The sequence below is a fragment of the Schistocerca gregaria genome, chromosome X, assembly GCF_023897955.1.
Source record: "Schistocerca gregaria isolate iqSchGreg1 chromosome X, iqSchGreg1.2, whole genome shotgun sequence".
Classification (NCBI taxonomy): Eukaryota; Metazoa; Arthropoda; class Insecta; order Orthoptera; family Acrididae; genus Schistocerca; species Schistocerca gregaria.
In genome coordinates, this window is record NC_064931.1 from 776,307,081 (window position 1) to 776,595,438 (window position 288,358).

At 40.2% G+C, this 288,358-nt stretch overlaps 1 protein-coding gene across 1 annotated transcript; it reads right to left on the reverse strand.

Annotated features, from left to right (window-relative positions):
- Window positions 1-29,175: 29,175 nt before the first annotated feature.
- LOC126297796 (synaptojanin-1) lies at window positions 29,176-160,739 on the reverse strand. The gene is made up of 21 exons (XM_049989003.1): window positions 160,397-160,739; window positions 160,045-160,131; window positions 153,430-153,697; window positions 145,604-145,768; window positions 144,590-144,734; window positions 135,409-135,582; window positions 131,720-131,889; window positions 116,992-117,073; window positions 99,303-99,455; window positions 89,198-89,354; window positions 80,878-81,060; window positions 63,342-63,450; window positions 56,338-56,525; window positions 55,390-55,535; window positions 51,313-51,450; window positions 45,074-45,248; window positions 42,567-42,757; window positions 41,559-41,738; window positions 36,602-36,764; window positions 36,252-36,427; window positions 29,176-30,731 (listed from the first exon to the last, which is right to left on the reverse strand). Exons 1-21 carry the CDS (start codon window positions 160,521-160,523, stop codon window positions 30,363-30,365), a joined length of 3,546 nt encoding a protein of 1,181 aa, XP_049844960.1. The 5' UTR covers window positions 160,524-160,739; the 3' UTR covers window positions 29,176-30,362.
- Between the last annotated feature and the right edge of the window lie 127,619 nt (window positions 160,740-288,358).

The window sequence follows — 288,358 nt, forward strand, 5'->3', positions numbered from 1 at the left end:
GCACAACAAACACTTTGATGTCACCAGCAAACAGAATTTTGTTGGAAACGAAATTGGGCACAATATATACTCCTGTGGGAGAAATATGTTGATATATTTGGCATATCATAGGTTTTTCTCTGTGCAACTAAAATTTCTAATGGTCTGTAAAATTTCTACTTTATGTACTCTGTTTGTGGGATATGACTGGACCCACCTGTTTACCACTCCTCTTATTCTCAGCACCTCTGGTTTGTGAAGTGATCTATTGCATCAAACACCTTGGACAAATTGAAAACAATTTGTGTTACAGAATTGCCTCTGTGCAGGGCTACATTATGAGTTTAGTAAATTCAGCTATTGCTGCTTCTGTACTACTGTCCTGTCTGAACTCAAATTGCAATTTTGTTGGTATATTATGTTTATTAATATAGGTCATAAGTCTATCTTTCATGACTGTTTCTGTTAGCTATGAAAGTGAAGATAACAGTGATACCATTCTATTGTTTTCTGTTTTCAGGGTACCCTTTTGTGTATTGGTAAAACTTTGGCTCGCTTTAAGTACTTAGGAAAAGTACCTGAACTGAATGACTCATTTATAACATGTGTTAGGGGCCCCTTTATGCTACCAGTGAATTCTTTGAGCACACACATTGAACTTCATCTACCTCCAAGGATCTTTTTTTAATTTTTTAGCTTGTGCATTACATTTCTGGCTTTCTGTTCCGTAGTGGGAAAAAACGCTATTGGATTTGGTGTTGGTGATGGGGAGGGGGTGGGTGGGGTGGTGGGGCTCACCACATACTTCCAGGCAAGCACATCAGGGTTCATTTTTTAATTTTCTGGGTACAGGCTTACTAAACCTGCATATCCTGAGCTGGGAACTGGGGCATGTTGTGTGTCACAGGGAATGGGGATATTGGCTTGACTGCCTGGGTAGCAAGGATGATAGGAACCTCTTTTTTGTTTTATTTTTTTTAAACCCTCAGTTGCAAGTTGTGCTGCATGCTAATGAGATATATGGCTGTTGAGGAGGGAAAAAGTCCTCAGTCTGAAGGTATGCTACATGCTAATTATATTACCCTTGTGTCAGAAACTTACAGGTACATGTACATACCTGCGAGCCCTTCTTGCAGCAATGTACCGTAGGTCTCTAGAAGAGTGTAGCGTTCTAAAGGATTGGAAAAGGGCACAGGTCACCCTGTTTTCAAAATGGGGTGTCGAACAGATGTGCAGAACTATAGACCTATATGTCTAACGTCGATCAGTTGTAGAATTTTGAAACACGTATTATGTTTGAGTATAATGACTTTTCTGGAGACTAGAAATCTACTCTGTAGCAATCACCATGGGTTTTGAAAAAGACGGTCATGTGAAACACAGCTTGCACTATTCATACACGAGACTCAGAGGGCCATAGACAAGGGTTCACAGGTAGATGCCGTGTTTCTTGACTTCCGCAAGGCATTTGATACAGTTCCCCACAATCGTTTAATGAACAAAGTAAGAGCATATGGACTATCAGACCAATTGTGTGATTGGATTGAAGAGTTCCTAGATAACAGAATGCAGCATGTCATTCTCAATGGAGAGAAGTCTTACAAGGTAAGAGTGATTTCAGGTGTGCCACTGGGAAGTGCCATAGGACCGTTGCTATTCACAATATACATAAATGACCTGGTGGATGACATCGGAAGTTCACTGATGCTTTTTGCAGATGATGCTGTGGTGTATCGAGAGGTTGTAACAATAGAGAATTGTACTGAAATGCAGGAGGATCTACAGCGAATTGACACATGGTGCAGGGAATGGTAATGTGCTGCGAATACATAGAAATAAAGATCCCATATCACTTAGCTACAAAATAGCAGGTCAGCAACTGGAAGCAGTTAATTCCAGAAATTATCTGGGAGTATGCATTAGGACTGATTTAAAATGGAATGATCATTTAAAGTTGATCGTCGGTAAAGCAGATGCCAGACTGAGATTCATTGGAAGAATCCTAAGGAAATGCAATCCGAAAACAAAGGAAGTAGGTTACAGTACTAGTTTGCCCACTGCTTGAATACTGCTCAGCAGTGTGGGATCTGTACCAGATCAGGTTGATAGAAGAGATAGAGACGATCCAATGGAGCGCAGCGCGCTTCGTTACAGGATCATTTAGTAATCGCGAAAGCTTTACGGAGATGATAGATAAACTCTAGTGGAAGACTTTGCAGGAGAGATGCTCAGTAGCTCGGTACGGGCTTTTGTTAAAGTTTCGAGAACATACCGTCATCGAACAGTCAAGCAGTATATTGCTCCCTCCTACATATATCTCATGAAGAGACCATGAGGATAAAATCAGAGAGATTAGAGCCCACACAGAAGCATACCGACAATCCTTCTTTCCATGAACAATACGAGACTGGAATAGAAGGGAGAACCAATAGATGTACTCAGGGTACCCTCCACCACACACCGTCAGGTGTGGATGTAGATGTAGATACATTTTACACAGTTATGATTAAATTACTTTTGACCAAAACTTGGCCACTTCCAGTCCATTTTCTGCTGCTTGTTGAAGGTCATCTTCTGTAAAGGAGACTGGACACAATCGACACCGAAGCATGTGCTGGATTGTCTGTTCTTCTTCACAGTCACACAGAATATCATTTGGATCAGTGTATCCCAATTTGGCAAGGTTAACTTTTGATCTTCTAACTCCAGATCTCAGTCTATTAAGGGACTTTCAAGTTGTCCATTCCCTGTCATGGCCTGGTGGTAAAGCTTTAACAACTATTTTTTCAGCAATGGGGAAGGTAGGTCCTAGCCCTCCATAGTTGTAACCTAGCTTTTTCAACAGTGGTTCTAAGTTCCTTTGATGTCCTAAGGAAATTATTCTTTGACTTCAGTCATTATAGATGTTGTTCATGCCCATACAGAGGATGCGTAATTTCTTGTTCCACTGCCTTTCTTCCCTTGTTCGCAGCTATCTCTCTTCGAACAGGTGGTGGTGCTATTTCTGCGACATGGTAAACTCATTCGACTGGAGTGGGTTTCAAGCAACCTGTTATAATTCTGCGGGTTTTGTTGAGAGCTACATCTGCATGTTTGGCATTAGTTGAATTATACCAAACAGGACAGACATACTCTGTCACAGAATAGCTTAGCGCCATTGCAGATGTTCGGATTGTTTCAGGTTGACTACCCCACTGCGATCTGGCCAGTTTCTGTAGGAGATTGTTCCTGGTGGAGACTTTTGACTTGCATTTCATGCAGTGGCTTTTTGAAAGTAAGAGATCCATCAAATGTCACTCCTAGGTGTTTTGCAGTCTCATAGTGTTCCAGTTCAACCCCCGAACATACTATTTTCAACTTGTGAGTGGCTTCCTTGTTTCTCAAATGAAAAGTACACACTTTGGACTTTGAAGGCTATGGTTTAAACTGGTTTGTGTTGTAGTATCTGGATAGATCTTCAAGGGCATTCGTGAGGTTGTTCTCCACTGATTCAAAATTTGTGCTCTGGGTGGCTAGAGCAAGGTTGTCAGCAAATAAAAAGCTCCTGGTTTTTCTGGCTATAGGTTGGTCATTTGTGTATATATTAAACATAATAGGAGCCAAAACACTTCTTTGCAGGAGGCCATTCTTCTGTAGTCTCCATCGAATATGCTGTACTTCAAAGTCGACGAAGAACCTGCCATTCTGCAGAAGGAACGTGATGAGTCTGGTTAGACCAAAATCTTTGGTCAGATTGTAGACCCTGATTAGCAGTAGTTGGTGATTGACCATATCATATGCCACTGATAAGTTGACAAATGCCACTCCTGTCACCTTCTGAGCTTCAAAGCCATCTTCTATAAACTGTGTGACATTTAGCAACTGTCCAGTACAGCTTTTACCTGGACGAAATCCATGCTGCATGCTAATGAGAAACATGGATGGCTGTTGAGGCAGAACAGTTGTTAGCAGGCAACTTGCTCACCTACATCCCTTTCTTCTGCCGCCAGTGATTTGGGTAATCCATTAACAGTATTAACACTCATACTCCAAAGACACCTTATGTGGCTAGTCCACCTGAGTTATATGCAAACATACGAGAAAGTAGTAATAACAACAGACCACATTCTGTAGTATATAATGTATTTATTATTGTTAAGCATGTAGCAGGTTCCTTAGAAGAATTGTCATCTTTCTGCATCCATAAAGCTCTTGATGGGCTTGCAGGACAACTTAAATCTAACAAGAGGCTGTGCAGTGGAACAATCCTGATTGAGGCACTGAAGGCTACCCAAGTAAACAAGTTGTTAAATGCTAAACTACTTGCAGAATGTACTACCAACTGGGAGCTGTACACAAGGATAAATTGTTGTAAAGGAGTTTTGACATGTTGGGGCGTTATGGATGTAGATAGCAAAGAACTCCAGCAGGAATTATAAAGCAAACAACCACTGACATAAGGTTTCACAAAAAGGTTTGACGGTGAGCTTCAGAAGTTAGTGTCTTTTATCCTGTCATTCAATTTAACAAAGTTGCTTAAGTATATTGCACCAGGCTTTCTCCAACTTCAAGTTAGACGCTATGTACCTAATCCAGTGCACTGCTGTAAGTGTCAATTTTTTGGTCACATCACCATGGGTTGTAAAATTCAGGCGAGACGTGAAAGATGCAGCTCTGCTGCCCACAAACCAGGAATTCAGTGTACTGCTCCTCCCCTGTAGGTCAATTGCTCCCAAGCCTATCCAGTTTGTAGCAAGGACCTCAGACAAGAGAAGAAAATACAGGAGATTTAAGCTACCCAGTGCATCTTATATTCTGACACAAACAAGGTGTTTAATGTCACACAACCACCCAGTTTTGTGAAGTTGTTTGCCTCAGCACTGAGGCAGCCTGTGCAGAAGACTAGTGCGAGCACACAGACTTTGACAGCTGAGCGGAGCACATCATCCTGCAGCTGCAAGCCTGCGCTCTTTGTCACACAAACAAGCTTCTCTAGCATTGAAATATTGAAGGTTGCCAAAACTAATGTCAAAAAGGATAGCAGATTCTCATGGCACACAGCAGAACAGACACAGAAAAATATTTCTGTTAAAATGATCTTACTACTGTTCCCAAAATCCAAGCTAGAGACAAAAACCAATAGACCTAAACAATCAGGTCTGAAGCCATCAGACCGCATGATCTCAGTCCTGATTGATGGATCAGATGATGATCATATCATGACAAGTCCATCAAGTACCCCCACCTTCACTGCAGTCTCATCATCACAGAGGAAATACGGGGGGAAAGTTAGAGGAAAACCTCATCATTACGAGGCCTTCCATGCTTCAGTTGAGTGGGTTCAGGACACAATTGGAGGTAGTATGTTTACTGGCTCAGGGTAGAGCAATTCTTATCTGCTTTCAACAGAGACATTTTAAATTCTCTGGTGCCCCTGCACTACTTGGCTACATTCTCCACAAAAAGGACGACCTTAGTGGAGAGAGAGCTAAAGGAGGAGTGGCTATTTTCATAAACAACTCTTACCACTCCTCAGGTCTCCCTTCAGTACCGGCCCACAAGCAGTTGCTGTGACCATACATGTGCATCATATGTTGATAATATGTTCACTCTGCCTGCTCCTGCATGAGGTGCTAGGTGAAGAGGCTCTCTGTGACCTCCTTATTCAGCTCCCCCACTGCTCCATCCTCTGTCATGGTCTTAATGCACACTGTGTACTTTGGTGCTCTGCAACCAACAGCCCCAGGATTAGAGCAACTGAGAGCTAATCTTGTCGTCATGTCTGTGTTTGTTGAACATTTGGTGGACCATGCAGTTCAACACTGCAACATGATTATTCAATGGTTTCAATCTCTCAGTATGCTCTCCAGCCTTTGAACACATCACTCAATGTGAAGTGGTTGATGACTTGCACTCAGATGATCACTTCCTGATCTGGTTTCACCTGTGAGACAGAATGGTGCCCGAATGAAAGCTACCACAATAGGTGTTTAGTAGGGCAGCAGAATGGACACTTTACAGCCAACTTCCTGTGTTTGAAGACCGTGACAGTGTCCAGGAATGGGTGGATCATATTACCCAAATGATCCACCACACAGCTGAAGCATCCATTCCACAATCTTCCACACAGCTGAAAAAGCAACCTGTCCCTCGTTGGAGGGACAAATGCCACAATGCAATCAGGTTCAGGCAAGTGTCTCTGCGTACATTCAAGTGCCAGTCAATGGCAGAGAAATATACAGCCTTTTGGATAGCGAGGGTGAAATGTCACTGAATTATTAGAGACAGACCAAGAAGAGATTATGGTGACAGTTCCTGACCACCACAAACCATTCCACAAACAGTACATTCTATTGGAAACCATCAGGAGGATTTCTGGGAGAGGAAGGAGGTGCCCAGTGGCTCCTACAACAGAGAAGAGAAGTCTCCACATTAACCAGTGAGACATTGCCCAGACTATGGTATCCTATTTAGCCACAGTCACCAATACTGCCAGTTAGGATTCAGCTTTCTGATGCTACAAAATTACTGCTGAGAGGAGCAGATGGAACTTCAGTTCCAACACTGATGAAGAATACATTGCCCCTTCTCCATATGTGAGCTGAATTCTGCATTATCTGAAGCTTGTGACATATCGCCTGATCATGATAGTATTCATTATAGTATGTTATGGCATCTCACAGGACAGAGAAAATAAATCCTCCTCACCCTTTTTAACCTCATTTGGGCATCGGATCACTTTCCTACTCATGGCAAGAGGCAATTTTAATTTGTTTTGAAACCTGGGAAGGGACTCATATACATGAGTAACAATCATAGTGTTGCCCTCACCAGCTGTGTGTAAGAGACCTTGGAACAGATGGTCAGCTGCAACCTTGTGTGGATCTTAGCATCCATGAAGCTCCCTAATTGCTTTCAGTGTGGGTTCAGGGGGCCATTTCTTCACCTTTGATAACCTGGCCCTCTAAAAGTGGTTATACAAATGGTTTTCCTGTGCTGGCATCACCTCCTGGGTATGTTTTTTGACACTAAGAAAGCCTATGATACTATTTGGAGGCATATTATCCTTGGGCCACTCCCTGCATGGGATTTTCATGGATGGCTTCCCATCTTTATATGGTCCTTCTTCTCACGACACTGTTTTAGATATCGAGTTGGCAACTTCCTCCCTGACCACTTTGAGCAGGAGAACAGTGTCCCTCAATGTAATTGTTTGAGAGTGACTGTCTTTGCCATGACTATTAATAGCATCATGTCAGTAGTTAAATGTACTGTCCAGTGTTCTTTGTTTGTTGACGACTTCTCTCCTTGGGCCTTGCAACAACTTATCAGCTGCAACTGACTCTTCAACAGTTGGATTAATGGGCAGAGAATTAGGATTTTAATTTCTCATCTGAGAGGTCTGTGTGTGTTCTTTTTAACCATTCACATTCTGTTTTAAACTTTGCTGAGTTCTAGGTAAGGGACACTGTTCTTAATTTTAAAGAAATGGTGATGTTTCTGGACTTCACATTTGGCTTGAAACTTACATGGTTGTGGCAGCTTAGAAACCTGAAAAGATATTCACTAAAAGTTCTCGGTATTTTAAAAAGTCTTAGGTGCAATTCTTGGGGAACAGACCAAATGTGCCTGCTCCAGTTTTGCGGGGCCTCCATGTGACCTTGGATTGATTATGGGTGCTCTGTGTATGGGTCTGGAGAGCCTCTTATTTAAAAATGTTAGATGTGGTAAAGGAATTTGGCTGGTTACTGGGGCCTTTCAAACCAGTGCCATACCAAGCCACTGCACTGAAACTAGCGAGTTTCAAATCAGACACTGGTCCCTCCTGGTGTGACAGGTCATGACATATACATATGCTTACCATACCACTGTTCAGCCATAGCCACCAAAGGAGAGGCTCTTTCAGACTCAACACTGAGCAATGAGACCATATGGGATTCGTGCGTTCTTTTAGAGATGTGTGTGGCTAGATTTAACATTATACAACTAGGTTAGAATACATCACCACTTTGGGTCATATAGAGATCCAGAATTATTTTAAACTTGATGAATTTTAAAAGTAACTGCTCTCTAGATTGTATGTTTCAATCTCCTTTTATAACATTTTAAACAGGCTTAATTGTTTTACAGTTGTTACACTGATGGCTCCAAATGAGGGGACTCTCTTTGCTATTCAGTTGTATTCCCAAACTGTCTTCATGATTCACCGTTCCTGTGACTATTCTGTATTTTCCACAGAGCTACATGCAGTCCTGAAGGTACTGGTACAGATGGGGTGTCTTCAGGGCAAACACTTTTTTGTCTGCTCTCATTCTCTTAATGGTCTAGTTAATCCATGACCAACTGAACATCCTACAATGGCAGGGAAAGATGATGCTATGCTGCTGAGTCCTAGGGTATGTAGGTATTTGGGAAAAGAACAAGCAGGCAATGCTCCCAAGGAGGCCTGCAGGTAATATGATGTTACGCAATGTGGCATTCCCCACAGGCTGTAATTATGCTAGTGAGTTTGAGATCCTTGCAGTTGTTGGAGGAGAAGTGGCTGGCAGTGAACGAAAATAAGTTGTGTTTAGTGAAGGAAACTATCTGATTATGGGATTCCTCACGCCAGGATGAGATGGCCCTGACCCACCTCTGAATTAAGAAGTGTCCCTAAATGCATGGCTTTTTACTCTGACAAGATGATCCCCCCCCCCCCAGTGTAAGATATCTGTGGTATGCAAATTATCATTCGCCACATTTTAAATGAGTATATTTTGTATTTTGATGAGAGGACAGAAGCAAATTTTGGTGGTCATCTGCCTTCTATTTTGGCTGATGATGAGATGAGTGTGACAAAGAGTGTCTGGGCTCCAGTTCAAGCTTTTTGGTTGAATATTTCAGTGCTTTGCAAAGAAGCTGGCTCATCCTTTTTGCTCCAGTGATCATGTAGTCACAGCTATCTGAAATACTATTTTAATTCTTTTTGCTGCTTTTTCCATTTTTAGTCTAAGAGTTAAACCTGACACATTGCGTAATTTCTTTATCTATCAACGTGTGTACAAGCCTTTTTATTACCTTTCATTTGCAGATGAAATTTTGTAATTAAATTTTAGCACTACTCATCCTTAACATTACAGGCCATATCCATAGCATCGCTTAATTTAATGATGAAGATATCCAAACTGCTGTCAGGTGATCTGGACACATACCATATGGTTAATTCTGTTCCATACATTCCAAAATTACTGAGTAATCAAATATCATATCTGTATTCAAACTGTAAACTTTTCTTTACATCGTTTAAGATCCTCCATCTTTCAGAGATATTCTATCATAAAAACATGCTCCTTCATAAGAGGTTAAAGCTACATTCACAGTTTATTTTTCCTTATACCAATATTCTGCGATGCACACTACTGAGGTATATGAGAAAAAGAGTTCTACTTCAAGTAGCTGAATTTTATTACTCACCAATTGACTGAAATGGACTACTGTTAGATAACTAAACTGTACATTACTACTTACCCTGTAGATTTCCACTTTTCTATAGTCAATAACAATTTGTTCAGGAGTACACAAAGCACTGTTTTCCATTTTTTTGCTGCACTTATTCTTCTAATTTCATCTGCAGTTGAAGTCTCTTGTTCGTCTGGATCCCCTGCTACTTGTTCAGCTGCTGCTGTAGAATATTCTGTAGTTTCTGATCTAGCAATTTCCTTCCTTAAGCCTACTGTGATGGTAACTGCATCTGCCACAGTTGGAGTAGGCCTCTCCACAGGTATTTCCAGTGCCACTGGTTCATCTATTGTCATATCCTCTTCCATGTGTGCAAAATGCGCAGCCGGCAGAGGACAACAGCCTCCTTATGGAACGCACCCTGAGACAGAGCCAGAAGGCCCCGAGACTCCAGTACCCAATTCAAACGCTGGCTCACCATCCGTTCGAGAAGCTTACAAAGAACGTTGGTGAGGCTAATGGGGCGGTAGCTGTCCACCTCCAAAGAGCCCTTGCCCGGTTTCAAAACGGGGATGACGATACTTTCCTGCCATTGCGACGGAAACTCACCCTCGACCCAAATGCGGTTGTAAAGGTCGAGGAGCCGTCGCTGGCAGTCCACTGAAAGGTGTTTCAGCATCTGACAGTGGATGCTATCCGGCCCAGGAGCGGTATCAGGGCAAGCGGCTAGGGCACTGCGAAATTCCCACGCACTGAATGGAACATTGTACGATTCTGGATGGTGGGTGTGAAACGAAAGGCTCAGTCATTCCGTCCACTCTTTAATGGAGCGGAAGGCCAGGGGGTTATTTGGAGAAGTGGAACTCATTCCAAAATGCTCTGCCAAGCGGTTTCCAATGATGTCGGAGTCAGTACAAACTGCTCCATTCAGAGAGATCGCAGGGACGCTTACAGGGGTCCAATACCTGTAGACGCGTCGAATCTTGGCCCAGACCTGAGGTGATGTGACATGGAGGCCAATGGTGGACACATACTGATCCCAGCACTCCCGCTTGCTTTGGCGGATGAGGAGGCAGGCTTGCGCACGCACCGTTTGAAGGCGATAAGTTGGTCTATGGAGGGATGGCGCTTGTGAAGCTGGAGCGCCCGCTGGCGATCTTTAATTGCTTCAGCGATCTCAGGCGACCACCAAGGCACAGTCCGCTGCCGAGGGGACCCAGAAGAACAGGGAATGGCAGATTCGGCGGCAGTAACGATGCCAGTGGTGACCGATTGAACCACTGCATCAATGTCATCGTTAGAGAGAGGCTCAATAGCGGCAGAGGAGGAGAACAAGTCCCTGTCAGCCTTATTCAGAGCCCATCTGCTAGGGCGCCCAGAAGACTGACGCTGTGGCAGTGACAGAAAGATCGGAAAGTGGTCACTACCACACATTGAACAGACGGTAAGAGGCTAGGGCTACAGATCGAAAGGTCAATGGCGGAGTATGTGCCATGCGCCACACTGAAGTGTGTGAAGGCACCATCATTTAATATCGAGCTGTGCCAATAAATGCTCAACGATGGTGCCTCGACCTGTTGCCACTGACCCACCCCACAGAGGGTTATGGGCGTTAAAGTCGGCCAGTAACAAGAAAGGTGGCGGCAATTGGGCTATTAGAGCAGCCAGGACATGCTGCGCAACATCACCATCCGGTGGAAGGTAAAGACTGCAGACGGAAACAGCCTGTGGCGTCCACACCCGAACAGCGACTGCCTCTAAGGTGTTTGTAGAGGGACAGACTCGCTGTGAAGAGAGTTCAGGACATATATGCAGACGCCACCAGACACCCTTTCATAAGCTGCCCGGTTCTTAAAATAACCCCGATAGCCACAGAGGGCGGGGGTTCGCATTGCCGGAAACCAAGTTTCCTGCAGAGCAATGCAGAGGAAAGGGTGAAGGCTGATAAGTTGGCGGAGCTCAGCTAGATGGTGGAAGAAACCGCTGCAGTTCCACTGGAGGATGGTGTTGTCAATGGCTGAGAAAGGCGTGACAGAACTGGGAAGGCAGATTAAGCTGCTGGGCCACCTGCTGCCTCCGATTGAGCACCTGGGATAGTGCTTTCCATGGCGTCTGAGGGACTGGCGAGATCGAGGTCCTCAGTGGACGCCAGAATCTCCACCTCGTCCTCAGACGCAGAGCTTGTAGGAAGCGGTGGGACAGGTGCCACCGCAATGTCGTTAACCTTGGGGACTTTCTTCTTCTTCTGTTTCTCGCGCTGTGCCTTCGGTGGTTCAGGCTTCATGGGTTTCATTGGGTCAGTCACAGGGACGGACGACGACCGTGAGGCCCGACGACCAGGGATTGGTGGTTGTTTCAGCCATTTGCGGGTGTCCGCTTTTCCACTGGTTGGAACTTGCGAAGGGAGGTCCCCAAGGGACCCCTTTCTAGCGAGAGTAGCCGAAGAAGTCTTACACTTCTCCGGCTGGGAAGGGGGAGCTGATGTCCCCGATGGTTGGGAGGGTGTTGCTCCTGAAGAAGATGGACCAGGAGCAACAGGGTGTGAAATGGCCCCCACGACCAAGGAGGCTGTTGGAATCTGACCAATCAGAGAACCAACCGGATGGGATGACACAGGAGATGGAAGAACCGTCATTGCAGCAGCGGCATACGTTGACATCATTGGCACAGGATGGAGCCTCTCATATTTCTGCCTAGCCTCAGAGTAGGTCAGGCGGTCCAGGGTTTTATATTCCATTATCTTACGTTCTTTCTGGAAGATCCTACAGTCCGGCGAGCAGGGGGGATGTTGTTCTCCGCAGTTAACACAGGTGGGAGGCGGAGCAAATGGAGTATTGGGATGTGAAGGACATCCACAATCTCGACATGTGATGCCGGAAGTACAGCGGGATGATGTGTGCCCAAACTTACAGCATTTAAAACACCGCATCGGAGGAGGGATATATGGCTTCACATCGCAGCGGTAAACCATCACCTTGACCTTTTCGGGTAAAACATCACCTTCGAAGGCTAAGATGAAGGCACCGGTGGCTACCTGATTATCCCTCAGACCCCAATGGATGCGCCGGACAAAGTGAACACCTAGTTGTTCTACATTGTCGCGTAGTTCATCGTTGGACTGCAGAAGAAGATCCCTGCGGAATATAATACCCTGCACCATGTTGAGACTCTTATGTGGTGTGATTCTGACAGAAACGTCCCCTAACTTATTGCAAGCGAGCAATCTCCGGGACTGGGCAGAGGATGCTGTCTGGATTAGAACTGAACCAGAGTGCATTTTAGACAAGCCCTCCACCTACTTGAACTTGTCCTCTATATGCTCCACAAAAAACTGGGGCTTTGTTGACATAAAGGATTCACCATCGACTCGGGTACAGACTAGATACCGAGGTGAATAATCGGCACTGCCTTCTTTAATCAGACATTCCTCCCATTGAGTGGCCAGGGAGGGAAATGATCTCAGATCAAATTTCTGCACGTCGAGGTTAGACCTCGATCGCTTAGAAACTGCTGGTGGAGGCCCACCAGCGAAAGATGATGTACCACACTTCATTGCGGGTCGTCCGCCCTGATGCCACCCACTCTGACCAGGGGCTCTCCCCACGGGCGCCACTCAGCCACAGCAAAGACCACCTGGCAGAATGGCCCTTCCCGGGAGTCCCGATGCCCAGAGGGATAGGCATCTATTCCTCGGCATACGTGAGGAGGTAGCAGCTCAGGAATCAACAGTGCGATCCCTGTGTAGTCAGGGGGCTACCACCAAGAGGGTACATGACGACCCCACCACAACAGACTGGCTACCGCGCTGGTTGTCGGGTGTCGAACATCCACTAATAAAGAGAGCAAAGATGGAAGTGCAAATGGAGGGTATGTAGGCTACCCGGAACACACTGCAGCCAATGTGTCCGGAAGCTCAGTTTAAGTCCAACTCCATGACAAAAACAAATATGCCAGATCTTAGGGCAAGATGGATATAGAATGCACCACGTAAAGCGTCCTTCCCCAAATGGTACACACTAACCGAAAAATTTGGAAATAGAGTGGTCAAACCCGTCAGGGGTTCTTCTTCCGTGTGTTTTTGCTTTTAGGAAGCTTTAATTGTCGAGTGGTATTAATAGTGTTCCATAGATTTCGTGTTTGTTTTGAATACAGTCAGAGAGAATCCCTTTAGTCAGCCATAGTGCTAGTGCCAGTAGTGCTAGTGTTTGTTTTGAATACAGTCCAGAGACAGGTAGTGCTATTTTCATAGTTTTCTACAAGAACTGGTTAGCAATCACAGTTTAGTCATTAATCAGCCGCCTTTAGTGAATTAGCAGTCTAGTTAAAAGTTGATTCCTTAGGATAGATAGGATGTGTGAGTGCTGTGTACGGATGCAGGAGGAGCTGGCCACTCTTCACGAACAGCTGAGCGTGTTGATGGCCGCGGTCAGCCGTCTTCAGGCTGCTGCCTCGGAGTGTAGCGGCAGTGGGGAGTCTGGTGTGTCGCATGGTACACCCAAGGTGTTACATGCTTCACCCACTGTCCCTGCTGTCGAGACATCTTCGCGGGTACCTGGCGCAGTTGGGCCACCCTCTTCCCAAGGGGAGTGGCGGGTTCAGCGGCGTTCGCGGCGCACGAGGCGGTGGGTACATGTGGAGGCTGGCCGTGTGGCATCGCCCGCTCTGCCTGTGAGTGGACATGTGGCTGCTCCTTCAGCAAGGTCCGAGCAGGCACACGGGGGAGGGGTTTATTTGTTATTGGGAGCTCCAATGTTAGGCGGGTGATGGAGCCCCTTAGGGAAATAGCGGAAAGGTCGGGGAAGAAGGCCAGTGTTCACTCTGTCTGCTTGCCGGGGGGTCTCATCCGAGATGTGGAGGAGGCCCTACCGGCGGCGATAGAAGGCACTAGGTGCACCCGACTGCAAATTGTTGCTCATGTCGGCACCAATGACTCCTGCCGTCTGGGTTCAGAGGTCATCCTCAGTTCGTACAGGGGGTTGGCGGAATTGGTGAAGGCGGAAAGCCTCTCTCACGGGGTGGAATCAGAGCTAACTATTTGTAGTCTCGTTCCCAGAACCGTTCGCGGTCCTCTGGTTTGGAGCCGAGTGGAAGGCTTAAACCAGAGGCTCAGACAATTCTGCGGAGAGCTGGGGTGCAAATTTCTCGACCTCCGCTATCGGGTGGAGAAATGTAAGGTCCCCCTGAATAGGTCAGGCGTGCGCTACACGCCGGAAGCGGCTACAGGGGTAGCGGAGTACGTGTGGAGTGTACATGGGGGTTTTTTAGGTTATAGAATTCCCTCCCTAGGCCCGACAAGATGCTTCCTGAGACGCGGCAAGGTAGGAGTATGCAAAATGCAACAGGGAATAACAATATTAATGTGCTAATAGTAAACTGCAGGAGCGTCTATAGAAAGGTCCCAGAACTGCTCTCATTAATAAACGGTAACAACGCCCATATAGTACTAAGGACAGAAAGTTGGCTGAAAGCAGACGTAAACAGTAATGAAATCCTAAACTCAGATTGGAATGTATACCGCAGAGACAGGCTGGACAGTGAAGGGGGAGGCGTGTTTATAGCGATAAGAAGTGCAATAATATCGAAGGAAATTCACGGAGATCCGAATTGTGAAATGATTTGGGTGAAGGTCACGGTTAAAGCAGGATCAGACATGCTAATTGGATGTCTCTATAGGCCCCCGGGCTCAGCAGCTGTTGTGGCTGAGCACCTGAAAAATAATTTGGAAAATATTTCAATTACATTTCCCCACCATGTTATAGTTCTGGGTGGAGATTTTAATTTGCCGGATATAGACTGGGAGACTAAAACATTCATAACGGGTGGCAGGGAAAAAGAATCCAGTGAAATTTTTTTAAGTGCTTTATCTGAAAACTACCTTGAGCAGTTAAACAGAGAACCGACTCGTGGCGATAACATATTAGACCTTCTGGTGACAAACAGACCCGAACTATTTGAATCAGTTAATGCAGAACAGGGAATCAGCGATCATAAAGCGGTTACTGCATCGATGATTTTAGCCGTAAATAGAAATATTAAAAAAGGTAGGAAGATTTTTCTGTTTAGCAAAAGTGACAAAAATCAGATTTCAGAGTACTTAATGGCTCAACACAAAAGTTTTGTCTCAAGTACAGATAGTGTTGAGGATCAGTGGATAAAGTTCAAAACCATCGTAAAATATGAGTTAGATGAGTATGTGCCAAGCAAGATCGTAAGAGATGGAAAAGAGCCACTGTGGTACAACAACCGAGTTAGAAAACTACTGCGGAAGCAAAGGGAACTTCACAGCAAACATAAACATAGCCAAAGCCTTGCAGACAAACAAAAATTATGAGAGGCGAAATGTAGTGTGAGGAGGGCTATGCGAGAGGCTTTCAATGAATTCGAAAGTAAAGTTCTATGCACTGACTTGGCAGAAAATCCTAAGAAATTTTGGTCCTATGTCAAAGCGGTAGGTGGATCAAAACAAAATGTCCATTCACTCTGTGACCAAAATGGTACTGAAACAGAGGATGACAGACTAAAGGCCGAAATACTAAATGTCTTCTTCCAAAGCTGTTTCACAGAGGAAGACTGCACTGTGCTTCCTTCTCTAGATTGTCGCACAGTTGACAAAATGGTAGATATTGAAATAGACGACAGAGGGATAGAGAAACAATTAAAATCGCTCAAAAGAGGAAAGGCCGCTGGACCTGATGGGATACCAGTTTGATTTTACACAGAGTACGCGAAGGAACGTGCCCCCCTTCTTGCAGCGGTGTACCGTAGGTCTCTAGAAGAGCGAAGCGTTTCAAAGGATTGGAAAAGGGCACAGGTCATCCCCGTTTTCGAGAAGGGATGTTGAACAGATGTGCAGAACTATAGACCTATATCTCTAACGTCGATCAGTTGTAGAATTTTGTAACACGTATTATGTTCGAGGATAATGACTTTTCTGGAGGCTAGAAATCTACTCTGTAGGAATCAGCATGAGTTTCGAAAAAGACGGTCATGTGAAACCCAGCTCACGCTAGTCGTCCACGAGACTCAGAGGGCCACAGACACGGGTTCACAGGCACTTCCCGTGTTTCTTGACTTCCGCAAGGAGTTTGACACAGTTCCCCACAGTCGTTTAATGAACAAAGTAAGAGCATACGGACTATCAGACCAATTGTGTGATTGGATTGAGGAGTTCCTAGATAACAGAATGTAGCATGTCATTCTCAATGGAGAGAAGTCTTCCGAAGTAAGAGTGATTTCAGGTGTGCCGCAGGGGAGTGTCATAGGACCGTTACTATTCACAATATACATAAATGACCTGGTGGATGACATCGGAAGTTCACTGAGGCTTTTTGCGGATGATCCTGTGGTGTATCGAGAGGATGCAACAATGGAAAATTGTACTGAAATGCAGGAGGATCTGCAGCGAATTGGCGCATGGCACAGGGAATGGCAATTTAATCTCAATGTAGACAAGTGTAATGTGATGCGAATACATAGAAAGATAGGTCCCTTATCATTTAGCTACAAAATAGCAGGTCAGCAACTGGAAGCAGTTAATTCCAGAAATTATCTGGGAATACGCATTAGGAGTGATTTAAAATGGAATGATCATATAAAGTTGATCGTCGGTAAAGCAGATGCCAGACTGAGATTCATTGGAAGAATCCTAAGGAAATGCAATCCGACAACAAAGGAAGTAGGTTACAGTACGTTTGTTCGCCCAATGCTTGAATACTGCTCAGCAGTGTGGGATCCGCACCAGGTAGGGTTGATAGAAGAGATAGAGAAGATCCAACGGAGAGCAGCGCGCTTCATTACAGGATCATTTAGTAATTGTGAAAGTGTTACGGAGATGATAGATAAACTCCAGTGGAAGACTCTGCAGGAGAGACGCTCAGTAGCTCGGTACGGGCTTTTGTTAAAGTTTCGAGAACATACCTTCACCAAAGAGTCAAGCAGTATATTGCTCCCTCGTACGTATATCTCGTGAAGAGACCATGAGGATAAAATCAGAGAGATTAGAGCCCACACAGAAGCATACCGACAATCCTTCTTTCCACGTACAATACGAGACTGGAATAGAAGGGAGGACCGATAGAGGTACTCAGGGTACCCTCCGCCACACACTGTCAGGTGGTTTGCAGAGTACGGATGTAGATGTAGATGTAGATGTAGGGGACCATCACATTAAAGGCCGAAACAATTGAGACTCCTTTTAGTCGCCTCTTATAACAGGCAGGAATACCGCGGGCCTAATCTTACCCCCGAACCCGCTGGGGAGCCGTGTGATGCGCCAGAGCCATATGCCAGATGTGATGATCTTCCGTCTCAGTAGTGCCATATGGCCATCCAAAGCCCAGTCTTCCTGCAACAATACAGTCTTGTGACCACTGCTTCCAGCAATCATTTACAGTGACTACATTCCTGCCAAGTCTTTCTGCAATATCACAGAAGGAACATTCAGGTTCTCATAGCCCTATTACATGACTTCATTCAAACACAGTGAGGTGCTGATGATGGAATTTTTGTCACCTTAAAGGTGTTCTTGACAAACATCAACTCACCATGTCCAATCTCAAAGGTGACTAACGCTCAAGACTGTTACAATGTGTATTTAAAGAAAAAATGATTTGCATCTTCATAGTGGTGCTACTAGTGCCAATCTTATGTGAGAGGCATGAAATCTGAATAGACATCATCTTTCGGATGTAGAAACATGCCTACCAGCTTTTGTTTATGTCATACAATTCCTCCTTGGTGTTACAATTTTTCCCATCAGTGTAGTGCCTCATGCCAAAAAATTTGAACATCCCAATCAACAGAGAGAGAGAGAGAGAGAGAGAGAGAGAGAGAGAGAGAGAACTATATAGCAGCACATAGACTTTTTAAACATCTCTAAACTCCAAAAACACATGAAAGTATTACCTCACACCCAACAATGAATGCAATAAATCCATTGTCATGTGTACTGTTTTGATAACTATCCAATACCTGAATTAACTTGCAAGATATATCAACCCCCATGCAAAACAGTTGAAGACTTGAATATTATCAGAAACACATGCCCTGGTAATAGGGACACTATTGTTCATTTTCTCCCCCCCCCCCCCCCCCCCCCCACATACCATTTGACTTCGTGTACCATAGTCTTTTACTCTGGTAACAAATGACTGTGTACTATAGTTGTTTACGATGGTAATACAGCACTTTGATACCGCAAACAGTAACATTCATAATCCCTTCATCATGACAAACTAGTCTGCAGTAAACAATTTATTTAACAGGCTCAGAAACCCTGAGAACTGTTTCAATACTGTTATACAACTACCATACAGATATGGTATTTTACAATGGCTTGTGGCTTTTTATAGGTAAATTACTTCACTCAGCACCAATTATGAAGGCAGCTCCTGTAGTGGATTATCCACAAGCCTCTCGCTTTAGTCTAAAATAAAAAAAAAAATATTTGAAAATGAATCTACCTTCAGAAACCTCTAAACATATTAAATCAAACTTAGAAGAGATAGAACATGCTTCAAACAGAAATAGTTGACAGAAAAATAATTAGAATACCATCTGTGATACAAATGTAGTGATATCACAGTTTAAAATCCATGACTGATTGTAATATCTCACTAGGAGTTTCGTAGTTCACGGTCAAGTTCAAATATCTTTAACACGTGAATGAACTATAAGTATATATTTAACTTCAATTAGTTTCTTATGGTTTAAAAACACAGTACAAATGAGATCTGTTAATTAAATATAAAGATTCATCCCAGAAAGTATTGACATCAAAATTTAAAATTTCATATCAATGTTAATAATTAGAATTTTCAGTTACATTAATTGTTAATTATTGTGATTCAGTTGAAAAAAACTGTTCCCAGTAAAGTAGGTCTTTCTGAGAAATATACAGTGGTTTCAAAAAGTTTTATCCAATTTCCCAAGTCTGAATCTTCTAACAAGGGAACCTACCCATCGCACCCCCCTCAGATTTAGTGATAAGTTGGCATAGTGGATAGGCTTTGAAAAACTGAACACAGATCAATCGAGAAAACAGGAGGAAGTTGTGTGGAACTATGAAAAAAATAAGCAAAATATACAAACTACGTAGTCCATGTGCAAGATAGGCAACATCAAGGATCATGTGAGCTCAGGAGCACTGTGGTCCTGTGGTTACCCTGAGCAGCTGCGGAACGAGAGGTCCTTGGTTCAAGACTTCCCTTGAGTGAAAAGTTTACTTTCTTTATTTTTGCAAAGTTATGAACTGTTCGTTGGTTCATTGATGTCTCTGTGCACTGTAATAAGTTTGGTGTCTGTGTTTTGCGACTGCACTGCAAAGCCATGCGATTAGTAGATGAAAGGATGTGCCTCTCCAATGGAAACTGAAAACATTTGATCACAAGGTCATAGGTCAACCGATTCCTCTCTCTCTTCCATGCACTGTAGTCGACAGACGTAGTTTGTTTCGATGTTTCTTTAGGTGTAGCGTCCCCATACTATGGGGCAGTTACCTCGCATTGGACAGATAATAATTGTCTGAAAATAAAAAATTAAACTTTTCACATGAGGGAAGGCTTGAACCAAGGACCTCTCATTCCGCAGCTGCTCACTCTAACCATGGGACCACGGTGCTCCTGATCTCACACAATCCTTCATTTTACCTATCTTGAGGATGGACTACTCAGTTTGTACATTTTGCTTATTTTTGTAATAGTTCCACACAACTTCTTCCTGTTTTCTCGATTGATTTGTGTTCAGTTTTTCGAGGCCTATCCACTGTGCCTACTCATAACTAAATCTGAGGGAGGTGCGATGGGGAAGTTCCCTTGAAAGGGACTGATGATAGAAACTTACTGTTACATTTTAACTTGCACTTGAAAACTAAAAGTTTACCTTGGTACCAGTAGCAAGTTGCTGGTTCAGGTCATCTGGTGCAGCCCATTGTGCTCCAAGTCAAGGTGGCTATAAGACAGCAAAACAATGTGCTTTGTGTTCTCCATTTTAACATGTAGAATTCAGTTACAACTGTGCTGAGTGATTTTCATCAAGAGTGTGGTACTGCAACTCCTACAGCTCGAAGTATTTGACAATGCCACAAGTGGTTTCAAGACACTGGTTGTTTATGTGTGTGGGAGGGGGGGGGGGGGAGGGGGAGTACAGACCAGAGATTGACCCTGTGTGCTCGCTCAGTCCAGAAATAGAATGCATTCAACAGAGTTTTGCATGCAGTCCACACAAATCTACTCATCATATCAGCAGACACTTTGGCATGCCTCAGGTATGTGCTGAATTTTGTGCCAACATCTGTATTTGAAACCATACTGGATTTAATTTGTACAAGCCCTTCATGGTGGTGACAAACAACATTTCATAAGAGTTTTGTGAATTTATTCCAGGTGTGGGGCTAGGAGACAATAATTTCTTTTCACATTGAGTGTCCAGTGATTAGGCTTTGTTCCATTTAAGTGGAAAAGAAAACCACCACAACATAAAAGTATGGGGAACACAATAGGCATATACCATAGTGAACCAGGAGAGAGACTCTCTGAAGCTTCATGTGTTTTATGCTGTTTCCTTAGAAAAGATTTAGGCCCTATTCTTTTTACAGTTATAGGAATCGTGTACCTAGATATATCTGAGTTTTTTTCACAGCTGCAGGAACATGCTAAATTTTTTTTGTTTCAAGAGGATGGAGCACCACCGCAGTGACACCTGCATTTAAGAGCATTTCTAAATAGTGAGTTGTCTCAATAATGGATCACCCTTTTTTTTTTTGTTCAGGGTTTGTGAAAACTATGTGCCTCCCCTTCTTATGACATTAGGTGAACTGCGATGCCACATAACAAGCATGCTAACTCCAGACACACTTGCAAAATTATGGGATGAGTTTGACTATCATTTGGATCTTTGTAATTTGTCAGATGGAGGGCATATTAAATATCCATGAAAGGTAATGAAAATTTGAATGTTAACATAATTGTCAGAAGAACTCCTAAGGTTATATGGGCATGCAAGTAAAATATATTTTTCCTTGGCATTTACCAGCCAATGATGGTCTCCCTCTGCTTACTTTTGCAAAGCCCATATGTTCAGTACCCCTGTTGATGATTTCTCACCATTTCACTCAAGGCCTCCATCATCTACTGCTCTTCTTTCTCCAATTTTAATTTTGTTTCACCACTACTGTACTAACTGAAAATGCTTCATGGGTATTTAAACTGTTTGTTTCTTTAAGGTGTCAGAACACTAACTTTTAGAGGAGCCTCCCTGATGCGTGTCTTACTGATGAATGCTATGTTTCTGTACGTAAGAAGCATGTCAATGAGGTGTCTCCGTTTTAACTTACTGGAACAATGTCGTCTGCACAGGCATATACTGTGTACAGTATGTTGTTGTTGTGGTCTTCAGGCCAGAGACTGGTTTGATGCAGCTCTCCACGCTACTCTATCCTATGCAAGCCTCTTCATCTGTCAGTATCTACTGCAACCTACATCCTTCTGAATCTGCTTAGTGTATTCATCTCTTGGTCTCCCTCTATGATTTTTACCTTCAATGCTGCCCTCCAATACTAAATTGGTGATCCCTTGATGCCTCAGAATATGTCCTACCAACTGACCCCTTCTCCTAGTCAAGATGTGTCACAAATTTCTCTTCTCCCCAATTCTATTCAATACCTCCTCATTAGTTATGTGATCCACCCATCTAATCTTCTCCTCATTAGTTATGTTATCCACCCATCTAATCTTCATCATTCTTATGTAGCACCACATTTCGAAAGCTTATATTCTCTTCTTGTCCAAACTATTTATCATTCATTCAGTTCCATACGTGGCCACACCCCATACAAACACTTTCAGAAACGACTTCCTGACATTTAAATCTATACTCAATGTTAACAAATTTCTCTTCTTCAGAAACGTTTTCGTTGCCATTGTCAGTCTATATTTTATATCCTCCCTACTTCAACCATCATTAATTATTTTGCTCCCCAAATATAAAAACTCCTTTACTACTTTAAGTGTCTCATTTCCTACTCTGATTCCTGCATCATCACCCGACTTAATTCGACTACACTCCATTATCCTGGTTTTGCTTTTGTTGATGTTCATCTTATATCCTCCTTTCAAGACACTGTCCATTCCATTCAACTGCTGTTCCAGCTCCTTTGCTGCCTCTGAGAGAATTACAATGTCATCAGCAAACCTCAAAGTTTTTATTTCTTCTCCATGGATTTTAATTCCTACTCCGAATTTTTGTTTCCTTTACTGCTTGCTCAATACACAGATTGAATAACATCGGGGATAGGTTACAACCCTGTTTCACTCCCTTCCCAAACACTGCTTCCCTTTCATGCCCCTCGACTCTTATAACTGCCATCTGGTTTCTGTACAAATTGTAAATACCCTTCTGCTCCCTGTATTTTACCCCTGCCACTTTCAGAATTTAAAAGAGAGTATTCCAGTCAAAATTGTCAAAAGCTTTCTCTAAGTTTACAAATGATAGAAATGTGGGTTTGCCTTTCGTTAATCTATCTTCTAAGATATGTCATAGGGTCAGTATTGCCCCACGTGTTCCAACATTTCCATGGAATCCAAACTGATCTTCCCCGAGGTCGGCTTCTACCAGTTTTTCCATTTGTCTGTAAAGAATTCATGTTAGTATTTTGAAACAATGGCTTATTGAACTGATAGTTCGTTAATTTTCACATCTGTCAACACCTGCTTTCTTTGGGATTGGAATTATTATATTCTTCTTGAAGTCTGAGGGTATTTTGCCTGTCTCATACATCTTGCTCACCAGATGGTAGAGTTTTGTCAGGGCTGGCTCTCCCAAGGCTATCAAAACTCTTCACGCTGTATCGTATCTTGCATTTCATCTTCTTCCATTTCAACAATATTGTCCTCTAGTACATCGCCCTTATACAGACCATCTGTATACTCCTTCCACCTTTATGCTTTCCCTTCTTTGTTTAGAACTGGGTTCCCATCTGAGCTCTTGATATTCAAATTAGTGGTTGTCTTTTCTCCAAAGGTCTCTTTAATTTTCCTCTGCCATTTTCTCTTAGTGATATATGCCTCTACATCCTTACATTTGTCCTCTAGCCATCCTTGCTTAGCCATTTTGCACTTCCTGTCATTCTCATTTTTGAGACGTTTGTATTCCTTTTTGCCTGCTTCATTTACTGCATTTTTATATTTTCTCCTTTCATCAGTTAAATTCAATATATCTACTGTTATCCAAGGATTTCTGCTAGCCCCAATCTTTTTACCTATTTGATCCTTTGCTGCCTTCACTATTACATCTCTCAAAGCTACCCATTATTCTGCTACTGTATTTCTTGCCCTCATTCTTGTCAATCGTTCCCTAATGCTCTCTCTGAAACTCTCTACAACCTTCGGTTCTGTCAGTTTATCCAAGTTCCATCTCCTTAAATTCCCACCTTTTTGCAGTTTCTTCAGTTTTAATCTGCAGTTCATGACCAATAGATTGTGGTCAAAGTCCACATCTGCCCCTGGAAATGTCTTATCTGAAACCGTCCAGTATCTCCAGGCTTCTTCCATGTACATAACCTTCTTTTATGATTCTTGAACCAAGTGTTAGCTATGATTAAGTTATGCTCTGTGCAAATTTATACCAGGTGGCTTCCTCTTTCATTCCTTACTCCCATTCTATATTCACTTACTATGTTTCCTTCTCTTCCTTTTCCTACTATCGAATTCCAGCCACCCATGACTATTAAATTTTTGTTTCCCTTCACTATCTGAATAATTTATTTTATCTCATCATACATTTCATCAATCTCTTCATCATTTGCGGAGCTATTTGGCATGTAAACTTGCTCTACTGTGGTAGGCGTGGGCTTCGTATCCATCTTGGCCACAATAATGCATTGACTAAGCTGTTTGTAGCAGCTTACATGCATTCATTTTTTTTTTATTCATTGTTAAACCTACTCCTGCATTAGCCCAATTTGATTTTGTATTTATAGCCCTGTATTCACCGGACCAGAAGTCTTGTTCCTCCTGCTACCGAACTTCACTAATTCATACTAAATCTAACTTTAACCTACCCATTTCCCTTTTTAAATTTTCTAACCTACATGCCCAATTAAGGGATCTGACATTCCGCACTCTGATGCGTAGAACACCAGTTTTCTTTCTTCTCATAATGACATTGTCCTGAGTAGTCCTCACCCGGAGATCCGAATGGGGATTTAGCCATACAGTAAAGCTGCATGCCCTCGGGAAAAATTATGGCTGTAGTTTCCCCTTGCTTTCAGCCGTTCGCAGTACCAGCACAGCAAGGCTGTTTTGGTTAGTGTTACAAGGCCAGATCAGTCGATCATCCAAACTGTTGCCCCTGTAACTACTGAAAAGGCTGCTGCTCCTCTTCAGGAACAACATGTTTGTCTGGCCTCTCAACAGATAACCATCCATTGTGGTTGCACCGACGGCACGGGTATCTGTATCGCTGAAGCACGCAAGCCTCCCCACCAACGGCAAGGTCCATGGTTCAATGGGGGGAGGGGGAGGGGAGAGGAGGAGGCAGGGGGATGATAAAAGTTTGCCAAGGTTTTGTTGCACTATTGCACTAACACACTGGCTAACTAGATGATGTAGTGAAAGTTTCTGAATTGGACACAAAATGTTCTCTCTTAGACATAAGGAGTTCGCTAGTCACAGACTTCATTAATCACTATTCCACAATTGTAAGAGTATCAATAAAATGTTTTAGCTCTAAATCATTGTGATGGAATATGGAATAATTGCAGAAAATTATGTAAGTATTTTGTAAATTGCCGCTTTTAATTTTAGGTTTTTTACTTTCATGTGTGAAGAAAAGTTTTTATGTATCTCGGCTAGTGTTTTGTAAATGTCATTGTATTTTATGAAAATTTTTATTTCATTAAAATTGGGAGCACAAAGGAAGGAAGGTTGGGTATTATCTATCCTTGTTGTCATTAGAAACTGAGGCCAAGTTGACACTTGAAAAGCCTAATCAAAATAATCTTCCTGGCATTCATCTTAAGCGCTTTATGGAACATCTAGAAAACCTAAATCTGAACTCCTGAGAGGAAATTTGAAATAAACACTCTGAATAAAGTTTCTTGACTACTGCATGATCTTGCACAGTTAATTATAATACGAAAACATTAGCTACATAGCATTATATGACATGATTATTATTGATGACTTCGTGTCTCCATACGCTCAAAAAAGAAAGGCTTTTCCCATGCAGTTCTGTGAAAATACATCAGGGTGTATATATGGACAAGAAAAACAATTTTTCCAGATTTTCTGGTTAAAAATACACTTTTCCTGGGTGACACTTTTTTCAGGGTGAAAATACACTATACCTTGGGTGAAAGTACATTTTTTTCCATTTTGAGTGAAGGATATTTGATGCATGGCAATATGTACACTGCTTTTTTTGTATTATGGAAGTATAAATATGAATTCCACTAAATGCACCACAGTAGCTTCTGAGGCATTGAAATCGAGACTGTGATGTGCTTTTGTTAGCCAATCATAGCTCTTGTAATGTGACCTCTCACCAGCCCATGACAGCAGACATTCAGAGCATAGGTCGTGATGTAGTTAACTAACAGCAACATCACTGGTGAGTAGTGCGAACACACAGATATCAGATGCAAAGTAGCCAGTGAAATAGAGAAGGAAAAGCAGCAAGTTGACCCATGGCACTTAATGTATAACCATCAAACACATCCAACTTGTCTCATATCAAGGAAGAGGTTATCCAATGGACAGTACTGCTAGAAGGCCAATCTGAGACCTGCGGCCTATCTTTATGGTTGGATTACCTGCAAAATACAAACCTGCACTCCAAAGAGGGAGTCACACAAAGGCATCAACTACAGTACAGAACACACAGATATCAGATGCAAAGTAGCCAGTGAAATAGAGAAGGAAAAGCAGCAAGTTGACCCATGGCACTTAATGTATAACCATCAAACACATCCAACTTGTCTCATATCAAGGAAGAGGTTATCCAATGGACAGTACTGCTAGAAGGCCAATCTGAGACCTGCGGCCTATCTTTATGGTTGGATTACCTGCAAAATACAAACCTGCACTCCAAAGAGGGAGTCACACAAAGGCATCAACTACAGTACAGCAAATGGACAGCACTGAACAGATTTCACTGCAGAACACCAAACATTTCATGGGTTACTTGGCTGAATAAATGTTCTTCGGAGCACGTCAACTTTTCTGTAGAAAAGCCAGTTGTGTGTGAAATTGCTCAAGAAGTAGCCTCACACTTTTTCTGAGGGATAATTATACTTTTTGCCATCATTGTATGATTTATAATCTAGGAAGGAACTAAAATACATACGGAAAACTAACCTCGAAGCGTGAGCTTTTTTATCGTGCATTACTGCATTACCCTTTAAGGTTTGTCAAACACAAATGAGTCAGTAAAATTTTTATAATGGCATAAAGACTGATCTTGTGGAACTAGAATGTTTCTAAATGGCTGGTCCACAAAGTGTTATATTTTGAATGAGATTCGAGTTCTCTATGCTTTAAGAAGTCCATCACACATTTCCACAGGCAACATAATTCACCTTGTGTAAAAAGAAATTTACTCTGGAACTGATGCGTCTCAAATCACCATTCACAGTATTTTCCCATGACCTGTCAGAAACGTAATCTTTGTTCTAAAGCCTTTGACACATTTTGCCACCAGCAGATGCTTGTGTGTGCTGTGTGATTTTTTTTCTGTAAATGGAGGATTTTCTTTGCAACTGAAGTTTTATTTTGGTGTTATTCTCTCATTTATATTTTATTGCTGCAGTGTTATTCTGCAATAGCATACTGAAGTAAATCCTCTGTTACAGTATCAGTTCTTACCAGTCAAAATTACAAAAAATTAACTGAAAACGAAAACAACGAAAAATTCCTAGTGTTGTAAAAAAGTGCCCTGGTTTTTCCCACATTTTTCCTGGATGAAAAAATTACCACGTTTTTCCAGATTTCCCAGTTGTCCCAGAGTGTATACACCAAAACCAAAAGTGAATAGTGTACTGCTAGTACATTGTTGGCAGAGAGAAAAATCAAAGTTGGCTGTACAAATAACTGTGCGAAAATTCTGTGAATGCATATGCTGCCACTGGATCACCAGGTGACCATCCCACTATCATGATAATCATTATTATACAACAATCGTATATGCAATTGAGGTCCTCTGTACTCATCTGCATAATACATTGCTCCCTATGAAATGCAGCACTACATATTGCATGTTCCTACTAAAATTTCAGTCTCAGTCCATTACAGTTGTACCAACACTGTTTCAGTATCAAATGCTATTTGGTCGAAAGGCTGTAACAACACACACTACATGCTAATGCAATTATTAAAGGGATATAATGAGAGAAATGTAAGACATGGGAGAATTACCAAAATACTGAAAAATTATACTGAAACAGGTATTAGCTCTACAACTTTGCTTCCGCTGTTTTGTGATACATGGCAGTAGTGGCAAGTGGTGGTGCAGGTGGTAGGTCAACAAAATGCCATCACAATATTAGACAATTTGTGTTTTCATCATGAAGTTATTAACAATCACAAACGTCAACTTATGAGTCCAGTTCTCGTCCTTTGTGGGAAGTTTTTATATTTTTGCTCTAACATGAAGAAATCTGTGGTTGAGGTTCAGAAGATAATGGGTAAGCCCTATGGTGAGGCACCTTTTAGTGAAAGGATGTGCAGAGAATGGCTTCAAGAATGGTGATTTGGATATCGAAGACTGGCATGGTGGTGGAAGAGAGGAGGTTTCTGAAGCTACTGACACTGACAGAAACAATCACAGGGATTGCTATCAGAAGCAACTGATGCATTTTAAACTAGCACTGAAATAATTGGAAATGTTGAAATGGGAAGTCCGAACCCACCCACTGTATTCTGCAGACATAATCTGTCTAACTACCACCTTTTTCGATCCATTGCACATGGCCCGGCTGACCAGCACTTCCAGTCATGTGTACAAGTGCAAAATTGGATCAATTCATGGATTTCCTCAAAAGATGCCCAATTCTTCCACCATGGAATACATATGCTGCACAAAATAAGGGAGAGAGTAGTCACCAGCGATGGCCAATACTTTCAATCATAAATTCCTTTTAAGTTTTTCACAATAAAGCCACAAAATTCATTAACAAAATGGTGGAAACAAGGTTGTATACCTAATTAAAAAACTATGAAACACTGTTTCACCACTGATACAAAGTTACAAATCTTTGCAGTACAGAAGGGGTTTTAACAAACATGCAGAAGGTGTCGACACATTTCGGAACTGTTGCTCAAACAGTACAGTCAACTCAATGGCACAAAATGTCACTGTAAAGATTTAACAAACTTAATAGATGTGCCCATGCTTTAGTAGTTTAAACAAGCACTTAGTGTAAACATTAAGAATTGTAAATATCTGTACACAATTCACTGCTCAGCCCTAATAACCTTCTCAATGTTTTCACTATGGATGCATGTAACTTACATATGAAGTTAGATGGCATAATTAGCTCAACATAGAAAATTACAAGCAAACAATCTGCAAGTAAGCTCTCACCTCAGTATTTCACAGTTCTGAATCAAATAACGTTACATACACATGGTGTACTTGCCAAAAATTATTATTGTGTACTGGGTCTAGAAGTCTTCATTTGATTACCATTTAGAAGATACTTACACATACGAGCTGTTCAGACACAACCAAAACATGTCACATTAGTGTGTTTACTTGGCATGGGGAATGTAATAACAAGTCACAAACTGACTAACAAAACAATATATTTTTACTAACAGTATTGTGTTTTCCAACACACAACTATTTCACATTCAGGTTTCATTACTAATACTGAAGCACAGTTACTAAAACATAATCATGTCGTCAAGCTCTCATCATTATTGCAATAAATATGAGTGGGAGGGACAGGAAACGTCAGGATATACAAACAAGAATAACAAGCTCAAAGCAACAGATCACATCTGTTCAAATGCTTTGAAATATGCCTAACATATAAAACCTCTATTTATAACATTTTAAGGATCACAGTTCACTGGCACAATCTGTGTAATTTAACTATCAAGTAAAGCAATAACTAGAAAAGAAACACAATGAGTATTTTCTTCATAAAAAAAACACATTACTGGGAGTAAATGAAGTAAAAAACGAAACAAACAATAAAGAAAAAAGGAACATTTTTATCTAAAAATAAGTGGAATGTTTGAACGGCAAAGGAGACCAACTTCAGTCTTATATTTCTGCAAAGAAATGGTGCCAACTTTTTAAGATCACTGAAATTTGCATATTGACATTGAGATATTGTCATTTATCCACCAAAAAACAATTTCCTTAAAATAGGAAAATGTCTTTTAAAAATGAAAAATACTGTGAATACTGTCTACGGTTTTCTGTCATGATAGTACAAATACATTATGAACTAGACTCTGATAAATTAATATTTCACTGTACAAACTACATCAACACATTACAATATATTGTTCGTGGAACATGAAATTACCAACAGTACATAACTATCAGATTTTCAGTAATAAATAGTTACTCAGTTACTACAAACAACTATTCATAAATATATTACGCACAGAGTATATACATTTTTGCTCGATTTCTAAGTATTTTTAAAAATTAACGCATCATTGTGTTCATAAACTTTCCGCACATAAATAGTAGGCTACTTATGATAATAAATTCTTCATATGCATTCAGCCTCACAATGGTTCTAGGAAACTGTGCTGCAGGCCATTTCTTTATAGCATAAAGTAATGTCTCAGCTCAGTGACACTTTTGTAACTCTAAAAGAAATACATCTGATAATTGGTACAATTTTTCTGCTAAACAGCATACACCAAAGCTCATGTGCAAACTGCACAATTCCAGGTACCATAAACACGAATAACTTCTCTTACAAGAAAGTAGTAGCAGTAGTAGTAGCTTTTTCATGAAATGGTTCGACGTGGGGTGACAGGTGGAGTGGAGTTGGCAGTTCCTACCCTTGCAGGAATTGGAGGAGGAACACCAGCTCTTGCTGGTACTGGTGGTGGTTGCGCTCTGTCAGGGATAGGTGGCGGTGGTAGCTGCCGCTGTGGCAGAGGTGGTGGCTCCATCTCTTGTGCATTACTACCTGATGAGTCTAATCGTGGTGGAGGTGGAGGGGGCCCACTTGGTCTTGCTGGGCAGTAGTCATCCTGAATCTCCTCATATATTGCATTGCTGTCTTCCTGTTGGTTGTAGACTGTCTCTGGAGGGGTGGTAGGAATTTTCTGTTGCACAGGTAAGGGTTTTGAAGGAACACTGATCACCCCTGCCTGTAAGAACAGTGTTTGAATCATCATGATACTCAAAATATAAATAATGCCAAATTACTTCTAACACATTGAGCCAGCATTTAGACAGTATGTAAAAAGCTAAAGGTACTTTTAGTCATAAAACAACCACTAAACAGGAAGTTTCTAGACTAATAGAGGCAATTAAGTTACAACTAAACACATTTCATAGGAAGGAAATGGATTACAGGCCATCAAAAAAGGTAATTTTTTTTCCAATAACAAACATACTCCTCATTTTGGCATATTCTATAGTCCAGTCCCTTGAAAGTCACACATGAAGGAAATTGAATAATTTTTTGATTTATTTGTATTTGGATAAAGTTTTACATCTGATAAATTAAAAGTGGTGGAAGAAAGGAGAGAAGCAAGTTTTGGCTCAAACACTGTGCTGACAGCAAAGTCATTAGAGATGAACATAATCTCCAACACGGCAATAATGAGGGAGGAAATCAATCATTCTCTTTTCAAAGCAAGCATGCCACCATTCACATAATCAATTTAGGGAAACAATGAAAAACATAAATCAAGATGTTAAGATGGGGTTTTGAGCATTGCTTCTTCTGAATAGAGTCCACAGCACCACCTCTATTGGTGAGAACACAATAGGTATTAATTCAGCACTACAATAAAGGGGATAAGTAATTAACTACAGCCTTGCTGAAAGAACTCTCACCACAGAATTTACTTGAAGTTATTTCAGGATGTCACATGAAAAATAAATCAGAACTGAGAGACAAAATTCAACCTCTTTCCTCCTGAATAAGCTAGTACCATTTTGACCATGCGCACAGTGCCTCCTTACTTGGGTCTGCCATTTTTGTTATCCTGTGGGGTGTTATGTAAATATGTTGTGATTCAGTCTCCTACAACACTAGTTTACAATACTTGATAGCCAACAAATACTGATTTAACTTATCTCAAACACTTCAAAATTGTGTACTGAGTAGTCATGACTGTTTTCCTGTGAGCATTGGTACAAAATTATATCTAACCATCTAGTTGACTCTACATAGACCAATGAAGAATGGAAACACTTTCTGTACAGTATTTGATTTACAAACAGATAATCATTTTTAGGAAACAATATATTACGTAGAATATCTAGACAAAAAAGTGTACAACTAGAAAGAAAGGAGGTGGTTGGTGTGTGTGTGTGTGTGTGTGTGTGTGTGTGTGTGTGTGTGAGAGAGAGAGAGAGAGAGAGAGAGAGAGAGAGAGAGAGAGAGAGAGACCAGGGGGATGGGGGGTGGGGGCGGGGAGAGGAGATCCACTGTTGGGAAGTATGCAAAGATTTGTCCATGTAGAAGAGGACATTAGATGGCACTTGCAGCTCCCTACCAAATGGTAATATTATTATTGAAATCTCATCAGCTTGATTTTTCCACAGTGGAACCTCTACTTTAATGTCAATTAGAATTCCACCATAGAAACACATATTTGAATCTAAAAAATTTACAAAAACTATAATTTCTACAGATATGAATCCTAAATGTGATGTAATGCGTCAGAAATGTCTGCAGGTACCCAATGGTGGCAAAGTTTTATAGAATCACTGTGCCCTTCTTTGGTTTCACCTGACAACAATTCCAGTAAGAGAACGTCACTGACATGTCCAGTGTGCTCCCCCTTATAACGAATGTTACAATGAAAAAGCCTTTTCACATGAGATGCAAGACAATGTGACTAAATAGTTGCTAGCCCCTTCTGATGCAATATAACACTGACAAACTTTTCATAGAGAGACAATCATATGGGTGAATGGTTGTATCATTCACGAGAAGCTAACTTGAACAGTAGTGAATGCAGTTTACATTTAATATTTGGAGGAGAAAAAAAATGATGGAGTCAAGAAGAAACATTCTTCTGAACTGTAAAAACTATGCCAATCCTCAGAACTTCTGTATTTGCTCATTCCCACTATACACTGTGTCCCATTTATATTGCTCACCCAAAATAACTTTTTTCTTATGCATTAAATGAAAAATTGTTTCCACCAATGCTTTTATCCTCATTGGGTAATTCTTGCTGAGGGTATGTGTTTTATGTATCACCACAGATGTAGGAGATATGGGGTAGAGGTTAAATTTTCTAAACGGAACCATGTACAATTTATTCAAGAACACACTCACCCTCTCCAAGAAATATTCAAAAATGTACCCCACTGAATCATTTTATCCATGAAACTAGTAGCTATGGAAATCATAAATAGCTCATAACTTGAAACTTCCTGGCAGATTAAAAGTGTGTGCCGACCGAGACTCGAACTCGGGGCCTTTACCTTTCACGGGCAAGTGCTCTACCATTTGAGCTACTCAAGCACGACTCACAACCCGTACTCAGAGCTTTAATTCCGCCAGTACCTCACTGCCTACCTTCCAAACTTCACAGAGGCTCTCCTGCGAATCATGCAGAACTAGCACTCCTGGAAGAAAGAATATTGCGGAGACATGGCTTCGCCACGCCTGGGGGATGTTTACAGAAATAACAACACGGGTTTTTGAAGAATATCAGGAAGCATGTTCCAGAATAAGTCAACAACACTGGATACTAAATACACTGCTTGTAATAAAATACAGCATAAAGGAGAAAAACTTAAAGTAAACAAACACACACACACACACACACACACACACACACACACACACACACACACAAAACAATTGATGTTCAAAAACTGAATGAACTAGTCATAGCACTTCATATATTAGATATTTGTGTCCTCCTTTGAGCACATGTTCAGCAAAGGTGGAGTCTGATTTACTTAATCTCCAGCTGCATTCATGTTCAGTCAGCCTTGTTGACATGGCCTGGCCCGTTTGACCAATGTACAGTTTATTGCAGTCAGTGCAGGTTATTTTGTAGATCCCACTGTTGCTTAGTTTATCTGTTTTGTCCTTGCTGGTAAATAGGAGATTAGCTGTAGTGCCTCTTACATAAAATGATGTTTTATAGTTTTGGAATTTCAGTCTTTTGCCTAGGCTAGTTTGTCTGATAGCTTACTTAGATATGGAATAGTGCAGCAGTTGGTGTTTGGTGCGGTTGTTATTGCAGAGGGGGCATAAATGTAGAGCAAGATTTTTCTTCTTTGTTTCTTGTGCACGATTTTGTCAACTAATTCAGGGTTACAGCCATTGTTATATGCAATATATTTAATGGTGCCTACTTCTGTTTGGAAATTTTGTTTTGGCACTGGTATGGATGTGAGGCGATGCACCATGGAATGGAAGGCTGCATGTTTGTGTGTTATTGGGTGTTGTGAACATGAGGGTATTACTGTGTATGTTGTTGCGGGTTTTCTGTAAAATTTGAAAGTATATGTATTTGTGGTGATCTCTATGTAAAGGTCTAAAAAGTTAATGGATTTTTCACCTAGCTCCATGGTGAATTGTATGTTTTTGTGTTGTGAATTTAGACGTTCTAGGAATGTGTTCAGTTGTCTGTTGGTACCTGTCCACATACACAGTACATCATCTACATCTCTGTATCACTATTTAAAATTATTACTGAAGGGGTTCATTTTCTAGGAACTGTTTTTGAAATTGTCCATGAATATTTCAGCTAAGAGGGGACTGAGAGGGGACCCCATTGCCAATCCTTCTAGCTGTTTATAAAGGGTAGCTTCAAATTGGAAATAATTTTGTTTCAGACATGTTTGGGTGGAAAAATTTATGTCTTCTACTAGTACTGGGTTGACACCTGCTTTGTATAATAGTTCTGTCAGAATACCAAGGCATTCTTGTGTAGGTATGTTTGTAAATAAGCTGCTTATGTCAAAGGATACTAGTTTTGCAATACTTAGTATTGGAAGGTCTTTAATTTTGTTGACAAGGTCCACCGAGTTCACAATTCCAAACTTAGATTTGAATTTTGTTTTGATACAGGAATGTAATTCATTGGAAATTTTATAGTTTGATGCAGTGTAGGTTGGAACAAGTGGTCTTAGAGGATGGTCTTTTTTGTGTAGTTTAAGGAGTCCACACAGTTTACGAGCTGTTGGATTCATGTTGATCAAATATTTAGCTTCATAATCATGTATTATACTTTTGCAGGACTTGGTTAAGTTTAATTTCATCATTAAAAGTTTTTGTGGGGGTCTTTGTTAAGAACACAGTAGGTATTGGGTGTGAGTAGTAGTTTCACTTTTTCAACATATTTACTTTTGTCCAGGAGGACCAAGGTATTACTTTTATCTGTACTTGTAATAATTGTTTTGTTTTGCGTGATTTTCTTCTTTAGGTTATTCAGTGTGCTGTGGTCACTAGATTGAGTTGTAGTAGTGTTACACTTGAGCCATTTTTGTATTTCACGCCTTGCTATGTGTTTGGCTGCAATGTCATTATTTATTCTGTATTCTATATCAACTTTTAATACATCAAACTGCTTAGTGGAAGGTTTAAGACGAGGAGCCTATTTGACACCTTTTACTAACACTTTGATTTCCTTTGTGGAAAGGACTGTTTTTGATAAATTTACCACTTGTTCAGAAAAGTTTTGTTCAGTTTTGTGTTTACGGTTGCACTTCGATGACATAGGTTGTTTATTTTAAGTTTCTGGTGTAAGAACACATCATGGATTATATTTTGCACTTGCTCCCTCATTTCATTATCAAAAACGTCGAACTCACACTGATGTAGATTGCTTGTAATTCTCATGTGTATCACTTTTAGAAACAATGGAAACAAAACTTTTCTGAATGAGTGGTAAACTGAAGGAACATTCTGTTAGAAATAATAGGAAATCGTCTTGTGAGCAATACAATATCTTCACTAAAATTTGCAATGCCTTATCTGGACTGAGGTCAAGTTAACTTCGGCAGTCTTTGCAGATACAATCCTGGTTCACAATGGATGGATTGTAAAAATAACAACTTCATTTACTTGTTGATCACTTTCATCATAATCCTCTCACTACCACAAGAATTATCCTTAATAATGAGGCCGAACTGCACAAAGAGTATTGGGAAGGGGTACCAGATTTAATTGTGCAACATGCATCCTACAGACATGAAGACTACAGTCATAGTAATTTTTCTTTTATTTATATATTCTTTCACAACAAACAGAATGACTAATTTCTTTGATTCAGTGTGTTCAGAATAATGTCACTTGCTAATACAGCTTAACACGCAGCGTGCTAGCTTGTGAAACAGGGAGATGACACATATGTATGCCTGACTGTGACTCGAACCTGGGACTTTCGCCTTTTCTGAGCAAGTGATCTACCGACTAAGTGATTCAAGCACAACTCATGAACTGTTCTCACAGGTTTACTTCCCAGTACCTCATCTACCTTCCAAACATCACAAAAGCTCTCCTGCATACTTTGCAGGACTAGCATCCTGGAAAAAAAGGTACTGCAGGTACGTGGCTTAGCCACAGCTTAAAACAGTACTTACAGCTAGTGAAATGAATGTGCCCCATATTATATTAGTCAAAGGAAACTTTAAAACTTTAATCTTAATTGATTATGGATTTGAGTAATAACTGTACAAAAACAAACCTTAGGAACTTGTTTTCTGTGTTGATATGGTGATGCTCCAGGTGACACACTCGGCAGAGGTGGTCGACCAGGAGGGGCTGGTCGGGGAGGTGCTTTTAGCGGCGCATCAGACTCTTCACCAGGACTTGGACTGTATGATCTGTCCACACTATACACATAATCTGCTTTGTCTGTACCTATAAGAAAATCTGTATTTCAGTTTCACAAATGTGTATTATTATGTATTTCAACTTAATATCACTTTTTACATTTGTACTAAAGTAAGTACACTTGGTTTACAGTTTTATATGTGAGGGTAAGTTGACATTATCTTCTTACTTTCAGATTATTCTTAATGGATTATCACTTACACTCTTGATCAGTTGTGGATGATACATCACTTGATAGCTCAGGTAAAGGTTCGATGTGATCGCATAAAGGTATTGTGTTATTGCTGCAGAGCTCTATTTCCTTCAGGGCCTGATCTTGCCAATTTGGAGTTTTTAAGGAAAGATTCAATGCATGACCACAAATCTGGAAGAAGAGAGAATTACCTTCCATTAAAAGAAGGCTTGCTATTAATGTGTAATACAAAAATTAAATGAAAAAAGAGCTGCCTGTAACAATGGACTTAATGATGAGAAATACATGTAATTTAGTTTTAATCATTCAAACAAATATGCACAGCGCGTATAAACGAAGCTGTACATTCCATGGTTATCACAATAATATTACTCATCAAATGCACATACAATGTGTTGCTTTTGAAGAAACTGTTTTTTGCCTGGAAATGGTGTGCATACAATATTTACATCAGTGACTTTCTTACAACAGGTACTACGAAATTTAAGACTCTGATAAAACAAGCACCACATGTACAACAGACTTGATGATAATTTCTAGAGGAAAGCTTCATACAAATGCAAGTGATACACAGATGGAAGCAAAAAATAGTTGAATGGAATTGAGAACAAATACATACAGAAGATGAAAATACAAGGGTTACAAAGAAGGTATCTGGTAGTTGGTGGGAAGAAGGCAAATGTGAAAATGGAAAGCACAGAGAAACACTTTCAATCTCAGAAAAAAAAGAATGGAAAAATGGTAATACAAAGGAAAGATGTATTTATTTCCAGGTTTTGTAAAGCACTCTTGCCAGTACTTCTATCAAAGAAAATTACAATTACAGTGAAATGATCTGATGGAAATCTAAACACAGTGTAAAGATTTTTTAATCTTTCGTCATAAATTTCTGTTTATTTGTATCCACAGTCCTACAGAACTTTAGAAATGATATTTTCCACCTGGACTGTTATTAAATCCAGTATATTTAATAATAGTCCAGGTGGGAAATGTTGTCTTTTTTTATCATAATGTCGAAGCAATGGAAATTCTAAAATGGTACTTTATCTGATAGTTTGTGTACAGCAAATTTTACGTGCCCAATAACATACACTGAGGGCTTGAAGTGGGGACCGTAACAATTTGGACTAGGGAACCACATTAAGATAGATCCTAGTTTCATACAACATGAAGAGAGAGATATAAAACAATGTATTCCACTCCCCTATGTTTACTGGGTGAAAGATTGACAGTAATTTATGGCGACTATGGTAAGCATTAAATTTAAGGCCAATTAATGTGGTAAACACTCACAATGCTAAGTAAAATTCCTTGATGGAGTACAAATATTTAGCAATTAACAGCTGCTTTAACTTTATTTTAAATATGTTTCCTTTTAACTTTTTTATGGTATTTGGCAGTCTGTTGTAAAAAAATCTTCCAGCAGAAAATGGATTATGATTGGTTGCTTTTTTATTTCTGAATTTTATGTGGTAATCCTCTTTCTTCCTTGTATTATAACTATGGATATCACTATTTATTATACTGTGCTCCACATTTTCTTTTACAAACAGTATAGTCCTTAGAACATATAATGAATACACTGTTAGTATATTATACTTAATTAAGTATTCTCTGCAGGATTGGCGTTTACTAATATTTGCTATTATCCTAATTGCTCTCTTCTGGGCTCTAAAAGCCCTATCCATGTATACCGTTAGTGTCCTGCCCCAAATCTCAATACTGTATTGTAGGTGGGAGTGTATAACACCAAAATAGATTTGTCTTAAGACTAGTGATGCTATTATGCTAGAAAGGCATTTTAGCAGGTAGGTATCACACGAGATTTTTTTACACATGTAGCTGATGTGTTCCTTCCATGTACGATGTTCATCAAGTAAAATACATAGGAATTTATGTTTATCAATTGTTTCAATTGATACTCTGGCTCAGTATCCACTTGTCTTGATTTGTAATTTAGTACAAACTCCATTAGAATTGTCTTTTCCTTATTTAATGCCAATTTATTTTTAGTCATATATTCTGTGATGAGGCTAGGGTTCTTCATATTATTTTGCACTGCTAGCTGTTTTGTAGAGCCCCAGCTTATAAAGGAGGTGTCGTCGGCATAAAAAAAAAAAAAAAAAAATGAAACATACAGCATTCACATGTCACACTGCACATTCATTCCACATTCAGGTTATTTTGCATCATACATGCAGCAGAAAGGAAAGTACACCAATTAAGGAACATGAAATAATTTATTCTTCAGTTTAATACAAAAAATGTGGTTCACTGCAGAAGTGCCAGAGTATGGATCCAAAGGTACTGAGTTCAATCCCCAGTTAGTGATAGAAGTTTTGTCTGTCACTTTTCTTTCACATCTCTCAATGTTTGTTAACTTGAAAAAATGCTGAGTTACACATTGTGGTTCACAAATCACATCAAACTGTAGGTTCCCCTATAATTGGTGTAGTAAATCTATTCAAATTTCCGAGGGTCGCAATGGCATACGACCTCTAACAGGACTGTGCTTGGTAATTCATTGTGGTTTCAAACTAACCTTTGGGTTGATGACAGCTTTAGCACTATAAAACAATTCATATTTACAGTTCCATACAGGGCAGCTCTTAATATGTTTGTTTCAGACTGAATTGTGGCTATGTTGCAAGACCTTCATTTACAACAATTATTTGAACAATCATCAAGTAATAGATTATAAAAGATATTTACAACACCAGGTGAATAAATAGCTTTGTCCAAGTGTATTTATCAATTCATTAACACATTGCGACTTTTGACAAAGTGTCAGAGAATGGGGCACAATGAGGAACTCTAAGTGTTCCACAAATTGGGTTTTGGAATAATCTTGTTGAGTAAAATACTTCAGCTGAGGTGAAGCTGTGCCACATTTAACATAAGAAACACCCCTGCGAGAAAATGGACTCCAAAAATGAGGCACTTGGGCATAGGCAGGAAATTGTGGTGTTTAAATAATTTATTTTAGTCATGTTTCTCCAAGAAACATAATTATACAATAATCTATTACTTCTGCCATTAGCAGAGGTTGCTACTGAATTTATAGAATACTAAGTAAAGACTTAATCAACGGAATTAGTTAATCAAACATATGCCAGGACAAGCCACCTACCTTCAGTCTTTTCTTTTTCACTTACACACAAACTGTGTACATCATGACAGTTCCTCACTCTACTGACTAATCTTCATAACCAGCAGATGAAGGTGCAGAATACATGCTTCTGCAGCATTGGACTGCCCTCTTTAGTTTCTGCACCACCACTGCTGTGTTAATGGGTAAGCCACAGCTATGCCAGGTTTTTGGGTCCAGTGATTAACAGTAACTTCAAGAAGACTGCTAGGGCTCAATGGCTCTGAAAACCTTTCCTATCTACATTTTCGTATCTTTATTTTCACTGTACTAAGACACATGTAACAGATCAGTATTACAGATTATATTTCCATGTATGCTTGAGTAAACTATTGTCTTGTCTCTTTATATAAAAAAAGAGGTTGTAATAGATATTAATGGTAAAAGATCGGGATGCTATGTTATCAATGGCAACTATGATGGCTATACTTAAAATAGTAATTCAGTATATAAGATTTTCTTTTTCAAAGTAATCACAAACAAAATACCATATTTATCCAAGAATATTTGACCCTGAATAAAAGATGACCCCTTTTTAAGATGGTACAAAAAAATTTATTTCTAACATATTCTGACCAATCAAACTTACTAACCATTTTATTAACATAAAGTATATATGTAAAAAAGTTATTATTATATCTATAATAAACTTATATTGTGTATTGATTATCTACATTCTTATAATACAAGAAGAAATAAAATAAAAAAGAAATGATTTACACTACTTTTTATCTTCACTTTCTTTTTTGCTTACTATCTAAATTAGTCATTTGTGGTACCGCTATTTTTGGCTAAAGTGAAGATATGGAACATTGCCAGCCATGACGGTGTTTTTCTATTGTTCAGAGAATGACAAGGGATGATAATTTCAAGTAACCAATGAGAGGTGAGGACCAAGACAATGAATTTCTAGCTCTGAAATTTAAATCATTCTCTTTTTCACTATGGTCACAAATATTTGATCCCCCCCACCTAGAATTACAAGGTTGTGGGTGTGGTTGTGGTTAGGTTGGGACCTAAGAGCAGTGCATATATTGCTGTGAGTGAAACAGATATCAGTAACATTTATAATCTTTGTTCACACAAATATTTAGCCATATCCTTCAAATATGAAGAGGTTGAAAAATCAGCCAACCAGTTGCAAATAAAGGTTTATTAGCTCTTGACCTAGGTTTCAATATTTGTAAAAATATCTTCTTCAGTGGGCCTCCTTCTGAAGAAGATATTTTTACAAATATCGAAACCTAGGTCAAGGGTTAATAAACCTTTATTTGCAACTAGTTGGCTGATTTTTCAACCTCTTCAGGTTTACACAATTGCTGTTTCACAGTCATGTTTAAGATCCTCTAAATATGTTGTGATTACTGAGCTGGGGGTTATGATGGGACCTGAGAACATGACCAGAACACAAGGATTCAGAGCACTGTTTTCCAAGGAGGAGGAGCGATGCTACATGCTGTGCCTTGTTCATCGTGACGTAGATATTATAGCCACTGGCTGACAACGAGTAGGTCATCAGTTATTACCACACTATGAATTTATTTATCAATTAACATTTGTGATTTCTGGAAGGTTCAGACACTTATTTATGGAATTCTGTAACTTATAAGAATGTCCTATGTATGTAAGTGATCTTTTGAACCAGGCAATTTAGTTCCATGTGCACTCTCATGTGAGCTCAGTATAATTGATTGATTTTAGTGATAAGTTTGCATTCTCGTTGACAACTCTGATCTCCATAAATGCATCATTTCTTTTCAACAACTCTAGAGGGTAATATACTACGTCTAAGTAAATAAGTGATAACGACGACATACCTGTGTGTGAGACTTGCTGGCTGCCACCAGAGCACATTGCCCATCACGAAATGTGACCCACATTGTGTCTTCAACAAATCTGACAAGAATTACTTCTCCAATTTGACTCAGTTCTTGTAGAAGTGCCATCATGAAATTATCATCAAAGAGATCTTCTCCTGTAGCTTCAGAATCAACTGCCTGTGAATTAAGTACTTGGACATTATGATATATTATTACCAAATATAGTAGATGTGTAAAAAATGTAGAACATGCAGCTTCCATAAAAAACAAATAATCTTCTGCGTATAAGAAGTAAGGAAATAAAGGTATCTGTGTTTTGTGCTATAAATGATTCAGTGTAATGAAGTGGCTGATAGCAGAAGGGCTTTAATAAATGATGCAGATAGTAAATAAGAAAGGACAGTGACTACTTAGGAAAGATCAATACTATGAAATTAATACAGTCTGCAGTGGTAGATGAAAACTGTGACAAACATGAGCAAACGAAAAACATTCAGTGCAAATGACGAGTGGGCACAGAATTATTCCATGGAAGTTTGCCTCTCTTTTTCCATTCCTCACGCAATCTTATTTCCTGGCCCTCATACCTACATTGGCTCCAAATAATATTCACAAGCTTTTATTATGTTTTAGGTTATTTTATTGATTTTGATTTTCAGTAAGTAATAATTGACTTTCTTCCATTTCCTGATCAATTAATCAGCTATTGCTTTCTGATCCTGGAGCACACGTACCACATCCAGCTATTAATCACATAGATTCACACAGCAGTATGATACATTACACAGTAACTGTGAACACCAAGGCACAATATAACTATGCTCGTATTCTTTATTTTATGACAGTGATGGGCAGGACACATGTTACACATAATATGCTGTTCAACATAGTCAATTGTACCAACTACATGTGAGATCATATATTATCAATTACTTTCAGCATGCTTCTTATGCTAATTCTTTTCCAAAAGCTCACTAATTGAAGTAACATCTACATCATCTATACCTGAATCACCACTGTTGCATCTGGAGGCCCAATATCCTGAATAACTTCCATGAATATTTGGCTTCGGCGCTCTTCATCTACGTGGCCCACATCAATGTCGATTACTGCAATAACTGGTCTATGGTCACTTTGTTTCAGCTCAGCGCGTCCATAATGCACAAGCCTCCCTGGATTCCAATCACTTGGTAAGTCTGTAAAAATAAAAACAGTAAAACTTTCAGAGATCTAAAACAATATTCAACAGAATCGTGTTTGATACAGTGTGAAAACATACACCATATAATCTATGTTTGTCTAAAATTTGCAGAACCAATGTACGTCAGTAGTTAAATCACAGAAGCAACCTCGTGATTACAATAAGTCAGTGATTAGTACAAATTGTGTGATAAAGTCATTGTGAATCCTCAAACTAAAGTAACATGCTGCAACATGGGCACCACAAGGTGGTCAAATCATTCTAGAGAGATACTGATTCACACACCTTGCACTGCTACCTACAATTTTCTCAGGTAGTTGGTGCTAGGCATACTGAACATAGATGGATATCAACAGTATACCATAAATGATCAAATGGGTTAAGATCAAGTGATATGGGAGGCCCAGCCATAGTCACTGTCACATATTCACTTGGGGGCAACCAAAAAGTAGTGACATGTCACACAGTCCTGTTGAAACATTCATCTCCAACGAAGTACTCTAACGTCAGAAAGACATGCAAGAATGTCCACCTAACGTGCACCAGTCTTTGATAACTAAAGCTGGACACTACCTTACTGACATACAGTCTCCACAGCTTCTTGCGCCATTCACAACAGCCATGGTGTCAGTTGCCTTAATAGCTAAACCAACAAACAAGATTCACTGGACCATGTTACACATTGCAACCGTTCCATAGTGTTTGTGGGTTCATGCTGAGCATTTAACTCTGTGTTGAACAAAGGGACACAAGTAAGACATCTGTTGCATTTGTCTCTGTGCAGCCCTAGTGGAAATGGGCTCCTGAAGAACCATATTCGAATAGGTCAAATAGGTGATGATCTGGTCCACAGTAGACCACTGACAGCCCTGTATGGTTCTGTGGAGTAATGTGATGTCCATTTGTCAAACACCTGGGATTGCCATTTGCAGCCGTTTATGCATGCGGGAACATTATCTTTGTGATATCTAAGATCTACCACTGACTGTTTACCATGAAACAAGAATTATTGTGTTACCTCCTTTTTAATAATAAGACCTAATGAACAGTGATAGAGTACTAACAAAAATTCCTTGCAATGAAGATGCGCAGCAGAGGGTGCCCCATACCAACCCACCGTTGCTGGATTCTGTTGGTGTTTCATGGCTGACTGTTCAAAGCTTCTACAAGCAGCGGTATAACATGTGGGAGGACCACAGAACACAATGTCAGAATTGTGACCGGAAAAAGATCCTGATTGAGAGGGGCCAGAGACACGTTTTAAGGCTTGTGAATAAAAATTGTTTCCAAACCCAACAGGAATTGTTGCAGGCAGTGAAAGTAGGTCCATTCCAATCTGTTGGGGAAATAACATTGTGATGGGAACTGCATGCAATGAACATTTGGAGTCAGTCACTTTGCAAAAGGCCATTGCTCACACAGACACATAAAGATGACAACAGCAAAGTTCATGGGCTGGAAGAATATGTGACCAGCTTTTAGAACACTCCTTCACTCTATTACATATCACATGGCCTGCATAATCATTTGACTTGAACTCCATATTAAATTTGTGGGATATGTTGGAATGGCAGGAAAATGCTGACATCAGCACCCCTGCAATTTGGTGGAACTGCATAACCAAATCATCAGTGAGTGGCTTAACCTGGATGTGACACACCTGTATAGCCTTGTGGACTATCTTCCTAACAACACATTATTGAGTGCATGGGTATAATTACACACTATTAAATGATGCTTGAAAAGGTTTCTCTAGGGTTGACTAATTTTTGTCCGATGATCTTATGTCTCAACATAAGTTACCACAAAGTTTTCTGTGCCATGAGTCTCTTAAATGGTTTCATAATGGTCTATGAATTAAAATGATGTGAAAAGCCCATAACCACCATACAGTCAAGTAACAAAAATTATTTATAGTTCCTCTTTGTTTCTTGCGTCGATTTACCAACTTTTGCTTCAATTACAGACATTTTGATCAAATGAAAAAAACATTTTTATAAGTTTCACTAGCTAGCTGTTCTGGATTAGACATCTCTAATATTTCCCATAACTAAACACTGAACTTTAAAAAATAGTAAGCTATGTAAGATCAAAGCAAAAATTAAAATGTTCCATTAATATGGGAGAAAGGTCAGTAAACTAATGCTTAAAAAGTTTTTACCTGTAAATAAGATATACAACAACTATGGTATTCATTAATATGAACTAAGAACTAAAATTACTTCAACTAAGAACAAAAATTACTTCCACATTTCATGATTTAATCTCACTAGCGCACAATGTAAACACATGAATGAAAAAGCAGTCATACCCATGTCAGGTATCTGCTTCCGCCGCTTCCACAGTACCCTATCTGTCCATGCAGGTGCTCTGCATTTTTCACTTGTGTCATAGTCATCTGAGAATAGATCATACTTGTATGTTGGAGGGAAATTAATGTTTCCTTCAATAAAATTTTTGAATACAAGACCTTGATCTTGTTGATTCTGAAAAAAAGAATTTTTGTCATTATTTGCCAACTAATTTAGGTAACATGATAACTTCAATAGCATTTAAGAAAAGAATTTCTAACATAATTCATAGTAACACACATTTAATTTACATTCTCATTGCAATCTGCATCTGAATCCACATTTTGCTGGTGGAGTTGAAGGTGATAACTGGAGAATGAGTGTCCAGGCAAAGAATTTTCACTCATCACTCATATCTCTCTCTCTCTCTCTCTCTCTCTCTCTCTCTCTCTCTCTCTCTCTCTCTCACACACACACACACACACACACACTCGCACACTACATACTTCTTTAGTATCACCGTTTAGGTACATCAGATTGCAAGAGAGGATGATAATGCTCAGTCAATAGTAGTGTAGAAGGCAGGCGGTGGGGGCAAAAGCATTCCACTCTTCTGGTTTGTCCCATAGATTGCTAAGTGTGTGTTAAATATTTAGTAATGAATTTCTCTTTAGTGCATATATACTGACAGTTATATTGTTTGCACAGGGTTAATTGTGGATGAATGAGAAGGAAACACCAAAAAAGTTACAAAATCAAACTTGTGAAACACCGCCACATAATGGAAATGACATCTGTAACTGCACCAGTTATCTCACACACAGTAATTGAGTTTAGTTTCTGTTACTTATTTCTGCACGGAAATGAACTGTATGTGTGTATTTTGCTGTGTAAACTAGTGTTACTAGTTTGCTCTTAAGTTCTTTTGTGTAAATCTTGGTGTATATCTGTGAGAGGTGATCTACTGGCCAAAGAGCAGTCTCGCATGACCCTCTTTAAATTTCGTGACCGTTGCATACAATGGTCAGTGCAGCTGCTGCCATGGAACAGAAAGGACACTTGTTGTCTGACACACAGTAATTTAGATTAATTTCCGTTTCTCACACATTACCACAATGAAGCAAATTGTACTTGGGTATTTTACTGTGTGGACTAGTGTTACTAATTTGCCCTTAAGCTTTTCTGTATAAATCTTAGTGCATATCCGTGTGAGGCAATTCGTCATCTGAGGAGCCATGTCACATGACTCTGTTTAATAAGTCAGTGCTTGAGAGTTAGCTTGTTTATTTCCTGCAATAGCTTTCGTGTAAGCTGAAGTGCTAATAAAAACTAACTGTTGATCCATCCATTTTCAGTAGAGAAATTTATTCCTGTTTTAAGGCCGAGCAGATCTTTTGATCTTAGGCTGCACTGATAACTCTGCAAAGTAGATTTTAGTGTTTGTTTATTCTCTCACTTATATTTGGCCTTCATTCCATCTTCAGTTACACCTCAGTGCTTTTGAGATTCTATTCAGTTTTTAAGGCAGGGACCGTGCTTGTTGTGAGCGGCCACAAAGGGAACTGGCTGCTGTCCTTAAACAGCTGGACGCTATGTTAGCCACTGTCGAAAGGCTTCTGGCTACTACTCGAGGTAATGGCAGCATCAGGATGCTGGTGATGAGACATTTGACATGGTTGGTGCTGCTGAATTTATTTGGTGACCAGGATGTTGTTGCGTTTTCTGATGTGCAACATCTGCTTGTTTGTCTTTACTAGTCAGCGAATGGCAGTCAGTGGTGGGTTCATGTGTCACTGGGCAGAAGGCGAAAAAGGGAATGGTCCACACGACTAGTTCCTTACGGCTTAGCAACAAGTATGAGGTGTTATACAGAGTTGACAATCCTTTTGAGCCAGTACTGGATGCCTCTCCCTTTGGGCCAGTGGCCAATTTTCCTGCTCAGTCCAGACAAGTGAAGAGGGCAGGTTTGCTAGCCATTGGGAGCTCCACCATTAGTCACGTAATTCAACCCCTCAGTGTGGCAGAGGGAATCTTGTCCATGACACAGAAGAGGCTCGTTGGTGGCTATCGGGCGTACTGGGTGCAACCACTTGCAAATAGTGGCACATATCAGCACCAATGACGTCTGTTGCTTGGGTTTTGAGGCCATCCTTGGTTACTTTCGGCAGATGCCCATGGGGTGCAGGCTATGGTAATCATTTGCAGCATCGTACCCAGCGTCAATCAGCGTCCTTTGGTTTGGAGCATACCCAGTGTCGATCAGCGTCCTTTGGTTTGGAGCAAAGCGCAAAGTCTAAACCAGGGGCTCAGACTACTCTGTGATGCTATAAGATGCAAATCCCTTGACCTCTGCTATCACATGCAGAATTGTAGGGTTTCCCTTAATAGATCACGCATGCACTACATGCAGGAAGCAGCTACAAGTGTAGCAAAGTATATGCGAGATGCACATGGGGTTTTGTTGGGTTAGTGAACACCCCAAAAATATTTTTGCTCAGAAAGAGTGACAGGATGCAAATTGCAGTGTATCTTGGGCAGCATCAAACATTCAGTGCTGAGGTTGAAGATGTGAAGCATAAATGGCAAAAAATCCAAAACACAAAACATTGTTCAATATACCTTAGACAAGTATGTTCCAAGCAATATATTAAGGGATGGGAGAGAGACACTGTGGTTTAATAGCTGCATTAGAATACTAAGAGAGCTTCATCCCAGATTGAAGAGAAGTCAAAAAATACCTGACAAACAAAAGCTGAACATAGTGAAAATGGGCATACAGTGAGCAATGGGAGAGGCATTCACATGACTTTGAAATTAAAATTTTGCCAACCAATCTTGTTTTGGTCTTACATTGTCAGTAAGCAGTTCAAAATTCTCTATTAATTAACCCAGTGACCATACTCGCACCAAAACAGAAGATAACACAGAGTAGGACGAAATACAGAATTTGGTCTCCTGAAATTGTTTTCCCACAGAAGACAGTAACACAATCCCTCTTTTCGATCATTGTACCAATGCCAAAATGGCTGATATTGTGATAACTGATAGTAGAATAGAAAAGCAACTACAATTGCTTACTAGTGAAAAGGAACCAGAACCAGATGAGATACCTATATAATTCTACAAAGATTATGCAGAAGAACTTGTTCTCCTTCTACCAGCAGTTTATCGTAGATTCTGGAGCAACAGAAGATCACTTGCAACAGGAAAAATGTGCAGGTCATTCCCACTATCGAGCTGGGTCGTAGGACTAGTAACACTAATCTGCACTGTCACGAAAGTGACATAATCCTTAAGAAAAAGGTAGGCAACTTTAGATGTTGTAATGTGTATTGTAAAGCCAAATTTCTGAGTGCAGAAAAATTTGTTCTGCATATGAAAGAAGTCATGAATTCTAATGGAAGTTGGTGAACAATGTTATGAATGTCAAAGAACATGGGCTTCACAATAAAACGAATTATGGGAGGAAATTACTTATGAAGTAGAGCCATACTGAAGATGCAAGGATGGTATTTTTATGAAGAATAATTTGCAGGAGAGTGCAGCACCTTACATTTACTACAGTGATGAACAAGTGTAATGTGGAACCATGCAAGGTCAACATGTTGAAAAATTTCATTCACAAAGGCTAAGCTAAAAAGGACTTTATTCCTCAGGGTAAGGCATCAACTTCTAAGATTTCAGAGAAGTAGCACTGAAAATGATATACATACATTAAAAAAAAGTTTTGCATTCGCTTGGTTTCGAGAGTTCTGGAGCCTGTATAGAAAATTGGAATAGAGATCAACAAAATCATCATTTCCACCTTATTTATTGCTCATGAAAACCTCACTTTGCATGCTTTACCACCATACAGCGAGACCTTCAGAGGTGGTGGTCCAGATTGCTGTATACACCGGTACTTCTAATACCCAGTAGTACGTCCTCTTGCATTGATGGAAGCCTGCATTCGTCGTGGCATACTATCCACAAGTTCATCAAGGCACTGTTGGTCTAGATAGTCCCACTCCTCAAAGGCGTAGATCCCTACAAATGATTGGTGGGTCACGTTGTCCATAAAACAGCCCTTTTCAATCTATCCCAGGCATGTTCCACAGGGTTCATGTCTGGAGAATGTGCTGTCCACTCTAGTCAAGAATGTCGTTATCCTGAAGGAAGTCATTCACAAGATGAGGATGATGGGGGTGTGAACTGTTGTCCATGAAGATGAATGCCTAGCCAATACGCTGCCGATGTGGTTGCACTATCAGTCGGAGGATGGCATTCACGTATCGTACAGCCGTTACGGCGCTTTTCATGACCACCAGCGGCGTACGTCAGCCTCACATAATGCCACCCCAAAACAACAGGGAACCTCCACCTTGTTGCACTCACTGGACAGTGTGCCTAAGGGGTTCAGCCTAATCGTGTTGCCACCAAACACGTCTCCTACGATTTTCTGGTCACAGGCATATGAGACACTCATCGGTGAAGAGAACGTGATGCCAATCCTCAGCAATTCATTCGGCATGTTGTTGACCCATCTGTACCACACGGTGTTGTGGTTGCAAAGATGGACCACACCATGGATGTTAGGAGTGAAGTTGGGCATCATGCAGCCTACTGCGCACAGTTCGAGTCATAACACAACGTCCTGTGGCTGCAAGAAAAGCATTATTCAACATGGTGGCATTACTGTCAGGGTTCCTCAGAGCGATAACCCACTGCAGTAGTAGAAATTGTGCGGCCTGAGCGAGGCATCTCATTGACAGTTCTTGTCTCTCTGTATCTCCTCCATGTCCGAACAACATTGATTTGGTTCACTCTGAGATGCCTGGACACTTCCCCTGTTGAGAGCACAAAGTAACAATGCGGACATGATCGAACCTCGGTATTGACTGTCTAGGTGTGACTGAACTACACACAACACAAGCCGTGGCCTCCTCCTTGCTGGAATGACTGGAACTGATCAGCTGTTGGACCCCCTCCATCTAAGAGGCCCTGCCCATGCATGGTTGTTTACATCTTTGTGCAAGTTTAGTGACATCTCTGAACAGTCAAAGGTACTGTGTCTGTGATACAATATTCACAGCCAACGTCTATCTTCAAGAGCTCTGAGAACTGGGGTGATGCAAAACTTTTTTTTTTGTGTGTGTGTGTGTGTATTTTTAACAATGGTTTACAACCAATTATTTTACGATCTTCACCCACATTGTTACTGTGATTAACAGTTCCACTAAGTGGAAGAATCAAACACCTCACTGCACATAACAACCAACCAGATTTTTTCTTTTGGCTAAAGCAGCCCCCACAATCTGGCACAAACCACAGCAGAATTACTACTACCTGATGGTGAACAGAATGAGCACCAAGCAATATGAATGTTGCAGTGGAGAAATATACAATGTTTAAAACTGGAAAGTGCTCACAGCAATCGGCAGCATTGTACTTTTTCCATGGGCTGACTGCATAAGAGTTTGAGAATAATTGCCAGTTGAATATGACTGACAATAAAATAGCAGGAATTTTTAAAGGAACCTTTCAGCACAAATCTTCACACAGCTGATTCATTTGAGCTTGACAGTTAAGAAATCAGCATGTTGTTACTGACCTGAAATAGGCATGTATCTATCTATCAATAGTCTAGTCTGTGTGGCTGTTGCACCTGTAGACACATTTCAAATTTTTAGTAGCTGTCTATGGAACAATAATTATGTACAAGTAAATGTCCAGTAGTAGTTATGTGAATGCACATTAAAATATTTTTTTCATTTTTCACAAAGACAGCCAACGTCATTTCACCATTTGAACCAGAACAATACTATTTACATTCAACTGGTTACTAAAGTTGATTTGAATGTCTGAAGCATGAGTGAACATCAACCAATGTAATTACATTGAAATAACTTACTTTGAAATCAGCCAACTTGAGCAACAAAGTTACATATGACCTGTCTTGGTTGCTACAGGTGTGCTTTGCTAGAATTTTCCATCTGCAATATCCATCCAATAAAGCTTCTGTTAAAATTTCAGCTCAATATCTCAATTTTCGCAACTGAAATTATCTGTTTGACATACAAATACAAATAAATACACACACACACACACACACACACACACACACACACACAACCTGCAGAGAGAGAGAGAGAGAGAGAGAGAGAGAGAGAGAGAGAGAGAGAGAGAGAGAGAGAGGGGGGGGGGGGGGGGAGGGAGGTGGGTAGGGGTGGAGGGTGGGAGTGGGGCAGTAGACATTACGTTACTGAAATAATTTACTAACCCTAAGTTGATCATACTGTAGAATTTTATCATATTCTTTCTTCTTAATCAATTCCTTCATTTCATCTTTATCCATGTCCACACGATAGTTGAAGTCTCCACACCAGAAAACATAATCATGTGAATTAAGCGTTCGGCTCTGAAACATAAATTAAAAAAGTAATGTTACTCTCTCTCAACAGTTTACGATAATGTATTTTCACCCAGAAAGTGAACAAATTTTATTTCCAGTTTTAATATACAAAAGCATTAGCAGAATTAGATACAAAACACCCCCCCCCCCCCCTTTAAATTCTCACTCATTTAATGGTATGCAGATATGTTCTTCTTTAATTGCCATTCTACATAATTTCATATGTATATGCTTATGTATGCTAAGTTTATTTGTTAGCAGCTATTTACATTTATTTTGTGATATATACAAGGTATGTAAAAAAAAGTACTGCGAATTTTGTAACTTCCTGTCAGATTAAAACTGTGTGCCAGAGCGAGACACGAACTTTGGACCTTTGCCTTTTGCGGGCAAGTGCTCTACCAACTGAGCTACCCAAGCGCGACTCTTGCCCCGTCCTCACAGCTTTACTTCTGCCAGTACCTCTTCTCCTACCTTCCAAACTTTACAGAAGCTCTCCTGCGAACCTTGCAAAACTAGCACTCCTGTCTCCGCAATATCCTTTCTTTCAGGAGTGCTAGTTCTACAAGGTTCGCAGGAGAGCTTCTGTAAAGTTTGGAAGGTAGGAGACGAGGTACTGGCAGAAGTAAAGCTGTGAGGACGGGGTGAGAGTCGTGCTTGGGTAGCTCAGTTGGTAGAGCACTTGCCTGCGAAAGGCAAAGGTCCTGAGTTCGAGTCTCGGCCCAGCACACAGTTTTAATCTGCCAGGACGTGTCATATCAGCGCACACTCTGCTGCAGAGTGAAAATCTCATTCAGGAATTTTGTAATTTCACGGGCTGTATTAGTCTAATTCACACAATTTATTGTTGCCCTGTTGGTAAACAGTCTGAAATGTATCTGTACAATGGTAGCCATATTGGATGTTTAGTGTGTCACTAGTTGTCATGAAGGTTACATACGTTTGCTTACGAATGGACAGTATTGATCGAAAGAAACAAATGGATTGGAGAAGGCAACAATGTTTTAAAAATGTTGACTATTGTTTTTGGTGAGTCTGCTATGAGTAAAACAAAGGTTTACAAGTGGTAAAGGCATTTCTGAGATGGCCGTGAAGAAGTTGAAGATTTTGAATGTTCTGGATGTCCCAACACGCCAACAACCAATCAAAACATAGAAAAAGTGAAAGAAATGACTGAACGGTTGTAGAATCACAATCAGAGAAGTTTCTCATGATGATTAATTGGGCCATGCAATTAAATCTTTTCAGATGTTTTGGGTATAAGACACGCCACAGCAAAATTTGTGCCAAAGGCGTTGAATTTCAACCAAAAATAGTGGTAAATAAAGGTCGTTCAGGAGATGCTAAATGAAGTCAACAATGATGTACAACTACTGAAATGTGTCATAACACTTGACGAAGCATGGGTTATGGTATGATGTCAACACTAACGGTCAATCATTCCTGTGGAAGCATTCTGGATCTCCAAGACCAAAAAATGCTTGGAAATGCAATCAAATGTAAAGGTTCTGCTCATTGTTTCCTTTGATTTTCATGGCCTAGTTCATCATAAGTTCTTTCCAAAAGGTCAAATAATCAATAGTACTACCCACGTATTCAATGCTGTTTGCAAGAAACAATCCGGAGGGGGCAGGGAAGGACAGTCTGAATTTGTGGCGTAACAATTTGCGGCTTTGCTACATGTAATGCTCCTGCTCACACTTCATTGCTAGTTTGTGAATTTTTGGTGAAAAGCAACACTTTAATGATGCACCAGCCCCCATATTCACCAGATATGTCCCCATGTGAATTTATGTTTCCAAAACTAAAGAGAGCTTCAAAAGGCCATTGCTTTACAAGTTTACACGAGATTAAAAGCATATCGCTGAAAGAGCTAAGAAGCGCAGATGTAAGTGTATAATACCTAATGGGGAATACTTTGAAGGAGATAACATTAATGTTGATTATTTCCAAAAAATGAAAATTCCCAAAACTTTTTGAACATACCTTGTATGTACTACTGTGAGATTTATTATCTAGAGAACTTAGTTTCTTATGAAGTTACACAAAATATGGTGCTACATCTTCAAAATTTAATGAAATTTTATATATTAGAATAACACATACGGATGTTCTTGCTACCATGTATTTATGAGCTGATATTTTGTGAAATTCGATGTCAGCAGCGATGTTCCTGTGGGTCTGGGTTTGCCTGGCAGTAGAAAATAACGACTTGCATGATATTTCAATTGACATTTCACCTTCACAGTGACTGCTTCAATCACACATTGTGATGTTAGTGAATCTAGTCAAATTGTCTTATCACTAGTCAGATTAAGTAATGACCTGAAGATGAGGTACAAAATTTTCATGTATGTCTTGCAATATTAATAAATTAATCTGTAACTCGTTACAGTCTTCAGACTGTTGCTGTTATTACAGTAAAAAAATAAGTGCCTTTAATTCCACTGGTATTTGTTATCACAATTAGGTGGTTGTACTCAATCTGCACAATGCATGATTATAATTGCATTTTTGACAATGCTGAGCAAATAAAGTTGCTTATTGGCATGAAAGGTTGCGGTAGCTCAACAAGTATGAAAGAAGAAAAATTTGGTTTTGGGAAGTACAGTTTCCATCATCTGGACGGAAGGAAGATATGAATAAATCTGACAGTGGAAAATGTTTGTAACTTATTAAAATACTAAGTAGGAAGACACAAGAGATTCCACCCAACATGTGGAAAAAGCAAATTATAAAGTTCTCGTAATATTTTATTTAGTGACTTTACACCAGATCATGAAGTGTGTGTTTTGCATTACTCTGTTATGTTTTTCTTGGCTCTAGGTCCTAAATGATATTCTACAGAGTTCATTAATAAGAATACACCTTTTCCTCACTCCCTCCGCATAAGAAATTAATGATCTGGAAAAGTCTGAGATCAAGTGCTTGTTCAGAACAGCCTGTAGAGTTGCTTTCTATCCAAGATCTTTTGGTTTACTGATTGAAGTTACTTTGCTGATTGAAGTGTCGTTTATGACTGTTCCTCAGTGAAAAAAAACCATTTTTCTCTGTAGTGTTCATCTTACCTTTAATAATTGTGAAATATTAGAAAATTGGTAAGCTATTGGGTTTCCATGATAAACCATGTTACCCACACTTTTGAAAGATTTTTTTTTTTTAAATTCAGTAGTCAAGAGAAGCTTTCACTCACCAAGGAGAAAACAGCAATTAGTTAATAATTTACTTATTCATTTCTTCTACTGTATGGCAGCTACTACGTAAGAGTGTGCCCCCAGTAGCTGAGTGGTCAGCGCAACAGACTGTCAATCCTAAGGGCCTGAGTTCGATTTCCGGCTGGGTCGAAGATTTTCTCCACTCAGGGACTGGGTGTTGTGTTGTCCTAATCATAATCATTTCATCCCCATCGACGCGCAAGTTGCCGAGTTGGCGTCAAATCGGAAGACTTGCACCAGGTGAGTGGTCTACCCGCCGGGAGGCTCTTGTCACACGCCATTATTATACTATGTACGAAGGTTACTGACTACATAAAATTAAAAGGGGCTTGAAAGTTTCCACTGATGAGCAAAGAGAATTGGTTCAAAACATTTAAATGTAAGTAACTACACTGGAAAGTGAATGACCATTTGTCTAGATAACTGGATGAACTACAGTGTCTGTTTTATTCAAATATTTCTTTTTAAATGTGATTACAATGGCCTGTTGGCAACAACAACAATACACAGTTATACATATTTTATAATTATTCAGTTACAGCACCTGCTTCAGGGCGACTGTATTCAGATGTTGAAAATTTTCAAATTCACGTCTGACAATAGCAAGATGAAACAAATTAACAAAGAGAAATCACATAAATAACAATTCATTCAAAAAGAACAAATGAACCCACCAGAGAAATTTTATATATTTATTGTGTAGTTATATTAGAAATCTATATGTATGTACCATTGGAAAATTAATTTTTCTGGTGATTTCTGCATAATCAGCATTCCTGTCAGTGACCTGTGACTGTCCTGCAGCAAAGTGTGCACAAACAAAACACAGTGATGTGCTGTAGAATACACAACGAATTGCACAAGCTCCTTTATTCCCTGTGAGGAAAAGAATAAAAGTTGCAATCAGTATAAAAAACGTAATATAGAAATGGAAAAATGTCAGTTCCTAACAAATAGTATGTATTTAATACACATGAGAAGACACACAATTTTCAGTTAATGGAGATATATGAATAGTGTTTGGGAAAATCCATTCATCAAATAAATCACTTCTATGCTTTTCTTTTAATTTTTTTTTCAGAGAGATTTTTGTTACTTTTTAGTTTTACAATTATACTAACAGAAACAGTTCCTTATTTGAACCTATCTGAAAGAACTTTTGCTTTTCACGGGCAATCCTCTCACCAGGAATTTGGAAAGTAGGATAAAACTTTGAGCTGCAGATAGCTTAAATGATAAAGCATTAACCACAAAAGCAAGAGTCAACATTAAGCTTTTAGTACAGTGCACATTTTTAATCTCTCAGAAAAATTCATTACAGCAAATACTTTGCTGCAAGGTGAAAGAGTCATTCCAGGCCATCGTTTTGATTTATATTTATTATTTTTCACATAATCTGCAGGTAAAATATCACACACTATTGCTCAGAATACATTAATACATGAGAAGTACAGTAAACCCACAATATAACAATGCCTGAAGTCAGTAGTATGACACTTGATTTGTATATGCATTTAAAATTACTCTGTGAATTTTAATTAACGCACAAAGATGGAGAAAATCATGGTTTTACTAAATAGAAATTTAACAGAGGTTGCAAACATGGCTAGAAATGTGTCAAACAGCTTAGGTATCCTGTAAGTATCAGAAAAGTAATGATAATTTATTGACAACCAACCTGTAGCACCACCCAATCCTGTCTTCACAGAGTCCACAGCAACGTCTCTTATATGAGGAGCATGTTCAGGTCGAATAAATAAATACAGGCAAACCCCAACTAACTGCATGTATGTTACTAAAACATATTGCGAGTCTCTGGACAAGACTTTTTGTAGTTCTTCAGCCCATGCTTTTGCATTTTCTGAACTGAAAAAAAATTGTTTTTCACATTTATTCCATAATGTAAATCATAAATTTTACTAACAAAAATAAAAATTGGAGTACGTTTATGGATAACGTACTGAATTTATAACTGGAAGAAAGTATGAAGCCATTGCATGAATGTAAAGCAGAAACCAATGACAGCATGTTATTTATATAAATAGTTGTTATACAATCACATAAAAATGAACTGTGATGTACTATTCAACTAGGTTGAAGCATACAACAGAATGCTTCATATAATTATGTAGTTAGTTACATGTTCCATAGATTATTTGAATGATTCTTTTATCAAAATGATGTTGAACGAGTCAGTTAACATGTTATGACCAATGATTAGTGTTAACATTAATGAACACTTCACTTTTTAGTCCTACTCATACAACTACACATAAAAAGAAGGTTGCTTTTTTTCCCTCTTGGGCTACCAGTTTTTAAACAGAAATTCGTCCATGAATATGAGTTGTCCAGAACGAATGATTTTAGGTTAGCTTTACAACTTCCTCTGCTACTTGTCAGACATTTCCTGTTACTGGGAAACAACAAAACATTTTTGTTGCTGCATACTGAATTCCTTTATTGGCCACTGACAGCTTTAATAATAGGCAATATAGGTCGATTTTTCCTCTAGTGTTAGAGGCATGAACATCACTGCCCTTTTCAAACTGTTATAGATTATTTATGATGAATTTCTTTAGTGAATATATGCATTGAGATGGTGCAGTTAAAATGCTTAACTACTTGAAGAGATAACTACATGATGATTGTGGGTGAACACTACATATTATTCTTACTGTTTGCTTTTGTGCAATCAATATTTTCTTTCTAAGTGGTGAGTTACACCACAAAATTATTCCACAAGACATGTAAGAAAGTAAACAGAAACTCTTCACAAGAGAGAACTTTATCTGTTACAAGAATATACTGCACAATTAATTGTCGAAAAATTGTAACTGGAGATGAAACTTGTGTCTATGGATACACCCTGAGATGAAAATTCAATGTTCCCAATGCAAACGCACTGAACCTCCTCATCCTAGAAAGGCAAATCAGCCAAAATATGAAAGCCATGCTCCGTTTTCCCGATACTGAGGGTACAGTGCGAAGAGTTAATTCATAGGGACACAGCTGTAAAGACCAAATTTTAGAAGGGTATACTGTGATGTTTGCAAAATGATGTACAAATAAAGAGGCCAGAAAAATGGGCCAATCATTTCTTCCTTCATCATGACAATGCCCTGTGCCACACCTTGATTTTGATTTGCAAGATATGGCTGGAGAAAGTGTTCCTGTCTGACCACATCCACTTTACTCAGCAACTTTAGCACCATACAATTTCTGGGTCTTCCCAAAAATTAAAATTGTGCTTAAAGGAATCTGTTTTGTCGCCAATCCTGAGACTGACCGGGCCATCACAGAGGAGCAGAATGCCTTCCAAAATAAGCCTTCCGGAAACCCTTCCTGTCATGTATTCAATATTATAATATCCTTTGAAGGAGATTAAATCAAATGCCATGTAAGAATATTACTTTGTTTCTAATACAATAATTCATCATGTTTTTTGATCACACCTCATACATTCAACTAAAATGCTATATACTGTCAGTGGTACATTACATCCACTGCACAGTGTTGGATCCTCTCGCTGGAGGGGATTACCAGATATGTAAAGAAAACTTCATTCAGCCTCAGTGACTCGAAGGAGCTGTACCATGATCTGCCGGCCGAAGATGCATGGTCCTTTGCTTCAACAGTTACACCACTGGGTGTAGAGGGACTTTAATGGTGCCACTGTAGGTGCAGGTCTCCTTGGCTACTGCATCTGCCATTTCATTTCCTTAAATTAGTACATACCCTTGCACCCAGGCACACACACACACACACACACACACACACACACACACACACACACACACACACACACACACACACACAGATTGTGGTGCACTTGGGTAGTCAGAGCAGATGAAAAACTTTGTAGAAAATGTATGTCTCATATTCTACAATGCCATGGGGATGGGGTGGTACTTCATTCAAACCAAGTGCTATGAGCTCTGCTTTCACACTAATTACTGATGGCTTTGTCACTCATGGAGACTCTGTGAAAGTTTGTTCCATGGGCACAATACTGGTGATCATGTATTAGCTAAGAACTTAGATGCTATGAGGAGTTGTCACCATACAGACAGTTGTGGTTCACCAGCCTCAGTACATTACATTCAGTTACAAGAAGCTCTTCTTAGAGCAGTTGAGACAGCAGCAGTAGGAAGATGATGTAATGTGGTGTGAGGCACCGATGACAGATGGTTTATGTGGTATATGTACTGTGAGAAAGACCACCTAAATCGTGGTCATTCTCTCCAATTGGCTGCTGTGTTAGGTAGCAGCATGTCAAAATGATAAACTTCAGTTCGATTCAATTCATTGCTCTTAACACATAATTTTACCTGCATGTACATTTTCAACAAAGTATAAGGATTTTATAATTACAATCTTTTTAGTTTACATTATTTCTTATTACACTGTAATTAATGATAAATTCAAGTTATAAGGGCATTTTTTCGATAAGCCACTGCTTGACTCACTTTTAAAAAGTATCCCCTGTCAATATCTTAACTTCATTTGGTAACAAGTTATTAAAACCATCTCCTTTGACATAGGGACTTTTCGCTGTTAAAGTTAATTCTCTGTTAACCATATGAAAATCTTTTCTGTGCCTTATTTCATAGTTGTGAATATCCATGTTTCTTTTTGTGACCTTAGTGTCTTCTTTCACTAGCATTATAGTTTCTAGAAGATACATGGCATAAACTGTGGGAATAGTGTGTCTAATAAATAGAGGTTTGCAAGAAGTTGCTGGTTTTACTTTTGCTATGATCCTCAAGGTTTGCTTCTGCAGTATGAAAACTCTTTTCATATTAATTTGGCATGTCCCACCCCACAGTATTATTCCATAAGACAAGGAAGGATACACTAATCCATAATACACAGACAGTCCTTAGTGTTTCAGAATTAAGATATGGTGATAATCTTCTTAATACTTACAGACTGCCCCCCCCCCCCTCGGACATAATCAGCTTGTTCCTCCCATGAAAGTCAATCATTTATGCATAAACCCAAGATTTTACAATCTATACAGGTTTTTGGTAAAATTTCATCAATCACAGTATTTTTTCTGTTTGGACCATTTGGTTTAAAAGGAATAATATTAGTTTTTTCTCTGTTTACTTTTAGGTTCTCTCTTTCATAGTGAGCTCCTGCCTTTTCAATAAAGTTATGTATCTTTTCAACTAGGCTGGGCTCATTGTCTGCATAGCAGACACCAGATGTATCGTCTGCATACATGGTGATCAATTGTTTATTGTCAAGAGGACTTGGAAAATTATTTACACGGCATATGACTAGGACTGGACCTAAAATGCATCCCTGAGGAACACCAAAATGAATAGTTCTTATACTTGACCTTTTGCTCTCCAGTATTTCTCCATTAGCGTAAGTAATCTCTGTGCATTGTTGTCTACCCTTTAAATATGTTTCTAGCAATTGCATGAGTTTTCCAGTGACACCACTCTTCACAATTCGTGATATGTGCATGTAATGATGTACCCTAATCAAAAGCCCTTAAGAGGTCCAGGAATACTCCTGCTGCCTGGGATTTTTCATTTACTTTTTCAAGTACATTATGGAGAAATTGTACTGCTGCTGACTTGGTGTTTCGACCTCTTCTGAAACTATGCTGGAAATCGCTTAATATGTCAGCATTGTTGTAATGTTCCAAGATTTTTTAAAATATTATTTTCTGTATCAGCTTGCTGAAAGTTGAGATCAGGGCAATTGGTCTGTAGTCCTGTACATGCTTCATTTCCCCCTTTTTGTGCATTGGTTTCACTACAGAAAGTGTCAACTTGTCAGGGAACACACCATCTTCAAGAACACAATTTATTAGATGAACTAATGGTTTCATTAGTTTATGTTTGTATTTTTTCAATAGATTTTGAGAAATTTAATCTAATCCTGCTGATTTTTTGTTTCTGAAGTTATCAATAATCTGCAGAATGTCATATATGCTTACTGGGGGTAGTGCACTGCATTTCTGTATGTTACAGGACTCAAATGAGTGCTGAATATCCTGTTTCGTAGAGAGATCATTTTCGACAGTATCTATGAAGTAATTATTAAAAATATTGCTGACTAGAAGAAGATCAGAGATATCTTTATTATTCACAATTAATTGTACATTACTGATTTTAGTTTGTGTTTCATTGTTTTTGATCTAATTTATAATTAACCAGCAAGTCTTTGAAATTTTATCTGAACCTCATAACTGTTGGCTGAATCTTTCCTATTTTAATCTCCTGATTTCTTTGCGGTACTTACATTTGCACTGCTTGTAGAGTTCTTTATGTAACTCTGAGTTAGTCAGTCCGTGTAAACAATACTCGTTTTCCATTTTTTCTTTCAGATCTTTTGTTTTAAAATCTAATGGCACAGGTTTTGATTTTGAAGGCTGATTTTTCTGGATATTCACTGTTTTTAATGGCATGGCTCTACTTAAGTGCCCAGTCGTAATTTCAGTGAACATGTTCCATTTATTGTTGGCCCCAATAGTGATCATTAAGGATTCCCATGATTCCTGCCATAAACTATGTCTTAGTGTAGTAATGTTGTTTTCAGATAATATTTGCCTGTGCTCTTACACTCAGACTGAATTTGATATTATATTTTAGCACTAGTGTTTGGCCTAAATGATCTGAGGGGTGACCATTTATTACGTGTGTTGAGATGATGTGGTCATAATTTATAACAACATGACAAACTGAACTACTGTGTGTGCTAGCTATCCCTGTGGGTGCTAATCCAAGAAGATGTTTAGCCTGATAAGACAAGATACAATCTGCAAAACATTTGCTTTCCTGACCATGATGTAACGTGCTGATGTTCAGATCTCCCAGTATGACAAGATTTACACTTCTACAGCCTGACATTAATGTACTTAAAACTCTATCAAGTGATTTCAGAAAAGCATCAATGTTGCCACAGGGTGATCTATATACACCTATGGCATAGAAAGAACAGTGCAAAATGTGATTTTAACAATTGCAATTTCGAAACCTCTGTCAACACTTTTTCTGTGGTGGTTTTCTCAAGTAGATGGCGACACCACCACCTTTATTGTGTGTTCTGCAGTAAAAAACTAAACAGCAAATTTACTTGCATTTCATATAAAAGCATCTCTAAATACCAGGCCATCATTCCATTACTTCAGAAGTGTTAATTAACAGTAGAATAATAAACAACTGCTAAACGAAATGCCTGATGGAACACTTTGGAGAACTTCAGGTTGTGTGTAACTTGAATGGCGGGCGATATGGTTTGGCTGTCACGTCAGAGCTCGATTGGCAGTCCTGGACAACACATGTTATCTGTGTGGTCATTATCCGTCAAGTTTTAATTAGCAATCTCTGGTCTGAAAATGTAAGAGGTCGATCAGCAGTTGAGGAGGACAGACATGTTCTCTACTGCGATCGGTATTGGTTAAGAAATCAATTAGAAATCTCTGGTTTTGAGACACTTAAATGATAACTAGTTTGATAGTAATTATGCAGTTCACTATTTCGTTTACTCTCTGTGAAAGTGTGAAGAATGGAAGTTATTTGTGATTCATAAAGTGGACTATAATTGTGCACTCAGGAACAGCATCTAGGCATATCTATGTTAGTGCCAGTGTTCTCATCTGCGGCAGCAGTATGTCAGTAGTATATTTCCTGGGAGTACTGTGACAGTTATGGAATAAGGAATTATGTCCTGCAATAGTATGTGTGTTCTTATCATGGCACATGTGGAGATGGGCTCCATCTAATGAATGATAATGCCTGCCCACATGGGTTTGATTTTGTAGATGAGAACCAAAAATATGAAGACTTCACGCACCTTGGGTGACTAGCACAATATCCAATACTGAAATAAAACTGAACATGCATGGAGTACTCTAGGATAACAGACTGCTGCCTCAATATCACCATGGAGCATTGGTGACCTATAAAAGGTGCTTGTCCACTAATGGGAAACATTACCACAAGCAGTCCCGCTGAGCCTAATCAACAGTATTGACAGTCTGTATATTACGGCAGAGGGATACTAAAGGTTCCTTATCATGCAGATATGAGCTTATGAGCTGAAAGAGCATGAACTTTACTCATTATGTTAGTTTGTCTTGTGTCATGCATTTTTATTGAGAGCAGAACACATATCCCAAAAGATTATGTCATCAAACAATGATGACAATATGCAAAATAAGTTAGTTAATTTCTTATTATGTCCAATGAAGGCACTTATTCTGAAGACAACATCAATGAAGTGACTCAGGCTGTTACACAGCTACTTTAATTCACAGATTAATCAGCTGCACGTAATGCATTCGTGAAAGTTTTGATACAGAGTTTCTTTGGGGCTGTAAGACAATTACTGTACACAAATCAGTACAACAACAGCTCCTGTACCAACACTTTGACACTGCTCTCACTGTCTTTATTTCTGATATGGTATAAAACAAACTATACTGTAGTAATTCTTCATTCACTTAGTCAGTTACAAATTAGTAATATGGCTAATGTGGTAATGCCATTATCCAAGATCATAGACCTGCTGGTATTGGTAATTATCAATAAATCAGTTGCATGGAGGTAGAGTTAAATATAAATAAAGCACTTTTGGAAGTTGATCTACAAATCTAAGCAGTTACTTCTGATAGCTCAGTTATTTAAAAATAATAATAATAAAATAAATAAAAGAAACACTTACCTTGCAGCGACTATGTTACTGGCATTAAGATCAACAATTTCTTCAAATCCTATTGCAAATATATCAATAGGGCGGTCAGCTGAAGAATTGTTCATTACGTCAACCAGAGCTAGACAATAAAGAAAGGAAGTTGAACATAACCGATAAGGTGCAAAATTATGAAGGGTCAAAATTAGATTCTTTCTATTTCTATAACTAAAAACTGGTAAAAGAGATTTCATTTTTCAATGTCTACTCTACAGTTAATGTCAATTTTTTCCCCTCCTGAAAATGAATGAACTAGTTCAAATCAACTATTACACAGAGTATGATACAGGGGGGAAAAAATCCAGTTAATTTGTTCAGCTTCCAAAATATAAATCTTTGAAACTGTGCTTCAGTTCAGAGTGAACGATCTTACATACTTCTACAATCGTACTCTGCAAACCAGTGGAAAGTGTATGGCAGACAACACTTACCACTGTACCAATTATTAGGGCCTCTTCCCATTCCACTCAAGTATGGAGCTGTCTAGATGTCTCTGTGAGTGATGTAATTAATCTAATCTTTTCCTCGCGATTTATATGGGAGTGATATGTAGGGGGTTGTTGTATATTCCATGAGCCACCATAAAAAGCCAGCTATAGAAAACTTTCTAAGTAAGCTTGCTTGGAAACTTCGTGTGCATTGTGAAGTTTTCTCCAGTTCAGTTTCTTCAGCACTTCTGTGACACTTTCCCAGGGGTTAAACAAACATGTGGCCATTTCTGCTATCTTTTGCTGTATACATTCATCCCTTGTTAATCATATTTGGTACAGGTCCAATACACTTTAATGATATCCTAGAATGTATCGCACAGGTTTGTAGACTAATTGCATTTCCTTTGTATTCTACCAATAAACTGAATTATGCCACCTGCTTTACCTACGACCGAACCTATGTGATACTTCCACTTCCTACTGTTACAAAGTAGAAAGTGTTACATGCAGATAGCTGTATGAGTTGACCAATTCCAGCTGTGACTCACCGATACTATAGCCATAAGGTACTAGGTTTCTCCCATTTTGTGAAGTACAAAATTTTAAATTTTTGTGTGTTTGAAGCAAGCTGGTGATTTCTGCACCACTTTGAAATCCTATCAAGATCTGACTGAATATTTGTGCAGCCTTTTTAGACAACACTTCATTATAAATAACTGCACCATCTCGACAAATTCTGGGGTTACTGTTAATATTGTCTGCAAGGTCATTAACATGCAACATGAACAGCAAGAGTCTGAACACACTTCCATAGGGCACATCAGAAGTTACTTCTACATCTGTTGATGACTCTCCATCCAAGGTAATTTGATGCATCCTCCCTATCAAAAAATTCTCAATCCAGTCACAAATTTCTCTAGATACCCCATACACATGATCATACTTTTGATAATAACACTTTTCAGAAATCAAGAAATACCATATATATACTTGACAGCATTGATCCATGGCTGTCAAGATGTCAAGTGATAAAAGTGAGAGTTGCATTTAATCTTCTTTATAGTACTGTAGAACAAATATATAAATACACATAAAACAGAGCCCTTTGCTGTATATTGTGCTCATATCGCACTTTTTCCCATTTCTTCTATTCAGCAAGGACTTTTCATGGAGAACAGGAAAATTTAGTGTTTTAGTGAGTATAGCCTCAGTGAATGTGATATGTTCTACAGGCAGATGAAATGAAAAGAAAATGTATATAATTCCCTGCAATAATTCAGATATAAGCTGACCAGTGATGAGAGCAACTTTCTTTTGTCTAAAATGTTATTCTAAACAAATCTGTTCCTTTTGCCATTTACAAAACAAACTATTAAAGGGGATGGAGAGGGAAGGCAAGAAAGGGGGAGGGAGGGGAGGGGACGGGGAGGTGAGGGGGAGGGAGGGGAGGGAAGTGGGAGAGGAAGGGGGTGGGAGGGAGTAGGGGGCAAGGGACGGGTATGAGGTGGGAGGGGGAGGGAGAGAGGTCAAGGGAGGTGGAAAGGGAGGGGGAGGGGGGAGGGCGAGAGGTCAAGGGAGGGGCAAGGGAGAGGGAGGGGGAGGGAGGGGGAGGGAGGGGGAGGGAGGGGGAGGGAGGGGGAGGGAGGGAGGGGGAGGGATGGGAGAGGGGGGCAAAAGAGGGGGAGGGCAAGAGAGGAGGAGGGAGGGGGAGGGCAAGAGAGGGAGCGAGAGGGAGCGAGAGGGAGCGAGAGGTGAGGGAGAGGGAGGGGAAGAGGGGGAGAGAGGGAGAGAGAGGGGGAAGAGGGAGAGAGAGGGGGGAAGAGGGAGAGAGAGGGGGGAAGAGGGAGAGAGAGGGGGGAAGGGGGAGAGAGAGGGGGGGAAGAGGGAGAGAGAGGGGGGAAGAGGGAGAGAGGGGGGGAAGAGGGAGAGAGAGGGGGGAAGAGGGAGAGAGAGGGGGGAAGAGGGAGAGAGAGGGAGGAAGAGGGAGAGAGGGGGGGAAGAGGGAGAGAGGGGGGGAAGAGGGAGAGAGGGGGGGAAGAGGGAGAGAGGGGGGGGGAGAGGGAGAGAGAGGGGGGAGAGGGAGAGAGAGGGGGGGAGAGGGAGAGAGAGGGGGGAGAGGGGGGAGAGGGGGGAAGAGGGAGAGAGGGGGGGAAGAGGGAGAGAGGGGGGGAAGAGGGAGAGAGGGGGGGAAGAGGGAGAGAGGGGGGAAGAGGGAGAGAGGGGGGAAGAGGGAGAGAGGGGGGAAGAGGGAGAGAGGGGGGGAAGAGGGAGAGAGGGGGGGAAGAGGGAGAGAGGGGGGAAGAGGGAGAGAGGGGGGAAGAGGGAGAGAGGGGGGGAAGAGGGAGAGAGGGGGGGAAGAGGGAGAGAGGGGGGGAAGACGGAGAGAGGGGGGGAAGAGGGAGAGAGGGGGGGAAGAGGGAGAGAGGGGGGGAAGAGGGAGAGAGGGGGGGAAGAGGGAGAGAGGGGGGAAGACGGAGAGAGGGGGGTAAGACGGAGAGAGGGGGGAAGACGGAGAGAGGGGGGAAGACGGAGAGAGGGGGGAAGACGGAGAGAGGGGGGAAGACGGAGAGAGGGGGGGAAGACGGAGAGAGGGGGGGAAGACGGAGAGAGGGGGGAAGACGGAGAGAGGGGGGGAAGACGGAGAGAGGGGGGAAGACGGAGAGAGGGGGGAAGACGGAGAGAGGGGGGAAGACGGAGAGAGGGGGGAAGACGGAGAGAGGGGGGAAGACGGAGAGAGGGGGGAAGACGGAGAGAGGGGGGAAGACGGAGAGAGGGGGGAAGACGGAGAGAGGGGGGAAGACGGAGAGAGGGGGGAAGACGGAGAGAGGGGGGAAGACGGAGAGAGGGGGGAAGACGGAGAGAGGGGGGAAGACGGAGAGAGGGGGGAAGACGGAGAGAGGGGGGAAGACGGAGAGAGGGGGGAAGACGGAGAGAGGGGGGAAGACGGAGAGAGGGGGGAAGACGGAGAGAGGGGGGGAAGACGGAGAGAGGGGGGAAGACGGAGAGAGGGGGGAAGACGGAGAGAGGGGGGAAGACGGAGAGAGGGGGGAAGACGGAGAGAGGGGGGAAGACGGAGAGAGGGGGGAAGACGGAGAGAGGGGGGAAGAGGGAGAGAGGGGGGAAGAGGAAGAGAGGGGGGAAGAGGGAGAGAGGGGGGAAGAGGGAGAGAGGGGGGAAGAGGGAGAGAGGGGGGAAAGACGGAGAGAGGGGGGAAGAGGGAGAGAGGGGGGAAGAGGGAGAGAGGGGGGAAGACGGAGAGAGGGGGGAAGACGGAGAGAGGGGGAAGACGGAGAGAGGGGGAAGACGGAGAGAGGGGGGAAGACGGAGAGAGGGGGGAAGAGGGAGAGAGGGGGGAAGAGGGAGAGAGGGGGGAAGAGGGAGAGAGGGGGGAAGAGGGAGAGAGGGGGGAAGAGGGAGAGAGGGGGGAAGAGGGAGAGAGGGGGGAAGAGGGAGAGAGGGGGGAAGAGGGAGAGAGGGGGGAAGAGGGAGAGAGGGGGGGAAGAGGGAGAGAGGGGGGAAGAGGGAGAGAGGGGGGAAGAGGGAGAGAGGGGGGAAGAGGGAGAGAGGGGGGAAGAGGGAGAGAGGGGGGAAGAGGGAGAGAGGGGGGAAGAGGGAGAGAGGGGGGAAGAGGGAGAGAGGGGGGAAGAGGGAGAGAGGGGGGAAGAGGGAGAGAGGGGGGAAGAGGGAGAGAGGGGGAAGAGGGAGAGGGGAGAGAGGGTAAGGGGGAGAGGGGAGAGAGGGGAAAGGGGAGAGGGAGAAGGGGAGAGGAAGAGGGAGAGAGGGGGAGGGTGGGAAGGAGAAGGGGAGAGGAAGAGGGAGAGAGGGGGAGGGTGGGAAGGAGAAGGGGAGAGGAAGAGGGAGAGAGGGGGAGGGTGGGAGGGAGAAGGGGAGAGGAAGAGGGAGAGAGGGGGAGGGTGGGAGGGAGAAGGGTGAGGAAGAGGGAGAGAGGGGGAGGGTGGGAGGGAGAAGGGGAGAGGAAGAGGGAGAGAGGGGGAGGGGAGAGGGAGACTAGTGGGTGCATTTAATGGAATAGAAGGCTGTATAGTGCTGGAGTGGTAACAGGTAGGTGGATGAAGAACAGGGACTAATGAAGATTGAGACCAGGGAGGTTACAGTAATGTTGGACATATTGCAGAGAGAGTAATCACCTGTGCAATTCAGAAAAGCTAATGGTAGGAAGGGTCCAGATGATGCCAGCTGTGAAGCAGTCATTGAAGCGAAGAACTTTCTGTTGGGTAGCATGTTCAGCAACTGGGTGGTTTATCTGTCGCCTCGTGACTCAATACCACCCACGACAGGAGCAACTGAATCACATTCTCCACCAGGGTTTCAACTATCTCTCATTGTGCCACGAAATGAGGAATATCCTACCTGCTATCCTTCCCACCACTCCTACAGTGGTATTCTGCCACCCACTGAATTTACACGATATCCTTGTCCATCCATACTCCACCCCTGTTCCAAACCTCTTGCCTCATATCCCAGCAATAGACCTAGGTGCAAGACTTGTCCCATACGTCCACCCATTACCATCTACTCCAGTGTGGTCAGGTCGCAAGCATCATCTATCCTGTCAAAGACAGGGAAACCTTTGAAAGCACTTATGTGCTCTACAAGCCAGTCTGCAACCACTGTGTTGCATTCTACACAGGCATAACAACCAACAAGATGTTTGTCTGCAAGAATGGCCACTGAGAAACTATGGTCAAGAGACATCTGGATCACCCAGTTGCTGAGCACGCTACCCAGCACAATGTTCTTCTCTTCAATGACTGCTTCACGGACTGTGCCATCTGGATTCTTCCTACCAACACCAGCTTTTCTGAATTGCACTGGTGGGAAATCTTTCTGCAATATATTCTACATTCCTGTAACCTCCTTGGCCTCAGACTTTATTAGTCCTGTCCTTCACCCATCTATCTCCTTCTCTGCTCCCACTCTAGCAGTACATCATGCTGCCACTCTAGCACTACGCAGCCTTTTATTCCAGCAACACACCCACTAGTCTCTCTACCCCACCCCATTTTTCTTTCCCTTCCCCTACTTCTCTCCCCTCCCCTCACACTTCCTCCACCTAGCCTCCTGACTGCACCTAGCTGCCCCACCTACTCTTCTCCCCACACCCCTGCATACTCCCACAAGCAGCACTTCACTGTTCCCCATCCCTACCCTGCTATACGTCTCCTTCCTCGCGCCAGCCTCCTCCTTATCCACACCACACTGATTGCTTGCCCATAATGTGTAGTTGCTCACAGTCTGGCCTCAGTATCCAGTGACAGTGGCCATGTATGTGAGAGTTGTGCTTGCGAATTTTAACTGTATTTTTTGTGTGCCTGTCTGCAACTCATCATCTCCTCCATGTGGTGAGTAGCAATCTACCATTTTCATAATACTGTTATTATTTCATACTAGATTTTCCACTGTTTGATTTTTCCATACATGTATGTTTCGTTCATGGTCAGACAGCTGCCTATTTCTTGTCACATTGCCATAAGCAGCCTCAAAAACACTATTACCTTCAAACAGAAACTGGTGACAAAAATTTGTCTCCTCTCCTCCCCGCATAGCTACTACTTCTGAAAGAGTCAGAAGCACCCTCCTTGTTTTGCAATAGCACCCAGACCTTAAATACCTCTACAGCTTTCTCCTTTAGATCTATGACTTTCTCGAGTCAATCCCTGAAACAAGAACACCTCTCCCTCCTGTATCTTCCATCACCTTCCTAAAATTTGGAACACCCTTGTCAAACTATATGGCACTGAAGGGACACCACCCCTGTTCCACCTACTTTATGCACCCACCCACTGATACATACTCCAGCCATACTGCAGGTAGGGCAACATGTGAAATGACCCACATTATTTATGAACTGACATTGTAACTGATTGGCACTTAAATTTGCCACCTCCAGGCTGGCAGCAGATCAAATGAATAAACATAGGAGAACTGTTTGCATTGGCAATTTCCAGTACCCAGTTGCTGCACCTGCTCTACAGAAAGACTCAAGACACTTACATGGCTGCTACACCCCACCAGCCATTTGGACCCTCACACTCAGCACCAGTTCTTACAACTCTGGAGATGGAAACTTGCTCTCCAACATATCATCACATTAGTACACAAACTAGGAAACTCAAATTTTTGCACTTTAGTGTTATGTAAATGGCTCTCGCCTACTTGATGTGTTCAATTTAATGCTACAACTGGATATATCTCAGAATTTACTGTTGGGACACAATATTAATTTCAATAAATAGGTATGTATTAAACAAGAGAGTATTTCTGTGCTATGAGTTACCCAGCTGTGCTGCAATAAGTTAAGTGGACAAAAAATTAAGTCACCTCGAGACAATGTAGTTCCCCCCTGGACTTGATAACCACCTGGATTCAGTTAAGAAGTGAGTCCAGAAGGTTGTACAGGTACATCACATCCTACTCACTGAGGGTTTGATCGCGTAATTCCACCAAACTGCTAGGATGCTGATGGCGGCACTTTACCCACTGTTCCAATGTGTACCACAAATTTTCTATGGGGTTCAAGTATGGTGATTTTGCAGGTCAATCAATAAGTAACAGAACAGGGAAGTGTTCAGAAAACCTGTTCTGTCACATATTCTCCCAGCCCAATGAACTCTGCTGCTGTTGTCTTCAAAAAAAAAAAAAAAATCGGGATATCACATACTATCATGCAAATGTAGAATGAAAGGCAACATGCGCTCATTCAGAATGTTTAAAGAAACATGCTGGTTCATGTCAGTGCTCAGTTCAGTGATCGGGCCCAATTCATTATAAGAAAAACACCCCTAAAACATCGCAGACCCATCTACAGCTTGAACTTGAGCTTTCACACATTCAGGATGAAATGCTTTATTTGGCTCCAGTTCACTCATTAATGTGCGTCATTTGAATGTAGGCAAAAATGTGATTCATCAGACCACATTAAGTTCTGCCAATCAAATACTGTCAATGTTTCATGAACTCCAGCCCACTGAAGACGCGCAGCTATATGTGTGGGAGCAATGGCCTCTTGTGAGGTGACTGGCTCCAAATGTTTCATTGCATGCAGTTCCCGTCACAATGTTCTCTTGCTTCATTCACTGCCTGCAGCAATTACTGTAAGGTTCGGAAGTGATTCTGATTCACAAGCCTTGAAATGCATTTCCGCTCCCTCTCAGTCAGGTTCTTTTTCTGACCACAATTCTTATATCATGTTTCATGGCCATGTGTGTTACACCACTGGCTGTAGACACAAATAGTCCGCTATGAAATGCCAACAAATCCAGCACCTTCACACACCATATAGCCACGGACATAGCCAAACATGATTGCCCCTTTTGCACTCTGTCATGTCCTTTCATTTATCCTTGTTTATTTGCAATGTCAGCTTGAAACATACATGTCTAACTGATCACTACTTCCTTATGCTCACACAGAGGCAGTGCACGTGAGGTTCAACACACAACTCAACTGCTGTGCTATTTATTCAGGCTTAAAGATACAGCTATGCATGCACACTGGGTAGACTAATTTTTTGTCCGGTGAAATTACGAACCGCCAATGATGAGATAACTATAATGCTAGAAGTACATATCTAGAGTTACATTGGCGCAATACTTAACCAGCATACAATGTTGGTATATTTCTGTAGCCTGAGCATCAATAATACTATCTGCATTGTCAAAAATGTTTGATGAGCATTTATTTTCATTCTTTACATGTTAGTCAAGTTTATGTTGTAGTGAAGAAATTAGGTGTGTGTGTTTGAGTTCAGAACTCTATTATAGTGTTAATTTGTTATTTATGAGTTCCAGAGGGGGGGGGGGGGGATGATGGAAGCTGTTCTATGGAATTTAGAGTCTAATCCTGATATGTATTACAATATTCTCCTAAAGTACCACAGTTTTGAAATCCTACTGCAATGCTTTATTCCTCTTCTCTGTCTTGTTAATTTCCTTACAGACATTTAAGTGGTAACATTAAATATTATCTTCTTTAATTTTTTTGTGTGTCTGTTAAGCTGAATAGTAAGAAATGTTTCAAATATAAAATAGACAATATACTAAAACACGTTTCAGTTGCTCTGTAGGTAGCACTGGTTCTTTGCATGTCCTGAGGGTAAAACCACCAGAATCAGCCACTTTGCCTTCTACTTTTCTTGCCAGTGGCAACACTTGTAATTCAGTTTCTCCATCTGATATCCCCTCTGCCATTTTGGAATATCAACCATCATCTGATGATTAATGAGATGAAGAGTCACAAAGAAGAACAAGTGCTTTATTTTCAAGTACTAAAAGCCAGTTAATGTTAACAAAGTAGATCATGAGACATGGAAAAAGCAACTGAAGATGACATTACTATGTGCACCCCTTAAAAAGACAGAATTTAGAATGTATGGAAAAAACTAATTCAAGAACAAGCAACACTAGGAAAAAATTAAAATATCCAGAACAGGGGGCAGAAAATGTTTCCAAAATCATACAATAGTGCATAGAATCCTACATTTCATTCAGGAAAATGCCTGCTCCATGAGTATGCGTGAAAGATCCATGTAGAGAGAACTGCAGAAGAAGGTGTTATAAAATGTTTACCCATTCACAAAGGCTAAACATTTTTGAAAGATGATATAAATTAGATGCTTATAGGAGAAAAGAGACTATACTTACAGCAACATAGACAAGATCATTAAAATGACTAGCACATGAGTGAACTAAAAAAAAAAATAATAAAATAAAAAATAAAAAAAATAAAATAAAATAAAATAAAAAATAAAAAAATAATAAAAAAATTCACTGTTGTCACAAGTAACAGAGCAAATCTGAGTTTGCAAGAACATGCTTCTGAATGCATAATGGCAATGTGGATATGGCGATGGAGAAAAGAACATCCAAAACCACAAGTGAAGATATGGACAGTTTGAGGACTCACTTTGCAGTTTTTGAACATCAATATTGCCACTCTGGGACAAATAAAAAATTTCTAAGTCCATCACTTGATATTACATTTACAAACTTCCTGCACAAAAACCTACCACATTAAGGAGCTCCAGAAGGACAAGGACGTAACTCATCGTCTGAAGATTAGATGAATGACTTTTGATAACAATTTTTTTTCCAAATTTTGTAGTAAGTTTGAATATGTAAAAGTGAATGAATAACAGAGCATTTTCTGAAGATTTGATATTATAAGGTATGATTAAAACAATTATTGCATATTTCAATGTTATTACATATTCCTTTGCAAATCTACATCTATATCCATACTCCGCAAGCCACCTGACGGTGTGTGGCGGAGAGTACCTTGAGTATCTCTATCGGTTCTCCTTTCTATTCCAGTCTCGTATTGTTGGTGGAAAGAAAGATTGTCGGTAAGCCTCTGTGTGGGCTCTAATCTCTCTGATTTTATCCTCATGGTCTCTTTGCGAGGTATACATAGGAGGGAGCAATTTACTGCTTGACTACTCAGTGTAGGTATGTTCTCGAAACTTCAACAAAAGCCCATACTGAGCTACTGAACGTCTCTCTTGCTGAGTCCTCCACTGGAGTTTATCTATCATCTCTGTAATGCTCTCGCAATTACTAAATGATCCTGTAACAAAGTGCGCTGCTCTCCGATGGGTCTCTTCTATCAACCCTATTTGGTACGGATCCCACACCGGTGAGCATTATTCAAGCAGTGGGCGAAATTTCCTTAGGATTTTTCCAATGAATCTCAGTCTGGCATCTGCTTTACCGACGATTAATTTTATATGGTCATTCCATTTTAAATCACTCCTAACGCCTACTCCCAGATGTTGTTGTTGTTGTGGTCTTCAGTCCTGAGACTGGTTTGATGCAGCTCTACATGCTAATCTATCCTGTGCAAGTTCCTTCATCTCCCAGTACCTACTGCAACCTACATCCTTCTGAATCTATTAAGTGTATTCATCTCTTGGTCTCCCTCTACAATTTTTACCTTCCGCGCTGCCCTCCAATGCCAAATTTGTGATCCCTTGATGCCTCAGGACATGTCCTACCAACCGATCGCTTCTTCTAGTCAAGTTGTGCCACAAACTTCTCTTCTCCCCAATTCTATTCAATACCTCCTCATTAGTTACGTGACCTATCCACCTAATTTTCAACATTCTTCTGTAGCACCACATTTCGAAAGCTTCTATTCTCTTCTTGTCCAAACTATTTATCGTCCATGTTTCACTTCCATACATGGCTACACTCCATACAAATACTTTCTGAGACGACTTCCTGACACTTAAATCTATACTCGATGTTAACAAATTTCTCTTCTTCAGAAACGCTTTCCTTCCCATTGCCAGTCTACATTTTATATCCTCTCTACTTCGACCATCATCAGTTATTTTGCTCCCCAAAAAGCAAAAATCCTTTACTACTTTAAGTGTCTCATTTCCTTATCTAATTCCCTCTACATCACCCAACTTAATTCGACTACATTCCATTATCCTCGTTTTGCTTTTGTTGATGTTCATCTTTTATCGTCCTTTCAAGACACTATCCATTCCATTCAACTGCTCTTCCAAGTCCTTCGCTGTCTCTGACAGAATTACGATGTCATCGGTGAACCTCAAAGTTTTCATTTCTTCTCCATGGATTTTAATACCAACTCCGAATTTTCCTTTTGTTTCATTTACTGCTTGCTCAATATACAGATTTAATAACATCGGGGAGAGACTACAACCCTGTCTCACTCCCTTCCCAACCACTGCTTCCCTTTCATGTCCCTCGACACTTATAAATGCTGTCTGGTTTCTGTACAAATTGTAAATATCCTTTCGCTCCCTGTATTTTACCCCTGTACCTTTAGAATTTGAAAGAGAGTATTCCAGTCAATATTGTCAGAAGCTTTCTCTAAGTCTACAAATGCTAGAAATGTAGGTTTGTCCTTCCTTAATCTTTCTTCTAAGATAAGTCGTAAGGTCAGTATTGCCTCACGTGTTCCAACATTTGTACGGAATCCAAACTGATCTTCCCCGAGGTTGGTTTCTACCAGTTTTTCCATTCGTCTGTAAATAATTCGTGTAAGTATTTTGCAGCTGTGACTTATTAAACTGATAGTTCGGTAATTTTCACATCTTTCAACACCTGCTTTCTTTGGGATTGGAATTATTATATTCTTCTTGAAGTCTGAGGGTATTTTGCCTGTCTCATACATCTTGCTCACCAGATGGTAGAGTTTTGTCAGGACTGGCTCTCCCAAGGCCGTCAGCAGTTCCAATGGAATGTTGTCTACTCCGGGGGCCTTGTTTCGACTCAGGTCTTTCAGTGCTCTGTCAAACTCTTCACGCAGCATCGTGTCTCCCATTTCATCTTCATCTACATCTTCTTCCATTTCCATAATATTGTCCTGAAGTACAACGCCCTTGTATAGACCCTCTATATACTACTTCCACCTTTCTGCTTTCCCCTCTTTGCTTAGAACTGGGTTTCCATCTGAGCTCTTAATATTCATACTAGTGGTCCTCTTTTCTCCAAAGGTCTCTTTAATTTTCCTGTAGGCTGTATCTATCTTACCCCTAGTGAGATAAGCCTCTACATCCTTACATTTCTCCTCTAGCCATGCCTGCTTATCCATTTTGCACTTCGTGTCAATCTCATTTTTGAGACTTTTTTTCTCCTTTCATCAATTAAATTCAATATTTCTTCTGTTACCCAAGGATATCTACTAGCCCTCGTCTTTTTGCCTACTTGATCCTCTGCTGCCTTCACTACTTCATCCCTCAGAGCTACCCATTTGTTTCCTACTGTATTTTTTCCCTTATGCTCTCCCTAAAACCCTGTACAACCTCTGGTTTAGTCAGTTTATCCAGGTCCCATCTCCTTAAATTCCCACCTTTTTGCAATTTCTTCAGTTTTAATCTACAGTTCATAACCAATAGATTGTGGTCAGAGTCCACATCTGCCCTTGGAAATGTCCTACAATTTAAAACCTGGTTCCTAAATCTCTGTATTACCATTATATAATCTATCTGATACCTTTTAGTATCTCCAGGATTCTTCTATGTGTACAACCTTCTTTTATGATTCTTGAACCAAGTGTTACCTATGATTAAGTTATGCTCTGTGCTAAATTCTACCAGACGGCTTCCTCTTTCATTTCTTAGCCCCAATCCATACTCACCTACTATGTTTCCTTCTCTTCCTTTTCCTACTGTAGAATTCCAGTCACCCATGACTATTAAATTTTCGTCTCCCTTCACTACCTGAATAATTTCTTTTATCTCATCATACATTTCTTCAATTTATTCATCATCTGCAGAGCTAGTTGGCTTATGAACTTGTACTACTGTAGTGGGCATGGACTTTGTGTCTATCTTGGCCACTATAATATGTTCACTATGCTGTTTGTAGTAGCTTACCCACACTCCTACTTTTTATTCATTATTAAACAAACTCCTGCATTACCCCTATTTGATTTTGTATTTATAACCCTGTATTCACCTGACCAAAAGTCTTGTTCCTCCTGCCACCAAACTTCACTAATTCCCACTATATCTAACTTTAACCTATCCATTTCCCTTTTTAAATTTTCTAACCTACCTGCCCGTTTAAGGGATCTGAAATTCCACGATCCGATCCGTAGAATGCCAGTTTTCTTTCTCTTGATAACGACATCCTCTTGAGTAGTCCCCGCCCGGAGATCCGAATGGGGGACTATTTTACCTCCGGAATATTTTACCCAAGAGGACGCCATCATCATTTAATCATACAGCAAAGCTGCATGCCCTCGGGAAAGATTACGGCCGTAGTTTCCCCTTGCTTTCAGCCGTTCACAGTACCAGCACAGCAAGGCCATTTTGGTTATTGTTACAAGGCCAGATCAGTCAATCATCCAGACTGTTGCCCCTACAACTACTGAAAAGGCTGCTGCCCCTCTTCAGGAACCACACGTTTGTCTGGCCTCTCAACAGATACCCCTCCGTTGTGGTTGCACCTATGGTACGGCTATCTGTATCGCTGAGGCACAGAAGCCTCCCCACCAACAGCAAGGTCCATGGTTCATGGGGAAGGGGTGGGGGGTGGGGGGGTCCTCCCAGGTAATTTATGGAATTAACTGCTTCCAGTTGCTGACCTGCTGTATTGTAGATAAATGATAAAGGGCCTTAAATTGTTACAGCCTCTCAATACACTACAGCATCATCTGTAAAAAGCCTCAGTGAACTTCCGATGTTATATACAAGGCCATATATATATATATATATATATATATATATATATATATATATATATATATATATATATATATATATATAAACACACACACACACACACACACACACACACACACACACTGTGAATAGCAACAGTCCTACAACACTCCCCTGCAGCACACCTATAATCACTCTTACTTCGCAAGACTTCTCTCCATTGAGAATGACATGCTGTGTTCTGTTATCTAGGAACTCTTCAATTCAAACAAACAATTTGTCTGATAGTCCATATGCTCTTACTTTGTTCATTAAACGACTGTGGGGAACTGTATCAAATGCCTTATGGAAGTCAAGAAACACGGCATCTACATGGGAACCCGTGTCTATGGCTCTGAGTCTGTGGATGAATAGAGCGAGCTGGGTTTCACACGATCATCATCTTCGAAACCCATGCTGATTCCTACAGAGTAGATTTCTAGTCTCCAAAAAAGTCATTAAACGTGAACATAATGTGTGTTCCAAAATTCTACAACTGATCAACGTTAGAGATATAGGTCTATAGTTCTGCACATCTGTTCGACACCCCTTCTTGAAAATGGGGATGACCTGTGCTCTTTTCAAATATTTTGGAATGCTACGCTCTTCTAGAGACCTACCGCTGCAAAAAGGGGGCAGGTTCCTTCGCGTACTCTGTGTAAAATCGAACTTGTATTCCATCAGGTCCAGAGGCCTTTCCTCTTTTGAGCAATTATAATTGTCATCTATTCCGATATCTACCATTTTGTCATCTGTGTGACAGTCCAGAGAAGGAACTACAGTGGAGTCTTCCTCTGTGAAACAGCTTTGGAAAAAGACATTTAGTATTTCAGCCTTTAGTCTGTATCCTCTGTTTCAGTACCATTTTGGTCACAGAGTGTCTGGACATTTTGTTTTGATCCACCTACCACTTTGACTTAAAACCAAAATTTCTTAGTATTTTCTGCCAAGTCACAACATAGAACTTTACTTTCAAATTCGTTGAACGCCTCTTGCATAGCCCTATTCACACTACATTTTGCTTCATGTAATTTTTGTTTGTCTAAAAGGCTTTGGCTATGTTTATGTTTGCTGTGAAGTTCCCTTTGCTTCCATAGCAGTTTTCTAACTCGGTTGTTGTACCATGGTGGCTCTTTTCTATCTCTTATGATCTTGCTTGGCACATACTCATCTAATGCATATTGTACGATGGTTTTCAACTTTGTCCACTGATCCTCAACACTATCTGTGCTTGAGATAAAACTTTTGTGTTGAGCCATCAAGTACTCTGCTTTTTGTCACTTTTGTTAAACAGAAAAATCTTCTGACCTTTTTTTAATATTTCTATTTACGGCTGAAATCACCGATGCTGTAACCACATCATGATCACTGATTCCCTGTTCTGTGTTAACTGTTTCAAATAGTTCAGGTCTGTTTGTCACCAGAAGGTCTAATATGTTATTGCCACAAGTCGGTTCTCTGTTTAACTGCTCAAGGTAGTTTTCAGATAACGCACTTAAAAAAATTACATATGTTTATGATTGTTTGCAGGTGCTTTATTTTGGAAATCACAAGTAGGTAACTCGCCATCTCATCTAGTATAACAAGTACATAGCTATCTCTTTTTTTAGTTTAAAAAACCAATTTCAAAAGGAAAAGCAGAACAAACCTACTTTTTCAAACTAAATAACCACGTTACATCAGAATTATTTTAAACATGTTACGTGCAGTGTAGCTTTCAAATTCTGAGAAATTTTTAAACATGTTTCTTTCAGTAACTGCTGTTCACCCCCTTTCCTGTATTGATGTTCATTAGAATTTAATTTGTTTTTATTATTTGCTTATTTATTCCCCCAGCCATTTGCACATCTGACCCTTCACCTCACATTCCTCTCCTTTCTCTTTTCACCTTTCTCTGTTTATTATTCTTTAACTGAATTAATTCTTCCACATTTTATTTGCTATTCCTCTTCCTATACATCCTTGTGTTCTTTGTGCTATTTCTATCACTTCCGCGCTGGAACGGGCACTACATGTACTAATGTTCTACCTCTACCTTAATTTATTCATTCATCCAAGGATCATCTTAAAATTATGAACGATTTGTCATCAAAATACAATGAAAATAAATGGCTGAAAAATACACATACAAACAGCTTATATATGTATGCTTTACGAGGATAGGACACGGGATCAGCTATGACCTTGATGAGGGAACCATCCCAGCATTTGCCTTAAATGATTTAGGAAAAGCACAGAAAACCTAAATCAGGATGGCATCAGACAAAGAAAAAACTCCATCCTCCCAAATATGAGTCCAGTGCCTTAACAACTGCACTACCTTGTTTGGTTGGTGCCATTTGTACAATGTCCTTTTATTCATACAGAATTTACGCAAGATAAATTGTAGTACAGAAATACATTGCTCAAAAGAATTAAAGGGTCATTTTTTGCAACACCATCATTTTCCCCCATTGTGATTCACAAGTTTGAAATCTGGCTCAAAGGTGCCTACAACCTTCCTCTGTAATGGTGCAAAAGCATTGTGCCATGTGACATCGCCCGTGGTCTGGGTCATGTTTCAAACAGCAAGTTGCAGGGGGGGGGGGGGGGGGGGGGGGAGCCACGCTCATAAATTTATGTGAGGTATAAAGTGAGTTAATGAAGTCATATTGACACCAAATTTCCCCACAATTCTGTCCAATACTACCATGGACATGTTATGCTATGGCGAGATTGTCACACGTGCCTCACTAACATCTCACAGCTACTCTTGACACCTCTGCGATGGATGTCAGAATCATGATGCCTAGCATTGAAATCATGCAGTTTTCTTGTGTGTGACTAGGGAAAATATTTCAGATATACTGCCACTTGAAATAAACATGAAAAGGCTTCTGGAGATGGCGTCAAGAGCATCAATGAAACCTCTTCTTCCCTTGGGGCTTTTATTTACACACATTTCCCAATGAAAACAACAGTTTGCAGTGTGACGTGCAACAGAATGATATTCTTCACAGTGCCTGACCCTGCTGTGTGGCAAAGTGAACTGAGGAAGAGAAAGGTTATTGAATTTGCATTCTTTCTACCAAACCTTTACAAAACATCAGTATGAGAATTAATTATGCCATATATATCTAATAATTTCATTTTGTTTTCTTATAGCGTCATCTTAATTCTACCTGCCCGGATATACGAGTGTGTTAAAATGCCTGGTTCTGGGACGCAGGGAGGTGTTCAGTCCTCTGATCAAATCCACATGGGGGAATAATGATGAGTGCCGGCATCCTAGACAGCCTAGATGTGGTTTTTAGGTGGTTTCCCACATGCAACTAGTTGAATACCAGGCTGCTACCTATGTTCCGTCTGTTACACGATTTGTAAACATTCTGAAAATGTTCTCTCACTTGCACATGAGATAACACTAGATGCAGATAGATGAGATACACAAATTCCATTCCCGGAGGAAGTAGCAACATCAGGAAGGGCACCCAGCCAGCCAGCCACCCACCACTGCTAACGATGCAAAATCCAAAATTAGATGCCAACCCCATGGAGACATGGGACAAGGCCAGGAAGAAGAAGCGGCCTTCTTAATTCTCTCACTTCTTTTCAGTCCTCAAATATATCAATATTTCATCTACATTCAGTGCTATTTTAAATCACTGCAGACATCACCATATTTTGTAATTTTAGTACTGTGACTATTTTATCTGTCAAATGTACTGTACGGCTCTCACTTTTGCATGATTTTATAATACTTGGGCTTTATGCCCTATGTTAGGGTTTATGATTTCTACAAATGTCCATGCTAATTATTATGGCACAATTATGTCATACATTACTCTATAAAAGCAGTCTCCATATGACAGAATTTAAATGTTTCATTTAAAATAACACTTACATTGAGATCCTGAGAGCTTTGGGGCATCTAGCAACCAGTCTGATAATGAAAGGTCTTTGTACACGACACTGCGAAAATGTCTGCCACCATTCACATTGTAAGTGCCAACTGCAATGCGTGCTGTTGACATGAACACATACTCATTGCAGCGTTTACACATCTCCCGTAACACACTTGTTGGAGCTGTAAAATTAGAAGAAACAAACATGAAAGGTAACGTTAAATTTGTATCATATTCTACAGTGTGGAAATATCATTTACATCGATACAGAAAGACAGCTAAAACCAAGTTGTTAGGATTTCATTTGTTTAATGTGATGTTTTATGGTGATGGAAAGTCTTCGATGGAATATAAATAATGTACGGATTAAATGTAACAACTGACAGTATAGCTGAAGGTATTGATGGGTACATTTTTTTTTCTGAGCTAACAGAGCACACACAAACGAGCAATGGAGTGCGCGGGTGCACACACACACACACACACACACACACACACACACACACACACACACACACACCTGGGTTGGAAGGTGGTAACAGTGAGCTTGTTCTGGCCACAGACAGGGGGAGTCGTGCACAGGTCATGATGATGTGGAGGAGTGGATTGGGTGAGGGAGATAGAACAGAAGAAGAGGAAGACTGCAGAGATGAAGTGGAGTGCAGGATGAGTGACGAACAGGGGTGGAGGTGGACACATGGCATGCTGTAGCAGAGATTCCATAATTCTCTTGGCCTCAATCTCCACTAATCCCTTCCCCACAAATATATCGAAAAGTAGCCATCTTAGACAGCTTATAATATACTATGTGATTTGAATATTTAATGATGAACCCGATACCTTTTCTTAAATCCTATAATATGTTATTTCAAAGTTTTGTCTTTAACACGAATTTCTGAGTAAACAATTAACAGTTCTGGATAATAATTTGAGTATTTTGTTACATTTTAAAATTAAAAATGATAATTGGCAAAAACCAATCATCTCTGACAAAAAATACCCACGTGCAGGGTAATTCATTGTTCTTAGCAATGTAAAACTGCAGTATCTCATATAAAAATAATCCACATAACATAAAACCAAAAGTATGTACAATTACATTTAATGAGTAATTGCTGAATATGTGTGTACAAGCGAAATAATATATAAATAATATGAAAAAGATCACATATTTGTATTAAAGGTCAAATTTATAAAAGAAATTAATGTTAACAATTTCAGTCAAGAACTTAAATATTTTGTCACGAGAAGTATCTTATAAAATTGTCCCAATATGATAAAACTGTAACTAAATTTTCAACAAAGCATGAACTGTTGAAAGACAATAAATTTGACCATGGGTAAGACCACATATCTCGGTGTTATTTCAGACTTTGCCTCAATCAATGTTTCGATTAGGAGAAGACGTAATAAAATTTTAAAGTGATCTAAACAAAATTATGTTTTACACCTTCAGTCAGGCACAAAGTTTTCGGTACCCAAATCATCCCCTTGCTGAGCTGAGGAATTCTGGAGGTTTTGGTGTTTGTAAGTGTGCCACTATGCACATAAATTACAGCACTGCATTAGCAGTAAGTTAATATAGCTACCAAGTGCTCATGTCAGAAACTAATATTCTGAAAAATCTGTAGGACACTAGAGGCTGTGTCCTCCGCCCCTGCCCTATGACTCAACAACCTTCTTCACACTACACTCACACCTCCCTCTGCAGTCTCCCTCTTCCTTTGTTCTATCTTCCCTTTCTCACACCCTACTGCGTCTCATCTTGTACTACATACAACTGCTCATGTCTGTGGCCAGAATAAGCTCACCGGTGTCACATTCCTAGTCCATATATCTTGCCAACTTTCCCAGCTGTCAGCTAGTTTTCCTCAACCGCCTATCATGTCCTCTGCCTTCTTCCTCCCCTAACCCTCTCCCCCATGCACAACCCCTCACCCACTAAAACTGCATGTGGTCAGTCATGACAATGTTTGTTTGTTTGTGTGTGTCACCATAGAATTTGAGGGCAAGGATAAGATTTCTTAATTTGGCACCCAAATAATTTGTTTCACTTATTTTTTGACATAGTCCCATTTTAAATCAGGACACTTTGTGCAACATTTTCCTAATGAGTAGTCTCCATCCCATATGTGTCATTCTGGGAGGTCTGCAAAAGAAATATCTTCATCTACATAGATACTTTGCAGTCCACCATCCAGCATGTGGTGGAGTGTACCCTGTACCACTACCGTACCGTTCCTGTTCTTCTCGCAAACAGAGCGAAGGACAAACGACTCTCTATAAGTCTGCATGTGAGCCCTAATTTCTCATATCTTATCTTTGTGGTCCTTATGTGCAATGTATGTTGGTGGCAGTAGAATCATTCTAAGGTCAGCTTCAAATACTGGTTCTCCAAATTTTCTAAATAGTGTTTCTCAAAAAGAATGTCAACTTCCATCCATGGATTCCCACTTGAATTCCCGAAACATGTTCGTAACACTTGCGTGTTGTCTGAATCTACCTGTAACAAACCTAGCAGCCTGCCTCTGAACTGCTTCAATGTCTTCTTTTTATATGACTTGGCAGAGAACCCAATCACTCAAGCAGTACTAAAGGACAGATTACACTCACATCCTATATGCAGTCTCCTTTGCAGATGAACCACACTTTCCTAGAATTCTCGCAATAAACCAAAGTTGACCATGTACCTTCCCTACCATAATCCTCACATGCTCATTCTATTTCATATCGCTTTGTAACATTATGCCCAAATATTTAAATTACATGACTGTGCCAAGCAAGACACTGCTAATGCTGTAATCAAACATTACGGGTTTGTTTTTGCAACTCAACTGCATTTACTTACATTTTTCTACATTTAGAGCTAGCTGTCATTAATCACACCAACTAGAAATTTTGTCCAGTCATCTTGTATTCTCCTACAGTCACTCAAATTTGACACCTTATCATATGCCACAGCATCCTCAGCAAACAACCAAAGATTGCTGCCCACCCTGTCTGCCAATTCTTTTATATACATAGAAAATAACAGCGGTCCTATCACACTTCCTTGGAGCACTTCTGATCATACTCTTGTCTATGATGAAAACTCGCCATCGAGGACAACACACTGGGTCCTATAACTTAAGAATTCTTTGAGCCACTCACATGTGTGTGAACATATTTTTTAACAGCCTGCAATGGAGCACAATGTCAAGCACATTCTGGAAATCTAGAAATAAGGAATCTAGCCTGTTGCCCCTCATCCACAGTTCACAGTACATCATGTGAGAAAAGGGCAAGCCAAGTTTTGCACGGGCGATGCTTTCTAAAAACATGCTGATTCGTGGATGTACGATTCTCGGTCTCAAGAAAATTTATTACATTTGAACTGAGAATGTGTTCAAGGATTCTGCATCAAACCTATGTGAGGGATATTGGTCTGTAATTCTGTGGGTCTGTCCTTTTGCCCTTCTCATTCACAGGAGTCAGCTGCACTTTTTCCAGTCACTTTGGTCTTTGCACTGGGTGAAACATTCACAGTATATGCAAGCAAGATAAGGGGCCAGTGCTGTAGAGTACTCTTTGGGTAACCAAATTGTGATTCCATACAGACCTGGTGATTTATTTGTTTTCAACTCTTCCAGGTACTGCTCTACGTCAGGGATGCTTATTACTATGTCATCCATACAGGAGCCTGCTCGATGGTCAAACAATTATACATTTGTATAATTCTTCTGCATGAATGATTGCTTGAACATGTAATTTAAAACTTTGGCTTTCGTTCTGCTGTCTTCAGCTTCCACACCAGACTGATTCGCAAGTGACTGGATGGAAGCCTTAGACCCACTTAGCAGTTTTACATAGGACCAAAATTTTCTTGGGTTCTCTGCCAGACTTTTTGCTAATGTATGACAGAGGTAGTTATTGTATGCACCATACATCAATCTTTCCACAGATTCATAAATCTCTACTAATCTTTGCTTGTCACCATGTGCATGTTCCCTTTTGAACTGAGAGTGCAACAGCCTCTGCTTCCTCAGCAATTCTGAATCTTGCCATTAAACCATAGTGGGTCTTTTCTGTCCTTAATCCACTTACTAGGCACATAATTCTCCAGGCCAGAATTCACAATCTGCTTAAACTTTGTCCATAATTCCTCTAAGTCCATCCTACTGGAATTAAGTGATGTCAGTTCACTGTCTAAGTGAGATGCTAACAACTGATTATCTGCTCTTTCTAGCAAAAACACTCTCCTAGCCTTCTAATTTTCTTAACCATAGTTCCTATAATGACACCATGATCGCTAATACTCATTTCTGTACTGATTTCCATTGCGTGTGGGCTGCTCAACTAATTGCCACCACCACGATTCCTCTTATTTCTGGACGACGACGAATGACGAATATCATGCCACTGGCTGTTGCTTGGTCTCTGGATCATGTGTGTAGTATCAGGACTCATCTCTGGTAATGATGGTTTCCAAAAACTGCAGATTCCAGTCAGAAATTTAGATGAAATTTTCAGATGTTTTCACCTGAGTTTCCTTCTGCCCATCTGTCAGTGTTTGTGGTACAAGCCAGGCATCAATCTTCCACCGTTTTTAAATGTTCATCAACAATAGTGCTTACACTGTCTTTGCTCATCTTCAACTCTTCCACTATCATTCTGAAAGAAAGCTGCCATTCATCTGCAAGCATCCGTCACCCTCATTCGGTATTTTCTGGCATTGCGCAAGATGATGGTTGACCTGAATGCGCTGCTCATTCTTGGCACCTTCCTTTCAATTTCTAAAGCATTTAAACCATTCAAACACACACTTTTTTCTCACTGCTTCAACACCATACACTTGCACCAACATTTCATGATTTTCTATCTCCATTTCCCATAATTTGAAGCAAAAATTCATGTTACCACATTGTTACATTTAGCAATGACACAAGTTCTTATACTGACTCCATTACCTTGTTTGCAGTGTGCACCGCTGCTTCACTTCAGTGATTTGCACAATAGGGGCACTTGTCAACATCTCTTTCAATGCGAATGTGTGGACACCCATCCTACACAGTGTGGTTTCTAACATATGATACAATTCATCAAACTTTAAAGACATTCCTTGTATGTACTGGGTAGTTACAATTACAAGTGCAACTTCTCCCAGAGGTCCAGTGTGGGCTGTAATTATCACATGGCAGCAAAACATGGCAGATGTTCTAAAGTGCTTATGCAGAACCGAATTACACTGGCAATAAACTAGTTCCAATTTTGGTGACCAGGCACAAATCTGGCACTGTGAGTGCAAGAAAGACCTATCGAAACATTTCCATATCGAGTGGATTAGGAATGGGAGGCGGGCAGAAAAGGTCAAACAAGTGAGAAAACCATGGGTTGATTTTATTATTAACTGTCATTTACACTACTTGCTCAATAGGAGCACTAGAGACATTGACAAGACGATGTACCATGCCAGATTTGCACCTAGTAGTCTAAATTTGAACTTAGTTTTTTCCAGTGTTCATCAGTTCCACATTAATGCATTAGGATATCTACCAAGTTTCACTGCCATACAATATTTACAGAACACACTGGGCCCCATGAGTAAGGTGTGATCAACAAATAATGGGAGTTTTTTTTCTGAAAGAATCTTTACTTATTCATGAACATCAACATTGTTCCCTTCAAAGTAATCTCCCTGAGATATAATACACTTGTGAGCACTTTTTCGTATCTTGGGAGCACTTCTGGAACTCACTATTCATTATGGTGTTCGGTTCCTTCAGCAACTGTTTCTATCTCATAAATGGTGGCAAAACTATGTCCTTTCATGGTTCTCTTCAGCCCTAGGAATACAAAGAAGTTGCAGGGGACCATGTCCGGCAAATTCAGTGGCTGAGGCAATGCAACCTTTTTTTATTTTGTCAAAAAATCATGAACATGTATTGAGGTGTGAGTGGGAACATTACCATGATACAATTTCCATGAGTGGTTTTGCTACAATCCTGGTTGTTTTCTTCGGATAGCTTCACACAAACACCACATAACTTACAGGTAGTATTCCTTATTGATAGTACAGCCATACAAAAGGAACTCGTGATTCACTTTCCCATTGTACTATAAGAAAGCAGTAAGACCATTCACATGTGATAGAACTTTTCAAACGTTTTTTGACCTGTGCTCTTCAGGCATTTTCCATTTGGACGATTGGGACTTGTTTTGGATGTTGTACCCATTATACCTGTTGTCAACTTAATTCTGCAATTCCAAAGCGATGTCTACACAATGTCATTTTTGCTGGTCAAAATCCAATTTTAGAACAAATTTTGCTACTATACATTCCATGTCAAAAAATGCTCAGCATGAGCCAAAGAATATGCCAACATCATTAGCAACCTCTCTGATGGTAATTCAGCAATTTTCCGAAACTATTTTCTTCACTTCTTCCACATTAGTGTCATTAAGTGCTAGAGTGTCCAGGATGGTCATCATCTTCTCGACCCTCTTTGAATGTTTGTGCCAATTGTAAACTCTTGTCTTACTCATAGTCGACAGTCGATTTCGTCAAAAGTCAAAGTCAATATTTTGAATATGGTGCTGCACTCTGTTCCATTTTTCATGCAAAATTTAATAAAAATTCTTTGATCCATCTTTTTTGAAAGTAAAAATCCACCATGCACTCAAAAACATGTATAACTGTTTCGATTATTAACAATAAACTAAATATTAAAAACAGCTGAAAATGCAAACATACATCAGAAACGTGTACCAACAAGGTGAAAATCAATTTAGAAAATTGGATGTGGAACACCCACGAAATTAAAAAATTCCTTTTACTTTTTGATCATACATTGTATAAAATAGGAACAACATTTTTTGTAGAAAAGAAGGGTTACATCACAGGCAATACATGTTTAAATCAAAGTATTTTTGGTGTTTTTTTTATTCTGGAAGTTCCAAGAAGCTAGAGTTATTCTACACCCTCTGCTCACTTGCAAAAGGCATAAACAGCGCTCAATAGTTTTATCAGACCATCATTTCAGTGATTTGCAGGGTATGGGTGTAGGTGTAGGTGGATGTGAAGGAGCAGATGTAGGTGTAGAGAGTGGAGGAAAGCTCGAGGAGTCAAACAAAAGCGTCCCATCAGCAGACCTCGTGTGGAACTTGCAATACACAGGCTGAGACATAAGTAGAGGGAACAAGTGAATAAGAGCAAAGGACATAGGCGGGAGGGGGGGGGGGGGACTGTGCTTCCCCACTCATTATTTTAATGAGTGCTTGTTCCAAAATGATGCCCTAGACAAAGCAAATCATTAGACTCAATTTGTAGGGAATTTAGTTCTGTTTAATTTAGTATTGAATGATGTTACTCAAAAAGTATGTTGTCTTTGTGTTATGAGAAAAACGAGAAGAAAATGGATTTTTTCCAAGAAAAATTTTGTGTCAAAGGTGAAATTAATGATCATAAAAAAAGAAGTTAAAAGCATGTCTTCAGAATTTCTCCAAAAAGTTTCCAACAGGACCCCTTTCTGGTTTCCTTGTGACTTGCCTAATAAACTACCAGCCTAAATTAGCTGCATTTTTTATGGTACAAGCATTGTTGAGTGAATTGTTTTTGCACTTGCTCTTCGTAAGCAGTTTCTAAACACAGCACTTATCTTTCACAAAGTTTTTTCAAGTTAATTCTTCATGTTAAATGTACTGAACCTTTTCTCCTGGTGACAATTAATTCAAAAAGTTGTGATTAGAGATAGTCAAATACCATATGATGTACTTTCTTGACTTTTAATCTGCGATTGCAGTTCTCCGATGTCCTTCACACTGATCATATTCAAGAGAAGCACATCCATATTTGAACTCAGCCAACCACTTCTTAATTGGTGAATATTAAGGCACAGACTCCTTGTAAGTCTTCACAAAATTCAGGTGAACTTCAGTTGACTATAAACTGTCCAAAACAAATAACTTTATGACAGCACAATATTCTATGTTGTTGGTTTGAACAAAACATGTGACACAACTACTTAAAAGGGGAAAATTTAACAAATCTATTACATGTATAAAGTTGCAAATCTATTTACAAATTGCACAATATGCACCAAAATAAGAAAAGAAATTCTTTTGACTCAAATGTCATCTTGGTGAGAAGTACAGGTATTCTCTCCTTTCCCTCCTAATGTAATGGATGTTTATAGTAGGAAAACATATCATTAAATGTGACTAATCTTGTGTTGAACATGAAATAAACCAATTTCAGTAATCCATAGTGTACCATATGATATCAAATAATAATCAGAACATCTGAAGTGAAAAAGTATTGAAATTATGTTACAACTAACTTACCATGAAGTCTGTTTGCAGGTAAAAGAATGCGAGCTCTGTCAGCCAGTTCTGTATTCAAGGTACTACCCAACAGAAGGATATCAATTGCCTCTTGTTTACTATTATCTAAAAGATTGTTTTGAATTGTTCTAGCTGCTGATCTGGCTCCATCCATCAGCTGAAATAATTTATATACTTTATTGATATCATCACAAATGAATATAATGTGAATTTTAAAGTAAAGAAATCAATACTGCAGCTTCTGCAGTACTAACAAAAAAAAAAAAATTAAAAAGACAACTTTTAACTGTTTTATAGAATCCACTAATGTCACTGAGTTATGAAAGAGAATATAAGCATGCAAGACGTACAGTATCTGAATTCTCCAAAATTATGCAGTAGCTGTCAAATACTACTAGGGGATACATGCAGCTAACTCACATAAATGGTTTGCTGTTTTATGCACCTGCCACAGTTGCAATGCTACATGCCTAGCTCTTTTCGTTTATCTTAATAGAATGTAACTGCCCATACACTGTCTTGGCAATACTGAACACTCATGATGTTCAATCTAGATAAATTACGTCAAAATTTGGTTGATAGTTTAAACTGTATGATGTTAAAAATTCTTTAAGTTGGTACATAGCATTTGCTTTTTGTATTTATAGCTCTCAGAGGGTAAGGCCTTATGACCCCAAAACCAACTGCACTGTAAACTAAACAACATAGTAAATAATGTGGTTGAAAGTAAAATTTGTTTCATACAATAAAATCACCCACAACTGACAAGCTTTTAATGACACTCTATTTATAATTGAGTCTACTAAGTATGTAGCATGTTCTTTCCAAAAAGACATACAGAATTCAAGTCAAGCAATCAATCACAAAACCATGGCATGCTACTGGAATTAAAATATTCTGCCACAGGAAGAGATAGCAACTTTGCACTCACAAAAGTCACATTTCCCAGGTAGTTAGAGGCATTATAAAACTTAGTCTCAGAGCTTCAATAAAGTAATCAGGAAATCAAAATTTTTGTGCATAATGACTGAAATTACCAGATTCAATGTCAAACCAAAAACAACGCAGAACCTGATAAAGAGAGAAACAAGAAATACCTTCTCCAGCAATTTCAAAAACGTTGCTCTGAATGTTAACAACCCACAAATAGTTGACAGCAAGAAAACAGATGAAACATTTAGACCACTTGTTAACTGTCAGATCTCAAATACACTGTGTGACCAAAAGAAGGAAAGTACCCAAAGTCACAGTGAGATGTCAATGGAACTTCGTACATGTACACACCACCAGCTGGTATGTAAATGATTAGAGTTGCAATTCTCTGCGCAGGGTAGAACAGGCATCAGAGTGTGTTTGTGTTGCTCATATTTAGTGCTTTTTACCAGGCCTGATAGGGTATATAAGGGGTGTGAAAAGCTTCAGGTGGATTCTTCTGCAATCTCTCAGTCAGTCAGTCTTCGAATAGCATGCACTATTTTGTTGATGTTGCTGACAGCGTGTCATTGGTAGACGTTGATGAGGGTCATCTAAGTTACCTTCCGTCCAGCCATTTTTAAACCACGTGAACCATTTGTAACAATGAGAAGCACTCATCACCGCAGGCTTCCTTCATCATTTGGTCTCTCTCTGTAAACATTTTCTTGAGTTTCATGCAAAATTTAATGCAGACATGGTGCTCCTTTAACTCTGCCATCTCGAAATTTGCAAACTGTGCAACACAATGCTCCACTCAATACAACACTGAACAATAATTAACACACATACAACAATGAAACTGCCGGCAGTTACACATCAAACACAGGAGCGTGCACAGATGCCAATTGCATTTCGCTCCAACGCACCATTGGTGGGAAATTACAAATGTTCCACATTTTTTGAACAGACCCCATCTTCTGAGTCGTTCTGCACCACTGGTTGGAGACTAGCAGCTGCTGGACTAGGGAACTACTGTCCCATGCATAGTTCGGAGTGGTGCTGTGATCACGAAGGATGAACTGGTGATGAATGACACCACATTGTGTTCAGCGATGAATCACACTTTTACGCTACCCCAGAGACTACTGTCACCAGCTATGGTAGTCACCTGGAGAGAAGTCGCAGTCTTCTAAGTTTTGGAGAGACACAGCGGTGGTACTCCTGGCACAAGGTGTGAGGTGACATTGAGTATGATTTCAAGTCATGGTTGGTAGTGACTGAGGGAACTCATGGCACAACCCTCATTCACACATGGCATGTGTGTTTATGAATTGTCTGTGTAATGTTGAATTACTCCTGTAGCCAGCAAGATCCACAGATATCTCCCTGATAGTAGATATGTGGGACCAGCTCAGATGTCAACTCCATCCTAGAGGCTGTACCCAGGATATCAAGGATCAGTTACAACATTTGTGGGCCATCTTGCCTCAGGAGCAGATACAATGATTCGACTGAACCAGTGTGTGCATCCAGATGGAATGTAACGTCATACAAACATGCGGGTTCAAAACACCAATTTCTTTATAGCTTTGACTTGATTTTATAATCACTGAAATAACACTACATACCCTCTCAAACCATGAAACTTCATTTCGTTTCCTCCTCCTCCTCTGGATGATTTACATTTTTTGACAGGCAGTATATGTTACAGTGGGTCCTTTGGTAAAGCCATAACCATATTAAAACATAGTTTCTACATACTCTGTAACCAGATAGATATAACCTCCATACTACTCATGTATATAAATAATTGTAAGTTCTTTGAGGAATAAAAATTCTGCAAGTATCAACATATTCTCCTACAAAGGGGTATATTCAGAGAGAATGAAATATACTGTGATTGTACCGTTTAACGAGTCTGTAGATGTAACATGTCAAAAACTATCACCCCCTCTCTCATTCTTAACCACATTTTCATAAATTATCAAAAAAGCATTCTACAATGGAGGTGTGGTGTATTTTGGAAACTAGAACATTACTACCATGAGTGTTTGGTTTTCTGAAAAATATTATCTAAACCAGTAGCTATTTCCTCTTTCAGAAAATGTCTTGGCATAGCTGAACAGTAAGACGTTGCTGATTGGCATCTTATGTGAACTCTTCAAAGCATTTGATTGTGTAGATCAGACATTCATATAGAAGGCACATCACTCTGGAATCATGAGATAATTAGGTAATTTGTGATATCATACTTCAAAGACCAAAAATGAGGAAGCAGAAGATAGCTAGACTTATCAAACAGCAGCTCACACAGTGCCACAGACTATGAAAGGGGAAAAATACTGCAATGAGTTGTGGTGCCTGCATTGTGGAATAGTGTTTAGCATTGTTGGCTGGCATGCTGATGGCTGTCAATTCAAGCCTGACCACCAACAATTATTTTTATTTAATATTTCTCATTTATGGAAGGTTGCCAAAATATTTTACATTTACAATGGTTGTTTATTCTGGAAAATTTAATGTTTGTATAAGCATCAGCATTGTGGGATACTCAATGTTTGTATAAATAGCTGCACTGTCCACCCGAGTCAGTTCTATTCTGGTTATACAATGGCGTTTGTAATAAACACGTTTCCAGTGTTAAGTGTCGTTTTATTGATGACCCTGCTTTCAGATTTGGACTGGATTCTGGTTACAAGGCAACATTGTTTGGCGGAGAGCCCAAGTACTTCAAAACATCTACATCATCATAGCTTCAATCAGCCAATATTGCAGGCAGTACCTTGTTCCAAATGTCCTTATATTCAAGAGACTTGTGGATACCAAGTCAGCTGCATATCAGGCATCCATGAATATTTTCTTGTGATGCTGGTCAAGGTCCAATGAACTGGCTGAAAGGGTTCAACACAGTGACCAAATACAACAGGTGGGATAACGTTAAGTGTTTGGCAAATATATACTTTTACTTGGGCACAGCTCAGTAATAGTTCAAGAACAAAGATGAGAAGTTCAACAGCCAGGGCAAATTCCACACTAACTTATCAAACAGTATCTCACAAGGTGCAGTAGACATTTTGTGTCAATCAATGGCAAGTCCACTTAGTAGAAGAGCAACTGAAGTACAGGGCCCATGGACAAATGGCACAATCCTTCCAAAAATCCTGTAATCAATGTAGCAAAATCTGGAAAAGTGGGAGAGAATAATTTCTACATCTACATCTACATCAATACTCCACAAGTCACCTGACGGCGTGTGATGGAGAGTACCTTGAGTACCTCTATCAGTTCTCCCTTCTATTCCAGTCTCGTATTGTTCGTGGAAAGAATGATTGTCGGTATGCCTCTGTGTGGGCTCTAATCTCTCTGATTTTATCCTCATGGTCTCTTCGTGAGATATATGTAGGAGGGAGCAATATACTGCTTGACTCCTTGGTGAAGGTATGTTCTCGAAACTTCAACAAAAGCCCATACTGAGCTACTGAGCGTCTCTCCAGCACATTCTTCCACTGGAGTTTATCTATCATCTCCGTAAAGCTTTCGCGATTACTAAATGATCCTGTAATGAAGTGCGCTGCTCTCTGTTCGATCTTCTCTCTCTCTTCTATCAACCCTATCTGGTACAGATCCCACGCTGCAGAGCAGTATTCAAGCAGTGGGCGAACAAATGTACTGTAACCTACTTCCTTTGTTTTCGGATTGCATTTCCTTAGGATTCTTCCAATGAATCTCAGTCTGGTTTCTGCTTTACCGACAATCAACTTTATATGATCACTCCATTTTAAATCACTCCTAATGCGTACTCCCAGATAATTTATGAAATTAACTGCTTCCAGTTGCTGACCTGCTATATTGTAGCTAAATGATATGGGTTCTTTATTTCTATGTATTCGCAGCACTTTACACTTGTCTACATTGAGATTCAATTGCCATTCCCTGCACCATACATCAATTCGCTGCAGATCCTCCTGCATTTCAGTACAATTTTCCATTGTTACAACCTCATTGTTACAACAACAACAGCATCATCCGCAAAAAGCCTCAGTGAACTTCCGATGTCATCCACAAGGTCATTTATGTATATTGTGAATAGCAATGGTCCTACGACACTCCCCTGCAGCACACCTGAGACTTCTCCCCATTGAGAATGGCATCCTGCGTTCTGTTATCTAGGAACTCTTGAATCCAATCACACAATTGGTCTGATAGTCCATATGCTCTTACTTTGCTCATTAATTTTTGATGATACATCCAACACTACTTTTCATTTGCAGGAAATAATTCATTGCTTTCGTTCAACTCTTGGTCTGGTGGAAATAAAAACACCTCTGTAATAATAATATAATATTTAATCTCAACAAATTAAAGTCCTGACTCTCTCTCCCCCCCCCCCCTCTCTCTCTCTCTCTCCAACGAGTGTCATCTATGTATGATTTTACTGCTGTAGCCAATATGATCATTGTAATTCAAGTCTGTAACATTTCACCTAATTGTTATTATCAAGTAGGTAGTTTAAGCCATTTTAACATTTCACTTGATTGTATAAACGAGTATGAATGTTTAGCTTTTTAACTTCAAAATTGGATTTATATACCACCTGAAGTACACACACATATATATTCAACACCTGAAAACAAACACCTCCAAATGCTTTAAACAATTATTCTGTAATAATGTTGTTACGATGTATATTCCTCGCACTTTGCGATTATGTCTTCTCTTCTGCTATACGAACCTTGCACCCAGCTGATTCCAGGCGCCATATTTGTTTACAAATGTGGCAATATACATATGATGTGTTACGACAGCAAAAGGAACCTGTGACCACTGGAGGTACTCTAGTTTACTTATTAAAGTTTACCATTAGATATCAGTTTAAATTTTTGTCAAAAGTAATCCAAAACCATATTCTGAAATAGTGCCTTGTTTCTCCACTAGGCAGTGCCGCAAGTTCCTCCAAATTCGTAACACAACACACACACATATGTAATACTAATTAATGAAAATCCACCCGATGATGGAGGTTTAAACCTTTGAAACGTGTCGTGGAAAAAATAAAAATAAAACGGTGACTGGTAACAGTAAACTTGTTGTTTCATTTAATGAAGTGAATAAATAAAAAATGCTTTCTTAAGATAAAACTGAAAACTTGCTTTCAGAACTCTAACTCTATTCAGATTTTGCATACAAAAAACTCGTTTTTTGAGTGTTTGTTTCTAATGCTTGCAACTTTATGTTTCAAACTTGTGCAAACTGGTTCAGATTTTGTAAGAAGGTACACAAATACATGTTATTTTGTGAAAGCTTTATCTGTTGCCCCGATGTACGCAACAATAAAAAAACTTATACCAGATTAGTTGTCGCCTGAGTCAACAAAAATCTATATCAGTTGCCACGCTATGGCAGTCTAATGTGAAATTACGGTAGAGTAAAAGTTTGGAAGCAGAACGAAAAATGCTCCTATCGTAACACAAAAAAGTGAAAGGTAACTATGTCCAAGTCAGAGTTAGGGATGTAAAATAAGAGAACTAGCTTTTCAACTTATCTCACAGCTTCAAAGACATTTAAATCAAAACATCTTGACATATTCATGCTTTTTTTTAATGAGTTAAACCTACTTCCCCACTACAGCGAGCTCTCTTAGCTGCGAAGTGTTGGCACACCTGCATCTCCCAATTTATTGGCTAAAGTCCATGATCCTGTGCACAAAATCAGGAGGATTTGCCAGCCATAGTAAACAATATACAACATCATATGGCTAAAGAGCATACATGTAATATTTTTCTGGGGGGATAAAATCCTTGAGGGTGGACTTGTTCCTGAAGGGGAAGTTGAAACAGTTTTTTGATTTCTTGGTTGGGGAGGCAGGGGCTGATGGGGTGGGAGGTCAATTTTTGCTGTGAGAGGCCCAATTTTCCAACAAACTCACCACTTTAGAAGTATATTGAGGGGCGTAAGAGCAAACACACTCAATTTTATGTGCTTCTTGAGAGTAGCATCCATCTACAATAGGGAGTATCAGAGTGTGGGGTTGCATCTATAATATGAAGTACCCAAAAGTATGGGATGCATGCATCCCAAATTTTAATGACACGTTGTGTCATACTGCACGAAATGACACATGCTATGTTGGATGACACCATGGCATGTATCACAGTATATGACATGATATCACATATCATGTTACTTTACTTGACATGATGAGTTGCACTGCACTGCCTTGCATTAAATGACATGACTAACAAATGAAATGACTAACAAATAAAAAGTGTGAATATGTCAGGATGTTTTGATTCAAATGTCTTTGAAGCTGCCAGATGCTAGTTCCCTTCTTTTACAACCCTAGATCTGCCAAGGACATATTCACCTTTTTGGGGCTATGAAAGAAGCATTTTTCATTTTGATAAGTGTTGTATTTCATTGATGACCACGCTTTTGGATTTTGACCTGATTGTGATGATGACAGGACAAAATACCATTGGAATCTGGGATTTGTTAAGAGGCCTTTGCTGTTTTGTATAATCACCAACAATAGTATTAAAAAAAAGGCTAACAATATAAGCATTGTAGTGGATATACTTCCATTTCAAAATGAGAATTATGTACAATGACATGTTGAAAGAGATTGTGGTGTGTTTCACTGGCGACTCACTCTCAATAAACCTAAATGAAACTACGAGGGATGTTCAATAAGGAAAGCAACACATTTCTTTCACAGTCAAATTGGTTGAAAAAAATAATAATAATTTGTTGTGGGGCATTGTGGAATATTCCCACTTCAGCTCCTATAGTTTCATGATGTTCTGAAATGTGGCGGTGCAATGAAACTACGAGGGATGTTCAATAAGGAAAGCAACACATTTCTTTCACAGTCAAATTGGTTGAAAAAAATAATAATAATTTGTTGTGGGGCATTGTGGAATATTCCCACTTCAGCTCCTATAGTTTCATGATGTTCTGAAATGTGGCGGTGCAATGCATTACATTCAAAATGGCACACGTTAACAGAGATGCGTTCCAAGCAGAGAGCTGCCATTCAGTTTCTTTTGGTGGAAAACCAGAGCATCGCAGATGTTCATAGGCACTTGCAGAATGTTATGGAGACCTGGAAGTGAACAACAGCAAGGTGAGTCACTGGGCAAGGCGTCTGTCATTGCAACAAGGTCACACAAACTTGTCCAATCTCTTGTGTGCTGGCCAGCAGCACACAGCTGTGACTCCTGCCATATTGGAACAGACGGACACACTTATTTGAGGTGATTGATGGATCATGGTCATACATTTTGGTGCTCAGTTGGCTGTCTCTGTTGGTACTGTTGACACACTCATCCACCTGTTGGGGTACTCAGAGGTGTGTGCCGGTTGGGTTCCTCGCCGCCAGCAGAAGAACATAAAGAGCAGCGAAGGACCATCTATGCAGAATAGCTTATATGTTATGAGGCTGATGGTGGCAATTTTATGTCTAACATCATTAAAGGTGATGAAACATAGATTCACCATTGCATACTGGAGACAAAATGGCTATCCATGGATTGGCACTACACCACCTTTGCTCCAAAGTAAAAGTTCAAAGCCACTCCCTTTGCTGGTAAAGTCATGGTGGCAGTCTTCAGGGAATCTGCAGGGGTTATTCTGTTTGATATCCACTCTCATGATGCAATGCTCATCTCTGAAGTGTACTGTGCTACAACCAGGATACTAAAAAAAAGACTTCAGCTTGTTTGTTGCCACAAAAATGCAAAAGAACTTCTCCTTATCCATGACAACACAAGGCCGCACACAAATCTGGGCACTCAAAAGGAGCTCACTAAACTTCAATAGACCGTTTTTCCTCATCCAACCTACAACTCGGATTTCGCACCTTCCAACTTCCAGCTGTCTGGCCCAATGAAGGAGACACTGCGTGGAAAGTAGTACATGGATGATGGGGAGGATGCTGATGCAGAAAGATGTTGACTCCAATATTGACCAGTAGAGTGATACTGTCTGGGCATACAGGCCCTCCTAGTAGGTGCAAGGTCATTGTACTGAATAGAAACTATTTTTACAACACAGTTTTGTAGCCAAAAGAATGGGAAATAATATGGTGTATCGGAATAACGAATAAAACCAAGCAGCTTTCAGAAAAAAAAGGAGTGCATTACTTATCAAACGACCCTTGTAGTTTCACAAAAACCACAAGAATTCAGAAGTAATTCACATTACACACAACTGACCAACCTATAAAGCAAATGTACAAAATTGTTGGATGTTCACACAGACAGTAATCTGAACTAGAAACATTGTAACATCTTTCACACACAAGAAAAGGCATAATCTTCTCCAGCAATATGCCAATTCAAAGAAAAACCTCCATGGTGCAGAGAAGAGTACCGATGTTCACCTGTGGCATATTTCCGAACATGTCATATCAAATACTTTTCAAATTGCTTGATGGTATGATCGCAACGTACATTCCTTGATAAATTTTGTTATAAGCTACTCCTCTAATGTGACAGAAAGAGAGTATATCACACCCATAAAACAATACAAAATGATGGTCAGCTCTGCAGGCTCTAGTACTTGTTGATAAAACAAAGGGTGTAAAGTATGTTAATACTAAAACCTTCAATTCTCTATCAAGCAGAATTAAATTCATGAGACAATAAATACTTATTCATGTACAACTTAAGGCAGTACCTGCCTCTCTACTCTCTGGATAAATTCTTTACCAAAAGTTATTAAAATCTGAAAATTCCCCCTGTGTATATCTGTGATAAACACATTTAATGTGTAGTTATTTTTTATTGTTTCTATTTGAACAAACCAAATATGAGAGTTGAACTTAGCCACTATGGATCTTTTTTAATACTTTGATCATATATTAAATCACCTGTAACAACAAATAGCATCAACCAGTAACTCAATGAAATATTTGTTTAATTTCACCATCAGTTTCAAGCAACTATCACACAATATTAAAATGAGGCTTACAGAAGATTCACATTATGATTCTTGAAGTATTTTATAACTGGTTTAGTTAGCTTAGCTATAATGGATGTGAGGGTATGATGAGTAAAAAATATTTCAGTTTGAAATTGCACAGGTGTCTCTCCCTTGCAGCACAAATTGAAGTCCATTGAAGCAAAGAAAGCCTATAAGGTACTAAGCTTAGATTTAATATTACTTAATGTGTTTAATCCTTTCCACATACCTTGGAACCACCTTGTATCGCTCCTGTTCCTGCATATATCTTACTCACTTCATTGCCATTATTAATCCACATCTGCCTAAAAACTTCTTCGAAACGTGATACTATTTGATGTTTTTCCATCAAGTTCAACAAGTGTAGTTGTTTTGCTAATATCTACAGAAAAAAATCACATTGGTAAAAATTAAGTATAAAAAATACCTTAAAAGAATTAAATCAATCAAGATATTTGCAGATACAGTGCAGGCACAACTGCTATTGATCATTCTCCTCCTATCCATTAGGAATAATTAGATTATAGAGATCAGTGTCACAAGTGATACAATACTTGTATCTCCCACAATAAATATAAAGGGTAGCAGTCTTTGCACCACGCAAAAATATTTTAAAAAAACATCAGAAATTTTTGCAGCTTAGATTTCCAACACAATCAATCCCTAGAACGACAAGTAAAACTTTTTGTGGTACTATGCTTAACTCTGTGTCTTAATTTTTGGGATGTGTGTTCACTTGTATAGGGGTAGATGAAAATCCTAAAACTATAGCTTCAATGGACCAAAGCATTGTAGCTACTATATTAGAAGTAAAATTTCCAATGAAAGCAGTAAACTTCCTCTGGTTCTCTTTACATTACAGAGCCCATCATTTACAAGTCTTTTAATACTTTTTAGATACTGTGGGCTTTTGATAGCTATTTGGCTGAAGATTAACACAGTATCAGGGAAGAGTTTCATATTTTTAGACTTAGGTGAACTCCCATCACCCACTCATCAGCCACTGCAAAACATTGATTTCCGTACCTCTAATTTATTTTTTAAAATGCAAAGAACATTTACATTTTATAATATTTCTAGAACATTCTAATAAACATTGGGCATGATCAATCGTATGCTTGTGAACTCAGCAGAAAAATAACTGACAATAGCAAAGTAAAGGGAGAATACAAAAAAGAGATTTGCAATAGTGGGATAAAAAAATTCTGAAATAAAGAGAAATTTGAGTACACTGAATGTAAGGTTAGTTGTTTGCAAGTCTTTTCTGGAGGTATTTGTCTTGAGTGTAGCCTTGCACAGAAATAAAATATTGATTATAAAATGCACAGACAAGAAGTCAATACAAGCTCTTGAAATCTCGCACTACATAAGAATGTTGAAGATTAGATGGTTAGACTGGATAACTAATCAAGATGTGCTGCATTGAACTGTAAAGAAAAGAAATTTATGACAAAACTTGGCTAAAAGAAGGAATCACCTAATAGGGCACTTTGACATATCAGTATGGTTGGTTGATTTAGGAGAGGGGACCAAACAGCGGGGTTACCAGTCCCACCGGATTAGGGAAGGATGGGGAAGGGAGTTGGCTGTGCCCTTTCAAAGGAACCATCCTGGCATTTGCCTAAAGTGATTTTGGGGAAATCACAGAAAACCTAACTCAGGATGGCCAGACGCGAGTTTGAACTGTCCTGCACCCAAATGAGAGTCCAGTGTGCCACCATGATTGGTGACATAGTAGGAAACAATAGAGACCACTGACCTCAGCAGTTTGGTCCCATTGGAATTCACACACATTTGAACATATCAGGAAATAGTAAATTTGGTAATGGAAAAAAAAAGAGAGTGAGTGTGTGTGTGTGTGTGAGTGTGTGTGTGTGTGTGGTGGGGAGTGGAGGGTGGTGGGTGGTGGAGAGTGTAATAACTGTAAAGAGAAACTGAAGCTTGATTTCAGAAGGCAGATTCAAGTGGGTTGCACCAGTTATGCAGAGATGAAGAGGACTGCAAAGGATAGCCTTGTGTGGAGAGCTGCATCGAACTAGTCCTCCGATTGAAGACCACTACAATAACAAAACTCTATTACAAACTGCTTCATTTCAATGAACCTCCACCAGCATGCACAACACATCTTGCATATGAGGTTGGAATAAAATGGCATTCTACTTATTGAAAGGAAAGTGTGACGTCATGTTTGTATGTGTGTATGTATGTAAATATTTCTAAATTGGGCAGCACATCTATCTGTTAAGTATGAAAGTATTTACTTTATTGTTTGTTTGATGTTGTTTGTTTTTACTTTCATTCCAATTGATCTGTAGTGAGGAGGTCCTCCAGGATGTGGAAAATGTCAGAAAAACAACAATACATGACAGATATTTACAACTCAAACAAATAAGCTAATGTACCATTCCACAGGTCCCAAGTGGAATGATCGTCATTTTTTAATGAACACTATATGAAAGAATCATTTTGCAAATACTAATGCACTGAATTTAAAATAAAAATTTTTTTTTATTTATTTGTAAGGTAATAAATGTGTACTACAACTACTATAATACTTATTCACAATGACACACACACACACACACACACACACACACACACACACACACACAAATCATTTGGTTCTACTGAGAAATTCATCAATGGAGTAGAAGGGGTTGGCCACCAATAAATCCTTTAGGCTTCTCTTAAACTGAATTTCATTGGTTGTTAAACTTTTTATGGCTGCTGGCAAGTTATTGAAAATGTGTGTTCCTGAATAATGCACACCTTTTTGCACAAGACTAAGTGACTGTAAATCCTTGTGAAGATTATTCTTATTTCTAGTATTGATTCCATGAAGTGAGCTGTAGGTTTGAAAAAGTGATATTTTTAATGACAAATTTCATTAAAGAATAAATATACTGGGAAGCAGTAGTTAGTATCCCTAGTTCCCTAAACAGGGTTCTGCAGGATGTTCTTGAGTTCACACCACATGTAAATCTTACTGCATGTTTTGTGCCTGGAAAACTTTAGCTTGGCTTGATGAATTACCCCAAAAAAGAATCCCATATGACATTATGGAATGAAAAGTAAACACGGTAAACACAGTATGCCAGCTTTTTCATTTTTATATCCTCTATGTCTGACAATTCGCATTGCAACTACAGATTTGTTAAGACGCTTCAGCAGTTCTGTGGTGTGCTTTCCCAGTTGAATTTATTATCAAGCTGTAATCCCAAGAATTTAACACAATCCACTTCTTCTATCTGCTTGTCATCATATGTTAGGCATATACTTGTGGGACATCCCTTACAAGTTCTGAACTGCATGAGTGTGTTTTTTTCAAAGTTTAGTGACAAGGAATTGGGTAGGAACCAGTGATTAATGTCCAAAAGTATTTTATTAGCTGATCTTTCTAAGACTACACTTGATTTGCTATTTATTGCAATTTTTGTATCATCGGCAAACAAAACGAACCTGGCATCTGGTAATGTTACTGATGAAAGGTCATTGATATACATAAGAAAAAGTAAGGGCCCTAAAATGGAACCTTGTGGGACCCCACATGTAATTAGTTCCCAGTTGGATGATGCCTGATAGCTTGATACATGTCTCTTTCCTAATAACACCCTTTTTTCCTGCCAGAGATATAAGATTTGAACCATTTTGCAGCATTTCCTGTTACACTATAATATTCTAATTTACTTAAAAGGATATTGTGATTTACACAGTCAAATGCCTTTGACAGATCACAAAATATACCAGTTGCCTGCAATTTTTTATCTAATGAATTAAGCCTTCTCAATATCAGAACCCTTTAGAAATCCGAACTGTGACTCTGACAGTATGTTATTTGAGATAAGAAGGTTATAAAGACGATTGTACATAACTTTTTCTAAAATAACTGCTGTGACAGCCCACAAAGCACATTTTCAGGGTTCAGTTTATCACTGATGAGCATCGATACCTGTCCAAATAACTGCTGAGAACAGTGTTATCTAATTGTGTTATGAAAGGACATATTTACTTTTATCTAGGCACACTGCATAATGATTGTCGTCTGTGTCTCTTATCACATGAATGCAATTTCTAGTTTCTTTTCATTGTTATTGTTTTAATTTGTGCATCAACCCCAGTTACAAAACACATTAGCTAAATGACTTTCCTTCTAAATTATGTTCCAATCTTCGTGGCATGGAGACATACATTTTCCATTTTGTGAACCACATATTAAAAGAGAGGTTTATTTATTTTATTTATATTTGTTTTATACTTCAAATTGTTATTTTTTGTTTTTTCCTTGGTTTACTGTTGTACATACATGTATTTTGTTAATTGAAAATAATACACAAATCATTACTATGATAGAAAGTAATTACAATAATAATAATCTGTAAGGAAATGCTTAAGACATAATGTTTTTTAACTCCATAAGCATAAAATGAATAAAATTTCTTGCCGCAATATACATGATGGAGAAGACAATATGAAACAAAATTCTGCAGGATTTCAAATGGTCATGGGCGATCCTCAAAACATCATGATTTGGAAGAGGCATATTTCAGTACATTTGCAAGCATTGGTGAAGAGAATTGATCATGTATTAATGGCTACAGCTTGATTATATTGTTTCTCAAGTGGATATTGACACCATAATCATTCAACACAACTATAGTCCATTCAAAATTACTTGATAGTTGACATCTGTCACTTGCTGCTGTGGTGTTACCACATCAGCTGCTGGCTAGTGCTCGGTTATAGGTAACACACAAACAGTGCAAGTCACTTCACAACTGCTGTTAATGTGTAACACGGAGCAATGTTGGCAATAGCTGTCATAACATATGCTGGAAATAAGAAATGCTCTGTCAACAGCTGACTAGGTGACCAATGACTGAACTGCGTTAGATGACGTGTTTTGTAGACCTGAATTTAAAATCTTGTTCTAAGCTAACCACAACCTTTGACATGTAACACATCTGAGAAAGAAGCAGAACTAAAATCATGATCACTTTGTTCATGGCTATTAAAGCTAACCTCTACAAGCACAGTCAAGATAGAAAAAGTTCAGTTTCAGGGCTAAAAGCAAACTGTTATTTCTTACTATCATTTGTTACCTGAAACTATCTTCAAACTGGTTACACAAGCTGTTGTGTTACCACAACCAATGAGCAGTCCTTGTAGGCACTCAGTTGCAGATTATAGATCACACAAACAGATTCCAGACGAAAAAAGGATAATAGGTAGAAAGGTAAGAGCAAATAAAAAAAAGTCAATTATAAATAAAAAATTACACCAATTAACTGAATAAAAATGATAATCTAACTCTTTTGGCTAGATTTAGAAATAAAAAAGAACTGCACCAGCTGATGAGATCAAAACCCATGGCCTTCAACATGGCTGGTTATTATGCTAACCACTGCACTCGTATTACTAGACTGAGGCAGTATTTGTCTATTTGACAGTGATCACCCAGTCACAATGATGAATTGCAGCCTTCAAAAGCTTGGTCACACGCAATGTCATGTGAAACTTATATAATGTAAACTGATGTAATTATGATAACTGCATATGTGACACTGAATCGTCTCTTGTGCAGAAGTATCCAGTAGTGTGTTTAGACAGTGCTGCATATGAAACAAGTACTGCATTTCATTGGCATCATTGTGTGTGTGTGTGTGTGTGTGTGTGTGTGTGTGTGTGTGTGTGTGTGTGTGTGTGTGGAGGGGGGTATCATGTATGATAAAATACAACATAAAGGTGCCAGACCCATGATTTGGGATCCAAACACATCGAGAAAGAAAGCCACACAACAAACTGGAAGTGAAGTCACTAACTGTTGGGGCAGTTTGGCAACGGCAAACAGTCCAGGCATGACATTGAGTGCTGTGATTGGAGGAAACAAGCTCCTACACAAGGAGTGTCAACTATCAAGTAATTTTAATCAGACTGTAGATCTGAAAGTCTTCTCATGAAGTTCTTCCAACATCAAAAGCTGTATACATCCCACAGCTGCAACTGTGCAGTCAAGCCCTTTGGGATCACTAGATGACCAAAATCCTTGTGCTCGGATATGATGCCCTGAATGTTTCTTTCACACTGACCACTTCTAGAATCTAACAAGACAGATATTTCGCCCTCACTGGGAAAGAAAACACCTTTCAAATATCTTTCAAGCTGGCCAGAAGTCTGTTTACCAGATTTCAACCCTGTCACAATGACATTTGGGGCTTCAAAAAGAGATTAATAAATTCTTGGCCCAAACTTACCATTAGTTTCTTTTACAATCGTGAAAAGGATCTCAAAGGGCTCTATGTCATAAGTACAGCTGTAGAACGTATACAGCTTTCGATGTTAGAAGAATTTTGCGGGGAGACTACCTGATCTAGCTCTGCTGAATGATTATGATGTCAATCTCCACTTGAGAAACAATACAATTGCAGTGAAGTCAGTAGTCCATAATCAGTTCTCTTCCCCAATACTTAGCAATGTACTGAAATATGCCTGATACCAATCAGAATGTTCAGAGAACCATCACCCTTGACAATTTGAAATCCTGCTGAATTTTGTTTTATACTGTCTTATATTATGTGAAGAAATTGTGTTCACTTTATTTGCGAGATGTAAAAAAAAAAAAAAAAAAAAAAAAAAAAAAAAAAAAAAAGTTAAGGTGTAGGCATTCCCTTACAGATTACCATTGTTGTAATTATTTTCTATCTCAGTAATGCATTATTTATTACTGTCAATTAACAAAATACATGTATGTGCAATGAAAAAAAAACATGAAAGTAAAATGTCCAATAACAATTTAAATATTAAACAAATATAAGTAACATAAATAATTAGAATAGTAATGAATAACTAGAAATTTTAATTAGATACATTGAAAATTACTCCGACAGCACACTTTGTAAAGCTTATTTTCGAAAATTGGAATTTCAAAAACCAGCTTTATTACACAAGGATGTATATGGCTTGACAGCTTCTTTAGTTTATGTTGTAATGAAAGTTTTCATTTTTCAGGATTAGTCAATGGTGGTGGGGTGTTTTGCAAAATTTCAAATTATTACAAAAACTGAGTATACAGTTTTCTACTACATTAATTACATATCAACTTTTATATGAAACCATTTTTGTATATCATTGTATTGAAGATATTCTCTTTTAACCTAAAAATGATAAATTACCTTTCAGGGTGTGTTTTATCCTTCGAAAGTAAAATTGGGGGGGAAAAAAAACAACGTATTGTACTATTTTGCCCCTCTACACACTGACAAGATTAATCAAGATCGTTTACTGTCACTTGAGAATGTTCCCTTGTAAGTGTTGTTCACCTCATCACTGCTTTGTATCCTCCCACAGTGCTGTATGTCTTTTTACTATTGTCCATAATGGACACCTAGTGACAAAACTCATCACATGGAGATGGTTGCATACCATCTGCACTGATACAGCTATCCCAGTTGCCTCCAAAAACTCAACACACAGTTCTGTTGCATTAGCCTCAAGGCATCTACAAGCCATAATTTATAGTTAGCTGCCATCAGCTGGTGGTGTATATCATTAGGTTAGTGCAAACCATGTTTTTTAGCAGGTTATCCTGTACACATTATTATAACTAGTTTTTCTTGACATAATATATGTTGAGTGGATAGTCAAAATTGAAATTTTCAAAAGATTTGTAAAGTCATTAGAATTTTTTTTTTTCCTGCTCAACAGCTGCCTTGATATGCCATCTTTCAAATTAAGCTGTCAAAATTTTGAGAGCACATCACCACTTACATATCGAATTAAGAGATTTCTCATAATTAATAATGAAGTTTGCTTTGGAAACATTTCACTGGAAAATAATTTTTGAACTACTGCTTTTCTTTGTCTTCTATTTTTAGGCAAAGTTCTCTCGTTCCTATTGATGCTTTATACAGAGAGCATTTCCTTTTGTAGTCTTCAACTGATGGTCATTAAATGTCTTTACTTTCCTATATTGTTCATCTATACCACTGTTCACATTCTTTCATTTTAATTAATTGGCTATTTTTATGTATGGGTATTTGAATCACCCCTGTCTTTTCCATGCTATTCCCATAGTTCTGTACTCTTGTTTTTGGTTGCATTTTCAGAACAAATCTTAGAAAATTATGATGCATCAGCATAAGAACAGTACACTAAAACATTTATTGTTATAAAAAATATCATATTTTTCTGTCTTACATAAGAAATTATTTTGTGTACACAGTACTCTAGCAAACATCTAAATTTATGTTGTGGTACTGTCACATAAACTTAGAAGATACTTTTGCACACATTGATAACTTTCTGGAATGTGCTCTGCATCCTCTCCATAAGAGCAAACACAGCTCTCTTTCTCAACAGTGGTCACCTTTTTAAAATTAAAATTTTATATTTTTAAGTAATGCATGGGACTCTGTACACAGGAAAATAGAAATAATAAAAAGTAATATCAAAGCTCACATGAGAAAACAATAATTGCTTCAGATATTGTTGGAACAGCTGTGCAGTTCACAGGCACTGGTGGTGGAAGGAGTTATCATTACAACATATTCTCTGCTCCCGTAATTGGCCAGCCTCAATTTCAGGTAACCCAATATTGCCATTCCCTCCACCCAACAGTTTCCCTTCCTTTGTCCTGTCACTCCCTCTCAGGCCATACTGCTTCCCACCAGCCACTACAATTGTGCTAGCTTATAAACCTATCACCCCTCCCTCCTACATTCCTAGCCAGCAAATAGGCATCCTTCTGAGCTTCTAGCTGACCCCCCCCCCCCCCCCCCCACACACACACCCCAAAAATAAATAAATAAATAAATAAAATAAAAAAGTTCCGTCTCCCTGCCTCCTGCCTCTCCTTTCCCCCTTTACCTAGCCCACCCAACACTATCTCACCACAACTAGTCCACCTGCTGCAAAATAGCATTAGCGCTTCCAGTGCAGCTGGCACCATTTAGGGGCATTGGCACACATGTGGGTTTTACTCTAGCTCGTCAAAGGATAACTCCAAAAGCTACCAAGTTTTCCTTCTTTTGTTTGTGCCTATTGACAACTCAATGTTTCTGCTTTTCAGTAAGTGGTCTCCTTTAATCTTAAAGTATTTACATTCTACAAGAACTTTCCTATGATGCACATAAAATAAAAAGGACTTCTTATCAATACAAGGAGGAAAAACAAAGGGATCTTTTTGATAATGATAATGTTTTAGAGCTTAATTTCCATCAAAGTATGTCAATCAAGCATTGCAGCTTTTTTTTTCACTGCAGCCTAAAAATCCTCCCTAGTTTCTGATCTTCAATCATGTGACAATAAAGCATTGCATAAATGCCGTGCAATGAAACAATTCAGTTGCATTCAAACTCTTCTCTTGCTCACATGCTTTACCGACCAGTTGACTCAACAGTTTTACAAAGTATGTATTTTACATAGACTCCAGTGAGGCAGTATTTTGTTGGCTGATCTAATAACAAAGAATACATAGTCTTTGTGTTTTATACTCAGGGTGTCATTATAGGAGTTTCTTTCTACTTACCACTTTTCTTAATTGAAGCACTACTAAGCCTTACACCCATGCTCTAGGTGGAGTGTAAAGCATTAGCCAGCCCAGACTCTTCTTGCAACTAACAAACATCCCCTACCTCTATGTACTCCATGTTCCCCAAAAGTGTCAAACTCATCACAGTAGTTCTCAAATCTGTTTCACTGGACCTGTCTTGCAATATATGTTTTATTTTTTCTAACACCAAGTGAGGCAAATTTCTGGTCTTCATTGTCACTAACATTCACTATGTGCCTCCAGACATATGTTTCAATGTACACATGTTCTGCGGTGGTGTGATATGTGTGGTTGGAAACAAAGAACACACTTTGCACATCACAACTGCAGTATAGAAGCTTTTATTGTTCCAACATGATCACTATCAACAGTCTTATGTTGCCATCATCTCATCTTATGTAACTTGTTATAAAACTGCCATGTTTCATTAAATGACATCAAAGTACAAAGGGCACACCGTACATTTACATGTCTTCACAAAACACTCGTTGAATGAAATGCACAAAGTTGATAACATCCTCATACTATTCACGCATATCAATGTTGAACATAATAAGCTTGTTCCACAGCACACATCCTTATTACTGTGCAGCAAGCTTGGAAGAACCATGTCAGATGCAGATTTGTATGGGTGGTAATAGAGTATGATCATTTGTGTGCATTTTGTTGCACCACGAATAAATATAGACATGAATTTGGGGAACTCTCGAAAATGTAGAACACCTATGGCTGGAAGGTACAAATTAAGGTACAATGGTCACATTGGGTAGTTGGCACTGGCAATGTTCTTATTAAGCAAAAGGTTCTGTGAGCCACACTTACGACACCACTGTGAGCCACACTTACGACACCACTGGCAGGTACTATAAACAAGTGTGGAGATGGGTACAGAGTAATCAGGCACATCATATGGCACTGACATTCTATGAAAAACCTGTACACTGCAGTTACAACAGTGCCTAGAAACCTGCATGTTGGGACCAAAGCAGCCTTGGAAAACCTAACATTACAATTATTAAAGAACACTTCATTCATCCCCTCCAGAGGGACTACATCAGAGGCGTAGGAAAAGTAGTATAAATAAGAAAACCCAGAGGCTCTACACAAGCATTCATGTTGTCATTCTGACATTTGTTTAAATTGCAGGCAAACCATGGCAATCATCTGGTGATGAATTTTGGTGGCCAACTAGCCTGTTGAACCAACTGCCAAGTTCCATGTTATGGATGTGCCACAGCCATTGTGAGGCAGGTCCAAAACTTGACGCATGGCAACTGCAGTATCCCTTCTACCATTACTTCAAAAATTGGTTTATGTGACTGAAGTGTATAACAAATATTTTTGTTGGGAACTGTGTCTTCATGTTGACCAGTGAGTTCATTTCCAGGACCTGGTAAAATATCCAGTACTTAGTTAAAAATTTCTTTGCTTCCCCCCTTGGCACATCCATGACTATAGTCTCAGGTACCCGAAACTTCAATATCCAGTTGTTCACCAACATTTGTGCTATGGTACTAGCCCGTTGGCCTGGCATTGGTACCATTGCCGAAAATCGAGAAAAATGATCAGAGAATGTACATATTTCCTTCAGGTGTTTTATTAAATGGCCTGAGGAAATCAAGCCCCAATGTAGAAAACGGGCTGGGTGCCTCTGGTTATCTTTTCAACAGCACTTTCTGATGCTCAACGTCAGCCCTTTGCGCGTATGGCACACAATCCCTAACATACTGGTACACATCACGCTTCCTGTTCCTCCACCAAAACTGCTCTGCTACACATCTATCCATCTTATGTAGCCCTCCATGACCTGACAACATATAGTCATGAGATTGGTACAAAACTTTCTTCTGAAAAACTGCTGGAACTACTGTGGACTACACCTCATCATTTGACACAACAAACCCTTGTGAATAACAAAATGTCACTGTGACGGCAATTCCTGGCACTCCCTATCCTTTTTTTGTGCCCTCTGCCACTCTTCCATGATCCTCTCTGATGTCCCCAACATCACTACCCCACAACTTAATGCATGTGGGCTTGCATGGGATCTCCCTTACTTACGGATTACTTCGTACGTGAATTCACTAGCCTTACGTGCCCACCATGTTAATCTACTAGACAAAGCTTTTAAACCAAGCAACCATTTCAGAGAGGCATGGTCTGTCATGACCTTTAACTTCCTACCGTACAGGTAACACCAGAAATACATAATACCATATATGACTGCCAACATCTCTTTCTCACTCATTGAGTAGCTACACTCTACTTTGTATGGCTGCCTCAAAGTGTAAGCTACGAGATGTTCTTAACCATATTAACATCTGTCCCAAAACACAAAAAATTGCTTCATTTTTAAGTGTAGTAACATCTGTCCCAACACACAACCAACTGCTTCATTTTTAAGTGTATCATGAAAGAATAAAAATAATACTGGGTCTGATACTAATATTTCTTTTAATTTTTCAAATGGCACTTGACATTCCTGCGACCAATGGGACTTTGCCCCTTTTTCAGTAGCTTCTTCAATGGTTCATTTGTTTTGCATAGTTCCTCATGAACCATCTGTAATAATTACATATGTTGATTAAAGAGTGTACCACTTCAGTTGTTCATGGTGTTGGAAAATTTTAAACTGTGCTTGTAAGATGAGGATTGGTCGGCATGCCATGTTCACTAATCATGTTCCGCAGATAGTTTACCTGGGTTTGTACAAAATAGCACTTGTCCATACTTAACATCAAAAGTGTCAACATAGTCTGCTAAAGACATCCTCCAAATGCCTCGAATGCTCCAGTAAATCCTTCGAAAAGACAGTTATGTCATCTAGATACACCATATAAGTTTCTGGTTTTAATTCTCTCAATACCACATCTAACAAAGCTAAAAAGTTGCAGCTACATTTTTTAGTCCAAATGGCATGTGCTTGTAAGGAAAGTGGCCTCCCAGCACCATAAATGATGTTTTTGACCTTTCCTCATGAGCCACTTCCAACTGATGGTACTAGCTCCCGAGTTCCATACTTGTAAAGAAGTGACACTGACCCAAATTATCCAAAGTTTCTCTGATGTTTGGAATTGGATAAGCATCAGAAAAGGTTCCTGCATTTAGCTATCTATTGTCGCAGCAAAATCTATATTTCCTCTTTCCGTCCATCAATTTCTTTGGCATGACCACAGTATTCATGCTCTAGGGGCCATAATTAAGTTCTATGATCCCAACCCGTAGTTGTTGCTCAATAAACTCTTCTGCTAATGGTTGCAGTTGCCTCGCAATGCAGAATGGCTTCATATAAATTGGTGTGCTATCTGTTGTCGGTGTGATTAGTGCACTGGACTCGCCTTTAGGAGGATGATGGCTCAAACTCGCATCCTGCCATCCAGATTTACATTTTTCGCGATTTCCAAAAATTGCTCCAGGCAACTGCCGGAATGGTTCCTTTGAAACGGTACAGCCAATTTCCTTCTCCGTCCTTGACACAACCTGAGTTTGTGCTCTGTCTCTAATGACGTAGATGTCAATGGGGCGTTAAACCCAATCTCCCTTCCTTCCCCTGTCAATATGTGATGTCACTGTGGTTGCTGGTTACTCTACGTCCGAACAAAATCAATCACTAAACCTCAATAACAGGTTTTGCATATCCTTTCGATCACTGCCCTTCAAGTGACCCACTTTCCCTTGTAACACTTCTGTGTCGACCGTTTGCTTCAGCTTTCCTCCAGACTCGACATGTCAAAGTCATCATCTTCCAAGACTCCCAGAGTGGCTATTACTGCACCCTCTGGCAGATGATTCCACCCTATTATCACCAGCCCCACATAACCTATACTGTGGAGGCCCCAGTCTGCTCTTTCCCAAGAGGTCCAGACTGATAACGGACATGTGAGCCCCTGTTTTACCAAAAACCTGTTTCCTGCCACTCACCACCACTAAGCACCACTCTCTCTGTGCACTAACTTGAGCAGTGATATGATCTAACAGAATTGCCTTCCAACGGTTGAAGCACTCGCATTTGCATTTAAAGGCTGCTTCCCTTGCTGGTGCTTCCCACATTTCCTACTTCTACAGTCAGATGCCCAGTGGCCCACTTTGCCACATGCACAGCAGCACTCTGGTTGTCTATAATGCATCCTTACATTCCCCTCCTGACAACATCTACGACGCCTGATTTCAGAAGCGAACACCTGGTTGCCCACACTCAGCTTTGCTGCAGTATCCACATATTCTATATGTGTTGTGATCCTAAAAGCTGATGCTAAGTCCTGAAAGTTTTCCATTGGGACTTCCCATGACATCTCTGAGTATACCAGGCAGAAATGTCCACTGTTCTATGTTCTGCCTTTTTGCAATAATTCCCCGTTTGATTCTGCATTCTGGATCTGTACATATGTCTTTGCATTCAGTTTATGGATTCTGTCCAAGAATGCTTCCACAGACTCTTTAAGATGCACTGACAAAGTACTTAGTTTCTCCTGAAAAAGATACACACTGTTTTCCAAAATGTACCACTGGCAAAGTCCAGCGGCCCACTGCTGAAACATTTGTACTTTAATCAAAGTCTCATGGTATACAACATATGCTTCGGTATCCCCTACCAAACTCATACTAGCAACATCCAGGGTTATTTTGTCTGCTCACCCATGTGTTGCCTCGGTGCCACTAATATCCTTAGTAAAAATTGTCACGTCCTCCGTTTCTGCAGGGACATACGAAACAAAAGGCGCTTCAGTCCAGACTTATTCTCATCTAACTTTAACTGTGGCTGAACCTGACTTGCTTTCCCAGCTTCTAACAAACAAGTAAGTTTGAAATTTCTTTGCTTCTCATTCTCCAATTCCTCTCTTAATGTGTGCACTTGCTGAGTTAAAGCAGCAACTGCATCCACTGTAGTAGCTGCAGGTGTTCCCAGCATTTTGCATACTCTACTTCTACCTTAATTCAAATGTTAAAAAAAAACACCTATTCACCCACCCAACACATAAAAATCTAACCAAAAATTAATTCTGCTGGTGAATCGCCACCCATCTACACTCAGTACAACTACCATATGACCAATTTGCCTACACACGAAACAAGTAGCTGCTATGCCTCTGGTACATTGGCAACCAGCCAGCAGGAAAAAAGTCACCAGGGGTAAAAGGACGGGACCTGGAAATGGTAAGCAACACATGGTGCATGATGTGCCAGATAAGTAAAGTGTACGATTGTAATTTGTTGGGAGTTTTTCGGCTTATTGTATCAGAGTGTGTATATTTTTACTGCGGTAGGGATATTTTTTCTTTTTTGTGGATTTGTTAGTTTTTATTCATGTTGTTATTACTGATGATTTTATTGTGTATTGCGCATTCTTGGAAGGAGGGAAGATTGTGATCTGTTTGAGTGGCCATGTATGGAATTGTACGTGGACATGTGAAGCGAGTTTGTTTCTGGGGAAAGTAAATGGGACGAGTTGTGGGGAGGAGCTCCTGCCAGCTTTAACTTACTTCCAGAGGACAGGAACACATTGGTTATACTCAGTATTCACAGTGGAAATTGCAGGGTCAAATTGCTATGGAGGAGGAAGATCAGTATGGTTGAGAAAACTCGAGCTTCAGGAAAGCAGAATGATTATTAGTGGCATAACTTGAGCAGTAATCAGCACAGACTTTTGCCTTCTGGCTACGCTCACAGGCGCAACTGTAATGACATTGTCACAGATTATGTTGCATTGACCAGAAGGATATCTGAGGATATTACTCCTTCAAAGTTTAATCTATTTAAATAAAACACAGTATCCAGAACTTATGCAGTTCTTTGATAAATTAGGAGCCCCAGCAAAGGAGACTTTCGATGTAACAAATGTGATATTGTATACATAATTTCCAGAAACAACAGTGGCCCAAAGTGTTGATAGTAATAGTATCGGCTACCAGCTGTGGTGTGTGTCTAGTACGCTCTTGTGTACTGTATTTCTGGGTAAAACACAAGTATGCACTAACTGTAGACATGTCAGCACATCAATTATTAGTACAATGGTTGGCTGGGGAGGAAATTAGTATTAAGGACTTAATTAATATGGAAGAGTATAATAGGAGTATAGGTAGGTAGTTGGAGGAGGGGGGAAATAAAAAGTGTCAAGAGAAGTTCCATGTGGGGACAATACACTGTGAATTGTGAAGATTGTCCTAAGTTTATAAATCACTAGTTAAGTAGAGGGAGCTTGATAATAAAGATTTGGGATGAATCTTCACAGAACAGAGTAAGTATGCACTGTCAAAAACAAGTATAGGAATGGGTTTGGGGAATTCTTGAAAATTTTGCACAGCTATAGCCAGAAGGTAGAAGTTAAGGGACCGATGGACACATCAGGCAGCAGACACTGCCAATGTTGTTATAAAAGCAAACAGTTCTGCAAGGGAGGTTTACGAAACCACTCGCAGACAAGGATGCATGGCCTGGTGGGCACTATAAACAAATGTAGAAGTGGTTGTGGAGCAATCAGGTGCAATACAGGACACTAACATGCTACGAAAAACCAGTATGCTGTAGTTACAACAGCACCTAGAACCTGCATGAGGGGGCTGACGTGGGCTAGGGAAAGCTGATGTAATTATTAAGGAACACTCCACTTGTTCCCTCCAGAGGGACTACATCAGAGGCATAGGAAAAGGAGTATAAATAATGGAGCCCAGAGGCTCAAGGCAAGCAATTGTGTCACCATTCTGTTGTAGTCTGAAAATGGACATAATGATGATTTTTTAAGTTGCAAGCCAACCAAGTTGACCATCTGGTAATGGATTTCGGTGGACAACCAGCCCACTAAATCAACCGCCTAGCTCCAAGGTATGGAAGCCCCACAGATGTGGTAAGGCGGGGCTAGAACTTGGTGATGAATGGGTGGGGGGAGCAGCCAGCCTCTGCTATCTGGGTGATGTCATCTGACAGATTGCAAGCTAATGTTTGTAAGGGCAGAGTTGGGATGTGATCTTGTAGCCTCTTGGGCACAAGGCTATCCTCTCAATCACCACCAAAATGCTCTGGGCAGGTGACTGAAGCTGTCGAGGCTCTACTACAATGATAGCTGCTGGCTATTACCCTTCAGTGGACAACAAGTAGTCCTTGAGGGAACAGGTAGCTGCCCTCTGGAGGGCAGTAATGCGGCTATTGGTTTGGCCAACACCCGCTGCCAGCCACGACGCCCAAGCAAGGATGGGAGCTGTTATGTCATGGGGACGGAGCATCCAGCTGCTGTAGCAATGTATTCCAGGATTGGTGTTTGCACTCAAAGAAGTATACAAACTGTGTGCCATCACCTGGATCAGCAGAGACACTGCATATTCTTTGGCAGAATAAAGATCAATGCCAAACGTGTCAGAACATCTCTGCATGCCCCAGTGTGATTCCCCCCTCTCTCTTAACACAGTATCTTTCAGTCACCCTCTGAGGCCGATGGCTCACAACAATTTTACAAATGTGTGCTTTTTATCAAGATATGTATACGTTTCGAGTGCCTCTTGTATTCTGACTTTATGTAATGCAACATGGCACTTTTATAACAAGTTTCATAAGATCAGATGATGGCTGGGGGAGACTGTTGAAACCAGTCATCTTGGAACAATGAAAGTTTCTGTCCTGTGGACATGGTGAATGAAATGTGTTCTTCATTCACATAAGTTTTAGATTAATCAACGGAGCTAAACCTGTTTTATTCATGTGACTTATTCTATTCATTGTCTCCTTTAAAATTGTAATACTTGGCAACAGCTCTATTTTCTTGGACTTCTCTAAAAATTTGACAAATTCTTGTCCATTCTGAAACAGTGGCAGTTTTTAGAAGAACGCATCAAACAGCAAGCACTTTCCAGAAGGTGTCCCTAAGAATATCAGTTACTTAAAGTTGTAATACTTACACAGTATTATCGCCACCTAAGAGTAGTAAAGCTATTCAACACACACATTTTGATAACATACATCATAACCCTTTTGTTTTCTGTCTGCCAAGATTAACAGGCAACTCAGATTAAAATTTAAATTATATATTGTGTTGCTAACATACTTCTCTGCTCAATGTAATTTTCTACAGAGTTTACAACCTTATTTTCACCAGCGAAGTAATTTGTTTTACTGTCTGTGCCATTTTTAAAACTGTGATCAGAATCAGATAATGCCAAAAAAGAAACAACAGTTTACATATTACATCTGGGCACTGTCATGCTACAGTACAGTTGCATACTCCAGACCAATAACATTATGGAATTTACATAATGGAAACTACTGTGGACATAAAAATAGTGAACAAATTTTAAAATAAATATCAGCTCTACATCAAAACTTATAATGATGCCACACTAAAAATAAGAATGTAAACAAAAACAACAAAACATAATTTATGTACCTCCAGTCCAAAAAATGTCTGCACACAGTTGGTCCGATCCAAACAGTCTAAACAGTTGGTTCTTATGGCGCCTTTTTGTTCACTGGAATATGAAAAGACATTGAGAGTAAATAACTTACATGGTATCGAACTGATGAGTGTAATTTGCAATTTCATATTAAATACCTAATTCCCAAAGCAACATTCCTCAGCAGTGATTGCCGCACGTGATAGGTTGGCAACACACAACAGGTTTGGAAAGATAATTCCATGCACTTCAAATTTAATTTAAATCTACAAACTTCTAATCTGCTTTTAAAATCGGTTATTCTCCCTCAGTTCATATCCTTTCACCCCACATAAAAATTATATGACAGTTCCTTCATTGCTTCAGATATGGAAATCTTTGCTACTTTACTTTTAAATTTTGGTCATCCTATACACACATGAAACACAATGAGCATTCAATAAGTAAGGCAACACATTTTTTCCTTGGCCAATTTCAACTGAAAAAATGTAGAATTTGTTGTGGGACATTATGGAATATTCCCGCTTCTGCCCCTATAGTTGGCGGCGCTATATGTAGCCTTCAACATGGCAACTGTAATGGAAGTGCATTCCCAGCAGAGAGCTGTCATTGCATTTCTTTTGGCAAAAAACCAGAGCATCATGGATATTCATATTCACAGTTAACAAAAGCATGGTGAATTGTAGGACGTGGTGACAGGAGCTCACAAAACTCCATTGACACTTTTCTTTTTCATCCACCCAACATCCTGGATCTCACACCTTCAGACTTCCATCTGTTTAACCCAATCAAGGATGCACTACACGAGAAGCAGTACATGGATAATGGGGAGATGATTGATGCAGCAAGATGTTGGTTCCGATGTCAACCAATAGAGTGGCACCATGTGGGCAAGCAACCTCTCCCAGTAAGATGGCTTACGGATGTTACATTGAACGGTGATTATGTTGAAAAATAGTATTTTGTAGCCAGAAGGGTGGGGAATAACAAAGCATATTGGAATCCTCTATAGAACCAACCTGCTTTCATTTAGAAAATAAGTTGCATTACTTACTGAACACCCCTTGTATCTACATCTACTTAAATAATCTGCAAGCCACCATATAATGCATGGCAGAGGGTACCTTGTACCACTGACTCATTTTCTTTTCTGCTTCATTCGAAAATGGAGAACAGGAAAAATGACTATCTATATGCCTTTGTATGAGACCTAATTTCTCTCAGCTTATTTCCACAGTCCATACAGAAAAATGTATGTTGGCAGCAGTAACATTGTCCTGCAGTGAACTCTAAATTTCCTTAATAATGGTTCACAAGAAGCATGCTGTCTACACTCTATGGATTCCAATTTGAGTTTACGGAGCATTTTCATAATACTTGCGCAATGATTGAAGCTACTAACAAATCTAGTAAGATGCCTATGAAGTGCTTCTTCAATGTCTGCCTTTACTCTAAACTTGTGAGGATACCAAACACCTTAGCACCACTCGAGATTGGTTGCACTAGTGTTCTACTTGCTGTCTCCTTTATAAATGAGCTACACTTTTCTAGAATTCTGCCAATAACTGAAGACGACCATTCACTTTCCCTACTACTGTCCATATGTGCTCATTCCATTTCATACAAATTTACATCACCACACCTAGATATTCGATTGAAGTGAAGGTTTCAAGCAGCACAACACTATTACTGTATTCAAACATAAAAGCATTTTTTTTTCCTTTTGATCTGCATCAGCTTATATTTTTCTACAGTTGGAGCGTGCTATCACTCATCACACCAACTAGAAATTTTATCTAAATCATCTTGTATCCTCCTATAGTCACCCAATGATGACACTTCTCCATATACCATAGTGTCATCAGCAGTCACAGATTGCTACTCACCCTATCTGTCAGATCGTTTATGTATATACAGAACAGAAGGTCCTACCACACTTCCCTGGGGCACTCCTGAAGGTACCCTTGTCTCTGATGAAGCTCAGCATACAGGACAATGTACTGGGTTCTGTTACTTAAGAAGTTACCACTTAGATATCTGAGACCCTAACCCATATGCATGGGCCTTTGTTAACATTCCGCAGTGGAGCAGTGTGTCAAACAATTTCCAGAAATCTAGGATATGTGATCTGCCTGTTATCCTTCATCCACAGTTTGCAGGATATTGTGTGAGAAAAGGGCAAATTGCATTTGGCATGGGCAATGGCTTCTACATCCACGCCAATTCGTATACAGCTTTTCTATCTCAAGGAAATTTATTATATTCAAACTCAGAATTTGTTCATGAATTCTGCAACAAACCATTTTTAAGGATATTAGTCTGTAATTTTGCAGGTAGGTTCTTTTGCCATTCTTATATTCAGGGTCACCTTCCCTTTTTTCCAGTCACTTGGGACTCTGAGTCAGGTGAGAGATTTGCAATAAATGCAAGATACGTGAAGAGCCAATGCTGAAGAGTACTCTCTAAAACCAAATTGGGATTCCATTCAGATCTGATCACTTATTTGCTTTCAAATCTTTCAAGTTGCTTTTAAATGTCAGAGACACATATGTCTACGTCTTCCGTACAGAAGTCGGTGACAGTCAAACGATCGTATGTATATAAGACCCTCCAGTGAGATTTTTTTTTTTTAATGCAAAATTTAAAACTTCTGACTTTTTCCACTTCCACCTATTGGCACATCTAGTTGGCAAGTGACTGTACAGAAGAATTTGACCTGCTTGGTGATTTTACATAGGACTAACATTTTCTTAGGTGTCTGGCAAGATCTTTCGTTAACGTATGATGGTGGAAGTAGTTGTGTGGCTCATGTACCATTATTTTTACACACACATGAATTTCTACTAACTTTTGCCTGCAACATTTCTGCATCCTTTTTTTTAACTGTGAGGTCAACAATCTCTGTTCACCTGACATTTTTTGAATTTTGTTATTAAACCATGATGAGTCTCTTCCATCCTTAATCAACTTACTTTTCCAGAGAATCAACTACAATCAGTTGGTAAACTCTGCCATTATTTCCTCTGCGTCTATTATACTGGAGCTAAGTGGCATTCACCCACTGTCTACGTAGGATACTAACAAGATTCAATGTTTCACTAAAGTTCTATGTACGCAAATTATGTTAACGCTATTGGATACTCATTCCCCTTTATCGACTAACTGTTTTCATCAAAACTCTTAGTGTAGTCTTCTTCCACAGTCTAGCTGTGTCAAAGTTTCTACCTTGCTCGCAATGAACTCAATCATGAGGAAAAGATCTTACACGACACATCGTACCCCTGCTTCTCTCTAAATAACTGTCCCATACTTTCATTAGCGCATTCCATTACAATAATTCTGCTTTAAAAATTAAACAGTGTATACTTGAGGATTTGTATCACTGCTAGAAAATTATCACAACAACAACTTCTGAGAAGGTGCCAGGTCTATCAGTGTAATAATTCTGATACTGTAATAACAGTGACTAGTATGAGGGGGTTCCCTAATGGTAGTGACAACTGCTTTGAGTCCAGTATACTTTTCGAGTTAAATATTGTTCTTCTGTTAAATGTCACAATTGCCGTTCAATTTTTTTTAATGCAAAAAACTGGAATTTTGCAAATACATTAGTAGAAAAACAAGCACAATGTCCAACAAATTAGTCAGCCTCAGGGGGCCATCAAGCTAATGCCATCTAATGCTGCCTCTAGCCTTCCTCGCGGCCTCTGTTCAGTGAGGACACAGTCCACAAGTTTCTTCAAGCATGCCACATTTAGCTGAAGCCATTCACCGATGATTAGATCCCTAATTTCAGATATGAGGATTCTACAATTCATCCGATATTCCAAATAGTCTCAAACATGCATTATGAGATCAACATTGGTTGACAGGATTTGTTCACAGCAGCTCATCATGGATATAGATGAAACGCAGCACTTTTTCAGTGAGGAGGAGGAGGAGGAGGAGGAGGAGGAGGAGGAGGAAGGGTATGGGACAGGATTATGACAAAGGGAAAGGGTTGTCAGGAAGGGAAAGGAGGGAGAGGATTAAACAGATAGGAGGGGGAGGATTATGGGGAAGCGGACGGGACAGGAGTGGTGACGGAAAAGTGGGAGACACAAGAGGAAAGGGAGAGAGGGGAGGAAGCAGTATGGGGATGGACATACGACAGACAGTGTGGTTTGAGATGATATAGAGGGGAAAGTGTATGGGGAGGGTAACTAGGGTTAGGAAGGATGTTTGGGTGAGAGGGATGGGGAACGAGATCAGGGGAGGAGAACGGGGAGTGAGACTAGGGGGAGGAAAAGGAGAACAGAGACTAGGAGGAGGAAAAGGGGAAGTGACACTACATGTACGAGGACAGGGAAGGAGACTAGGTGGAGGAGAAGGGGAGAGACTAGTATTAGGGGACCTGGGCGGCAACTGCGGGACCGGACCGGGGTGGCCACTGTGGGACCGGACCGGGGCGGCGACTGCAGGACTAGGGCAGCCACTGGACACTGCGGGACCAGGGTGGTGACTGTGGGACCGGGGCGGCCACTGCGGGAGCGTGTGGGGGCCTGCGGGAGCGTGTGGGGGCCTGCGGGAGCGTGTGGGGGCCTACGGGAGCGTGTGGGGGCCTACGGGAGCGTGTGGGGGCCTACGGGAGCGTGTGGGGGCCTACGGGAGCGTGTGGGGGCCTACGGGAGCGTGTGGGGGCCTACGGGAGCGTGTGGGGGCCTACGGGAGCGTGTGGGGGCCTACGGGAGCGTGTGGGGGGCCTACGGGAGCGTGTGGGGGCCTACGGGAGCGTGTGGGGGCCTACGGGAGCGTGTGGGCGCCTACGGGAGCGTGTGGGCGCCTACGGGAGCGTGTGGGCGCCTACGGGAGCGTGTGGGCGCCTACGGGAGCGTGTGGGCGCCTACGGGAGCGTGCCAACTACGGGAGCGTGTGGGGACTACGAGAGCGTGTGGGGACTACGGGAGAGTGCCAAAAGTGCATTAAGTGCAATATCTTCGACCTTTTTTTTCTAATACTTCAGAATGTCAAAGGTCTTCTGTGTTAGAACCTTCAGATACTTAGTTTGGCATGTTTCTCAGCAGCATTGAGACACCAAAACCCAGAAACTTTTTCAGAGTTGTGAACAGCAGTCCATCAGTCTCCAAGAACAGCAACAAATGTTTGTAACAAGGTTTTTATCAAGTCCTACAGTATTACATGGGAATAAAATCACAACATACTACGTGTCATTCACTCTAGTATTTAATTTGGAGGGAATTAACTCACAGATGTACTAAAACTATACAAAGCCAACATTATAATCTAAAGTCTTCCAAAAAGAAATACCACAGCATGTTTAAGCTGACTCCTGACAAAAGGGTTGAAATATAACACTAACACAGAGTACCCATTCCCAATAAGCAGGGGGGGGAAAAAATCACCCATCCCACAGGCACGTATATGTGAGTATACTATATCCTTCCATGTTGGGATATTGTTTATACAGCATGTTTCAAAAAGAAAATATAGGTATTACAAAGTATTATTTTGTCCCAACTATCAATTGCTGTGCCTCGGCTTGGCTATTTAAAAAACGAATACATACTCTAGTTTATATTAATAGCCGCTAGATGTCAGTTGTCCTCTGTTTTGCTTGGTAATCGTCGAATGTTTAAAATGGCTACTCCGCAACAGAAATCATTTTGTGCTCTCGAGTTTGCGAAGTGTAATTCCATGATTACAATGCAAAGACGTTTCAGGTTGAGGTACCAAACTGATCCTCTGAATGGGTGGAACATTTGCAGATGGTATTGGCAGTTTCTAGACACAGGATGTGTATGTAAAGGAATGAGTCATGGGTGCCTTTGTGTTCCTGAAGAAAATGTTGCATGAATTCAAACTGCTTTCCAACATAGTCCTTCAAAATCAACTCGTCCTGCCAGTTTTGAGTTACAACTGCCTACACATACAACAATTCGGCGTATTTTGAGACATCAGTTGTTATGAAGCCGTACACATTACAAGATCTGCGTTCTGATGACAAACGCAAACTTGTGGCATTTTGTAACGAGATTCTTGACACTATTGACATGACAACACTTTTGCACAATGCATCGTGTTCAGCAATGAGCGACTTTCCATGTTAGTGGTCAAGTAAACAAACATAATGTTTACGACTTTGGGGCCTACAGAACTCACATGCAGCCACTGAACATGTACGAGATTCGTCCAAAGTCAATGTGTTTTGTGCGATATCCTAATCATCTGTTTACGGCCCATTCTTCTTTGATGGAAACATGGTTAACGGTCAGCAGTATCTCTCTATGTTGCAAAACTGGTTGTTTCCGAGGCTGCACAAAGACAACTTCATTTTTCAACAAGACGGGGCACCCGCTCACTGGAGTCACCAAGTGCATGAATATCTGAATGAAACTCTACTGAACCATTGGACCGGTTATCAAGGAGCTGGCAACTTAGCGTGTCTCAGCTGGGCTCCATGGTCACCGGATTTGACACCCTCTGATTTCTTCCTGTGTGGTTTATTCTTAGCGTTACTTCAAAGTGTGTGTTATAATGATGCAGCTATAGCTGGTTAAGCCATCTTCAGTACTCACGAGTAATCATTGCCTGTTGACAATGCTTTTTAAATTGTAACTGACATGTCATGTGTGCGCTTGGTGCAGCACAGCAGCAGAAGTCAGCATTATTAGTTGGCGGCACTAGCTAAATTTTGATGCATGAGATGTGTATTTGCATAATGTATTTGGCCTAACTATTCATGCTGTGTTCTCATGTTATTAACAGTAGTAGCAAGGTGAAGATTGGAGCTGGTCATTATCGTCGACCAGAGGCACTTGTGTGAGGTGTGCGTGTTCAGAACTGCATTTATGCTGAGTTTCCATGGTCACAAAGTTTGATTGTGAAGTGATGAAGGTGATATTGTGGCACATGGGATGTTACTAAAACAAAGTGTAGTTGCACTGGTTTGAAATGGGTAACAATTTCAGTAATAAATAATGTCCTGTCAACAATGAGGTCATTAAATACAGAGCACAAGCTCAGATTGTTTCAAGGCTGGGGAAGGAAATCAGTGGTGTCCTATAAAAGAAGCCAACCTAGCACTTGCACAGAGTGATATAGGGAAATCACACAAAACTTATATCAAGAGGTCAGACACGGATTTGAACCAGTACCCTCCCAACTGGGAGTCTGGTGGGTGACTGGAACCTTGACGGTGAATACTTGTGCCCTGACTTTTCCCTGCAGTCCAACTACAGGTCACATCTGATCACGTTACAAATCTTCATAATGCATGATTCGCCCAGCTGAGCAAATGGATATCCACAATGTGGTCACTTTCAAACACTGTCAGGTGCAGATCATGATTTTCTCATATGAGTACATGGCACCTCTGTGTCTTTAACAGTGACCATTCAACATCTGACACTGTTCAACCCTCTTACATACAGTACGACAGGGCATGGTACCAACGTTAAACATAAGCAACACTAATGCATTCTGGTTGCCATTTGACTTGCCACGAAGAAACGCAACTCTAATAATTTACTGCCTGCCCATGGTATGTATGTGTACGAAGTTGCATTGACATCCCACCATGCCCTTTGCATGCTCCACTTGTTTTGTCAGACACTGTATCTTCAGTAATACTGAGCTATAAGCCACTACTTAATATTGGTGTAAACTGTTTCTACTGGACTATACAACACTAAAAGAAACATTAATCTGAAAGTAAACAATACTCCAATAACTTTGTCCATTCATTATACACGCAGAACAGCCAATTGTATTCCATAGTCATATAAGGAGTGTTTAGAACTGTGCTAGGGACAAGTATTACCATATAGTGTTTCAGAGTTCATTATCAATAAAAATACAACACATGCAACTATATGTCATCACATATAGCAGCAGTATTGTTCCTCACACGTTGACGGGTATTTAGTACAGTACTGTGGGGGCACATCAGAGTTCACACACATACTGCATTTTAGACAAAGATGACATGTCAGTATTTTCCAGCATATCACTTGAATTATCTCATGCTTCAATTAGCTTTCTGCAAAAATTTATTAATCCTAGAGTAATATTTTTAAAATTCTCTTTTGAGCACGACACACAATCTTGCCAGTCACGGGTTTGTGAAAGGCATGTCACCTTTGTCTAAATGTTTTCACACTAGTGCTCATCACATATTATTGTGGTCATCACATTTTATATCAGTTTACACAGCAGTACCACCCTATTTCATCACTACATGCATCCATAAACAAAATACTTTAAAAGTTAAACTGTTTCTGCCAAGGAAAGTCATTTAAAGATAATGAATATTCAAACTTGAAAAGTAATAAATGTAAACTATGTGCACACAAAAGTATAAACAAATCTAAACTGTAGATTTTCAAAAGTTTAGCTAATGAAATGCAAATAATTTAAAAAAAAAAGGAAACTAAACACCAACCAAAAACCCTTCCTGAAATGTAACAACAATACTCTTTCCTCTTATACAATTAGAAAACATAGTAGTTCCAGACATAATGAAAACCATAATGAAAGTTAACTTTTGCATCTTTTTATCTTTTTATGTGTCGTCAGTTAAAATATTTTTCTCTTGTTTTAATTTGTAATACTTTCATTAGTACAAATACATTTCAATTATATCTTCACCTGCTCACCAGAACTCAAGTTTGGCAAAGCTGTTAAATTTACAAGAAATGCCTGGGCACTATACAAATGTTTTCAGGCTAATTCAAATTTAGATCAGTTAACTCAGCATTAGTGTTCAGACAACCATTCAACGTTCTGCTCCAAAATTATTATTATATTATCCATCAATTATTGTCAATATGAAACAAATGGCAGGCTTCAACATTACCAAAAAGGTTGATAATCAACAGTCTTCAGAATCAATTGTCCTGGCCAAAACCAAAACCATATCCAGGATTCAGTTTTTCATGAATAACTATTGTGAAACTTTAAATCATTTTATATGTTTATGTTTAGTTACAAATGGAGCAATGATGATATAATCACACTTGTAGTACAAATACATGGCACTTGTTCTTTAGTGCTCCACAGTTCTTATGACTGATAAACACTAAGAGCACGAGGCTCTTCCTTACATTCACTACCAACTATCTATACATATATATTCACTGACTATGTATTTTATCAAGCAAATTGTTCCTTAACATCTGACTGACAATAACACCAATCTTTGTGACAATAGCAACAGTGACAACGGTAAAGATTTTACCCAATTAATAAAAATCTGATGCAGAACAGATATGAGTACTCTTCCATTTATCTACTGCAATCTGTAAATGCATCCAGTTACTATATTCCTTTTAATGTAATTATATTATCTGAACATTTGGTAGAGCCCCTAAATGTTCACTATTTGTATTAAACATTTTAATAGGTGTTTAACAGTTGATACAGAGCTGAGTCGCTACTACGAAACTGTTCACAATTTCAAATAAACACTTCACCATCTGGATAAATATTGTAGTAATATGGAAGGAATGAAGGAAGGTATGTGTGACCATCTCTCAAAACACACACACACACACCACACACACACACACACACACACACACACACACAAAGGCGTAAAAATCATCTCTCCTTGAAATATCACAGTTTTTATCATTTTTTTCAAGACATCTCATGCACAAAGCATTCAGTTACACAAATAAAAATTACAAATAAGTAGCAACTTAGATAAACAGTCAAACATAAATGTTGAAGTAATAAAACAAAACTTACTGATAGTACAAATTTCTTGCCACGGCTTTCATGAGTATTAAAGAGAACTTTGATTTTTGATGAAGATGAAAACCTGCTTGCAAGAGACTTGCCACCTTTTGATTCTGGCAAACTTTCAAAAATTTATAGAAATTACTTAAATCACTGCTAAAATCTATTGTAGTCGAGTTTCTTAAGCACAAATAAGCTAATTTCTCTTGTATGAGAATGTATGTGTGGAACTCCACCATTTTTGAGAGTTTAATATTGTTAACTATATCACAGTGTTGTGCCAATCTAAAAACTTGGGTTCACATCTTGCACTAACAATACACAGAACTCACTGCCAGACAGAATTTCTCTGACAATAGTGCCAGTACTGCACATGTCCAGTGCTAACTACCTCTTTCCTCAGATTATAATGTACAGAAGGTTCTGGTTGAGAATAATGAATTATTTAGGAATAAAGGAAACAACTCACCTAAAGGCAGAAGCACTGCATCATCTACAGATAGACACACAAAAGGTACAGAGCTTTACTTTGCTAGCTCTCGCAATCGAATTCCTTTCACAAGCTGTAGAAGAAACATGCACGCATGCACTGCATTGGGCTGAGGTGAGGGTGCTGTGTGGGGTGGAGTGTGGGACAGGAAGAGGCAGCAAGCAGGGGTGGGGTTAGGGGGAAGCGTCTAGCAGCTCATGGGAAAGCGGGGAGCCATCCCTGGGCTAGCTATGGTTGCAGGTGGGGCGTGGGGGCACGTGGCAGATGGCTGAACACTCAATTTCATAGACTATGGTGTGAGATGGCAGCACACAGCCAGCTAACATGTATTGGGGGGGGGGGGGGGGGGAGATAATAGGAAAGGTGTCGAGAAACAAACAAACACACCTTGTTTGTTTTTGGCTACAGTTTGGCCGTTCATTCTGGTTGACAGCTAGTTGGTTGTTATATCAATGTAAAATGCTGTGCAGTGGTTGCAGCAGAACTGCTGTATAACACGGCTGCTGTCACAGGTGGCCCAGCATCTGATGGGGTAGGATAAGCCTGTGACGGGACTGGAGTAGGAGGTGCTGGGTGGGTTGATAGGGCAGGCCTTGCATCTGGGTCTTCCACAAGGGTATGATTCCTGTGGCAGGAAATTGGAGGTGGGAGTGGCATAGGGATGAACTAGGATGCTGTGGAAGTTGGGTGGGCAGTGGAAAACCACTCTGGGAGGGGAAGGAAGTATCTTGGGTTAGATGTCCCCCATTTCAGGGCTTGATGGTAGATAATCTAAGCTCTGACGAAGGATGTGGTTCAGTTGCTCCAGTTCTAGGCGGTATTAAGTGACAAGGGGAGCACTTCTTTGTGGTTGGTTCTTGAGATGGATGTGAGGATCAGGTGTTTCTGGGGATATGGCACAGGAGATCTGTTTGTGTATTAAGTCTGGGGGGAACTGCTTGTCTGTGAAGGCCTTTGTGAGGCCTTCACCATACTGGGCAATGGAGTTCTCATCACTGCAGATGCATCTCCCATGTGTGGCCAGGCTGTATGGGAGAGATTTTTTGGTATGGGAGGGGTAGCAGGTGTCAAAGTGCAGGTACTGTTGGTGATTCGTGGGTTTGGTGTAGACTGAGATGTTGATGGAGCCATCTGAGAGGAAGAGATCAACATCTAGGAAGGTGGTACAGTGGGTGCAGGAGTACCAGGTGAAGTGGATGGGAGAGGTGGTGTTGAGATTGTGGAGGAATGAGGATAAGGTGTCCTGGCCTTGGGTCCAGATTATAAAGTTGTCATCAATAAACCTGAACCACACCAGGCGTTTGGGGAAGCTAGGAATGTTTCCTCTAGGTGGCCCAGTAAGAGGTTGGCACAGGAGGGTTCCATGCAGGTGCCCTTGGCTGGGCCTAGAAATTATGTCAGCCAGCTGACATGTATTGGGGGGGGGGGGGGGGGTAGTTATGGGTTAGGATGTAGCTGATTAAGGAATGAAGTGATGGGTTTGGAATCTGCAGGGCGTTGGGAGAGATAGTGTTCAATTGCAGCAAGGCCATGAGCATGAGGGATCCTGATATATAAGGAGGTTCCATCTACAGTGATGAGTAGGGACCCAGGAGGTAAAGGTGTGGGGATGGTGGAGAGCCAGTGCAGGAAGTAGTTGGTATCTTTAATGTGGGAGGCTAGGGTTTGGATAATTGCCACAGGGATCGTACTCTTGTGAAAGACCTAGGTGCAAGACCCTGCTCTATCCACCTGCCCAGCACATCCTACTCCAGTTCTGTCACAGGCTTATTCTACCCCATCAGAGGCCAGGTCACCTGTGAAAGCAGCCATGTTATACATCAGCTCTGCTGCAACCACTACACAGTGTTTTAAATTGGTATGACAACCAACTAGCTATCAACCAGAATGAACGGACATCGCCAAACTGTTGCCAAAAACAAGGTGGACGAATCTGTGGAAGAGCATGCAACAGAGCACGACATGTGAGATTTCAATGGCTGCTTCACAACCCGTGCCATCTGGATCCTCCCCACCACCTCCAGTTCTTCTGGGCTGTGAAGATGGGAGCTATCCTTATAGCACATACTTTGCTCTCATAACCTCCCATCCCCCACCAAATAGTGTGTGTGTGTGTGTGTGTGTGTGTGTGTGTGTGTGTGTGTGTGTGTGTGTGTGTGTGCGCGCGCGCGCGCGCGCGCGCAACACTCATTTCCTTTTCCCTAGCTAGCCCTTGGACAGCTCCCCACTCTCCCAAAAGCCGCTAGACGCTTCCCCCAACCCCTCCCACTCTGCCTGCGGCCTCTCCATTCCTCACCCCACCTCAGCCCGGCAGGCATTTGTGTGGGGGGTGGGGGTGGGGGGGGGGGGGGCACGAGCACATGTTTCTCCCACAGCTTGAGAAAGGATGTCCATTGTAAAAGCTAGCAAAATAAAGCTCTGTACCTTTTGTGTGTGTATCTGTTCACACACACAGCACTTCTGTGTTTATGTGATCCGTCTCCTTTATTCTTTCCTCACATTTTAATACTGAAACTAGCCTTGTGGTAACCAGGTGAGATGGTGCCATGGTTAATTCATTTTACTTCTTCAGGAAATAGTGGGTTCAGAATCCTACACCATTCATAACAATATCAGTTTGCATGCATTCCAAAACACAGTTTGCATGCTTTCCACAACACAGTTTGCATGCTTTCCACAACACAGTTTGCATGCTTTCCACAACACAGTTTGCATGCTTTCCACAACACAGTTTGCATGTTTTCCACAACACAGTTTGCATGCTTTCCACAACACAGTTTGCATGCTTTCCACAACACAGTTTGCATGCTTTCCACAACACAGTTTGCATGCTTTCCACAACACAGTTTGCATGCTTTCCACAACACAGTTTGCATGCTTTCCACAACACAGTTTGCATGCTTTCCACAACACAGTTTGCATGCTTTCCACAACACACTTCTCTCCAAATGCAAGGATGGGCCCAGCAAATAAGGCACTGCCAACTCCTTCCCCAATACTTGTCCAATTGAGCTAATATTCCATTATCTAATGCCTTCGATAGCAACAGAACATTAATTTGGCCTTCATCCCATCCTGAACCATCACTACTTTTAGGCAAGGATCATAAAGGGCAAGGTCCTCACTGACTGTTGTGTTAACCAGAGATCTGCGATATTCATTGCATAACAGGATGGCCGGACGCGGGATTGAACCATTGTCCTCCCGAATGCGAGTCCAGTGTGCTAACCACTGCACCACTGCATAACAGTTAAAACGGCAATGAGGTATATGTAGTTAGTATTTTATGTTCTGAGGTAAAAGTAAATATATTTTGTCATCCGTGGCATGTTCTGGTGTGAAGAACAGACTGGGTTGTGCCCGTGGGCTATAAATTGGTGGTGAGAGGCCCACCCTTCCCACATAGAGCCCCTAAGTGGACATATAATGGTGTTGTCTTAAAACTTGTCATAATACCTTCTCCTTCATAGAATGTGTAGCACAAAGCTTATGTTATTTCATCACCTGCGACAATCTATGACAGGTATTGTCCTAGGTCCAATTAATGTCACAGGCCATTGGTATCGGCACAGTCATCAAGGATGTTATGAACCGTTAATGTTTCTCCACATGCACACAGCAGTGTTTATTGTCACAATAGAAATTCAAGAGTTATTTTGATAAGTTCAGTTACAAGAGAGCATAAGGCAATACCTTCTCTTCATGAGCTCTGTAGTGATGCCTGCCAGACCTTGGTTGTGTGTTTGATGGTCCGTAGTTTATCGGATTGTGTGTTACCTTGCCATTTATATTCTCATTTCTTCATGAAATGGTGTCAAATGTGTGTCCTTACGTCAACCCTTGGAATATCTAGTTTGAGTATTTCCGTCCCCACTGTACCTTTGGCTAATCTGTCAGCCACCTCATTACCTCGAATGCTGATGTGACTCAGTGCCCAAGAAAGGGTATCACTGTATTGCGTAGGGCATAAACTTGATCATAGCTGGCAGAGGCCTACTAATGTTTAGGATAGCACTTGTCTATTGTTTGCAATTCACTCAAGGAATCACTGCACATAATGAAATTCTGTTTTGGGAAAGTCATTACATTTTGTAGTCCTCTATGTATGGCTATGAACTCTGCAGTCTAATTACCACATTAATTTGGTACAGGATATTGTTTTCAAGTTCAGTTGTGTACCTGTGCGTAAGCAACTCATCCATCATCTTTTGAGCCTCACTATAAATGTTTCTGCATTACTATCCTTATGTTTATTTTGGCTTTTTTATGCTTTTGTTTTTGACCTATGTTTAGACTTCACTTAAATCATACATGCTTCCCTTTCTCTAGAAGCAACTTTCTAACATGGATATATAACGAAACAATATTAAATAACTGAACTTAAATTGTATAGAAGGATTGGGTAGGACTGTTTGAGTGAGGTATGGAAATGCTTCAATACAAAATATCACATGTGCATATCAACGCAAGAATGAATTTGAAAAGACTCATACCTTATAACTTGATCATCCTTCATGTAAAAAAGAGCAAATGACTTCAAATATAATTCAACTTTGGATTTGAGTTTTGAAAGATTTTTTGTGTTTCCACCACGACACTCCTGATGGTAGTCAAACACAATATGTGGAACATCTTTGGCATGCTCTGAAGACTTATGATGAGCCTAGGGGCAGAAAAGAAAGAAATCTTAGTAAGATCAAAATTCAATGACTGAAAATAGGTGTTAAAAGTATATTATGTGTCAGCTAGCAATGTATTTCTCAAAAAACTGATATTTAATAACCTTGGTCAATAACATACATTGAATAATAAGCGAGACAGTGCAAATTAATATATTTCCCATACCACTCAAGAATAATCACATGAACACCATTATTTACAGCATTATAAGGGTTTGTGACGAAACGTCCTTATCGTAATTATGATTATTCAGGCACTTCACTATATGTTAAACTATTACATCAGTGATATCTTACTATTACATTCAATGTATGCTAAATATGGTTATTCCAAAAATTCTATTTGGGATAATCATCCAAAAATTACATCAATTTTGCTCTTAAAATTGTTTTTATTGTACATAAACATCTCTAGTTCATAGAAGAGATTAAATGCTTTTAACCAAAGGAAATCAAAACCAGCCAAACCCCCTGATGTGAGTGCCATTGTGTTCCCTAGGGTGTACAAGTAGCTTGTGAACCGTTACAGACTAGGCAGTATTAGCTTCCAGGACAGTTAGGTGACAATCTGAAATATGAAAGTACATCTCAGGATCAGGTTTTATCAGGAGGAGGAACAACTTTCTGCTTATGTTGGGAAATGAATATTTTGAGCACAACCTCAGCACAGGTGACAAGTAAGTATCTTGACAGTATGGTATCTTCCAATGACCTAGTTGTATGTACTATGTGATAACTGCTATTGCTCCTATACTTGCAACAAACTAATGTCAGTTTCAATTAAAGGTTGGTTTGAACAGTACAGGACTTTACTACGTATGGATCTATTGGTGGTGGTATGCCCCTACCATCCTTAGACTTAACAGCTGAAAGATTCAGATATCTAAAGTGTAACATGTACTCCAAACCTGGGCATTTTTCACATACACAAATCATTGCCAGATATGAAATAAGTGATACATGGCAGAAAAAAATCATAGGGTCAACTGAGCATATAACACTTAGCCAAACTTCACCTGCAACAGTAGGACCATTATTTTGAGATTTCCCAACAAGAGAATGGCGTGTTGCTGGTTTTTGCTGTAGTACACTACTATTGGGGAATTTTTATTACTACTTTTCTTAAATGGAAGTATTATTTGTGGCCACAGCAAAAATTCACAGAAAGGATGAGTAATATCTTCAGTAATATGTTATATCAATGGCATACAATAGAGCTATAGTGCAATGCTACATTACTGCTGGTCAATTCTCAGCTTTATACTTCATAAAAAAATCTTTGAAACACATCATATTTTTGTAAGAAATACACCAGTTCAGGAAATTATACATGAGAACATGCATTTAGGCCATTCAGTTTACAAGGAGAAAATATGGTAAAGTGCAAAACTGTCAGAAGAAATCATGTAGCATAATCATCTATTGCAGAGTCAAAATCAGTTCCTCAATGGATTATGTTGTGAACTTTTTTCTCCAATATATGTTTTGATGTTTGTATTTCAGTTTTATCTTTTATATCACATACTGGCATTATCAGAAAACAATAGAAATTTGTAGCACCCAGGATATACAGCACCAAAGTCTGCTTGAAAATCTTCGTCATTTCTTTAAACGGAATAACAACCTATTGCTTCCTATTTTGCAGATACAAATGCAATATTTAGACAGCTTATCCCCTAAGTCTGTTATATCACAGCTTATACAAGAGTATTTTATGGACAACATAGTCATATGTAGTTGTTAAAGTAGTTTACGATCCTTGACTTCTTATTTATTCTTAACATACAAAATAATACACCTTAGTTTATGCTGACACTCTTTTCGTAAAGACCTACAGCAAGTTTCAGAACAAATCATCTGCCAAGATGTACTACACAAGTTTACATGCAGTCTACTAAGAAAACAATGAAAATTACTGTTAAGGAAATATTCTTGTAATCATACGTGTTACTTCCTCATTTTGTACAAATTGTTTTGCAACAGGTTTGTTAAAAAAATTCAGGAACATTCGTAATTTTGCACCAATGGTGTGTTGGAGCTAAATGCGGTTGGCATTCCTGGACACACCTGTGTTTAATGTGTAACTGCTGAAAGGTTCATTGTTGTATGTCTGTTAGCTATTGTTCAGCGCTGTATTGAGTAGAAAGTTGGGTCTCACAGTTTGCGAATTTCGAGATGGAGAGTTAGAGAAGTTTGAGTGAAACTCAAGAAAATCTTTACAGAAACACACCAAATGATGCAGTAAGCCTACAATGATGAGTGTTTACACTGCACTCAGTGTTACAAATAGTTCCCACAGTTTAAAATGGCAGGACGCCTTTTGACGTCTACCGACGATGCTAATGTTAGAAATGTCAACGAAGTTGTGCGTACCAATTGAAGACAGGCTGTCCAAGAGATTGCAGAAGAAAGTAACATTTCAGTTGGATCATTTTATGAAATCCTGACGCAGCAACTTGGAATGCATCGTGTTGCAGCCAAATTCATCCCATGGCTCATCAGTTAAGACCAGAAAGACCTTTGCCTCACAATCTGTGAAGAGCTTTTGGATTGGGCAACTGGGAAAGAGACATCTGGTGATAAGAAGTGGGTCTACAGTCATGATGTTGAGACCATGGTTCAGTCTTCACAATGGGTTGGGAAAAAGTCTTCAAGACCAAAAAAAGCTCACCGAATCAGCCATGCTGATAGTTTTCCTTGGCTTCGAAGGATTAGTTCATCATGAATTTGTGCCACAGGGACAAACTGTTAATCAGTGGTACTGTTGGGATGTGTTGCAACGCCTGCAACAAAATGAGAAGGAAATTGCCTGAAATGTGGCAAGACAATTCACAGCTCTTGCATCACGATAATGCACCCACACATTCAACTCTGTTGGTGTGTGATAATTGCACAAAAAATGAAATCACTGTGCTGCCTCATTCTCCATACTCTCCAGACCTGGCCTTGTAGACTTTTTTTTTTTTATTTCCAAAGTTGAAAAACCTGTTGAAAGGATGAAGATTTGCAACAATATGTCCAGCATGAGGTGTACCCAGACTGCTTCTGAAAGTGGAAACAGCATTGGGAACGATGTATCAATTGTGGAGAATTGTGGAGGAGAATATTTTGAAGGAGATCGTGCACAATAAGTAAACAGTAAGCCTACAAAAATTTTGTGGACAAATTTCCCGAATTTTTTGAATAGTCCTTGTATATTAACCTGTCTCAAAACTAACCACACCTGAAAGACAAACTGCATAAGTGCATTATTACACCACAAGCATATAGTGCAGTGGTCTGCATTCATAGGATTGAACTATTTAGTAACTGGCACAATATATCAATCAATTTTAACTATGCACCAGCTTCAGTTGCTTAGATTTGCAGGGTAGCAAAATACAAACTAAATGTAATATTAAAAAATGTAGAAAATACTAGATGTTCTCATTGGTTTTCAAAAATTAACTTTTGAGTAATATTTACAATTGGTGCTACTTTCACGCAAGGCCAATAAAAACTACCTGGAACAGCTGGCTCAAAATAGCTTCTCCTTCTTTACTTCCAATGAGACTAGATCCAAGTAAATTGACAATGCACTGGTTCCCATAACGCTGTTTCATCATTTTCATATGTCTATCAAAAACAGGTGCAGATGCTTCAAATCCTCGTGACATCTTCACTTTGTGGGATCCAACCTGAAAGAAATGAGAAGTATTAATGAACTGATTTTTCTTACTGTCCTATCTCTAATCATTTCGGCATGATGTCGAACTCTAAAATTCCTTCCTTCCTTTTCTTCTCCTTGTTGTTGTTGTTCTTCTTCTTCTTCTTGTTCTTTCAAGGGGGAAAAAGAAAGGAAGTTACAGTTTAACATTCATCGATGTTATCCACATACGGGGAAACTAGATGGAACACACTCAGGGGCAACATTTTCCCCAGACATTAGTAAATGTGATACACTGAAAACAAGACTAATAATTCCATATTTATGCTTAAAGTATGATATATTTTTATGACACCAATATGAACTAAGTAGTTTTTGATATGTTCAACAATGAATATTCGCAAAATATACCACTGCACTAATTTGAAGGTCATGTGTGACATTTAATCTTGTAAAATAGGTAACATCTCCAGTTTTAGGAATCCGAAGAAATCCCACAACAGACATGGCCTAATATGTAATATAACTTTTTCTGGTGACTAGTGATTGTGCTTCAATACAACACTATTAAAGCTGTGATGAGCCTCTTCATTTGTGTCATAAAATCCTGTAATTTGTGGTATCCATTGAAATAGAACAACTTGACAGCTTTGCAGACATCTGCACTACTGTGTCATGGCTTCTCTCACTTGGCTGGTGAAAACACATGGCTGGGTCAGCACAAAAATGTCACCATGCGCTGATGCAAGAAGCCTTATAGGAGGGTTTGAAGGTGCACACTAACACAGCATTCTTTTGCACGATGCTGTGTTGATACCACAGAAGCAGCCTGTAGCCCGCCGACCTAGATTTCAACACGTCAACGATTAGCAACGAGCTACTTCCTTGTTGTATGGGGGGAAAGAGTGGTGGACTGAGCAGGCAGAAATACTGCCTGTTCCAGCTATGCAGAGTCTGTTACCCCCTGCAGCCAGCTACAAGATTATGTAATCTGCTCACAAGAAGACGACCAGAGGTGTGTGTGTGTGTGTGGGGGGGGGGGGGGGGGGGGGGTAAAGGAATCAAGCTTTGCTTACAGACTTCCAGCACATGGGCTGCCAAGAGGCGAGGCACAGGGAGGAGGAGGGGTGGGGGGAGGTGAGGGGAGGGGGGGACAGGCTGCTCCTGCGTTACACAGTGCTGGCACGACACTTGCACTCACATATCAATTTATGCTCCATGCAACAATGACAGTGTCACCTGCTGGCTGCCGTGTTAACTGCTGTTTATTGTGCATCTATGCAAGCGAAACCTGGGACAGGAGCATAACTAAAGCTTATAGGATTTGTTAAATCAAAATTTACAGTTTCATGTTGAATAATCGTGTTTGTTGCTAGCAATTCCACATCATTTTCTCATGATGATTGTCATTTCTATAAATAGGCTAAAATATTGACATTTGATGGAACTTTTACCTACTTTCTTACTTAACTTTATGTATTAAGGTCCAGAGGACTGCAGACAACTACAAGGCTCTTTTCCACTGGGTTCTATTTCCTGCTTTCCATCCATAGTCGCCGTCTATGCTGATCTGCAGGAAGTCCTTCCATCTTCTGCAGCAAGTCTTTCCACATTTCTTTGGTCTGCCGCATGGTCTTCTTCCATGAGGGTGCGGGTAAAATTCATGGATTTCAAAGGTCACTGGTGTTCATCCATCCGGACAATGAACAATATGCCGACCTCCCCATATAAGTCTTTTGGTTCTCATCAGACATACAATATTTGGTCTGTTATAGATACTATCCAGCTCACAATTATGTCAGATCCTCCTTGCCCTAGAGATGTCATCTTGTACCAGACCATAGATCTTTCTTGACACTTTTGACTCAAGCACAAGATGGTTATTTAAGTTTTTTCCGTGACCACATAGCTCCACAGGCAGGATAATTGTTTTGTACAGCTGGAGTCAAAAATTTCTTGCGAGACTGCATGACTAACAGCTGACTCAGATTAAAGTATGACTGGTTTGTGGCTTGGATCCTTCCTTTGATTTCTGCCTGACACAATGCATGTTCTATAAAGGTTACCACCAGATCTTATAGCAGACATTCAGGAGGGCAATTTAATATGTAGTTGGCCCAGTCCATTTTTTCACCTTTTTTGTGTATAGGGCAGATAACTACTGTCTTTAAATTTTCTGGGATTAGCTCCACAATCCATATCCTCTTGATTAGTTGATGAATTCTCTTGTGAGGCCGCTCCCCTCCTGTCTGAATAACTTCTGCCATGATTCCATTTCCTCTTAAGCTTTATTATCAGTTTCTTTATTTCCTTCAGAGTGCGTGCGGATAATCTACATCTACAATGTCACATGGTTGGAATTCTTACAACTACCTTTGGCATACCAGCTAAACAACTTATCCACTACGCTACAGAGGGGATTCAATAAATGTTGTCACTACTGCAACTTTAGTAATGTAGTGAATCACAGGAAATTATTGTTTGCTGATTATTCATAAATTGGGACCCACCAGGGTAAACAACTGCAAGATGTGATAATACCTGGGACCCTAACCTACACAACAGCCACATAAGTGGTTTCAAAAAGTCTCCCTGTAAGGAAAACAGTGCAAGGAATTCCGACAATCAATAACAGTTCTTTTACACACACAAATATAATTAAGATTGCACTGTAATTCAGACACAGGGAAAGGCAGTTTCAAAGCACTGTTGAACTGAAAAATTTGAACTGCAATTTACCTCTTTTTGCCAGGAGTTTCTGGTTACTTTTCACGATTATCTCTGCAAAATGTCCAAACTCTTCTATCTGTGCTGAAGCTTGTTCCTGTGCACATCACAGTTCATCTCATTGGCTGAGAGAAAAGGTGGAAGGAAGGAAGGAAGGAAGGAAGGAAGGAAGGAAGGAAGGAAGGAAGGAAGGAAGATAAGGGTTTAGCATCCTATCGACATCAAGGTCATTAGAGATAGAGTACAAGATTGATTGCTTCAAGGACCAAAAAGGCCAAAAAGGAAGTTGGCCCTACCCCTGCAAAGAAACTACCCTGCCATTTGCGGGTAGTGATTTACCTAAATCACATAAAATATATCTCGGGATGGCCAGACACAAATTTGAACCATTGTCCTCCCGAATGCAAGTCCACATTGCTTAGTGAGAGGATGAGAAACACACTATTTTTTCTCTCCTGCTTGCACCACTCAGCAACATTATTACAGTGAAACTCCGCTTTTACACTTTTCAAGGGACTTAAATAATAATAATAATAATAATAATAATAATAATAATAATAATAATAACAATAATAATAATAATAATAATGGTGTAAAATGTGGGAAAATGTAAAATCTGGGAAATAGAGTTTTAAACTATAAAAGTTATTGGATACCCCCTTGTATTTTATGTATGATATATGTACATAACGGGCATTGAAAGACTTGTCAGGGACATGTTTATTATATAATGAAGGTTTGTTATCTAACAAAAACCACCAGTGTAAGTGGAGCTGATAACTGTCTGGGAAGTAGGAATGTTTGAGTCAATTTCATATGTCATAATTGATATTTTTGAAAGCCTGCAGCTGTCATTCATTGTGTAAATAATGAAATACAGCATGAGTTACGCATTTTTTCATGCTTAGCACGACTCGTTTTGAGAATTTTTTCTCATTGTCAAGAGCAAAAATGTAAGTATTTTGTGTGGTGTTTAAATGTGTGTTATTCTGCATCTCTTGCACTGTGGTAATGTTTTTGAGGTTATCAGGTACTGTCCGTCTCAAACTATCTTTCACATTGTTTGTCACAAAAAATACATACCTCAATACTGCACTTGACAACGAGAATAAATTCTCGAAACATGTTTTGCTCAGTGTGAATAAAATATGTAACTGGTGCTGTGTTTAAACTAAAGACATTTTAGCATTGCAAAGTGAATGACGGTGTCAACTAGTGCTCCAAGTGGCCATACGCTGAAACATCCTACATATGGTTCGACAAAGGTGTCACGATGATCACGACAATCACGAAAATGTGTTTGCGCAGTATAGACAGTTTGGAAATGATTGTTATTGGTCATAATATCTTCATTTGAACGAATATAGTTACTATCATCAGCCACCATGCCAAGTAGAGCTTGGCAGTGGCGGGAGATAAGGCACAAATTGTTCCAACTTTTACATGTTTACCAGTTCAAATCTGTTGAGTAGAGTGCCCTGGTGTCAAGAAACTTAACCACGTAATATTTGTAAACACTACTGGATGGCCAACATCATGCCAGCATCATTTTCTCTCCACAAACATTTTTTCGTAATGCGTAAATCGCGGGAAAATTATAAATACGTTGACACAAAATCAGGTGCAAATTAACATTGTGGGCATAGGAAATTTGATGGGACTGATAAAAAAATGTAGTAAACGATGGGAAAACATTAATTCTGGAGACGTATAAATAGGGTTATACGGTAATTATTTTTCTTGCTCAACTCCATAAAGTACTACCTTTTGCACTTTTCCGAGAAGTGGAAAACATATCTGGCACTACCCATGATAGGCCAGGAACTGCTTCATTGTTCATCAACAGATTTATTAATTTGCGGCACAACACAACACGGCACAATTGTTACTTCACGATGGCTACATGTGGAAGATTCTGTATTACATAGCTGAGTTTGTGATGGCCAGACAAATGAGATGAGCAGGCTGAGGTCGACCAACTTCTGCCAGTACAGAACTAGGGTGGCCTCATTCTCTTTGTGAACAGGTTATAGTCCACACCTGTCATCGACCTGAAATGGCTGAATGCTATGCTGGGGTCCTTGATTCAACTTCAACTGCTTGAGAACTTTCCCCACTGACTTGCGCAGACACTCAAGCCAATGCGATCGATTGCACAGTCTGTTATGGCAGTGTGCTTCCTGCCAGACTGGTGACCTGACATTGCAGTACTTCACCAGAGAGCTGACCATGTAACCTCGGCTCAGCTGCCACCAGCTAGACAGGATGACGCTGCGCTCTGGTTGTCACATGGGGCAGCTTGTTAAGCTGAGCATCTTTTCTTGACAGATAACATCCCCCATTTTCGAGGTGCTGAACACTGTCTGGCAACACTACGACTGTTGTATATTTTGCTCAGAATAAATATATTTATGTAATTGCTGTTTTTATGATTTGTAATCTTACGGTTACCTGGCTACATGAAGAGCCACCCTAGTAATTGACACTCAGTGCCATCTCCACCTGTAGTGGGGTACCTGACCTCATCGGCCATCCTGACACCCCATTACAACTGATGACAGAAGTGGCCAAGTAGATTTGGAGAAACATCAAAGTTCTAAAGTACAGAGTCATTATCACCACAGTGCTATGCGTGAAAAAACAGTTTCTTGGTTTTTCCACACTGGACAGCAGGCCATCTTCTACCAGATTTCCAGTTCTGGTTTGCAAGAGGAGTGCATGACAGACTGAGATGATGATTTACGGGAGTATAAAGTGAATTTTGGAAGGAATTTATCCTAGTTTGTGCCCAGTTGTTATGGGATATGCAACTTTTGTGATTCGAGGAACATGACTCAATTTCTGCAAGTAGTTTATTTTGAGTGGAGGCATCGAGTTATAGTAAGAGGAGTTATGATAGTGTTACAATTAAGTGTCCTCCTTATCATCCCATTTTTTCCTTGTTGTTTTCTTGTGTATTAGATAAAGGTTGCATGATGCTAGAGTAAAAAACACGAGCACTTACCATGCAAGAAGTAACCAAATATTTGACAGAACTGCTTAGTCGACACCAGATCATGCAGGCCGGAATAAACAACTGGATACTTTGAAGGAGTCTAAGGCAGCACTACATAAGCAATGAATGCTGTAACAGAGGATACGGCCTTGTCCAGTTTCACTCCCCCATCTTAGGTTTAGCTACTGCTGGAATAGGGAAGACATGAGAGGATATACTAGGATTTATGGATAACTTCTTGACAGCTTTAGAGCTACAATTTTGAACAGATGGACAGCTGTTACAGATAATCAAGTTTTACCTGATGGTGGAAGCAAAAACATTCTATGTGTCATGAAGACCAAACGAATATGCAGTCATTTGATGGACTTAGGAAAGGCCTGCCACAGTGTTATAGAAAGCAGAATAGCTGCAGATTCTATCACAAACAATTAAATGGGGTATCACAGAAGTAAAACGAGACCAAGAATTCTACAGATAAGATAGGGAAGATCGATACCTATCAGTTTATGGGTAGAATCATTTTGCAGGAAGTGGAATTTAGAGCATTAGACACATTCTTAACAGGACTGCCACCTGATGTGTCAAGGAAGATAAGGTAAGGTAAGTGCAGAATTTCTAGAGGACATGGTTGGCGCTATTAGTGCAGCCTCAGCACTGTAAGACTGTGGCGACAGAAGCTGGGATAAAAAAAGCCCTCTCTGCTGACATGAAGTGCTTTCGCTGAGGACATTCAGGGCATATTTGAAGAGAGTGTTGCCAAACACTGTGTAAAAAAGTGAGAAAAAGGGACACTGGGCGTAAGAGGGCAGAAATAAATGGAGTAAGGGAAAAAGGAAGAAGATAAATAATCAACTGTTAAACATGTCTGCTGAACAGTGCTACCAGAAGTTTTGATGCTGTGGAAACCAAAGCAAAGGTGAAATCTTGTATGACTGGTGCAGTGGATCACTAGGTTCAGTGATGTTACATTTTCAGGTTGGAACAAAATGATTCTGGGAAAGTATGGAAGTTTTGTCTCGTGATGGTGAAGGGCACTGCATGATCCTAGGGTTAGATTTCCTGTATAATCATGCTGATGTCGACCTTGGGCAACAGAAGGTAGATCTCAGAGGAACAGTGTTCCATCTGGGGGAAACTGTTGTTCGTAACTTGTTGCCACAGCTTTCACCTGCACAAAGACTGATAGTTTAGCAAAATTGTGGTGGATCAAACCAGGGTAAATACTGCCCTTTTCAGCTATGCATTGCCTGTCACCACTTGCAGCCAGCTCCAAAATGTACACCACATCAGTAGTCATTGTGAAATGGATCACCTAACAGCTACTACTAGACACTGCCTTCGCTAGCTGTGGAACTACTGTCTGTGCTCAAGTACGATGCCGCCAGGAGTCGAACTGGTGCCTTCCAGACAGAGGACCAACTGCTGGCCAGCTTTTACAGAGTTCAGAGTCCCTATCTGGAGCCCCATGGTTTCCGCCTAGTTGGTTGGTTGGCAGGTTTAACAATTAAAGAGACGAAGCATTGGTCTTTCCTGCCTAGAAAAGGCAAGTCACCAAAACTGCATACCAAAGGAGAGAATAGCTGAACTTCTACTTGAGGTCGCAAAAGGAGTGCTTTGGGGAACATACTACCCCCCCCCCCCCCCCACAACCACCACTTACCAGAGGCATCCCACCCAACAATGCGCAGAAAATACTATTGACATGGACAGGGCAGAGAAGCACAGGAAAACACAGGAAGAATACCAAGTCAAACACTGCACATGAGAAGGGGAAAGAAGAGCAAAAGAATGGGTAGGGTGAGGGCTGGGGAGACCACCAAGCACAAACAGTCGGTCCCCATTCGGGGCAGAGGAGGCAAGGGTGTCCTGCCAACCCCTCAAAAAACCAAGTCAGCCACTGAGGCATCATCCGCCAGGGGTAGCGAGTCAGGGAGATTAAGAGTCCATACAATGGGGCTATGTTATGACAGTCCAGCACACTGTGGACCACCGTCAAATGGGCACCACAACGACAGTGGGCCAGATCCTCATGGTGGAGAAGATGACCATGAGTCAGCCAAATAGGGGTGATGTAGAGCTGGTTGGGGGGGGGGGGGGGGGGGGGCTGGATGCTATGGCAAGGAAGGAAAGCGGGAAGGAGGAGAGGGAAGGGGAGGGGAGGGGAGAAGAACCCATGCCAAATATGCTAGTGAGGGTGTTCTGCCCCAAATGACTCACACTATGGAAATAATTTTGAAAGGGAGGTTAAGTCCCAAGAAGGACAAGAAAAAATCCAAAGAAGGGAGGGTGCCAAAGTGAGGCAAGACAATCAAGGAATAGCAGAATGGAGGGAATGGCCGGGTCATCGTGAAGGGAAACACCGAGAGGGAATGGGAGGGAGAGGGGCAGGAAGCAGAGGAGCTAGCAGGGGAATGGATATGACAATGGGAAAGCACCCCAGGAGGGAAGAGGTTGCAATAGCTCAGGCCCTGTGCATGCCACCCACCCACCCACAAAAGAGCCGTGGGCCCCCTGGTGGGGATAGTTCGAGCCTGAAGCGTGACTGGCAGCAAAGCTGCCACTTGCCTTGTGCAGACACACACTGCAGGTCACAGTCTCTGAATGCTAAGCCAATGTCCTTGAATCAACACTGCATACTTGACTACTTTTCACATTGAGTTGTGCAGCAACTCCAGCCAACAAGATCACTGCAAAGCCTGTCACAGCTGCGTGCTGTCCAACAGCCTCAGGGTGTCATGCTGCACTACTCCATTGGAGTGCTGACCACGTAACCTTGCCTCAGCTGCTGCCTGCTCAAGTGGGCTATGTTGCACGCTGTCCATTACACGAGGCTGCTTGCTGACCTGACCATCTTTTCCTGACCGAGACCAGCCTTCATCTTGGGGGGCACCAATCGCAGACTGGTAACACTACAACTGCTGTATCTTTTGCTTGGAATAACTGTATTTATGTAATGGCTGTTTTCATGACTTGCCATCAGACATCCACCTAGTTCCACTAACAGCAGTCCTACTAATCGACACTCAATATCATTTTCACCTATAGCGAGGCACCTCACGTCATCAGTCATCCTGACATCGTAGGAAGCTAGAAATTAAGTGTGATTCTTTTATTTTAATAATTTAAGTGTTGCTCATTTGTTTTGTGTGTCATTTAGACACAAAGCCTGTTAGAAAATTTGGCATACCACAAATTCACATGAATTATTACAAGGTAACACACAAGCTGTGAAAGCATTTATGTTCTATGAAAAAACCAAAAGTAATTAGTAAACATTCTCTATTACTTAAATATAACGTGCATAAAAATTTACCTGAACTCCTGGCTGCTCCCAAAAAAGTGGCACAGAACCTCGAGTCTGGATGTAGGATGTTACTTCATTATCTAAGAATATCACCTGCTCGGTTTCCACAAAATTTGCTACATGTCCATCATCATTACTACCACGAACATTGAACCTGTGTGAACAATATTTTACTTCTGTAGTGAGGTGTGTGTACAGAAACAGTGATTGCAATGATAAACATGGAAAGAAAAAAAAATCTGCCTTCACAAAAAGTGCAGTTATCAAATACCACTAGAAGAATAAATTAGTCTACTGCCAAAAAGGCTTTACAATGGTTAAAATATCTCTATCAGAACAGAAACAGAGAACTGCAGTGGTCTGAAGTGCACTTTAGTTCCTACACCCTGTTGAGTCTCACGGTACAAATGATAAAAACAAAAATGGCCTCACTATCTTATTTCATGAAAATCACATAAGAACTTAACCCTGTTATTTTGAGTAACCAAATGAAGCATATACCTGTTGCACATTTGCTACTACTGAAAGCCAAGTTTATGTTCTACATATACAATAAGAAAATGGTACAAAACTTGAGTACGTATCAGTGGTCATTAATAAGAGAAATACAAGCTGTCACAAAATTAACAAATTACTCATCTTTATTGGTATTACCTTCAAAAAGATAATTGCTCTAATTTTGAACTTCCAACATATTACAGAAGATAATTTTTAAAAATACAAACTATTTTATTGAGATGGAAGAACTATTAATTAATTATACATATTTCCAGCATCAGTGAGATAAATATGAAAGGTAAATGAATATGAAAGGTAAATGAACATCTATAAAACTACACTTATTCATCTGTAAAAGAACAAAAAGTATGCTGTGGAATTTAAAGTTTTACAGTTAACAATTGTAGTATTAACAACACCCTTCAAGTCATTTTACATTGAGTAATTGCAGTCAACAGGTTAAAATCTGAAATGCTAGATTAACATGACGTAACACTTGAAATGTATTTAAATAAATAGTAGTACCTTGTACCAGCACGTTCACAGCTCAGGCGCGATATAATAACAGCACGAGCCTGTCTGTGGCCAACATAAACAGTCCTTATTTCAACACTGCCACACATAGCTTTCAGAATCCAGTTAGTAGAGCTTACACCAAACCTCAGGAGATGAATGTGCAGCATGCGATTCCTAATTAAAAGGAAAAAAAATTAATAAATATAACACACACACACACACACACACACACACACACACACACACACACACAGCACTACGTTACTGGCAGCCTGTTGTAAGCAATCATCTGGGCATTTCCTTAGAATATTCTTGGAACACTATTGAACCCCACAACAGAATGACTGCACCCAGTAACAATCCCAAGTCAGCAGTCTCCACCACACAAACAACAACTCAAATTTCACTTGTTTTAGCAACAATCACACGAGTTCTAAGTTAACCTACACAATGATAATAAAAAAAGGTGGAAAAGATATTTCATTTCACACGCACATTTCTCATCTCATTCTGTCCATGAATGAGATTCAGAAGGCAGAAAATTGTGGTGCCTAGGTTGAAGCAATGTTCCTTGACATCTGGAATGTGCTCACCTGCCACCTAGTTTGCAATACACAAAGTTGCTAAACACTGGATCAGCTTTTTGACTGAACTGAGGAATTCCTCAAAGATAGTACTTAGCATTTGGTTCTTAATAGAGATAAATTCACAGATGTAAAAGTAAATTCCAGCTTACCTAAAAGCCTTTGCTATTCAGAATAACTATAAATTATTTAGTGGATAATATCAGAAGGCTTTTCAGAAAAGATAGTTTTTTTTACACGGTAGTCACTATGCCAGATTGTAGCAAAATGCAGGAAGACATGCAGTAGACAGACATTTGAGGCAGGGACTGCCACTTCCTCTGCATCATAAATATTTGTCATTAATATTTTTTTATTTTTCTTTATTTATTTAGTTATTCACCCTTTGGACATTCGGCACAACAATAAACTATAGGTCAGATACATTACAGAAATAATATGTAAAAGTATAAAACATATACAAAGTAGGACAGGATTAGGTGAGGATAGGGTAGGAAGTTGAAGATATATGTAAATACATAAGTATAACGTACGAAGTGACAGAAAGATTATCCAGCCACTAAATGGATGTCAGCTGTGTCTATCACATCTATACATCACATCTACTTTTACCTGGTTTATTAAAATTGGTGGCTATAAGTTCCAACACACACTTACAGCCTCGTATGCTGCAATGCCTGAACACTGTATAGTACTTAAGACAAAATATTCATACATACTGGGTATCCCTCCACCAGCAATGTATTATTTTAAGATGCTGCCTGACCACTAGGAGCAGCTCATGTCAGTTGCAACTATAGGCTCCCTCTCTTTGAGCTCCTGGCTCTGTCCAATCAAGCCCAGTATAGGGATCTAGACTGGGCCACAACACTGCTCTGGCAGCCGCTCGCAGAAGATGCTCAACAGCAGCTTCACTGAGCCACTAGCCATCATCCTCGGAGCCATTGATTCGTCCAATGCTGTCCTCCCCCAGACTCATGTCACAGACTAGTTTTCTTCTGTGGGACTTAAGACTGTGAACCTAAGCTAGTAATTACCATTATGACCTACATCACAGCAGATTTTGACTTGTTTGTATTTATATCATATTAGGAGGATCCTTTAGTAGTGTCTATCAGAATCTACATTATGTTGAACCCAGTTTTTTTTTTTTTTTTTTTTTTTTTTTTTTTTTTTTTTTTTCGCTGCACCATTTATGCACTACTTGGGAATCATCATTTATTGCATGTGTGTCTACCACTCAGGACAGAACACATCACAAACTATCACATACAAATTATTTCTTCAATCAAGATTCTTCTGTATGTATGTCAAACTTATGAATAACAACATTCAGCAGCATGACAGGCAAAAATTTTTAACTGGCCACATTATACTGAAGTTGTATGGTGGTCAGAAAGTGGTCTTGGTATAAAGTCTTGAAGAAGTTCTGGAAAGTTACTCATTTCATTTCTTATTTCAACATTACTCCTCAAATTCTCCCGAGAAATATAAAAAAATGCAAAACGAAGAAAACTTGCTTTTGCCATATATCTGCTCATAACAAAAAAAAAATTGCTTTTTTGAGTAAAATCATTCTATTATAAACCAGATAAAATTCACTACAGTTTTGGCCATAAAGAATCTCTTTGAAAAGAGCTCAATTTGGGAACAAGTAGATATCAAAACTGTAGTGTTGCTACCTGCTCTTTGAGAAAAAATTACAAGTCTTTCGCAAAAGTAATGAGACGTAGTGTGAGAGTCGTCATGGAGCACTGCATTAACAGGCACGAGTTGGTAGCTGCCAGTGTGGCAACATGTGGATCACAATAACAGACACACAAGAGGACTGCGAAGCCAGGATATCCGAGTGCAGCAGTAAGCCGTATCAAACAGCAGCACCTGTGAAGGCAGTGGGATGACATCACCACACCAGGGAAAGTCTCTCGCTATGGATTATGTGAACAGGTGCATATAAATATGTCTGAATTTTGAGGTGGGGGATCAATTCTTCTCATCAGAAACCAGCAGTAGCACCACCACAGTGCCAGGGCTATGCCAGACAGTGAGACAGCTAGGCACCATCAGCAACAGCCACGAGTGCTGAGTTGCTCCCAGCACTAAGTCCCTCATTGGACTTGGTGCCACAGCCCCGCCTACCTGCTAGCCATGTCTGCTGCTGCTGAGTTCCTAGTGGGACTTGGTGCCATTGCACTAGCCACCGTCCAACTGCTGTCAGAGAGCAGCAGGTCTTAACTCGTGCACAGCTGTCTGCACACTGCCATGGCGTCACGAGTGGTGTGAGGGGCTCCACAACATTGAAGAAGGTAGCAACCCACTGTTGTCAACGGATGTGCCCTCTAAAGGTTGCTAGACTACCATGGGCATACCGTCAGCAATGCAAGGTACCAGCTCAGCAGTGAAGTTGGATGCCACTGCCCATATGTCAGCACCAGCCAGGGACAACAGAGGGAGGCAGATCTGCCTTGCTATGTCATCTGCTAGTGTTAATAAAAGTCATTCTTAACTATCAACAGTGTTTCCACTGCACTCCTCCCCCCTCTCCCCCCCAAATCTCCACCACTCACCGACACACCCTTCAAAATAATGACATGTAATGCACTGCCTTAGACCTACTGAGGCAGGTGGGTGGGTCAGTGTTGATGGCGGCATTTTGAGTCTGCTAACCCAAAATTAATCGGGCCTCAAAATCCTGACACGGGAGAGTGGTGTTAGATACAAACTCCAAAACTGCTTCTGAATCACTACTTGTGTGCCATGCTGCACTGCTGACAAAAATACTGTCAGACTTCTCAATAATGCCATTGCAGTGCAGCAGTACTACAATTTGGACAACAGTTATGGCATCTATTTCCATCAATTACACTCATTCCAAAAAATGTCTTGAGATTACTGGACACACAGTGTCTATCAAAGCAGAGGACCTTTGACAAGTAGGCTATTGTCTGCCAACAACACTACCACTAAATGCTGACTGGCACCTGTTACAGCTGCCTTTTGCCAAAAAAACTGACAATCTGGCACCTCAGCCCACAGAGCCTAAAATTGGCAGGCCATTCCTGATAAACAAGCTGAGCTTGACTCGCTGTACAACATTTGGTGTACACAGTTTGACTTTCAGATAGAAATACTCAATAAATCACATCACTGGTGTTGGAAAAATGTGATCAACACTTTCCTGATCCTCGACATTTGGGATCAGCTTTTTTAGCATGCAAAGAAGCCAGGGACCATCATTCCTTAATCACTCTGGGCGAACTGGTTGCACAGGTTGTGGTCCCATGTGATGACAGAAATGAGGGACTTAGGACCAGAGCTATGCACTGTGAACTGCTAGTCGCTGAAGCCTGCTTGCTGACCCTTTCCACTGGCCTGCCAGCCTGCCTCAGTCTGGCAAGCCCATGCCAGCACTAGGCTGGTCCAGACAGCCTGTAGCTCGTGAACTGCAGCCAGACCCAAGCTGCAATGCTCACTCTGTGTGTTATGTGACATCTGTGTCTGCACTGCAGTTCTCGTCTCATCTACATCTTGAAGGGTCATACATGTAAACTACACATGAGTAGGGTAAACTAGGACCGCAAGAACTATTCTGTTACTGCACAAGCAGTGCTATGTACTTTTACATTTACATGCAAGAGATTTAATGAAGTTGTGTAATGTAATATGCGTTTGGATGCATTACATAGAAATAAAAAATCCTCTGTTGCTTCTTCTTTGTAATTAGTATTTTTCGTTCAGATACAAAAGTGCGATGTGTACTCTACAGTAAAGAAATCTTCATATTCGTTGATGAAAAAACACAAACTATGGATTTTTTAAAAGAGTAAACTGACACTTGACTGTATATTATCATCTTATCTTTTGTACTATCCAGATTTTGGCTTTTATATCATTATCACACACAATGCTAAATGTTGCTTGACCCATTATTAAGTCATATTTGTTAAGGCAGTCCAAAGCAGGTAAACAAGGGTAATATGTCTTTAACATGTAACTGTGCATGAATGTGGACACTCAAAGACATAGTACTATGGGTAAATGTAATAATACACAGTCACATAACAGTTTACTCTTTTCAGAAGTATTGGATGATTGTGGCTCAACACCATCACAAACTTTTCACAAATGATGGAATTTGGCAGTATAGTTTTATAAGACAAAAAATCTACAGTGAGTATTTACATCGATAAACATGAAACTGCCCTACTAAGCAGTGGCAGAAGAATCGATTACTACGAAACCTATATAATTTTGTATTCATTTTCTTGCATCAACTGTCAACTTTATTCTGCTCTTGGCCCCTAAATTAACAATAATCAGTAAGCAACAACAATTGTGCAAATATATGACATTGGTACTCTGATACGCTAGTGCCTGTCAGACTGTTGTTTTTCCTTGAAATGTTGATTTATGAGACTGTCAATATAAAGTTTAAAAACATTTTATTCTACTTTCTTAACCATAGATTAGTGCAGCAATTATATCATGGTTGCAAATTGGTGGGAAGTATAGCTACCCACATAATGACACCCTAACATATCTACAGAGTTCATTCAGAAATTGATTTGAAAAATGACAGTTCACTGCTTGCTTCACACCTGTAAGTACCATCAAGTATGATACTTCAAGGCTTCATGGAATGTGAACTCTTCCTTTGGGTTCAACAAGTTAGAGGAGTTGACTCAGGATGGTGAGTTGCATTTATTTTTTGGAAAACACACAGTCAATTGCAGAAAACATACTGAGGCAATTGACATTTCCTGCCCCACTATATGGTCCATATTCACCTAATCTAAAGTCACATCAGTAAAAAAATTAATTCAAAATATCTACTTGACATTGCCACTTTCCACTCCCAAACAAAAATACCTCTCTATGAAGTCTTTCACAACTGGATCCTTGGGTATAAATGTCTCAGTTAACTTGTGTCAGACTCAGATAAACCACTAAGCTTTTGATGCAAGAGGCTGTGATCAAAAGCCAAAAATTTTATTCTAATCTGATGTGGCAAGTTAATCAAGAACTTTTTTTCCCAAAAAATCTCTCTCTTCTGAGATATTTCCTCAGAGCACTTCTCCTATTGTGTGTGTGTATGTGTGTGTGTTTTTTTTTAGGTTTACGGGTGCTAAACAGCGTGGTCATCAGCGCCCAAGCACATAAAAACAGCGATCAAGGAGAATGGCTAAAAGACGCAGACCTGACGCAGTTCCAAATCCCCACATACAGGGGCAAAACAAGAGGAGAAGGAACACACTAAACACGGAAAGGAAATACAAGGAAAAGAGAACAGAAACCGAAGAGAAACAAGGAGGTAATCGTGACTGGCGGACCTCTTACCTAAAGCCTGGGTGAGCCAGTCACCCAGCAGCACATTAAAACCCTCTCCCTAAAATCCGAGGCAACAGACTGGACAGGACACAAAACCGTAAGACCTTAACCACAGTCGCTGCATTGTCTTGCAAAATAGAGGGCAAATCCGGTGGCAAAGAAACCACCGCCCTCTGGTCAGAGAATAAAAGACAGTCAAGTAAAATGTGGCGGACAGTAATCTGGACGCCACAAGCACTGCAGATTGGGGGGTCCTCCCGCTGGAGTAAAAAACCTTGCGTTAAGGGACTGTGCCCGATGCAGAGGCGAGTGAGGAGAACCTCAGCCTGCCTGTATGACTGGTAGGACGTACACCATGATCACGTAGTGGCACTTCTCCTATTTCACCATTTATAAGTTCTCACATTGACACAGCAAGATAACACTAAGTAGTTCCCCATTATTTTATTTGAGACACAAACATGTTCACAGCATTCATACACTACCACCTCAAAGCAGATCAACTTGAACAATACCAATTAGACGTATATGATGAAAGATTGTTCTCTTCGTTCAACAATACTACATACACAACTGCAACAGTAGTAGTCCTTTTGTGTACTGACTAGATTCTTCTTCTGACAAGGACAAGAATTCTTCAGATATGCTGTTTCCCTGTGGTTTAGAGCATACTATTTGTGCATAAATGAGTCCTCTACTTACAAAAAAATTTGTGCATGCTGGTGTTACTACTACCCTCACTAACCCGAAATCTCTCACTACTGCAAATCTGACATAACAGTTGATGACTTTCCTGTCTGCTATACATCTCTTTTACAGCAGACACCCCCCCCCCCCCCCCCCACACACACACTTACACACAGTGTCGTCAAGAGTTCCCTCTCCCTTAAAGCATTTGAACCAGTCAATCACTTTGTTGGTCATGATGTCCTACACTCTTGTACCAACATCACGTGGATATCCACAACCAATTTTTATGCTTTCTAACAACTCTGTATGTTTATTACATTATATTATGTCATGATTTTCAACTCACAATGTTGTGTGTTTACTGGAGGTAGCAAAGAAGTTGCCATAGCTTACTGGGTTCAATGTTATGATTTTTTCCTTGTCTTTTCAAGTGTGTGCACACATTACTGGCATTTAAGTATTACTTGATCAATGAACTTTTTATACATATATTTTATTCATGGGTACCAACCACTTATTCACATGTATTACCATATCTATTCTTCACATCCACCTCAACTTATCTGAAGTACTCATAGAGCAATACCATATGAGGAACCAACACTTACACTCTTACTGCTAGTAATTCGTGGCTGTCATGTTTAAATTCACTTTTCCTACAATTAAATAACAATCATCTCATCACTACACTTTTAGCAGTTTATATTATCAATATCAGTATGTCACGTAAATATGAACTGTGAAAAACTGCAAGATAAGTACTGACTTTGACACAAAACAATTTTGGAATCACACCTATACTGACAAGTTTAAAAAAATGCTTCATCATCTTACATATATTTCAGAAGTATCACAAGTAAAAATTAGAGAAACCATATTACTAAAAAAGAAAGAAAAAACTATCCATAAACTGAACAAAAATAAATTCAAAACATAATGGCACCAAATGGCTTACACATGTACAGAATAGTGTTTAACAAGTTACTGTATCATTTGGCATTCTAATGTAATTATAATTACAATGTTAATGTGTAGTCCAGGGTACTTCACAAACAATGGTATGAGTAAATACTGGCAAATGGCAGTGTGGAGAAATTAGCCATACAAACAACATTTCAGGCACTGTTTTGAACTTGCATTCTTTGAAGAAAATACAGTCCTTCCTCCTCTCTCCCTCAAATTATCATTTGCATTTCAATTCAGGTCCAAACAATTGTCTCATTGTTTACTTACCAAAAAAACCTGTTGTCAGTCTCCCCTGTTCTTTGTCTTCGTTGGGCACACAGAGTTATGTCGAGGCTCTCATTTGATAATGACCATGAGAAGTAAAAAGTACCCGAATTCAACAGTTTTCTGACTTCTGAAATGCGTTCCTCATCTTGTGGTTGGTTCCGTAGTGACACAAATGTAGTCTGAGTGATGCGAAAAATTTCTGAGTCTGCTATCTTTCCTACTGATACACATCCTGTCACCATTACCAAGTACAGCACTGTACTTTCTCCTGTAATACAAAAAATTCGATTTGCACAACTAAGAAGTAATTCAAACAAGTACAAGTAATGTTCATTCTTTCAAGTAAAAATATTACCAATTCTTTACAGTTTCTCTCTCTCTCTCTCTCTCTCTCTCTCTCTCTCTCTCTCTCTCTCTCTCTCTACACACACACACACACAAGAGAGAGAGAGAGAGAGAGAGAGAGAGAGAGAGAGAGAGAGAGAGAGAGAGAGAGAGAGAGAGAGAGAGAGAGAGAGAGAGAACTCTACCCAAACCCAAAAGTTTAGCTGGTTTTTTTCCTTCTTGCCTATGACCCTTAATGACTCTTTCTTGGATTCACTATTGGTATAACAACCAAATGTGTTGCTAACTTTGAAAAAGAGATGCAGTGAGGTAGAGACTACTCGTTTTTGTGGCACCATCAGTTGGTAATAGTTGTACAAAACAATGGACAAAAACAATCTGTGGGTGTTTTGCATTGCATGTTCCACAGTAACAGCCTAATAATTCACTCAAATACTGACATACATCTAAGAACTGCTTTTTTACTTCATAAAGGATGTAGAACAAAATCTATTCACATACAGTATACAATATATCTAAGTTAAATGAAAAATAAGAATGCCCAGTTAGTGTGCATACTAGCACATGAAAGAAAGAAACCCACACATTCCAGTGCCATACATCCAGGCAATTGTGGATAAGGATTTAATGCTTTAACACATTAAACTATCCAGACTGGAATGAAACAGTAAATATTGTTCTAAAATTCTGTAAAAATACAATATATTTTAAGTCACAAATAGGTAAGCTATAGTACCGAACAACCATACCAGTATTAATAAACAAAAACAAACTACTTAAAAATATTTACAAAACAGGAAAACTGAAAACTGGTGACAGTCAGTTCAAATGAAGAATGTGGTATTTATGATGATGTGGCATGTGGTGTCATATCGGGGCTGTGTTTGGACGATGGTTTGCAACAAGTGCACATTTTGAAGCAGAGGTAAATTTTATTGTCAGGAATGTCGTTGAATGTGTTGTTATTTGTAAAGGACTGTTATATGTGTTGGCCGCCAAACAGAAATCTCTCTGACCATGAACTTCAATAGCTGAATGTTGTTGGAGAAAATGCATGAAATTATATGCCATGCACCACATCTTTCTTGCAGAAGTATGGTGTATTGGTTGAATATGTGAAATGTTATACGTCTAGAAAACCAATGAAGATGACTGACAACTCCTTCCCGTAATGGCAATAGGTTTATGTGATGATCTCAAGAGGCAAATAATGGTGGTTGATTTGATGGGGCACATGGTGTGATAACACAAGGGTTCCACTGTTGCAGACTTTACTTATTATTTTCTTTACAGTTCATCAGTGTCACTTTATGTTCACAATATGGGAGTCAGTGCTCACTAATTGGTTTTCTTTTTGCTAGGAACTTTTTTTCTGACTATAAAATTTAGAGGCAGATGAGGAACCTGGGGCAGTAGCAGAAACTGACGAGAAGCTTTTGGGAAAGTTTAGTACAAGAAGAGTATGAAATTTGTTGGTACTTGGCTGTAGGGCAGATGTTTCAAGGAGTGTAAGTTATGAGGTGTTGTTTACTTTAGTAAGTGAATGAACTAAGAGGGTGCTTGTTGGATTCATAGAAGAGTATACTGAGGAGGGATCAAGCATATTACTGGATTCTTTTATTTCATATTGGGATTTGGGGAAGAGAAGGTTTCATAATTTAATGGTTAATCATAGAAATGAATTTAAAAAATTCTATAACTAGGGCTAGTATTAATTATGCAAAGGCATGTTGAGGAGCTATAAAATCTGTTCTGGGGGGAGTTAAAAAAAGTGCTTGTCTCCTTGCGGACTCACTTGAAACAGCCAAAAAATAAAATGTGACAAAATCACATAAAATGTACCATAAGATCATGGTATCCCAATCTCCAACTAGCCTATATAGTTCAATCATAGATCAGGATACCAATTAATCTCCCCCCCCCCCCCCCCCACACACACACACACACAACTATAAGTCAATTATCCCAATCTCCAGTTTACCTCTATACCTCAACCCTACAACAGTATACCAACAAACACTCCCCTCACCACCACCCCCTTACAGCTACAACATTTAACCTATACAGGTCAACTCTAGAGTAAAAGTGCACTTGTGGTGTCTGCAGCTTTCCCGTTGCGTATTGCATTTGGTAACTGCAAGCACAGTGAATGATGAGGTAGATAGATCAAGACAATGGAATCCACGACAAAATAATTTTCAATAAATGTCATAAGTAGTTCAATGTTTTTAATTTAAATCATGGTAGAAGGTAGGTGGATCAATGTTTTTAATTATATCATGGGAGAAGGTATATGGATCAATGTTTATTAATAACAGAGTTGCGTGTTTGGTACATTAACAAAATTTACTTAAAAACATCTATCCACTTAACTCAGTGGTTACGCAGGCATTTAATAGCACTGTTTAAATTCTACAACATTTTCTGTTTTATATGACAGCACTAAAGCATGCTATCTCTTCATATACTGTGCAAAAAATAGTAGGAAGTTTTATGCTTTCAAGTATTTTCTGTTTATTATAGTTTATTTTGCAAGGAGGTAAATTTTCCAATAACTTAACATTAATTTTCTTGTTTTGGTATAAGAAAACAGATACTAGCTGATGCCTCTTGGTTTTCAGTTAATAGAGGTGGATGTTTGGGAGAGCAACATTTCAACACTTGTTATTGAGGTATCAGCTGCAGCCTTGCGTTATAACTGATTTAGTACTTTTTGGATATTACTGTTTTGCAGAGTTCACTGTAGCTACAGGCGTTTATGGAATATATCAACAACATTAGTTTCGTTCCTCCCCTTTCGATATCACTGTTTCACAGCTAGTTAATGTTGTGGAGTTAAGTTTATTTAAGTAAATTGGTGATAACAACATTAGTTTTATTGTGTCTTAGGGGATTTATACGTGAAGTTAGCGAATTTTTTAATTTCTGAGATATTTTTGTATTAGGTGGGGCATGGGCTGGGGTGTTTCAGTTTGTCCCTGCACCAGATCCCCAACTTTCTCTGGATGTTCCATTAATTACATAATTGTTTTATTATTTTTAAAATATTTTAAGAATGGAATTGTTTTCTGTTTATTGTGGTAGTATGAATGACATCATAGCCGCTATCTTGAATTTGGACAAATTGCATGTTTTCATCATTAAACAACAACACCAGTCAAAGTTGACACCTCGTATCCAATGGTTTGATGTTCACCCACAGATACTACGACAACAAAAAAACAATCACAACTATCAATCAGCAGTAACATTTTGACTAACTGGTGCATGGGAAAAGCTACCCCTGGTGTTTTACATAATTTAAGCACAGTGGTCTCACAGTAGCGTTCTCGCTTCCCGAGCACGGGGTCCCGGGTTCGATTCCCGGCGGGGTCCGGGATATTTCCTGCCTCGAGATGACTGGGTGTTGTTGTGTCATCTTTATCATCATCATTCATCCCCTTTATGGTCGGAGGAAGGCAATGGCAAACCACCTCCACTAGGACCTTGCCTAGTACGGTGGTGCGGGTCTCCAGCATCATTCCCCTACGCTCCGTCACGGAGTATGGGACTTCATCATCATCAGTTAAAACATATGCAAATACTTTGATTTCTTTATTATCTAATACAATGTTTCTGAATTTATCTAACAATTTTAATTAGCGGCATTTATACAGAACAGTGTGTTGTACACGGAGTGAATGTTGAAATTGAAAATGGCAGAACAAATCACAAGAACCGGATCAACATGACACAACAGTAATGTGTAGATAAATAAATGACCAGGCTGGGGAAGGAAGTTTTAAACTTTTATGTGGAAGCTTCAAATATATGGTATAATAAAACAAAGTTATTGTAACTCCAGTATCTGATGTACAAATATGGATAAAATCTTTCAGAGTATGCAGTGGCATCCAGGAAAAAATATTGACTTGTGATAGGGCTTTGGTTGACAAACATGAAGGTACAGTTCACCACCTTCCCTGTTCCACCTAGACATTAAAAATTGGCATTATCATGTAGCATCTGTTGTCACTTTTGCTACATAAAATAAATGTGTATGTCCTCCGCCAGTACCATTTATGGGACTAAATGTGGCACAGCATGAAAAATGGTACAAAATTCAGGTATAGGGAAAATGCAATCCACTGTTATATTGTTCAAAGGGTGATCCAAGTTACAGACACAGCCTGCAATGTTTATGTTTGAGATGTTTTCAAAGGATGTTGTTTGTATGTTTTGTTTACAGTGTATCATTAGTTCATGTACATTTCAACGGTTTAGAGTGTGACATTTACTACATCAACATAGGTCTAACTGAGATCAGAAAGTATGATTGTACGGGGGTATCAAGCGAAATTTGTAACTGGAATGAGGATTCAGCATGTTATCTTGGATGGAAAGTTGTCGTCGCCATCGTCATATGTGAAAGTAATTTTGGATGGGCCATAGCGATGTGGGTTTAGACCCTTGCTGTTTACATTATATATTAATGACCACGCAACCAGTGTTAATACTAACCTCATGATTTTTTCAGATGATGCAGTTATCTATAATCTAGTACTGCCTGAAAGAAGTTGCAGAAGTATTCAGTCAGATCTTGATAAGATTTCAAAGCAGTGAAGAAATTGTCAACTTGCTTCAAATGCTCATAAATGCAAAATTTTTCAGTTCACAAAATGTAAAAAACTTATTATCTTATGACTACAATATCAGTGAGTCACTGTTGTAATAAGCCAATTCATACAAATAGCTGGGTGTAACACGTTGTAGGTATAGGAAACAGAAGGATCACACAGGCTCAGTTGTAGGTAAAGCAAAACACAACAGGTCTACAACACAGTTTGTTTACAAATCATTCATGCGACCCACCATGGAATACTTTCAAGTGTGTGGGACATGCACCTAATAGGACTAACAGGGTATATTGAACGTGTAAGGGGAAGTGCAGCACAAATGGTCACAGGTTTGTTTGACCCATGGGGAGAATGACACAGATATGCTGAAAAAACTGAACAGGCAGACTATTCAAGGTAGGCACAAACTATCCCTTGAAAGCCTATTTACAAATTTTCAAGAACCGGCTTTAAATGACTCCATAGATATACAGTGCTACAACGCCCTATGTTTACTACTTAAGGGATTGTGAGATTAAGATCAATTACAGCAGAAGCAGAGGCATTTGAACAATCATTCTTCCCGCACTCCATACATTAATGAAACAGTTCTAGAAACCCCAATAACTTGTACCACTTCACAGTGATCTGCAGGGTACAGATGTACATGTAGATAACGATCTACTGAGAAGCAGAGCTCGGATAATTTTGAATACTAGACCTATACATATGTTGGTTAATGGAGACAGTGTTCCATACAAAATTATTTAGTTTGAGTATGATAATGGCCCCCTGTAGTCAAAGACTGATCTGTACAATAACCCGAGGTCTATGTTTGGTAGGAAGGTGATAATTTGCTTGTGAGGTGGTCAACTACAAGATAAAAGCTGTGACAACAATTTGATCTATAGGCCAAAGTCTATATTTGCTCCATATTTGATATACAAATGCCAGTAACTAGAACTGCACTAGAAAAAAGCTGTGTTGCAAGGTAAATAAATCCCTAGCAACTGGTTTGGTGCATGTGACATATGTTCATATATTTTTTTCCTAGATTTCATTAGCAGATATGCAGTTTTAAATTTTCTTATTTGCCAACTTTTAATTTTGATTGTTTTATCATTTCTACAGTCATGATCATGTCACAATAAAATGAGGTGTGCAATGCTCCACTATAGTTTTGTATTCGGTTGATGATACATAAATAAAACTAAAAACACACATGTAGTACAATACATCACTATATACTCAGTCCATATAGAATATGTACAAATCAGAGAAAGATTAATAAAAATGAACAGCTGATAGTTTGGATACATTTCCTGTGCACGACTACACTTAGCACATTCTTATAAACAAGAGATGAAACCCATATTACTTCTGCTGTTTCTGTTCTACTTAATAATTTATACAAAGAAGGGGTCTACATGTTACAAATTGAAACTTAACTCGAAGATCTTACGGCAGACATTTGTACACTAACGCAAATAAACTAACCCAAACAATAGATTATAAAAGCTAAGAATTGATATTTTAACGATAACTTTGTAAGGACAATTATAGCTATCATGACCAAGAATAGAAACTGAAATTACTAATTCCTTATGGCGAAATACCACCTACTGCTTCTAAATACAAGGAACCACAAACATGCCAGTAAAGATACCGATATTACCTGCATTAAGTTGCAGGACTCCAAGACAGCCGTAAGCATCCAGCAGCTTCGTATACTGCCGTTTGACAGATTCCACCTCTAATGGAGCTGAAACAATAACATTTGGTATAACTTCTCACTTCCTGCTGGTGTGTTTAGACACAATATCAGTGACAGTTATAAACACCCATAAGAAGCTTGAACGCTTTTAACAATTGCAAATAACCACAAACTGATGTCGGCTAGGGGTAGGCGAGGGCAAACGCTGTGCTTTCAATACAGAAACTGTCATCATTATCTGTCAATAATACTGATCAAGAAAGTGTACAGTCAGTCACCGGGCACAAGCCCTAAACACACAAGAAATACTTACACAATACTGCTACAGCCTGTGATTCAAACAGGAGGGACTCTTCTCTGTTTCTCTGCTCCAGCAGGATACTGTAAGGCTTCGGTGGATTCACTTTTTCAGAAACTTTAAAGCCTTTTCCCATTGCCATGATTTTCTGTTGTTGGTAAAACGGCAATCTACTATAAATAACGTTTACGTACACGTAATATTAATAGTAACAGTTGTTCTTGTTTTAAGAAGGCTCGCGTCACTCGAACATATCAATTTTGACATCTGTTTTCATCCAACCACAACACATTCCCGCCCCCCTCATACACATACATGCACACCCCCACTCTTTTCGCTTGAAACTCTTTGAGTAGAGATCCGCGGAAGAGACTCCACACTACAAAAATCATTACCAAAGCCGTGACGAATTGCATTTGAAACGTAAAACACTTCTCATGTTTCTCACTATTTTAAATTATGGTAGACTGATTATTACTGAAAGCTAAAATAGGCTATCTGACTGATAAACTTGCACGTGCGAGTTTTCTACTGTATAAACTAAGATATTCTACCAACAAAAACGCACTAGTTCTCTGTCACAACGCGGTTTTTCAGTTGTAGCTGCAGTATTGGATAATATTATGGGGAAATTCACTAAGTGTAAACTGAGTTTTCAGATAGTAGGAAAAAGCAATCAGACGTACTCAAGGATCGCGTATTGCAGAATCCTGTAAGAAACATTTCAGTCTACTTGATATAACGACACTCACACGTTTTTATGCGTATAACCGCTTAATATATGTAAAAGATAATACACTGAAATTTACTCCAAGAATGAATGTACTTATGCGCAATACCAGAAACAACAGCATGCAAGCCATGCCATATTTAAGTCTTTCACTGATACAAATTAGCCACAGATGTATAATAAGTTGAGGAATCAGAAAATCTGCAATATTTCTGGGCGAAAAACTTTCGAAGAATCTAGAGACTTTCGTAACAAAAGTGTTGTGTTTTTCATTCATGCTATAAACACAGAATACATTAATCCAGTGCATGACTTTAAGGAGATTCCTAATATAATCAATTTTTGACTAACTCGCTAACCGTTGAACTCAGAGTTAGTAAATTTTGTGTCCTCACCAGTGTTGACATTTAACAAGAGGAACATGTGTTATTGTTTGAGGGGCCATTGCTTCTTGATTCTGTAAAATAGTTTTGTTCACTGGACCTTTTCACGAACATAACTTCTTACTGAAATAACTTCTTACTCAAAGGGTTCATTATAAAACCTATATTAAAATCACCAGCAAACACTTTTTCTTTGTTTAATTGAAAGCTCCGCCATTTGGCTGTATAGATTATTCATTCTGTTGTACAATCATGATTTTGACCTTTGACCATTTTCAAGTACCACATCAAAATTCCTGTTTTGCTGGGCTTGTATAGTTGGAGTCACGAAGGATGTCGGTCGAGTTTAGGCTCGTTCTGCGCACTTACATCATGCATTCTCCAAAAGCCTATGAGCCTCAAGTAGTGTTCTGAGCGCACTGCTGCGAATGTCGTGCCCATTGCAAGCATTAAACGTGATCGGATTGAGTTATTTAGTGAATTTTTATTCCATTTTTAGTGAATTGTCATGGCCATTGGTGGTGGTAAGCGATAAATTCTACACAAGCAAGTGAGAGACATAATTTGCAGGATACAAGCTTCCATCAAGCGCAAAGCATGTCTATGCACATACAGTAGCTGTTTCTTAGAATTGGCAGCAATGCATGGTCACATGATGTTCAAAGTGGCAAATTATGTCAACTGTGTTTGATGACTCTAAATCATCAATGCAAATAACTAATTCATTAATTTTACTTCTCTGTCCATTTTAATATACACTCCTGGAAATTGAAATAAGAACACCGTGAATTCATTGTCCCAGGAAGGGGAAACTTTATTGACACATTCCTGGGGTCAGATACATCACATGATAACACTGACAGAACCACAGGCACATAGACACAGGCCACAGAGCATGCACAATGTCGGCACTAGTACAGTGTATATCCACCTTTCGCAGCAATGCAGGCTGCTATTCTCCCATGGAGACGATCGTAGAGATGCTGGATGTAGTCCTGTGGAACGGCTTGCCATGCCATTTCCACCTGGCGCCTCAGTTGGACCAGCGTTCGTGCTGGACGTGCAGACCGCGTGAGACGACGCTTCATCCAGTCCCAAACATGCTCAATGGGGGACAGATCTGGAGATCTTGCTGGCCAGGGTAGTTGACTTACACCTTCTAGAGCACGTTGGGTGGCACGGGATGCATGCGGACGTGCATTGTCCTGTTGGAACAGCAAGTTCCCTTGCCGGTCTAGGAATGGTAGAACGATGGGTTCGATGACGGTTTGGATGTACCGTGCACTATTCAGTGTCCCCTCGACGATCACCAGAGGTGTACGGCCAGTGTAGGAGATCGCTCCCCACACCATGATGCCGGGTGTTGGCCCTGTGTACCTAGGTCTTATGCAGTCCTTATTGTGGCGATCACCTGCACAGAGCCAAACACGCATACGACCATCATTGGCACCAAGGCAGAAGCGACTCTCATCGCTGAAGACGACACGTCTCCATTCGTCCCTCCATTCACGCCTGTCGCGACACCACTGGAGGCGGGCTGCACGATGTTGGGTCGTGAGCGGAAGACGGCCTAACGGTGTGCGGGACCGTAGTCCAGCTTCATGGCGACGGTTGCGAATGGTCCTCGCCGATACCCCAGGAGCAACAGTGTCCCTAATTTGCTGGAAAGTGGCGGTGCGGTCCCCTACGGCACTGCGTAGGATCCTACGGTCTTGGCGTGCAGTTTATATTTATTCTCATTAATGTTTTATTTTCTGCTCTTCTGGGTTCTATAGTACCATTTCTAACTATTAATATTCCGACAGGTTGCCATCAGCAACTAAATAGCGTTTTTTAAAGTTTGGTTGGTATTTTTATCATTGATAACTTCGAAAACACAGTATTAAATCCATTATAAGAAAATTAAAGTTTCAAAATCCATTAAATATACAAAGAATAGAAAATAAGAACAAACGCAATTTGGAGAATATAAAATAAGTAAAGTATTGATGATGTTAAATCATAAGTAATGGTGTTACTAGTAGTAGTAGTAGTAGTAGTAGTAGAACTAGCTTTATTCATCGGTGGATCTCTTTTTACAAGGCTATAGGACATATTAAAGTATTTCCAAATTAAGATCAACTTAAAATATGCTAATTCGTATACACATATTTTTTACAGACTTCTTGGAGAGACTATCATTAGATTTACTCATTGTATACAATACTTTTTTACAAATAACTTATTAAATAATGTAATGCCAAACTGTTCACTCATATCTCACGATCAGTCACTGCACACACTATACACACATTATTTCATAACACTTCTCTCACTACACACACACACACACACACACACACACACACACACACACACACACATACACACTGGTAATCTCTGGGCCATTTTCTGTACCGCAACTTCCCAATTGCTATCCTGAAAAACTGAGTCAGCATCCCTCCATAATGAGTGAGATGTTGAGTGCAGAAAGAGGAAGAGATCTTAGTAATGTAGTAATGTGCTATGCATAACTTGGTGCTAAGTGTTTCTATAAAGGAAAAAAGGAAGGGAAAAAGCTTAAAGTGAAGGTGTTATGTGGAATGTTGGATATTTTATAATCATTCTTACTGTTATTTATTTGTATAGCATTTTGTATCAAACACCAGCTCTGTTTTAGCTAAGTAATCCTTCAAAGTAATAAATGTTTTGCATAACAGGTACTTTTTAACTGCCTTTTTAAAGATGTGTATTTTTGCACTTTCTTTCATCTCTTTTGGTAATTTATTGTACAGTTTTATTCCTTGTTATAAAATGCTGTTTTGAGTTTTATGTTTATTTTTTTCTTCGCAAATGTGAGTTGTGTGTATCTCTTGTTGCATGGTCATGGGCAGAGATGTTTGTGCAGTGATTATCAATGTTATTATTGATGTGTACAACTGACTGGTAAATGTATTCACATGGCGCAGTTAAAATCCCCAGTGTTTTGAACAGATCTTTAGAATGAGCTAGACTAGTATTTTTGGTTATTGTCCTTATGGTTTTTTCTGGAGTTTGAAAATTGTGTTCATATTTTGTGCATTTGTTCCCCAAAAAAGAATGCCATAATAAGAATTGAGTGTACATATGAATAATATGTAAGTAAAGGACACTGATGATTCTAAGGACATAACATGCTGATGACATTCTGTTTGCAAGTAGCTTTGTGTGTTCACACCACTTCAGCTGAGAATCAATATTCATTCCTAGAAATTTTGTATTTGGTACACAGTCTATAGAGGTGTCATCTACATTTAATTTAATGTTGGCATTTTTTCTCTTCAAACTGAAATTCATTACATTACATTTCTTTATGTTTAGTGTCACTTTATTACTTATTGACCAATCATAAACTTCCTTTAGAGTTTCATTTTCTTTCTTGGCAAGGAGTTCTCTTATTTTCGCAGTGACTATAATGTTGCTGTCATCAGCGAAGAGAATTTTTTTCGCCATGAGTAACACTACTGGGAAAGTCATTGATGTATATCAGGAACAGTATTTGTCCTAACACGCTACCTTGCAGAACACCTATATTAATGCATTTTGGTTCTATAAGTGTCTTACTAAATGTTTAGATCAATGTGAAATACGTGATATCTCTACTCTTTGTACCCTATCTGTTAGGTATGATCGAAACCAGTCATTAGCTACCCCTCTTATCCCTAATGCTTCTAATTTATTTAATAGGATCTTGTGGTCGACAGTATCAAACATTTTAGAAAGATCCAAAAATATCCCTGTGACACTCATTTTCATCAAGAGCATCAAGTATAACTTTTGTTGCCCAGGATAGAGTAGCATGGAGAGCTGCATCAAACCATTCTCAGGACTGAAGACCACAACAACAACTTAGGCGACTCCGTATTTTTGCCACTTCAGAAACCAAACTGTGATTCATTTAAAAGATTGTATTTATTCAGTTAAGTCATTAATCTGTCTTAAATAATTGATTCTATTATTTTTGAGAATGGTGAAGCAGGGAAATGGGTCGGTATTTTTTATGTATTCTGCATTACCTTTCTTAAGCAAAGGTACAACTCTTGCCTGTTTTAATTGCTCTGGAAATGTCCCTGATGTGATGGATTCATTTATTATATTTGTTAAGGGGCCTTGTATAATCCCTATGCATTTTTTTAGTACACACACTATGCTTAATGACTTTTTATTTTTTGGACTGTTTTATTGACTTCATTCTCTGTTGTTGGAAGTAACATCATTGTATTCAGTGGAACATTATTTACAGGTGTTATATTCGTTTGGGGGAATTTTTGCTGTAACTTCTCTGCAATACTTGAAAAATGCTTGTTTACATAGTTTGCTAAGTGTTGTGGATCATTTATTTCCTTATCCCCCTCCCTTAGCAGTATGTTATTCCGCGTTTTTTTGCCTCTCCAGGTTTCCTTTTTTATAACATCCCAGACTGCTTTGCTTTTATTCTCTGCATTATACATTATTTTGTCATTAAATGAGTTTTTCGCAGTAATCAGCACCTTCCTATAGATCTTTTTGTATCTATGATAGAAATTTAAGAATTCTGAATCATTGCGATTCTTTTTCATGGAACTGAGGTGTTTAAGTGTTTGGGAGGACTTCCTAATACCTACTGTTATCCATCTCTTTTTGTAAGTTGTTGGTACAAACATGTATACTTTTTGGAATGCCTCTTCAACGTTCAATTGAAACACTGTGGAGAATTTAGAGAATTTCATATTCACATTCTTTTCCTTATACACTTCATCCCACGTTGGTTTTCCAGTTCTTTTCAAAAATCTTTTATTTTCATTTCTGACAGATGTCGTTTGTAGGCTTGTAGTTTAGGGAATGATTCAATGCCTGATTTTAGTGTTGTTATTTGACGGAGATGGTGTGCTAGTCCGAGATCTTTTACAGCTATATCACTTTTTTCTCTGTCCATATTTGTAGCCACATGGTCAATTACTGATGAAGTCATTGGTGTAACCATTGTTGCACTATTGACAAATAGGGACATGCCAAACCTTTGAAGGACGTTTATGAAGGTGCTGCTGGATTCATTTATGATATTAGTGTTGATGTTAATGTCACCACAAAAAATTATGTTGACCTTTGTACTTGAGACTTTATCTAGACCTTCTGGTAACTTACTGAAAAAAGTATTATTAAATTATAACAAAAATAGCACTTTCATATTAATCAATGAAAAGAATGTTTCAAGGCTGTCTTACAGGAAGTTGACTGGAGGGATGAGTATCATGTGGCAGATGGAAATTCCAACTTTAATGCGTTTATAGGAAGACCTGTACCAATCTTTACAGCTGTTTTCTCAAGAAAGCAGTAAAGAATGGCACTAACAAGAGATGAAAGAAGTCTGAGATTACAGAAGGGATCAAAACATCACATACAGGGAAAAGGAAATTATGTCAAATCATTAAGACAAACAAGGAAGTAGGGCTAATTTCATATTATGAGAAATACTATGTGGTTCTAAGGTAGTAAGATAAACATAAATAATTATTGGTCAGTCTCAGCGCTTATTTCCTTCTTAAAGGCCCTGAAAAAATAGTGTACATAAAAATCAATATATAACTCATTCAAAATAAAGTCACTTGTTCATATTCAGTTTGGATTTAAAAATGCTCTCTCTACATAACATGTTATTTTTCAAATTACCAATCAGATTATTTAAAATTAAAGTAACAAAACTCCACCTACTAGTATTTCCTGCAAATGATGAAAAGCACTTGGTTGTGCAGTTGACAATATTATTCCAAGGTAGCTGAAATACTATGACATCAGAAATCTTACTGGTAAACACTACTCAGAGTGTCTAACTAAAAGGATGCAGAGTTTTGTGTTAAGAAACTGAGTGTGTGTACACAATGAAACAACATCTTCAGAATAAATAATAATCGTTGCAACTGTACATATCGATTGATAAATAGTTAGTTACCTGTTGCATAGATCATTTGAAAGATTCATTTATTGAACTGATGTGGAACAAGTCACTTTACAGGAATTATACATGATTGTTGATAACATTGATAAACATATCAATTTTTACTTCTACTTATGCAACTACATTTAGAAACTAGTTTTTTCTGAGCTACCAGTTTTTAAATAGAATTTTGTCCATGGAATAGGATGAGTTTTCCAAGAAAACATGTTTTACATTAGATTTAAAACTTGTTTTGCTACCTGCCAGACATGTATGTTACTGTGCAAATGACCAAAAAAGTTGGTTGTATCATATTGAACCACTTTCTGAGTCATTGACAGCTTTTACAATAGGTAATAAATGTTATTCTTTCCTCTAGTGTTGTGGGTATAGGCATCACTCTTTTTCTCAAATTGTGATGGATTATTTATGAGAAATTACTTTAGTGAATATATATATATATATATATATATATATATATATATATATATATATATATATATATATATATATATATATTGCCAGAAAAAATAATTACACCATTTTATAGGTTTCCAATTCTCTCAATATTTATTGTTGCAACAGTACATGAAATGATTACATTTACAGACAAATAGCATGAGCAGGTATGAGGAACCAGGTATCTGCCCATACTGAAACACCTGTATTTGTATGTGGCGTAGCCTCTGTGGATGGCAGTACAGGAGATGACTGCAGCATCCAGCCCACTGCACAGATAGTGAATGCTGTTCTGGAACACGTTATGCAACGCCTGCTCGACCTGTTCAGGTAGTTCTGTAAGAGTTGTTTGTTGATGAGTAACATGAGTCACTTCTCGTCCCATCACATCCCACATGTGCTCAATTGGAGACAAGTCACAGAGATTGTGCTGGTGATGGAAGTTACTGCACATCTTGCAGAACACATTGAGTTTCATGAGCAGTGTGTGAGAGAGCATTAGCTTGTTGGAGCAAAACATCATATTCCTGTTGCAAAAACAGCAAAAGACTGGGTCTAACAATATTCTGCACATATCTAGAACGACTTCCAGAAACACCAAAGGCGAATCAGAAAGGCCTGGGGTGGAGCCGGTGTGTATTGCATGAATGCACTCTACAAGACAATCGAGCTATGTATGTAGATGCTGTGGCCTGAGTGGAAGACAGGCAAGACATGTGTGCACCCAGAGTCCCACTGCTAATAACTGGTTAATAACAGTTCACGTTGACAAATATTGCCTCACAAGCCCTCTTATTTGTTCTGTGGTAGCTGCACGATCTCCAACTGCTGCCTTTATAATACAACGATCCTGGTGGGCGTCTGTGATGTGTGGACTTCCAGAACCTCGTCTATGCGCGAGAGAATGTTCACATGACCAATGATAGCAGCATCGTTGCCTAACTGACACAGTATGCCCAACTTGTGCGGTGATTCACCAAAAGGACCACTCCACCACTTGGAAGACCACAATTTGATTCCTTTCATACTCAGTCAGTTGGGTGTACGAAGCATGAGCGCATCTCCTGGCATGGTTGCCTGCTTGCTACAGACGTTTGCACCACACTGAGCCTTCTGGCTGTGACTGTTGCCTATTAAAGAGTAGACACAGATGGAGCTCTGGCAGCTATACCAGTACGGTATCTGTTGGCAGAGGACAGTGAAGCCATTATTAGTGCATCTGCCATCCCCCAAGTGACATATGCCATCTTCAGATCAGAATCGACATCGTGTTTCCAGGTGTATTAATCTTTTTTACAGAATTGTAAGTTGTGATGGTGCAGTTGAAATACCTAACTCGTTGAGGAGGAACCTGCATGATAACTGTGGGTGAACACCGTATATTATTCTCACTACTTGCTTTTGTGAAATCAATATTTCCTCTGTAAGTGGTGATATTGGGTCCACTTTTGTTCATGATAAATGTAAATAATCTGCAATTGTATAGCCAAGAAGGAAAAATATTAGATTGGTGCATAAGTTCGTGGCGTTTTATCATAAGCTTAACAAACACAACAGATAAAACATAGCAGAGAATTTAGTCATCAATAATATATTTTCCTTCACTATTTACAAGTCTACCAATGCAGGCATAACTTTTCGATTTTGTGACTGTATAAATCACGTGGTTTTGAGGCAAAGAACTTGGTGTGCCATGTTCAGAGTGCATTTTCATACAGAAAGGTAGTCTCTTGATGGTTGCTCGAGACAGAGTGGAAAAGGTGAAAAACTGAGGGCGTGAGATCAGGTGAATAAGATGGGTTTGGAATAACTGCCAAATCCAACTACTGTTTAGTGTTTATTGTCAGTCCAGCAGAATTCAGGTGGGTGTTATCGTGGAGTAGTATCACTTCATGCAATCGTCTGGTCGTTGTTCTTGGATTGCATCTTCAAGACTTCACATTTGTTGACAATAAATGTCAGCATTGATGGCTACACCTTGGGTAAACAATTTGTACTGTCCCACCAGATGCATAACATTATCTTTAGTGGATGTGTGCAGGTTTTTGTACAAGGAGTAACTGCTTTGTTTGGGCTCAACCATTCCTTTCTTTTCCTTATGTCAACGTAAAGACAATATTTCTCGTCATAGAACAGGAATGACCAGCGTTGTTCATGAGTCACTTGTGGTGAGCACACGGAGATATATAAATTTAACCCACTGATTTATGAGATTTTGGCTTAGAGCATGCGATATCCATTGAATTAGAGATCCTGCAGTAATCAGGTACTACGAAAACTACTCAGTCTTACTACAAAAGATAATTAAAAAATCAAGTAACATGCACATAATGTCAGAAATCAGTAATTCCAATAACAGATTAAGGCTTTATGGAATGTTGTGAAATGAGAGACACGGTGACCAGCCAGAGAAAAAGAGAGCATCACTATTAAACTGAATGAAATGGCTACAAATAATGATAAGTCACAGGTAGCATACATATTTAATAATCATTTCTTAAATATGGTAGAAACCATAGAGACAAACAGTTCAGAAGAAAAAGAATCTCTCACAAAATTCAACCAAATGAATGTATCACTGTTTCTTTTGAAATTAAGAAAATTATACAGTCCCCCAAATGTAGAAAGTCATCACGTTTTGATGGCGCTTCTAATAGAGTATTTAAGATTTGTTCCCGTATAATAAGCTCAGTCTTATTGTTGTGTTTCAAAACTGGCTGGTCTGTAGCAAAGGAACAGGGAAGAATGCTGCAAATGTCAGTAAAGAGTTATCTGGAACCTGTGGTAATTTTGCAGACACTTTTAGTAAGCAACATCTTAAGGGTTGTTTAAATGATACCACTGAAAGTGACATGTACATAAAAAAGTAGTAGATTGTAGAGATTGGATTAAAATAAAGTTACGACCTGTATCTTATAGAATATCTGCATAGGAGATGTTTTATACCTGATCAGTATCATGAAGATTGAAAAAAAAACCGAGTAGTCTGTGTTGAAATTCCTCACTTTCCACAGATGACATTGTAAGACATCGCATCAAGGAACTTTACTTCTGTTTGGTATATTTAGATATAATTTAAATAAAAAAGATATGCTTTTGTCTCTACTTATTATCCTGTATTATTAAGGAAAAATGTTAAAATAAATTAAATGTCTGACAGTAACATTCTGGATCTTGTGAATTAGTTTTTGGCCATAAGATTAGTCACAGTTTTTGAACAATCCCCACTGTTCCCCTCAATATTCACCTGATTCGCCTAGAGCAAACTCCATGAACTTTTTCAGACAAAAAAATGTTCTCAAGGGGCAGTTCTGTGAAAATGTTGAAAAGTTTCAGTGTAATGTGATGGTGACATTATACTACATAATTCAGTAGACACATAATACTATAAATAAATGAATAAAAACATTCCAGCAGGATCTTTTGTAAAGGTGTCCCAGAGCCACTGCAATTAATTCTGTGAGCCGTGGTAAGGGAATGGATATACTCTGTAAACTAATTTTTATATCATTTTGCATTTTATTTTGATCTTGTTCCAGAATTTATTGCAACAACAATGTATTTTAAAGAGATACCCAATATAGTTATTAGGGTTTGGACATGATTTCTTTGGACAAAGAAGGCTATTTGCTATTACATTGTCTTCACACATTTCGACTTGTCCACTTCACACAATGTCTGGCACAATAAGGGTTTCTATGGACATTATTAAACGTGATTCTTGAAGTTTTCCTATCAGACTGAATATTCCATGGGGTTTTGAGATTGCAGTTGTATCATGTTGAGTTCTTACCACAATATTTCGGCTAGCAACCATATACCCTGTTCAGGTGTCCAACTCTGGAGATTGTCGGCAAAAATTGGCACGGAGACCCATCTGGTAGGATCCTAAGGAACCATCAAGTTACAGTAGATCTCCTGCTGCTGGTGAAGATTAGTGCTCTTCTCGGTTCGATAAAGGACGATCTGGGACTTCGGAAGGCCGGAATTCACAAAATTCCTTGCCAGTGTGGCAAAGCTTACATAGATCAGAAGGTACACACAGTACATGGAAGGTGCGTTGAGCATGAGCGTCACACTCGCCTTTTGTAGCCCAGTAAGTCGGCCACAGGGGAAAATTGTTTTAGCACATGGCACTCTATGGATTATTCTGCCACAACAATTTTGGTCCTGGCGAGTCCATTTGGGATTCAGTAATTAAAAAGTCTGTGGAAATCCATCTAGCACAACATCTTATAAATCGTGACAGCAGCTTTCAACTGGACAAGGCTTGGTGCCCATTGATCTCTGTGATTCCTTCTGAGCGAAAACATCTTATTCATAGTGACACATCAGACTATAATTGACTTTGTTTTTAGCTCTGCGATGGCCCGTACCGACAGAGTGCGGAGATGTAGTTCCACCTTCATGCATGCATCTGCATGCCACAAATGGAACAGTATTTGCACGGACTTCGATAGAGGACGCTTCTGTGACGACCGCTAATGCGCACACATCTGCATGCCAATTTTTGCTATAAAGTCGACATTGTGAACTAGCAGTTTCCAGTGGCGGACACTCACCTGAACAATTATCAGTCGAAATATTGAGGTAATGAGTCAACATGATCCGGCTGTAATCTCGAAACCTCCCAGATTATTCAGTGTAATGAGACTGTATACTGCATACCTTAAATGTGGACTAAAATCATAAATTACATAATATGACTTTTGGTGCATTAGACGAAAATTCACTGCTGCCACAGCCAGGCAGCATCAATAATAATGCTCATTCATCAGATAGTCAGTTTAGAATTATATTTAAAAATATTCCTAATCAGTTGTCTACTGCGCGATCAGCAGTGAGCACCATATATCATTCTGATGGAATGCTACTGTCCAATGAAAAATATCTTTCTTAAATATGAGTTACTCTAGAATACAATTTCGTATGGCATCATTGAATGAAATAGTTAAGCATGTTAACTTACTAATTTGTCTCTTTCCAATTATTGTAATGACACAAAATGAAAAATTGGAGAACTGAGTTGTTTCAGAAGCTTTAAATTTTTTTCATTTACAGTCTCATCAATATATAAAGCAAATATTTTTGGAAATTTTGCCTTATTTAATAAGTTCTGCTCATGCTTTAAATTTATCACTCTTTATCTACCCTCTGAGTTGCAGAAATGAATACATCGCTTTTTCTTAAAATTAGAAAAAGATACCATTTGCAGAAAACCGCTCAATAATACTTCTAAACACGCTATTTACAAGGTCCTGTGTTGCTATAGTTCATTTTGGACTGATTATAATACTTGTGACCTCTGTGAAAAGAACAAATTATGCTCAATATTTACTAAATGGAAGATCATTAACATACGAGATGCGACAGTAAAGTAATGAGACTGATGTGAAAAAAAAATGTTGCTTACCATTTTAGTCAAGTTTAGTGTTGTATCCTTCAAAATAGTTCCCTTCTGATTGCACAGACTTTTCCCAGCGCTTCTGTCATTGATGGTAACATTTATAGAACTCATCTTCTGTAATATCCTCCAAGACCCTCGTCACAGCTTTTTGTAAATCTCGTGTTGTTTAAAAATAGTGTCCCTTGACCACCTTTCTGACTCTTGGAAATAGAAAAAAGTCGCACAGAGCGATATCTAGTGAATAAGGTGGATGTGGTAGTACTGAAATTTGTTTTGAGGTTAAAAATTGCTTACTGACAGAGCAGTATGGGATGGCGCATTATCGTGATGCAGAATCCAATTATCAGCAATGTTGGCACAGACACGAAGAACTCTTTTACTAAGTCTTTCTAAAATTTCTTTGTAGTGGTATTGGTTAACTGTTTGTCCAGGAGGCATCCACTCTTTATGAACAATTCCCTTGCAATCAAAGAAGCACACAAGCATGCATTCCACTTTTGACTTTGACATGTGAGCATTATTTGGTCTGGGTGATCCCTTTCAGCACCATTGCGAACTTTGGAATTTTGTCTCTGGATCGTACAGAAAACACCAACCAACTTTCATCACCAGTGATAACACAGCTCAATAATTCTGGATTGATTTCCGTTTGCTCTAACAGATCGGCTGTCACATTTTTCCGTGTTTCTCGCTGTTGTGGTGTGAGATTTTTGGGGATCATTTTTGCACAAATCTTTCTCGTACCAAGCTCTTCAGTTGTTATTAGACGAACCGTTTCTCGATTGATGTTCAGTTCTTCTGAAATCATTTTCATGGATAATCTTCGATCAGATCATACGAGTTCACACACCCTGGCCAAGTTGACATCTGTCCTTGAGGTTGATGGTCGTCCACTGCAGTCTTCATTTTCAACATTCGTTCTGTCTTCACTAAACATTTTATGCCAATGAAAAACTGAAGCTCTTAACATAACCTCCTCTCCAAAAGCCTTCTGAAGCTTACGGCAAGTTGTCATAATGTTTTCACCCAATTTAATGCAAAAATAAATGACATACCGTTGCACAATATTATGTGGTTCCATTTCTGTGATGAGAAAAACGAACACATGTTAACTTATTACAGCATAGCTCACGACTGATCAGTTGCATCGATGTGCCGCTTGGACTAGAAGCAGCTTATAGTCCAAGGTAAAAGATATTGTTCCTTCACAAGCCTGCAGGGTTGCCACATCTTGCAAAAGAAAATCAGTCTCATTACTTTATTGTCGCACCTTGTATATGAGAAGCAACAGACGACGCTATATTGAACTTTATGGAACTCCATTGGTCATTTTCCTCCACTTAGGAAAATTTACTCTGTGTATAGCTGGTGACGTGAAGTATAACTCCCTGTATTCTTTTTGACAACGATGATGTGAGCCATGTGTTAATTATACTATTAATTACTTAAAATCTATTAATTACTTACTTGTGCAGCTCAGAATCAGAAGGAAACTCTTCAACCATAGTCATGCCCGAAATGTAGAGAACAGGGAAGAAGAGAAGGATGCTTTCTGAGATGAGTAAACTGAAGTATACAATTAATGTCCGAAAGGAGCCCATAAGATGCTTCTTGGAGATATGAATGCTACAATAGTAAAAAAGCAAAATATCAGTCTGGCACTGGAAAATACAGTCTACATGATAACTTTAGTAACAATGGGGTCAGACTGATGTACTCTCCTCTTCGAGAAATATGGCAGTGGATAGTACAACTTTTAACCACAAAGATATACATAACATGACATGTAAATCTCCAAATGGAAATACTTTAATCAAATCTAGCTTATCCTAATAGATGAAAGCCACGTGTCCACCTTAATGGATGATAGAATATATGAGATGCCAATGTTGTCTCTGAGCAGTACCTTGTAACAGTAAGAATTAGAAGTCGAATATCTAATGCAAGGAAGATGCTGGGAACCCATGCAAGAAAATTCAATTTTTATAATCTAAACGAGCTGTAGGTTACTCAAAGAATTTCTGCTGTAGTCAAGCAATACTTCACACACATTCTCAACAGTGAGAGCGTTGAGAAAATATGGAAAGACCTAAAAATGCATTTGCAAAAGCTGCTGACGAAAGTCTTGGAAGAAAATATTGGGCCATACACAATGACTGGTTTGATGAACATTGTACACAAATAACAGAAATTAAAAATGAGGCCTTCAAGATAATGCACCATGTAAATCATACCAAAATGTCTGTAGAAGATTATAGGATAGCAAGAGGAGAAGAAAAGAGGCCACAAAGAGGCCAGATCTTTAGGATATAGTAAATACTAGAACAAATGTAACGAATTTGGAATCGATTCAAATCACTTCTTTAGAGACTACAGGTCAGCCTATAGTAGTATTGACAGAAGGGAGCTGTATTCAGCAATGGAAGAGTTAGATATAACTAATAAATGCATCGCTTTAGTCAAAGCTGTTATAGAAAACATGCAGTGTCTGGATAAATATGTTATCGAGTGCCACGAGCAGAGAAAATGGAGTAACACATAGACATTCATTATCTGTCTTTCTTTTCAATATGGCCTTGGAAGAGGGAATAAGAGACGTGGGTATCAATACAAGGGGGACTAAGCTGTACAAATCAGTTGAGGTGCTGGCATATTCAGTTAATATTGATATAATTGGCTTCATAATAATTATGGCATGGTAATCTGATCCTCATTTGTCCAGTATAAACTGACAGACAACACGCCCATGCCTACTACCTAACAGCAAAGCTTTCTTCTTCATAGTTTCTTTTGTTTCCTACCTAACATTAGTAGTATATTCTATCAATCTGTTGCATTATACATCCTGCTGCATTTGGGTAAAGCTCTTCCCCAACTGCTTCAGGTAACAATTAAAAATCATTATATTTCAAGTGTAACTGTCCAATTGTTCCCTTTTCGTCTCTTGCTTCTTACCTTTAGCAAGCTCCCACTGGAGTTTTCCTCCTTAAGTCTATCAAATTAAAGTTATAATAACTGTAAATCAGCCTTAAAGGCAAAAACCTCTCCTACCTGCTGAGCCGTTACTTTATTACCCGCAGCTTGGTGGGAGAATTCCCCACTACAGTTGTCCGAGTGAAATACCCGCCCACAACTTTCTCATGCCGCTCAAAATTAGACTGTTATACAACAATATCCACAATTGTCACAAATTACAATAGAAATTCAGAATTAAAAAGAAGAATAAAACGCTTATGGATGCTTACAGTACATGATTCTTTGTTGTTTACATGTGCCAAATGTAGGCCTCAAAAAACGTTATGTTCGTGATACCAAATACACATTTTTAAGAGAATTTTTCTTGATATATATATATATATATATATATATATATATATATATATATATATAAGGCTAGCACATCCATTGATTTATCTACACGTAATTTTTATTTATAAATGCAAGGAGCATTTGAAAGTAAATATTCGAATATTACGAGCAATGAGCTTTGTAAAGACTGTATGAGCATAGTGTTGCCAACTATGTTCCAGGAAGAGAAAAAGATGACAGCCTGTCAACTTAGTTTCCTGTAGTTTTCTTGAAACAAATCAAAGAGGATCTTGGTACGATTCCTTCATTTTGAATATGGTCGAATTCATTCCCCATCCTTCTCTAAGCAGACTACTTCATGTGTCTGAGATAGACACCTAATGGAATATGACAAAGAGAGAAGACTACTGCTAATCTAATATTTCAATATATTTCACGAAAACTGATGAAAATGTGCCACAAATTTTGAATTGTAATAGTAGGTAGAATTGAGAGTCTTTTCTGCTTTCAATTCATATTCTTTAAGAACTGGCTGGTGTTATGGAAAGGATTACAAAAGTGAGTTATTGGGGGCGGTAAAATTTTTGTACAAGCACAGAACCTCTAGGATTCCAACTCAAGTGGATTCAGGCGATATATCATCGTTAAAAATAACAGCATGTGTTATTTGTATTGTGGTTACAAGCTCTGGGGTGTTAGAATGGATTTGTGGCATGTTCGTAGCAATGAGTATGCTGAACAATATGCAGATGCTATTGATATGAATTACGCTACTTTGTCGATAGAAATATATACACATTGATACAAGAACACTTTATTCATGAGCGTACACCACAGGACAATAGAGAACAGGATAGACAAAGGCAAGAGAATAGTTAAAGGTACACTAGATCATTGTTCTAAATATCGATCTTGGCACTCAGTTCCAACTTCCTCAGTGAATACCGCCATAGAGAATCCCCCCCCCCCCCCCCCAACCGACGTGGAATACAAAGAGTGGATAGGAAAGGGACCTTACTCTGAAATGTAATGTGGGAGGACTGATTGGCCTACAGCAGCGAGAGAGCGGTGGATCTCTATCTGTGGTGCTTGGAGCAGGGAACTGGACATCGAATGCTGGTGAGAAAGTAGGATGATCAGACCCAGGATCCACGTCGGTAGAGACGGATGCTGTCAAAGCGTCTCCAGTTATCATTGACAGGTAGTCCATCTCTTCTTTGTCCCGCAGCACTCAACCTGGACTGATAGTCGTTGGATTGATACCTTTGACGATTTGCATTTACAAAGAATGGGAAACGTCTGTTACTCACGTTGAACAGCTTTGTAGGGTCTGGAATACGGGTGTTGGAGTTTTGTGTGAATTGTGTCGTCTTGAAGCATTATGTGAATCGGCTGTGTCATGTCGTATGCATTAAAATTTGCCATACACTGTGAGCTTGAGGAGGCGGCATGTGGTTGTGATCTACGTGACATTTGAGTTTGTGTACCAACGACATTAGTTCTAAAGCTGTAACTGGAGGACAAGGCAAGAGGAAGTGTGCTGGCAGTGTAAGGCATTCACCATACAATATTCCTGTGAGCGAGGCTTTCAGGCCGTCCTCATAGGCTGTTCGGATTCCCAGGAGAGCCCACAGCAAATGGCTCTGAGCACTATGGGACTCAACTGCTATGGTTATTAGTCCCCTAGAACTTAGAACTACTTAAACCTAACTAACCTAAGGACATCACACACATCCATGCCCGAGGCAGGATTCGAACCTGCCACCGTAGCAGTCGCACGGTTCCGGACTGCGCGCCTAGAACCGCGAGACCACCGCGGCCGGCGAGCCTACAGCAAAATGTTCGTCCACTGCGAGTTGTTGCACATCAAAATTGCCTTCGGGGTTTGGTGTCACCTTTCAACAAACCTGTTGTTTTGAGAGTGATAAGCAGCTGTATGGAAGTGTTGAAATCCGCACAATGTGCACAACTCTACAAAGAGAAGCGATTCAAACTACCGCTCCCGATTGATCGTGATAGACAATGGGCATCCAAAACGAGATATCCATGTATATATGAACTCCTCTATTATATCTTGTAAGGAAAAGGCCTCAATCCACTGCATCATATAATCGATGGCTGACAGGATCTACCTGACGCCAATGGATTCTGATAAAGGTCTGACCAGATCGAGGTGTACGTGTTGAAAACGACCTTCAGATACTGTAAAGATACCTTTTATTTGGAATGCTTGGAGTCCAGTTTTGCTGCACTGGGAAGGAAGACAGGTATATGGCCACTTCCTGTAATCTGTCACAACTCCAGCCAGACAAAACATTCTGTAATGAGCCTCATAGTGGAGCAAACTACCAGATGAGCTAGACTGTGCAAGCTGTCAAACCTGGTAGTCCTGAATTTCACCTGTACAAAGGGGCTTGACCTGCCTTGTGACATATTGCACCATAAGTACACGCCAGAGCTGGGTATCTGAATTGAATCTGGGTTTTGCTAGCTCGTTTTGTGGTAGTTAAAGAGTGCCCTTAACTGCTCTTATTGTTGCTCTCCTGGTGTAGATAAGTCTTCGAAATCAGTCAATACACTAAGAGCATGAATGCATGACATGTTATCTGCAAGAAATTATCTCCCTCATTCACATGATGGATGTCAGTTGAAAACTGAGCTGTAAAGTCCAGCTTTCTGAAATAGAAGAAGAACATGTCCTGACTTGGACTACAAATAGAGTGATTCAATAGGTGGTGGTGCATGAAAAGTATGAAAGGTCGACCCTTTATACCTTCTGTAAAGTATTTCACCCCCTCATATAGCGCTAGCGATTTATGGCCATAAGACGACCACAGCTGTTCAGAACCGTTTAGTATATGGGGAAAGAAACGTAGTGATTTCTGGATACTGTCAACTGTTTGCTGTAAAACTACGCTGATAGCAGTATTGATTGGCTGTAGACAAGGGGTGAACCAAGATCAGAGCACTTTGTAATCATAGTTGAATGAATGAAAAGGCTTGTAGTATCTCTGTCGACCGCAGTATGTTTTGGTTCCACTTAGTGGTCAGGTTGTTGGTTAATGGCGCCTGGATTTCTGCGGCCTGTGGAATATGTCATCAACAGAAGTTCATCACGCCCATTCCTGGTGAGTTAATTCTGTCTTCTGTTCCATCGGTCTGATTCCCTCCGCCGAGATGGAATGACCCAAAAATATCACTGTCTTTTGCCATAACTGACATTTGTCGTTGTTTACTACCGTACCTGATTGATTTGTAGTATGACAAACCCCCTGGAGATGTTCTCTCTGTTCTTGTGGCGAAGGGGCAAAAAAGGGAAAAAAAGGAAGTCGTTCAGGAATGGAAAGCAAAATGGCAGAATGGAAGATGGAAGATTGTACAGAGCAGAATCAATGAATCGTTGCCAAGTCTGTGTTACGTTTTTAAAATTCAATGGCTTGTACAAAAATTCGTACAACCAATAGGAGATAGCAATACGTAATTTTGGAATGATCTGTGTTGCCATTGGTGTTTGCAAGTAAACCTTCTGGCAATCTATTACGCTGAAGACCGAGACACCAGATAATGATTGAGAGAAGTCTTCTATATTTCCTACTGGATCCCGATGAGTGTATGATGCCCTTAGTTCACAACTCGTCCACAACGGGTTTTGTTATTTGTAACTTGCCACAGGAGAGGCACCACACTTTGTAAAAATGGAGAACCCTCTGTAGTTTCAATTCTTTGCAGTGTCTCTATCTCAATGTCATGGTAGATAAGATTTTGGTAAGCACTAAACAAACACATGGGGGAGGATCTGCTACAGCTTGCACTGTCAGTGATCTGTAGATGCACTGTTGGCGCAGAAGGGAGTTTGTTGTGAAGGATGGGTGGTGTCGACCGTGATGGCTTCAGCTGATTGATACAGTGTTGGATATCTAGCACAGCTTCCATTCAGATATGTCAAATACACTAATTACCTTGATAGCCCACTCAGTCCAAATCAAAAAATCCTTTGTGAAAAATTCATCGATGCATCTGCATTTTTTGTCATTCCCATCTACATCTACATGACTACTCTACAATTCACATTTAAGTGCTTGGTAGAGGGTTCATCGAAGCACAATCATACTATCTCTCTACCATTCTACTCCCGAACAGCGCGAGGGAAAAATGAACACCTAAACCTTTCTGTTCGCGCTCTGATTTGTTTTATTTTGATGATCATTCCTACCTATGTAGGCAGGGTTGAACAAAATACTTTCGCATTCGGAAGAGTAAGTTGGTGACAGAAATTCTGTAAAATAATCTCGCCGACACGAAAAACGTCTTTGCTTTAATGACTTCCATCCCAACTCGCGTATCATATCTGCCACACTCTCTCCCCCATTACGTGATAATACAAAACGAGCTGCCCTTTTTTGCACCCTTTCGATGTCCTCCCTCAATCCCACCTGGTAAGAATCCCACACCGCGCAGCAATATTCTAACAAAGGACGAACGAGTGTAGTGTAAGCTGTCTCTTTAGTGGACTTGTTGCATCTTCTAAGTGTCCTGCCAATGAAACGCAACCTTTGGCTCGCCTTCCCCACAATATTATCTATGTGGTCTTTCCAACTGAAGTTGTTCGTGATTTCAACACCCAGGTACTTAGTTGAATTGTGCTATTTATCGAGTAATCGAATTCCAACGGATTTCTTTTGAAACTCATGTGGACCACCTCACACTTTTCGTTATTTAGCGTCAACTGCCACCTGCCACACCATACAGCAATCTTTTCTAAATTTGCTTTAATGACTTCCACCCCAACTCGCGTATCATATCTGCCACACTCTCTCCCCTATTACGTGATAATACATAACGAGCTGCTGATACTGGTCTTCGGATGACTTTACTAGACGGTAAATTACAGCATCATCTGCGAACAACCTAAGAGAACTGCTCAGATTGTCACCCAGGTCGTTTATATAGATCAGGAACAGCAGATGTCCCAGGACGCCTCCTTGGGGAACACCTGATATCACTTCAGTTTTACTCTATGATTTTCCGTCTATTACTACGAACTGCGACCTTCCTCACAGGAAATCACGAATCCAGTCGCACAACTGAGACGATACCCCATAGGCCCGCAGCTTGATTAGAAGTCGCTTGTGAGGAACGATGTCAAAAGCTTTCCGGAAATCTAGAAATACAGAATCAACTTGAGATCCCCTGTCAACAGCAGCCATTACTTCGTGCGAATAAAGAGCTAGCTGCGTTGCACAAGAACGATGTTTACTGAAACCATGCTGATTACGTATCAATAGATCGTTCCCTTTGAAGTGATTCATAATGTTTGAATACAGTATATGTTCCAATACCCTACTGCAAACCGACGTCAATGATATAGGTCTATAGTCCGATGGATTACTCCTACTACCCTTCTTAAACACTGGTGCCACCTGTGCTATTTTCCAATCTGTAGGTACAGATCTATCGGTGAGCGAGCGGTTGTATATGATTGCTAAGTAGGGAGCTATTTTATCAGCGTAATCTGAAAGGAACCTAATCGGTATACAATCTGGACCTGAAGACTTGCCTGTATCAAGCGATTTGAGTTGCTTCGCAACCCCTAAGGTATCTACTTCTAAGAAACTCATGCTAGCGGCTGTTCGTGTTTCAGATTCTGTTATATTCCATTCGTCTTCCCTGGTGAAGGAATTTCGGAAAACTGCGTTCAATAACTCCGCTGTAGCGGCACAGTCGTCGGTAACAGTACCATCGGCACTGCGCAGCGAAGGTATTGACTGCGTCTTGCCGCTTGTGTACTTTACATACGACCAGAATTCTTCGAATTTTCTGCCAAATTTCGAGACAATGTTTCGTTGTGGAACCAATTAAAGGCATCTCGCATTGAAGTCTGTGCCAAATTTCGCGCGTCTGTAAATTTTACCCAATCTTCGGGATTTCGCGTTCTTCTGAACTTCGCATGCTTTTACCGTTGCCTCTGCAACAGCATTCGGACCTGTTTTGTGTGCCACGGGGGATCAGTTCTATATCTTACCAATTTATGAGGTATGAATCTCTCAATTGCTGTTGCTACTATATCTTTGAATTTGAGCCATATCTCGTCTACACTTGCGTAGTCAATTCGGAAGGAATGGAGATAGTCTCTTAGGAAGACTTCTAGTGACACTTTATCCGCTTTTTTAAATAAAATTATTTTGCCGTTGTTTCTGATGGATTTGGAAGAAACGGTATTGAGCCTAGCTACAACGACCTTGTGATCACTAATCCCTGTATCAGTCATGATGCTCTTTATCAGCTCTGGATTGTTTGTGGCTAAGAGGTCAAGTGTGTTTTTGCAACCATTTACAATTCTTGTGGGTTCGTGGACTAATTGCTCGAAATAATTTTCGGAGAAAGCATTTAGGAGACAATCTCGGAAGATATTTTCTGCCTACCACCGGTTTTGAACAAGTATTTTTGCCAACATATCGAGGGAAGGTTGAAGTCCCCACCAACTATAACTGTATGAGTGGGGTATTTATTTGTTACGAGACTCAAATTTTCTCTGAACTGTTCAGCAACTATATCATCGTAGACTCGAGGTCGGTAGAAGGAACCAATTATTAACTTAGTACGGCTGTTAAGTATAACCTCCACCCATACCAATTCGCACGGAGTATCTACTTCGACTTCGCTACAAGATAAACCTCTGCTGACAGACACAAACACTCCACCACCAATTCTGCCTAATCTATCTTTCCTGAACATCGTCTGAGACTTCTTTAAAATTTCTGCAGAACTTATTTCAGGCATTAGCCAGCTTTCTGTACCTATAGCGATTTCATCTTCTGTTCATTCTATTAGCGTTTGAAGCTCAGGGACTTTCCCAGCACAACTACAACAATTTACAACTACAATTCCGACTGTACCTTGATCCAAGCACGTCCTGTATTTGCCATGCACCCTTTGAGATTGCAGCCCACCCCGTACTTTCCCGAGGCCTTCTAACCTAAAAAACCGTCCAGTCCACGCCACACAGCCTCCGCTACCCGTGTAGCCGCCAGCTGAGTGTAGTGAACTCCTGACCTATTCAGCGGAACCCAAAACGCCACCACCCTATGGCGCAAGTCAAGGAATCTGCAGCCAACACCGTCGCAAAACCGTCTGAGCCTCTGATTCAGACCCGCCACCCTGCTCTGCACCAAAGGTCCGCAGTCGGATCTGTCAACGATGCTGCAGAGGGTGAGCTCTGCCTTCATCTCGTAAGCAAGACCGGCAGCCTTCACCAAATCAGAAAGCCGCTGGAATCCAGAGAGAATTTCCTCAGATCCAAAGCGACACACGTCGTTAGTGTCGACATGTGCCACCACCTGCAGCTGGGTGCACCCTGTGCTCTTCATGACATCCGGAAGGACCCTTTCCACATCAGGAATGACTCCACCCGTAATGCACACGGAGTGCACACTGGATTTCTTCCCCTCCTTAGCCGCCATATCCCTAAGGGGCCCCATTACGTGCCTAACATTGGAGCGCCCAACTACCAATAAGCCCACCCTCTGCGATTGCCTGGACCTTGAAGGCTGAGAATCATCCTCTGAAACAGGGCAGGCAGCTGCATCTGACTTAGCCAGAGACATTGTCTGAAACCTGTTTGTCAGACGCACTGGGAAGGCTTTCTGATCAGCCTCCGGGGACGTCTTTCGCTGCCTGCCATGCCTTGGAACGACCTCCCAATCAACCACAGGCGAGGGCTCAGCCCCACTGTGGGCAGCAGCCGACCGATCTGGGGACAGACGGGACGAGGTTGACATCCCCATGATACCCAAGCCCGGCTCCCCACAGTGGTGCCCATTGGCAACAGTCTCAAGCTGCGCGACCGACGTCAGCGCCGCTTGCAGCTGTGAGCGGAGGGATGCCAACTCAGCCATCATCCGAACACAGCAATCACAGTCCCTGTCCATTCTAATCAATGTTGAACAACAGTTACTGAAACACGAGTGCGTCCCTAGATAAGGCAAGGGAAACACGCCAGGAATGTATTAACTAACCTGTACAAATGTCTAACAACGGCGCTACAATCTGCCTGAATTTATGATTACAGTAACTAAAACTCGAAATTACACCTCCTATACGAAACTCACATGCAATTTAAGTAACGATCTACGAAGTAAACAATAAAACGCGATGCTACAACTCCCAAATACTATAATACGCTCGAAATTTATGAATTAAACAATGCAAGTACCCAAAACACACAAAGAAATTAAGAATTAAACTATGTAACAAATAAGTAAGCTATGGGTATACGACTTGCTGCTGCAGCTGCTTATCCAACGGCGGCAGGGAGCACACCCATGATTGATAAGGAAGTTCTACACTCTCATCTTTAGGTCCTCTATGGTCCAATAAATGCCCACGAGTTTGGGGTTTTGTGGTGATTGTTAAGAGCTGAAGATCTGAAAGACGAACGATTATCTTTAACTGCTAACAAATAGTTGCTTCAGTCACACAGAGTCTTGTATAATGAAGAATTTACAGCACAAAATGAACCCTTTTGGTTTCCAAACACAGTTTACCAGTTGCAGCCAGCTGATAGTCAAATGAGGAAGGTAACTGTTGAAGCCTGTGCGTGAGAGACGTGAATGCCTTCCCAGTACGTGAAACGGTCTGCAGCAAGGGTCTCCTGATTGTACTCTGAATGCTGTCGCCTGATGTTCTATTGTTGAAGATCACACCTTCTCGCAGTCAGGGCACAAGTGGAAACGGTGGAGGAAATCTCTCCATAACAAGTGCTTATTTACATCTACTTCTGTGACAGGCCATGGGACAGATTGGCCAGGGCCTAATTCAGAGTTGTGTACAGTAGATCTGTACATCACAATAATGAAACCATTTGTCGCTTTGAGTTGAGGTAAGAGATCTCTTGCTTGTTAAAGAGTAGTGATGTTTGGGAACATGCTTATTTTGGACTCTGAGTCGACCAGTAAATAAAGGTTTATACTAAGGTGAAGTATATAGACAGAGTTATTGTTGTCAGCTGCTGGAAGCAAACTAGTTTGGTTTACAAGGTTGTCATAATATAACGACCTATGATTCCTAGTGAAGATCGCAAGTGGCCTTTTGGGTGCTCACAATGAGGAAAGCACTTATGCACAGCCGTACCAAAGCGCGCTTGGAACCAGCACCACTGTGCCATCTGCTGGCCACTGTTAGCACGTGGAATGGAAATTTTTGGGAACTTATGGTAAGGCCTTATGGGACCAAACTACTGAGGTCATCGGTTCCTAAGCTTACACACTACTTAATATAACTTAAACTAACTTACGCTAAAGACGACACAAACACCCATTCCTGAGGGAGGACTCGAACATCCGACAGGGAGGGAGCCGCGCGGGCTCTGAGAGGACGCCCCAGACCCCGCGGCTACCCCGTATGGCACGTGGAATGGAAGACAGAGGTGGGTATTCAGTTCTTGCCAAATGCTCATGATGCATCTTGGTTGTTTGAAGGCCTTGACCCATGGTGGAAGCATTGCGCAATGCCTGGTTGGCTCTCTGTCATCGAGAACACTAAGATGGCTGCTGCATCTAGGTAGATTGTATGTCATGAAACGTCTGACACAGTCAGTTTTGCACAGTAGCTACCTACCACTTCACAGCACAATATGTCTGCTGAGTACAAGCTTCACTGGTGGCTGCCGGGTAGTACAGATGGTCGTCTTGTAACGCGCAAACATGGTCAGCTGTATATACCTTAGCCTCTTGTGCCAGCCCTTCGTTGCATATTAAAGACACCTGCATCCCGTGAGGGCCGGCCGCGGTGGTCTCGCGGTTCTAGGCGCGCAGTCCGGAACCGTGCGACTGCTACGGTCGCAGGTTCGAATCCTGCCTCGGGATGGATGTGTGTGATGTCCTTAGGTTAGTTAGGTTTAAGTAGTTCTAAGTTCTAGGGGACTAATGACCACAGCAGTTGAGTCCCATAGTGCTCAGAGCCATTTGAACCATTTTGAACCATCCCGTGAGGTAATTTACTTGCTCATATGGTCCACAGTATGTTCTCAGAAATTAATATTGGATCCACTAGAAAGTGAAAGTGGCTCCAGATCTGTGAAGGTGTTCATCTGTTCAACTTGTTCTGAGAAAACAGCTTGTCGAATCTGCAGATAGAGCGATGTGTAGTCTCTGAAGTAATGTTGACTTGGCTGCTTCAAATTTATTAAAACTGGGTGGTGATAGTGACGTCACTGATCATAGTAGACTGCTCTCCCTAGTGGCACAGTAATGTAGAATATTGCACTGTATCATCAAACACGTTGTGAGCAGAGAATGCCGATTCAATAATGGCGAACCAAGTTTGTGGTTATTCTGATAGGAATTGAGGTATTTTAGGTAACACCTGCTTAACAGTGGAATCATTGTTGAAGAAGTATCTGTATGACACTGTTTGAGTCAATTCTGGGGTATCATTTGACAAAATCCTTTTTATCGCCGCAAAGCTATAGGAAACTTGGATATCTTCTGGCTTGACTCAGAAGGTAGTGCTCCACCGAGAGATAGGAACGGAATCGACACCTTGAAAACCAGGTGGAAGCACACTGCTCTCCCTAGTGGCACAGTAATGTAGAATATTGCACTGTATCATCAGCAGAGAATGCCGATTCAATAATGGCGAACCAAGTTTGTGGTTATTCTGATAGGAATTGAGGTATTTTAGGTAACACCTGCTTAACAGTGCAGCCCCGGATATTGTCTGCACTGAGGTTGTCCCCTGTGGTCGAGTGGGAGATCATTTCAAAGTCTGGCAGGCAGAAAAAGACTTTCCGAGGGGCCAATGGTAGGGCCTCCCTGGTTCATTTGACAAACAGGTTTTGGGCATTATCTGTGGATGACGAAGTCTCTGAGCCGGATGCAGTCGTCTACCCTGTTCCAGGGGAAGCTTCACAGCCCACAAGATCTGGGCATTCACAGAGGGTGAGTTTGTTGGTAGTAGCGAGCTCCAATGTTAGGCCTGCAAGGGGGCCCCTTAGGAACATGGCTGCCAAGGAGGGGAAGGAAGCCATTGTACACTCTGTGTGCATACTGGGGGCAGTCATTCCGGATGTGGAAAGGTGCTTCCAGATGCCATGAAGAGTACAGGTTGCAGCCAATTGCAGGTGGTGGCCCATGTCGGTACCAATGACGTGTGCTGCTTTGGATCAGAGGAGACTCTCTCTGGTTTCAGGCACTTAGCAGAAATGGTAAAAACTGCCAGTCTTGCTTGCGACATTAAGGCAGAGCTCACCATCTGCAGCTTCGTCGACAGAACTGACTGTGGTCCTTTGGTGCAGAGCCGAGTGGAGGATCTGAATCAGAGGCTAAGGCAGTTCTGTGACAGTGTAGGCTGTTGATTCCTTGACTTGCGCCATCGGGTGGTGAGTTTCCGGTCTCCGCTTAATGCATTAGGAGTTCACTACACACAGAAAGCGACTACATGGGTAGCGGAGGCTGCGTGCAAGGGACGGAGGGTTTCTTAGGTTAGAGGGTCCCAGGAAACCACAGAAGTCGCGCAGATTGCGTGGCACCTCCCACTGGTGGTTCGAGTCCTCCCTCGGGAATGGGTGTGTGTGTTGTTCTTAGTATAAGTTAGTTTAAGTAGTGTGTAAGTCTAGGGACCAATGACCTCAGGAGTTCGGTCCCTTAGGAATTCATACACATTTGAACATTTGAAACCACAGAAAGGGAGTCCGTCTAAAGGGGGGCAAGTAAAACACAGGAAGGTAGTTGTAGAAACAATCGGTATTGTAGTTGTAAATCGTCGTAGCTGTGTTGGGAAAGAACCAGACCTCCAAGCCGTAAAGAAATCACTAAAGCTCAAATAGTTATAGATACAGAAAGCTGGCTAAAGCCAGAAATAAGTTCAGCCGAAATTTTTTCAGACGACATAACAGTGTTCAGAAAGGATAGATTAAATACAGTTGGTGGTGGAGTATTGATTGCTGTCAGAAGTAGTTTACCTTGTAGTGAAACTGAAGTATATAGCTCCTGCGAAATAGCATGGGTAGAGGCTATACTTGACAATCAGACTAAACTATTCATTGGATCATTTTACCGCCCCCCCCCCACCTCCGACTCAGAAGATATAGTTGCTGAATGTTTCAAAGAGAACTTGAGTCTCATTTCAAATAGGTAGCCCACTCATACAATTATAGTCGGTGGTGACTTCAATCTATCCTCGATATGCTGAAAACACTACACGTTTAAAGCCGGCGGCAGGTATAAAACGTCATCCGAAATTGTACTGAATGATTTCTCAGAAAATTATTTTGAACAATTAGTTCCTACGCCCACTTGAAGAGTAATTCATTTCTTAAGCATACTTGACCTCTAAGCAACAAATAATCCTGGACAAATAGGGAGTATCATGACGAATATAGGCATTAGTGTCCACAAGGCAATTGCTGCTAGGCTGAATACCGTAACACCTACAACCATCAAAAAGGAAATCAAAGTACATCTATTTTAAAAAAACTGATAAAATGCTCTTAATGCCTTTTTTCGTCACCACGCCTGACGATCTGATCACTTAAGCGTAGAAAAGATGTAGAATGATTTCAAAGAGATAGTATCGATGGCAGTTGAGAGATATATACCTCATAACTTAATAAGTGATTGTAATGATCTCACATGGTAAACAAAACGGGTCATATTGCTGTTGCAGAAGCAACGAAAAAAGCAGCCAAATTTAAAAGAACCAAAATCACCTAGATTGGTAAAGTTTTGTAGGAGTTCGAAATAAAGCGCATACTCCAATGCGAGATGCTTTTAACAACGAAACCCTGTCTCGGAATCTGGCAGAAAACACAAAGAGATTCTTGTCAAACATAAAGCACACCAATGACAAGACGCACTCAATACCTTCACTTCGTGATAAGAACTGAGAAGTCACTGATGACAGTGCTACTACAGCAGAGTTATTAAACACGGTTTTCCGAAACTCCATCTCCAAAGAAGATTAAATACATATTCCTGAATACTTCAATGCGAGATGCTTTTAACAACGAAACCCTGTCTCGGAATCTGGCAGAAAACACAAAGGGATTCTTGTCAAACATTAAACACACCAATGGCGAGACGCACTCAATACCTTCACTACGTGATAAGAACTGAGAAGTCACTGATGACAGTGCTACTAAAGCAGAGTTATTAAACATGGTTTTCCGAAACTGCTTCTCCAAAGAAGATTAAATACATATTCCTGAATTCCAATCAAGAACAACTGCCAAGATGAGAAACACAGAAGCAGATTTCCTCGGTGTAGCAAAGCATCTTAAATCACTTAATAAAGGCAAGGCCTCCGATCAGGATTGTATGCCAGTCGGGTTCCTTTCAGAGTATGCTGATACAACAGCGCCATATTTAGCAATTATATACAACTTCCCTCCCACAGAAATTTCCACGCCTAAACAATGGAAAATTGCTCAAGTCACACCAAGTCCCAAAAGGGAAATAGGAGTAATCCTCTGAATTACAGGCTCATATCACTTACGTCGATTTGCAGTAGGGTTTTAGAACATATACTATCTCCGAAATTATGAATTACCTTGAAGAAAACGATTTATTGACACATAGTCAGCACGGATTCGGAAAACATCGTTCTTGTGAAACTCAACCAGCTCTTTATTCTCATGAAATAATGAGTGCTATCGACAGGGGATGTCAAATTGATTCCATATTTTTAGATTTGTAGGAGGCTTTCGACACCGTTCCTCACAAGCGTCTTCTAACCAAACTGCGTGCCTATGGAATATCGCCTCGGTTGTGCAACAGAATTCGTGATTTCCTGTCGGTCACAGTTCGCAGTAATAGACGAAAAGTCACCGAGTAAAACCGAAGTAATATCCGGCGTTCCCAAGGAAGTGTTATAGACCCTCTATTGTCCCTGATCTCTATTAACGACATAGGAGACAATCTGAGCAGCCCTATTAGATTGTTTGCACATAATGCTGTCATTTACTGTCTTGTAAAGTCATCAGATGACCAAAACGAATTGCAAAATGATTTAGGTAAGATATTTGTATCATGCAAAAAGTGGCAATTGACCATGAATAAAGAAAGTGTGAAGCTCTTCACATGAGTACTAAAAGAAATCCGCAAAATTTCGATTATGCGGTAAGTCACACAAATCGTAAGGCTGTAAATTCAACTACATACTTAGGCATTACAGTTACAAATAACCTAAACTGGAACGATCACATAGATAATGTTGTGAGTAGTGCAAACCAAAGATTGCGATTCATTGGCAGAACACTTAGAAGGTGCAACAAGTCTACTAAAAAGACTGCTTACACGACGCTTGTTGGCCCTATTCTGGAGTATGCTGTGCGATGTGGGATCCGCATCAGGTGGGACTGACTGATGACATCGAAAAAATTCAAAGAAGAGCGGCTTGTTTTGTACTATGGGAGATGCCACACACATGATACGTGAACTGAACTGGTAATTATTAAAACAGCGGTGTGTTTCGTTGCGACGGGATGTTCTCATGAAATTTCAGTCACCAATTTTCTCCCCCAATTGTGAAAACATTCCGTTGGCACCCACCTACATAGGGTGAAATGATCATCACGTTAAAATAATAGAAATCAGGACTCCCACAGAAAAATTTAAGTGCTCGTTTTTCCTGCGCGCCGTTCGACAGTGGAACGGTAGAGAGACAGCTTCAAGGTGGTTCATTGAACCGTCTTCCAGGCACTTTATTGCAAAGTAATCATGTAGATGTAGAAGTTACCTGTGAAAACAGCACAACAATTCGTCTAGTATCTATGGAGATTATCATGTAAGAAACAGATAAGTTTTATTATTAGTCAAAGCGATTTTTCTGAATTTGAAATACGTTAACTTACTGATTTGTCTCTTCTCAAGATGTGCAATGACTTGAAGTACAAATGTGGCTGTACTAAGGTGTTTTGAGAGTTTCAGTTTTTCCCAGTGTAAATTCTCATCTGATTGGACACCTAAAAATTTTGAAGCTTCCATCCTAGTTATTATTTTTTCACCATGTGATACATTTACCTTTGGTGTAGTATCTCTAGCTTTCCAAAACTGAATATGTAGTTTTTTTTCTAAACTGTAAGGCCAGCTGCAGAAAACTACTCTATAATACTTCCAAAAACAATACTTACCATTTTTTTCTGTTACTGTATGTTTTTATTGGTTATAACAATTTTGTCATCTGGCAAAAGAGCTAGTTCTATTTGTTGTATAATAAATTACACTCATTTTTACATGTGTGAGAGACAATAGTGGACCTAAGATTGAACCTTGTGGAATCCCATAAGTGACTTTTCTCTATTCAGAAGAATCTTCCCTGTTCACATTATTTCCATTATTGAGTACAGATTTCTGTATTCTTCTCATTACTGGTGGATATTAAATTATCCTGTGATTGGCTATTCTATCAATTTCATAAAACTCCATTTTATCTATATGCCAGTTGCACAACCTCTGGTTAGCAGTCTGTTAAGTTCTATTCCTTGAATAGCGTGAGAAACACCTAGCATCAACTCGGAACAAGGCCTGGCCAGAGAGTAAATTCGAGATAACTTAACCGCTGATTGCTGACCCATAGACTTACTAAATAAAAACTAGACTACGCATTGGCGCTAGTGTCGTGTCCCCAAATTAAAAGTGATAGAAGCCGCCATTTGCAGGGAAACAGTGCATAAACAGGGTTCGTTCGTGTGCTGCTTTTAATTGTAACAGTATAATGGAAGGAAAGACAAAGACGGAAACAATGTTACATTTCACAGGTCACTCAATTCTGGTTGTTTGTTACTTTCTGTTACTTGTATATAGTTTTTTCATGGAGAAATAATACATCATGAGCGTTTGCTTTGGTTGAGGTTTCCCCTTACAAATGATTTTCTAAATCGAAAAAGCAATGTTACTACTCGGAGAGAGAACTTCCAACCGACAGCAAATCATTTACTGTGCTCTCTTCATTTTGAAGAGAATTGTTACATGGGAAATTATGTAAATAGACGTCAAGTGAAGGATGATGCCGACAGTATTTGGATTTCCAACTTATTTGAAAAAGGTATAGTGTTTGCAAAGCCAATTAATGCAAATGCTAAATGTAGGTGACAGCAAATTCTTCTATACCCTAACCTAATGTCTATATTTACACCTTATACTGTATCTAATAAACTTTCTGCTACAAAAATTGCAAGTTACATAGGGAAAAAGTTGCAGTCAGGAAAGAGCCTTACATTCTTAAATTTCGTCTCTATGCAGACGTATTTCGGAAATTAGGAAACTTCAGTCATTTAAGTATACTTTTAAAATAGACTCGAATACTCAGTATTTTTTTAGACAAACGTGTTTAATTTGTGCTTCAATTTTATCTTGTTGCGTCTCATATGCTTCAAATCACAACCAGAGTACTAGCACAGTCTAATATATACAGTCATGACACTCACTGCTGTGAAAGTTGTTACCATTTGACAGTTCAAGTGACGCTAGCGCCCATAGCGGCCAGAAAGCTCGGCTTCCTGTGACGGCAGATGCGACGTAAAAATAATGTTCGTTTTTAATTCGTTTCGTACGTAATTTACAAATTAGTATATTTTTGCTTCACAAGTGTTAGGAGAACAGCGAGAGACATAAATGATCGTGAAATATAAGTAAACAGAGCACCAACTATTGAATGAAGTGACATAAGCTGTAACATATTCTTGAAGAAATACTTAAGAAGTAGCATACAATCGCACTTATTCCACTGTAAGTAAGAGAATACACACTGTATATCCCACATATGAAGTATATAGATTCTCTTCCTTGTGTAAAGATGAAGCGACACATCACTTTTCATTGTGTTCTGCTTTGCAGAAAGCCTGTTTCCAAAAATACATTATCCATCTTATTCTTTGTGCTATCAGGTTACCTCAATAAAAAGCATGACTGTTTTAAAACTTTATTATATCCCATTAATACATTTAACGAAAATAAAATTAAACGAATGAGTCAGTCCTAACACTTTAGCAACCCACATGAGCCTGCTTCATCACTTTTTTATTTCTTCTCTTGCTCCTACAGACTAAGTCTTGATTCCTGAATTTAATAATGTAAAAGACCCTCCCTTTCACAAACAGTCTTACTAACAGCAGCTTGATTTCAGCACAGCACCCAGGTGGAAAATTGGGGATGTCCATCAACATGTTCACAAAGAAAGCACCACAATTGCTTATGTGAGCATATTTATCAAAAGTAGAAGTCATCTTAGTCTCATAATAAGTTAAAAATTCTTTGACATCTTCTGCACAAGTAAATAGGCTTCCAAAGTTGCCTTCACAATTTTTAAAATTACAGTAAACTTTGTCATTTGCATCTAAGTCTTGGCTTCCATCTACAAGTATTGTCCTTCATTTATAACAGTCATGAATTGTAAGAACTTCCTTTAATACATAACCAAACACGTATCTTATGCTGTTTGCCTCTCCGAGGTCTGTTTGGACTTCCACATTTGGTAATCAGATCACTAAACTCGTGTCACTGATGTCCAACGCTGGTGAAACAAGTAATTTGGGCGCTGCTTTCATATCCACTATTGTCCTTAAGAATACAGCCCCTTTGACACTATATGCATTAAATATGTCAAGCATATCGTTTACTTTTTGTCAAAAATCTGCAGTAGCAGTAGCAGATGATGATATGGTGCCACAAGTAACAAGTGTCTCAATGCCTGCTGCTACCGTATGACTCAACACACGAACTGCAGTGGTTACCATCATTTTTGAAAACGTTGGCAGTTGGACAGCTCTTTTAATGAGCTTGTCGGCCAACTTGTACTTCCTTTCACAATCACTTCAGTACAACTGACAAATGTCCTTCCATGAAGCAGTGCCAATCCATCCTTCATCTGTTGTGTAGCTAATGTTTTACCTGAATAAATTATTACGTATGCTTTTTATGAAATGTGGGGTGTCATAAAAATGTATATCTTACTCCTTTCGTGTACTAAGCATGGATTAAATGGTGTGATACCAAGTCTGTGCCTCCACTCCACAAAATTCGTGCCTTGGTCAGTCACAAATATTTTTACTAACAAACCAATCTCTGTCAGTTTTTAAAAACTAAAAAAAATGTGTACGTCAGATGGGTGCCTCCTACTGGTCCTTCGGAGAAATAATATACTAATGTCTGTTTAAAATTTGAGAAGATGCGCTTAATTATTATAATTAATGCAGTATTGGCAACCACAGATGTACGTATGAAACCCATGTCTTCAAATCCAATAACACGATCCCTAGAGCTGTCATATATCAAATTTTCCATTAGTGACATCTCATCTATAGACAAATTAACAATTATATCAGTTTCTGGTTACTGCTGCACTTTCTGCTTTAAAAGGTGAAATATGTTATTATTTATCCCACAGTTTAATTTTATATCTTCCACATACCATTGTAAGGTACATACTGATGGAAGGCTAAAACAGTTGATAGAAAACTGTATGCCTGAGTACTATAATACAACAAATTAAGTGCAAATAATTCAGTTTCATCTTTCCATCTCGCACCACGTTTTCCATTCAGTGGTATACTGATTTGGCTTATCAATAAATAGAGAGAATCTTTTTTCAAGTACTTGGAACCAATACTTTTTAAAATGAGCTTATCCTTTTGTACTTGTGTCCTGTGACGTTGTGATTGGAGTTTATTCTTACGATGGGTACTTTCCTTGTCACGTAGTAATTTTGTATGAAGTCTAATAATTTGCACGTTTTTACATTTCACACGATTTTCCAACACGCGAATAATTTCACGGTAATCTAAGCATTTCATCTTCAAAAGATGTCTATGTTGCAGATTCCGTTGTTAGTGATTTTATATATGTCTATCGTGTAGGGACACTTGTGGTAGACCGAGCGAGGTGGCGCAGTGGTTAGCACACTGGACTCGCATTCGGGAGGACAAAGGGTGAATCCCGTCTCCAGCCATCCTGATTTAGGTTTTTCGTGATTTCCCTAAATCGTTTCAGGCAAATGCCTGGATGGTTCCTTTGAAAGGGCACCACCGATTTCCTTCCCCATCTTTCCCTAACCTGAGCTTGCGCTCCATCTTTAATGACCTCGTTGTCGACGGGATGTTAAAAACACAAACCTAATCTGACCTAACACTTGTGGTAGCTGTTTCTTCTGTGTCAGGAGACAGTTTCATTGTTTTTGCAGTAACACTTTCATGTTTGTATGGCAATTTTCTCTTCATCATCACTAGTTGTGGCTTATTTGGCATGTCAAATAACGTATGAACTGCATTCCATACCAATCTCTTCTTTTCCGCGCTCATGAACTGGTTTGACTCGAAATGTAATGCACAAAACTTCACGTTATTGTGGAAATAAAAGAAATCTTTTTGCAGCAGGTCTGGTCTTCTACTGTTTACTAACCATTTCTACTCCTAAACAAGAAAAACAAATTCAGTAATTCAATACAGATTCGCAAAAAATCGTAAATAAAGAACCCTCTAACGTGATGTTTCATTCCTCTCAGGGTCCTTAGGAAACCTGAAAAATGACAAATGTGTTGTCTTATTCCTATTATTACAGCAATTGATTGCGCTACATATGCTGCATTTCGTAAACACCATGTTAAAAATGAACATAAACGATACCGTTTACATTTACTGAATACCGTATTCAGCAGCGTAGCTTCTCCATCGCTTGGGCGCTGTTGTCGCAGTGTGTAACAAAAATCTGCGAGAGTGTCGCGACTGTATATATTAGACTGTGGTACTAGGATTCATCCCTGCAAATGGCGGCGATCAGCTGCTTCAGTTGGAGGACAGTTGCCTCGCTTCTCCGCTACGGCGTGGTAGGGGCTTGTTCTGACCGGTTAGTGAGCTGAACTGGCGAATAACATTTCAGGATGGCAGAGATGGTGTATGCAGACAGTGATGATGACTGTTGGCTAAAGTGTTCAGGAGACTGGGGAAGGAAAAAAAAGAGAGAGGACCCGGATTCCAAATTTATATCCAGATTTTGGTTGTAATAGAAATCCAAACTTCGACTTGTCAATATTGTACATGAGAAACTGGAGCATTTGACAGACTGGTGAGACTATTTTTCTGTTTTTGTAAATAATATTCTTTGGATTCGATATGAGTATTTCTTGAATTCCATAGTGCTATTTATGTAAATCAGGTTCATTAAAGTACCGATCATGCAAAAATAGTCTTTCTTATCTGGCGTGTGTCACAACTGCTGCAGTAGCGGAAAGGACTGTTTAGTTTATTTAGCAGACAGTGCCATGATAGAATTAACTAAATTGAAACAACCACAACAGTTAAGTGTACTATTTGTATTAATAGCTCTTTGACAAAACCGATTTTTCATCTTGTAAAACGTTTTGATAAAGCAGTAGTGTCCCAATTTCATCAATGGCAGGAACTAATGTTCGACTCTGTTTCCTATTTCGTAAATACCTTTTTCGTAAATCCACAGCAGTATCGAAACAACTTTACGCGTTTTAGTGAAAGTATTAGGATCACAGGCCCATTAATTCTTCAGAGCAAAATAATAGCAGCATTTGTATGTTATAAGAGCTGTTGTATTTCTCAATTATTAGTATTATCCACACAGCCATAACCATATTTATCATAAAGTATTTATATATGTGTTACAAGAACATAGGTACTTACCATTTACCTAAAAGGAGTTATTCAATCTACATAATCAAACAGTGGAATGACTGTCTGGCAAATTATGTTTTTAAATTTTTCTTATACTGTTGCATGTTATTCTTTCTTTTTCTTTCAGAAATGGCTCTGTTTCACCAATGAACCCGCTACTACAGACATTCAAATATTTTGCCTCTAATGATTTCCTTCTCTCAACTGGTGACTTCATTAGTACTGGCAAGGGGACAGACAGCACAAATATTAAAACAATGTGTATCACGCTGGACAACATGCACAAGAGACAGTTTTCTAATTGTTTCATTTCTTTGATGTAATTAAAAGAAAATAAAGAAACAAATGTACATGGATACAAATATATTTATTCTGAAATCATTTGTTTTCATTTTTATTGTCTGATCGTAATTGTGAGCTTTATTATTCTTTTTTAATCAATCCAATTCTTCCTCCATTCCCTGGTTCTTCTCAACTACTTTTGAAGCAGCACAGTCTGCAACCCTGCTAATTGTCTCACATTTGAGAACAGGTATTTTTATTCTGAAAACAAAACTGATAGCTATAAACAGAGATGAAAGGAAAAGAAGTAAGAACACAGTGAAGGTGTCATGCCTCCCGTTACTTCCCTTTCCACTTCGAGATTATATGTAACTGCTAGGCCAAATTCTGTATCAAGTAGTTACTGTTCCTCGAAGATGTAGTGTGAGATACAACAGCCTCCAGTTTGATATGTGCCATAGGTACATCCCTACCCCAAGATTATAAAAAAATGGTTGCTTATTCTAAATGTTGGTATTCTTATCCTTCATATGTACTCTACATAATGAATAATCATCACATGACGGTAACAGTATTTATATATGTCTAAGAACTGCAAAAGGAGATGCACAAATACTGTTCAGTAACTCAGCGAGGGTATTTTCTGTATATCATCCACTTCTGCTGTAGTGAATTAATCATTCTAAGATGTAAACACAAATGCAAGCTAGCCAGTCACACCTCTCGGAATGTTTAGTCAAATCAATTTCCATGATGTTTGTGTTGTCACAGTTTGTTGGAGAGACTGAAAAGACCAACTATTTCACAAAGCAGACCGCATTTCACATTTTTGTATATTTTATGTGCCTGCTTACAGTTCACGATTTACCATACATTTGATGGAATACTGTCGAGTAGAAATACTACATCTGAATTGAACTGACTGTGGCGTCCTTCTGTTAACTTCATCAAATCGTGTATTTCATTGTACATGATTAGGAACTTGCATTCCACATATGGGGCACCACCAATCAGTAGTCTCTGCTACCTTTTCTGTACGTAATATTTATTTGTTTCTTTAAGATAAGAATAATAATAACAATCGTGTCTATGCTCTGTCAATCTATGTAAAGTTATTTGTGAATGGAAGCTGTTGCATATTTTTTCCTATACTTTATTCGGAAATCTAGAAAGATCTCCTACTGGCCAAATAACAAATACCTGATCATTCAACTAATTTCAAGATAAATTGTTATACATAATTAGTTAAATGTTTTGCACTAGTATTTTCATTGAATGTGATTGCAGCAGTTTTTGTCGTTTCTACTGTACACTTAACTCATTTACAGTATCTATCAGCCTTAAAGTATACTCAAGCGAAAAGTTTTAAAACACTTATCACTCATGTTCACACGCTATTTCTCCAGATGACGAAAAAGTAAATATGAACTGATGTATGTGAAAATACTCACAGTGCTCTTGAGTTATTGCCATCTTACCTGGACATGAATGCTATTTCAGGAATAACTAACTGAGGAATAAAATGGCAACATACAACTCACACTGGAAGTTAATCTGTGGGTAGCCTATTCCTCGGTTAGCTATCCCTGGATTTATCCAGAGATTGTACAGCCAGCCCTGAGAGAATACTGTGATTCACACCGTCAAATGCCCTACATAGTTCATAAAAAATAGCAGCTGTTGCTATTTTTTTATTCAATGCCCATTAAACTTTCTGAATGAACTTGTTTATGGCATTATCTGTTGAGAAACTCATCTGAAATCGAAAGTGTGATTTTTTAATGTGATAGTATTCTAGAACACATAACCTTTTCAAAAATTTTGAAAAGTATTGTCAGTAGTGAAATTAGTCAGTAGTTGTCATCTTCTCTCATATCACCTTTCTTATAAAAGGATTTAACAATGGCATATTTCAATCTCTCTGAAAAAATGCCCCAAGTTAGTGGTGAAGTACAAATTTCCGAGAAGACAGGGTTTATTGTATTGGTCTTAAGTTCTTTGTTGGAAAAAGCATCATATCCAGATGGACTTTTATTATTGAGAGAATATATAATTTTCTCATTTTCAGAAGGAGAAGCTGGTGAGACATCCATATTGTTAAGCTTTATGAATTGTTTTCTCAACATACTGGTTTAATTTCTCTCTTGAAGTGCTTGTCTCTATACTCACTATTACATTTAAGAAATAATTATTAAATATACCTGTTACTTATCTGATCATTCACAGAGTTTTGTATCAGAAGGAGTGTTGTCCTGCTCTGTGGCCGTTTGTCCTGCCTCTCATTTCCATATAGACTTAAGTTTGTTGTCAGAATTAACAATTTACAACATAATGTGCAGGTTCCTTGATTTTTAATAACTTTTATTAATAATTTCGAGTAGTTTTGCTGTGTTAAACTACTGCAGAATCTTTGCTTGTGGCCAACAAATGCATTTCCCTTTTCCTTTCATGAGATACTTGCATCCTTCTAGTGATGCATGGTTTTTTACTTTTCTGTACAATGCCTTTTGTGATTGTGTTATGTGGGAAGTTATTTTCAAATAATGATACGAATTTACCATTCAGTAGTTCATATTTCATTTCAATATTTTGTTCATTATAAATTTAATTCAAGATTATCTCTTGTAAACTATTGTTAAAAACATTTGTCCCAGGCTCATTCGTTATCCTAACTGATTCACACAGAGTCGTATCTGTATTGCAAGGCACTATATTACTTGTCTTAACTGTGGATAATGATCAGAGAGGACTTTTGTTACTGGGTCTACAGTTTTTTTCTTAATTTGAATAAATAAAGATAACATTATTGGTTAGGATCCTATTGTTTTTATCCACTTGCAGTAGAAAGTTAATTACTGAGATCAAGTTGTAGGATCCAGATAAGGTTTTCAGATCTTTTTCTTAACAGAATGCCTTTGAAAATATATGGTAAAATCACCAAAGACTATTAATTGTTTGTTGTTGTTTGATACTTAGCACAGTAACGAATCCACGTGCCTCATAAACAAATCAAAATTTCTCAGTCAGGATCTGTATGCACTTACAAGTAAAAGTGAACTATTTTCAGCATTAATTCACAAGCACACACTTCTATGTGTTGTTCACTACAAAATCTACATGTTTCAAGCCTTTGAACTTTTGTTCTCTCTTAATACATATAACAATTCCTCTTTTTCCTTCATTAGATTTACATGAGTAAAATATCAGAGCGTAAACATTTAAATTTAACTTTTTGAATCCTGTAGTTATGTGGCTGTCAGAGAAATACAGGATGACTATCGTTTCAAAGCTCTTTTGCTTTTTTTTGAACAGACAAGAATCTCTTCTAACTTATTACACACTCCTTCAATATTCTGATGAAATAAGCTAACCTTATATTTCTGTGAACTTTTAAAAATTTGCAGGACACTTGTGGTATTTTAATTCCCTTCAAAACAGGGTGCCTGGATCGTAATTCTAATCTAAAAATGGTACCTCTCTGACATAAGGGTCTGTAGATCGTCAACATACAGCATTTACTCAGAGCTGTAGATGATCATTGTTGATTTAGATTAATAACTTCATCAACAAACATTTGTGGTATGTGAAAGGGTTAATAATAAAATATTATAGATTTCTTGTGTTAATTTTTATCTTGTTCCCACCTGAGGCAGCATATTTAACTACCAGAATTATATTTTCCTACACTGTATCAGATTGAACCATATTAAGAATGATGTATTTTGACAAGATCTTTAATGCACTGTGTCACTTAAACTGCATATTTTCGTAATACACGAGTACAAATTCATAATGTACTAAGTACTGTACTATATGTAAACACAGCATGATCAAAGACAATCATAGACAAGGTTCCTCATAAAGATGAAAGTGTGGTCTCTAGAAAATAGGAACTTGATGCCAAAGTAAAATTATTTATCAAAATCTGTAAAAATTTTGAGTGTAAAACATACGTGGGTCACATATAATATACAAGTATAGTTGCAGATCTCTGATTGTTTGCAAAAATTCAATCTTTGCACCAAAATGAAACTGCCTGTATTTATTATCAAAATATCTAAAGATCTCGAGTATGAAACATATGTGGCACTACTAGCATAACTTAATTTTCCCATAACATTTAAAAGAAATTCACATAGTTCACATATTGGCACTACTGGTGTTACTCACAGGTTAAGCTGCACTTGGCAATGAGCACTTTAAAGAAACCAAATACTGTCTGTGTTTTTCATGAAAACACATGTCACTTGCTTATCGATATTACTGATCTAACTTACAGGCAGAGGTGCACTTGTCAAAGACTGAGTTATATTGTTACAAGGACTCTACATCATGTGTTGACGAAATGGCATACTGAAAAGTAGAAATATACATTTGCGTTGGTAAGAAGAGAGAGTTGCTATACTTTCAACTACATTTCAGAGTCACTTCTAATATTATAGCAACTCTGTACAGTACAAATGATTTGTCATTTTTGCTGATAATACCGGTAAAATTGTAAGAAATTGAACCAACACTGGCATTTTACAGCACAAATTTAACAAAATGGCCAATTTCATATTCAGTTACAGATAAGCATGAAACAAAATTGTAACAAACTGACTCATACATATTCATATCACAGCAAAATTGTAACAGACTGCCCCATCTTAACATATACATATAGAAGCACAAATGGCATATAAACAAAGGATAATATTGTGAATTACTTTCATAGATTTGACAATTTACTGCCTCCTATGGAAACAGTATGGTACTTCAGGAACTATATAATGAAGACTAATGACAATACATTCCTCATCTAAAAGTCAGAGGTGTGGTCACCTTTGGTCAAAGTTTCTGAACATTAGATAAATTAATAAGTATTCAGTACATCCTTACAGAATCACAATGGATACCACTCATCATGGCATAATACGTAGCCAGTTGGGTAAAAACCTGCATATAACTGCTGTCTTTAATCCCACTCAAAATTTGTCAAATCATATTTACAAAGCTGCCTAATTTAAACTATTCTATTCACCTATACTTCCATATCACATGTTGTGTGAAGAACAATAAATTCTACTTCTTTATCCAGACAGATGACCAGGAAATTCTGGATAGAGTTATTTCAAAACTTGAAACTTATGGGCTCCATCAGATTCTTTCCGCTTGTTGATGGAGAGGTAGAGTCATAACATCAAGAATGTCAATGAACATCAGTTACAATAAAACTCTCAAATGAAGGAGATCTAGAGTAATATATATTTGAGCAAAAAGCATCTTGTAGAAGTACAAGCAAAAATGTATGATGTGTAAATATCTGTTTCCATTTTTTGTGTATTATAATAATTTACTTCATTCTGTACATGCTCATATCGATTTGAATGTTGTTTGAAGCCAACAGTAGTCAATAATACCATTAAAAGCAATCTCTGATTGCCTTTTCAAAATGGACCTCTTGTTGCAATTGAAAAAGAAACCTTAAAGGCAACAAAACATACAAAAAATATTCAGAATGTTAACATCTTGTGCTTGACTGTAACATTTCTGGAAGTTCTTTCCATAATGTTGCTCCTGTACATCTGTTAGATTAGTTTTGGCAATCAGCGCCACATGGATATAAGGTTGTGAAATGACTAAGTTCACGCATTCATGCATTTGTTGTGGCAAGATATGTTTCAGAATTAAGGGTATCAATTAGAGATCAAGACAGAGTTCTCATGGATTTTGAAGGTGACTGTTGGATTATAGGTAAGGAAATGTTATGAGTTTGTATACAGGCAACATGCTAGTATAAATTTGTCTGAAAAGAAGAAGAAAAAATAACAAAAGTTTGAAAAATGTGTTAATTCATTAGAGTCGATAAGTACTATCATTATTATGTTAAATAGTGCAATAAATACCAACACAATTTTCTGTGAACTCTCACTCGACATTGCATTTACTGAAAAAGAAGCAGAGGAAGAGAAAGAAGAAGAAGAACGCAGTGATGAGTAACATACTGAGTGAGAGAAAAAGTTCTGATTGACAACTCCATTACTCGCATCAAACATCATAAATATAAACCATTTTCTCACCCATTTTTCGCTCACGACAGTACCATACAAACATATACCTACTTCCTTGAAAGACTCATCTGTGTAATAAAAAAAGACTTCTCAATGAAACAGAAGCAGTGAAAGCAGCTGACAGTGTCGTAAATAGACCTCTGCATCTCACCTGTTGTCATAAATACAATATCGTTTGAATAACCAAATTACTGAATATGTGTGCTGTCTGGGAATTTCAGAATGATAGTTAGGGAACGAGTGAGGAACTAAGAGAATTTGTTGGTAATGATGGACGTTTCAGCTTCTGCTTGCCGCCAAGTATGATACTTGGGTTCGCAGAGAATTACAGGAAGATAATTTCAAATGGTCACTGATTCACTGCAAACAAAACACTAATTATATTATCTCAGGTACATCAGACACTAAAGACGAAAACTGTATTAGAAAAAATGTACTGGAAAATGCGAGAAACTCGATTCTCAGAGGAACATATTAAAAATGATCTGATTGTTTTTCTTTTTTCTTAAAAAGTACCAATTATCATGTTAATTTCAAAAAGCCATACTAATATTACAATACTCATATATAAGGGACGTGGTTGTTGCGTGACCATTGCTGAAAAACATTCGCTGCAACAATGTGAGTGGAATAGCATAGAAGTAGAGAAGGTTAGAATTAAAGATATTGTCTACTATGAAGTAGCCACAGGCGGAACTCTCGCTCGGTTGGAGAAGGAAGGGCTTCAGAAACTGGTCATTCCTTATCAAGTTGATCATCACGGCATTTCCAGGCTGTAAAGTTTACATGAACTAATGAAGAATATATTCCAGTGCTCCAACTTTCTGCAAGCAAAGTTACACAGAAATATGAAGCATGTGTGCAGTGGGTTGCATAACTGTATGTTAAAAAAAATCATCCCAAGTACGAAGCTCACGTTTACATTTAGGGTCAGCATGTCCTTCTCAATCAGGACATATAATGTACTAAAGCAGTTCCTGTATCGTTTTATTAGCCTTCGGCCAAATTTTCTATCAGTTCGATGTCCTTTACCCAAATCTCTCAAGTTAGGAAATGCCTCATCCACATGACTCAGTTGTACGGAAAGATCCAGCGAAACTCACGTTCCGCCTAAAGACTGTTGCCGTATTGATTCCCTCAAAATCCGATCCTTAACAAATCAAACACACAGTAATTGTACGGAGCCAGATCTGGAGCACAAGGAAGATTAGAGTTTGGGGTTTACTGTCCTGTCAACGAGAAGGCCGTTAGAGGTGGAACACAAGTTGAGATGGATAAAGATGGGAAACGATATCAGCTATGACCTCGGCAGCATGAACTGAAACAGCGTAGCCAGTGAGAATGTGAATATGCATGTCCAGAAGGGAGCTGAACCACGGTTCTCGTCTATGTAGCTCGCTGTCTGAAGCACTGAGTCATTTCGCTTTGGAAAAAAAACAAACACTAGGCATTCTTTTATATTTACCGTTTTGTTCTCTATTGGAATGTGTTACATGGGAACGAATGTTAACACAGTTAAAACAAAAAAACTTATCCCTATCTGAACGTTTATTCACAAATACACATTGCATTTTATCCAGGTAACAGCCAACTTCGGTGGTTTCTCTAAGTGTGTACAAATCCACAATGATCACAAGTTTGGGTTACCAGAAGTCAATTTGCTTATTTTACAGTCCTTACATACTTGCAGTCATTTACCAATCAACGTACACACCCTACAGTGTAGAATACGTGCACTAATTTGTAATGACACTAACAACTTCAAGGAGCTATAGAGACCGATGGTGGATCACAGACAGTAAATAAATCGATGGAGAGAGCAAACAATGAGACAAATGAATAGTGTCTATACGTTTTCTGTTTAGTGACTTAACTCACGCATTCAAGCCACGACATTCATATAAATTAAAGCTGTAAACAGTTCTTTACTAAGCAAATCTGTCGTTTTATATCTACATCTACACACACTATCTGATCTTGACACCTCTTAGTGGATATTAATACGAATGTGTCCACCCTTCGCCTTTATGATCGCTTGAACTCTGCTGGGGACACTTTCTACGAGGTGTCTGAATGTGTGTGGAGGAATGGCAGTCCACTCTTCTTCAAGAACCGAAGCCAGAGAAAGTAGCGATGTAGAACGCTGAGAGATCTGGGGCGAAGTCGACGTTTTAACTCATCCCGTAGGTGTTACATTGGCTTCAGGTCGGAACATTGGACAGGCCAACCCATTTCAGGAACGTTATTGTTAGCAAACCATTACCTCACAAATGCTGGTTTTTGACAGGCCGCATTGTCATGTTGGTATAACAATAATTCTCTCCGAACAGTTCCTCTGCTGTACGCAGTACACAATGCAACAAAATGTGTTCCTGTCCTGAATTTGGCGTCTTCGTAAATGCAATAAGGGGACCACACCCTAACTACGAAAAACTCCCACTAACATGACACAACGTCCACCATACTTCACTTTTGGCACTATACCTCACGTTAGGAAACGTCCTTCAAGCATTCACCCAATCCAAACCATCCATCGGATTGCCAAGGGATGTAGCGTGATTCATAACTCCTTTTCAGACATACACCTCACTTAGCATTGACTAAAGAAATGTGTGCATGATGAGGTTCTGCTCGATCACTCTACCTCATTCTTTTTTACTCCCTAAGCACACTCTGTGCTAAATGGACTGCTGGTAGCACTTTGAAACTCACGAATGATTCCCCCCGATAATTTCATGCGATTTTTTTACAGCCACTCTTGCCCGATGGTCCCTGTCCATCAGTGCAAGAGGTCTTCCTGGTTTTGGTTTAGCTGTGGTTGTTCCTTCGCATTTCCACTTCACAGTCACATCCCGAAAAGTCGTTTTTTGCAGCTTTAGAAGGGTTGAAATGTCCCTGATACATTTATTATTCAGGTGACATCCAATGACTGATCTACGTTCGAAGCCACCGAGTTCTCCCGAGCGACCCATTATGCTATTCCACGCGACTGCTACGGTCGCAGCTTCGAATCCTGCCACGGACATGGATGTGTGTGATGTCCTTAGGTTAGTTAGGATTAAGTAGTTCTAAGTCCAGGGGACTGATGACCTCAGATGTTAAGTCCCATGGTGCTCAGAGCCATTTGAACCATTATGCTGTTACTACTGCTCTACCAAAACCACAGTACTCTCTGCCCTCTTTTTATACTGGCGGGTTGGCATCTCGTGACATGTAGTGGTCAGTTCTGCATTGCATAGAGGTGTCCGGATAATTTTGACCAGATTGTGTACTTACTCTGCAAACCATTGTGAAGCGTAAGGCACTTATTCGAGCGCGGGAAGAATGATGGCTTAAATGGCTCAGTGCACGATGTACTTAACTCGGATTTTGTTTACGCGGTTCATACAGAGATGATGCGTAAGAGTTGTAGTATCTTAGTAAGAGTCCTTACTTAAAGCAGGGTCTTGAAATATTGGAAGTAAAATTTCGCGGGATAGTTAGCATCCATCTTCAAGCGCCTGTCCATTCGAGTGTTTCGGCATCTCTGTCACACTCAACGAAAGCTAAAAAATCTTGTGACCGTAAGCTGTGTCCTTTTTGTACGCATTAAGTATTCTCTGTTAGCTCTATTTGGTATGGGACCCACACACTTGAGCATTAGTCTAGGATCGGTAGAAAGAAGTTTTTGTAAACAGTCTCCTCTGTAAACTGATTGAGTTTTCCCAGTACCCTACAAATGAATCAAAGCCTCTGCGACTGAGCCAGTGTGGTCATTACATACCACAGTCTTCTATGAGTTGACTAATTCCAATTGTAACTCACTGATACATTATCACAAGATGGTACCTTTTTTCGTTTTGTTTAGTGCACAATTTTACATAGCTGAACATGTAAGTCTGCTTGATAATTTTTGCAATATTTTGAAATCTTACCAGAATTTGATCGAAGATTTGTGGAGCCTTTTTCAGGCAGTGCTTCATAATTGATATTGAATGATGTGGGAAGAGTTACATTGTCTGTCCGGTGATCAACATACATCATGAACAGCAAGGGTCCCATCACACTTCCCTTAATCATATCTGAGATTACTTCGTCATAACTCGATTACTCTTCATAACATGCTACATCATCCCTACCAGTAAATCCTTAATTCAATCAACAAAATTTTGAAACCCCATATCATCGTACTTTCAATAACAAGTATTGGTGCTGTAACGAATCAAATCGACAAATATTGCCTCTACCATGGCATTCGGTATGTAAAGTGAGAAAAGTGTGAGTTGAGTTTCGTATGACCAGTTTTTTGGGATCCATGCTGGTTGGCATGGAGGAGGTATTTCTGTTTTAGGCACCACATTACGTTTGAGCACAGTTAATGTTCTGAGACTTTATAACAGGTGAAAGTCAAAGATATTAGAAGGTAGTTTTGTGGTTTGCTTATTGTGCTCTTTTTAAGAATTACCTGGTCTTTCTCAAACTATTTGGTGCAGTTTTCCTTTTTTCTTTTTCTTTGATTCAGTTAGTATTTTCTAGCATTGTGGCTAAAGGAAAGGCTAACTCTTGCACACATTCTGTGTAGAATTTGATAGGAATTCAGTCAGGCCCTATAGACTTGATCAGTCTTAGCGATTTCAGAGGTTTCTCACTGTCGCTGATTATGATGTATATTATCTTCGCAGTATTGTGAGAAGTAAACCGGAATAATATTCCCGGATTTCTTTTTCAAAGGAACATTTGAAAGATTAGCATTTTTGTTTTGGACTTGCTACCATCTATTTCAGTTTCTGTGACATTCATGACTGTCTGCAAACTAACTTTGGTACCACTGACATCTTTTACATATTACCAAAACTTGTTTGGGGTTTGTCAGAGGTCTTTCAATAATGTTCTGCTCAGATAATAGTTGTTTAAGACTTCAGATTTTGCCTTCTAGGTAGACAACTACATTTCAATTATCGTTTCTCTATCTACAGGCATATGTTTTGTTTAGAATGTGCTAATGTTTTCAAAAGACTACACAGAGGGCTTATAAGAAGTGATAAAAATACAGTCAATGAGACCGGAAAGAAATCCTTGTTGCTGGGAAACTTGAGATGGAACAGGCGAATCAAGAAAGAAGCCCAAAGTACACAGGAACAACGCGTCAGTAAAAAGGACTGAAGAACTCCAAATAACATGCTGTTTAAAAATTATTTTAGTCCCCCATTTCATGAATTTAAAGCTTATTTTAAAACTTGCCCTATTAAGTTTCTCCATTCGTTATTGAAGTTTATCTGCATAAGAGACTAGCGGTGCAATTAAACAGAAGGAGAAGAGGACATAACATTTGACTGATTACAAAATCAAGTGAAAGTACAATAAAATTCCAGTTTACGGACACACTCCTGAGTCCTTTTCAGCATAATACTGAGTCCCTCCGAACTCCTTGCATGCGCTAATTTGACTGGGAAAGGTGTCGTGCACCCGTTGCATCACATTCTGAAGCATGCTGCCTGGGAAATGTTGAATTTGGCCTTCGATATTCTGTCGATTTGCGCTGGGATGGAGTCACCGTCTGATGTAGTCCAACGCATGTTTCAATAGGGACAGAGCAGGGGATCAAAGGAACTAAAAGAGTATCTCCACGTATCGCTCGTAGTTCACAGAGGCAGGGGAACAAAGGAGCTAAAAGAATATCTCCACGCATCGCTCACCTCTTCATAGAGACGTGTTCCTTGTGTAGACGAGAATTGTTCAGTTTAAAGGTGATCCTTGAATAGTTGGTCATGCGAGGTAATATGTGAGGAAGCAGAATGCCCTTGTAGCACCACTGTGTCGTCAGTGTTTCCTGAATCACTTTCGTAGAAGGTCTGAAATCATTAGCCATGGTATACGCTACCAAGGCGTTAGAATCCATTCTCTCATGTCGGCGTCGCCGTACTCGTGGACGACAGGCGTCCTAGATAGTACAAAACCGATATTTCGTATTGAAAATGATGCGACGACACTCGTTAACAGTCCATGCTTTCCGTGAACGGCACTCTTCAAACGTAGTCGTTTCTGTCGTGGAGTCAGTGGCGGATTTCGCACTGGATGGAGGTTTAGTAGCCCGACTGCAGCTAGTCTCCGACACGAGGATGTTGTAGTGCGTCCATTGCTTAAACTACAAGATTCAGAATTGACATATCCAACAAAATCTCTCTTTTTTTTCAGCGACCGATAGCTGGAGTGTAGCTCTGTGCACTGTGCGCGAAGGCTCACACATATACCCACTGGAACATGGTTTCGTTGGCTGTTGATTGTCTTGAAGATGCAGAATGAACAAATCTAACACAGTTGTTCTCTCTTTGCAAGATAGGGAATCTCGGCCATGAGACACTGTCTGTTTACCACGAAGATTCAAGGGCTCTGAGCACTATGGGACTTAACATCTGAGGTCATCAGTCCCCTAGAACTTAGAACTACTTAAACCTAACTAACCTAAGGACATCACACACATCGATGCTCGAGGCAGAATTCGAACCTGCGACCGTAGCGGTCGCGCGGTTCCAGACTAAAGGGCCTAGAACCGCTCGGCCACTCCGGCCGGCTACCATGAAAGAATTCCCAAGAGAACTCCTGATTAAGTTTGTAGCTTTTTTGTTGGAATACATGCAGCAAAATATTAGTGCACGAGATGCGCCGTATCTAACATAGTTCAGTGACGGATGTCCTGGACAAAGTAGAAGTCACATACTGCTTGGTTTGCTATTTAATAAGGTTGACATCGATATGCTGAAAACTATGAACCACAATTCCTGTACGAGGACATTCCCTTATGCCCTGTGGCAGGGACTTCGGGGCTATTAAACGGCTCATCACTAAGAGCGACAGAATATGTACAGTGGAACTATACAGTGGGCTTTTGAAAAGATCTCCTGAGACTTGCACAGCTTATTCTTGCAGGTTACAGTGAGTGTTAAGAGACTGAGACACTTTTCAAAAACGCCCACAACACACACAGAAGGTGAGGACACTGAATGAAAAGAAAAGCTGCCCGTAATTATTACTCCATTCATATGTTCTTCTAAACATTATTATCAATTCTGCACATTTCCTGAGTGTGACATAATAATAACAACATTTTTATACGGAACTTTATTTTTTAATTCATTACATTTTTAAGAGTCCTGTGATTGTAAAAGTCGTACTTTGAAATATATTTATAACGCACAATAACTGCGTGATATGACACATGTTGCAGCAGTTTTCCAAGCAGTATTGTGACAAAACATGATTCCGTAAGTTTCAGGAAAGTTTCATGTGAAACCTTTGTGTTTCAAACTATCTATGAAGTTCTTCATACTTACTGCGCAATTTCACTTTTGTTAGCTATGACTTTTCTGCATCTTGTAGTTCACTTGTACCGAATGACAGGAGCAAAGGTGAAGAGGTTTTGATGTGGATGACTGGTGTGATTAGACTTGATCGACCAGAGCCTCGATGAGGCGCGTCGCTTCTCCCCCCCCCCCCCCCCCCCCTTCCCCCATCCTACCGTCACCCGCTTCGGTTCGGTGGTTCAATATAGAACTACCGCAAATGTCCCGAATGAGGCCACGTGGCAGTTAGGCAGTTATATTTTAGGTTTCCCGTGATTTTCCTAAATCTCTTAAGGCGAAAGCCGGGATTGTTCCTCTTTAAAGAACGCGGCTGATTTCCTCCCCTGTCCTTCCGCAATCCGGGGCCTGCACTTTGTCTCTAATGACCCCGTCGTCGACAGGACATTAAATACTAACCTTCCCTCCTCCTTATAACATCGTTGTCAACTGGATCTTCATCCCTATCCCGCTTTGCCGTCTTCCCTCATTCAAACGCTGTACTCATCTAGCTTTGCACAATTCGAGCAGCTGGTTACGTGCACACTCGCGATGAGACCTTCTCCAAAACCTCCCATCAGCTTGTAACATTGTGTCCCAAGAATACGCGTCGTTCAATCATGATTCTTCACCACGACCACTGACGGCGTATTTCTGTACAGAGGGTCACATCGCCAGGAAATTAACTACAAATCTTTCATTAAACATCACCAGAAAATTACTTACAAAACTTTCATCCAATAGGTTCTTGAGTAGTGTTTGTCAGTTTGGAACCCTTAACAATTTAGACTAAGAGACAGAGCTATGATATTCGTCAGTAAATTGTCTGTCTAGCGCGAGAGTGTCACAACAAATACTCAGCAACACCCTACAAGAAAGAAATTGTGAATCACGTAAAGATCTACTGTTTCAGATTCTGAGAACACATATTCCAAGGTGAATCAAGTAACATGTTACTACCTCTCACATACATCCCGCTTAACTGAAGAAGAAATTCTGGCATGTTAGGAGGTGTTCCGATCCACTAATGGAATAAGAACGAGACAAAATGATACTGTATATCCTTCATAGTACAATCACTTTCGCACTACAGGGATAACGAAAGCGTTATTTTGAACAGTCATTCTTGATAGAACTGAGTAGGCATTGGGCGGCCAGAGTCAGTTACTAAAAAAGTTGTCTGTGTTTAATAGGACATCATATTGTGAAATAACTATCACTGGATAAAATCGACGATTCGGACACGGTTAGCCAGAAGAAGTTCACCGTAGCCGTGGCCGAAACTTTTACGTTAACAGTCATTCTTGAGATTTACGTTGTTTATGAAAATAAGCAAGCGCAGCAGCAATTTTCTTGGTGAAGTATACACATTGCATGTTCAGTGACACCTAATTCTTGTTTGTGGTGTGAAATCGAGCGACGGCATCGTTGGGGTTAAGCAGGAGCAGCGAGTTTTGGTTTGGCATGAAATATAAAGCTGGGTACATTACCGGGATCAATACAACAGTTCTGCCGCCCTGCTTCTCAACGGCGACGACACGGCGTCGGAGCTAGACGCTTCCGACCCTCGAATTCTTTTTTCGAAGAATCCTTCTATTAGTTGTATCGTTTTGACGAAAGAGCTAATATTCATAGCAACTGGAGACCTTCGGCTCTGTTGCGTACGAAATAATAGAAATGAACTGGCAGAAAGGAAGGACTATAAAAATGATGGCTTCTCGTCATACTTGAAAACATATCAAAAGAAGTGGAAAAATATCAATGACCTCAAATAAAGCCTTATTGAAACTCTTATTAAATCTGAAAAGCATGATGTAGGGCTCCCTGGAAGAGGAGGACAGCACAACTGATATGTTTTATATACAGTATTCTCTTCTACGTTAGTTCAAAACGTGAAAGCGAAATTATGACGCAGATGCAGGAACTAATGAAAAAAACTGTTAGATGGAAGGAAGGTTAAAGTGGAGCTTTCCGCCGATGTCATGGTAGTTATTAGAGACGGACATCAGCCTATTTGGATAATTATGGGGAAGGAAATCGAGCGAGATGTATTTAAAGGAGATAAGCGCACCGGAGAGATATTAGATACTCTGTAATAAAGAGCACGTTGGTGGCCTTGTAGTACTGTAGGTTGTGTAAACCTGGTACCAGACTGTCATGAGACCCTGAACATTGAGGTTAGTCATGGTAGTGAAGCGATTTGTACGAGGGTGAGTCAAATGAAAACCTTAAATATTTTTGTAAATATTATTTATTGTGCAGAAGTGATACAAAGCTGTATCACTTTTCAACATAATCTCCCCCACGCTCAATGCAAGTCCTCCAGCCCTTACAAAGTGCACAAATTCCTTTAGAAAAAAATTCTTTTGGTAGTCCGCGCAACCACTAACGCACCGCGTGGCGTACCTCTTCGTCAGAACGGAACTTCTTTCCTCACATTGCGTCTTTGAGTGGTCCAAACATATGTAAATCACTTAGGGCAAGGTCTGGTGAGTATGGTGGATGAGGAGGACACGTAAAATGCAGGTCTGTGATTGTTGCAACTGTTGTACGGGCAGTGTGGGGCCTTGCATTGTCATGTTACAAAAGGACACCTGCTGACAGCAATCCAATTTGATTGCAGGCCACAGATAATTTTTAGGAGATCTGTGTATGATGAACTGGTGACAGTGGTCCCTCTAGGCATGTAATGCTCCAGAATGACACCTTTTTCGTCCCAAAAGAGAGTCAACATAATCTTCCCTGTTGATGGTTCTGTTCGAACTTGTTTGGTTTTGGTGATTAGGAATGGTGCCATTCTTTGCTCGCCTTCTTCGTTTTCGGTTGGTGGAAGTGAACCCAGGTTTCTTGCAAGGAAGCCATCACCTTCTCGTTCAGAGCACCGAAGTAGTTCTTCACAAGCATCAACACGTCGTTCTCTCATTTCAGAAGTCAGCTGCCGTGGCACCCATCTTGCAGACACTTTGTGAAACTGGAGCACATCATGCACAATGTGGCGTGCTGACCCATGAATAATCTGCAAACATGCTGCAATGTCATTCCGGGTCACTCGGCGGTTTTCCTTCACTATGGCTTCAACTGCTGCAATGTTCTGTGGAGTCACAACTCGCTGTGCCTCACCTGGACGAGGAGCGCTTCCACTGAAGTCACACCATTTGCGAACTTCCTACTCCATTCGTAGACTTGCTGCTGTAACAAACATGCATCACCGTACTGAACCATCATTCGTCGATGAATTTCAATAGGTTTCACACCTTCACTACGCAAAAACCGAATAACAGAACGCTGTTCTTCCCTAGTGCAAGTTGGGGCGGCCATCTTTATACTGATACTGCGACGGTATGTGTGCATCTGCACTATGCTGCCACCTACAGGCCATTCTGCACGCTGTTTGTAGCACGCTTACCAACTTTTAGGATAACGGCGCGAAATTTCGATTTGTTATTACAAGTTTAAGGTTTTCATCTGACTCACCCTCATATACGCCAGTCAGTTCGATGGTATCAGTCCAGCAAGGTGAGTCGATGTGGAGACGTGACGGAATGGCAGAAAGCGGCAATAATTTTTGGACACCACAACGTGAATGTATTTGCTCGATTTGTTGGTGTGTCAACTCGGACTGTCCAAACTGTCCTTACCGACATCGACCGGAGACTAGCGTCGCGCCTCGTCAATGACAATCGATTTCCAATTCGACAGGAATTGCTTCTGTCAGAGATTATAAGTCCGTCTCAACCAGTTTCGAGAGAACGTTGCAAACGGAACTGCATTCAATGGACATTCGGAGTCGGTTACATCGTAAAGGACCGTTGCTCGTATCATCACATTAAGCTGCACGCCTACTATGGGCCAAACAATACAGCAACTGGACAATAGAGGACTGGAGGCGTGTAGTGTGATCCGATGAGTCGCGGTTTTGCCTCTTTTCAAATGAAGGGAGGCGTCGTGTGCACCGGCGGCCCTATGAAGCGTTTAAACTGCAGCGATAGTTGTTGTTCAGGCCAGAGGTGGTATTGTGATGTTTTAGAACTGTTATCTTACCACGGCTTGGGCCAACATGTTAATATGAACGTGATACCGGACGTTCATTTCAAATCCGCACTGAAAAAGTGTTGCCCTTTCTTCTACACAGGGCGATTCAGCTGTTCCTACCGATGTTATTTTATAATAATAATAAGTTTACTGCACCCAAATAGCCATACAAATTCAAAGTACAATGATAATAATAAAAGTAATTAGAAATTTTACATATTGTGATTTGCATAGCCACTTATTAACCATGTCCTTACGGTTCAGAGCTCTATATCGTAACTTTTACATATTTGATGACTCACACATTTCGGTTGGTTCATGATATGGCGTGTTGTTGCAAATAAGGTGGTGGAAACGATCGACTGCCATTCTGGTGATCACGTGTCTCAGTTCGAAGTTTTCCTTTGTCCATGTTCGGTCAATCATGGCGCCTGTGCTGTAAAATTCTGGAGGTATGTCTCCTCTTTTTTCCTTGAAAAAGCGTTGCTCTTAGGCAGCATCAGGTTTGTCCGTAGGTCTTCAATCAGGAAGGGTTACCTCGGCTGCAGTATACAACTCTGGATCGTGTTGTTTTGGACACTTCTATTGCTTACTTTATATAGGTCGCCTTCACTCTTTCTAGTGTTCTTAGGTTTTTCACTGTAAGATGTGGTCCGATAATTTCTATGCTGTACGTCAGTGCCGGCCGAAGTGGCCGAGCGGTTCTAGGCGCTAAAGTCAGGAACTGCGCGACCGCTACGGTCGCAGGTTCGAATCCTGCCTCGGGCATGGATGTGTGTGATGTTCTTAGTTTAGTTAGGTTTAAATAGTTCTACGTTCTAGGGGACTGATGGCCTCAGAAGTTGAGTGCCATAGTGTTCAGAGTCATTTTTTTTTGTACGTCAGTATTGGGAAGATTTTGGCTCTAGGCTAAGGGATCTGGTGCCTTGTGTTTCATGGATTGCCATTATTGCCTGGATTGCTTTCTCTGTTACATGTTTTGTGGAACATTTTGCAGTTGTTTGTTTTGAGACCCCTGGGTGCTTTAAGTATGGTACAATCTTCAGTTTTCTCTCCCGTATGAAGATCTCATCTGATGCAGATGCTCTTCCTCCATTTCTGAATACCATCATTTCTGTTTTCGTCACATTTATTTCGAAGCCGTGTTCGACACACCAATCTTCCATCTCGTTTATCGCTTCTTGTAACTTTGCAATGTCCTTTGCTCCTATTGCAATATCGTCTGCACATGAGATTACATCCTTCCTTTGGGGCATTCTCACAATTTCTTCAACTGTAAGGATAAATAACAGAGTACTCAGTGGGTCTCCCTGTAGTACTCCGTTAGACTGGAGTATCTGCTCCGATAGGGAGAGGTTGTCTGAGATCCTTAGTTCGTTTCATCGTAGTATTGAGCTTATGATTCGTGTCCATTTGTTGTTTTCTCCTTGGGTTTCCTCTAGTTTTTTGGTGATTAATTTTCTATTTGTAAAGTCAAAGACTTTTTTAAATCTATAAATACTACATAGAACTTTTCTCTGTCTTCATGGGCTTCCCATACGCTCTTTGGTAGGAGTTCTATTGCAGTCAGAGTTATTCTTCCCTTCCTGAATCCCATTTGGCTTTCAGCCAGGTGTTCGTCGATTGTTTGCTTTATTCTTTCTGTTATTATTTTTGTGAACACTTTGAAAGGTAAGTTCTCTAGGGCTATACCTCTGTATTTGCTAGGGTCCTTGAGGTTTCCTTTCCCTTTATTAAGACACTTTTTCTATTGACTGCCCCACTGTTCTAGAATGGAGGCTGTTTCTTTGCACTTATTGTAGAGTTTTGTTCACAATGACGTTAGTATTTGGGCAGTATCTTTTAAATGATCGGTATAAAGTCTGTCAGGGCCTGCAGATGTTTTGTTCTTGGTGCTGTTAATGGCATCTTTGATCTCGTCTGTGGTCAGTGGGATACATTCCACAGTTATTTGTGGCATTGTATCGTCTCTGCCCTCAGTTCTCCCTCTTAGTCCTTCCTTGTGCAGTATATTGTTGAAGTGCGTCTCCCATATTTTCATATCGATGTAATGTGTTTCAGCTCGTTTTCTGGGGCGTAGCGCAATATATGGGTCTTTTGATGCTTCCTCCACTAGTGTCTTTCCTTCTCTTACCCAGAATCTTCTCTTCTTTTCCTTTAGAGTTTTATTAAAGACATTTCGTTGTTTTATGCAACCAGCAATGTTATATCTGGCCTTCAAAAACCACGCCCGAGATGTTCACATTCTCTCGCTTGCTACTCGTAAACTATTAGCCCACTCCCACACTCAGCCCCCAACGGTCAGAATTTCTAGTCTGTGGTTAATGGCACTCTTCTTACTACTGTACAATACTTTGGGACTGCATGAAATATTTCTACCTTTTTTGGTCTTTACTCACTTTCCTGATTACGAAAGCGGCTTAGTCGAACACTTACCAATTGTAAAATTGATGTTTGTGTAAAGTTTACCCTTCAATTTTGTGAATTTTAACAACATAAAATAGAGAATTACATCGTTGTATTCGTCAGGTCTTCTGACTACGAAACTACTGTGCTTGTAAGGGTTAAATTTGGGTCGAATGGTCGGCGTAATTGGCTTTAGTGTAAAGCTTACCAGAGTCGTTTCTCTTTCATTACTCTAACGTGCAAGGTTAAATTAATAATGTTTACGAGATAACCGATTATGCTGGTGGCGTAACAGCGCAATCAATAGACACCAAAAAAGGTAGAACACCGGGAATGTGTGTACTGAACTAGGGAGCTAGAAACGACGGAGAGGCTTCGTCTCCGCCGTAGCCCTCAGTGGTACATAACCACACAACAAGCTACAGCAGTCTACCACTCACCCCACTACCGCCCCACACCGAACCCAGGGTTATGGTGCGGTTCAGCCGGGAGGATTCGTGCCAGGGACCGGCACGCCTTCCCACTCGGGAAGCAGTGCGTTAGACCGGACAGCTAGCCAGACGGGCATACCGGGAATAGTTTGTGTAGTCAGAAATTTTTGTACAGTGGTAGGAGGGAGTGCCACGAATAACGTACAGATATCCTGGCTGGTGAAGGATGAGTGTGGGCGTGGAGACGCGTTTGAAGGTCACTTTCGAAAGTGTTTCTTGAATAACACGAAAACCATGGCGTCCCGTAAAAACGCATCGCAGTATAAAATTTAGCTACGTTAAATTCCCTACCAAAAGACCATGTTCATATTTTCTGTAGGACTAATAATCTGCAAGTACTGAGCGAGAGAATGTGGAAATCTCGCGCGTGGGTTTTGAAGGGCAGACATGTCATTGCGGGTTGCATAAAAAACCAGTAGGAGCAGCCGAATCACACTGCATATTCATGGTAAATATGCTGTGGGCACTCCTGTTTCCAAAGGTGAGAACAGTCTTGTTCACACATGGTTGAATTCACGCATCCCTGGTTGGACGAATACTTCAGCCCCATATTGCATCTCGACTGGCCTATTGAATCACCCAATCGTCATTTTATAGATAATGTTTGGAGCTATCTCAAACAGTGGGTGAAACATAGCTGTCAAAATCCCCACAGTTTGGTGAGTGTGTGATATCTAATGTGTGGCTTAATCCGGATATGGTCTATCTGAGGAAACTTTTGTATTGTCATCCTCACCAAATCGAACTCATTATGAACGCGAAAGGCAATGTCACACAGAATTAGCGTGATGTTTTCTGGGAGTCATTTTTTTATTGTCCAGTGTCCTTATCCTGTCATTCACCTGAGCTGATTTTAAGAAAAAACCAGTGTGAAACCTAAATCTTGAAACTTCCTGGCAGATTAACACTGTATCTTCGATCGAGTCTCGAACTTGGGACAGTGTCTTTCGCGAGAAAGTGCTCTCCCGACTTGAGATGCCCAAGCTCGACGCGCGACCTCTCCTCACAGCTTTACTTACGCCGTACCTCGTCACTTACGTTCCAAACTTATCAAAAGCTCTGCTGCGAAACTTGCAAGACTAGCACTCCTGGAAGAAAAGATGTTGCGGGGACATGGCTTAGCCACAGCCTTGGGGGATCGAAGTCTTGCAAGTTTCGCAGGAGAGCTTTTGTAAAGTTTGGAAGGTAGGAAGCGAGGAACTAATTGAAGTAAGGCTTGAAGAGAGGTCGCGAGTCGTGCTTGGATAGCTCAGTCGGTAGAGCACTTGCCTGCAAAAGGTAAAGGTCCCGAGTTCGAGTTCCGGTCTGGCACACACTACCAGAGAATGAAAATATCTTTCTGAATCTGAATCTTGATTGCTAGATCGGGATTTGAGAGCCTTCTTTCGCAATATGAGTCCAGTGTGCTATCCACCGCAGCATGTTTCTCGGTAGAAAAGAACATTATTTATTTATTTATTCCAGAGAAGAAAGCATACGAAATTTACAGGGATGGTTCAAATGGCTCTGAGCACTATGGGACTTAACTTCTGAGGTCATCAGTCCGCTAGAACTTAAAATTACTTAAACCTAACTAACCTAAGGACATCACACACATCCATGCCCGAGGCAGGATTCGAATCTGCGACGTAGCGGTCGCGTGGTTACAGACTGTAGTGCCTAGAACCTCTCGGCCACACCGGCCGGCTTTTACAGGGATGCCCACAAATTCTTTTGCAGAGTGATGTATCTACGAACAACGCTGTATTTTTCGAGGATTCCTCCCAACGTCATTGTCAAAAGTATAACAGGCAACAACCGCCGCTGTAGGTGTTCCTATAAATACGTAGTGGAGTGGGCCAGCTGCCACTGGTCGATATCAACACGGGACGAGCGTCGCTCGGAAGACAGGACGTGTCAATGAAGGAACGGACCCTCCCTGTGGGAGGTCAGGGAGGAGGGAGAGGGCTCCGCCACCCACCCTACCACTCTTTCAATTTAAATTTATAAAACTTTTCCCGCTTGGAACGCTCATCGTCCGGTGCGCGTACACAAGCAGTGCTCAGAAGATAGCACCTCATCCACTGAAAACTTATGCACCTTTCTACTGTATCTCGTATTACTGAGTCCTAGTAGGCGTGCGCTGAGATATTTTTGTCTTTTACAAATTTAATATTTTAACCTGTAGTCTGGCTATATTCCGGAGCTGCATACTTTTCGAGATTTATGAGCTTGGAATGCCGCGAATGCACCGCAGAGTGTTCCGCTGTTCTGCGGACAGTCTGCCTTGTGTAAATAGCACGACATTTATTAGGTACTCAATAAATTTCGATTATGCTGGATCTCGAGTTGTTCTTTGTGGTGTGTGTATGGTTTTAATTCCTTTGAATTCCAGCGTGTCATGACGGCAGGCCTCATCTTACTGGACGTACCTTCTCAGCAGTGGAAGAGGTCGATATGTTGATTGTTTGCAATATTTTTGCGTAGGAAAACGTTTGCGTTTCCTGGTGTGACTTATTTTCATTTCGCTGCAGGTGCTGCTACCGAGTGAGGTGATGCAGTGGCTGAAGCATTGGACTCGTGTTCGGCAATATCGGGATTAAGATCCACTTCCGACCAAGAACACTTATATTACCCATTGTTTTCCTAAACCGGAAAAGCCGAAAGCTGGGATGGTTCCTTTGAAAATAATACGGTCGATTTCCTTCCCTATCCTTTTCCTGCCCGAGCTTGATGTCCGCTATCAGTCGCCTCGTAGTCGAAGGAACGTTAAAACAGAATCTTCCGTTCCATCTTTTCAATTACAGCTTTTTCTCCTGAAAACAAATTTAAGATCATCAAATTCTGTGCACATTTCTGTCATCAAAAACAGACCTTGCCCTATATAGGGTGCTCGGAAACTTCCGTTACAAACTTCTAGCACTTGTAAATGGGACTGAGTACATAATTATTTTGAATAGGAACTCATGACTGGAAACGTATCGTTTCCGGTCTACCACGGTTTCAGTTCAGATGTTTAATTCATCCACTCGTGCTTGAGGAACTGAATTAGGCGTGACGCAGTACAGTTATTAGAAAACGGTTCGAAATGAGACATAACGAAATGTACATTGATCGCTTCAGCATATTTGTTTGTATTAACACCTAAAAACTTCGTGTTTACGTCATTACAAAAAAAAAAAAATAAGAACCCAGCATACTGTACGTTCAGAACAGTACTGATGCATTACAATAGCGGCTTGATTAGCGACCACCAACGTTGTTACAGACATTGTACACATTATCGTGACTATCTTATTGCATATCGGGACAAGCAACTCTGAGACTTTTCCATTTCCCTCAGCAGGCGTCGACGCGTTAAACTTTTGAATTGAAACTAACATAGAACGGTAACAGTATGTTTGAGGCCATGGATTCCTGTCCAAAATATTATGCACTCATTCCCCTCTACAAGTCCTATAAGCTAGTGACGGAAATTTTCAAACACCTTGTATGTTAGTGTAATGGAAGGTATGGAAGTTAAAGAACAGGTCTGTTAATACTGGCTTCCGACACATGGAATTCAAGAGGCACAGCTGACCGACCCAATCCAAGGAAGGAAACAATGAAGAACGAAAGATTAAGTTGTAATGTCTTTCTGAAGAGTACCGAATACAGTTCCATGAGAAACTTGTGTTAGGATATACGCTCTTCACATTATTGATGAACTTCTTTCCTGTTATTTGGTAACGAATATCATAATACTGTTTCGACATGCATTTAACCAACGCGTTCAACTTACGGTGGAAAGTGTTACGAAACGACCACAGGATTTCATCTTTCACCTTTCATTTTTTTTCATGGAAAACTTTGCAGGTGTATCTACGAACGTGGTTCCTTTACGGTTAACTTGCGTTTTCGATATTTGGATATACTTTCTTTATCTAGACACGTGACATAAATACAAAGCAGTACTTTATTAGCGTAATAGCATGTAACAATCTCCAACGGATGTGACTCTAACACCGAGGATCTTTCATATATCAGGGGACGTTAACAAATTGTGAACACATGGAATTGTTATGGAGAACACGAATAAACTGATTGAATATACTTCATCTTAAAAAGGTTAAAAGTCTAGAACGGAAGATACTGGTAACATCCTATTCTACGATTGAAGAAAAATGTGTGGTAACGAATATACAGTCTGAAACTATGCGTATATCAGCTTTCTGATAATAAATATTTTCACCATGTAATTTCTCAAGAGCACTGCCATAGCTGTACAGCAGCACATACTTTGGGGTTACATTCTGTCCTTATATACTCTGATTCTGAGTTAAGGCTCATTCCAGAATTGGTTGAAACAGGGAGGCTGGATCTAACTGTAATTCGCAGCTGGGATAACAATGACTCTGTCAAAAAAAAAAAAAAATATATGTAAGTCTGTTTGTGTATGCGTGTGTGTCGTTTATCATTGTCTGAAATCGACGTGTTTCTAAATGTTTACTAAAGTTCCCGCTGAAAGCACTGTCCGTATATAGCGATGATAATGATTAGCTCTTCGCTGCAGCCTAGTCCATTGCCATTTAACGTTTGTTGTGCCCATTAAAAGACCGTCATCTGCTGGATTCCTTTTTCACTGGCACTCATCTACCAAAATTACAGTAACCACTCCCACAAAGATTCTCCCCACAAATGGATAAGGAATATAGCGTTCCATATCCTATCATACTGTCTGCAGCTCGTGGTCTAGTGGCTAGCAATACTGCCTCTGGATTACGCAGTTCGATTCCCGGCCGGGTTGAGGATTTTCTCTGCCTGGGGACTGGGTTTTTGCGTTGTCCTCATCATTTCATCATTATTATCATTCGTGACAGTCGCTAGATTGGATTGTGTAAAAAATTGGGCTGTGCACAACTTGGGACTTTGTACGGGCGTTGATGACCGCGCAGTTGGGCACCCCACAAACCAAACATCCTGATAAAACTATCGTATTAACTGACATGTATATCATTACTATACAGATACATAATGCGAGTACAGTTATATTTCTGCTATTATATATACAATTGTCAAGTCGTAGAAACTGCATCAAATACAAATGTTCAAATGTGTGTGAATTTCTAAGGGACCAAACTTAACGCTAAGGACAACACTCACACCTATGCCCGAGGGAGAACTCGAACCTCTGGCGCGAGGGGGCATCAGATGCTACTGACTGTGAGAGTAGTGGAACAAATCGGCGCGGCCGGCCGCGTTTCTAGGAGCTTCAGTCGGGAACCGCGCGACTGCTACGGTCGCAGGTTCGAATCCTGCCTCGGGCATGGATGTGTGTGAGGTCCTTAGGTTAGTTAGGTTCAAGTTGTTCTAAGTTCTAGGGGACTGATGACCTCAGATGTTAAGTCCCATAGTGCTCAGAGCCATTTGAACCATTTTGAAAGTGGCGCGAGTCCATTTTGTTACTGCGAATTGCCTACATCAGGGGCAGGTATTCACTCAGGGGCAAACCTATTGTTCTGCTTTGATTCACAGGTAGTTAACCTACTGTACTCCCTTAATTGATGGGTACCTGACCTATTGTTCTGCTAAAAGGATCCTTCCTTTTGAGTGACAGCATTTAACCTAGTGTTTCCCAGCACTCTACTCCTCCCCCCCCACCCCACCCCTCAGGAAACCACCCCCCTTGTTGCTACAAGTACACATTCAGGTCTGCGTTATTGGAATAACCCCTCTTACTCTCATAAATTTGATTGAGCACTTAATTAAATTGATCAATTAACTTAATCTAATCCACCTCCACTCCCCCAGAAAACGGAGGAAAGTTCAAATTCCATCAGGACATTGCAACACACCACAGCTACCTCCACTAACTTAAGAAAAGGCGGGAAAAGAGGTCACTTGGGTTACCTCCACAAACCTAAGTCATCCAACCGCCACCTCTTCCTAGGAATTAGCAGGAAAGTACTCAGCCTGTGCTGGATAGGATGGACGTATGTCTTTATTTTGCATGCAGTCTTTATTTAAACAATTAGAGGCAGTACCGCCGTCAAATGTGTTCAGCTTGAGGTCCAGAGTCCAACTGACCTAGTACACAGCACCACCATAAGAGGGCGCTGTCATCCCTTCTGTGATGTAATCTAAGATGGCGGTCTGGGGGGCAAAATGGCGGAAAAAGGAGTCCGCCTGTGCTGGGCTGCTGGATAGGATGGCTGTGAATCTCTGTTTTGCAGGCAGTCTTTATTTAAACAATTTGTGACAGTAGCTCCATCCACTGTGTCCACCATGAGGTCTGGAGTCCAACTGACCTAGTACACAGTGCCGCCACCAGAGTGCCTTTTCATCCCAAGGCGGTCTGGAGGGGGATAAATGGTGGGGAAATGACTCAGCCTGTGCTGGGCTGCTGGAGAGAGGGAGGAGTGTACTTTATTTTCGAGTCATTTATTTAGGGATGGATTTGACATAGTATGCTTGGGGTCACAATACACAGCGTACAGACACGCAAACAACTTGTAAATTACCAAAATAATGGAGTACACAGATGTGCAGACACACTCACTAATTATAAAATGTCAAAATAATGCATACAATTTATTTAGGGGCAGGTTTCACGTAGTTTATTTATTACACTGATAAATAAAACCTCACCCTCACGTGCTTGAGGTCGCAGTAAATACTCTACAGACCTGCAAACTACTTGTAAATCACCGAAATAATGCAGTACACTGATGTCCAGAGACTGAAACAAGTCCTAAATTGTCAAAATAATACATGTAAAACACTCTGCAGACACACTTGCTAATCGTCAGCTGTCGAAATCATGCACTGCACACCTGTTTACAAAATAATGCAACAGACACCAAAACAACTCGTAAATTGTCAAAAGATAATGCATGTGTAATGCTCACAACGCTTAAACAGCCGAAAATAATCCAGTGCATAAACACTCAGTGCATGTATAAATCACTTTCGAACTATCATCAGCCACAACTATCAAAGGCTCCAACGTGCACACATGCTTTGCAGGACTAGCCGCATGAAAGCAGCACTGGAGCACTAGCCAATTTCTCTCGCGCCGCTGCCGATGTCATGTGAAAGTCGAGTCTACAGTTAAGAGTTCTTCGTGTGTTATACTGGCGTCACTTCTCTATGTAAAGAAGTGCCAAGTCACCCTCTGGACCACGCACACGTGTTCACCGCTGCTGGCATGAAGCCTCTCGCTACCTGTGATCCAGCGAAGACCTAACTGCCGAGTGGCTCACCCTCACAGATGCTGCAGAAATCTGTTCTATTGCTTCCCAGAATAACACAGGCTGCATCGTTCCTAGCGATCCTAACAAGACGTGAGCTGCATCTAGCCGTGCATGTGTGGTTACCTGCCCAGCGTGGCTGACGCATCACCCCAAAATGTCCGTGCAGTGACCAGGACCTGTTTACGAAAATAGCCCGGAATAGCACTGATTGCATTCTCCCCAATGGTCCTAACGAGACATCACGTGTTCCCTTCCTGGAAATCGTGACGTCGTGCTCTCAACATACATCTCAGCTACGTTAAACATTCCCACTGCTAAAAGCCTTCTTCGTGTCTGTGTGCGCTCATGAAAACACCGCTAATTATAAAAGCATTCTTCTTGTTTGGAAAGAGAGCACTGTGTAAGAGCAAACAGGGGGAAATCAGAACAATTATGCAAACAGAATTCGAAACACTGTCCTACAGAAGAGAAAAATTGCGGGAATTTTCGGTATCTTACAGCTACTGGTCTGGAGATGTCCTACTGCCACAGTGGCGGATAAGTGATGGCAACCCCACCAGAGATGGATAGTCTGCTTCAACTTGTCTTTAAACACTTGCTTTCTCAGAAATTTCTGTAGATACCTAGCCTCCATCTTATTCGAATGAGTTTGTAGATGATCTTATACCCCAGCATGATGGATGTCTTGTGAATGAATGGAGCATTCAGGTTGGTCCTCATTGAATTTACCTGCTAACTGCTGCTGCTGCTAGTGTGGGAGCACTATCCGACATTGCTTTCTGCAGACGAGACTTTCAGCCGTAAAAGTGTTTTGTACAGATCGCCATACTGCACTGACAGCTAAACCCTGCAAAAGTGGTAAACAGATTATCAAATAGGGAAAGACTATTACTCATTACACTGCTATGCCACTGAGGATGAAAGGTTGAATATTAGAGCGTGAAACCGATCTCCAACCTGGCAATATATCACTGTGTACCGTGTCAATGTAGTAAACATACAACTCGTATCCTGCTCGATACATAATCGCCCCTTTTACATCATTCGTGTAGCTGTCGACTGCCAGACACTGGTACATATACTGCAAAGACAGACCGCACCATATATACTCCTCATTGCACTAGATATTTCCCTCTAGGTCAGGCAGTTATCCACACCCGATGCGTGACCAGAGAGTTCTCAGAATTATTGTACAAAGGCTGGGTTGGTTCCCCTCAACACAATGATGTTACTGTTACTTATCCCGACCTGCTTGCTTTTCTACACCCATCTCCAGACTCTGGGTATTAATGAACACATATATTTTCCCAATGTTTGCCAGAATATTATACCATTTACGCTATACTTTTCGATATCAAGCACATAACAGTATCCTACCAACTGCTCGTGCAACATAATTCTGAAAATACAGACTGTGAATTATTTCTGTACAAACCCGAAACTATGGTGAGGTGGAGAATGCTGTAAGCCACTGAGTAACTTGAAACTTATCCCCTGTGCTAAGACCTTCACAAGACAACCACAAAAGGGGGAAACTGATATGTCCACTCGTGAATACTGACGTCGGTGATATAACAGATTCCAAATCATCCCTATGATTTACAAAGTCAACTAAGATATTTCACATGTGTAGAGAACCAGCAAACCTGTCTTCCACCTGTCTTTCATCTGCTATATGCACCCACCAACATCGATGTTCCCTCAACTAAATAAAGGCATTAAATGTGCAGAAGCAATCAACTGAACAATTCACACGGGAGGGAAAGCAGTCTAGTGCAAATACACGTCCATATTGAATCTTCTCAGATTTTCACGTGATCACTAAAGCTCTCCAACACATACTAAATATTGGTTCGCTATTTGGCCGCCTAGAGGACGACCTATATTCCTACACCTCAACGGGCCTCTCCATTCGGACAGCTCCTACTGTTAGCCTGAACCATGAATCCTTTCCCGCCAAAGGTCACCAGCACTGCACGCCAAGCGTAGACAGAATCGTCCTAAGAAAAAAAAAACCGCATCATATATATTTTATCCCTCTACTTACAATTAAATGTTATGATCGTGGTCCCAATTGAATGACATTCAACAGTGAGCAAAGTATCAGAAATACAACGTCCTGACGGCTGTGGCTCTGGAAATAGAAATATCTGTACCATTCTTATGACTTGACATATCCTTCCTTCTGCTATCACAGTATTCCACCTCAAATCCATACCTTCCTTACGACTGGTCACAGTCATTTCCTTTGCACATGTCAGAAAACACACACACATATTATAAGCCTGATGCTCAAGGTGAACGTATCATGCACACCCTATTACTAAGCATAATACTTCGCCAGTAACTGATTGTCGGCGATACAAAACAATACTGACCGAAAATCAACGATGGGTGGACACATATTATAAGTTTTCTTGCGAGTGCTGCCACCGTGTCTTAGAAAGAGAGGCGCAATCGTCTTACAAACTGCTACATGTCAAAAAAACAAAAAAAAAAAAACAAAAAAAACCACACACACAACCATATTACCATCACCATATTAGTCCACGAACCCACGAGAATTGTAAATGGTTGCGAAAACACACTTGACCTCTTAGCCACAAACAATCCAGAGCTGATAGAGAGCATCATGACTGATACAGGGATTAGTGATCACAAGGTCGTTGTAGCTAGGTTCAATACCGTTTCTTCCAAATCCATCAGAAACAAAAGCAAAATAATTTTATTTAAAGAAGCGGATAAAGTGTCACTAGAAGCCTTTCTAAAAGACAATCTCCATTCCTTCCGAATTGACTATGCAAATGTAGACGAGATGTGGCTCAAATTCAAAGATATAGTAGCAACATCAATTTAGAGATTCATACCTCATAAATTGGTAAGAGATGGAACGGATCCCCGTGGTACACAAAACAGGTCCGAACTCTGTTGCAGAGGCAACGGAAAAAGCATGCGAAGTTCAGAAGAACGCGAAATCCCAAAGATTGGCTAAAATTTACAGACGCGCGAAATTTGGCACGTACTTCGATGCGAGATGCCTTTAATAGGTTCCACAACGAAACATTGTCTCGAAATTTGATAGAAAATCTGAAGAAATTCTGGTCGTATGTAAAGTACACAAGCGGCAAGACGCAGTCAATACCTTCGCTGCGCAGTGCCGATGGTACTGTTATCGACGACTGTGCCGCTAAAGCGGAGTTATTGAACGCAGTTTTCCGAAATTCCTTCACCAGGGAAGACGAATGGAATATTCCAGAATTTGAAACACGAACGTCTGCTAGCGTGAGTTTCTTAGAATTAGATACCTTAGGGGTTGCGAAGCAACTCAAATCGCTTGATACGGGCACGTCTTCAGGTCCAGACTGTATACCGATTAGGTTCCTTTCAGATTATGCTGATACAATAGCTCCCTACTTAGCACTCGTATACAACCGCTCGCTCACCGATAGATCTGTACCTACAGATTGGAAAATTGCCCAGGTGGCACCAGTGTTTAAGAAGGGTAGTAGGAGTAATCCATCGAACTACAGGCCTATATCATTGACGTCGGTTTGCAGTAGGGTTTTGGAGCATATACCGTATTCAAAGATTATGAATCACCTCGAAGGGAACGATCTATTGATACGTAATCAGCATGGCTTCAGAAAACATCGCTCTTGTGCAACGCGGCTAGCTCTTTATTCGCAAGAAGTAATGTCCGCTATCGACAGGGGATCTCAAACTGATTCCGTATTTCTAGATTTCCGGAAAGCTTTTGACACCGTTCCTCACAAGCGACTTCTCATCAAGCTGCGGGCCTATGGGGTGGCGTCTCAGTTGTGCGACTGGATTCGTGATTTCCTGTCAGGAAGGTCGCATTTCGTAGTAATAGACGGCAAATCATCGAGTAAAACTGAAGTGATTTCAGGTGTTCCCCAGGGAAGCGTCCTGGGACCTCTGCTGTTCCTGATCTATATAAATGACCTGGGTGACAATCTGAGCAGTTCTCTTAGGTTGTTCGCAGATGATGCTGTAATTTACCATCTAGTAAGATCATACGAAGACCAGTATCAGTTGCAAAGCGATTTAGAAAAGATTGATGTATGGTATGGCAGGTGGCAGTTGACGCTAAATAACGAAAAGTGTGAGGTGATTCACATGAGCTCCAAAAGAAATCCGTTGGAATTCGATTACTCGATAAATAGTACAATTCTCAAGGCTGTCAATTCAACTAAGTACCTGGATGTTAAAATTACGAACAACTTCAGTTGGAAAGACCACATAGATAATATTGTGGGGAAGGCGGGCCAAAGGTTGCGTTTCATTGGCAGGACACTTAGAAGATGCAACAAGTCCACTAAAGAGACAGCTTACACTACACTCGTTCGTCCTCTGTTAGAATATCGCTGCGCGGTGTGGGATCCTTACCAGGTGGGATTGACGGAGGACATCGAAAGGGTGCAAAAAAGGGCAGCTCGTTTTGTATTGTCACGTAATAGGGCAGAGAGTGTGGCAGATTTGATACGCGAATTTGGATGGAAGTCATTAAAGCAAAGACGTTTTTCGTCGCGGCGAGATTTTTTTACGAAATTTGAGTCACCAACTTTCTCTTCCGAATGCGAAAATATTTTGTTGAGCCCAACCTACATAGGGAGCAATGATCATGAAATAGAATATGAGAAATCAGAGCTCGAACAGAAAGGTTTAGGTGTTCGTTTTTCCCGCGCGCTGTTATGGTGTGGAATAGTAGAGCGATAGTATGATTGTGGTTCGATGAACCCTCTGCCAAGCACTTAAATGTGAATTGCAGAGTAGTCATGTAGATGTAGATGTAGACAAGCGGTCTTGGTTCTACAGGTGCACACAAGTATCTATGTTAAAAGCTATACTGGCTTTATAAATCCACGTATGACATTACCTACGAATGATGTGGTTTTCCCAGACAAATACAGTGACACGGAATATAGACGGTAATGGTTGGAGTGTATACTATCAGACCAGCAGTGCTGTTACACATCACTGACGGTGCACCCTCATAAAAATTTTTCCAAATTTTGAAAGTAATTTGGCTAAGTAGTGTGGTATGAAACTATTATTTGCACCTCCCTCACGCCGCCGCCACTAGATATTTCTCCAGCAATTTCAAACGCATTCTGTCTTGGTGCCATGTTAGAGGTTCTGCGATACATCAACTGAGTTATAGGCCATGATTGACTGAGAAGGATAACAAACAACAGTAGATGGTGTGCTGACTGAGGTCGTAAGAAATGTACACTATTTTTTCAGAACTCTAGTGCTACACTTTCGGTAGAAATGATGTTGTAAGTAGGCTGTTTAGGTTTTCTTAATGGTAACACCACGTAGCACTCTATGAAAATCACTGGCTGTGCTGTGTGCAGTCAGTGGCTGGTTGGCATTGTTGTAATACTCGCCATTGTAGTGATGGGCAGTTGGCTGTTAACAGCGCGTAGCGTTGCGCAGTTGGAGGTGAGCCGCCAACAGTGGTGGCTGTGGGGAGAGAAATGGCAGAGTTTTGAAATTTGTAAGACTGGTTGTCATGAACTGCTATATATATTATGACTTTTGATCATATTAAGGTAAATACATTGTTTGTTCTCTATTAAAATCTTTCATTTGCTAACTATTCCTATCAGTAGTTAGTGCCTTCCGTAGTTTGAATCTTTTATTTAGCTGGAAGTAGTGGCGCTCGCTGTATTGCAGTAGTTCGAGTAACGAAGATTTTTGTGAGGTAAGTGATTTGTGAAACGTATAGGTTAATGTTAGTCAGGGCCATTCTTTTGTAGGGATTTTTGAAAGTCAGATTGCGTTGCGCTAAAAATACTGTGTCAGCTTAAGAACAGTCATGTATAATTGTTCTGAGGGGACGTTTCATATGTCGACCCTTAGCCGAGAATACCTCACTGGAATCTTCTGATGTTTTCTTGTAGTCTGTGTAATTAGTGTAGCTTTTGTTAGCGCGTAATTATAGAGAGAATTTCCTTTGTAGTTGTAGTTTTTCATTTTTGTACAGGAAAACAGTTGTGGCATGCATGTAGATTTGCACCATGTATTTCGCAGCTGCGCTTGCAATTAACTAGATATTATTTTCAATGCTATGTTAATGTGTTTTGTTATTTTGCTCTTCAAATTGTGCATTTCTGTGTTGTCGTGTGAAATATTGTGACAATAATGGCGTGTGAAAAACGTAATACTAGCCTTCAAAGTAAACTAAGAAATGACAGTGAAGACGAAAGCAGTGTGTTAGCGCCGCCGAGTAATGAATTAACTAATGTTCAAAGTAGTAATTTGGTAATTGTGCCTAGGGAAATGGAGCGGGCTGCAAATAATGGTGTAGGCAGTGAAACAATTAGCGAACAGGGAAGCATTATCGATCGATCGGTCGGCAACAACTCGCCTCAGGAATCCTAAATGACAGAACACAATATTGCAAATACTGTAGATTCAGGTTTTGGGTCCTCACCGTTTTCTCAAATGAGTCAAGACACATTTTCTGCTTGTCAAAATGGGAATGTTGCCGGTGAAAATGCACTGCAGAAAAGCATAGAGAAACAATTCTAGACACTAATACATTATTATTGCAATTAATGCAACAAATGGAACAAAATCAGAGACAAACATAGCAAAATCTTCAAAAGTTAGACACAATGGAACAAAATCTTCAAAAGTTAGACGCAATGGAACAAAAGCTTCAAAAGTTAGACTCAGTGGAACATACGCTTTGAACAAACGCGTGAAGATTTAACTACTGAATTACATAAAATCGAATCGAAATGTCAAAAAGTCTGTAATGACGTAAAAACACAAATTTGTGAGCATTTCCAACCTATTTTTTCGCGGCATGAAAATGCATTACAGAATCACGAAGCAGCCATAGAAGAACTGCAAACTATTGTTCATGAAAATCATGAGACCTTGCAAGCTAAAATTGACTCAGTTGCATCTACCGGTTTGGTTATGCAACTTGCAAAAAGTCAGGAAAACTTAAAGGACATAGTAGATACTCTGAAAATTGGTTCAGAAAGACACATGGATGAAATCAGTTCATTATCAGAGAAAGTAGTTGAACTTTCGGATCAGCTAAATAATTTATCTACGAAGGTAAATGATAATCAGAATGACACAAAACCGGCAGTCTTTAATGACACAGAAGAGTTCGAACAAATTAGGAAATTCAAACAAAATCAGAATGAAATTAATACGCAACACCAAAGAGAAATCCGGGAAGTAAAAGATCAGTTGACGCTGGCAATACAAGAATTAAACATTTCAGAGTACACTCGCGCTCCAATACGGGAAGAGGCACACAGAAATACGGAACAGTCACAAAATAATAACACAGGGCACTTCGGAAATTATGAAAGAAATTGGCAAGGTATACCGAATTCTGAGATGGAACCACCGACACGACGTAACAATGACCGACATGCGACTCGCCGACATGATGATTTTGACTATAAGCTGTTCATTACAACACGTAAATTCAAAACATTTAAGAATTCTGGCAACGACATTCATCCACAAGCATGGCTTCATCAATTCTCTCATTGTTTTCCTCCCAACTGGTCATTAGAACACAGATTAGGCTACTTAGAGAATGAACCAGCTGTAAGAATGCGATCGGTCGTTCACGATTGCCACAGTGAAGGAGAATATTATCATGCCTTCCTCTCAGCATATTGGTCTCAAGCTACACAAGACCGAGTAAAACGCAGCATCATAATGATGAAACATTTCGAACAATCGGAATTTTCTAGTCTTGTCAAATATTTCGAAGAGATGTTACATAAGAATCAGTATCATTCAAACTCATACAGCCCCTCAGAACTCATCCGCATTTGCATAATGAAATTGCCTGAACATTTACGACACATTATTTTGGCAGGACGTTGCAAAGACGACATTGAAGCTTTTCAGGGACTCTTACAAGAATTAGAAATTGACACAGACAGTCGCGGGATGCGAAAACAGGAAAACAATCACTACAGGCCACATTCGTCACCATTCCGTGACGACAGAAACAATACCTGGGCACGACAAGTCTATTCTTACAACGCAAATCGTGACCAAAACAGACACCACCCATATGACAACCACTGGCAGAGTAATAATAATTACAGAGAAAGATCGCATTTCTGTAGTAATGAATATAACAGAGACAATCATAGAAACAGACAATATGGCAACCAGAACTATTATTATCACGGGAGACATAGTAACTTCAGATGCAACGGTCCACCGTGCAGTGATAATTCAGAGAGAAACTCTCCACCACATGACCGACAAACAAGAAACTATGTAAATTACCGACAAAACGACAGACCTGAATTCCATCAGAATTGGCGAGCTTCAAACAAGGCAGGGCCTTCTCGTCAAGGTGAATTTGTAGAAGTTAGGTCTCCTAATCCCAATAACGACGCGCGCCAACAAAGAGACAGACAATGACTCGCACCGCACGCAGCCACGTGCGTCGGCTGGCTCAGAGAAAAATAACACAGACGCTAACATTGAGAAAAATTCCAGTATTCCTTACCGACGTATACAACATGATAATTGCTTTGAAGTTTAAACTCTGTCCACTAGGAAGAGTAAAGGATTGCACCGTATTTCACATATAAAACACCATTTATTGAGAGATAATCTGCCTTTTCACTTAGTCTTTCCTATAAAATTTGCACTTCACGCTATTAGTACAATTTGTCACATTTTGAAACTGTTATCATGCAATAATGTTTTAAACTCAAATATCCAGTCTAGAACCTAGGGAACATTTTTAAACAGAAATTACGAGTGCATTGTTATAGTGAACAGACGACACATTGTTGTTATTTGTACATTCTTGCTGTTAGTTGCACGATTACGTAACGACCATAAGGCTCACATACTTAGAACATGTACCGGTACTGCTAATGAGATTTTAATGCAACATTTTGGTTCAGTTGAAAATACATTCTGGATTTAAAGTACTTTCTGTGAGATACCAGATGACACAGTGGTTAGTTTATGTGACAGCTACAAGATTTTATCACGAAGCTACTAATGAGTGACAATTTACAATGTTGCTTTTGCGGTGTATCTGTTTTATATCTGCACAGTTTTTCTGAATTCTTCTGGAAAGTAAAACATGTTTTAGTAGTAACTTTTGTGGTATAGCTACAAGGAGACAGCCTTTTCCGTAGCACAACAATACGTTACAGCACAGAACTTTCTTCATCACGGCAATAAGCATAATAACTAAGATATTTATACGCAAAGCATTTCACTTTTATTTATCATGAGGTAAGTACATTGACTTCTGCAGAACTTAGCTTTCGGAGGACGATAACTACGACACTTCCACAGAGATTATCTTACAGCAAGACGCACATTTAGCGCTACAGGACACGCATTTGAGTGATTAATTTTGTACTACAAACATTTATTTTTAAAGATTTTTGAATTACAATGATACAAAGGTTTTCCGTGACACATTTCATTCGATTGCTGTAATCTGTAACACCTGAGGGTATAATTACATTAATCCTCATGGGTAACACGCTTACTTTGTGTAGCATGTGGTTGGCAAGCACAAGGAGCCCTGGCTAATATGGTATTTGCTTATACAACTTTACACATCGGTACCATATTTCTGTAACACAGAATTACACAGCTATCTGATTATTTAACAGAGAAACAAAATTTTTTTACTATGTCAGTGACACATGTTTACGCAATTACACAGTTGGATAATTTCACACTCATGAAATTGTATTTTGTCTGCACTGTGTGAAATGTGTGTACTTGCGTGAATGTATTACAATGCTTTCGAAAAATTTTTGGACACTGTTATATTTATAGGATTTTGTTTCTACACATTTGTACCGCAAATTCTCGATCTGTGAATTTTTTTAACCGAGACTGTCACTGTAGTGCAAACTGGTGTCGTAAATATTTCGGTGAGAAAGTTAAGTGACCACCTTCACGTAATGCGTCATGGGCACCCAGCTGCGCGACAGTCAACTGGAAAAAAAGTCATTAGTGTGTGCCTTTCAGAGGCACAGTTGAAAAAAAGGAGAGGCCATTAACCTCGCTATTGAGATTCCTTTCTAGAAAGCATCGCAAATACGACACGTTCATTACTTGGAAACATATCGTACTTTGTGCTACTTACTGAAATGCTTATAAACAGATGGGAAATATTCTTACATCTGCATACCTGATTATGACAAGTGTCTTTCTACGAGAGTTGAGAGAATTTCTACTAACTTATGAAATGCCACATGACTATTGAATGATATATTTATGCTTTACTTTGTACATAGTTGCTTATTTTATTTGATATCTGTTTTCCAGCTGTGTTGCAGCATTGGTTTTATAAAATAAAATTAAATGCATTTGCTAATACGAACACTTTCTGTCAACAGATCTATTAAATAATTATTTTATGATCCACATTCTTGGAAAAAGGAGCTCTTGGAATGGAAAGAACAATAAGAAGGGACTAATAACAGTAACTGTATATATAATTTTCTTTTCAAGTACTTGGTAATTTGTTGTAGAATTAGTTTTTGTGGTGCACCACTTTAATTACGTAGACATTAAGATGTGATTGTACATTTCCCTTATCTGCATTGTTGTCTTTAGTGTACTATTTTTTCTGCTTGTGGGTTTGTCATGTTTAGATATAAGTTATTACATTTACTGCTGCTTGCTTTGCCAATTTCCATTTTTTTGTCATTGATGTTTTGTATTAATTGTTTTGTGCTGCTACATTGCCTCGTCCCTTAGTTTATGCATATGAGCTCAGTAATTTAAGTTAGCTTAAGAGGGGGTAGACTATATAAGAGAATGAGTCGCAATGAATTGGGAGAAATGCATTGAGAAGTTATACGAAAAAAGTACAGAAAGCCGGTATAGATAGGACTTTTTCGAAATAATGAAGAACGAAGGGAGATCTCCGAGAAGTAAAGAAAGTGTTGTTTGCAAAATACTGCAGTAAAACAATGCCTGTCCTTTCCTTGTGTTATCCCACTAGGTATTTGTGTACCCTTGGGTATTTGTGTTCTTCTTGTCTTTATGTGTTTATCTTATGAGAGTTACGTTGTAGAATTTTTCTGATAATATGTTATTTACTTTGTAAAGATGTTTAGACATTATTTATTCTGTTTTGTTGCTCATATGTGAAGGTGATGTTTCAAAAGTTATTCTCATCTTTATGTATGTACTTATGTCATAATTCTTGTAACACTGATGTATATGTTTATTTCTATTCTTTTGTAAAGCCTGTGTTACTACAAATGTTATCTGTATTGTTATGTTCTTTAATGGTGTATTTTGACCCTTTGTTATTGTATTCTTATGTTATAAAATTGTAACTGACACCAGTTCATAAAATCATTAACTTGTAAGTTACATTTCAGTGCACACGTTTTTGTTGGTCATAGTATATGGACAATATGTGAGAAGTAGGGACTGATAGTGTTTGCACGTGTGTTGATAATTCAGCAAGGGACTGGATAACAGCATTGCTGGTTCTAAGGACATTTCAAAAAAATTTTTGTGAGTGCACAAGTGGTGGCTCATGGACTTGCTATTTTGTCCACAAGACTCTTCGATGGTGATTGTGCAGTTGCACAGTCGCAACGGATGGCTGCTAGCCATCTCTACAAGAACTACAGTGGGTCTACACCTTTGATGACTCACCAAAACCATTATTTCTACAAGGACTGCAGTGGGTCTGCACCTCTGGTGGCCCACCAATACCGTAATCTCTACCAGGATTCCAGTGGGTCTACTCTTTGATGACCTACCTACCAACATTCTTCAAAACTTCGTCTGACTCTGCTGTGGGTTTGCTCTGTTGTGGACCAATACCTGTCTGCATGTCAAGAGTCAGCACTGTCTTCCCGTTGGAAGGAAAACACTACTTCTTCAAGACTGCATGGAAATCCACTACCTCCGTGTGCATTTTCTTTTACTGCTCAGACTTTGAGAAAAACACTGAAATTTTACTGTGATGAGCGATCAGGACTGTCTTTATGGACTGTGAGAAAATTTTAGATTTTGACCAACATTCTATTAATAAGTGTGTGCATTTGATTTCTTTGTTATTGTAATTGTGGAAAAATTTTAACAAATATGTATTGGCCACTGCCCAAAACAATTTGTAAAATTTTTTGTGGGGAGCATGGGGGCTATGTAGGTAGGCTGTTTATGTTTTCTTAATGGTAACACCACGTAGCACTCTGTATGAAAATCACTGGCTGTGCTGTGTGCAGTCAGTGGCTGGTTGGCATTGTTGTAATACTCGCCATTGTAGTGTTGGGCAGCTGGATGTTAACAGCGCGTAGCTTTGCGCAGTTGGAGGTGAGCCGCCAACAGTGGGGATATGGGGAGAGAAATGGCGGAGTTTTGAAATTTGTAAGACTGGATGTCATGAACTGCTATATATATTATGACTTTTGATCATATTAAGGTAAATACATTGTTTGTTCTCTATTAAAATCTTTCATTTGCTAACTATTCCTATCAGTAGTTAGTGCCTTCCGTAGTTTGAATCTTTTATTTAGCTGGCAGTAGTGGCGCTCGCTGTATTGCAGTAGTTCGAGTAACGAAGATTTTTGTGAGGTAAGTGATTTGTGAAACGTATAGGTTAATGTTAGTCAGGGCCATTCTTTTGTAGGGATTTTTGAAAGTCAGATTGCGTTGCGCTAAAAATATTGTGTGTTTAAGCACATTAATTCATTAATTTTTCAAAGGGGACGTTTCAGTGTCTATCATTTGGAATCAAGTTTTTCCATTCAACCACTAACCTGCGTTGGATCCTATGGAGAAGTCCTTTAATGATTACAGCCACTAGTGAATCATATTTCTGGCACTATCAAATCTTGAAACGAGTCACCTTTCTCGATTCTATTTGCTACAGTAAAATTTGAACGTGGTTTTACGTAGTCCCTATGCATCTTGCAACAGCCCCTCAGACTCTGTCCCACCATCCCTGCAGCTTTGTGCATGTGATCGTTCCAATGTAAGTCAGAACTGAGTGGAAGTCAGAGAGAGCTGTATATACTGCCTTCTGCAACTCATGTAGAAACAGGCGAAGATGAGTTACTGTGACAGAACTATATTTTGACCATTCCATGGAAACAAAGCCTGCTCCTGCAACATGAGGTAGAATAAAAGACAATATGGGAACTGGGAGAAGGACGTGGATTTTGCTACTGCATTGTGCTGCTTTTCCAAACTACAAACAGCGACTACAGATCCACATCCTTCAGGGCCCATTGAGGTCTAGAACCCCAACATTCTATCATCATTATTCTGAATCATTCATCAGAGAAAAATTACGAACTATAAAAGCTCCACTAACTTCACCTGATAGAGAAGTCAATAAGATTTTTACTGCATCTCTCTCCTCCTATATATCGAAAACAAATACTGCATGTGTGCCGGCATCAAGCACATGTGACGACCCTATTAAGTATATAGGTATTGATCCACTGCACAGACCAGTTCAAAGTTTCATCATCTGTGCTGTAGGAGGACGACCATATCCCACAGACTATACTGTAATTCGCAAGAGACGCTCCCTGTGACCCTGTGTCGTTGTTTGAAACATTCCTTTTTTATGCTATAACACAATTTGCACACTGCCATGCATTTTGTTTTACCGCCACGCCTTCGAGGTCTGTGTCAGATTCTAAACTGTCATTAACACGTTCTGATCCATTGCCTCTCGCAGAAATCTAGATGTCACATGGTGTAAATCATGTTGTTACTATGGCTACCATAACACATCACATACACTGGATGATTTTAAGTAAAAGGCAGTTATAACGTAAGGAAACTGGAAGGGTTTGGCGGCGTTGTGGAGAGTTTCCAAACTGCTGTCTGAAGGTGACTGACGACCTCTACATTTAAACACATCTGTCACAGTGACAGAACAGGTGATGGCTCTGTGTTCCGTTTCGACTGGTTCCGCATATTGCAGTCATGTACGCGATCACTGTTTCAGTGCAAGCCATCATGAGAAGGTGTTGCCTCTCCACCAAAACTCTTTCTACAACTCAAACATTTGATGTCAGTCAATCATTATGTGGTAACCAACATTGTACCAGTGGATGGATGGGATGGGAAAGGCACCGTCGATGTACTGCAATAATAAGCGCCACAGTTGATAGTGTAAACAATTTTAGCAATTTTACAGTACTTTCAACACTGACCAATGATGCGACAGCATGTTTCCCAATTTCAGTATCATAGCTAAACCACCCCTTCTCTACTTTGCGAGTATCACTGCAAATGTAGATAGGTGATTGTGCAGTACGTCCATTCCTTGTTAATTCTCAAATACATACATCATAAAAGTATACCAGACAGCAGTCTACATATTTCTAGCACCTCGAGCATAGTGCATAATTTATGATCTATCTCTATGCGAATGGGAGTCACAGAGCATTCTCGCAGTCTTAGGATAAAATTAGTGACTGAAAGACCCCCTCGCACTGTCTTTGACCAGCCCACCTTGCAGCACCATTACAGATTTAATCTGCAGCTCACCAGAAGTAGACCGCTACATTGCGCGCCCTGTGGATGACTGGAGCTAGCTGAGTCCTCCCCCATCCAAGTACACAACATTTCTCCAGATGCGCCCATGTCGAGGAGGTTATCACCCCTTATCAGTGCTGTGATGTAATAGCAGACAGATAAGAAGAACAAGAAACAGGTGATTCTTATGCATGATGGAGCTCCAGATGGATGGAGTTCAAAGCATTTTACGTAGATAAACTATGCTATCAACTTTAGAGTATTTTTCTAGTGTCTGAGATCAGTACCAGGCGTGTGAAAGAGAACATAAAAACACGCACTCCTGAGGCTATAGCTTTCCAAAGATGTGTAGCATCCACTGTTCACATCTGATCACGGGTCAGAAATTATACTATGCCCACATCAGTCCTATATAAAGTGATCATTAGTAATGGATAATACCTCTTACAAGGAAAGAGGTAAACGCATAGGAGCAGCGTCCAACATGTGAAATTACAAGTCATGCCACCAATAACTGTAAACAGCACTTCCTTCAAGCAGATGTATACACAGGGATTGCAGTGTCTCACAAACACCTATCGCTAACTTAGAATCTTCTTAATTATGAACCTGAAGTATCGATTTTACACCCGAGATTCGACAGGTGTATGGAGTACATCGCATAAACCTTCGTTCGTTTAGAGGAATGTGTCATGTTTCATCACATGTGAGATGGAAGTTCTCTGATGACCGGAGGTTTAGGCTGTGTCCTATGTGAGCGACAGAAGAGAATGACAGGGGGCGTCAGCTTCAAGCGACAAAACACAACCCCGGGTGTAGTTATGGAAGTGTCCTAAATGAGCGACATCTGTGTCGCTGCCTGTCTCCCGCTGCAACTGGCGACGTTTGAATTCAAACGTGTTTCAATCTTGTCGCTGCAGCACTCGCGACACAGAGCGACAACCACGTGTCTTCTTGGCAAAGCAGTGGAGCGGACGCGACGGCAGCTATGAATTACTTAACATCCGATTTTAAGAAAACTATTCGCTGAAAAAATGTGATTCTTCCGCAACCTGTAGCTTGATATCCTTACATGATAAAGGTTAGCCGCGGGGGATTAGCCGAGTGGTCAGGGGCGCTGCAGTCATGGACTGTGCGGCTGGTCCCGGTGGAGGTCCGAGTCCTCCCTCGGGCACAGGTGTGTGTGCTTGTCCTTAGGATAATTTAGGTTACGTAGTGTGTAAGGTTTGGGACTGATGAGCTTCGCAGTTAAGTCCCGTAAGATTTCACACACATTTGAGTATTTTTTGATAAAGGTCAGAATTTATTTTCGTTATTCGTCATAGTTACTGTGCTGCACGAAATTGAGTACATGGCTGCACGAAATTTTTAAAAATTTGCTGAGGTAAAATCACATTGTGTAGACTTTCCGTATAGTTCATTTAAGGCCATACATTATTGCATATGAAATGTAACCAATATATCTAAATTGTATTTAAAGTTGAGACTGGAATTATATCTCTTTTCATTCTTTAGATACTGGTTTTTATATCCGCGGACGGCTCGCTCGCGTCGCGTCCGAACCTTTCCTGCTCTTCGGGAATCAAGTGGTCGTAAAAATCTTCGTATCTCAGAAAAGGTTCAAGATATCGAAACGACGATTTTTAGAAATGACAGCACGCAGAAAGGACTATTTTATCATATGATTAACACTCGATACGTTTTTGTAAACGCGTGAGCAGTGCGGAAACAAGACTCCCTATAACTTACACCATGAGGTTTTGTCCAAATTTTCATAGGCAACAGAAAACAGCTAAACGGGGTATCACAGTGACCAGCATGAGGTCTAGTTCGGCATGAAAATATTTAACTGCTTGAAAGTAATCAGGATAATGAATGAAAACTTAATTAATAAGCTGAGGAAAAATTGAAATATTTCACGAAAAGCTGCTTTAAATGAAGTGTCAAAAAGTCATCTGTTCAAGACCTAGGTATTTTGCACATAAAAAGATACAGTGTTGCGGTATTTAAATGTCAGAAAGGCTTCCTTTGAATCAAGTACGTCAGGAAGACAAACTAGGAGTCAGTAAGATCATGCTTTCTGAATGAAACTTGAAATTAAAAAATTGGAAGAAATCACTCAAATATTTTATGAAATTATTTGTATAAAAGAAATAAGTGTATCAGAGAAATGTTCTACGTGCCTTCGAAATCATGAACAGAAAATGAGGTGCACCAAACGTTTCTCTAATATTTTTTATTTCATACTTTTAGACAAATCATTACACAAAACGTTTGACTTTCTCTTCAAAAATTTTGTGAGCTTTACTTTTACAGACTATTTAGAGTAATTGAACGCTTGGCCTTAACACTGACTGCTGATGAATTACGTTCGCAACATGAAATATCTGTAAAATTTCATGGTTCATTGTAATTTATTAGGAATTAAATGTGTGTGATATACTGGGATAGGTGTGAATATCAAGTTCTTTGGCAAGACCTTAAAAATATACTTAGCGACGCAGTGTAAACAGTATACACAAAACTTAGTATACAGAATCGTAATTGAGTCAGTAAAAATGTAAGAATTGCCAGCAATCGAACTCAGGACCTTATCCGCAGGCATAATTACAAACTGTATGCACTACCCAGACACCACAGCTGCCTATTATCCGTGCACCTTATGTTTGTATTTAGCGTAGTTAGTCATGTAATAGGCATTCCTCCGCATTTATTGGCTGTTAAAAGTTCAAGACCATGTAAAAAAACATTGGTATTTCATTTATTGATGAAATAGTTGAATGCTCCTCTGCTCATTCACGTGTATTCGAAGAACTTGTCTGGTGGTCTTCGTAGTTTGTAGGGAAGCACCCTGCTCACGCCATATAAAATTCATATGCTTCCCATTGTGTGCCAGCCTAGACCGCTGTAACTAGCTATGACGTCACGAATGTTGCGCAATACCTTAAGAATAAAGAAAATATTCTGAAAAGTTAACAACATGTCAGGAGTGATGCTAAAGTAACAAAGTTTTGGTTTAGTAACTTCAAGTTTTCGAAATTTGAACATTTTATGTAAAAATCATCGGCGCAACAGGAAGGAGCTAGAAACTTTAAAATTTATATTCAGATTCATTTTTCAATGTAATTTGATGGAAACAGCATGCTGGATCTCACAAAGTAATATTTTAGTTGAAACTCATGATTTTCTGTTTTTGTGTCCTAAAAGTTTGATAGCAAGAGCAAGATAGATTAAGTAAGTGACTAGATAAAGCTAGGATGTTTAGATTTAGGTAAAAGGGAGATACGCTATAATAACAAAGATGTCAGAAGTTTCAAAAAGGTAGCTATAAAACTATAGGTGTAGCGTATCTCCAAATGCCAGGTTCAGAGCTCATCTATAGCGTGCAGTACAACTAAAATAATTCTCTCGCCAAAATATTTAACGTAGTCACATCAGAATTTTATTACAGATAATTCTCTGTGTGCTGACTGAACAATTAAATCGAGAGCTTCATTGGCCTTCAGCGAATAAGGCAATTAATTATTTAGTAAATTGAAGTGGTGTTTTGCTAGCCCAACGGCTAGTCAGTAAGGCAAATGTTGTCGGCTGCGCTTTCTGGGGTCCACATCACGGCTATATAAATAAGAGCACTGCGAGCTGGAGTAAGGCCCCAGCTCTCTTCTAGATTCGTATCAGCGTGCACTCCGTGTCGGAAGCAGCGTCGGGTTTGTGCAATTACAAGGAACAGCCTTGGATGCCGTATTATGTAACTCGATGTGCACTTAACAATGAGTTTGCATTGGGATAAAGAGTTAATAACGGAACGACTCCAGTGATTTATTCTGTTTGTGTATGTCGCATTTTCATGTGTTGCAGCAGAACAGACTTTCTACCATTACTAGAGTGGCGTTTGATAAGTATTAACATTAAATTTTGGCGAGCATTCACTTGTAACATTTACATTGATAACGGACAGCTCTGATAATACAATAGCTAATATGGATAATCATTTGTCTGGAATTTTACGTCTTGTCATTTTCAGAATATAGTTAAAATTGTTATAGTACTGCATTTTCTATAAATCTCAGACATCATCCTAAATCCTCAGAGTAATGAACTTCAATAACTTTTTCTCCATCAGAGTGGGCACAGTGAGCTTTAATTGCAGGCATCACGTTTTTGCTAATCACTTTCTGGTTGCCAACATTGTAGTTAGAGAGTCTGTGTTGAGAAAGGCAACAAATAATAGAAAATATAATTCAGAATTTTTCCACCCACCGCCTCACAAGTTGACGATACTTACGAAATTCTCCATGGAAAATTTCATGCAGAGCATTCCTTTTCGCTTTGTTTTCTTAAGTAAACCTAATTCTGTAGCCTTACTCTCCAGCTACAGTATTCTACTGGTTAAGGACGCCGTTTCATAGAAACAGCTGGTTGGCTCTAAGCAGCCATCTTGTAGCGTAACATGGTCGCTCGCATGCAGGACACCCAAGGTTGTCACCTAATGTTCCTGTTTGTCGCTGGAGTGTCGCATACCCAGCAGTCGCTCGCTGTTTCCCGCTTCTGTCACTCACGTAGGTCTCCGCCTTACTGTTAACGATCGTTAGTAGACACTGCTCTAAGATACACACAGACCAAGCGGTTGTATATGAGTCGAACACAGGCTATGTCACACAACTAATGCATCCTGATGAAACATCAGGAAAAAATGGTCAAAAGGCTTGCAGCAACTTCTCCCCCCCCCCCCTCTCTCTCTCTCTCTATAGAATGCTTCATCAGTCTACCTTACTACAACTCCATCTCAACCGACCAATCCATTCACTCTGTGCCAGCCTTTAAGGCACATGCAAGTAAGTTTAAAGGCAGATGGTTCTCTGTCTTCCTAAAAACCATAGTCAACTCGCATGTATCACTGTTACCTCAATAGACATGCAGTGGAATGCTGCCTCGACAGAAAAAAAGTGACTGTTTCCCTGGTTCCCTTTACTTCCATATCAATGTTTTCTCAGCTGTCACATGCTTGTTCCTATGTACAAATGGTCCTGCGTCAAGCAGAGACATGCAAGTACTTCCTCAATTTCCCCACTTTTCGATGTATATTCCATCAATATATACGTATTTTCCGCAACTCTATCGATTTTTCCCGCCAATTCCTAGGAAGAGGTGGCGGTCGGATGACTTAGGTTAGTGGATGTAGCCCAAGTGACCTATTTTACCGCCATTTTCTTAGGTCAGTGGAGGTAGCTGTGGTGTGTTGCATTGTCCTGATAGAATTTGAACTTTCCGCTGTTTTCTGTGGGAGGGGAAGGTGGTTGGGTTAATTAATTGATCAATTTAATTAAGAAGTCAATCAAATTGATAAGAGCAAGAGAGGCTATTCCAATAACTCAGACCTGAAAGTGTACTTGTAGCAGTGAGGGGCGAAGTTTCCTGACAGGTGGGGTGGGGGGATGGGGAGGGGGCTGCGGACAATAGGTTAAGTGCTGTTAATCAAAAGGAAGGATCCTTTTAGCAGAACAACAGGTTAAATACCTGTCAATAAAGGCAGAACAATAAGTTAACTACCTGTCAATCAAAGGAGAACAATAAATTCGCATCTGAGTGGCTACCTGCCCCTGATGCAGGCAACTCGCACTAAAAAAATGGACTCACGCTGGCTTTTGTCCACTACTTGTGGGTTGTATACTCGAATACCGGTTTGGCAAATAAGCTTTTCAAGTGCATCTTATGTTGTTTAGAAGATGTCTTTTAATGCCTATCTTAAAGCTGAAGTCAAGTTTGTTAAATGTACTGGTAGCTTCTTTACGTTATGAAATAAGCTAGTTGCAGAAAATATAAACAAAACAGCAGTGTACACTAAGCTTAAACCGAATGACGTGCACTGATTTAGCAGATTGGTTGAGCATTCAGGAGGATGGGGGCTCTAATCCCCATCCTGCCACCCTGATTTATGTCTCCCACAGTTTCCCTAAATTACTTACGGCAAATGCTGTGATGGTTCTTATGGTAACGCAGTGGACAGCTACTTGTCACATGCTTGTCTAACTAGACTTGTGAGTATGTAAATGCCCAAGTATATGAGTGATACTTTTTATTCTTAATCTGTAGGAACAGGACACGTCCAAAATCTTTACAGTAGTGATCCACAGATGAATAAAATTACATCCACAACTAATGAGACATCTTTGCTATGCTGTTGCTTTCCTGTATCTTTGTTGGGAAACCTACACTTGAAAGGAAAGTAGATGAAAGCAGGGGATATTCTGGTCCTTTGTTCTAGGTAGATTGTCTCAAAAGTCAATATTGAAGTCCCCACATAACTTTATTTTAGTGTTTTTCTAATAAGTGAAAATTAACCTATTTTCAAGTTTTCTCACAAAGATGCTGACTATACGATTTGATACTTTTTATAGAGGCAGCCAACTGTACTATCACACAAACTTACGCACTGTGCAGATAATTCATTCTCACATATAAACTGGTTGTAGTACTAATCTTCCTATATTGTCAGAAATATAAATTAGCATATCAAATCACATGTGATGTGGTGTCTAAGAGATATAGACGCTCACCGCGATCCAAACAAATGTTTATCGGAAAACAAATTCTCGCGAATAACACGCGATGTGGTCTGAACCAAAGCGAGGGCCGACTGCCTTTGTGTCGTGAAAAATTCAAGCGCTTTACGTTCGGCAGCCCTTGTGACAGCTTTATTAATTTGCTAAGTTTTATTTCAAGGATATTTAGATTTCTCATTGCGGTTCCCAAGGCAGAGCATAGGAGAAAGGAGAGCATAGGCGTCAATATGGTGCAACAGGTGGGCGTGTAGGCTAGAGCAATCGGATAACCACAAGCCACATTCGGAAAATTCGCTAGCACCTGTTGCTATCTGGCGGGGACTGCTTGCCGTTAAGGTGCCAGGCTGTAATGCTTTATTAACATATAACATTTACATGCGGTCTTTTTGCTTTTCAACTCTTTCTTCCGCAGTCGCAGTTTTACAAATAATATGGGCGTTATTGCGTCTTTTGTTATGGTGACTAAGTCTTATGTGGACCACGCGCTTTTCGCTTATTTTAAAGCATATTGAGTGTTCGCTGTAACACTTGGTGTTTTACTTACAAACTCGGTTAACGAGTTCATTAACTTTTATTACTTTTAACATTACTTTCATTATTCACGTTTTCTGGCTCCTACAATATTTCTTCCATGCGTTCTTATGCACACCAAGTATGCGGATTTTTCCACGATGCACTACTCCGATACACAGTATTTTTTCGTTTGTATATTTTATAAATCCACAGTCACCTCTTGTACTTCCATCTCGAGGAATGCCATCCTCTTTTGTTTTGTTTTTGTGGTTGCAGGAGCTTCTGCTACTCCTTTGTATGTTTCTACGTATCTTTGCTGGTCATTGGGGATCAGTTCGAAGCGGTACTCGTCACTCAACACAATTCTACTCCACTAAGTGAGATTCCAGGCCGAAGACGTGTCTGGAGTCGTCCCGGATAGCGGTGGGATACCAACCTGACTGTCACCAGCCATACGACCCGACAACCATGACTCATGGTCTGGGGTGATATTTCTTGTCATAGCAGGATCCCTTTGGTTGTCATCCGCCCCACCCTTACAGCACAGCGGTAGGTCTACCATATTCTACGCCTCGTTTTGTTGCACTTCATGGCAAGCCATCCAGGACTTGCTTTTCAGGAGGATGATGTCCGCCCCCCAGCCCCTCTCCTCACAGCGAGAATTCTTGCTGTTTGTGTTCGTGCTTGCCAAACCCTACGCTGGGCAGCAAGGTCTCCGGCACGTTTGAAACATTATGGGTAAGGCCCTCCAACTAGGTCAGGATTTCGACCATCTAACGCATCAGTTGGTTGAATTTGGTACGATATTCCTCAGAAGGACTTCCAACAACTCTATCAGTCTATGTCAGGCCGAATAACTGCTTGCATGAGGGGCAGAGGTGTACCAATGCAATATTGACTTGGTTAACTTGTGAAGCTCTTTCTCTTGAATAAATCATTCAATTTTTCTGAAATTGTAATCATTTGTTTGTCTGCACATGTACACTACATCTACGATTTCCGCCCATTCGGATATTTCCTCAGTGGTGCGTCGTTCTTTTTTTTAGCTTAACGTGTGCTAGCAACCCAAAGTATGCAAGATACTACAGCCTTCTACGGATTCAGAACTAGGGAGCCAAACCATCAGGAAAAACTCGGTAAATAATAGTTTTATGACAATGTATCCATATCTATGGGTGTCATCTTTGGGACAGATTTAAGTGAAACGTATTTTCGTTCTTAACGCTGTTTTCAAGGAACTCAGCTTATAAACAGACGTGGAATGGGAAAATTTGTGTCACTTGATGTGATGGAAGACACAGAAAACAACCTGGTTGTCGGGATTAAAATCACAAGTTTTTCAATTCAGTCCAATGCACGCTCGTTAGTGGAGGCTACGATGAGAGACCGAGGGACATTTCATCTTCTGCTGTGTGAGGCTCCGCGATAAAGACTTCTATTTGAGGCCTAGCAAGAGACTTTGGTCACAGCTGCTGATGGGAGAGCTATCGCACATCACTGACAGGCTTAGAGAAAGATGCTGCTCGGTCCATATGGGCTTCCTGAGTCGACACACTCCATTTCCTTGCCAGAGTGGGTGGGAACCTCATGTATCACGGTGCATCTTCCTGTTGATAAATACAGTGTACTAACGGATATATACCCGCCAAACTTTCTAAGTCGTCCTCAAAGCAACAAACCCAGGAAAAGTGATACTTAGATCAAAACTAGAGTGGGCCATAATTTGATTCAATAGTAATTTATGATGATAAAGCTGCAGATTATTAAATACCTGTATTGTAAAAGTAGTGAATTTAGGATTTCGATGTTCTGATGTGGGTAGTAATAATAAAATTTAGCTCTAATTTGAATACGATGATTCACAAAAGTAAAGATAAATTACCATGGATCTAAACCGTCATATTGAATGAAGTACATGTGTTTAATTAATCAGTCATTAACCAGCCATTACGTGAAAGGTGAAGCAGCGTTATTAATAAGTGCCCATTTTTTGCAAATGTGATGTCTGATTATTAACGATTGCTCATATTTTGTTGCTGTGAGATAATATTTTGCTAACCGCTTAAGTTTTATTTCCAAAATGTGCTACCTTATGTATTCTTACCGTCCGACAGATCACCATTAAAATTCTCATTTTTTGCACAAATTTTGAGAGCTTTGAGAGGCTTAAGTATACAAAAGAATAACTTTTTACTTATGTTCATTATCACGTTTTGTTGTCGATGGCTCAAAGTCTTATTTAGGGGTACATTCTTTGCACCTGAAATTTCGATTTTGTAGGTTCTTGATGACTAAATAACTGATGAAGATTTGTCTGTATTATTCGTGAATTTTATTCTGTGTTACATCTTTCAATATCACACAGCTTTTACATTTTCCACATTAAAAAAACAAAAACAAAGAATAATTATACTGTTGGTGACAGACTTTGAAAACGTCTACTTCCATCACATGCGTCCCCACCACTTCTACGGTACTCACATTGTTCCAAAGAGTTCACAAAGCAAAAGCGTTTATAAACTTTCTGTACCAAAGAAGAATCTTTGCTAAAATATATCATTATTTTATAAATCAATCTGGAAATAAATTAATTATTAGCTTTAGATTGTGGAATTAATAATATGAATTTTAAGTATGCCACAGATTTAGTAATTTCAATTATTTTTAAAAGAAGAGTAATTTTAACTGTTAGAACATATCGATTGGAACACATTAATTTCTTTTTTATACAGTTTAGTCTGAAATATAACACATTGTATACAAAATCATATGAATTATTTTAATGAAACAGCTGAGATAATTTTAACCTATGCAAGAATCAAGATTAATCCTGGTATCAGTTATTTCTACATAAAAAAAGGTAATGTTAGAGAAGGGTGATTCATTATACCTAGAAATTAAGTACAAGTTAACAATTGTTTAACTACTATAGATGAAAAAAACGTAAATTAGTTACAAACTACGGTGTGCACGCACTCTGTTCAACATGTAAACGTCACTACAGATATTCGGATTTAGGTTATGAGATGCTCTATATGCCTGCCATCATTGGCGATGATGTGGAGCAGACAAATAGCTAAATTCTGCATGAGCCGCTAAAGTGTCGGAACATCGATGCTATCGATGACCTCCTGAATGGCTATTTCCAGCTCAGCAATGGTTTTGGGGTTATTGTTGTACACCTTGTGTTTAATATAGCCCCACAAAAAGGGGTCGCATGTGTTCAGATCCGCAGAATATGGCGGCCAATGTAGGCTCATGCCAGTGGCTGTTGGGTACCCCAGAGCCAGAATGCGGTCCTCGGAGTGCTCCTCCAGGACATCAAACACTCTCCTGCTTCCATGGGGTCGAGCTCCGTCTTACATGAACCACATCTTGTCGAAATCAGAGTCACTTTGGATAATGGGTACGAAATCATCTCCCATATCAAGGAATAACGCACAGATTATTCCGTGACTGGACATTGCACACCACACAGTCACCCGATGAAGGTGAAGAGACTTCTCGATCGCTAAATTCGGATTCTCAGGCCCCTAAATGCACCAGTTTTGCTTATTGACGGACCCATCCAAATGAAAGTGGGTTTCGTAGCGAAACCAAACCATACTGATTCCCATTATGCCCTGCTGCCAACCGTGCAGTTTGAACGACGCAAATCATTTAAAAGTTATGACGAATTTATTTCATATAATTCAATAATTATCGCCCTGTAAGTAAATAATGGAATAAAACATTGGCATAAGGAGAGACTGTACTGTGGTTAACAGAGAAGTGCATGACTGAAAGTTATGTGTCGTATAGCTGTGCATGTGAATTTAAATATTTCTTAGCTAATAATTCCTCTGACAGTAGTCATTTTATGTCCGCTGCCTCATTTAGTCGTTGAAAAAACTATATTTTGTTTGAGTAATTTGGTATCTTACTATGTTAGAGACTTGAGAGGGAGTAAAAATGGTTCAAATGGCTCTGAGCACTATGGGACTTAACTTCTGAGGTCATCAGTCCCCTAGAACTTAGAACTACTTAAACCTAACTAACCTAAGGACGTCACACACATCCATGCCCGAGGCAGGATTCGAACCTGCGACCGTAGGGTCGCTCGGCTCCAGGCTGTATCGCCTAGAACCTCACGGCCACTCCGGCCGGCTATTACTTGATATCAGGAGACAATGGAATATGTCCCGATAAAAATTAAACACTGGGAAATATGCTGTGGAAGAGTTAGCATCGTGGTATGAGCCCACAGAAGATTGAGAGGAGCATCACACAAACCAATAAGTGATGGGAATCTGAACTAATATACCACGCCTGCAGAGTGCAGGAAAGCTATGAGAGAGGGGAAACCAGTAATGGAACAGACAAAATTTATTGTCACGTTCCACAGCAGAATGCACAAATTCGACGATAATAGTGGCAAAAAAGGAGATGAGAGAAGATAAACATACTCACTGATACGCAACAAAAACATCTTCATCTACATCCATACTCCGCAAGCCACCTGACGGTGTGTGATTAATAAGACAGTAGGAGTGTTGAAAGAGTAAGGGACAAGCAGACGAAGACATTCAGAGTGGCAGACCAACTCCTGTCAAAAGTCATAATGAAAATCCACTGATGTATTGTCCAACGTGTAATTGGAAGACTCTGCAATTATCTTGCATCACATCAGGAACGGGTTCAACAGGATATTGTAGAATACGGTCCTCCAAATTTGATGTACGCACAGTCCTCCGCCCCCTGCACGTTCGTCTGTCTGAAAGGACACACGATCACACAAATACCAAAAAAGCACTTGAAATGTTGTGTGATAGGGTTGTTGTCTCGACCGTTCCCATCTTATTGACTGTACACAAACAGCATCTCAGCTTGTTAGCGACGTGAATACGAGACCATTCGGCTGCTTACAGTACGCTGCGCCAGTCATACAACCTGCAACACACAAGGCTCCATAAATCATGCAGTATTGCTCTAAATGATGTAGTAAATATCAGTTTGCTGGAGTTGTTTTTAATAATTCATCTAACTACACGCGAGTCAGTTACAGACAAGTGCGTATAACAGCGATAAAAAGACCAGAAAAAAGAGAACAAGACGACAGACAGCATTCGATTTTGCGCGTGGCTTGTAGTAAATAAATGTTGGTTATATTAACAATATTACACGGAGGAAACTAGTAGAATACTAACGAGAGTTAGGGGTAATAGACCGTCGAAATAAGAATGAAAATAAGCTCACAGAACATGGACAAATGCCTGAGCAGTAAACGGACAGAAAGCACAATAAACACTTTCGGAATCAAAGAGAAATTTAATGAAGAGAACTGAATCACATGTTTTTGCTTTGTGTTACATTCGTTGTTATTCCTTTCATAGACAATTGTTTTACATATGACATTTCGGAAGTGAATAAATGTGGTATTGTGAAGGTGTTATTAATCTGTCGGGCCATGCAATTGCATTCGAATAAGACGAACATGGCTGGACACGACATGCTAATCTCATTGTGCACTTCTATGACACTGAGGCCTACCATTCAGTTATCAAGGCAGCCTACGGAATAAATAAATGTTCCCAATAGGCAGATATCTATTAAGATTGTGAATGGAGAACAGGCGGAGTTGTGTGTAGTAGATGTCGATAAATACAGTACTTATATCAGCGACATCAACCTCTTGATCTGCAGAAAACTTTGACTTACGGCGTAAAGTCAAACGGCGGCACGCCAGTCGGGAACGGCAGGGAAGAGAAGGCTGTGAGAAGAAAAAGAAGCCAGCCAATCGCACACTGACTGTTCTCCCTTCCAGGACGACAACGCTACAGCAGCGGCCCCTATGTGTAGAGGACATAAGCGCCGCGACTGATTGCTGACGGTCCAGTTCGATACAGCTTCAAGATTAGCGACTTGGATAGGAGCGTCAACGATAGGCACTTCGATGGCAGCTGAGGACAAACTTTTGTCAGTTAGAGATCAGCAGTCGCTGCAAAGACTGATTATTACGTATGTCGCCCTTTGGTTGTGACACGTCTGTGTAATTACCACAATTAATTATCTGTAATTTTCTAATTGTAATAAAACTCATTAATATGACTTGTTTGATTGTTTGTCTAGAGAACTGAATAGGCAAGATTCCTAGATAGAACAAGATTCACGACGAGGCTGGACGAAACCTAACAGGTTTCAGATCAGGGAGGTAAATATTTTATTTCGATTTGTTAGTTAGGCAGTAACAAGTGCCACTGTTACTGTACTTCAAGACTGATCGTGCCTATTAATTCAGGTTTCGATAACGTGTTTCGTACAGACACCCCACAAGTTTATGGACCCTATCGAGGATGTCACTATTTGCGTTGGTTGGAGCTACCATAACAGTTAATAAGAGATATGGACAACTGGAAAATTACTGAAGTACTCCAAAATGGAGGTACAAATGTGAAAAAGGTTACGTGCCACACGCACGTTCTCCGTCTTGTGCGAACTAAATCAGTTCTTGGTTCTCACAATGATCACATTATAAACATGCCTGTGGAAATTACATTTTGCGAGTGTTTTGTAGCAAAAAAATGGTTCAAATGGCTCTGAGCACTATGGGACTTAAGTTCTGAGGTCATCAGTCCCCTAGAACTTAGAACTACTTAAACCTAACTAACCTAAGGACATCACACACATCCATGCCCGAGGCAGGATTCGAACCTGCGACCGTAGCGGTCGCGCGGTTCCAGACTGTAGCGCCTTGCACCGCTCGGTCACAACGGCCGGCTATTTTGTAGCAGTATGGAATGTTACTCATTCACTTTTGACGCCTTAAGGTAAAATAATCACGCCTGTAAAAGAACGAATAGCTTCGTATTTTAGCGTTTGACTGTATAAGGCAAATGATTTTTTTTTTTTAAGTCAACAGTCTCCTGACGCTTTGATGCGGCCCGCTACGAGTTCCTCTCCTGTGACAACCTCTTCATTTCAGAATAGCACTCTCAACTTTACGTCCTCAATTATTTGCTGGATGTATTCCTGTCTCTGTTTCCCTCTACAAATTTTTGGCCTCTACAGATCCCTCTAGTACTATGGAAATCATTCCCTGGTGTCCTAACACATGTTCTATCTTCCTGTCCCTTCTCCTTGCCAGTGTTTTTCACATATTCCTTCCCTTTCTGATTCTGGAGAGAACCTCCTCATTCCTTACCTGATCAATCCACCTATTTTGCAACATTCGTCCGTAGCACCACATCTCAATTGCTTCGATTCTCTTCTGTCACGGTTTTCCAACAGTCCACGTCTCACTACCATACAATGCTTTTCTCCGAACGTACATTCTCAGAAATTTCTTCCTCAAATTATGGCCTATATTTGATACTAGTAGACTTCTCTTGGCCAGGAGTATCATTTTTATCAGTGCTAGTCTGCTTTTGATGTCCTCCTTGCTCCGTCCACCATTGGTTATTTTGCTGCCTAGGTAACAGAATTCCTTAACTTCATCTACTTTGTGCCCATCAATTTTGATGTTATGTTTCTTCTCATAACTTTCATCTTTCATCGATTTACTCTCAATCTATATTCTGTACTTGTTAGACTGTTCATTCAGTTCAGCGGATGATGTAATTCTTCTTCACTTTCACCCAGGATAGCAATGTAATCAGCGAATTGTATCATTGATATCCTTTCACCTTGAATTTTAATTCCGCTCCTGAACTTTTCTTTTATTTCCACTATTGCTTCTTCCACGTACAGACTGAACAGTAGAGGCGAATGACTATATTCCCGTCTTACCCCCTTTCTTATCCGTTTTTTTATTCGTTTTTGGTCGTCCACTCTTATTGTTCCCTCTTGACTCTTGTACATACTGCATACTACCCGTCTCTCCATATAGGTTGCCATTTTTGTCAGAATTTCGAACATCTTGTACCATTTTACATTGTCGAACGCTTTTTCCAGGTCGACAAATCCTATGAATGTGTCTTGATTTTTCTTTAGTCTTGCTTCCATTATCAACCGCAACGTCAGAATTGCCTCTCTGGTGCCTTTATCTTTTCTAAAGCCGAAACTGATCGTTATCTAGCAAATCCTCAATTTTCTTTTCCATTCCATATGTATCGAAATTGAAAATGTGCATAATCATAACCGATCGGTATTATTTGGTTTTCTACAATAGACTCTGAGCCACTGTAAGGTACGAGCTCGCCCATGTGTTCTAGTACAGAACTCCTATATTACCAAATGTAAAAGAATCGCACAGGGCTCTAAACGCTACTAACAAAAACAAGCAAACTTATTTTCTGTTACTATAAATTCACTTTAAAATGGACAGTGTCTGAAATTAGTTTTGCAAAAAAAGTAATTTAGAACACAGCCTGGTGGAATTCCGCAATTTTACGAAGCAAAATTTTGCCTTCGCCGGTCCCGACGATTTTCATGGAAGTCACAGCGGCGGCGACGTGGCTCTTGAGCATTTCCAGCTTGCACATTAGTAGCGGCGGGCGGCGAGAAGGCGCACTTTCCCATCAAGCTTGCGGCAGTACACCAGAAAGCGGAACAGATTGCTGCCGTGCCACGCTTGGCAGTTTCGCGTAGCGGGCTTCAGACACGAGAATGCGCGTGGTAAAGTTGCGCCTGGTGTCATCACTGTAGGAGATTTGAGAAGGGAAAGCTATATACGGTTTAGATAAGAGCGTCGTATAGAAATTCCTGATTGTGTTTTATGGATAACCATGCTATACGGTTCAGATACTTCTGTTTCAAAAGGTGATCAACTGTAGTAGAACAGTGTATAGTTATGTTCTGGTACACTGTTAAATTTCACATGTACTCACAAGTTTAATGCAAAATGACGCATTATGTCACAATTTCACATTACAAACGTGATAAAGTTATACACTGAAGTTGGTTATTGAGAATCCTGTTCCCGGCGGGGTTAGTTAGGTTTAAGTAGTTCTAAGTTCTAGGGGACTGATGACCATAAATGTTAAAACCCATAGTGCTCAGAGCCATTTGAACCATTTTAAAGCTGATTATATGTAATTGTAGACATAATACGCCTCAATAAATATTCATGTAACAATTATGTGCCGCGCAGGATTAACTGAGCGGTCTAAGGCGGTGCAGTCACGGACTGTGCGGCTGATCCCGGCGGAGGTTCGTCCTCCCTCGGGTATGGGTGTGTGTGTTTGTCCTTAGGATAATTTAGGTTAAATAGTGTGTAAGCTTAGGGACTGATGATCTTAGCAGTTAAGTCCCATAAGATTTCACACACATTTAATTTGATTTTTAACAATTATGTGTCAAAATTCTTCAATAATTTGTTAATTACTGATCCTGTAAACATCAGCATATCCGTTTCATTTGACGATGTAATTAGTAAAAACGTTCTAAGGTGATTAACACTATTGTATCACACTGATGACAGAAATGTGAAGGTTGTGTCGTTTGCACAGTTCCCTTGATCTTCTACACAGTCTGATGACTCTGAGCAACCAAAATAAACAGTATACTTTTAAATTTTGTGCAGCTCCCTCATTTAATGAGAGGAATATAAACACTCATCCTGCATACTTGGTTTTATAAGACAGCAAAGTTAGATAAGTATGGCAGCAATGCAGATCCATAATTCTCCAAAGACCTCTATGTCAATGGAACTTTAAACTATAAACACAATCGTAATATAAATCCCACAGAGATCTTCTGGCAACAATTCAACATGAAAAGATTTTTAACACTGACTCCATCATCTGGATTTAGGTTTCCCGTGGGGCCCCTAATGTAATTCAGGTGAGCGCCGTCATCAAGGATAGCACCGCCAGAGCCCCTCAGTCTTGTCCAGCGTGAGCCGCGCATCGACTTGTAATGACCGCGGTAGGATGTTCCAGTCTAAGCCTCTTTTACTTTAGGAAACTCATGTTAGAGGAGGACTAGGAAGGTTCACTGCCTCCTCATCAGCTATCCGATCACCTATCTAATCTTCTGCATTCTTCTGTACCGCCACATTTCAAAAGCTTCTATTCTCTCCTTGTCTGAACTTTTTATCATCCACGTTTCACTTCCCCATAAGACTACACTTCAGACGAATATCTTCAAAAAAACGTCCTAACACTTAAATTTATAGTCAATGTTAATAAATTTCTCTTGTTTAGAACGCAGTTTTCCGAAGATCCTTCACCAAGGAAGACGAATGGAATATCCCAGAATTTGAAACACAAACAGCTGCTAGCATGAGTTTCTTAGAAGTAGATACCTTAGGGGTTGCGAAGCAACTCAAATCGCTTGATTCGGGCAAGTCTTCAGGTCCAGATTGTATACCGATTAGGTTCCTTTCAGATTATGCTGATACAATAGCTCCCTACTTAGCACTCATATAGAACCGCTCGCTCACCGATAGATCTGTACCTACAGATTGGAAAATTGCGCAGGTGGCACCAGTGTTTAAGAAGGGTAGTAGGAGTAATCCATCTAACTACAGACCTATATCATTGATGTCGGTTTGCAGTAGGGTTCTAGAGCATATACTGTATTCAAACATTATGAATCACCTCGAAGGAAACGATCTATTGATACGTAATCAGCATGGTTTCAGAAAACATCGCTCTTGTGCAACGCAGCTAGCTCTTTATTCGCATGAAGTAATGGCCGCTATCGACAGGGGATCTCAAGTTGATTCCGTATTTCTAGATTTCCGGAAAGCTTTTGACACCGTTCCTCACAAGCGACTTCTCATCAAGCTGCGGGCCTATGGGGTAGCGTCTCAGTTGTGCGACTGGATTCGTGATTTCCTGTCAGGAAGGTCGCAGTTCGTAGTAATAGACGGCAAATCATCGAGTAAAACTTAAGTGATATCAGGTGTTCCCAGGGAAGCGTCCAGGCACTTCTGCCGCTCCTGATCTATATAAATGACCTGGGTGACAATCTGAGAAGTTCTCTTAGGTTGTTCGCAGATGATGCTGTAATTTACCGTCTAGTAAGGTCATCCGATGACCAGTATCAGTTGCAAAGCGATTTAGAAAAGATTGCTGAATGGTGTGGCAGGTGGCAGTTGACGCTAAATAACGAAAAGTGTGAGGTGATCCACATGAGTTCCTAAAGAAATCCGTTGGAATTCGATTACTCGATAAATAGTACAATTCTCAAGGCTGTCAATTCAACTAAGTACCTGGGTGTTAAAATTACGAACAACTTCAGTTGGAAAGACCACAAAGATAATATTGTGGGGAAGGTGAGCCAAAGGTTGCGTTTCATTTTCAGGACACTTATAAGATACAACAAGTCCACTAAAGGGACAGTTTACACTTCACTCGTTAGTCCTCTGTTAGAATATTGCTGCGCGGTGTGGGACCCTTACCAGTGGGATTGACGGAGGACATCGAAAGGGTGCAAGAAAGGGCAGCTCGTTTTGTATTATCACGTTATAGGGGAGATAGTGTGGCAGATATGATACGCGAATTGGGATGGAAGTCATTACAGCAAAGACGTTTTTCGTCGCGGCGAGATCTTTTTACGAAATTTGAGTCACCAACTTTCTCTTCCGAATGCGAAAATATTTTGTTGAGCCCAACCTACATAGGTAGGAATGATCATCAAAATAAAATACGAGAAATCAGAGCTCGAACAGAAAGGTTTAGGTGTTCGTTTTTCCCGCGCGCTGATAGGGAGTGGAATGGTAGAGAGATAGTATGATTGTGGTTCAATGTACCCTCTGCCAAGCACTTAAATGTGAATTGCAGAGTAGTCATGTAGATGTAGATGCAGAAACACACTTCTTGCTATTGCCAGTCTGCATTTTGTATCCTCCCTGCTTCGGCCGTCGTCACTTATTTTGTTGTCCAAATAACAAAACTCATCTACTAATTTTATCACCCCATTCCCTAATCTGACTCTCTCCACATTACCTGATTTAATTCGACTACATTCCATTACCCCTATCTTACTTTTATTGATATTCATCCCGTAGGTCTTTTTCAAGGCACTCTCCATTCAGAGATTAAGTTCTCATAATGGTCCCCAGTAAACCCATCAATGTATGCCTCGAAAAACCGGCGTAGGGTCTCAAAAGAACTAGAGTTCCCCGTCCACAACGTACAATGGCAAGAACAGCTCTAAGAATTTACACACCAACGATCTTTCAGGGTGTCTACATACAAATGAATTCTAATGAGACAGGTGTTTCACTATTTTATTGTGTGAACAATTTTTTGTTATGCATTTTTCTCGGTATAGTGTCACACAAGCTGATTCGGCAATTGAAAGTATTACTGCATAATTCACGGAATGATGAGGAAAAGAACATTAAAAATAAACAGAAAACAAGATAACAGTGATGGGACCTACCAACAAGTAAGACGGTAGAGTAAAAGTCCCTAAACTACCAAGAGGGATTCTTCTGAAGAATTAAATGAGTTTATCACAAGGAAGTCTTTCAACTTAGATTTCAAAATCTGGTTTTTATCACTTACGTTAAAAGCTTCGTCGAAATGTATTGAAAATGGAACCAGCAAATGATGTGCACCTTTCGGTAGCATGGGTGCAGCTCCGACGGATGTTCTTTTGCTAAAGACACGTTTTTCTTTTTAAAAAAAACTGTCCCATTCTTTTTTATACAGAAGAGCCTTTTGTATCAACGATTTTTAGCAAACACTACTTCCTCTACTTCTTCGTCATCCCAATTAACGAAACGAACAGAAGCTAGCAGCACTGCTTGGTGTGCGGCTGTTATTACGTCAGTTTGCAATATAATATCTATCTTCACCGACCGATCGGAAGGCATTTTTTGCATACCAAATGCCATTTCGTTAATTCATCTGGAAACATTCAGAAACTCGTTTCATGGTAAAAAAACTTATTATGCCCAGCATAGTAATACAATATTTTTTAACTGCGGGTAGCAAATACGTCTTTTCCAGCGTTAGCAGATTCTTCGAGTAACGTGCCTACGGAATTGCGGGTCTCTAAGTTTGACTTGAAACCGTGGAGAAAAACACATGTGAACTATTCCTCCGAATACTGACGGCACTTCTACATATTAGCGATTTTGAGAAAATACACTTCCAAAGAGCGACGGTTACGTCACTGATTACTGACTTCAAGCGAGCCATGCAAATAAACGTTTGGATCCTGCATTGCCCACAGCAATCTACTGGTAATGGTAGTACCGTCACCACTGAGATTGACTCTTCTGGTATTGGAGGAATCGTCATAATGCGATGATAGATTTTTAATTTTGTTCCGTGCTCTCTTAGTGGAATCTATTATTTTAACTGACCTGATCCCATTCTTAAGTACTTTTCAGTGTGATATGTAGCGAAAATCTGTAATAGTGCTGTGTCTGTCATTAATATTATGACGAAACTCTCATTACATTCTACATAATATGCTTATACTATCAGTTTCCTAAACTGATTGCTCAATAGTGGTGACATTCTGCTTGCTATATTTTAACGCAAAGAACTGTGAAAGACAATGATAAGGATTTTTGAAATACAATATATTTGTCATTCTAATTACCTGCGTTATAGGACTTTAACTTCGATACAGGGTTCAAAATTCTACATTGCAATTGGACCCATACCCATAACTCTTTTGCTTTCCACCTTTCTACAGTATATGATTCTACCCAAGTTTCTTTGCTTGTTAAGATACACTCATTATTTGATAGTTAATTTTTATTTATTTACAGTATGCTCAGAAATTAAAGAACACCTCATGAAAACATTATCTATGACTGTGCTAGTAGTGGGAGAGAGCCAATACAAGAACAAAGGAATCGCTGTCCTCCTTATCTCCAAGGTCAATGGCCAATGTCCTCCTTATCTCTAGCGTCAAGCGTCAATGTCCTCCCTCCTCTCCTTTCATTTTGAGTCTTGAAAAATGGCAAAAAATTAAAAGAATGGAAAGAAATTCAAAAAATGGCTATCTATTGGCCGAGACACCGCTTAGACCATTCTGTGACCCAAAAATGATAATCTACTACTTTTATTAATGACCTTTCATTTTACTGCTATAATTAATATCAGTATCCATAAGGTTTAACCTAATTATAATGATTTATTACCCTAAGAAAAGGATTTTCCTCACCATCAGTCCAAAAAACCCACTGCTTCCTTGGTCTCACTAACCATTAGATTAGCTAGTCACGTATGTTCTGGGTCTCATGCTATCAGCAATCCTGTTCTACACCTGACATGTGTCCCGACATCTTATGCAGTTCGTTTTTTTTTTTTTCAAATTGCAGCTGAGTGTTGTGCCCAGTTTCTGCAAGCACAACAGAGTATGATCGCCTTCTTCCTTTGCTATCTATAGTTTTTGGGCTATTTGTTACAGTTTTGCTCATTTTCTTCCAGTATTCCAAAACACCCACTTTTCAAGATTGCCATCCAAAGACATGTAAATATGAGACTTTAAATGTTTTACAATTACCACAGTGCATTATTTATACAAAATACATTGGTATCTCATATTAATCAATTGACAGCCTACTGCGGTCTCTGAAATTAATACTTCTACATCGATTAGAAATATACTAACCTCTTAATTAGGTGTGTCAAAGATCAATGCCCTACACACTACGACATCACTATCATGTCGCCTAAGAGGAATCTGACACCAGGACATTGCTGTGGACTTGTCAATAATAATGGGAATTAGGAACAAATACAACACATCGCTAAATTATACTACTGTTATCACTGCCACCACTTTATTTAAAACATGAAAAAAAACTTCCATGATGCACACCATAAGCTCACGTGGCCTCCATGCTGCCCATCTAGATTGCTGGCGTTCACTGCAAGAGCTCAGCCACTACCAGTGTGGCAGCCAACAGCCACCAAATCCCGCCACCTCCCATCCTAGCCAGAGATGAAGGGTAAAAAACTTACACTGACGAGGGACAAGTCTCACCTTCCACTCGCTGACGTTGTCTGTAGTTGCATCGCTACAGGACGTTATTCCACCACACAATATACGAACAGGACAGAAAAAAACACTATAACCAGTACCAAATACCCACTGCCATGTACAGCGATTTGTGGTACATATGTGGGCTTAAAGTGGATTTATACTTCGAGATCTGCATCGTCTAACAATATTGCACACAGAACAGCGAGATGTGTGAACGTTCAGTCGCTGTTCATTTTTCACACATGCCTTTTGAGAGTGAAATGACTTTGATATTGGATTTAGGGTAGTGTAACACATATTGTGTCTGTCTGCTGCTGTAACCAAGAAGTAATTTCTATATACGGTGAAGCGCCAAATAAACTGGTATAGCCGCGCGGTGTAGCCGCGTTGTCTATGGCGCATTGTCAAGTCCCGCGTGGCCCCTCCGTCGGAGGTTCGAGTCCTCCCTCGGGCATGGGTGTGTGTGTTGCCCTTAAGTTAGTTTAAGTTAGATTAAATAGTGAGTGAGCTTAGGGACCGATGACCTAAGCTGTTTGGGCCCATAAGACCTTACCACAAATTTCCAGACACGAAACTTGTATAGGCATCGTATTCAAATACAGAGATATGTAAACAGGCAGAATACGGCGCTGCGGCCGGCAACGCCTATGTAACACAGCAAGTGTCTGGCGCAGTTGCTCGATCGGTTACTGAGGCTACAATGGCAGGTTATCAAGATTTAAGTGGGCTTGAACGTGGTATTATAGTCGGCGCACGAGCGATGGGACACAGCATCTCAGAGGTAGCGATGAAGTGGGGATTTTCCCGTACGACCATTTCACGAGTGTACCGTGAATATCAGGAATCCGGTAAAACATCAAATCTCCGACGTCGCTGCGGCCGGAAAAAGATCCTGCAAGAACGGGACCAACGTCGACTGAAGAGCATAGTTCAACGTGACAAAAGTGCAACCCTTCGGCAAATTGTTGCAGATTTCAATGCTGGGCCATCAACAAGCGTCAGCCTGCGAACCTTTCAACGAAACATCATCGATAGAGGCTTTCGGAGCCAAAGACCCACTATTGTACCCTTGATGGCACGACACAAAGCCTTACACCTCGCCTGGGCCTGTCAACACCGACATTGGACTGCTAATGTGTGGAAACATGTTGCCTGGTCGGACACGTCTCGTTTCAAATAACGTATCGAGAAGGTAGACGTGTACGGCTATGGAGACAACCTCATGAATCCATGGACCCTGCATGTTAGCAGGGGACTGTTCAAGCTGGTGGAGGCTCTGTAATAGTTTGGCGTGTGTGCAGCTGGAGTGATATGAGACCGTGCTCATACATCTAGATATTAATCTCACAGGTGACAAGCACGTAAGCATCCTGTCTGCATCCATTCATGTCCATTGTCCATTCCGACGGACTTGGGCAATTCCAGCAAGACAATGCGACACCCCATACATCCAGAATTGCTACAGAGTGGCTCCAGAACACTCTTCTGAGTTTAAACACTTCCGCTGGCCACTAATTCATGATGTCAATTTCCTCCAGCACTACTTCAGACATTAGTCGAGTGTATGCCACGTCGTGCTGCGGAACTTCTGCTTGTTCTCGGGGGCCCTATACGATATTAGGCAGGTGTACAAATTTATTTGGCTCTTCAGTGTATAAAGATTAAGCACATTGCTCATTTTTGCCACATGCTATGCAATAGCGAAATGACTTCGGTATTGGCTGTAGGGTGGGACAGCATATATATCTTAAGTCTGTTGCAGTAACCTCGAAGTAATTTCTTTAATAGGGATCTGTCTAAGTCTATTCGATACATCACCTGATTTTCTGAAGATCTCTGGAATAATAGTATTTGTGGGAACAGTAACAGTTTGTGGTGCTTTTTTCTTTAGACCAGTGGAATAACAGTATATGTGCGAACAGTAGCAGTGTTTGGTGCTTTTTTGCTTAAAGCCTGTGCAGCAACATGGTCACATCTAGATGAAATGTGATAACCATGTTTAAGCGGTTCCAAATAGGTGTTTCTTAATAATATCGACAGAACATCTATACCATGTACCCTCCATCATTTACAAATTAAAGAATTAGAGGTGCTGATGACAATTACGTAACTGCGTTTTAGGATCAGGCAGACGACATTTGCTGAATATCTCTAACACAATATAGGGGAATTTCAATTAATAATTCTCCAGAGCAATTGTCAAATAACACTTGTTGCTGCACCTTCGGCTATACATTGCTTAGTACAGTACAACAGCATCTTCCCAGAATGTGATAACACATGCATTAGCCATTTTCTCCCCTGATTTGTTTGAGAGAGGAATAACTTTGAAACTTGATTGCGGCTAGGGTATCGTATATATTCTCCTGCATGCGTAGTGAGCATGGACGTAGTAGTGGCCATGTTGGATCCATTTTAAGCCAGTTACTCCTAGGCATTTTATGGTAGCTACTGTTGTCCCTGACAGTCAAATTAATTACAGATTTTACCCGTCATTCCGTCATAATGCTGTCAACCCCCCCCCCCCCCCCCGCCGCCCCCCCTCACCTTGAACCATGGACCTAGCCGTTGGTGGGGAGGGTTGCGTGCCTCAGCGATACAGATAGCCGTACCGTAGGTGCAACAACAACGGAGGGGATCTGTGGAGAGGCCAGACAAACGTGTGGTTCCTGAAGAGGGGCAGCAGTCTTTTCAGTAGATCAGGGGCAACAGTCTGGATGATTGACTGATCTGGCCTTGTAACACTAACCAAAACGGCCTTGCTGTGCTGGTACTGCGAACGGCTGAAAGCAAGGGGAAACTATAGCCGTACTTTTTCCCGAGGGCATGCAGCTTTACTGTATGGTCAAATGATGATGACGTCCTCTTGGGTAAAATATTCCGGAGGTAAAATAGTCCCCCATTCAGATCTCCGGGCGGGGACAACTCAGGAAGACGTCATTATCAGGAGAAAGAAAACTGGTGTTCTACGGATCTACATCTACATCTACATCTACATGATTACTCTGCAATTCACATTTAAGTGCTTGGCAGAGGGTACATCGAACCACAATCATACTATCTCATTACCATTCCACTCCCGAACAGCGTGCGGGAAAAACGAACACCTAAACCTTTCTGTTCGAGCTATGATTTCTCTTGTTTTATTTTGATGATCATTCCTACCTATGTAGGTTGGGCTCAACAAAATATTTTCGCATTCGGAAGAAAAAGTTGGTGACTCAAATTTCGTAAAAAGATCTCGCCGCGACGAAAAACGTCTTTGCTGTAATGACTTCCATCCCAATTCGCGTATCATATCTGCCACACTCTCTCCCCTATTATGTGATAATACAAAACGAGCTGCCCTTTCTTGCACCCTTTCGATGTCCTCCGTCAATCCCACTGGTAAGGGTCCCACACCGCGCAGCAATATTCTAACAGAGGACGAACGAGTGAAGTGTAAACTGTCTCTTTAGTGGACTTGTTGCATCTTCTAAGTGTCCTGCCAATGAAACGCAACCTTTGGCTCGCCTTCCCCACAATATTATCTTTGTGGTCTTTCCAACTGAAGTTGTTCGTAATTTTAACACCCAGGTACTTAGATGAATTGACAGCCTTGAGAATTGTACTATTTATCGAGTAATCGAATTCCAACGGATTTCTTTTGTAACTCATGTGGATCACCTCACACACTTCGTTATTTAGCGTCAAGTCCACGTGCCACACCATACAGCAATCTTTTCTAAATCGCTTTGCAACTGATATTGGTCTTCGGATGACTTAACTAGACGGTGAATTACAGCATCATCTGCGAACAACCTAAGAGAACTGCTCAGATTGTCACCCAGGTCATTTATATAGATCACGAACAGCAGAGGTCCCAGGACCCTCCGCTGGGGAACACCTGATATCACTTCAATTTTACTCGATGATTTGCCATCTATTACTACGAACTGCGACCTTCCTGACAGGAAATCACGAATGCAGTCGCACAACTGAGACGATACTCCATAGGCCCCTAGCTTGATTAGAAGTCGCTTGTGAGGAACGGTGTCAAAAGCTTTCCAGAAATCTAGAAATACGGAATCAACTTGAGATCCCCTGTCGATAGCGGCCATTACTTCGTACGAATAAAGAGCTAGCTGCGTCGCACAAGAACGATGTTTTCTGAAACCGTGCTGATTACATATAAATAGATCGTTCCCTTCGAGGTGATTCATAATGTTTGAATACAGTATATGCTCCAAAACCCTACTGCAAACCGGCGACAATGATATAGGTCTGTAGTTCGATGGATTACTCCTACTACCCTTCTTAAACACTGGTGCGACCTGCGTGGAATGTCAGATCCCTTAATCGGGCAGGTAGGTTAGAACATTTAAAAAGGGAAATAGATAGGTTAAACTTAGATATAGTGGGAATTAGTGAAGTTCGGTGGCAGGAGGAACAAGACTTCTGGTCAGGTGAATACAGGGTTATAAATACATAATCAAGTAAGGGTAATGCAGGAGTGGGTTTAATAATGAATAGGAAAATAGGAATGCGGGAAAGCTAGTACAAACAGCATAATGAACACATTACTGTGGCCAAGATAGATACGAAGCCCACGCCTACCACTTTAGTACAAGTTTATATGCCAACTATCTCCGCAGATGACGAAAGGATTGATGAAGTGTATGATGATATAAAAGAAATTATTCAGATAGTGAAGGGAGACGAAAATTTAATTGTCATGGGTGACTGGAACTCGACAGTAGGAAAAGGAAGAGAAGGAAACGTAGTAGGTGAATATGGAATGGGATTAAGGAATGAAAGAGGAAGCCGCCTGGTAGAATTTTGCACAGAGCATAACTTAATCATAGCTAACACTTGGTTCAAGAATCATAAAAGAAGGTTGTATACTTGGAAGAAGCCTGGAGATACTGGAAGATCTCAGATAGATTATAAAATGGTAAGACAGAGATTCAGGAATCAGGTTTTAAATTGTAAGACATTTCCAGGGGCAGATGTGGACTCTGATCAGAATCTATTGATTATGAACTGTGGATTAAAACTGAAGAAACTGCAAAAAGGTGGGAATACATGAAGATGGGACCTGGATAAACTGAAAGAACCAGAGGTTGTAGAGAGCTTCAGGGAAAATATTAGGGCACGATTGACAAGAATGGGGGAAAGAAATAGAGTAGAAGAAGAAAGGGGAGCTTTGAGAGATGAAATAGTGAAGGTAACAGAGGATCAAGTAGGTACAAAGACGAGGGCTAGTAGAAATCCTTGGGTAACAGAAGAGATATTGAATTTAATCGATGAAAGGAGAAAATATAAAAACGCAGTAAATGAAGCAGGCAAAAAGGAATACAAACGTCTCAAAAATGAGATTGACAGGACGTGCAAAATGGCTAAGCAGGGATGGCTAGTGGACAAATGTTAGGATGTAGAGGCGCATATCAATAGGGGTAAGATAGATATTGCCTACAGGAAAATTAAAGAGACCTTTGGAGAAAAGAGAATCACTTACATGAATGTCAAGAGCTCAGATGGAAACCCAGTTCTAAGCAAAGAAGGGAAAGCAGAAAGGTGGAGGGGTATATAGAAGGTCTATACAAGGGCGATGTTCTTGAGGACATATTATAGAAATGGAAGAGAATGTAGATGAAGACGAAATAGGAGATATGATACTGCGTGAAGAGTTTGACAGAGCACTGAAAGACCTAAGTCGAAACAAGGCCCCGGGAATAGACAACATTCCATTAGAAAAACTGACAGCCTTGGGAGAGCCACGCCTCACAAAACTCTACCATCTGGTGAGCAAGATGTATGAGACAGGTGAAATACCCTCAGACTTAAAGAAGAATATAATAATTCCAGCCGGCCGCGGTGGTCTCACGGTTAAGGCGCTCAGTCTGGAACCGTGTGACTGCTACGGTCGCAGGTTCGACTCCTGCCTCGGGCATGGATGTGTGTGATGTCCTTAGGTTAGTTAGGTTTAAGTAGTTCTAAGTTCTAGGGGACTAATGACCACAGCAATTGAGTCCCATAGTGCTCAGAGCCATTTGAACCATTTTTTTTAATAATTCCAATCCCAAAGAAAGAAGGTGTTGACAGTTGTGAAAATTACGGAACTATCAGTTTAATAAGCCACGGCTGCAAAATGCTAACGCGAATTCTTTACAGACGAATGGAAAAACTGGTAGAAGCTGACCTCGGGGAATATCAGTTTGGATTCCGTAGAAATGTTGGAACACGTGAGGCAATACTGACCCTAGGGCTTGTCTTAGGAAATAGATTAAGGGAAGGCAAACCTACGTTTCTAGCATTTGTAGACTTAGAGAAAGCTTTTGACAACGTTGACTGGAATATTCTCTTTCAAATTCTGAAGGTAGCAGGGTTAAAGTACCGGGAACGGAAGGCTATTTACAATTTGTACAGAAACCAGATGGCAGTTATAAGAGTCGAGGGGCATGAAAGGGAAGCAGTGGTTGGGAAGGGTGTGAGACAGGGTTGTAGCCTATCCCCGATGTTATTCAATCTGTATATTGAGCAAGTAGTAAAGGAAACAAAATAAAAATTCGGAGTAGGAACTAAAATCCATGGAGAAGAAATAAAAACTTTGAGGTTGGCCGATGACATTGCAATTCTGTTAGAGATAGCAAAGGACCTGGTAGAGAAGTTGAACGGAATGGACAGTGTCTTGAAAGGAGGATATAAGATGAACATCAACAAAAGCAAAACTAGGATAATGGAATGTAGTCGAATTAAATAGGGTGATACTGCGGGAATTAGATTAGGAAATGAGACACTTATAGTAGTAAAGGAGTTTAGCTATTTGGGGAGAAAAATAACTGATGAAGGTCGAAGTAGAGAGGATATAAAATGTAGACAGGTAATGCCAAGGAAAGCGTTTCTGTAGAAGAGAAATTTGTTAACATCGAGTATAGATTTAATTGTCAGGAAGTCATTTCTGAAAGTATTTGTATGGAGTGTAGCCTTGTATAGATATGAAACGTTGACAATAAATAGTTTAGACAAGAAGAGAATAGAAGCTTTCGAAATGTGGTGTTACGGAAGAATGCTGAAGATTAGATGGGTAGATCACATAACTAATGAGGAGGTATTGAATAGAAATGGAGAGAAGAGGAGTTTGTAGCACAACTTGACTAGAAGAAGGGATCGGTTGGTAGGGCATATTCTAAGACATCAAGGGATCACCATTTTAGTATTGGAGGGAAGCGTGGAGGGTACAAATCGTAGAGGGAGACCAAGAGATGAATACACTAAATAGATTCAGAAGGATGTAGGTTGCAGTAGGTACTGGGAGATGAAGAAGCTTGCACAGGATAGAGTAGCACGGAGAGCTGCATCAAACCAGTCTCAGGACTGAAGACGACAACAACAATAAAAACAACTACAATGTTGTCACAAAATGGCTCTGCAATATGTGTAAGTACATTTAAGTTCTTCTTTCTACTGAGCACGCCACTTTGCAGCACTGCTGATCAGACGAGCGAGGCAAGTGGGGCCAGGTACCCTCACTTTTATGTAGTAGAGGTAGTAGTGGTGGTGGTGGTAGTAGTAGTAGCAATAATTACTTTAATTTTAACCTTTATGCCTCTTCGTCAGCGAGCGCTAAAGAGGTCTGTGTTATTTCTTCCAAACCGACAGCATTAGAGAGCTACTCGAAGTGCGAAAGCTATTTTCTTGGGCCGACTATAAACGTTTGGTTGCCGTGGTAGCCATGACGTCACTACTAGGAACAGAAGAGGGGCACAAGCTGTTGCAGCCGTCCTGCCGTGCGTTTCCGTGGCAACGGAGGTCAATAGCTGTGGCTCCGCCCTTCTAGATTTCTCTTACGTTAGTTGTCTCGCGCTCAGTGAATACTCGTATGGATGAAGCTCAGTCTTTTGCCATTACTGATATAGCTCTTTTGAGTAATAGCATTACTACTTTCTAGCAAAGCTTTCGTTTTCAACGAGATGTGAAAATGAAGGACATTAAATTATGAAGAAATGACGTCCAAAACTGACGCTAGACTTTCTTCAGAAATATGTTAAAACATATTCATTCCGAAGTTCGTGGTATGATCACCACAACTGGTTATGTGTTTGCCCTAGAACAGGAGACTTATTCTGCTGGCCATATTTGCTTTTAAGCAGAAGAAAAACTGTATGGTCTACTCAGGGTTTCAGTAATCTGAAGAATCTGTTTCGATATTTAGCGCGGCGTGCTTCTTCTAGAGATAATCTAAATAGTTTTATTTTGTATCAAGAACTATCCAAGCAAGTGTTTAGTACTTCAGAGCTACTTAATGAAAATATATTAAAAAATGGTTCAAATGGCTCTAAACACTAGGGGACCTAACATCTGAGGTCACCAGACCCCTAGACTTAGAACTACTCAAACCTAACTAACCTACGGACATCACACACATCCATGCCCGGGGCAGGATTCGAACCTGCGACCGTAGAGGCCACGCGGTTCCGGACTGAAGCGCCGAGAAAAGCTCGACCACAGCGGCCGGCTTGAAAATCACGCATTGACGCATTGATGAAAATCAGACACACCAATGAGGTGAAAGCTAGCAGTGACATCATGAATATTCTAACTGACATCAGAGATCTTTCGTGTAAGCAGAAGCTAGCTTTCAGAGTTCATGGTGTGACGTAAGATTCCCTGAATCTCAGGAATTTCAGAGCCATTTCTAAATTTGTGCCAAACAGTAACGAAGATGTGAAAGCACATTGGGAAAAAACGGACTGTTTTCAGGGATTTTCAAAAACTATACGAGCAAACAAAATGAACGTATAAACGAGGATATATATTCAGGTTTGGATAGAACCTCATTTTATGCATGCATAATAGACGAAGAAACAGGCGTTTCAGACAAGTCACAATACTCTATTATTGTGAGACTAGTGGACTCCAGCGACAACATTCAAGAACATTTTCTTGGTTTTCATGAAGTTAGCCAGGTTAGAACTGCTGCTACTTCATTCACTGCGCCGAGTGGCGAGTTTCGACATTATGATATGAAGAACAATATTAGTGGCCCAAGCCTGCAACGGTGCTTTCGTTATGGCAGGAGAATTAAATGGCCTACAATCTAAGTTCCGTGAAACTGCCCCCCCCCCCCCCCCAAAATCTCTTTTTACTCCCTGTTTTGCTCATCGTTTGGACTTATTACAGCGGAGCTGTTGTTATATAAAGCAACTAAGGAATTTTTTCTCCGAGCTTCAAGGTATTCTTGCCTTTTTTCCACTGATCTTCCAAATGCACAGCAATTCTCGAAAGTAATGTTGCTGGACGCATTCATTGAAAAACTTAAGAAAAGAAGATAAATTGATTGAATTTTTAATTTCCTCAAAATGCTCGACTAATTCGCAAGCTGAAGCTTCCATTAATATACCCGAAATGGTGGATGAATACATTGCCAATACACTGATGTCAAAACACAACACGTGTACTTCGAGGTATTGGATAATATTGTAACACAACTGAAAACAAGATTTTCATACTGTGATAAAGTGCTCTTCCTTAAATTAGGTAATACTACTCTGTTCGCCAATTTTGCTCAGCGATTCCTTGTAGACTGTGTGGATTCATTATTGCAAATATTCGCTTGCACTTACGTGTAGAACTGGAGACTGTATTTTCTTCCCAGCATAAAGAAACTTTTCTCTCTCTCTCAGTTTCGGAGACGTTACAAAACAGATGATTGAGACTGCAAGGGGCCAAATTTTTCGAGAAGCTTTCAGGCTATTTTGTCTAACTGCTACCGTTCCTGTGACAAGTGTCTCAATTGAAAGGAATTTTTATCTTAAAAGCGTAAAAACGTATTTGAGGAACAGGATGGTCTAGGATCGCTTGTCAGCTCTTGCCTGTACCTCATCTGAAAAACCAGTAATGCGAATACTTGAAAGCCGAGACACATGGTATAACGATGTCACCGAACGATTCGGGAAGAAGGATCATTGAGTTAAATTTGTTTTACAAGTAACAACTCTCAAACGCCCTGTCTGCCAGTTCGTTTGTAAATAGAAGTGAATTTCATTATTATTATTAGTAGTAGTACTAGTAGAGTGGTAGCAGTAGTAATATTAGTAGTAGTAGTGATAGTGGTCGTTAGCGTTGTATTCTCTTTAGCCGCTTTTATGTCGTCTCGTTATCTCTGTAGAGCTGTACCATGGGAAGCAAGCAGAGGATGTTGGTTGGTGGCCGGTATCCTCGTTCTGTAACACAATATATATAAATGACCTAGTAGATAGTGTGGGAAGTTCCATGCGGCTTTTCGCGGATGATGCTGTAGTATACAGAGAAGTTGCAGCATTAGGAAATTGCAGCGAAATGCAGGAAGATCTGCAGCGGATAGGCACTTGGTGCAGGAAGTGGCAACTGACCCTTAACGTAGACAAATGTAATGTATTGCGAATACATAGAAAGAAGGCTCCTTTATTGTATGATTACATGATACCGGAACAAACTCTGGTAGCAGTTACTTCTGTAAATATTTTACAGAAGTACGGAACGATTTGAAGTGGAACGATCATATAAAATTAATTGTTGGTAAGGCGGGTGCCGGGTTGAGATTCATTGGGAGAGTCCTTAGAAAATGTAGTCCATCAGTAAAGGAGGTGGCTTACAAAACGCTCGTTCGACCTATACTTGAGTATTGCTCATCAATGTGAGATCCGTACCTGGTCGGCTCGACAGCAGAGATAGAGAAGATCCAAAGAAGAGTGGCGTGCCTCGTCACACGATTATTTGGTAAGCGTGATAGCGTTACGGAGATGTTTAGCAAACAAAGTGGCAGACTCTTCACGAGAGGCGCTCTCTGCATCGCGGTGTAGCTTGCTGTCCGGCTTTCGGGAGGGTGCGTTTCTGGATGAGGTATCGAATATATTGCTTCCCCCTACTTATACCTCCCGAGGAGATCACGAATGTAAAATTAGAGAGATTCGAGCGCGCACGGAGGCTTTCCGGCAGTTGTTCTTCGCGCGAACCATACGCGACTGGAACAGGAAAGGGAGGTAATGACAGCGGCACGAAGTGCCCTCCGCCAAACACCGTTGGGTAGCTTGCGGAGTATAAATGTAGATGTAGATTGCACGCAGTTAATAACTGGATTCTTTATTCATAAACAAAGAGCTACTTACTGTAGTTTCCTTGTGCTGTGTTATAAGCTCTCTTCTCTAATAGTCCATGTAGTCTCAATGCTGAAGTCCGCTATGTTCACTATAAGGTATCTATGTGCTGCTTGCTCTGTGCTAGAGGCTAAGTCTGCAGCGCCATCTCGGTGACATGCAGAACTCCACGGCGTACAGGCTCGAACTAACTGACTAAACTAACTCGAACAAACTGGCTGAACTGGCCCTCCGGACCGCGGCGGCCATTTTAAGTACTGGCGGCTGAGAGGACGTTGGCGGCACGTTTCCAGCGAGTCTTATCGTTGGCCTCGATCGATCTCACTTAGCCTCTATGCCGCATGGTGTGCTGGCGCCAGCGTCCGCCAGCACAGTTAGGAACCCTAGGTGTGCGTACGTTAAAAGGAAAGGAAAAGGGATTTTCTAATATATTTCCTGGGCTCCCCAGAACTTGGGCCTATGATCCGTCACTGCCATTTTCGGTGTAATCTATGCTACCAATATCAGTAGCAGCACACTCTACATTCTCCAATAGTAACCAAAGAACACAGCGTTCGTCAGCTTGTCCAGTTTTCCTACCTCATAGCTGAGGGATGCTTAGTACTTTAGCGGAAGCTATGTTCGCACTACCAGCTACCACAGGATGTTAATCAGTTGTAGCTATCAGGCTTCATTATTCCGCATAAAATTCCAAGATGGAGGCACTTTCGGTCATGTGATCACGTCCCCACTTACAGTCACGCCTTCTAATTTGATTGTACTTGCAAACCAGTCATAAAGTCCTATCTCGGGTGCTCTATTTTGGCACGAGTATCCGTAGTGAGAGGTAATGGATTACTATTCCAACATCACAAAGAACTTCATAACAAATTATATGGAACTTTGGCTCCATAAAGCTTTCAATAGACAGCGCCAACGTGAACTGTACCCAAAATCAGATGAAGCCATACGGTATGTGGTTCCATCATTTAACTTCCGTCATACTTGTCTATTAAGACAAGCACCTTGTCCTTAAGAGGATAGAAATACTTACGCAGCATCCATCGAGAGTGATTACAGACGCATGCTTTGAGCCTGGAGAGACAGTTGCAACTTCTGCGCTACATGCCAGATGAAACGCACACTGTGCCCGTATTACAATACAGTTACCTTCGTTGTGTGAAAACTGTAGGTCTGGGCTTCATTAACTCTGCTACTCCAGCATGCAGATCACACTGATATGTAGTTATTAATAGACGGGAGCCACAGCAGCGCAAACAGCTGCGCTATACTATGGATCTGAAGGCGCTGCTTTTCGATCCCATGACAGTCAGTCGTAAGATCTGTATCACTCACTTCCATCAAATCTCTTATGTTTCTTTGTGTTTAGATCCGAACACTGCAGCTATCCTGGGCCCTTTATCAAATTGCTTCCCAACATCTAGAGGCATACTAAGGTATTCTGGATGCACTGGAGAACGTAGCACAAAATACAGGGTGATTCAAAAAGAATACCACAACTTTAGGAATTTAAAACTCTGCAATGACAAAAGGCAGAGCTAAGCACTATCTGTCCCCAAATTAAGGGAGGCACGCATCCAGCAAGCATTTGTTCGCAGCCCAGGAAAATCGACTCGCAGAGCTAGCAGAGAGCTGCAAAATTCCACAATCAACTGTATGGAGAATCCTACGAAAAAGGTTAGTTATGAAACCTTGTCGTCTGAAATTGGTTCAAGCACTGTCTGCAGCTGATAAGATTAAAAGAATCGATTTCTGTGATTTTATCCTTGCTCAAATGGAAACAGATGAATCTTTCGTTTCAAAAATTGTGTTTAGTGATGAAGCAACTTTCCACACTAACGGGAAAGTCAACTGTCACAATGTCTGTATATGGGGCACTGAGAATCCGCGGGAAACAACTCAGTATGAACGTGACTCGCCTAAGGTGAACGTTTTCTGTACCATTTCAGCCAATAAAGTTTTTGGTCCCTTTTTCTTCGAAGGTGCTACTGTAACTGGACTACAGTATCTGGAGATGTTAGAGAATTGGCTGTTCCCTCAGCTCGAACAAGAAGCACAACAATTCATATTTCAGCAGGATGGAGCGCCACCACATTGGCACTTATCTGTCCGTAACTACCTGAACGTCAACTACCCGAGGCGATGGATCGGCCGCCAGGCAGCCCGTGACAGAGCACTTCATCACTGGCCTCCAAGAAGCCCTGATCTTACACCCTGCGATTTTTTCTTATGGGGGTATGTTAAGGATATGGTGTTTCGGCCACCTCTCCCAGCCACCATTGATGATTTGAAACGAGAAATAACAGCAGCTATCCAAACTGTTACGCCTGATATGCTACAGAGAGTGTTGAACGAGTTGGAGTATCGGGTTGATATTGCTCGAGTGTCTGGAGGGGGCCATATTGAACATCTCTGAACTTGTTTTTGAGTGAAAAAAAACCTTTTTAAATACTCCTTGTAATGATGTATAACAGAAGGTTATATTATGTTTCTTTCATTAAATACACATTTTTAAAGTTGTGGTATTCTTTTTGAATCACCCTGTACTACTTGTTGGTATGAAAAATGCATAGCACCACTATCTCAAAGTTATAAATCACAACTTAATACCATACTTCTTAGTAAGGAAGAAGTGTATCAGTGTATTGTATAATATGGTTACATAATCGTAACTCCATGCATGTCCCTCATGCCCTAAGTATCATGTAAACTACCTCTATCTAATACCTCTATATTTGGGCGGTATTTTGTGGAACAGTGTTCTGGGTTGAGGAAAAAAAAGTTTCTTCTGCTTTAATGTAACACTTCCGTTTATCTAATACTTTTAGACAATGCATCACAGGGTCAAACAAGAACAACCCATTGCGTAGTCATAAATAATAGCTTACAATAGTATTCTTTAACTGAGGAAGGTGTAAAAGTTCCTACTAGACGCCTATCAGGGCACATTATAATGTCGATAAGATAGTTACCGTTAGCTTCGTTCACTCCTTGGCTTGTGATCTGAAATATTAAATTTGTTATATATATCATTATCGTACAGTTGGAGCTCGTCCACATTAAACAACCTTATCCTTTATTACAATGACATTACTTTTTCTTTGGTACAGCTCCTCTCCTTGTACAGATAAGTCTTCATGTTAGATAGTCGCACATCCCCAGTTAGTTAACTAAATCCCAGCAAAATCTCTCATTTCATCGGAGTCCATAAAACAATAGTCGTCTACTCGAAGCAGTTGCGATAGTACAGGTAGCTAATCCATTTTAACGGAGGCCATTTCACTATATTATGGTATAGCCATAGCCATGAGATTTTCTGTTACGGTTTCTCGAAATTGATTCCAGTGCATCCTTTCCAATATGCCTCCTGTTGCCACAATATTACTCCGTGGAAGAGAAATGCTTGTTTCGTCGTGACATTATGTCTCTAGGGTGCCTTCTCTGTCGAAGTACGTATATGGGATATTATCCCTCTCGTATGTCTGGTGCTACACTTTGTTTAACAATCACGAAAGAAGGTTGTATGCATGGAAGAAACCTGGAGGCACCATAAGGCTTCAGATTGATTATGTCATGATAAAACAGGGATTTAGGAACCAGATTTTAAGCTGTAACCTACAGGGGCTGATGTGAACTCTGGCCATAATTTATTGGTTATGAATTGTAGATTAAAACTGAGTAAATTGCCAAAACATAGGAAATTAAGGAGTTGGGCCCTGGATAAGTTAAAGAACCAGAGGTTGTTGAGAGTTTCAGAGAAAGCATTAGGCAAGTGAAACTAGGGAAAGGAATACAGTAGAATGCGAATGGGTAACTTTGAAAGATGAAATAATGAAAGCAGCAGAGGATCAAATATGTAAAAGGACAAGCCCTAGTGGTGCTAACTGAATATCACGATGAATATCACAGGAAGTATTACAGTTAGCTGATGAAAGAAAAAAATAATAAAAGTTCAGCATATGAAGCAGGTGACAGGGCATACAAACGTCTAAAAATGGTTCAAATGGCTCTGAGTACTATGGGACTCAACTGCTGTGGTCATTAGTCCCCTAGAACTTAGAACTACTTAAACCTAACTAACCTAAGGACATCACACACATCCATGCCTGAGGCAGGATTCGAACCTGCGACCGTAGCAGTCGCACGGTTCCGGACTGCGCGCCTAGAACCGCGAGACCACCGCGGCCGGCATACAAACGTCTAAGAAATGAGATTGATAGAAAGCGCAAAACGACCAAGCAGAAATGGCTAGACGATAAATTCAAGGCTATAGAAACATATATAACGGGGGGAAAGATTGATACCACCTACAGGAAAATTAGAGAGGCCTTTGGAGAAAAGAAAAGCAGCTGTATGAATATCAAGAGCTCAGATGGAAAACCAGTACTAATCAAAGACGGGAAAGCTCAAAGGTGGAAGGATTATGCAAGGGAAATGCACTTGAAGGGAAGAGACGTAGACGAAGTAGAGATCTGAGGTAAGATGGTATTATTACTAGAGCACTGAAAGATCTAAGTCGAAACAGGGCCCCTGTAGCAGACCACATTCTGTCAGAAATAATGACATCTTTGGGAGAGTCAGGCGTGACAAAACTATTCCACCTGGTGTGCAGGAGGTATGAGACAGGCGGACTACCCATATGCTTAAAGAGTAATGTAATCATTTTAATTCTAAATAAATCAGGTGCTAACACGTGTGAATATTACCGAACTACCATTTTAGTAATTGACGGTTGCTAAATATTGACACGAATTAGCCACCCGCGGTGGCCGAGCGGTTCTAGGCGCTTCGGTCCGGAACCACGCGACTGCTACGGTCGCAGGTCCGAATCCTGCCTCGGGCATGGATGTGTGTGAGATCCTTAGGTTAGTTAGGTTTAAGTAGTTCTAAGCTCTAGGGGACTGATGACCTCAGATGTTAAGTCCCGTAGTGCTCAGAGCCATTTGAACCATATGACACGAATTATTTGCGGAAGAATGGAGCAACTGGTAGAATCCGAAATTAGGAAAGATCATGTTTCATTCTGGAGAAATGTCGCAACACGCAGGGCAATACTGACTCCATGACTTCTCTTAGAAGATAGGTTAAAGTAAGGCCAAACTACGTTTACAGCAGTTGTAGACTCAGAGAAAACTTGAACAAAGTTGACTGTGATACACTCTTTGAAATTCTGAAGGCAGCATGTGCAAAATACAGGGAGCGATAGGTTATTAGATTATTTACAACTTGTGCAGAAATCATATGTCAGCTATACAGGTCGAGGGACATGAAAAGGAAGCACTTCTGCTTGAGAAGGGAATGAGACAGGGCCACAGCCTATCCCTGATGTTGCTCAATCTGCACAGTGAGAGAGTAGAAAAAAACTTAGAGAAGGAATTAAAGTTAACGGAGAAGAAATAAAAATCTTGAAGTTTGCCGATGGCGTTGTAGTTCTGACAAAGACAGCTAAGGACTCAGAAGAGCAGTTGAACGGATGTAAGATTAACATTAGCAAAAGCAAAACAAAGGTAATGGAATTTAGGGGGATTAAATCAGGCAATGTCGTTGAGGCAGTTAGATTAGGGAAGATTAGGAAATGAGACACCAAATGCAGTAGATGCGTTTTGCTAGTTGTACAGTTAAATAACTGATGATGGCCAAAGTAGAGAGGATGTAAAACATAGACTGGCAATGGCAAGAAAAGCGTTTCTGAAAAGGAGACATTTGTTAACATCGAATAAAAACTTAAATGTTAGGGAGTCTTTTCTGAAGTTCCTTGGCTGTAGTGTGCCCTTGTACACAAGTGAAACGTGGGTAATAAACAGTTCAGACAAGAACAGAATAGAATCTTTTCAAAAGTAGTGCTACAGAAAAATGCTGAAGATTAGATGAGTAGATCATGTAACAAATGAGTAGGTACCTTGACTAGAATGGGGGCTAGGTTGATAGGCCACATTCTGACGCTGCAGATAAGTGTGTGTGTGTGTGTGTGTGTGTGTGTGTGTGTGTGTGTGTGAGTGTGTGTGTGTGTGTGAGTGTGTGTGTGTGTGTGTGTGTGTGTGTGTGTGTGAGAGAGAGAGAGAGAGAGAGAGAGGGAGGGAGGGAGGGGGGAATTACAGAGGGAGACCAAGAGATGAACACAGTGAGCCGGTTCAATTGAATGTAGTTTGCAGTAGCTATTCTGATATTTAGAGGCTTCCACAGGGTAGAATGACATGTAGAGCTGCATAAAATCAGTGTTCGGACAGAAGGTTATGGCAGGAACATCTGTAAATTAGAGTAGGGGGCGAATTATATCTGGTTTGTGTAGTAGTGGAATCGTATATTTTTTTCGCGGAACACACCTCTGATACAGGTTCGAGCCACTACTAGCTTAGCGGAGAGTGCAAGCTGCCTCTGGAGTGCCGATACAATACCGCAAATCAGTTTTTAAAAAAATGATACAGTTGGTGATAACATCAGTACTCTCAGGGATAAAGTAATATTTTAACCTCATGGAAAACTGCTTACATCAACAAATTGTAGTACTGTATGTCAGTTATTTATTTTGACACTAAAATCACAATTCTTTCATGCTAGTCAATGTTTTCGAAGGAAATGTTAAAATTATGGTATTATCATAGCCATCATATTAAGAGGTTACCTATCTATGTATTATTATATATTTTTACACATAAGCAAATTGTGGATGATGGGTGAGATAGGTGAACTGGATAGAAAACAATTTTTAGAGTTATAAAAAGAGTTTATTTTAAATATATATACAGGACTCACCTTGAACCATGGACCTTGTCGTTCGTGGGGAGGCTTAGGTGCCTCAGTGATGCAGATAGCCATACCGTAGGTGTAACCACAACGGAGGGGTATCTGTTGAGAGGCCAGACAAACGAGTGGTTCCTGAAGAGAGGCAGCAGCCTTTTCAGTAGATCAGGGGCAACAGTCTGGATGATTGACTGATCTGGCCTTGTAACACTAACCACAACGGCCTTGCTGTACTGTTACTGCGAACGGCTGAAAGCAAGAAGAAATTACAGCCGTAATTTTTCCCGAGGGCATGCAGCTTTACTGTATTGTCAAATGATGATGGCGTCCTCTTGGGTAAAATATTCCTCAGGTAAAATAGTCCCCCATTCGGATCTCCGGGCGGGGACTACTCAGGAGGACGTCATTATCAGGAGAAAGAAAACTTGCGTTCTACGGATCGAAGTGTGAACTGTCAGATCGCATAATCGGGCAGGTAGGTTAGAAAATTTGAAAAGGGAAATGGATAGGTTAAAATTAGATATAGTGGGAATTAGTGAAGTTCGGTGGCAGGAGGAACAAGACTTTTCGTCAGGTGAATACAGGGTTATAAATAAAAAATCAAATAGGGGTAATGGAGGAGTACGTTTAATAATGAATAAAAAAAATAGGAATGCGGGTAAGCTACTACAAACAGCATAGCGAACGCATTATTGTGGCCAAGATAGACACGGAGCCCAGGCCTAATACAGTAGTACAAGTTTATATGCCAACTAGCTCTGCAGATGACGAAGAAATTCAAGAAATGTATGATGAAATAAAATAAATTATTCAGATAGTGAAGGGAGACGAAAATTTAATAGTCATCCGTGACTGGAATTCGGTAATACGAAAAGGGGGAAAAGGAAACGTAGTAGATGAATATGGATTGGCGATAAGAATTGAAGGAGGAAGCCGTCTGGTAGAATTCTGCACAGAGCATAACTTAATCATAGCTAACACTTGGTTCAAAAATCATAAAAGAAGGTTGTATACGTGGAGGAAGCACGGAGATACTGACAGGTTTCAGACAGATTATATAATGGTAAGACAGAGATTTAGGAATCAGGTATTAAATTGTAAGACATTTCCAGGGGCAGATGTGGACTCTGACCACAATCTATTAATTATGAGCTGTAGATTAAAACTGAAGAAACTGCAAAAAGGCGGGTTTTAAGGAGATGGGACCTGCATAAACTTACTAAACCAGAGGTTGTACAGAGTTTCAGCGAAAGAAATACAGTAGAAGAAGAATAGGTAGCTTTGAGGGATGAAGTAGTGAAGGCAGCAGTGGATCAAGTAGGTAAAAAGATGAGGGCTAGTAGAAATTCTTGGGTAACAGAAGAAATACTAAATTTAATTGATGAAAGGAGAAAATATAAAAATGCAGTAAATGAAGCAGGCAAAAAAGGAATACAAATGTCTCAAAAATGAGACCGACAGGAAATGCAAAATGGCTAAGCAGGGATGGCTAGAGGACAAATGTAAAGATGTAGAGGCTTATCTCATACCCCCAGACTTCAAGAAGAATATAATAATTCCAATCCCAAAGAAAGCAGGTGTTGACAGATGTGAAAATTACCGAACTATCAATTTAAAAAGTCACGGCTGCAAAATACTAACGCGAATTCTTTACAGACGAATGGAAAAACTAATAGAAGTCCACCTCGGGGAGGATCAGTTTGGATTCCGTAGAAATATTGTAACACCTGAGGCAATACTGACCTTACGACTTATCTTAGAAAGTAGATTAAGGAAAGGCAAACCTACGTTTCTAGAATTTGTAGGCTTAGAGAAAGCTTTTGACAATGTTGACTGGAATACTCTCTTTCAAATTCTGAAGGTGGCAGGGGTAAAATAAAGAGAGCGAAAAGCTATATACAATTTGTACATAAAACAAATGGCAGTTATAAGAGTCGAGGGGCATCAAAGGGAAGCAGTGGTTGGGAAGGGAGTGAGGCAGGGTTGTAGCCTGTCCCCGATGTTATTCAATCTCTATATTGAGCAAGCAGTGAAGGAAATAAAAGAAAAATTTGGAGTAGGTATTAAAATCCATGGGGAAGAAATAAAAACTTTGAGGTTCGCCGATGACGTTGTGATTCTTTCAGAGACAGCAAAGGACTTGGAAGAGCAGATGAACGGAATGGATAGTGTCTTGAAAGGAGGATATAAGATGATCATCAACAAAAGCAAAACGAGGATAATGGAATGTAGTCGAATTAAGTCGGGTGATGCTGAGGGAATTAGATTAGGAAATGACACACTTAAAGTAGTAAGGGAGTTTTGCTATTTGTGGAGCAAAATAACTGACGATGGTCGAAGTAGGGAGGATATAAAATGTAGACTGGCAATGGCAAGGAAAGCGCTTCTGAAGAAGAGATATTTGTTAACATCGAGTATAGATTTAAGTGTCAGGAAGTCGTCTCAGAAAGTATTTGTATGGAGTGTAGCCATGTATGGAAGTGAAACATGGACGATAAATAGTTTGGACAAGAAGAGAACAGAAGCTTTCGAAATGTCTTGATACAGAAGAATGCTGAAGATTAGATGGGTAGATAACATAACTAATGAGGAGATAGTGAATGGGATTGGGGAGAGGAGAAATTTGTGGCACAACTTGTCTAGAAGGAGGGATCGGTTGGTAGGACATATTCTGAGGCTTCAAGGAATCACCAATTTAGCATTGGAGGGCAGCGTGGAGGGTAAAAATCGTAGAGGGAGACCAAGAGATGAATACACTAAGCAGATTCATAAGGATGTAGGTTGCAGTAGGTACTGGGAGATAAAGAAGCTTGCACAGGATGGAGTAGCATGAAGAGTTGCCTGAAACCAGTCCTTGGAGTGAAGACCACAACAACACACACACACACACACACAGATATATATATATATATATATATATATATATATATATATATATATATATATATATATATATATATATATATATCATCCAACGACGCTACATGGTGTCCAAGATACAGGCGCTGCCGCCTGTAAATGCATGTATATACATCTACATGATTACTCTGCAATTCACATTTAAGTGCTTGGCAGAGGGTTCATCGAACCACAATCATACTATCTCTCTACCATTCCACTCCCGAACAGTGCGAGGGAAAAACGAGCACCTAAACTTTTCTGTTCGAGCTCTGATTTCTCTTGTTTTATTTTGATGATCATTCCTACCTATGTAGGTTGGGCTCAACAAAATATGTTCGCATTCGGAAGAGAAAGTTGGTGACTCAAATTTCGCAAATAGATCTCGCCGCGACGAAAAACGTCTTTGCGTTAATGACTTCCATCCCAACTCGAGTATCATATCTACCACACTCTCTCCCCTATTACGTGATAATACAAAACGAGCTGCCCTTTTTTTGCACCCTTTCGATGTCCTCCGTCAATCCCACCTGGTAAGGATCCCACACCGCGCAGCAATATTCTAACAGAGGACGAACGAGTAAAGTGTAAACTGTCCCTTTAATGGACTTGTTGTATCTTATAAGTGTCCTGAAAATGAAACGCAAACTTTGGCTCGCCCTCCCCACAATATTATCTATGTGGTCTTTCCAACTGAAGTTGTTCGTAATTTTAACACCCAGGTACTTAGTTGAATAGACAGCCTTGAGAATTGTACTATTTATAGAGTAATCGAATTCCAACGGATTTCGTTTGGAACTCATGTGGATCACCTCACACACTTCGTTATTTAGCGTCAGCTGCCACCTGCCACGCCATACAGCAATGTTTTCTAAATCGCTTTGCAACAGATACTGGTCTTCGGATGACCTAACTAGACCGTAAATTACAGCATCATCTGCGAACAGCCTAAGAGAACTGCTCAGATTGTCACCCAGGTCATTTATATAGATCACGAACAACAGAGGTCCCAGGACGCTTCCCTGGGGAACACCTGATATCACTTAAATTTTACTCGATGATTTGCCGTCTATTACTACGAACTGCGACCTTCCTGACAGGAATTTACGAATCCAGTAGCACAACTGAGACGATACCCTATAGGCCCCCAGCTTGATTAGAAGTCGCTTGTGAGAAACGGTGTCAAAAGCTTTCCAGAAATCTAGAAATACGGAATCAACTTGAGATCCCCTGTCGATAGTGGCCATTACTTCGTGCGTTGCACAAGAACGATGTTTTCTCAAACCGTGCTGATTACGTATCAATAGATTGTTCCCTTCGAAGTGATTCATAATGTTTGAATACAGTATATGCCCGAAAACCCTACTGAAAACCGACGTCAATGATATAGGTCTGTAGTTCGATGGATTACTCCTACTACCCTTCTTAAACACTGATGCGACCTACGCAATTTTCCAAACTGTAGGTACAGATCTATCGGTGAGCGAGCGGTTGTATATGAGTGCTAAGTAGGGAGCTATAGTATCAGCGTAATCTGAAAGGAACCTAATCGGTATACAATCTGGACCTGAAGACTTGCCCGTATCAAGCGATTTGAGTTGCTTCGCAACCCCTAAGGTATCTACTTCTAAGAAACTCATGCTAGCAGCCGTTCGTGTTTCAAATTCTGGTATATTCCATTCGTCTTCCCTGGTTTAGGAATTTCGGAAAACTGCGTTCAATAACTCCGCTTCAGCGGCACAGTCGTCGGTAACAGTACAATCGGCACTGCGCAGTGAAGGTATTGACTGCGTCTTGCCGCTTGTGTACTTTCCATACGACCAGAATTTCTTCGGATTTTCTACCAGATTTCGAGACAATGTTTCGTTGTGGAACCTATTAAAGGCATCTCGCATTGAAGTCCGTGCCAAATTTCGCGCGTCTGTAAATTTTAGCCAGTCTTCGGGATATCGCGTTCTTCTGAACCTCGCATGCTTTTTCCGTTGCCTCTGCAACAGCGTTCGAACCTGTTCTGTGTACCAAGGGGGATCAGTTCCATCTCTTACCAATATACAGGGTGATTCTGTGATGATGTTGCAGACTTTCAGGAATGATGGAGAAGGGTAAATGTATCAATTTGAGGTATGAGTCCCTGTGACGGAAACGAACGGGTCGACAGTAATAAGTGAAGACCGTTCTGATACATCTGACAATATTCAAATGTGTGTGAATTCCTAAGGGATCAAACTGCTGAGGTCATCGGTCCCTAGACTTACGCACTATTTCAACTAACTTACTTTAAGAACAACACACACATCCATGCCCGAGGGAGGGCTCAAACCTCCGGCGGGAGCGGCAGCGCAGTCCGTGACATGGCGCCTCATACCGCGAGCCACTCCGCGAGGCTCCCTAACAATGGAATACATGTACCAGTACTGTTGTTACTAAGACTGTAGGGTAGTATGGACCAAAACAACAAAAAATGTCTAGTACACATGAGCTCTAAAACGCATACCTGAGGATCTACGACCACTTGTTCATCTTCGCTAGTGTGAAATACATCTCCATTGAACAAGTGCTCATAGCTCCTTAGGTATGCATTTTACAGCCAACGTTTACTAGTTGTTTTTTGTTTTGGCTCGTGCTACCACCACAGAAAATAGTAACATGATCACGGCATCAATATACACTCATGCTCATAAATTAAGGTTAATGCTGATACATGGTGAAACAACGCTCTGGTGGATGGTTTGCGGGTTCAAATCACATTGGAGTATGACCATGAGGTGCGTTTGACCAGCGGTCGTCGCATAGTGGCGCTGGCAGCAGTCCACATATGCAGAGGTGTGTTAGTGCATGTCAGAGTACGGTGCAGCGAGTAAGTGTGCAGGCGTTTTCAGACGTGCTAATGGTGACTGTGTGTTGAAAATGGCTCAAAGAACACATTTTGATGACGTTATGAGGGGTAGAATACTAGGGCGACTGGAGGCTGGTCAAACACAGCAGGTTGTTTCACGGGCCCTCCGTGTGCCACAAAGTGTAATCTCACGATTATGGCAACGATTCCAGCAGACAGGAAACGTGTCCAGGCACTGCAGTACGGGACGTCCACAGTGTACAACACCACAAGAAGACCGATATCTCACCATCAGTGCCCGCAGACGGCCACGGAGTGCTGCAGGTAGCCTTACCGCGCCCACTGGAACAGTTGTCTCCAGACACACAGTCTACAGACGACTGAACAGACATGGTTTATTTGCCCGGAGACCTGCAAGATGCATTTCACTTACCCCTGGTCACAAGAGAGCCCGTACAGCCTGGTGCCAACAACACAGTACATGATCATTGGAACAGTGGTCCTAGGTTATGTTCACGGACGAGTCCAGGTATAGTCTGAACAGTGATTCTCAACGGGTTTTCATCTGGCGTGAACCAGGAACCAGATACCAACCCCTTAATGTCCTTGTAAGGGACCTGTATGGAGGATGGAGGTCGTGGTTTGATGGTGTGGGGTGGCATTATGATTGGTGCACGTACATCCCTGCATGTCTTTGACAGAGGAACTGTAACAGGTCAGGAGTATCGGGACGTCATTTTGCACCAGTGTGTCCGCCTTTTCAGGGGTGGAGTGGGTCCCACCTTCCTGCTGATGGATGATAACGCACGGCCCCAACGAGCTTCCATCGCGGAGGAGTACCTTGAAACAGAAGATATCAGGTGAACGGAGTGGCCTGCCTGTTCTCCAGACCTAAACCCCATCGAGCACGTCTGGGATGCTCTCGGTCGACGTATAGCTGCACGTCTTCATACCCCTAGGAGACTTCAGGATCTCCGACAGAAACTGGTGCAAGAATCAGCTGCTCGACCACCTGATCCAGAGTATGCCAACCCGTTGTGCGGCCTGTGTACGTGTGCATGGTGATCATATCCCATATTGATGTCGGGGTACACGCGCAGGGAACAGTGGCGTTTTGTAGCACATGTGTTTCTAGACGGTTTTCTCCACTTATCACCAATACCGTGAACTTACAGATCTGTGTCGTGTGTATTCCCTATGTGCCTATACTATTAGCACCAGTTTTACGTAGTGCCAAGTTGTGTGGCACCATATTCGGCATTTATCCTTAATTTATGAGTATTTATATGAGACGGCGCCTATAAGTTTGACGCTTTGTAGCATCCTTGGATCACGTTTCCCGACATGGGTTTCTACGGAAAACTTGATCTACGAAGTCCTCTCTCTACAACCTCTAGAAGTGTGTAGCATGAATTGTGAAACACCATGTAGATTTAAAATTTTATATACTTATTCCAGCTTCAGCGGTGGAATTGGTGTCTCGTTTGAACTGTAATGTGTGAAAAGAACCTATAGATTGTGAATAAATACACGTATTTAAAAAAATTGTTTTCTTTTTAAATACTACTTACCACATGTCACCATCAGCCTCTGCCGTGTTGTCGTCAATTTTATCCTAGCTATTTGCCTCCTCATTGCACTCTGAACAGTTTTGGAACATCTTCAGACTCCTTTTTATCCAGTATCCGACTTATGATTGCATCTTTTGAGTCATAACACCTCTCTCGATGTAATTCCTCCCCTTCAACATTTCCTGCAACGTGTAGAAATGGTGCTTAGATAATGTATATAATATGGACATGAATCATAACAAAAATCACTATTTACACGGAGTATGACGTCCATCCTCACATAGCTCTGCAACATAATTGTGCTACTGCCCGCAAATTTGTGCTGTAAATTGAATGAAGACATAGATAACATACATGTGACACACACACGCACACACACACACACACACACACACACACACACACACACACACAGGAGAGGAATTGGAAAAATTGGTACTTACATGGAACATCAAATGATTGTGATGTTGAGTGAATAGTTTCATCATCATTATCGTTGTCCAGCCTTTGTCAATTGATAATGAAGACACACGCACACAGACACTGCTTTAGATAACAAACTGAAATGACCGCAGCCTGGAAAGGGTGGTTGCTCTCATCACCACCACTCTCATCAAATTGGTTATAATAACAGAAGGCATGATGGTGGGGAAAGGCAAGATCATGCATGTATCTGTCTGTATGTGTTCACGTGGTCAAATTCTGACCAATGGAATAGATTCACGCCATTTTACGGCCAATATAGTGACAGCCTGCAAAAATTATAATGCTTCCCAGAAAAAAAATCTGCAAGTCATTACACTGAAATAAAATATGGGATTTTGTGAGAATGAAAGTAATTGTCCATTAACTGTCAGAATGAAAATGTATAGCTGGAAACACATCACAGTGCAATATGCTCTTATTGGGAAAACATGTCACTAAAATATTAAAAGAAGGTTGTGGAAAAAAGGACCGCTCGGTAGTGACGATTGGATAATACGAGAACCTTTTGTCTGTTATGTATGTCTTCCAGCTGCTATTTGATGAATGAATGTTGTGTGACATGAGTCTCATTACACTGCAGCATCAGGTAGGTGGAGGGTCAGCTAGTGTCGTTTGTCTCTGTGTGATAATGAGACTATAGACCATCCACTCTGATAAAAGACAAGTGTGCTGTACATGACAGCTTAGAACGTCTGACGTTGTTACTGGACTTGCAACCGCTTGCCAAAGTGAGCTACAAGCAGCTGCCTCCGCCCGACGGCCATTACTGCCTCAGCACCACCGAAGACCTACATTGCCTAACTAACATGTTCTATTTACCTGCGGTTCAGCACTAATTATAATTAGATAGCTAGTACATCCGCCAACACTTGCAATCGCCTGACAGGTAATCTGAAAAAAATAAGTGTGAAGTATAAATGAGTGTCACCATAGTCAGGTTGTCATGGAGCAAGATTTTTAAGAATCACTAAGTATAACCCTGTATTTGAGATAACTAAGGTCAACATCGTAATGCACTCCACTCCCACCACAGTCCATTTGTTTTAATATACGAGGATTAGCTTTTACGTATAGTATTGTGTAGCTATGGGAGCTTTTCAGGGTAGACATTTTGAAGAAGAGGAAAACGTACACTTTGCAGAATCTCCGAATGGGTGGGGAATCTATCACAGTTAGATGGTGAAGAAAGCAACCCACTCCTGGTAGGGT

What these genes read in the sequence shown, in the direction of transcription:
- LOC126297796 (XM_049989003.1), bottom strand. Translation starts at nt 160,523, where the DNA reads ATGGCAATGGGAAAAGGCTTTAAAGTTTCTGAAAAAGTGAATCCACCG. An exon ending in AAGGATGATCAAGTTATAAG is followed by an intron (nt 117,074 to 131,719) that starts GTATGAGTCTTT and finishes TTCATATTCCAG; the next exon opens with TGAACAAAAAGGCGCCATAA. An exon ending in AGACATTTTTTGGACTGGAG is followed by an intron (nt 99,456 to 116,991) that starts GTACATAAATTA and finishes TTTTTTCTGTAG; the next exon opens with ATATTAGCAAAACAACTACA.